Below are 215,522 nucleotides of genomic sequence, written 5' to 3' on the forward strand. Positions count from 1 at the left end.
CAAAGACAGAATGCATTGCTTTCGTAGTAAATACTCTGAAGTGAGAAAGAGAAAAAGGAAAAGAAAGAGGGAAACCCGAGGTCAGAATTCCACACCACACTGTCAAGCGTTGCATTCCATGCATTCCACATTCCAAAGTTCACTGCAGGAGGCCGGTTTACAGTACTGACTACACCCTCAAGAAGTAACTGCTTGATATGCAACTGCACAAGTCATATTGCCTCCAGAAGATTGTGCAACGTTTTCAGCATTCCTGTCATGCATTAGATGACTTTGACCATGCTAATTGTCTTATTTCATGAGTTTAGATGCCTTTATTTAATTCAATGTTAAAGGCTCCCAAAGCCTTGATAATCGTCTTGTCATTTGGCTCTTTGCCCCAGGTGTGTCGGATCTGCCTATTTTTCAGTGATAATATTAGCAGGACTGCAGTGAATGATTGCATTAAGAATGACTTGTTTCACTTGTTGACTTGTTCTGAAGTGGCTTAATACATGCAAAGTGACCAAACACACCCTCATACTGCAAGCAAATCATAAATCCAGCATGAACCACACATTTGATCCTAAGGTTTTTAAAGTTCAGTGTAAAATCTCCAAAAATAATTTACTTACCTTCATGTCACCCAAAGCTGTATGGACCAATTCTCTCTATCAACTAGCTATTAGCTATGACTTTTGCCTCAATAAACTCATAATTAATGTAGATTAATAGTAAGGTAATTATTAAGTTTAGGTATTGGGTAGGATTAGGGTTGTAGAATATGGTCATGCAGAATTTTAAGTAGGCCTGATAAAAACAGCTAATATGCCAGCAATATGCATGCTAAAAAGCAACTAGCTAATCATGAGAACTGGTCCCTAAACTATAGTGTTGCTTTATTTCTTAATTTATTTTCTTATTTAATGTTTTGAAAAATGTCTCAGTTGTTTTTCTTTCTTTCTTTTTGTACCATCGTTTATCAGAAATCCATAGACATGAACAAAGGAAGTGTCACCACAAAACAGATGTACAGCCATTTAAATGCATGAAGTATCATGTTAAGACATTTTCAGGTATTTCCGTTTGTACATTCTTATAATTCTTCTTACATGCCATTGATGTGGTTGACAAACTCAGTTTCTAGACACATGCCGTTACATGTCTTACTGGCGCATAATTGTTAACTGTTATCCATATATGGGTGTCATTCATAACAGAATCTTCCTGGTATTTCATTGTCTATGTTAATAATTGACTTGACTCAGGATGATGGACATACTTTATCTCTCCGTCTTTTCAAATCATGCTGTAAAGCTGACATGAGCTTCAGAAGAACTGCCATCTAAGGTAGTTTGTTTTAGACCATACTTATTGGAGATAATTTAAAGCATACTTGATTATTGCAGAGATTATGAAAGTGCCCTTTGTGGACAGATGGAATCCAGTGTAGAAGATTGTTTGTTATTGAGCAGGAAGAAGGTACTAATGTGATTCAGTGTCAGCAGGGGAGTCCTCATTAACTGAAGCCCACCTTATCTGCAATGAGAAGGTTTATAGATCGTTTATGTGACCTTCCATGTGCAGCTACTGATGGTTAGTAAGTCTACTAGTAATACTGGAATTATGCATAACAAATTAATGTTTGCTTTGATTACCATAATGACACCTCAAATTTCTGAAGCTATAACATGACTCAAAGGATGTTTTTTTTGTGTGGCACTTTTAAAGCACAGCCTCATTTAGCCACTTGTTAGCAACTGACTTTTTAATCCATGGTAAAAGATTTTAAAAAGTCACAAAGGGCTATAACTGAGGTATTTTTTTATTTTATTAAGTGTGAAATTGTCTTGAATTTGTGTTGTTTTCAGAGATTTCAGGCATTTTTTTAAAAATCCATTGACGATGTACCAAGAAAGTGCTAAAATGCTAACTTGCTTCTGGTTGTTGGCCTACAAAATACATCATCCCTGCAGCACTCTATTGTACACTCAGATTATTTTATTTTTATTTATTTTTATTTTTTGTTGGTTTTGTTTTGTTAGCCAATAGTGTTATGATGGCTGACAGGTCATCATGTGATCAAATATGTTGGGCCCCTTTAGAGTGACCCACTTTATTTAAAAAAAGAAAGAAAAAAAAGCCTTTTAAAGCATTATGGTACATAATTGTACTAAAAGTAATGTTTTTTTTAGTAATTCATTTTACATGTGAAAATTACTGTCATAACACTATTACTGTCATTATGTACAAAATACATGCAGATTATATTAACACATCTGACAGCACTGATGCATTGTTTAAAGGGCTAGTTTACTTCAAAATAAAAATGATCTCATCTACTGACTCTCATCTCGTTCTAAACGGCTTTTTTGTTTCTACAAAACATGAAATAAGATATTCTGAAAAATGTAAAACGATCAAAAAAAAAAAAAAAAATATGCCCTCACTGTATTGACAAAAACCACTGAAATACTGATTTAAATATATTCTTCTGTGTAGCGAATGCATCTTGAGAATGCAGAATTAGCATTACAGAAGTAGCGTCTTTTGTAAGGTCAAGGTAAGGTAAAACAATTTTTCCCCAAAGGATTACTATGAAGATGAGAAAATGAGTGTGTAAGGGAGGATGTGCCTGCATGCCAACTAGAGGAAGGCCTATTGTGAAAAAAGATGATTAAAAACATGCTGAACTTGAGGAAAACAGCAAGCAAATCTAAATTCCAGAGCTTTTGTTTCCAGCATCTACCCATGCCCATCCTTTACTAATGACTTTAGTAATGCATGACTAGTTAAGGCTGCAGAGGATAGTAGTTTATCCTGAGGAGCCAGGGCAGGACGGCGATGGGTGCCAGAAGTGCATTTTTGTCACGAGACTTAATGGATTTTACAGGGAGTGCCAGAACGCACAATGTCAAATATTCATAACACGTCTTCTATAGGAAACTGTAGGTGGAGATGGAATGTGGCATGACAGAAAGCAACAGTATTCCTCTTTCAGTCTCCCCCTCATCCTGTCTCATCTGCCCCCTCCAAAATCAGGTTTGTGCAGGACACAGGACAGGCTCGGGGAATGTCTGCTTTGATCACCTGATAGTGTGATAGTAGTGTATTGTGTGTAGGCTGACGTAAAGCCATTCAAAATACCACCACCGATAAAATCATGCAGAATGCTGACCGAATGATTTAGTCATGCTGTACAACCGTTCACTTATCCGCACAGCACGAGGAAACACTAACACACACTGTACGCTCTGCTAGTTGCAATGAAAGTATGAATCATCAGCACACTCTATACTGTCCATACACATGGCAACTGTTCGAGGGGTGTTGCCAGGCAACATTACTGAACGTTTGCAGTGAGACACAGGACGTCTGTGCACTGCTGAGGCTGCTAGTGCTGTTGCCCAATGCACAATCCCTTTTTCCGATTTTCCGAATTTTCCGATATTAAAAGTAGGGCGAATATCAATAAGCTTAAAATTATTTTAATATTAATGGATGATAGACAAATAGATGACATGAGAAACATGCATGAATTATTTTGTCAGCAAAATAAATAAATAAATTGTAATTCATCCTATAAATTAATTTAGACATTACACGATTATAATGTATAATATGAAAAATTGACATAAGTGTTTTTACATTATATGTGTCTTAAATAAATGTAAAGATCTTTAAATGAGTGTTAGATGATAGCAACAATAAAATATCCAATATCAACCAATAAAGCCAATATAAAGTATATTAAATAAAAAATGTAACTAATTTAAAAAATAACTTTTGGTAGCACTTTAGTTAAAGCCTTTATGTATAATGCATTACAAAAATAGTTTAAATGCATTGATTACGCCTTGTAACTCACATTATAATGCATTGTACAATCTCATGAATAACTGTAACCACAGTTTATGACACTTTGTTACACTAGCCGTTTTAAATTTGGTTAGAATTACAACAAGATATTGTGTAATCGTCCCCTTGGAATTATAAGGTTCTATCTGACATTTTTGTCAAAATTGAGTTTTTCACATATTCTTATTCTGTGACAATTTATTTACATTATGTGATGTTTTATTTTAAGTTGTGTACATTTTGGGATTATTTATTGAAAAAACAAAAAGGTTCTATCTACACAAGTCTATGGAACACAAAAGCTTTAAAGCTCAACATCTCAAAACTACTCAGAACACAGATAGAACCTTATAATTCCAAGGGGACGTAATATGCACATTATGAATAATTATAATGCATTATAAACTTTAATAATAATAATGAATTATACATAAAGGCTTTAAGTGTTACCAAACTTGATATCTTTCAAAAAATGTCAACATGAAATATATTAAAACAATATAGAAAACAATTATTTTATATTGTTATGTTTCACATGAATAGATAAATGGTGAGTATAAGAGACGTATTATACGGATACAGTATCAATATATAATACATCTTTAGCATTGTACCTTAATATGAATATGCAACTAGACTATACGTAATCAAATATTTCTAAGGATTTTTATTCATTTTTTTGTTGACACTGAATCAAGACACACTATTTTCCAAAACGTGTTCTACAAATTCTTAAATGTCAAAAACGTTACACAACCCTCTGCTTGACTGCAACTTTGTTTTGCTCTGTTTTGGACACTAAGACAAATTTTCCAGCATCTGCAGCGCAGTAATAGTAAACAAGGCAAGCATGCATACACTTGCACATGCTCACGGATCAGTCTTAAGCTCTTAAGACGTTAAGTATTGCTTTGCAACTGCGTGTTAATGATACAGACTCTATCCTAGCAAACCAACACCTTTGCAGTGTGCAAAACAACAACAGTTGATGGCGGTCACTGTCATTTTTCAGCCACAAAAACACTGTCTGTTCTTCATAATCCCGCTTGTATTTTTCAGGCCCCACCCTGCTGTTTTCTCTTTAGAAAGATCAGCTATTTTTGCATGAATGTTTAGTCACCTGCAGCTGATTACAACAGTAAATGCGTGCCAAATCAAAACAAAGGACCATGTTTCCATAGTTGACCTCAAGCACACTTTTTTCTTTCTCTCTGTGTCCTTTGGTTGTCAATGTCTGCACACACGCACACTCCAATTATGTAACATCCCCAGTTTCATGTACCACCCTGAGCTCTGTTGTCCTCCCCTGAAAAGAGCAGCTGAGTTGGGAGGTGTTTTGGCCCTGCCCAGCACTTTCCTTTAATGTGTATTTGACACATGCTCGGACTCCACTCCCTCCATCCTCACATGTCAGGGCAGAATACTACGAGAACACCGTCACACTCACTCACATGCTGCTCCAGTTTGTTTACATCTACTGGCTGCTGGTTGGCTGAGTCACTTTGGCTTTTTTTAAACACTCAGACTGCTCCAATTTCACTTTTGCACTGTTTATTTTCTTTCGTGTCTTTCATAAAAAAGATATATGTGCATTGGTGCAAATATGACCTACCAAATCTTGTGCTCAAAAACGGAGATCTGCAGACTTGTTGTACAGATGGCTGTCATCAGGAATATTTGTGCAAGCCAGTATTATGTAAGATCTATTCCAAAAGGTGCATAGCATGAATAAGATGAATAAGCATTGCAAAACATGTGCACTTAAAACTGAAGTGTGCAGGTTTTTTGTTGCTGTTGTTGTTTTTTGTTTAGATTAAAGATAAACCAATTATCGGTTTTTCACAGATACTTCAATATCATTTCACAACAATGTATCAACAAAAAGCATCATCATACATTATATATTCAAGCTATATTATCACAGAAATAGTTGACGTAATGTTTGAGCTAAATGATTATTATAATTAGTGCTGTTAAACAATTAAATGAATACAAAATAAAAGTTTGTTTACATGTGTGGGTGCTAGATATATTTTTTATGTATATATAAATACACATGCATGTATATATTTCAGAAAAATAGGTTGTTTATATATTAAATGTATTTATTTATAATATACATTTTAGTAACATAAATGCTAAATATTGTAATGTAAATATTTTCAATATATAAACTGTATGTGTATATGTATGTATACAGAGAACACATATTTTATGCAATCAACTTTTGCATAACATTACAACTTTTTTGAATGTGATTAATCGCGATTAATCGTTTGACAGCACTAATTTTTTATATTATTAAAATATTTGTAAATAATGTTCATATTGCTGTAGTCTAATAATTAAACCATACAGAAAAACAAATCCGTATTTTAACTACATATATATATATATATGTATGTATGTATGTATGTATGTATGTATGTATGTGTGTGTGTGTGTGTGTGTGTGTGTGTATACACATTTAATATTTTTATTATCACAGTCAAGCACATAGCTATAATAAACAGATTGGCATCATTGCAGAGTAACATTTTGTCTTTATTTTATTTCATCTACTTTTTCCGATATCATCATTTTTAAACAGCAATATCCACAAAATATTAACAGTGTGCAAGAAAACATGATTTATGGCACATCCGAGAAGAACAATTACAAAAAATAGATATATTTCTTCATAATCAAGGCAGAAAGATACATATGCATACACAGGAAAAAACACAAAGTAATGGCACAGGCTGAGATTGAAATCTACTGGCTAAGGACTCAGCTACAGATATTACCCACACAAAGCCTAAATCTCACCTCTCATGGTCATGAAAGAGCTCAATGGTGTCTGAAGTCGAACAACGTTTGGGAACGAGGAATTGAGGTTAAGGTATCACGGCCTCCTCAGTGTTCTCGCTGCGCGAATTAGAAACGGACACACTCCCTCGTCCTGACAACAGGTCTCACTCACCATGAAATGACTGCGGAGTCTAATTAAACCCAAGAGCGGGGCAGATTTTAGCATACTTCGGGTAAACGCTATACTTTGGAGCACAGTGTATCCCAACACCGTGAGTCAAGAAGGTGGAGAACTCAAGCTTAAACTTAGCTTAGCTGACTTTCACAGTGTTTGCCCCAGTGTAATACCATCAAACCTGGTACAGCAAGTTTGTTTGTTAGCTGGTCAAAAAACGTTTGTAGTGCTAGCTTTATTTTAGCACTAGCTTGGCGCATTTGAGCACTTCGCACGTATCCAGAAAGGCTTCATCCTAATGTGGACTACTAAGTGACTCTTCCTTTGCGATGGAAAAAGTGAGAGTTTCTAACTTAACAGTTGCATGGATTCAAACATAATCCTTTCTTTTTTTTATAGAATACGGTTCTTTATCTCTTGAATTGTCCATCTTTCTTCAGTTATTTTGAAATGAATAAGCCACTACACTGCTCAGGCTTAACAGGAAGTGATGTCGCTGGAGCAGCTTTGTCCACTGATGGGCAGCAGCGTGATTTTGTCGATCGCTGGATGAGTCAGGGCACTCGTGACCCCCACAGGTCTTAGTCATTCTTAATACAGGAGCTGATGACAGCATCCCATTGGCCGCGAGGAGCACAGGCCCCCTCTGTCCCACTACGAGTCCATATTTTCCAGCATTGGAAGTAGGACAATGGGGGAATTCTGTTTTTAGCACTCAGCTGAATACTGTGAGTGACTGTTTGGAGACAAAACCATCACTCCAAAAGATTGTGCATCATGTGCTGGGTGCACATGGGACATTCAGAGTTGTGGCTTGACCTTGCCCCTCATCTTTTGCATGTGACTGCTCAGGCTGAGGGCCTGTTGCACAACACAGCACATCCTGCCCTTTAGATAGACTTAACAACACAGACCACCTCGTGAAACGTGCCTCGAACAACGCCTTAAGCACCTTGCGTGGGCATTGTGTCAACAATCCATTCCACATTCCCTCGCAGGGAGCAGGTCACCCAGTCACATGTACAAGCGCTGGAGCCATCCATCAATTCCTTCGCTCGCATCTTTTGCCTCGCCTTAAAGAGGACAAACTGAATGGTTAAATATGAATGATGGAAGAAACGGAAATATTACACAAAGATTACAAAAAGATAAAACATCCACACAAAAAAAAAAGAAAAAAGAAAGAATGCGCTTTAGTTATCAAACACTGTACAGTTTCATACTCAATGACCAGATTCCATGTTTCCATAGAAAGAAGAAATTGGAACAAACAAATCCAAACAGCTATTCTCAAAGTTAACACCTCTGAACATATCCAAAAGAAAGTTTATACATTTTTTTTTCCTTCTGTATGGATTTTACAATCAAGTTTGGTTTCAGAGAAAAAAATAAAATAATAAAATTGGCCTTTGCAAGGGCTCTGACTTTAAAATGACTCAATTTTATGGGGCGTGTCCGAGCCTCTGCTATATTAAGATGATAAATATTCATAATGATTTCATATATTTGATACCTCAAATGTTGTTGTTTTTTTGTTTTTGTTTTATTAATACCTCAAATAATACGCCTCATTTTTTTTCATACCGAACTGCACTTTATGAGGGGACTGAGAAAGATATTTTTAGGTAAATATATTTACATTTACATTTACATTTATTCATTTAGCTGACGCTTTTATCCAAAGCGACTTACAATTGCTGTATATGTCAGAGGTCGCACGCCTCTGGAGCAATGAGGGGTTAAGTGTCTTGCTCAGGGACACATTGGTGTCTCACAGTGGATTCGAACCCGGGTCTCCCACACCACAGACGTGTGTCTTATCCACTGCGCTAACACCACCCCCATATTTTCAGTGTTGTATAAAATTATTCCTTTATAACTCAATGTTTGAGGATTCTGAAATATAGTATAAAGACTAGAAAAACAAAACAAAGCATTAAGCCTAATGAGTCTTTTTTTTAATCGATGAAAAGAAAAACTACAGCTCACAAACCACTGAGAAGAGAGAGAGAGAAAAAGTAAAAATAGTGGCAACTCTGGTTAATGTCTTGAATCCCTTTGTAAAACATGAAATGTGCTGTTTTAATAAAGGTAAGCATACCTGGATTTAATTTTGGCCATACAAATCTAAGATGAACCTTTAGCTTGCAGATTCGACATAACAATGCAGGGTTGATACCGAACAAGCGTTTACCACAGTGTGACTGGGCTAGCCAGCTAGTCAGTCGGCATAATCATGACTGTCTTCCTCTACTCTCCACCATCACCTATGGTAACAAGGTCAGCTGCTGCACTGAAAAACATGCTGGAGTATCTCTCGGTGTAATCTTTTGAAATAGTTTGCTGAAATTCGAAATCTGCCACCTCCAGTTAAGTACGTCTATATGCATGAATTTAGACAGGCGTGCTGTGCAGATTCATTCATATAGATTCACTCAACGCCGGGCTACATGACGCTAAGTATTCAGATATCGCCCCTTTTTAATTTTACCGAGAGAGTTGTGGCATTTTATTTTCTGGAAAATACTGTGGGTCCCAGGTAAAAAGAAGAGTTGGACTGAATTGCCCATTGACTGGGGATGGGCAGCGGTTAGACTGGGACTGGGAGAGCTGGCCTAGACAGAGTGGCTATAGAATAATGCAAGGCTTCTTGTCTTTGAAAGGATTCTCGGAGGTGGGAACCCCCACCAGCAGAGGGTCACTGCGGGCATGCTGCTCACAGTAACTCATCAGGTCTGCAGCAGCCTTAGACACCTGGGAAAACAACACAGAGAGAAATGGTGATACAGAGAGAGAAAATCGGTTCATTGGTTACCATATGCAATAAAAAACTGTAAATAATTCAATTTCATTATATGCAATTTTAATTTGTACATCAGGGCATTTTGTGTTACATTTTCTCTTATTTAGTTAATGTTTACTGCATTATTTTCAGGATGTGTGTTAAAATAATGAACCGTGTATGACCCTGTGTATAGTTTATATATGAATATTAGTCATGATTTATTATGGACAGGGCACTTAAGATGAACTCCGATTCATCATATGGCTTTCTGTTGTGCAACCTTTATATTATGGTGTTTTATTTTAAAGGTATAGTTCACCCAAAACTGAAAATTCTGTCATCATTAAATGCTCACCTTCATGTCGTTCCAAACCTGCAAAACTTTTGTTGATCTTCAGAACACCAGTTAAGATGTTTTTGATGAAATACGAAATTTTAACTATGTCCTTGCTACCTTGGGTTAGAAAGTGCTAAGATTGATCAAAAATATCTTAACAAAGGTCTTACGGCTTGGGAATGATCTGAGGGGGAGTAATTAATGACAGAATTTTCATTTTTGGGTGAACCCATCCCTTTAAGGTAAAATCTAGGTTTAAGTTTATAGTCATGGCGACATTATATCACTTAATGTGGAAACTCTTTATTTTAAGGTGTTATTGTTACACGCTACATGTACTTACTATTATAATAACAACAAATTATGCATAATTACATGCAAGTTACCCTAAGCCAAACCCTAAACCTAACCCCAGCCATATACTAAGTACATGTAGTTAATAATTAATATAACTCAGTACTCAAATAAATAATTACACTGTAACAAGGACACCTTAAAACAAAGTGTAACCCTATATGGACGTGAGGTGTAAAACAAACAGGCACCTTGTAATACCGTCATAGTGTTCGGACAAACACAGCTGCTTTTTTTTTTACATAAAATTGAACAGGATTATTCAAACCGTTTCCCTTATACAACCGCCATGCTTCCATCTTGATTAAAAAGAAAATAAACATTGCTTTATAGAGAGCATGTTACACAGAATAATGAAATCTTGTGTACCTTAATACGCTCGAAGCCTGCCTCGATCCTCAGCTGCTCCACCAGCTTCCTTGCCTGGGCTATGTTATTAGTCGTCGACATTCTCTGCCATCGGTTATCGTGCCACGTAAAAGGAGAAAATTCTACAACAAAACAAAAATGCAGCAAGATTAAAACGGAAGCAGAATTTAATGCATATACAGTATCACATATAGACAATTTATGTGATAAAGGAGATAAAATACTTCTTGATGTGCTGTAAAACTCACTACATACCCTTAGAAGACATTAACCCCTGTCACACATACAGTCTTTACTGGTAAATTACTGGTGTGCTGTAGAAGTCTTAATATTTAGAATCTCACTTGTTTTCAATCCATGGACAAAAACAGTTGATAAAAACAGGTTTAGAATGACATAAGGGCGAGTACGCTGAATTTGTATTTTTGAGCGAAAGAATCCTTTATAATCATGCTTGATAAAAGTCAGGTCTCCACAATAGTTTTAGGTATATAAATAATATACATGTAAATCTAAATATCTGTCTGACAGCTCTGACCACACAACTACCCAGCAACATCAGTTCAGACCACCCACTTCAGGAGGCCCACCATCAATCAGACTGACGGTACAACTAAAAACAGGTGCGTCTGTCCTCTGAGGCTAAACACAGCAGCTTATCTTCTCCCTCCTTGTTTTAGGACCAAGTGTTCTTGCAAACAAAATGTGTGGGGACAGACGGGCACACACCCATAAAATAAAAAAGGGTAAACAAAACCGAGAACATTTCTATCGTGATTTTGAAGAATGCTTTTCAACACTGCGGTCCAAAACCCTGGAACACAAGTAAATTTCATTGTAAGGATATCTTTTTTAAATATGATCTTTTGTGTTGAACAGAACACAAAGTCTGGTTTGGAACAACATGAAGGTGATTACTTAACTTTAATAGCTTCATCGCATAAACCGCTTTGAACGTGACATGTCAGGAGATACAGATTTCATACAGCTACAACCTCCAAAAGGTCATTTTAAGAACCACTTAGCATCACCAAGTAAATTGTAATATCAGCACGCCCACAGAGTGGTGACTATCAAAGCAACCGCAGAAACACTGGAAACACTGGAGGCAGTGAAAGGTTTGGTTCTTTCTAGAGACAAACACGCTCCTTGTACGCCCCTCTCCCTTTTCTCCGCACGCGCACTTTCTCAAACCAGCGCTGCACCCCTGGCATTCCAGGACGTTCCTAGAAGGGGCCATAGTTCTAAACATATGTTGCTTAGTGCCTGGGCTTTGTCTTCCCACAGCAAACACACAGTCTCTTTCACAGATCCGTGTGCTGCGTTCCAGGAAATGGGTACAGCAGCCCTGCATACATAAGTGCAGAACTCTAGAATACATTGGCATATTCATTCAAACACACAGTCTCATAAAGGACGATGTCTCTCTGCACAGTTTTTTTCCAACCACATCTTCCTTTCTGCAAAAGAAAACCCTCACAGGAAAACTGCAAGATTTGGATAGACAGAGCCATAGTGTGTAGTATAGGCTCCATGTAGGCTGCTGGGATTTAATCTAATCTACTGAAAAGCAGTAAGTTTTACATGCACAAAAGTGAGACACGTAGCTGGTGTATCTGGGTCTGGACAAGAATTTTCCAACTGATATTTGCAGTTTGCAACTAGAAGTGTGCTTGATAATTGTGAATCAGCAGAGATGCATCATACTTCTACCATTACAACAAACAACAAATTTGAATACTGCACAAGTGCAGAATAAAACAAGGTGGTGCATTACAGAAAGTGTTTATATGTGCAGTTATTATCAATCTACAGCAGGTTTTGTGCATCATCCATGCACAGTCTTCATCTCATCTGTGTAATCAAATATTTGAAGGAAGAAATGCATGATCAACATACAATCGCATTATCAAGATTTGTTACTTTCCTTATGCAAAAGAAGTGTTCTTAATTGAATTCTATAGTGCACTTCTATTGCACTTCAAATCTAATATATTAAAATCTAGTATAGTACATTGTTATGCTTTAACTGTTATGCTTTAAAACTGTACACTTATTTGGATGTGTAGATTAACTTTTAATTTTAATTGCAGTGTGTTTTTTATATTGCAGTCAAATTTAAATACATTGGAGCTTATATTAAAAATACTTAATTGCAGTTTCATCATTACAAATCTGTAATATTAAAATTTACACAAGGTATAAGCTTCAACAGAAATGTGACATACTAAAGCCTACTACAAATGTTGTCATTACATTCGGCAGTACAATTTAATCATATTTCAAAGGCAATTTTAAAAAAGACACAAAACGTCTGACGTTAGGGGGTCAAAAACACTCAAAGGTTCACTGCATTTAAAATAAATAGAACTTTAATATATTTTAATTCAATTGCAATTGAAATGCAATTAGGAGTTTGAAAACAGTAGTATATTCTTTTAAAGCATATTTATAGAATACATACAGTACTCTCTTTTTTTTTGTTTAAGTTTGTTAAAGTATACTTTTTCACAAGGGGTTGTGTGCTCACAGATGTGCCTTTATGAAGATTTTACAACATGCTTACTCTACAAAAAGTGGATTCAAAAATCTGAGAGGTTTAGAGCAAGTCACAAAGCACCACAGAGTGTGCTGAACTCCCTCTGGATCTTTATTTTCTCTTCAGAGTCAGTGAGGATTATTAACCCTTATCCAAAACTTACACACATACACACTCCTCATTTTCTCTCTCTGAGCTGGACCCAGGTTTACATGCAATCACATCTTGCTCCTTCACATAACTGTGTGGTCTGCAGCGCCGAGGAGAGTCTCCAAAACAGGCGTCTCTTTCTCCACTCTGTGGCATTCTGATCCAGTGAGGAAGAGGAGGAGGAAGGGGGCACTGGAAAACTGCACCCCACCCTGCAGTCTCTGTTCCCTATTTTAAGCCACACTGAGCTTTTTCATATTCACCAGCAATTAAAAACTATATAAAAATACAGAGCGAATAGATGAGTTTTTTGTCAGCATAAAACTTTAAAAAATGCTACAAAAACATGTTCAGTGATCATGATACCTAATGTGTTAAGAAACTCAATCTGCTACCAGTAAATGCAACTAACAGACCACACAACGATCAAACATTCTTCCCATACTTTTTTTTTAATTCTGACTGCTTTGGTATGTCTCTGAAGCATCTAAAGGGCATTGATAAATTCAGGATGCAGCATGTAAACAGTGGTCAAGTGAGAATGTGAAGTATGCAACATTCTGTTTGGTCACAAGTCTGCTCTGATACGTGCAGCTTTGTAGGCAGACCTTTTTTTTCTTAAGTTCAAAGTGAAGCAGCAGTTCCCGTCAGCTTTCCAATCAAGCGCCAGCATTAAATCAAAAAGCCCCTGCCTCTAACGGACACCTGGTGGCAACGTGCCGGCTCGCACAGTGATCTCACAAGCCTCCAGATGCTTCCTACATTCCCGCTGTCTGAGCTCTCAGTGGGAATACCGTATATGACTGTTCTAAACAAGGAGTGTGAGGAAGGAAAAGAGGGGAGAGAGAGAGAGAGAGAGAGAGAGAGAGAGGAAAACAGAGAGTTCTGGCCGTCAACGGCCCATCAAGCCTGTCCAGGAAAGATCATCTCATAAGCAACTTCCAATGAAATCGGAGTCTGGTGATTCTTTAGGCCACTGGAATTTGTGCTTGCTCATTATAGAAGCTTGTGAAAATAATAGCTGCTTCATTATTTCTAATACTAGTTAATGATGTATTTAGACAGTTTAAGTTCTTAAATTCTTAAAATAGCTTGGTACAAAAAAGCTATCAAATTCATGAGCAGCAAACACTGGTCATTTCTGAATTAAAGCTGATGGCTGTTCTAATTTTTATGTTAAAATATGTAATATACACAACTGTTTAAAAATGTGGGGTTGGTATAATGTTTTTGAAAAATGTTCCAAGGCTGCATTTACTTGATCAAAAATTTGTGAAAAAATGTAATTTATTGTTGTGATGGCAGAATTTAGATTTTTTTTTTTTTTTTGCAGTCTTCAGTTTGCTTGTTTGTTTATTTCTTTCTTAATGCCAATCCAGCATCTTTGGTGTGAACCAGTTAATCCATAGACAAGTTGATCCATACACAAGTCTCGTCTTTACACACAAGTCAGGGGACGATTTCGAATGTTCAGTTAACCTAACCTGCATGTCTTCGGGCTGTGGGAGGAAACCGGAGCACCCGGCAGAAACCCACACAGACACAGGAAGAACATGCAAACTCCACACAGAAAGCCCTTCTTGCTGAGAGACAACAGTGCTAACCACCGAGCCACTGTGCTGCCCTCCAGTCTTCAGTGTCACATGATCTTTCAGAAGTCATTCTAATATAAAGATTTGGTGTAACATTTCTTATTATTAGCATGTTGAAAGCTGTTGTCCACCTTAATGTTTTTGTGGAAACCGAAATACAATTTCTCCTGATTAACTGATGAATAAAAAGTAAAAGCCCTGAACCATAATTTGCTACCAGCTGGTTGGTTGCATGGGGATGCAGCATTTGACTGGACAAAAATCTGTGTCCAGAGTGAACCATCAATATTTTTGGGCAGTTTTAGTAAGAGAAAAAGAAGATTAAGAAGATTTTAGAAGCGAAAAGTATGCTAAAAGTAAATTATGACAACAATCAGGAGTGAATACACATGTCGTAAAAGCCAGCTAACCACAAACTATTCAAAGTTGAAAGTAAGTGGCACATCTCTACTAAGAAAAAGCAGCAACATCAAAACATGTTTTGGCTTAGCACTGTGTCCATTTTAACGCAGCAACATTTGGCCAACAAGTAGCATGAGGTTAAGGCATGACTGTATTGTTTTTTAAACCAGCTGCAGACAGAGAGTGTGCAAAACATTCATTATTTTTCTAATTCCTGAGTTCATTATAAGTTCACAGAGTTGCAATGCTGCACCACCCTGACTCCAGATGATCAACATGACTACATTCCCCACCTTTCCTTGTTCCTGACAGGCTCAGTCAGCTGCTGCAGAGCCTCTTACAAGAATCAGAAACTGAAAACACCTACAAACTTGATCAGCAGCACGCTGAAATGCCAGAAGTGTTTTCTTCGGCTTACAGGATTTTCCAGCAAAACAGCACACTCGAAGTGGGAGGGGAATGAGGGGCATGGAAGGAAAACGAAAGGAAATGAATGGGATTTTTCATCTCCCAGCTGAGATCAAGTGACAAAGTGTTTGTTCACGTCAGCATACATGAGCACAGAGGGGTCACAGAACGTTCCTGTGCCTCTGTCTGTGTGTGAGGGTGTGACCGGTGGAGAGACACTGAGACAGACAGACTCATGACCAGGCAGACAGATAAAAAGACATAGGCACAAATGACTGAAGTGGGTGGAAACTCTTTGGTCAAGCTTATACAACGTGTTCCCTGCAGAACCATTACTAATAGAGTTCTGGCAAACACACGCGGCATGCAAAAACACAAAGACCTGGTAAAAATAGCATTATGGGACTGTCTTCTTTACAAAATGTCCCTAGCACTAATATGGTGAGCTTACGGTGTAATTATGATGATGGTGACGATGATATTGAACTCTTGAGGTTAGGGACCGGTTCAAAGTCGCCAACACCCCACTGAAACATTTGATCAGACAGGTGGAGCTGGCATTGCCGGTGTGTGCATCACTCCGTGGTACCTACACAACCCTGTCAAAACTTGTTTAACAAAAACGCAGACAAAAAAGGGATTTGAAAAGATCTGAACAGCTCAAGTCGAGCCACTTTATGATAATACGATTAAATGATCTTCGAGTGAAAAAGGACTAAGGAATGTGTTTAACAGTTGGAGGAATTGTAGGAATGCTGTCCTATGCAATTTATGTTAAATGTTACATGAAGCTATTGTGACCACAAATCCTGTTTTCACAACACATGTAAGCCATAAATACTCTTAATGGGATCCTAATGCAACATGCAACACGCTATAAAACAGGAACCTTCTACCTTCTTCTCCTTGGTGTACAGAGAGCAAAAAAAAAATGACTGTTGCATTTTAAGGCTGATCTATAATGACTTGCATATGTGGCCATTTTAATGTGTTTTGCATATGGAGTTTGCTTACATTGCAAAGATATTTAAAAAAGTAAAAAGCCATATAAATTACATTTTAACATTACATTAAACATTTTGGGATTTGTCTCTTATGCTCATTAAGCAAGCATTTATTGGAAATATTATTACAACTTAAATTAATTCATTTTAAAAAGTAATTTATTTTTGTGATGGCAAAGCTGAATAACCAGCAGCCATAACTCCAGTCTTCAGTGTCACATGATCCGTTGGAAATTCTACTATGCTGCTTTGGTGCTCTTAATAATCTTCTCATTATGAGGATGTTTGCAAATTTAGATTTTTTTCAGGATTCTTTGATGAATATAAATTTAGGGAAAATGTTTGAAGTCAAACTCTTTTATAATATAATACCTCTTATAATATTATAATACTCAATTTATTCTTAATTTATTTTCTTAGATCAGCAGAAATTCAATGGAAATAAACAAAACTAAAAGAACAAGTCCATATATATTAAAAATAGGGGTGCTCCGATCACGATCGGCCGATCGTTATGCGCATCTCGTCAGTAAAGCCGGTTCTCTAATCAGCGGTTGATTCCATCAGGTGCGTGATTTCACATAGAGCAGCTGTTACTTCACAGAGCCGTTGTTAACTGAGAAGATGCGCTAAAAAACGCTGAAAATGAAGTGGGTTTGCGCATCTTCTCTATTAACAATGGCTCTGTGTAGTAACAGTTGCTCTATGTGAAATCACGCACCTGATGGAATTAACCGCTGATTAGAAAACCGGCTTTACTGGAGCACCCCTAATGAAAAACCAACCAACATGCATTGTTGCATTGTTGCTTTGTTGCTTTTCAACATGCTTTTTTCAAATAGTATTTACAATCTGCAAACAGAACTTGTATGCAAAAGACATGCAAACTGACAACCACTGACACTTTACAGTAAAAGGTTTACTCTGTCAGCAACAGATACTGAAAATAGGGGAAAGGTTAAAAGTACACAACACCCCGTCAACAGACAATGCCAGAAAAGCAAAGAAACTTGTTTCCCTCCTGCCTTAAGAGGAGCCACCAATTTTGCACAGTCTGCAGAGGCTGGGGTGAGGTTAAAAAGGCGGGCAGGAGGAAAATTGAACAAGAACCTTGCACCTAAAAAGCCTGGTATGAAGGTGACAGGACAGGAAATGCATCTAGTCAAAACACAAAAGAGCATGTGTGGGAGAGCCTTACCCTCTCCGGATCTACTTCATAGGTGACTTTTCTTCAGTCATGGATGGAAAGAACACGGAAGCATAAACTGTGTTTCTGCAATGACAAAACATTTATGTTGCCAGAAAACCGGATCTAGAAAACCTCTGAGAACCTCTGCGTGTCTCAGGAAGGTGCATGAGCTGATAAACATCAGCAAAACAAACTGCAGCGTATTGCCCTCTTCCTATTCTGAGAACTGAGTATTTACGAGACGGACCAAATCAACAGCCTTTTTATGATTCACTGAGCTCCAGGAGAATATAAGTCAGTCAGATCCTTTGTGATTGAGAGAGTCTAGAAGCGGGAGATTTGGTTCACTCACCGGGTCACTCACGCAAACATGTGGTTCCAGAATAATGTGCGTGCATATTGGACACAAACAAGGCCTTTGAGGCTAGAATCAGAGCCAGGTGCCTGGCAATTAACCATTGTGATCAGACAGTAAACAAGCATACAGGGCAGAGCAGAGAAAAGTGACTAACAGGCCTCTTTCACAACAACCGACTTCCTCCCCCGGGTCACTTCCATATAAGGTCAAAGGAAGCTGAACAGACGGAAATGGGGAACTCCTAAGGGGTGCAATGCAGCTTCCAGTAAGTATGAGTGGCATTTATCTTGGGGATTCTGAGCCGATGTGTCTATTGCCTAATATAGCATTCTGTCTGTTTTTCTGCTCCTTGGAGTGAGTAGCCGTTTTCACTGGAAAGTTTGCAGCATGTTGTTCAAACGTTCCACATGTATCATTTTGAGCTGTGGAGAATGGAGATGTGTGGTGGAAACATTAGCCATGTTTTCCACAATCTCCTTCAGCAATGTGCCAGCAACGGAGACACTGTTTGGACTGCAAGAGTCTGAGATGAGACACTGTGGTTGGTTCTGTTCTTGTGGGAATGTACATGCGTGGAGGTTGGGAGATATTTGAGATGACGCGAGACATGTCTTTTCAAGGCAGCCGGTGACGCAAGAGCAGAGTGCATGTCTTGCCTCGTTTGCCCTCTGATAAAACTACAGCACTGTCCATTTCTAGCTTAAAGTCACCATGAAATCAAAATGAAAGACTGCAGTGTTTTATATATAAATAATTTATTTGTGCACATAAATATTATATATATATATATATATATATATATATATATATATATATATATATATATTTATAAAAATTCCTTTGCAACGACATGGGAAACCAATTCTGTATTAGTCTTCATAACTGATCATGATAATTTGATAGTCGTTTAAAAAAAACTGAATGAGATTTTAGAAATACATAAAGAATTTGAATTATTTTTATTTAAATATATTGGAATAAATTAGCAATGCACAGTATTAAAATTTTCCAATGCTGACAAGTGGATAAATATTTTCATCTTATGGTCAATAACTGATAAATGGCAGATATTAATTCTAAACTATTTGTCTAAATAAATTACCACCCAAACCTTAAAAAATAAACTAATGTTATAATGCTTAAATTCACTTGTAACATTTTAAACAATCTATAACGTAAAGTATGAAAATGGATATTAATTTTGTTATTAAAATATGGTTTTTTCAAAGATTCAATTTAAGTTAGGGTAACGTTAATGTTTACTATTGTTAACTAAAAAATACATATATTTCAGTAATTGAAATAAAGCTGAAATAAATTAAAACAGAAGAAAAAATGAGAAAAATGTACTAAAATTACCATTAGCTATACAGAAATATAAAAAGAATAAAAATAAAATTATAAGAAAAATATTAGTATATATTTAATAATAAAATAACACTGGTCCTAATAAGTATGCACAGTTAAATATATGTCTATATGTGTAATTTCTACTGATAAAATAAATCAATAATTAGGACCAATAACCGATATGGCACAAATACATTGTGCACAATTAAGATAAAGTGTGGCAGAAAACCTGCAAAAGGATTAGTAGACTTTAGAATGACTATCCAAACTGTTCAAGGCTGCAAGCAAGGCCAGTGATCTTTGATCCAGAGTCTTGTATTCTTACTGGGAAACCCATCCTCTTTCTAAATCTAATAGATTAGCTGCAGGAAGTGACAGTGTGCTGTTGTGCACTGCTACAGAGCTCGTCTATCTCTCCAAACAGTGCACCAGATGACCTCTGTGCAACCTCTGTGACATCTGACAAGTGGCATAATTCTGCTGACACCCTCCTTCCCTGACCGCTTTGCTGCTTTACTCGAATCTGCACCCCATGACGCACATTATACGCATCTCTTTCCAAGCTCTATATACACAAACAAGAAACATAAGCATGGTTCAACAGGCAGTTCACCTCATGTTCTGCATTCCTCCTTCAAATATAAATACAGACCTCTTCCAATGACTACGGCATGGTCATGAGAGAACAAACAAAACAAAAAACTTTATTGCATTTTGAGTCACTTATAGCAATGAAAAGCTGCAATGAAGCCACTGATGGAAAGTGTTCTACTAATGTAAACAAACATGCACTGGGCATTTAAGCACCTGCGATTTTTATGTAAGCTAATTGAAGATGAAATATTTTAGAAACAGTTGAGGCCAATCCAATGCCAGTAGAGCCCACAAATTAAAATGGTGACTTGACAACTAACTGTAATAAATACACTTAAGCACTAAACCTACCAGACTAAAACAAAAATGTAAATTAAGTTCAATAGAAATATACTAAACTAATAAAATGGACATAGCAACATAGCTACAAAACTAATAAAAAATATGAATAAATAATATAATAGCATATACTGTATTTTCCAAAAAAAAATTAAAAAGATGCACTGTGAATAAAAAAATAATAAAAAAAACATATTCCGTTTATTAAAGAAAATATGATATACAATACTAAACTAACACTGATCTGCAGATTGCACCTAACATTAAAATTCCTCCACTTAGATTATTTTATTGGGTTAGCCGAGTTCATTGTTTTTGTAAAATATCCATCTCATGCATATGTATACAGACCAACAAAAGCCACAGTTCCCATTCAAGGGTAACTGATTAATTTATCTGTCGAGTACAATTCACAAAATGATTAAAATGCCTCCCCTTGGGTAGAGCAAGTCATTATTGTACGAGAGAGACGTTTCCAACTGAAGCAAATGGAATCAATTGCACATGACTTGTAATGGAAACAAATCTTGATAATTAATATGAGAGGAGTGAAGGCAGCTTCATCAAAGTGAAAATTCACTAATGTCACACAGTTTTATAAATGGTGACCAAGGGGGAGAGAGAACGAGACGGTATGTTCAGAGTCGGTCTGCGGTCGCTCTCGGCGTCTGCCGTCACCTAAAACAGCAGGGCATTAGAGAGATATACGGCAGGGCGTTTCACACCTCTGCCGTGAAACTGTGGAAAGCAGGCGGTTCACATGCATGGCAGAGGATTTCTGACCTGGTCGTTGCTGGACTCCTGCTGAGAAGGGCTGCTGCAGATATCAGCTGCACAGGTGTCAAACCTCACTGCTTTCCCAAACAAGCCACCCTCACTGAAAAGAGTCTACTTCTCGACCACAATAGAGTTAATAGGTCTGTTTACATGCGAAGGCTGCTAATGGAAAGGCTGCTAAGATGATCCAATCAGATACGCTATCGGGACAGGTGACTTAGTGCAAAGTGTTTTTTATTGTTGTTGTTGCGGTGAAATGGAGGCAGTCAGGATAACTTCCTGTAAATGGTAAAAAAAATACAAATAAAAAAATCAATTCCCTTCTTGCATGCAACATATTTCCTTGACTTGAATGAGTAAACAAATGAGAGACTGTCTTTGAGCTTCCTCTATTGCAGGACTACCTGTAAAAGCCTGATCAGGTGCCAAGAGTGCTGTTGTTTTTTAAAAGCTTCATACCGACCAATTCTGTCATAAATAACACATCCTTTTTCCAACGTGATTATGTTTTGCATTGATCAGACTAAATTAACTACAAAATGATCATGATAATTTGATAGGCTTGATTAAAAAAAATTTAATAATTTTGAAATAACATTTCAGCTTGTTTTGAATGTGTATAGCAATCATAAAGAATTTGCATTAATTTAAACAGGAATATTTGAATAATAAAATATTTTTAAATTATATATAAAAAAATAAGTTTAATTTAAATAATGCATGCACGCCGTAATTTTTACAAATAAATTGAAATGCAATATCTATAATCAAGAACACAATATATTTTCTCATAATAGGTGAGAAAAAAAAATAATTATCATGCAACCTTAGATCAAACCGAAACCTATGAAAACTGGTTTTCCTTGGCTTGAGCAGTTATGTATGAACACTAAACCTTTGGCCTTGGTTTGCAGAACAGGACTCAGTGTTGGGAAGCCACACCTCTTCTCTTAAATCTTCCCCATGCTGAGGACGTTTACGGAGTGTGGAAAGCACTAAAATTAGGTCAGTGCTCCGGGAGCTTAACCTACTTGCTAAAGTACAAGTGGAAAACTGTATTTATCACCAAACACCAGCAGACAGCCTAGTCCACGCCAAGACTATTATCTGAATATCTGCCAAGCCTTTAAGGTTATTGAAAAGAAAAGCAGAATAATTAGTCATTTCATAAAAGAAAGGCAGGCATTAGAGACTGTTGTTTCAAGTGTTTGGCTGTAGGACTGAAAAGTGTTTTGTGTGTTGGTGGCAAAACAGCCAGGTGTCAGCTGCAGCACCCTGTTCCCGTGATTGCGCTCTGGGAGGGGAAAAAGCAGCCAGGATCCCCCGTCTAGTCATGGGAAGGGTCAACTTGGGTCAGACTTGACTCAAAGACTCAAAGTTGAGTCTTGGGTGCCAGTTTAGCCAACACAATATCTTCCACTGCATGACTAGCCTCAGCACATCTGCGTCGTTTTTAAACACCACATGAGAAATAATGCTTGAATGTTAACTGTTCATAAAAGCATCTAGGATGACCTTTAACCTCCTTTACAAATTCTTACTGCTGAGGAAATTTCCTAAAAGACACCGTAAGATTATATTTAGCTGTCCAGTCATAGATTCATCTGTGCTGGATGAATTATTATAGTGCTAACAGTACATACAGTATACTGCTTTTTTTTTTTAGATCAGTGAAACAAAGACTTGTTTTTATTTTAATATTTTACATAAAAAATTTCCACAGTAAATTTTTAACATCCATTATTATTTTGTTGCATGTTATTATTATATTTATTATATATGAAATATGTTACAGTAATTTAATATAAATTAATGTTATATTTATACTCTCATTTTATATGCACACAAACGTATTAATTTACAACAAAAGCAAAATGACTTTAGTTATTTTATAAAAAAATTAAAATTACACTTTTTATACAAATGTCTCCAAATGTCATCTCTACACAGCCTGATACAAAGAAAATAAAAAACAAATAAATAAATAACAGTGGATATCAATTTCAGTTAATTTGCCATGCTAGCAATAGAAGGTTAAGTCAAGAGCATTGCACTGAGGGATACAGTAATCCACACTGTTTCCTCGGGTTACTGCACATTTTGTCATCCAGGCATGCTATGCATACAGAAACTTTGCATACCATGCACAGTAAACATACTTCAGAACGAGCTGTATAGTAGTATGCAATTCCACACATACTCTATGCTCGTAACATGCAGCCACAATGCAAAACAGCACAGAATTCCCAAGAACACTGAAACACTAACAAACAGCCTGTGTTTGGATATCAGCTGACTTTCACGTTATACAGCTGGTTTAGTCGGAAAGGTGAGAGAATGCTCATGAACTTTGAGTTCATTGATGCTGCAGTAGATCCAGGTACTAAAGGTTTAGAAAGCAGGACAGACAGTAGCCTACTGCTAGTACACCAGACAAGAAGCTCAGAACACTGATTATGTTATCAGATCAGCCAGAACATGGCATGAATAAAAGATTTAAATGTTTGCTATGTTCCAGATCTAATCAACTTTTAACATTCAGTGTGCAACTCATATCAAACAAAAACTGGATAAGCTTTAGTTTTCCAAGGAAGAATCATTAAAATTCCAATAAGAGGAATGTTACAAATAAAGCCGCATTCCTGCGACGCTTCGGTAGTTCACTGGAACTTACAGCCATTCAAACCATTCAAAACATGTGTCTACCCTCTAACCATCAGTCTATGACCACAGATATGGATGAAACTTTCATGCAAATATATAATGGCAATGCAAACAGAGACCAGGGCAAGTGGGAAATATTTTATTATGTTCCAAACGTATTTATAGCAACATTTTATTGGAATACAAGCATGCTGCTTATTATACATTGTGTTGTTGTTTTTACATTTTCCAGCAATACATTTTTTATAAAAAATATAAATTTAAATACAAATGATATGTCTAATAATAATTATATGTTTGTCATTGATTGTTATTATCATTATATAATTATATATTTTATTTATTAATATTATTATTATTATTATTTTACACAATGTATTTGATTATGAATACTGTTGGCTCTGTAACAAATTGCTTATGTTCCTCTACTGTTGTTTTCGGTAAATGCACAGAATGTAATATAGATGCAAATTTAATAATATAATTCAAATTGACAGTATATAAATCTTAATATTAATAATGCAACTTCAAGATCTCTGCAAACATGCATAGCCTACTAAAACTGCATTAAATAAGATCCTATATAAGAGGAGGAGGAGTGATGGAGGCGGCAGTGCGCGAGTAGTCAATGTGCAATGTCCTGCACCCCCAGCTGCGAAGCATGAGCTGGAGTGGGCTGCACACACACACACACACACACACACACACACACCCTCCGCACATGTAGGTGAGAGTGGGAGACTGATCTATATGCTGGGGAGTATGTGAGCACAGCACAGGGAGAGGCAGAAGGAGGGAGTGCATCAGCAACCGTTACTCACTTTCTCCCACGTGACATTCCTCTTTCAACGACAAAAACGAAAGCGAGCAAAGAGCAGCAGGAATGCGGCCAACAGTCGAGCTGAATAGGGATTTCTGAATGCTGAGGAGCTTGTGAAGAGGCAGTGGCGAAAATAACGTTTTTTAATGCCACAGAGTCCACATCACACACATGAATCATTATTTTTGGATAAACTGCTGTTTGTGCTTGCATCTCCAGCGCTTGTCTTAGATGCAAGCATAATATATAGCATGCTATACAAGCGGCTACATTATCCTGCCATGTGGATCTTCAGGGAAATGATTTAAACTGTTACAAGACAAGTGCAATCCCAGGAGATCTACTGTCTCTGTGAGGAAGGGCAGATGAGGAATATGAAATGATGTGAATGTCGGTTAGTCGAAATGTTTCATCCATTCTGCTGCGAACTGGAAAAGAAGCTGCTGACTCATATTTTGAAAAGCTCACTACACAAATAGCACAGTCATCATGACCCAAGCACTTTTGAAGCTTCTATCTTGCCAAGCCTTTCATAACACCTTCAGCTCTTTCACAACAGAGAGTAAAAGACTTAAGTGTGGGGTACTGAACTACAGACCACACATCCATCTGTGGAATAACAACCTTCTTTAGCTTGCAAAGGATCACAAAATCTACCACATTCTGTAGCTATTTTCAGCACTGCCTTTTTCATATTTTTATCATTTGAAAGGCTAAAGTGTTAGACTATTTCAGCAGAAGATGTCACATATGTAATATGTTACACTTGGAATTATCCAACAGCTTAGTGTTTAGTCTGAAAGTCAGTGCAAGACATTCATTATTATCTATCACTCACTGACAGGCTTCTAGTCAGCGTATGGCAAAAACAGAATGACCACAGTCCCTACAGTATATTTGCTGTCTTTCTCAAAAAACATCTCTAGACAAAACCAGACTGAAAAATTCAGACTGAAATATCGGATGGTGTTTTCCCTAAAGCATGTTTTTCCAAACAGGACCCCATACTTTCCCCTTACCCACAGTCTGTGAGTCAGTCAGCTGACGCAAGGCAGTAGGAATCTGGACTGGGGTTTCATCCGTCTAGACTGAATGCAGAATGTAACTGGAGACAGAAAGGCAGTGGAAAACAAAAGCAGAGCCTCTGCAGTGAAGTCCTATACTGCCACTCTGTGGTGTAGCATACATATGGCACTTACATATGACTACTATACACTTTAGATGTATTTATACTGTATAATAGTAACATATTACAAATATCAAATGGTGGTTAACTTTGACTTTACAACTGCAAATGTACAGCAAATATTTCCAAGATATTAAGTCAAATGTATTATATAGGCCTAAATTATATATTTTTTAAGCATAACATTATAAGGAAATAAAACCTTTCAGTCAATTTTCAGTGTTTGGTGTGTCCCTTTTTCTTCCATTTCAAATTATTTCCAGCTTTAAATCAGGTCTCAGATTCACGGACTCCACTATATCAATACAGAAAACTGTGTATCTTAGTTATTCATTTCCATGCTCTAGTGTGACATCTTCTGCATTCTTAAAATTCCAAAAATATTCATTTTAAAATATTCCATGTAGTAAGAACATACCTATTAGGTCTTTTATCTATAGACAATATAGGACTGCTGTAACTAGAAGTTAATCCAAAGCAAAAAGACCATTGAAAACTCCTATAAAACGGTTAATGTGTGTGTGTGTGTGTTTGTGTGTGTGTGTGTGTGTGTGTACACACCTGCTTTAGTGTTTCACTTTATGGCTTCATCTAGAGCAAATAAACCAATATAGCTATAGCTATAAAGGACTCCTAGAAATACTACATACGCATGTATAAACTAACAAAAAGACTAGTATCATTAACATTACAAAAAAAATGATGATAGATAGATTCTCCTTTCGTTGTTTGACTTCTAGACAAATCAAACAGTATCTGAATCCCTATATTTTATCAAATGTGCAAAAAGCATGTATATTACAAAGAATATGCGATTTACAAGCAAGTACACATCACATAAACTGTCTATCAGCAATGAACCACAAGGAGGACTCATCTGTCTCGATTAACAAAACTGAACTGTGGACCTGGGTGGTTGCTATGGATACAGCTCAATGCAGGCTGCAGAGAGTATGTGCATGAATCAGAGGAATATTGTTACTTTGACACCCTCGTGTGGTCAAAAGTGGTCATGCTGCATCAGATTCCCTGCCAGCTGGAGTACAAACCTCTGCATTCATATTCAGATCAGTATAACTTGTATTTGGACTTTGTCTTACCTGGATGCTGGAGAGGCTGGAGACTTAAGCTGGCTCAGGGACCTGCAGGCAACTTCACTTGTCTAGAAAACACAAACACAAGGCACAAATCATTTATCAGGACAAGTAAACATCCAAGCAATGTGTTATTTACCTATTTGAGTGGTTCCAGCATAGTAAATTACTTTTTATTAATGAATAAAAGTAGCATGTTTTAATTTAAAAGTGACATAACAATAAACCAAAATAATTCACAATTAAAACACTGTTTAATGATATATATATATATGAATTGTTAACTATATATATATAATATGTCATAAAGTCCACAAAGGATCAGGCAGTGATATATTAGGGAAAAACAATAAATTTGTTCACCAGGGGGCAGTGAGCTGATGCAAGGCCACTAACATAATTCATATAATACAGATTAGGTCAGAATTAGCATTATTGCAATCTTAATCTACTTTCAGTAGCTATGCAGAATTAATCTGCCCCACCACCATCTGTGAGGTTTTGTTTTTATCCCCTATAATCGTGACTTGGAAATATGCTCAGACAGGCTTTAACCAAGCAAGTGTACACATACTGTAAATTCCAGCCTGTTTTCACTTGGGTCACTGAAAACCTTTACTCTTGCCCTTTGCAACTATTAATGCCATTTAATGTTTGAAAATCATTGACCTTTATTACACCACTACTGCATTATGATTAAAAAGACATTAAAAATATACAAGCTTAATAGACTTTTGTATTAATAGTTAAACATTTCACAATAAATCAATCCTATAAATATGCAACACCGCATTAAAAATAAAATAACCCAACATATTTATAGTCTAATCATAACTGGCAGCAGTTTTTGTCATACAAAGTTGTACACGAGACGGTGCAATAATGTGCATTACAGCTATAACCATTATTCATGTTGTCAAAACAAACATTTCCAACCAGACCAACCAGAGTAAAATGAGAGAGAGAAATCAAAATCTTTGAATAATTAATCTCATCTTATTCAGTGGAACTCGGAGTATGATGATCCTATCCAAGCAAAACAAAGTGGCCACCTTCCACATTGCCCCAACCATCTGTTACTGTATTCAGAAAATGTAAGTACTTTTTTATTATTTTTAATTAGGGTTCCTATGGAATTAGTGAGTGGAGTGAGCTGGTTCTGTAATTAGTGCACAGGAGCAGGTCCAGATGTAATTACATTCATGTCCCTGGATGCATTCACACTGGAAAAATACAGCTCTCTTCAACCCATCTGATTAGCTTGAGAAAATTGATTTTAAATACTTTATGACTGGTGATTCAACAAATATATATATATATATATATATATATATATATATATATATATATATATATATATATATACACATATACACACACACACTACAACATTTCTAAATAACATAGGCTACGTATATCTATATCCACTATCTACACACACACTACTAAAATACATAGCCTAAATAGTCTTTCACAAAGCATGAGGGTTGAATAAAAACAAAGCCAAAATGGAAACATGCTTTTATATTGTTATGTTTGTATATTAGAGGGAGGGGGAGGAGACACTTGCACCTGCACTAGACAATATGACATATAACAGATGTGTAGTAGCATATGTCAGGTGAGTATACAGTACACAGCAATACGCGCATCTACAGGACATGACATGGCAGGCTGGACTTCTGTAGCAAATCTAACCAAACCCAGAGCACTGTGTACAAGCACACTGTGAATATTGTGGCTCACTATGGTAATGTTGCCAAAACCATGATAATGGCTTGTCATCAGGTCAATTTCTATAATAGGTAAACAGGAGCGATCCATCAGCTCACCAAATGTAGTACTTTCCATCGACCAGAGCAACTCAAATACTTAATTTGCTGAATTTACTTGCGCTTTCTGTTCAGAAGGAACCTGGTTCTTTAAAACCACTCAAGAGGTTTCCCAATAAAGGAGAACTATGACAACAAAAATGAAACTTCTTGGCATGCATAACGAAATGCACATTATAATACCACAGACCATTAGAGAAGTGCTGAGTGTAAAAATATGATTTTCTTTAGGTAACAAGGGACAAACTCAAAGTCTTTCAAGAGTTCGATGTTGTATTGTTCTAAAAAAAAAACTACAAAACTATAAATTCTAAACAAAAACTTTATATTTAATACTATAAAATAAATTAGTATTAAATATACTAACAAAATAAGTGTTAAGAATATGAACATAAATAAATAAAATACTACTAAAATACTACTAAAATACCATAATATATCATTAGTTCAATATATATATCTTGACACTATCTAAATGTAACTAAACATTAATAGTACCACCCATACTAAGTAACTAGATGATTTTTGCCATATCCACATTTATTGTAATAGTCTTGCAAAAGGAGGATGGATATGCCCCCCAATCAAGTCTGGTTCTTCTCAAGGATTCCCCCTGTTCTTCTAAACATTATAGGGTTTTCTGTTCCTTTGCCCCAGTGGGTTGTTCACTAGATATTTTGTAGAGCCACTATGAACCGAGATCTATGGTAAAATTATATATATTCCTTTTCTATAAAAAGTAAATGGCCTGTTAACTATGCACAAGCCTGTAGCTAAACTCCAACATGATTGTAAGGAAAAGCAGGCCCCTGTGGAAGATGGTATTTGTGCTGTTTGGGAGTTTTTGAGCTTTTTCAACACCAGAGCTGTATTACTGCATTCAGACAACATTTTATCATGAAATCGTCACATTAAATCATGCAGAAGTGCAGTCAGTTGCATATCTGCTGTAACGCAGAGCATTTGGCTCCAGAGCTCTGGTGCTGCTGGTAGGCCTTGCTCACACTGATGGAAAGACAATGCGGGCATTTTGACAAACGGTACGCTATGTACGCCTCCCTGCCTACAGCTCTGAAGACTACATCAAACGATGTATACAGTGTCCAAGCCCACAGTGACCCGGCGCTTTAACTATCAGCCACAGTATAAGATCAAATATAAGACTTAAAGGTGTTGACAGGAGGCGCAGGAAAGCTGCTGCTGCTTCTCGCCTGTTAAGCTTTAGTTTGAGCCCGAGAGCGAAGCTTGATTCACGCAAACACACAAATGCCCATCGCACATCGCATTTTTTCCCCTAAGCAGGCATATAAAATATACAATCTAACGTTACTACATTACTGATAAGAAGCCCACTCCCCATCCCACCCCACCGGACAAGGCTCGGAAAATTCAAGCGGTTTCGGATTCGTGACACCGGTGGAGTGGAGCGCCTAACGCAAACGAACCGAAAAACACAGGCGTTTCTGCAAAGCAAACGGATGCTCGGTTACAAACCAGAAGGAAGGAAGAAAATAAGAGCTTGTTGTATACTCACCTCGTCTACAGTGATAGTGGAGGTAATTTAAAGGGCCAGGTTCGCGCAGATTGTTACCCCCCCTACCAAACAAACACCACCCCCTCCGTGCACCAGTGTCCACCCAGTCAGTCCCCCACCGCTGGTGACAGCGTTCTCGCAAACAAACTTGCTTTTCTCTCCTGGGAAAAAACCGAGTCGGTTCTGAGTCAAATAAGGCGGCTCTTCGTTAAAATCGAAAACCAATCAGTTTCGCCAGCTCTGCCCTCTCCACCCTCAACGGGTGCCAACGGGTTTGGTTGCGTCTGTCGGTGAGCTGTTTCTCTGCTCGATGGGATTTTTGAGGTTTTTAGCTGTCGAGCGGTCGAAAAAGCAGGTTTTACGCAGAGGTTCATCGACCAAGTCTTCATAAGCAACACATTTTGGCGAACCGAACCCGAGCCCGTCTTGCACCGCAGTGTGCAGTAACTCCTGCTGACCCAAGAGGGCGCTGGTGCACAATGTCTGCTCACACCGACAACATCTGCAAACACGGTGCTATGGAAGAAGGGATTCGTTGTTGTTGTTTTTTTTTTGTGCACTTTAAAGCAGAAAACAATTTTGTATGTTTTGCTTTCTGGCAGCAGTATTTAGATACTTTTTCCAGTTTAAACGTTGTTTAATAATCTTTCATTTGATAGGTCTATTTGGTTTAATTTGACTAGTTATATATCTCTTTTTTTATTTTTATTTACGTTCCAAGTGCTATTGTTCACATTTATTCATTTGAACTAACTGATATCTGTTGTTACTAGTATTAATTATTATCAGATACTAGTAAATAATACAATACTTTTTCAGTTTCACTAGTAGGCCTATGCCTGACAATTGATTAGATAGCTACTACTAGTACCTAGTAGTAGCATAGGAATACTAGGAGACAAAGTTTTATTCCAGCACTATAGCATCTATGCATTTAGTCCCTTTTTAAGATTTTTAATAGCTGTTGGCTAAACCAGTATTTATTAATTAGACACTAGTGCTAGGCTACTAGTTCCTAGTGACTAGTCATTATGAAGAAAAGTTATTTCCTGCTCCATAGATAATATTTATTTCTAGTTATCTTAAGCTTATCTATTCCAGTACTTTTTATTGGAGACTTGTATCTATCCCAGTTGTTGTTGGAATAAGTAGGCCTACTAGCAATTAGTAAACTATCATTGTAGTTACTGGTAAAGATTACTGAAGATTATACTATTGGATTACTTACTAGAAATTATTAATTAAGTTCTAGTAACAATATAAAAATAGATAATTATGAATAATAATGTAATATAAAAACACAGATTTAAAATATACTACTTGGTGGCATTGTAAATGGAAATTGTATAAAAATAAAAATCTGCAGAATAAAAAAGGTACTTTTGAAGAATGTTGGTAACCACACAGTTCTGTTAACCACTGACTTCCGTTCCAAGATTTCTCAAAAAAACATTTCTCAAAATATCATTGTTTGTTTGTTTCACAGAAGAAAGTCATATATGTTCATAACAACATTAAACTGAATAAATAATGACAAAATGTTCATTTTGAGTGGACTCTCTTTTTAAATTTCTTCTCTCAATGTAGTTCAACTGTGCTATTCTATTGGAATTATTTTTGCATACACACCTGCAAATACAGGCTTTAGCGGGATGTGTTCTGCTTCTCTGAGTAAACCCTAGGTATGAGTTAGATGCAGTAGGTGGATCTGTACCTCCAGGCAAATTTGGCACTTGGCACCAGATCAGAGTGATCCAGCCTTAATCATAAAGCCCTCGGTTCTCATCTGAAATGGGTCTTTCAAATCTTTAAAAATGCAGGACAGTTTAAGAGTAATTTTTGCCCTGTGGCAGTTATAAAGACATAGTTATTATTTAGTGAGGCAGCTAACAGTCTAGTGGACTGTTAATCTAACATAATACCTTCATAAGCACAGTGGGGGTTTGTTTTCTATACACTGTAAGTCTAAAAAGACAAACAGTTTTCTAAGCCACATGAAATTTTAAACTAAAAATAATTATGAAATGCATAAAAACTTTTTAACTATATTTGTTTGCTTTGAGACACTCTACTCTTTTATTCAAGGACTATGTGGACGATTTGCCTTTTCTTTCTGCCTCACGTCACAGCCTCCCTTAGGAGCCCCAGGATTCTCATTGTGCCTTTGGATTCGCAATGGTCCCAAATTATCTGTGCTAACATTTGACTTGGCACAGCACAGTTGCCATATTTTTACAGTGTGATGTATTTATAGTAAATGGGGATGGAAAATAATTTTACTGCATTAGCGTTATGTCCTCTGGAACATGAAATGTTGCTGATGGCATAGTATTTTCTGTATAATTTTTTCTCATGCTTTGAAGTCACAGATCTCTCTGCTCCCCTCTCTCTCAGATAGCAGCGGTCCATCTAACAGTCTGCATGCAGACTGCAATACTGCTGAGAAAGAAATGGGGTGGTGCAGTTGTTGGGAGGCGGGGGGCAAAGAGAGAAAGAGAGAGAAGAGAATGAAGCAGTGGATCACAGTCACGGGAGAATTGATTCATGCAGGTTTCCCAGCAGCCATGTTTTGCTCTTTGCTGCTAGTTTGATTCTCAAAACATTATAGTGAAGCTTCTGTTCCAACCTGCCATGGGTCAGCCGAAAGTGTAGCGTTCCTAGTCATGTTTCATCTGGAAACCAGGTTTAGCACATGGGACTACAATCAGATGTTTTGAGAGGGGAAACAGACAGACTTTTCTCTTTCATTTTTTTTATTATGAAAATCAATTAGCAGATTTATTAGAGAATATTTGCAGGTATATCTATACATATATATTAGTAGTTATTTTCCTTCATTTTGGATGCGTAAGCACAGCATACCATGTCTTAGGAAAACTATTGCTAAAGGACATATCATACACAGTAGTAGCTAATATCTATAATAATTAAAAAGAAAAACGTTAGTAAAATATTGAACAAAAAAGAAAATAATAAAATGCTGTGTTGAAAAGTCACTTCACAGTTTTGTTGCTTGCCTTCATGCTGGCTAAACATCAAGTGGGACCATGCGTAGTTTGAATTAAGAAATAGAGGTCATCATTTACATACGTTTCACAGTACATTCCATTACCCTTAGGCATTTAAAGTGCTCACTGTGTAAACCAGATTTAAGATACCAACTGTAAAATGCATGAAGATAATATAGATGTACACAAAAGACCCCTGCGATTCCAACCAAACACATGAAGAGCTTTGGATGGAATTGTGTCCATGTCTGTAGGTTCATCCGACAAGAGTCAGTGAGGATTTCTTTACAGTCATATTCTTTACATACAATTTACAAATATTTACAATAAAATGTGCATGATATGTGTTGAAAAAAAGATTTTATACACAGAACTGATGGGCAGTGGCATTGCGGACGCAAGTCAACCGAAAGGCCACTCTACAGAGAGCGCAGATTTCCCATGCATGGAAAATGCGAGACGCTCTGCAGTTTTCCTTTCGTGCAGCTTGCAGAGTCTGATGATATCAGCAGTGTGACTCATACGCCAGCTGAGTGGGCTTTATAGAGATTGGACACGTAGATCCAGGTATAACGGGTTCGAATACGGTCACGATAGATGGATGAGGCGTTGTTCTGAATTTAGCAAATTACAAAGCCATAAATCAGCAGAACTCTGCAAAGTGATAAAAGAGGGGATTTTTATCCTGATATGACTGCATAAACCATGCAGAGCAGAACTGCTGTCACCAGTAGGGAGGTGGTAAATTATAGCACCATTTAAGGGGATGAATGTGTTGGTGGGGCATCCAGGGAACTAATATTAAAATATTAATCATATAAATCAATCAGAGTTAACAGGCTGAGTCATAATATTAACTGACAGCAAACCAGAAACTATAAATGACTGATGATATTGGTTTCTGTTCTATTGCAATGCTTGTCACAGTATATCATTAGTATATATTATAGCTGCTGTATAAAGGGGGTGGGATATAATACTCTTCTACTTATTTATTATGTTAGTTTTCTACCTGCGCTAAAATAATTGGGTGAAATGTTAAAATTCATATCTGAGTGTTTAATACCCTTCTTTTGAATAAGTTGCTTTTTACCACAGGATTATAATATGTCATCAAAAGTGCTTAATTTACAAGTCTAACAAAATAAACCATATGAATTTCGGTCTTATTTGTATTAGTTTTCTGAAATGTTGTTATGTAATGCTTTTTTTTTTTCTCTTTTCTGGCGTACCCTGTTCAAAAACTAGCAAACCAGCATAACATGGAAAAACAATGTTGTCCTGAAAACATATTAAAGGGGCTCTTTCTCACATCAGTGTACAAAGGCAATCAGCTGGTTGGATAAAAATATAATGCTATACAATCACGGCCCTTTGAAGCAAGAGATTTCTTTTGTCAAAGGCTGATTTGCAGTGTGATTGCATTCTCTTACCGAAACTGAAACAGGTTGGTGGTGTTCCTATAAGGGTCACTGAGAACACGAAAACTGAATTGTTCCAGCCCAAAAACTACCGTAATGGCTGGTGATGTAAATGTTCGGTTTCTTTATCCTAAAACAATTATAACTTCGGGTGACCATATTATATATACTCTTTGATGTTCACATTAGTCTCTACAACTAGGGTAGAAGACTTGCTTCCTCAATTTAGTTTTGCTGCCAAAATGCACCTCCTGCAATGCATTCATTTACTGATTGACTACATTTGTTATTGTCTCAGATGAACAGTTATAAAATATGAGCAGTTCATCCTGAGAAACGTAAAAAAGAAGAGAGAGATTCTGGCTCACTCTAAATTATTAGGGAGGCCAGAAGTGTCTAAATTTTGAGCAGCTGAACACCAGAGATGATGATGGTGCTGATGATTACATAAGCATGTGTGCATCTGCGTGAAATATGAAGAGTCTTTATGCTTTCAGATTTTTGATCTGATTTGATGTCACTGCAGGTAATCATTTTACAAAGCATTCTATGGTATTTTGCTAATGTTTAACAAAATCATTGTCTTAATTATTGGTTGGTATTTTTTTAAGATATAAGGACATGCAAAAGTAATCCTCAAAAAGTTATGAGGACAACAAATAAAAGTGGATTCTACACAACCTGTAATAAAGTATTAAAAGGTGGTTTGACTATTTTGTTATATAGTCTCAAACTGATGCTACTTACTCAACATTTGATGAATACATGAAACAAAAGTTTAGTTGTCATTGTGCAAAGTCTTATGTCTGGATACCATCTCAAGGCCGATATGAAGCCTGACTGCTTTATTCAATAAAAATGTTTGCATCATGAATTTGAAAAGGACTGTTTAGCAAGAGATTGCTGTCTGAATTATTCTAAGACATAAGAGATTTCTGTAATAAAAACAGAGAAGGCAATATGAATGGGCCAGTGCTTATTTAGGCCAAAGACTGTGGTGAAGGATGAAATTTAAGCTGTCAGTGTAAAATCCTTGTTATCGGAAATAGGCATGAAATGTCAAATAACACCATTTCCATTCATTCCCCACCCCCTCAGTTCCTTTCCTTTGTTATTTTATCACTCTATCTCTCTGTGTTATCTCACCATGTCTCTAACACGCGCTCTACATGACGCTGCATTTCCCTTTCAGCTTGTCAGCCCTGCTTTGCTTCCCAGAACGCTTGCCATCGATGTTCAAACTCATGTTCCTCTTCTTTTCCAAGTTGAGAAGCTCCTGGAAAAGCTCAGTGACATTGTGGTTAGTCTTCGCCGAGGTCTCCATGAAAGCACACTTCCAGATCTTGGCCTGGGCCTCTCCATCCTCGGTCTTCACTTCCCGTTGAGTCTCATCGCTCTTGTTTCCAACAAGCATGATGGGGATGTTCTCTACGTTGCCTTTGATAGCAAGAATCTGCTGGTATATGGGCTTTAATTCTTCCAGGGATTGCTTACTAGTGATGGAGTAGACCAGGATGAATGCGTGCCCTTTGGAGATGGACAGACGCTGCATGGCAGGAAACTGGTGGCTGCCGGTGGTGTCTGTGATCTGCAGGGTGCAGACGCTCTTGTCACAGCTGATCACCTGCCGGTATGTGTCCTCCACCGTCGGGATGTAGGTGTCCCGGAAAGTGCCTTTCACAAAACGGAGCACCAGGGAGCTCTTCCCCACGCCCCCTGCTCCAAACACCACCACACGGTAGTCGTTGCTCTGCTCGGGCATCTTGGGCCTTCAGCTGTGCCACTTGCTTTCTAGACCTAATAGAGGAGAAAAGAAACATTTAGATGACTGTGAATTGTACAGGGGCTTTTGAACATTTTCATTCCAAGTATCACCAAATTTACCCCTCAAATAATTTTGGGTAGAATCAGAAATCAGAGTTAAATTAATAGCAAGTAACAAGTTAACTGAATAGAACTTGAAATACTGAAGTAGAAAAACTGAAAAGTAAAATACGCTCCAAGCATCACTCCCGAATGTTTTGTGTATAAGGACCGTCTTCCTAAAATCTATATATTTTAATGTACCCATTTATTTTAAGATTAATTAAATTGATTCATATTAAAACAAACATCTTCTAAAATGAGTATTTTTCTCAGGATCCTATGTTTATGTTCAGTTATTTAACTTTAATGGCAATTAAATTTTCTTTTCACTGCCATTAAAGTGAAATAACTGAACATAAACAAGGGAGCTTGAGAAAAATGCTCATTTTAATTTGGTAAAAGATTTCAGACGGCACCTAGAGGCTTTTGTATCTGAACTCTTCATATATAACATGTGACCCTGGATTAATAAAATTTTTCTTTTATGCCAAAAATCATCTGGATATTAAGTAAATATCATGTTCCATTAAGATATTTAGTAAATTTCCTACCATAAATATATCAAAACTTAATTTTTGATTAGTAAAATGCATTGCTAAGAATTAATTTGGACAAATTTAAAGGCAATTTTCTCAGTATTTAGATTTGTTTTACACCCTCAGATTCCAGATTTACAAATAGTTGAATTTTGGATAAATATTGTCCGATCCTAATAAACCATACATCAATAGAGAGCTTGTTTATTCAGATTTCAGAGGATATATAAATCTCAATTGCGAAAAATTGACCCTTAAGACTGGTTTTGTGGTCCAGGGTAACATATAAATGTAAAATATTTGACAAAACAATTGTACTGTATTATATTGTCATATAAATAGTGTTTTTAACATTTTTATTTAAAATATGCTTTATTTACGTATTAACTTAAACCTTATTAAGGATTTAAAAATCCTCAGTAAAACTCTTTTACTTTGCACTTGCTTTTTTGGTTACTTCTTTCCCCCCAAAACCTTTAGCTTATTTATTTAAAATAAATAAAATATTAAATATAAATTATTTATTTAACATATTCATAACAGTTTTCCCCTTTAGCTAGTGAAGGAGACAAAGTTTTTCTTTTTTCCACAAAACTACACAAATATTTGTTTTATTATTTTTTTATTTTTAAATCACCAAGGCTCTCAACACAATAAAATACTGTAACTGTAAATAATCTCAGGATTTATGACCAAGGTAAATGTGTTAAAAAATTTATAATCACATTTATTAATATTTTAAAAGTGAATATGTTAATTTTAAGAAGCCTTAAAAAAAGAAAATCATGAATGTTTTTTCCAAAAATACTTTCCGCAAATCCTCTAGCATCCACATTGTAAAATGCTAAAGTACATTGTTAAGCATGACACACAGGACAGGAATGATTGAAAGCAAAATAAAAATTAATCAATCACCAAACATGCTGATGAATGCATGGTTCTATTTCTCACAATGAGTAGCCATCTCCACTATGAAACCTCACGCCTCAAAAAATAAAAATAATTAAATAAATAAATAAATATAAATACTTAAACATCACATTTATTCTGATTGGCTGTGAATGTGTCATGTCACACAGTGTGTTCAATACATACACACTGTGTGACCGGAAACATTTAATCACATATCCTATTTAAATCCATTATGCTTTAAACATTTATCATGATCATAATTTATTTACTGGATATTTATCTAATTCAAAATTATAGGTATGATCCACAAACACGTTTAGAGATATTTTGCTTCTAGACAGGACTCAAGTGGCTTTTCTAAAGAAAGAGACATGAGTCTTGTCATCCATCATGCTATTATGAAATCACAATGCAACTCATCATAATGTATCTGTGCTTTGCCCTCAGACAGACTCTTGCTTTCGCTGCAGTTTATAGCAGTGCATTATTTATTGCCTCAGAGCCAAAACAATCATTCTAAACAGTTTTCTGCTCCTGAGCACTAGCATTCAGATTGAAGCACTATGTATCAATCTGAAAGTAAAAGAGGTTTTCGATTTTTTAAATACACTTTTATATGTGCAATTTAATGTTTGCATGAATAATTTTGTCCAGACACAGACCATATCCATCAGTGTCAGCGAACCATAAACATAAAACACACATCGAATTGTGTATAGATTATGCAGAAGCAAGCAAGAACACAACTTCCAGGCTTTAGACTGATTTCAACTTCAGTGGTCAATACCTCAATTTCACACCAACAGATGAGGGACACTGAAAGACACCTCCAATGAAACTACCACAGTTCTATCCAAGTTTCTGCTGAACTTGCATATTCCTACGATGGCAGACATGACAGACATTATTTGTTTCAGATACCTTTAGCTTATTATAATACAACTTGATTCAAAGCTATATTGTGATTATTGTGTTTATTTCATTAGTACTGGTAATTTTATGCATTTGCTCAATGATACAGTGTCTGTGCTAGTCTTTTTAAAGTGATGTATGTGCACACTTATAAAAATAAATGCTATATAATTGACATCTAAGTTTTCACCCAACAAATAGAAAATTTTGAGAAATTTAGCATTACATCACTTGCTCACCTATGGATCCTCTGATAAACATCTGATAAAAACAATAATCCCCAAATAATCAACATCTCCATTCCATTAATTTATATCTGGATAAGCTGAATGCTGACTGTTTATAATAAACAAATCCATAATTAAGACATTTTAACTTTAAATAGTTGCTTCTGGTCAAAATACAAGTTCTTAATCGACAATAATGCTTCCCCCAGTGAAAAAGTCCATCCCCTGTTGTCCTCTCACATCAAAATGCCCCAACATATTTATTTAAAACTATTCTAGATTGCTTTCACTAAACGGTGATTGATGTGTGCATATTTCTCTCCTGATTCAGACAAAACAACTTTGTCATTGCAGAAAGTAATATTATGGATAGAGGACTCATATTTTACTACAAAAGCACAACTTTTTACTTAACAAGATGTTTATTGGAATTGTGCGTTACTTTGGATTATTGCAATGATTTTATCAGCTGTTTGTACTTATTCTGACGGCACCCATTCACTTATAGAGGATCCAGTGGTGACCAAGTGATGTATTTCTAAATTCCTCAAAATCTGTTACAATAAATAAACAAACTCATTTACATCTTGGATGCCCTAAAGTGTACATAAATTTTCAGCAAATTTTCTTTTTTGGGCGAACTATTCCTTTAACATCTATGGAATCTTTCCACTGTATAAACCCTTTTGGAACCTCCATTGTCTGATGAAAAATGCCTTGCATAATTTTTACTACAGTTTTAATGATTGTACAAACAACTACACAGTGAATCTGTATCTTGCCTATGAGTGATCTAAATGAATGTTCGTATGTCAATTCATGATTTATTTGAACATTCTGCAAGTGCAAGGTTCCATAAAGATATTAAATATTATGAATTATATGATGCGTTTTTATCATTATTTGGTGTTTTGGTGTAACAGAATATATGGATATTCTTTAATGTTCAGAAATCACATTATTTTTCAAATACTGTACATCATTATAAGTGTACTCTATGCCCCGCCTCTCTCAAATGCATCGTTTTCTACAAAGTCCCACCTTCTGACAAGTGCAGCCTTCTCTGATTGGCCAACTGACACAGTGCATTGTGATTGGCCAAACACCGCAAGCACTCATTGGAAATGTAACACCCCTTTCCATAATCACGAGCTTCATCTTTCAAAATAAATGTAGAGACATACACACAGCATCTCCCTGACACGGCTTCTTCAACACTAACTGCGGTTACTGAAACCACACCTTCTTTCTTTGCGTGTACATCTGCATGGCATTACGCAAATATTTCCACAACGTGAGGTAGAGATGTGGGGCCGTGTTTGAATGAGCTGTTATTGTGGGGGGCGTGGCAGAGTCTTAACTTTAATATAGAATATCTCTTTGGATTTGAGACTTTAGTCTTTGCAACTTTACAGATCTCCTTCATGCACCAAGAGCTTGTAACACTCCAAAGAGAAAGAAAAAACTTAAATCGCATCATATGACCCTTTTAATGCAAAATCCAGAGTTTTGAAAGTTGGACATCCTATTACAAGTGATTACTTTTTTTTTTTTTTGTCAAAAAAGTTTTGTGTCAGAAAAATCACATCAAGGTTCTGAAAATTATTATAATAATTAAAAAAACTATGTGAAACCAACGATGTCTCTCAAAGCTGGCTTGCTTCATATTTTCATCCAGCTTTGTGACACCAGGCTACTTGCACTCAGGGCTTAAAGTGCAGCGACATGCTTGGCAGGGTGCAGCAATCCCAAGAAGCCCTGGTGTTTCTCCCCCCCTCTCTCACACTCTGCGCGCTGTCAAATCAATGAGCAGAGGACACTGAGCCTTTGATCAATGCTAGTGTCTGCGGATTTCAGGCCTCTGACAGGCTTGTGCCCCCCTCTCGCCCCTCTTAAGGTGTCACACTTGTTTCTGTGCTGTGATTGATGTCAGTCTCCCTTAGAGTGCTGTGTTATCTATTCTATAAGTCCTTTGCGGAAGGGCCGGAGAGCCACTGAGCTTATTAATGCTGTTACAGCGTCTCGTTACTCTAGCCAAACTCTATTATAGATTAAGTTTGGCACGAGGAGAGATTATAATGCATGTCCCTCATTCAAGGTTCTCCCAAGCTCTCTCACTGCAATGTGCTGATGCTGCCAGATTTGGGAATGACCTTGCTTTTACTGAAGTGAATGTGGAATATATCACTCAGACATTAGGATTCGAAAGGTAATGTTTGCTGAATAGCACACAGGCGCCGTGCCTCATATTTTTAAACATTCACAGTAAATGGAAGTGCAGGCTCAGTATGCTGGCGATTTTGTTTGCAAACCATACACTCCAGGACCATGCACACAAAAGTCGAAAACAACAGTATATGGACAAATGACCCTATTTGCTTTCTGAGCTTATTGTGAGCAAATCATTGGTGCATGTTATTCCAAACAAATTAAAAGTTCTTCGTAGCCTTGAATCAATATGTAATAATTTGCTGTTGTTTTGAACAACTTTCCTTTTCTGCTGATATCACACTGGCCTCGCTGGATAATGTTTACTAATAGCTAAAGGATTATTTAGGAGCTATTTCAATAAACTGACATTCAGTCTGGGCAAGCGATCAAGTTTACTCTCTTGTTGTTAGATGCTGTGACTACACTTTCTAGATACAAAAAGCATCTTTCTTGAGCATCTTTCATTTGTATGAATTATTATTATTATTATTATTATTATTATTATTATCAAATTTTAAATCACATACATTCACTTCTAAATGTCACATTATAAAATAACAAATTGTGAACAAGGGTTCAAATTGGTGAATTTGAATTCAATTAGTAATGGAAGTAGCAAGCAGGATTCAGAATCGCAGTTTGTAAAGAAGAAAAATGTAACAAAGGAGAATTCAAACAAAATAATTAATATTTTTATAGGAATTATAATCTTTACAAACAACCACTGACTTTTATCTGAATTATGTGTCTAAAAATATTATAACTAGTTTTTGAAGCGATAATTAAATATTTTGGGTGAGTTACTACATTTATTAGACATGCAGTAGAATTGTGACGTAACAAGTGATAATTGCACTTTCAGTTTAGAGAACGTAAGAGTGTTTCAGAAAGCGGGGCAAACTGAGAGAGAAAACTGTAAAAGAAATTCACACTGTGGATTGATAGATTTCAGTTTTTCTACTTGAAATTTTTCTCATTTAATTCCTTGTTTCACTTGCCAATTCTTCATAGTTATGATGTTTACTAGCAATTTCTGAGTAAAACTTTTGTTTGCACAACATTTTTTTCAGTGTAGATAGATAGACAGACAGACAGCAATAGAATGACTGATAGCTGCATCTAGCTGTTTTTGAAGCATGTGAACAGCCCTTTGAAGTGAATCACTGCATTGGATTCCATAGGACACCCATCAAGCCGAGTCCACTAGCCTGAGTCTGCTCTAATCTGAGTCAGAAGCTATGCAGCATAATACTCTCTAAAGAGTGACTTTTTCTTTATCAGTCAAACCAGGCTTTCACTCTGCCATAACTGGCAGTTCCATTGTCATATCCCCATGGATACATACTGTTTATTCTACTGACGAAACAAGGAATTTCTGTTCAGAAATTACTCTTATCCTGTGGAAACCAGATATGCCTCACTTTACTGCATGCTAAAGACACTGACAGGTCAGTGTTCCGGGAAATCAAACTTGAGTAAGTGTTGGTTACTGCATGTGCAGACTGAAAGAGAATGAGAGAGTGGGACAAATAGGAAGAGGGAGGGGTACGGAAATGGAAAAATAGCCTTGGTGCCAGTAAGTGCATCACTTAATATTATGTCATTATCTATTTCTTCCGGTGCAAATAAAAGCTAAGCAAACTGGGTTTTGTAACTGTGATCAAAATTGATATTTCTAAACAATAACCAAGTTAAACAACAACAGGGCAAACAGATCGATGAGTGTATATACGTGTTTTGTTTGGTGGCAGTTCTGATATAATATCCAGATGCACTGCAATAATGAAGAAATTTAATTTAGAAGTGTTTTTTTTTTTGTTTTTTTTACTGAATACAAAGAATTCAAAGGGATAGTTCACCAAGAAATGAAAATTCTGCCATCATTTATTCATCCTCTTGTCCTTGACTTTTCTTCTATGAATTCTGAATTTACATATTACAGTTCTGTTTGTTAGTTTGTTTGTTGGATTTAAAAAAAAAATAAAAGGTAATTGTGATCATGCAATTCTGAAAAGATAAGTCTGAACTGTAAGATAAAACATTAAGGGGAAAAAGATTCTGAACTGTGTAATAAAACGTTGCAATTACTTTTTATGCTTTTTATTCTGTGGTGGGGAAACAACAGTATTGCAAGATCTAGATACTGATAATAAAAAAGCCAGATATAAAGTCACAATTACCTTTTTTTATTCTGTGAAAACAGACTTCCATACAAATTTGTATGACTACTCTTTCTTTCAAAATATCTTTTTTTGTGTGTGTGTTTCACAGAAAAAAAGAAAGTCATACATGTTTGGGATGACACAGGTGTGTATAAATAATGGCAAAATTGTAATTTTTAGGTGATTTACTTTAATTTAAATGCAAAATGCCCATCACTCTATAAAGTTATTATTGTCAAGAAATCACTGCTGGGTCTTTATTCCACAGATGTGTGTTTGTGTATCACAGTGTTTACAGTATAGCAGCTAAAAATTTGGACTCATAAGGGGAGCAGGGCTACAACCTATAAATACCCCATATACCATCTGCCATCTCTCTGAGCCAAATATTGCTGGATTAGCCCAGACTCACTCATTCAGATGTGCAGGGGCATAAGAAAATGCTGCCTAGATCTACAACAAAGTTGTAAATACTGGCCTAACTAAATATAATACATAGTTGATTCTATTGATTAATCATTGGATTATTTTATACAATATACATACTGACGGGGCAAAATTAACCTTATAGAGCATATTTAATAAACACTTGACATGCTAGATTTCAAAGGAATAGTGCACCTAAAAAATGCAATTATGTCATCTGTCAACTGTTTTTGTTTATGCAATAGAATAGTCAGTAAAGTTAAACTCACATCTTTAAAATATATTTTCTTCCACTTTTTTGTGTATTACACAGAAGAAAGAAAATCATACAAGAAAGACATTATTGGCCAGTAAATAATCACAGAATTTTCTGTTTTGGGGTGAATTATAATAATAATAAAGGATTTTAATATGCATAAAACAGTTCTGCAGAAAGACAGAAAGACGGTAATCATTAAAATCATTTAAAAGTAATAACAAGCAACTATCAAAAAAGTCATATGTTAACATAATACCTCACACCATATTGGCACTCTCCAACCTCATGATCTCAGAACACATGACTATACATGACAGCTTCAGCAGACTAGCTAATTGCTCTGTTGCATTTACCTTACCATAAGTGTTCTGTAGTTTTACTGTCTCTGCATGCCAGCATTGGAAGAAACCTCTCTCTTGCTCTTGTTGATCACTCTGTCAAACAGATTGCTCCTCTGTGGACTAGGCTTAGAGGCTAATCATTGCGCTTTACCTCATCTGCCTGCTGAATGTGCTTCCAGTGACCCAATTCAAAGGATTTAAAACTCCCAGCATGCATCCATGCCACAAAGCAAAGCTCCGCAGCTGAGGGACAGAGTGCATGAAGGTCTGATATATTAGCTCAGAGATCATGTCAGATCTTTGAACTAGATAAAGACCCCTGTAAACTGCAGTTTATCCTAAGATGATAGAAAGGGTTTTTTTTTTTTTTGTGCTTGATCCCTTATACTGGCCTACGCACAGACAGACAACCTGCATCTTAAAACCTTAATACTTAGATTTACATTTAAACATTATGCTCAAATATTACAATGCCTTGGGGTGTAAGGAGCTAAATCAAATGCATTAATTGTCCTCCACAAATTAACTTGATTGATTTACTATCATTTGCAAATGACTGGAGGTTTGCTGCCTGATAACTTTAACATGTGTGTGGTTGAAGGCTGGTCCGGTTGCTTAGTACCTTTTTTCCGTTAGCTGCTACACCTCAAATTAATTGTTAATAACATTGCAGCTCTCTAGGCAGAAATTTTCCCGGCTTTAACTGGTGAGGTTAAGTGGGTGGTAAATGTGTATGTGTTTATATACTTAATCGGTTAATCTCAAATGAGCATGCTTATTAAATTCATCATAAGCATTTCATAAATTTCAAGGATAATTGCAGTCTTTATGAGAATGAAACTTGATCTCCCTTTGAGCTACATCGGTCTTCCAGGTAAACCTTTAATATATTTAAAGAACAAATTAGTTAACACAGATTTAGACAGATTTCTTAACATGGGGTGTAAATCAGATAATATGATCTGAGATTGATACTTTTAGCAAGTTATATTTGCTGATACCTCAAAACATGCTGTGTTACATTTGCTTTTTGATTAGATTCAGGGGTCTGGAATTGATATAATTAATATTATTTGACTTTTTACATAACCAGTTACATAACTGACAAATGTACCTAAAATATAACATGAATATTTAATTGAACTCCCGTAAAATAGCAAATCCAGTATCCCAACTGGGAAATTTACACAAAATATATACTTAAACTTTTTAATTAATATAAAACATAATGATATAATTAATCACCTGATGGCAGCTCATTATTGGCTTGTGCAATGAGAAAAGCAACGACATCAGTCAAATAGCTTTTTCAGTCTGAAAAATTTGAAAATCTAGTATCGACTCCAGCTGCTGAAAAAAAATGCATTTATATATAAAATGTTTTATATATATATATATATATATATATATATATATATATATATATATATATATATATATATATATATATATATATATATATATATATATATGAAGCGTTTCATTGTTACATCATTTTGTTTGGCGTTTGATTGATCCATTAATCCATACTGATGTATTGTTTCTCCCCTAATGTCTCCCCTAATGCCCTAAACAACCATTAATTTCCTTGTTTACATCACACAGGAGGTTGTGGCAACTAAGTGACATTAGTTTTCTTGGTTATACATTCTGCATCTGTCAGTGAGTGCACATAGAAGCAAAGCCTCATAGTAGTGGACTAAAAGAAGAAAACATCTTGTCAAACTGCAATCCAGGCCCAGGCTGTGCTCCTAATTGGCCTGCTCACCATAAGCTCTTGCAGGGTTCTCTCGGCCTGAGCTCAGAGTTTTTAGTAGCAGCAGAGACCAATCTGTCACTATAGATTTCTAAGAGAAAAGAACAGGCCCGATATAAAGTAGACTCACCAGGATAACACCTCACCCCTCAATACAATAATACACTCTTAAAGGTGTTCTCAGTACCCTATACCCTTATAGTGCTAGGGGGGCCATAAAGTGCACTCATTTAATCCCACAATGCAATTTAAAGGTGAAACGAACACACACTCAACAGCTAGCCACTAAAGTTGGGGTTCTCAGCTCTGGCCATTGAGGTCAATTTTTCTTGCTCCAACTCAAATCAAACACACTTTAACAAGCTAATGAAGGTCTTCAGGATTATTAGAAAGTTACAGGCATTATGTTTGATCAAGGTTGGAGCTTAACTCTGGAAGTGGACATAGAGGGCAAGAGTTGATAACCCCTGTGCTAAAGAATACCCAACCACTGTGAAAGCGCTGCCGAATGTAATCTTGCACCTTGAGAAGATGGTCTCCATAGCAGCTCTGGTGATGTGCTGTTTCTATGTGCATTTATGCTTTGATTTGAAAGAAAACAGCGCATCCTTGTGGGGCGACTGATACAGAAGAGCATTCGCAGCATAAGGTGATGTTGAGAGACACATGAGGAGACTGTTGACAAAGGAATTATTGAATAAAGTGTAATTTTAGTTTTATTCGCATACAAAAGTATTCTCGTTGCATCATAACGTTACGGTTGAACCACTGATGGCAGATGCTTTTCATACTTTTTTTGGACCTTGACAGTGTTATCTTCTTGGCAGTCTATGGGACAGTCTCAAGCCTTCCAGTTTTCATCCAAAATATCTAAAAATTGTGTTCCGAAGATGAACGAAGCTTTTATAAGTTTGGAACAACATGGGGGTTGGTGATTAATGAATAAATTTTAATTTTGGGGTGGAGTATCCCTTTAAGCATTTTTTTCTATGCCTACTACTTAAGTTGTCATCTCACCTTATTGCACATAACATTTACAGCTCTTTTTATTTTTCCAAATGTACAGCTTATTTATCTGCAAAACTTTTTAATTAGCAAATAATGACTGAGTGCACATTTAAATCATAGAGGCCAGATGAGGTGAGGATGTCTAAAAAGGCTTTAACATTACTAATATTACTACTTCTGTTACTAATAAAAGCAGGCTACTGGAGAAGTGCTTCCCCGTTTTCTCATTCAGCTCTTTCCAGCATTCTATTATTGCCTCTGGTCCAATACTAAAAACTGATGCATGTCTATGAATTAGTCTCCATATAAATTGCTGGATTAGAGTCCATTATGAGCGCAGCCTGCTGCATCATCTTCCGCAACAAGACTACCATGTGGGTCATGCATTGGCTCTGTACAATGAAATATTATTATACTAATGCACCCAAGAGGACGTCAGCAGCGCGCGGATCCTCTTTCTCAATGTTCACATTGCACAACCAAATCAGACCCTTTAGCACACTATTGCTATACGTCCAGACGTTTAATGATGCAAAGTGACATGAATATAGCCTACATACATTTCCATTTAAATGGATGGCAGATCTGCTGGTTTACTGTTTGTCGCACACACTCGTGCGTTTATGAAACATTGAAAATTAAAATGTATATACTATGTAAAGGCCATTGCGCGTGTAAATGGAAATCCACAAGACTGCAGGCAGTTTGCACTAGTGTATCTTATACATTTTATATCATCATGAGGCCAAATGTTGGACACACACAGGAGTAAACTATGAGTTCAGCGTCACCATATCATACGCAGTCGCAGCCCGTTTCATTCATAAAGAAGCGACTCTCCATACACCGGTGGTGCGACGATTCACATGCCTTGATAGGCTAAGTAAAGCCAGGTTTTATGTAGATTCGTGCTCAATATTTTTTCATTTGTTGTTACAGCACATGCCATCATGACAGTCATGGTCAGTGCATCTAACGATTTCCACACAAACCGAAAATGCTGCAAGTATTCAGCATTCAAAGTCTAAACGAAAACTGTTTAACGCTTGTCCGGGTTGCTTAGGCTGTTCTTTGTAAAAAAAAAAAAAAAAAAAAATACACAATATGCCAAAGACACTACATGAATGAATTGCTTTCAAACGTCGGCGCGCGATTCGACTCACCTACCTGAACTTAACGTTTCCCGCGTGACTGATCTCTTTGAATGACAGGACAGATGAATGGCAGCCTGCGCTAATAAGAAACTAAAGCATTTTAGACTAATAATGAAAACGTGATAGAGTCCAATCTCAACGGCAGTGCTCTCTCCCCCTCTCTCTGTATCGCACTCACACATACACACACACACACACACTCCCCTCCTCAGAATCTCCACTTGCTTCAGAAGAAGGTGGGAAATGTTTAACATATTGCCTTTGGTGGACAAATAGAAGCACCTAGAGCAGTCTCTCATTTTACTGAAATATAATACAAACTACTCCTAAAATTCTGTACAAACCTAAAATTATTTAACATTTAAAGCACTGAAACTCAAAATGTTAGATGTTTCCTAATATAAAAAAGCCCAAATATAAAAATGTAAACATAAAATGTATAAAAATGCAAATAATTTTAAATGATTGCATTAAAAAATGTTTTTATAAATGTTAAAACATTTAAATAAAAATAATTAAAAATAAATTAAATTTTTTTTTTAATAAACACTAAATCTAAATAGACTTTTTCTAAACAAACGTACATTCAAAATAAACATTGCAAATAAATTAATTTTAAAATACATAGAAAATAACTTTAAAAATGCATTCAAACAAACATTAAAAAAATAAAAACAACAATTAAAAATGTAAATTAACACTGAAAATTTAAATAAACACATTTAAATAAACATTTAAACTAAGGTAATTCATTTAATTTTTCTTTTTTAAATACAGCATCAAAATCTAAAAATTATCAAACCATTGAGGTTCCTCAGACTGCCACTATGGCAGAACCACTTTAAACGTGCCTCAAATATTGTGTACTCAAGATATTTCATTATACATGTTAAGTGTCTTAAATAGAGGTTTTCCATAGGGTCCAGGCAGTGTGAAAAAAATTTAAGGGATCCCCTAATGGTGTCTCAAGTACATTTTAATTTTTACAGTGTTTTGTGCGCCTTCTCTCTGAACCTGGAGATGCTTTGGCTGTTGCTAACAAGGCAGATAGAAGAATGTTAGTCCCTGTCACAGACTGAATCTTTGTGTTGAATCTTAGTGGAAGATGGTGATAATGGAGCTCCTTGCGGCAATTCCATTTTCTTCGTCTGGCAGACAGCTAGACTTGGGAAGGGTGGCCCATAATAATCTCAGTTTAATACAATAATCTTTCAGAAAGCACATTCCCGTAGCTGCCTGAATATTGTGTATAATACTTAACAGTTATTGGTATCAAACAGCACAATTACACAGTATCAAACAAAGACCTCACCAAGTAAAGAACTCAGACCAGTAAGCATTACATCTGTATAAACTAACACTGGGGGTTCATTAACCATGCATACTCTTTTCATGTCGAGAGATGGAGGCGGTAGACAACCAAATATAATCACAACAGACAGGCTGGGGTGTACAGTTTGATAATAGCTTGCAGGAAGCAGGAGGCCAGGCTGCAAACAGCATGTGGATATTAGTCACCTCATAATAATGTCTGTCTTTTATATTCAATACTCTCCCATGCTTTCATGTCTTTCCCTTGCAAATTGAAATAAATTAAATTGTGAAAAGCCATGTGAAATACTAAGCAACAACAACACAAACAAAAATTTGGTTAGGCTTTAGAGCGGATGATTTAAGTAGCCTAAGCAATTTGTTTATTTCTAGGGGGTATTCAGACATTTAATTTTAGGATATTCTACAGTGGGCAAAGATATTTTTATGCATTTAAGCTCCTCTCTACTGTACAATGTGATTAACTAATTAAAGATTCTGATTTATTCTTGGTCTTGACAGATAACATCAGCTGTCACATTAAATCAGCGGTACAGTTTGTCTCCCTCTTCCTGTAAGAATCAGTACTACATTGCCAAAAATGGATATACATTAATACTTTCAGTTCAGGATATTGTTCATTTCTTGTTGGAACTTTCTCCCTTTTGATTATCTCTTGCCTGGCCCATTATCTCAAAAAGTTTAAAGACAACCTATACTGAACCTGCTCTTAAAAAAATCTAAGTGTTGAGTATGAATAAAATGCTTCAACATTATAACCATGGCTCATATCTCAGTGAACAGTTTACTTGCTACTGTAACAGGTGCACTGAGAATAATATCTCCACTTCCATTCACATAGTCCTCGTACAATAAAAGGTAACCTGAGAACGCTGTTCCACTAGAGCTCCGCTTTTAAAATGATTAAACAATCATGCACACCCTTGTTTACTTCTTGCTCTGAGTCCCAGTGGTACACTTTAACTCCCACTTGCACTACAACTGTTGCCTCACTTGAACAAATATTGCATATACTGAGTGTCATTGCCTAATTAAACACTATGGCAGATACTTGACCTCTGTATTTGCACATATGGTCTTGCATATTAATATCCAAATGCATACACTCTAAAAAGGTACAGTGTTGAATTTTTTATTTTATTTTTTAACCAAATTTTCAAATAGTTCTATCTCAGCCAAATATTGTCATATCTTAAGAAACCATGCATCAATGGAAAGCTTTTAAGATAACAATCCTTATGATTGGTTTTGTGGTCCAGGGTCATACACACACACACACACAGACATATATATATATATAATGTAATACACACAACGTTCTGCTGTTTTCATTAATGCTGTAAAGAAACAATCTTCATATCTTGATATAGTACTGTAAGAGACTAAAAAGGATACTGAAACAAATATTTGAAAACAGACACGTAGTACAGCAGGATGTAATATCCCAGGTTTGTCAGGTTCAAATGTTCATGCTATCCACAGCATATGTATTCTGAGCTTCTTTCTAATGTACAGTATGAAAAAATATTATTTCAAGCACTGCAAATATTTACTGCATGTTTAATTTAAAGGTAAATGGTGCACGGACTCTTTTTTTTTTTCTCTCCATCAATAAGAACATCAAATGACCAAAATAACCACTAACATTACACACTTTTACAATATACACATCAACACCAAAGTTTGTTAGTGGTTTATTTTAATGAAACTCTTAATAAGTTACATAAATTATTTCAAGACTAGACAATCCAGGCTTCACAAACGTCACATAGTGAATTCCTATCTTATCGAAGTTAATCATTCACAAATATGACAATTCAGTTTTTTGCTGAATGTTAGACTTGTGACAGGTGTAATAAAAAGAGCAAAAGTACACATATTATCTATTGTTTCCAAGATTTCCAGTTATAAAGAATGACTGATGAAGCAATGACCTGTTTTCTTTTACAGAACATTGCAGCTTGAGGAAGTAGAAGTCGTCTTCTCAGGTTCAGCATACTGAAAGGGTGTAAAATGGTTTCATATTTCTCTGTCTATATGGAAAAAAACTGATTAACATAACAGCTTTGTTGCAAAACAGTTTAACAGCCAAAAGGAAATATTACATGGCTTCTAATACCCATGTAGTGCTTTGATACCCTAACTCGGTTTAAGATTACACTGCTAATAGTTATTCATAGCAAGGCTAAAACTGGAATATAAAAATCAAGGACCATGTAGAGTTATAAAAACAAAGTGCACGTGAAGCTAAAATTGTGCCTGGAGTTTTAGTCAGACAACTTGTTGCACTCAAATTCTTACTGTTACTCTGCAGAAAAAGAAACTACACTGTCCATTGCATGTGTATATATATATATATATATATATATATATATATATGTGTGTGTGTGTGTGTGTGTGTGTATGCATATATATATATATATATATATACACACACACACATACACACACATACACACACACATATATACACACACACACATATACACACACACAGACTGTATTTCCAAGCTGCCCTTTTTTTTCGGGTCTCATTTTCTTTCCTAAATCCATAATACAACAATGACCCAAAACAGCGGTCTACAAAATCAGCCCCTATATTTACCAGTCTTAATCTCTCATCATGACATCTTTGATTCATAACCCTCAATTTGCACTGCATACCTTTTCTACTCAAATTCCAGTAGAAATTTTTAATGCCCCCAACAACCCTGACTTAAGAAACCAAAATGGCTGCTCAGTGCATCAACAGTAAGTCAAACTGGTTATTTGCTCTTCTGTATGTCCGTCTCTAATTAACAATATGTACTTTTAATAAAATAATTTTAATATTGTTAGCAGTACCAATCATTAAAACATATAAAATTATTTTATATGTTTTAATGATTGGTACTGCTAACAATAGACACTTTCATTTTAGTTTTATGACTTGTACTGGAGCAATGGCAACTTGGGTACTCAGACCTAAGCAGTTCATACACTAAATTACTTGCTGTAGATCACTGGAGCCATAATTGGGCCACCTGAGACACCAACACAAAACTGATCCTTCAAAAGTCTGAAGTTCAAGACCATAAATATCAGCATAAATGATCTGTTCAAGCCTAAAAGCACATTATACAAAGGAAGATATGACATGGAAAAGCACACTAATGCACAGTTATCATCCAGAGTCAGCAAATTCAAAATCGTATACCAAAACATATGTCGGTCAAGGATAAAACAGATATACTAAAAAGACAAAATTAAATAACTTTTCCTAAAACACAAAACTAAGTTCCAAGTATTGTAAGAAAAACAAACTATTAATACAAATTTAGACAATGTTTATACATTTAATATATATTTATTTAATGTTTTTATATTTAGGCATAGATCCTTCCAGTTTAATTTATTAAAAGACAGTGACTTCAACAGTTCTTTCATTGGTCAAAGTGCTAAAATATAGGACGAACAAAGAATAGTATCCCAAAAACATTTGTGGACATTTAAGAAATTCAAGAACATTTAAGGGCCGTTTTCGGGTGATTGTGCTGCCTGGCTCAGATGCAGTTAGTGGGTTAGTGACAAACAATATGGCAGCCAAAAATATTAAGGCAAATGTAAACAAGGCTCCTGGTAAAATGATTCTTCACATCACGACCTTCAAATCATTTCCCTTTATCACTGTTCAACAAAGTGAAGCCTGTTGGAAAAAGGCAGAGGAAAACAGAACTTGAGTTGGATCATGAAGACTGATGTAAAACTAAATAAATCAAGTATTACAGAAGACAGAGCCACTAATTTAATAAGAGACAGAGTGAACTGATGATGGATTTCTGATGACAGGACGTTATGGTTTACCTTCCTTTGCCACACTCTTGGCCTTTCCACTCAAGTCGCTGACAACATTGTCGAATGCTGCTTCATGTTTGAGGAAGAAAGGTCTCACCATACGTGTGTATATGATCTGAGCACCATTCCAGGAGACCGGAACCATGCACCACAGCAGAAACAGGCACTGAAATACATACATGTCAGCTACACATTTGCTGCCAGTGTTCAAAAATATGATTTCTATTTCAAATAAATGCTGTTCTTTTCGCTATTCAAACGTTCAATTCAATAAACAAACTAAACATGTATCACAGTTTAAAATAAATAAAAAAAAATATATTATATATATATATATATATATATATATATATATATATATATATATATATATATATATATATATATATATATAAATAATTTCAGCAAAACTGATTTCAACATTTATAATAAGAAATAGTATTAAAATACCAGATCAGGAGTGATGCCTTTTTAAAATAGAACATTTTAAAAAGTAATATTTCACCATTTCACATTATTATTTAATAGCTACTGTATTTTAATGTATTTTAAGTGGAATTAAAAAATATTTTAATAATAAAACACCTTACCTTCCCAGCATAGTAAAAGGGAAACCAAAAGAGGAAGATATCAGAGAAAAATTCAGCCACACTGAAGAGTCCATAAACCACCCAGTAGATTAGCCATTTGGTGTCATCTTCTTTATTGTTGGTCTCAATGGCTTTGATGCTGCATGAGAAACAGAATAACATGTGAAAACAGGCCAGTCATTGTGGGCTGCTCTCATTATTGTGCTGTGCAAACACATCTGTGCGGTTCTCCAGGTCTAACATCTGTCCCCAATATGCATACTAGACATTTGTGAAATTTGACATGTCATGCATACTTACGAGGCATACGCTGGGTATGCAAAACCAATCAAGTTGCAGAGAAGGGATGCACCATATCCAAATAACAGATAGAGTGAGACAATAGATACTGCACCTGCAGAACATACAGAGACACGTGATCACTGCCATTGATAAAATGAAGAAGGGCATTTAGGGTGTTTGGTGTCCTAACAGGATGCAAAAAGCACAAATAAAGGCTGATTTGTGTGTTTATGTGATCATAGGGAAACATGTCTTATGTAGTCCAGCCACTGCAATTCTGCACAGACACTTGAGAACATAGGCTACTACATGGTTAAAAATAACCCTTCAAGCTCTTGGGAGCGGCTAGAAAAAAATCAGATATGATAATGGCACTTAATAGATCATTTGCTGGATGCTCCTCAATAAAGCAGGGTTTGTGTGTGTGTGTGCGTGTGTGTGTGTGTGTTAAAACAAAGAGCTGCAAATGCAACAGGGAAACGTCAGATAGCCCTCGGGGTAAAAACTGATCGTGCGGCATCGGTTCTTGTCACACAAACACGCGAAGCAGAGAACTAATGTTTGATTTTTGGAAGCAATTTGATGAATCGAGTGAACCGATTCTCAAAACCGGATTACTCAACGAAAAAAAACTGAATCAGCTTCAACTATTCATCGACTCAATCTATGAAGTGTCGGTTAATAAAATCTTAATGTAAAACTTTAAGAAACAACAAAACGTGTCTACAGTTGAACTTAGAGAACAAAATATAGCCTACCAGGTCATGTCGGGCAACTAGTAATGATATAATTATTAATCTCAGCAGAAAGCAAAAGATCCACTGAATCGTTGTTTTGTTCAGAGTCCCCACTTTAAAAAAAAAAACAATCCGTTGACTCGGACTTTCCTTGTCTTATCATTAGCCTATGACTCCCAGAGCCCTTTGCACCCAGATACAACATTTAACAAGTCTTTAAGGGTAACACAAACTTAAGTCACGTATTTAAAGAATAAGCTCATACTTTTATTAAGAAAATCAATAGATTCAATTGTAATGTTTACAAAGAAAACATTTTAACTCACACAAGCCCAACAAAGCCTGGCAGCTGATAGCCAATACAACTTAAATACATAGGTTTATGTATTCCTGACTAAATAATTAAAGATGCTGCTTCCAAACCAAAAGTCTAAAACCAGGCACGTACCTGTTGCAATGTACCGTTTCTGAACTCCAGTTTTTTCCTCTAAAACCGCTAGAAAATCCGTTACCACATTCTTCTGCTTATAAAACGCTTCGTGGCGTTCTGTAACACTATTGAACATTTTGTCCTTCCTCGTTTATAGTACAGCAAAATGTAGTGACCACTGCCAGAGCTGTAAACTAGTTTTTCAAGCCAAGCAAACCCAATTTCCAAGCAAACTAACACTAGCTGAAAGTTTGTTTCCTTTACAGCAGCACAGGACTGGCTCATTACAGGCGGGTCTACGGGGACCAATAGAAACTAATAGCACTGGATGATTCCGCCTCCCTCACAGGTGATTACGATTCTGTTGAAATGCTACGTAAATGTTGCTTTTTGACTGAGAACACAATAGCTTTGAAGGAAGGAGGCGTTTAGCAGATCTTTAAATTAAAGTATGGATTTCTTTAAAAAAAAAAAAACCTTGTTATACTGCCTCTCCGTTTACCCTATGGTTTAGCCCACTGCAGTCCTGTTTGAAGTCCTATTAGCTGAGTGTCAAAATATACAATTTCTAAATTATAATTTAATTAATTAAATTTGAATGTTTAAGTCAATCCTAAAGGCTGTTTCGCCACGGGTTCCCTCAGCTTAATTGTCATTGTCACTCTCATCAGAAGCTTTTTTTTAATTCTCGTTTGACTTTTGTTTGTATGTAGATTTTAAAAAAAAATCAAAGGGAACCCTTGGCTCCAACTGATAAATTACATAGCCTATTAACTGCTTCAGTGGGCTGTATAAGATGAAACCATCTTGTTTTACAGAACAATGGAGTCAGTCAGGGATAATTTGTTTAAGAGATTAATATCTGGATTTCATTTTACTATATCCTTGTTCAACACAAAAGCTTTCAGTGGTGCTAAAACCCATGATGATAATCTAACCAAATGTATTAGTATAATTTTCTTAGTGAATACAATCTTATTGGCAGGTGAACTCTGTTTATTATTATTATTTATTTATTTTTGGGGATATCTTTCCACCTATACTCTTCACAGCAATTTATGGAGAGAGTGATAAGCCAAATGAGTGTCATATATAAGATGTCTCACATTAAGAGATAATCACTGTGTTTACTGGTACCACCTCACCTTTCCTCAGACCCCTGTCTGAGCAGCAGTTTGTAAAAAAAATCATAAAATGTTCCATTCCATAATTTGTCAAACTGGTGTTTTATAATACCAATTCATTCAGCTCTCAGCCAAAGCAGGGTCTTGAGTTATGACAGAAGCAACTATACAACTTATTGATATGAGTGAGATTATCTAAAAAAAATGTTTGTTTGTTTTTTATTAAAAAAAAAGAACATTTCCTCACAAATAATAAAAGTCATTTTATTATTAATTTAACTAATAATAATAATAATAATAATAATAATAATAATAATAATAATAATAGAATTCTAAAATATAGATTTTTATTTTTAGTAGGCCTATCCAATATTTATAATAATAAATGTTTTTTAAAGGAATGCTTTTTTAAATTAATGCTTTTTTAACTCATATTCTTAAAGGGGTGGTTGACTGTTCTTCTTTCTAGGCTTGATTGTGTTTATGGGGTGCAGTCTAACATGTTTTCATGCTTCATTTTTTTTTAAATGCATTATTTTTTACATAATTTACCACACCAGTCCCTTCTCTGACAAACACCTTGATTATTTCCTTTTATTTAAATCCCCTCCCTCAGAAATATGCAATGGGCTGAGATTGGTCAGCTGGCTCAGTGTGTTGTGAATCGCTTAACTGCCTTGAGCGCGTCTGAACATCCCATCCCTCAGAGAGAGATGCTTTAGAACTTTGTTTTTTTTTTTTTACTTTGGGATCCATTAGAAGACTTTTTTTAGAACAGACTAGTTTTCTCTTCCTCTTCTCTACAGCAGCACACCATGGCCTCGCCCCCTTTGTTGTGTGTTCCCGTGGGCGGGGTTTATCTTGGGTTCATGACGTAACGGTCCTGGGAAGAAGCTCTTTGTAGTCCCTTACCAACCGTTTTTGTAGGCATTAAACTGCCAGAATTTTAAAATACGATATCTCCGTTTGCACTGAACTTTCAACAATGCAACTTATGCTCAAACAGAAACATTACACACTAACTAACGTTAAAAAAGTGAAATCGCAATCAACAACCCCTTTCATAATGACGTACCAAAGAAGTTTGCTTAGATTTTGACTATGATGATTTGATCATATGGTCATTTATCCAAATGACACATATTATATACTACAATAAACTATATATTATACTATTTATCAATCAACTTTTATTCAAGACATAGGTCCATAGAGACAACAAAATACACACACATATATATATATATATATATATATATATATATATATATATATATATATATATATATATATATATATATATATATATATATATATATATATATGTATATATATAAATACATATAAAACAATAAAAAAAACATTTAAGGATGATGCAGACAAGGCATCATTAAAAAACAATGTTTCCAAAAGCAAGATGTATACCTTGTGTCACTCTTAGAAACATCAGCTATGGACACAATGATCATATTCTTAGATGCTGTTAGCCTGCACATGAATCTATACATAAGATTTCTTAAAACAGTGTTAAAAGTGGGTACATTATTATACACAAACAATTCATTGACACTACACCACCTAGGAACTTTAAGCACAATTCTCAGTGCATCATTATAAGCCACTTGAAGTTTTTTCATTTTCGACTCACTAAAATTACATCACAAGTGGGCAGTATACAGTGGAGTGCAGTAGGTTTTGAAGAGTGAGATTTTAACATCAAGTGTGCACACGTGGAATTTAAGTGCCAGCATGTTTGCCTGCCCATACAGTTTTCCACACTGACGCTGCACATCATCATTATCATCATCATCATCATCACAGAGGTCATCTCTTATCACATGTCCCAAATATTTCGTTTTCTTTACAGTGGTTCACCTGCCAATGAGAAAGAAGGATAGACACTATATAGGTCTAACTATATAGCCTACTAAAACATTTAATGTGTGTCATATTACCTTAAATTACCGTGAAGTTCAATTAAAACAGCACCTAAAATAAAAAAAAAAACATTTCATTAAACCAACGTTGTTAAAATGAGGGACATCATGAACGAAGAGGAACGCCCTCCCCTGGCAAAATGACAGATGTTTTAAACATGAGCAGCTAAAATATGCAAGAAATATGTGCGTAAGACGTTTTTATGAAACCCAGTTAGGAGGTGTTTAAAAACTGAAGATTAGTGGCATATTGCCAGATTTTTGATATTGACACTAATCCTACCTAACGTCGATATCAAATATCTGTCAATATGTAGGAACAATTTAACAGATTTAATGTAGAAAATTTAGTCAAACACATATTCAGGTGTGATTTTCTGGTTTACCGTCATCTAATCATTCTTATTTAAATTTTCCATGAAATACTGATTCTTCACAGGTAATTTATTTTATTTTTTTATCAGGCTTTTGTTGTGGTCATGTTAATCCATTTAATCCTCCGACCAGTATTAACACACCTCTGGAACACACACACACCCCTCCCTGAATTTATTTGATTTAAACTAGCTGGGTGTCTGAATTGATTGAGACTATCATGTGTCTACACATCCCCTGACTGCTCACAATGCCAGAAATGTCAGGCATGTGTTCCCTAACTCTTAAAGTCATCAGACCAAATAACAATGGATAACAACACTATGTTGTGCCTGCAGAGGATGTGCTAATTGTCCAGAGGACCTAATCCGCTTTTCACAGAATTACTTTTTTAACTGATCATTAGCACTGCCATTTGGCCAAACTGTGTGACAGTACTCTGTGCTACAGTACAGTATCTCTTACTGTATAGATTTAGAGCATGTGTACATTTTGTGGTCTTAAAAGCATATAGAGTTTTCTGATTGACTATCTACTACTGCCATAACGTGCGTTTACGCTCTGAGTTGAGGCTGCCTGTCAAGTCACACTAATGACTAATGACTTTTCAGTGTCTCCATTTCTGTGCTTTATGCAGGGTAAAATGCTGTGACGTCAAAGCAGTTGCAGGTTTATGATTCAGTCAGTGTATATTTCTGCTATATCTGATCGCACTTGAGACACCGCTGTATTTGCCTGTGATGGTCTTCATCATTTCATGAAATCAAGTCTTCATTTGGAGAAATTCCAGCCTCTCAAGTTAAGTCTACGCTAAATCCATGTTGTGTGTGTCAACTTCCTATTGAGAAGTCAACGATTTTTGTACGTACACCATAAAATAGTCCATACACTGTAAGATGAATACTGAAATTTATTTGAATACAAAGATACCCATATGCGTCATGCCCATTCATTCAAACTCAGATTTATGAGCCAATTTGTGGATTTTAAATGCAGCTTCCAAAAGACAAGGGGGGGGGGGGGTTAAAAAGCAATTTATTCACTTAAAACTTTCAGGGACACAAATAATCCACCACAGCTTTGTATACTGATTTTGTATTGTTTTTTTTTTTTTATGATGGAGCAAGCAGGGGTTTGGATTTTGAGTGAAAACAGAACTACTGCATGAACTTCTTTAATTACTGACTTAAATAGATGTACATACAGCCAGGCGATATGTATATATGGCAAAATGTATGTATATGTGGCAAAACTCATTCTAACATGCAAATGAGGAGTTTTGGTCATTCATGTCCTCATTCCCTGCACTCTCTTATCACATATAAGGTCTTCCACTGCTGTCTGGTAATTAAATCAATACCAGACCTCTGTACACACTGATGTCGGAAATGCCTGTAGAGTGCAGTGACAGAAATCCTATTAAGGCATGACGTTCAAACTAATAAGGGGCATGTCCTTTATCTCTGAATAGCCTCCACCCCATGTGTTCTGAGTAGAAGTAGTAAAAGCTGGCAAAACTAGGAACGTCCTTCTCCCATGTGAGCTAGAAAGACAAACTGACAGTATTTTATTGCTTTTGACTCACTCTGCTGAACTGCTCCTATTCCTTATATGGTCTAATTGTATGTATGTATGTATATATAATTTATTTATTTTATTTTATTTTTAATCTAAAGGAGTATCTAATATATAACATATTCCTTCTAAGTCTGAGCTTTAATGTGTTCAGTTTTGAACTATAACAACTTTGGAGGAAATTATTTAATCATGGCTGTATGATTAAATATGATATGAACTGTCATCTAATGCGGTAATACATTTTTTCAAGATTCTCTAATTTTGCTAGATGGGCCTGGGTATAACATACTAGTAACTCTTTAAACTTTTTAAAACCTATTATATTCATCTGGTTTGATTACATAAAACGATGTTTTGGTTTATGTTTAATGTCATTATTAACTATTTAAAACAAATTGGAGCTGTGGTCTAGTGGTTAGTGCAGGTTTCAGATTTTCTGCTGCTCATGTCGATTTGAGCCTGTGTCATATCCCTTACTCATTCCTCCCCATATAGCCATGTCATACTTCTTGCAATGTAACCTTTTTTAAAATAAACCATAACTTTTTTAACTCATATTGTTTTGAAACTGAACCCACACTGACCTTGTATTTTAGGATTAGTGCTTCACCCCTTTATCTTTCCACAGTCAATGGCCTCCAGACTCTGACTAGGTTATTTTAATACCCTTATTCCTTGTAATCGTCTCTGACTGTGCTGTTGTGAAGGCATGGGTTTGGATCTGTACTTGATTACTTAATCTGTTGTTAGAAAAGGTTTACGCAGAATCGCTCTCGCAACACTTGCTGCCCACACAGGTCATAGCATGGATGAGAACCAGAGCAGCTCAAGCTCATCTTCCCAATGCCATTCCACTCCGGTGAGCCCCTTGAGAAACATGGTGGAATATTTCAAGAACCTTATCAAGAACTCAATACCTCCAAAGTTTCGTGAATGGGTAAAGGATTACTGCAAAAGGAACGGCTTGCTCACCTTGTCAGTGTTAGCAGTGATGTCGGGTTGTGCGGTGGGATTCACGTTAAGAAGCTTGAACTTGTCAACACAGGTAATGTGGACCATAAAGCTTCAAATTTGGTATTGTTATATCTGTTTTGAGTCCCAACATCAGCAGTGGAATGACTATTTTGAATAGAAATTTAAATTTTTGTGGGGGGGGGGGGTTATTATAAGAACAGAGAGGTTAAAAGGTTGCTCATCTAAAATTCTAATTGTTTGTGGCTTATAAAATGAATGCACTAGTAGCTGAATGTTAAGTACAGTCATTATAGTAACTGAATAAAGGAATCTTCTGGATTCAAGCCAAGTCAAACTCTATTGGAATGTTGATTTGCAAAGACAACCATTTAGACACATCATTAAATAATATAAATGTTTACAGGAGATTACTTAATGCACTTATGAAAATCTATGGCATAAAGCAGTGCACCAGGACAAGTACACACAGTAGTCACAAAACAAATATTCATGTCTAGCATGATTTTAAAAAGCACTTATTAACATTGTGTGTGCAAATTTATATCTATTTTCCACAATATAGTCAGAATTACCATAAAATACATATACAAATGCATTAAATGTTAGGTACATCAGAAATTAATGTCAATAAATGTCAAGAACAGTAGTGCAGTTGCTAAAATGACAATATAGAAGACAAATAAAACAATGTAACAAGATTTTGTGAAGAAGAAATAATATATATATATATTTATTTATTCACAAATATTAGTGCTGCTACTTGAGGATGTGACATCTGGCTTTTGTTACCCATAAATAAACTCCAAAGAGCTTACAAGGTCAGCTAAGGAGAATCAAGCATAACTTAGTAAATCAACTGACATAATTCTCCAGGGATATCACAGAAATAGTAGCCTAAATATATTGAAAGTAATTCTAGGGGAGTTTAAATGTTTGAAGTGAATTCAAATCTTACTTAAAGACGTGTTTTTCCTTTTCCCTCAGGCAAAAATCTACTTTTCTTTTCCTGGAGAACTTCTAATGAGAATGCTGAAAATGTTGATTCTTCCTCTCATCACATCCAGGTAACTACACACCATGTCGCTGCTTTTCAGTTCTTCACTGTAATTCAAGATGTCAGTATTCATGAGAACAAATTTGGGCTTTATTTGATATTTTTTGGGAAAAAACAACAAAATGAAAAAAAAAAACAAGAAAAAAATATCATTTTTGATAAATAGTGGAATAGTGTATTGTTATAAGGTATATAGAGTCTAAAAAATAGTTATTTAAAATTTTTTACTAATTATTTAAATTAACTGCAGTCAACCTATATTAAAATAAAGCAATAAGGCCCAAGAAGCCATGGTAAACTTTGCAGTGAATTTCTAACAACTAAGGGGAGTTGTTAGACAAAAGCGTTCTATAACGTGCTTTAGCGACGTTAAAACGGTTATTCCAAATATGTAGCAAGGTTTCACAAAATAAAACAAAGCAAAAAAAAAATTACAATATTCACAAAAACAGTATTATTCCGCCAAACAATGTAGTTCCTCAGAAACGGTTGAGGTTGCAGCCAGCAAACCCAGACGTAAACAAAGTAATTTACAACAGCTTCAAGCTCAGCCAATCAGAATCAAGGAACGGAACTATCCGTTTTATAATTAAAAAGAAATGTGTCTGCATTTAGGTGAGGCAGCTATATGTGAGATATTTGATGTGATATTTATATTCATTTTATGACTGAAACACAAACACTTTCCTCACAGTTTAATGTCTGGCTTGTCTGCTATGGACACCAAGGCCAGTGGACGTCTGGGCCTTCTTACCATCACATATTACCTGTGGACTACCTTCATTGCTGTAATTGTGGGGATTATTCTGGTACTGATCATTCATCCTGGAACCGGTACTGAAAAAGAGGGACATAAAGCCTCCGGAGGGCCAGTGATGACCTCTGCTGATGCCCTGCTTGATTTGATCAGGTAACTTAACAGTAAAAACCGAAGCTGCCTCATGGTTTTTGACCGAAACAGTATAAGTGGGAGGAGACAGACAACTTTAAAAAATATAAACAGGAAAGGACTGCTGTAGAAAAGGAAGTCCCGCCTTTCAGTTAAAACAGACAATAGCTTATTGGTATAGGTGGCACTTTGTTTATTTGCTCTGCAAATGGGAATACACATTTGCTGAAACCTGAAAGTTACAGTTTCAGCATTTTCTGTCAGATATTGATTATTTCAAACATGTTACCAGTGTTTATGTTAGTTTCTCTGTTCAAGCAGAAAGAACTTTTCATTCATTTCAGTTTTACTGATCAGTCTAAGAAAAGTCTTGAACTTACATAACCACTTTCAAGCTGCAGTCAAGCTTTCGAGGCTTAAGCTTCCCTTTCGCTCTATCCTGTCACTGGACAGAAGGATTGGCATTAGGTATATTTAGAGAGTCACCCACGAGGTTGTGAATGACACGGCTTTTCCTGATTGTGAAACATGCTCCTGAGCTCTGGACCAGATTTAATTGGATTGTTGTCAGGGACGCGCCAGTAGAATGTGTACTTTATAAATAAAGCATTAGCTGATAGCCTCTGTCCTCCCATTCTTCAGGCTGAGATAAATCACACTAGCTTTGTGACATAACCTTTCACCATAGTCAAATCAAATGATTCTAAAACAAACAAAGTGTCATTTTTGGCATGTATTGGCGTCAGAAAACAGTCTAGTAATACTCAGGACAACTAACCATTTTGCTAAAAGGTCCAGGATTGTTTTAAATCTGTGGACTTATGTATGACAGATTTTGTGTGTTTTTCCAACAGGAACATGATTCCATCCAATCTGATTGAAGCCACATTTCAGCAGGTGAGAGAAACACATGAAGACCAGAGAAATTAATATTCTACAGTGTTTTGTATCTAATCCTAGTCCATCTGTGCTGTTCTGTTTCAGTATAAAACAGAACTTGTGCCCAATTTTAAAAACAGTGAAAAATCATCGCAAGCCAACTTTGTGTACATCATGCCAGACTATGACAACCCCATGATGGGTCACCCAGTGTTTCTGGAACTCACTCCTCCTCCTGAAATACACTACAAAATTGTACCAGGGAAAAGCAATGGGATGAACGTGCTAGGAATCGTCATTTTCTCTGCCACTATGGGTGTGTATAGCAGACAATAGTCTTATATTGCACTATGACCCTGCAGAAAAGATAATCTTAGACTAGATTATGCTAGTTACTACTGATTTGGGTTTGTGGTCAATGGTGACAATGGTGACTAGATTTATTTAAATTTAAACAATTTAGATCAACATGTAACTCATCTAATGAAACATATTAACAAGAACACGTGGAGTGGGATGTAATCCATTGCATCAGGAATAAGAGGGATTTGTGATTTCTATATATAAAAAAAAAGACTCTAAATACCGTTCAAAAGTTTGGGATATGTAAAAAAAAAAAAAAAATGGTAGAAGGTCCCTGATATAGATCATGGATTACCATTTGTTTATGTTGCAGCGAGCTGAAAGGCTGTTCATGGGGTAAATACATACGCGTTGATCAACAAGGGTATATCTATTTGATAAAAAATGTATCCAGGCTTTGGTGTCACATGATCCTTCAGAAATCATTCTAATATGCTGACTTGCTTCTTAAAAACATACTTTTGTTGTTTAAAACATTGTACATGTAACATTTTTATATTAACCATGCATTTTTTTTTCTCAATATTCTTTGATAAATAGAAAATGTAAAAAGCATTTATTTGGAATAGAAACTTTAGTAATAAATTGTTACTGATACTTTTGATTACTGTTTAGTCCTTGCTAAATAAAAGTAGTAACTAAAAAAATTATATATTATATATATATATATATATATATATATATATATATATATATATATATATATATATATATATATATATATATATATATATTATATATACTTACTTGGCTTTTTCTGACTCCCCAGGTCTTCTGCTTGGTAGAATGGGATCCAGAGGTTCACCCCTAGTAAATGTGTGTCTTTGCATTAATGAATGTGTTATGAAGATCATCAATGCTGCTATGTGGTGAGTAGATGTGGATTGGTTCACCCAAAATAAACTAGCTGTCACTAGAGAGTTGTAATTTCAACTATGACAGAAATGTTCACTATAAGACATACTACATAACTACAAAGAAAGACATGCAGACCTGTAGAAGCAGCATTTGTCTGCCAATAAAGCAGAATCTCAGATCAAAACAAATGAAGAGCCAGTTGTCTCTTTAATACACACTAAATGTGGTTGGCAGTAGAAAGCTGTTCTGGGCTAAAAGAGTCAGCTGAATGCTGAATGCTGTTTTAGTCAGTCAGTAATGCATTTAAAACTCAGTCAAATGATGGCACCTACAATAAGCAAATTATAAATATATATAGTTTTAACACTCCTGTCTCTTTGTACAGGTACTTCCCATTTGGAATCGTATTTCTGGTTGCTGGAAAGATCCTGGACATGCATGATCCTGTGGTCCTTGCGGAGAAGCTTGGGATGTACTTCATGACGGTTCTGGCGGGACTGTTCGTCCATGGTGTGATTTTGCTGCCGATGTTCTTCTTCCTGTTCACTAGGAAAAACCCCTTTAACTATATCCGTGGCCTCCTCCAGGCTCTAGTTATCGCTTTGGCAACTTCATCCAGGTAAGGAAGCCGGTTTAAACAGCCTTTCAGCTTGCTGAAACATAAACATAATGTTAATCCATGATCTATTTCAGGGAATAGTTCCACTAAATCACATAAAATGTAATAACCAAGGTGTTTTTCTTGTGGTATACCAAGGGATTTTGAATTCTAACATTTCTATTTGTACAATTTGAAATATGCATCTAATGGTTTTGTTCCTTTTAAAGTAATTTGTCAATTTAAATAATAATTCTTTATTTCCAGTTCAGCTACTTTGCCAATTACAATGAAGTGCTTACTGGAAAACTGCCACGTGGATCGCAAAATCGCTCGATTTGTACTTCCTGTGGGTGCTACTATCAATATGGATGGCACAGCGCTATATGAAGCAGTGGCAGCCATCTTCATAGCCCAGGTCAATGAGTACGAGCTTGACTTCGGACAACTTGTTACTATTAGGTAAAGTATTTCAGTTACATTCAGAATAATATACATTACTGGTCAAAAGTTTAGAATTGTTAGTATTTAGAATTTAGAATAGTTATTTTTTTTATTTATTTTTTGCTCAATTTATTTGATAAAAAAAGTAAGATGGTAATATTGTGAAATATTACAATTTAAAATAACTGTTTTCTATTGTAATGTATATTAAATGGTCAAGTTTTCCTATGATGCCAAAGCTAAATTTTCAGCAGTCATTTCTCCAGTCTTCATTGTCACATGAACCCTCAGAAATCATTCTGATGTAAAAATTTAAGGGTATAGTTAACCCAAAAATTTAAATTCAGTCATAAATTACTCACCTTAATGCTGTTCCAAACCCATAGGAAATTTCATCATCTGAACACAAAGCAACACCACTAGCACTTTCAAGGCCCAGAAAGGTTGTAAGGACATTGTTAAAAAGTCCATCAGTGGTTTCACCATAATGTTATGAAGTTATGAACTGTGAGGTGTCTGTCTTCGACACGTTCATGAGGGTACCGGGATGCATGTGTGTGGTCCTGCTGATGCATGAGGTGCCATTCTGACAATACAAAGTCCATCTTTCATAGTTCATCATCTGCATAAAAATGGCAAGAAATTGCAAGTTTACAAAGACTGTTTTGTCTGCTTGTAAACAAGGCACAGCGCATCTGGGTTCTATATGTCACAATGCATGTGTCATGGTACTCTCGGGAACGCATGGTGAAGACTGACATGGAAGGTAAGATTTTTGTTTTGTTTTGTTTTGTTTTCTTGCAAAAAAAAAAAAAACATATACATTCATATATTTAAATTTGAACCACTGATGTCACATGGACTATTTTAATTATGTACTACCTTTCTGGACCTTAAATGTAGTATTTCCGTTGCTGTCAATACAGTGTCAGAAAGCTCTCAGATTTCATTAAAAATATCTTAATTTGTGCTCCGAAGAGGAACAAAGGTCTTATGAGTTTGGTACAGCATGACTGGGTTAGTAATTAATGACATAATTAAAAAAAAAAAATTGTGAAATAACCCTTTGATACTTTTCCACACACATTAGACACATTAAATTGATTCTATTTGTAAAAATGCTCTTTCAAACTGTATGTTGATCAAAGAATCAATTTAATTCAACACAAAAAAAAAATATATGTATATATATATATATATATATATATATATATTGATAATAAGAAGCATTATAATGATTAAGCATGAAATAAACATATCAGAATGATTTCTAAAGGATCATGCGACACTAAAGACTGGAGTAATGGCTGGTGAAAATTCAGCTTTTCCATCACAGGAATAAATTACATTTTAAAATATACAAAAGAGAAAACATAAACTGTTATTTTAAACTTGTTACTTTGACCAATAGTGTACAGTAACAAAGCTGCATGTACCAATCTATGACCATCTATTCTCAGTATCACAGCGACAGCGGCGAGCATCGGAGCAGCTGGAATCCCTCAGGCTGGCCTTGTTACCATGGTTATCGTTCTTACCTCAGTGGGTTTGCCTCCAGATGACATCTCACTTATTGTAGCTATCGACTGGATCCTGTAAGTACAATCCACTTAAATACTACAGCATATACACCACAACAAAAGTAGCTCAATGAGCGTCAATCTCATGCATCTTTTTCATCAGGGACCGATTTCGAACAATGATCAATGTGCTTGGAGATGCATTAGCAGCAGGAATCATGGCTCATGTGTGCAGGAAGGACTTCCAGAAAGACATCCAATCCTCAAGCAACTCCGAGAGAGTAAGATATAACCACCATGTACTCATTTATATGTCTATATACCTAATTAGGAAATAAGCTAGTGTTGTACAGGTCTGTTGCTTTCCAGGAACAATAATAGTATCATATTTTTACAGCTGCAATAATATCTATGTTGTGTTTTGCAGCGAGATACCATGATATCATTCGGAAACCAAAGCGTGCAGAGCTTTCCCACATCTGAGGTTCCACTTCTGGCAAACAGGGACTACATCTTAGAGGTTGTCGGTGATCAGGTGATCGAGAGGCCGACTCCCTGTTATAACCTTTGCCAAGTTTAACTTTGACAGACGATCCCAAGCAGGAGCAGAAGTTGCCTTTACTTCACAAAAACCTTCCCCCTTTTCCTCCACTTTGTGCCATTCTGTCTTTTTACATCACAGATGTAACGGTTACCAAAAGTGTCGCCTTTGGTGACCTTGAAAGATTAGAACATTTGGGTGCTTTTGACACATTAACTTGGGGGTTTTGTAAATTATAAAAAAATTTTCTTCTAGACTTGCCTTAAAATGCAGTAGTAAATGACAGACCACAATAATACCACCACATCCAAAAGAGAAGCATTACACAAGTAGCAGGTCGACTGGGGCTCCAGATATGGATCATCAGTTGCCTTGTCATACAGTGTACAGTGACTACAAAATATGATTTGTGATGACTGTAAGAACAGAGATTGTGTTGTGCTTCATTGTGTTCTTTGTGCACAATTCCTCTGTTCAATATATCTGGGATGGCAATTTGATTATCATGTTTGGATAAGTCGCTGTACATTACAAATTGTTGGTTTTCTCAATAAAAGAAATAAATTAACATTGTGTTATTCATACCGTAAAAGAACTGGAACTACTGGTTACTGGTTTATAATTGAAACCTAAAATGTGTAGAAAATGGTTTGATATGGAATCTTAATATGGATCTTTCTGAAAGTTTTACCCCCTAGTTCACTAATACCAAGACACAAATTTCCAGATTTGCAGTGATGGCCGATATTTTATTTCACATCTACATGTTAGACAGTAGCTCATAACAGATGTTCACTGTAGAATCAAAAAGTATTTCATTAAAAAATTAAGACACACTCATCAATATCAACACATAAAACCGTACACAGTAAGCTAAATAAATAAATTCCACCATTCAGTAATCTTCCAGTATTTCCTACATAAATTAAGGCTTAAAACAAGCAACCATCCAGTAAATTCTACTTGATATTTCATACAACTGGCATCTCTGTTGACGTGCAGGGTGATCTGTGAAACATCAGGATATCAAAAAAGATGGACAGGGAGAAGGTTGCTATAATTACTACTAATTATTATGAAATCACTTTTAAATATTGCACATATGCCAAAACGTGCTAAAAAAAAAGAGAATGCCAAGGTTAAGTGTTTCATATCAAGGACATGTAACCAACAGTGGCTATAAAGCTGCTAATAGGTTCACATGAACCATAAAGTAACATGACACTGGTTGATCAGAGTATAGTAAACTGCTGCTTATTACAAACTTGACGAGATCGAATATAGTGTGTCACTGTACAAAAACAGACAATTAGGATTAAATGTAAGTCACTAATAATATAAATATATGCACACACACACAATACCAACCTTAAGTCTTGTAGCAGAGGGAGCATAAGAACTGTCTGTGCTGAAAATGATCAAAAATCTTACACGAGGTGTGTTGGAAAATATGGATTTGGATTTGTCTAACTACAGGAGAACCTATGTGGGCCTTTACAAGCTGCTATCTGGAAGACCTCAGGGGAGTCAAAGCTGGGGGGCATGACTGTACAACTGTAAGACTATGAGTGAGCCTGCTGTCCCGGTTCTAGATTCACCATTGCTCAGCGGGGAGATCTTCAGCTGAAAACCTCTGAAACACATCGAATATGAACCACCAAGGAAGGCTAAATAAACCGCAAACCAGTGGCCAAATCAAAGTAAACCGTTGTCAGATAGCCAAGTTGAACATTTACCATTTGGTCCAATGCCTGAAATATAAATACTAAAAAGGCCTCAAAATGTGGTTATCTAGTATTTCCCATGAGGTCTTTGTGGACTAAAAACTCAGCTAACCCCATCTGTAAATATGGACGTGATCTTATGTTGACTTATACTGCACTGCACCTATAAATGGATAAATTAAAGAACTGATTAAAAGATAAAATAAAGAAACAAAACAAAAAGTTGAGCAAAACAAAATAAAATTTAATGATTGTAAATGCCATGTGAAACAAAATGTAAGATTTCAAAAAGGAACACAAAAGCAAAAAAAGAAAAGAACAAAACACAAAAATATCACAAGGCAGTCTTAAAAAGCATATGCATTAGTACTGGATGTCTATTTTCAAATGAGCAAACTAAACTTAAAGTATGTTTTAGCCTAGAGAAACAAAATGAGAAAGAAAAAAAAAAAAAACGCAAATCATAAACATAGGATGCTGATGCTCAATTGTGATTACATTTTTACATAAATACTCAGTACCTAGTATTCAGATGTCCAAATCTTTTTGGAAAATGCTTAGGGATGTGCGACCTGCACCTCTGCTGGGGGAAACTAAACCTTCCATTCATGTCTTTGGTCCTTCTTAGTTATCAATCTATTCAGAGGGTCCCTTACAAAATATTAACAAGTCACTTAAAGATTTCCCCCTCACTGAACACTCTGCTTTCTTTACAATTACATCTTTTTCTCAGTGAATCACTCAGCGTGCTGCGTTTAAAACTCAGATTTCAATAAACAAACTGTTGTGAGATGGATCGTGAGATTCCTGCCAAACCAAAAAGTGCTACATTGAGGGCAAACAGGAAAAAATGACATCAAATTAAGGCATCGTAAATACTGAAGAGCTATGTAGGATGTAGATACTGACAAAAGAGAGAGAAAAGAATCTGAGTTTTAAATCCAGCTTCTGGTAAATGAGGTGTCTGACCACATATGGCACAAAGCGACAATATCAGGCTAACATCAGAGACACAAATTTGTATCAAATGCTAAATTGGTCAAATATTGGGATAAACCGGAACGCCTAAAACACTTGAAGCATCCAACAAGCTTGAATCTTAAAATAAATGAAAAGAAACTGTCAAACAGATGTCTAAACGAGACTTCGAAACGTGAACATTTGCAAAGACTTGATTACACTAAAAATAATAGTTTTTCTTTTTCAAAACGGAGCCAATTTCTCTGGCTTCTCAGACAACATCTCTCCTTCATTTTCCTGGCAACCCTGCTTTTCTACTTGTGCGACTTGCTCGTTTTGAACGACACTTGTAAAATCTTGTCCCCGAGGCGGTAGCCGTTGAGGCTGGCGATAGCCATGGCTGCCTCTTCATAGTTTGGCATGGTAACAAACCCAAATCCTTTGCACTTGTTGGTGTTGAAGTCGCGGATCACTTTAACATTTGTGACAGCACCGAACGGCCCAAACATCTGCCACAGAATGCCCTCATCTGCATCCTGGCCCAGGTTGTAGACGAAAATGCACCAGCCTGACGAGGAGTTCCCAGGCATGTTAACACCAGACATGCCACTCATGTGGTCCACACTCATTGGAGAGAACCTGGAGACAGGAAATCACATCTTTTAGATCAGACACGCAACACAAAGTTTTATTGACTGAAAGTGTTTTCATATTTGGGTGAGAGATCAGTTTATGAATGATGTAGTAACCAAGCGCAACAGCTGACTTCATTCACCTGAATCTCTGGGCTTGGTGGTGGACGGGACCCCCGAAGCGGCGAGGCTGTGTGTGGTAAATCGGTGGAATAATTTGGGAATTTTTCACTTGGTTGGGACTGGCAGCAAACTTTACAGTGATCGGCTCTGCAGCGCCTGGCGGCTTCTGCCCATTCAAGTCCTTAATTGCGTCCTCTGCCTCTGCTCTTTTGTCAAATCGAATAAAAGCCACGCCACGAGAGAGTCCTGTAATAAGGACAAAATGTAAGCATTTAAATGCACACTACAACAAGTAGTGTGAAAGACAAAAGTAACACCCATTTATTACGGAACTGTCCAGTAATTAGAGCTCAAAATTTGTTCTTTGTATGAGCCGTATGCTTGGATCTGAGTTACAGTCGGACCCTAGGTCTCTCAGTTGAACACCATGAACGTCTATTTGACATTCTAGCCATTGCTGCCAGAAAAAAAACATTTTGTTAACTTGGAGAGACAAACCCCAATCCTTAAAAGGATGGCACAAGATTATGAGTGAAATGATTCCCTTAGAATTTATAACTTGTTTTACTCATGTGTCTACTGAAGCTTTTTCTCAAGTTTGGAATCCATACCTGGATTTTAACGATGTTTCTTTAAGTAATATTTTTAGTTTTGGTTATGTCATAATGCACTTTATTATCATTATTATTATTTATTAAAAAAAAAATGCAAAAAAAAAAAGAAGTGGTGTGGAAGGCACATCTACCGACCTGACGATTGATCAACGAGGACACGGGAGTTGATTATTCTGCCATAACGTGCAAACATTTCTTCGACGTCCTTCTGCGTCATTGTTTTAGGCAGCCCACTGATGTAAAGGTTGGCATCCTTTATGGTGTCAGAGCTTGGCCGGGCATATGACACCTGTCAGGAAGAGCAAAGATAAAAGATCAGATCTTGAAGAATCACCTCCCCTAAAGGGGAATCATTTAAAATAAATCTAACAAAAAAAAAATTAACTTTGGCTACTTTTTTTTTCCTCTCCAAATTTTGTGCTTTTTTTTTTTTAATACACAAAAACCCCAAATTGTTGAAAGACTTTTTACTTCATTTTTTTTTTTCTTAAAATGTTAAATAAAATTGTTTTATATAAATAGAACATTTTGATTTTGTTTTTTTATACAATTCAAACAGCATTAAAGCAACCGGTAAAAACCATAGATAAAATTTATCCATCTAAATATTGAAAAGCCAGATAATATTGATAATATGCCATCAGGTCTGAGCAATTCAACAATTGAATTTGTTTTCGCTGCCTTGGTCTCAAAACTGGCGGTCTGAAGCAATGACACATGTAACTTTACACAGGAGCACCTTTTGTCACATTACCTTGATTGTTTTAGACTGTAGTCTCAGTCCATTGAGAGTACTGATTGCTCTTTCTGCATCACTAGGGTTAAGATAGTTAACAAATCCGTACCCTAAACTGTGGCCTAGAGAAAAAAAAAAAAAGGAAAACAATAAAACAAACAAAACAAAAAAAAAGTTGAAACGTTCCAAATACAAAGAAAAAAAACATCCTAGTATCAAGCGTTTAACTTCTGGGAAAAAAATTAATGGCACCAAACAAATAAATCCGCATTGACTTACATATGTCGGAAGGGCCTCAGAAAGGAAACTAAAAAGAAGTTTTTTTGTCAACACTGAAATTAAGGCTACAGAATTGTAAAGAACAATTAAATGCGTCTGAAGTCACAAATCTTGAAAAAACTTAAGTAACATCACGCTACAGGCAAACCCCGCAAATAAATACACTGCGTCCCTAAACCAACGAAGACAAAACATTTTCTCAGATCCTCTTCTCAACATTAACTTTTTGTTGTTGTTGTTGTCTGATTTGAAAGCAGTGAGCCAAGTGCTAATAAATACTTGCCTGCTACTTTGTCCCGAATAAGTTTAGCAGACTCCACCTCCCCAATGCTGCTGAAGAGACTGCGCATCTCATCTTGACTCATATTCTGAGGCAAGTAGTTGATGATCAGATTTGTTTTGCAATCTTTAGGCTCATCGGCCATGTGATCTTCGTAACCGTTCGACATGTCATAGACCTCCTGGAAACAGTAAAAACAGGTATCTGTGAAAGTTATACGCAACAAAACAGGAATCAACATTTAATTGGGCTATTTAATGCAAACTCATTTGTGTTGCTTTTATTCTGCTTCTATATGCTGTTGATACCTGACAGTTTTCTGCATACAACTGTGTAAAGAGTCTCAAAATTACGCCTAAATTTTGTTTTTCAATTGATAAGGCTGGCAAGCTAGAAATAGAATGACGATCTTACAATTAAAGAATATACATTTAATTTTTTTTTTATCTAGGGATGAACTAGTCAAACTAATAGCATCTGCAAGAGTTTAATCTTACAACTGCATTAGACACACAGAAAATAGATTTTTTTTTTTTTTATTATTCATTTACATACTTAATTCCACATACCCACTTTAAATGAAACAAACAAAATCATCATGCCTCATGGAAAAAATTTACAACCCAGCCATAATAAAATATCTTAAACCAGAAACATGGACAATACTGCATTTCAGAGAATTTTCTGCCTTTATCTTAATGTACCCTACAAAATCTGACTTTAATCAGTTCATTCATTAACTATAAGTGCTAAGAATACATACCAGGTTAAGACAGTAAAAACTAAAACAAATGTGTGTGAAAAAGACCCAATACAATTGTCGACAGGACTCACTGTACTGCAGTTATTTTACATGCCATGATCAACACTGCTTCCAACAGAGTCTAGCTGAAACTGCACGTGATCATTTTATTTGCCACAAAAAAATACAATAAGGTACAGTATATTAAAAAGATGGGGGTTGTCAGATGTCTAACAGCACCTCATCAAGGCATTTTTGGTGAAGATGAAGAAAACGATCACTCTGGTGACCCGTGATTATTCTGATATCAGACAGTGAGTCCCATTCATGTTAGAAGAGAGGTCTTATTGTGTATTCCACATGGGTAGCCATTCAACCTTCAAGGCTGAAACAAACAAGCATTATTACTGACCCTTCTACAACCCAACATTGGAGGTTTTGATAAATCGCTCATAGACTATTCAGGTCGCTTTACTTCCATCGTGAGCTGGTCCCTACAAGCAAAGTTAAACTCTGCAGCATTTGCCAGGTCAAATACCTTCGACAGACTTTATGCAACACCTAAGAAGATGTCTAGTGCATCGGGTTAAAAGCATACCTCAGATGAGAGCATTAAACCTGCTTTTCACAGGCTACAGCACTACATGGACGAAAACAGCCTACAAGCACTAAACACTACTGTCTCCAGCTTACAGACTCCGTATAACCATAAATAAATGGTTTACAGTCCACATTCAGTCTCTGTTGGACGCAAATTCTACTCACTTTTGAGTATCTAACGTGTCCCCTTCTGACTGCCATGAAGAGCCGTCACAGATCCCGACTCTGAAGATCCCAAAAACAAAATAAGGTAATAAAAATACACGCTGACAAGAAGGGGTGGAAGGGAAGGCAAAGGAGGTTTGGGGGTTCAGAGTAAAATAAATAAAATAAAATAAAAGAAGGCCAAAAAGATGAGCCACCTTCTGATATAACCTGTGGGGGGAAAAAAAAGAATAGCAACCATCGGCTGTTAAAAGTGGTGTGGTTTCAGCGTGTATTTTTAGTACCTCACTTTGAGTCTGTCCTGCCTTCACACAATCTCCATGTTCATATTACATACAAGGTGTACTTGGTTACATTACATATTTTATTTTTGAATGTGTGCTTCCATAAATGGGGAAAAAAAATGAAATACTACAATGTAAATACTACATGTGTAGTTATGAGTTTAAAAGCTATTTTTTCTGTACTCCACTATTCATAAAAGGACCATTCATCCAAACATGAAAAAAACCACTTAATTCTTTCCAAACAAAAATCAACATGTCATAAAATCTACCAAAGAGAGTGGTTTCGTATAATTTCTCACATTTCTTTTATTAATTAACGGCCAAAAAAGTGCATTTATACAATATATGGGGCGGTTAATCTTAAATACTACACTGTTCATGCTTTGGTGGTCTGTTGGAAAACTGAATAAAATACATTTGTAATTCTGCCTAGTCGAGGGGGCGTGAAATTTACAACTGGCCCGCAGCAGGACGTCGCTCTTCCGGTCATGCTTGTCTGGATTACCTCGCCATTGTTACGGTTTCGTATCTTAGCTACAGAGCAACAACCTCGCTGCTTTTCACAGCAGCATGCTTGTAAAGAATCGTCTATCCAAAAATAGGCCCCAGAATAAAACAGCACACAAGACGAGGCCTCGTTCCCCACACACCGTCCCCATATTTTCGCGATGACTCGCTCTGTAAATCCCATGCAACTCTCGAGTTCAAACTCGAGCAGGCTGCGCTAAGGGGCCTAACGTTAACCCAAATAAAGACAGGCCTCGAACACCGAGTGGATTTAAAACATTGCTAAATCCTAATAAACAAAGTCCAATATAACAAAATCAATAGTTTAAATGCGTATCTAGCGCCTTACCAACTTCAACGTCTCTCCGATTCTGCAGTAGAGCGAACGCACGAGGAGCTTCAGCAAAACGTGGCTTTTTTGGAGCTGCGCTCTCGTGACACAAAAACACGCCACTAGGGAACTCAGCCGAGGAAGCGGAAGTCTCAACCCCTCCCACTATCATAATCTGTTGAGATTCAGATCCAGATCAACAGTCACTAATAATAAAATCAGACATTTTATTTGATTGTATCAGATTTATTGTGCAAAGTAAAACGCCCTTGCTGTGCTTGCATATAAAACATTCATTGGAGAACAGGTTTTGTTTAGATAAACTAGTTTGTAGAAATGTAAAAACTTAACGGAATAATATATCAGCATTAATAACAGTGAAATATGTATATATTTATTAAAAAAAAATGTGAAAGCATTCAGAAAAAAAGTAACAAGATTTCAATTCCAAAAGTGCCTTTTTATTCTTGGTCCAAGATTCGATACTCTTGTGGGGGTTGATGCCTCATTAGCTGTGCCACTAGAATCCAAGACATTATCTGAAAACAGAAATGTCAAAGATGACATTATAAATCTGGTAAAAGATCAGGGCATAAATGTATTATAATTCAAGTCTCAGAGCTCACCAGTAAAAAGAGAACCGCTAAAGATGTTATAATCATGATGTGCACTGAAAGTAGTAATTTCATCTCAAGTTTACCTTGACAACCCTAAAATAGAGAAAAAAGTTGAATCTTGCTCAAAACACTGGGATACAAACCTAATTTAAATGAATTAGCAAATTAATTTATTTAGCAGTGTTAAATCATTTTTAAAGAAATATTCCAGTTTTCCATTTTTAAGTTCTACTAGACATCTGTAAATTTTGTATTAATATTATAGTAATTGTACAATTGTAAATACATTTGTTTGTTTTTACACTGAGATACAAGATTCAATAATTTTTCTGACGTTATTTCATTTAATTGCATTTAACTCATAATACTCCTTTTGTCACAATAAAATGGAAGCAGTCACAGATCTTTTGATCCATATTGTGACATACATCCAAGTGTAACAAATTATTAAATTTTTACTACATTTGTCAACAGCTAAAAAAATGAATTATACATTAATTAGTCATTCACAGTGAGATACATAAAATGAATTTAGAAAATATACAGGGTGACTTTTAATTTAATGAATGGTATAGCCTTCTGTAAAATCAAGCAATGAAATATGAATTTTATATCTAATAAATGTTGTAGCTCAAATGTAATTAGTATCTGTACCTCATTATACAGCAACTGGGTTGAGTTTAGAGTTCCATTGCAGGAGTTAAATGTTTTGTTGCAGCAGCTCAGAGGAACTTCGTATTTCCCACTATGATTAAACCATGGTGTTTCCAACCAGTCTGTGTAGTTCTTAACACCACAACACTGCAACTGTAACAAAAAAAGCGTAACCATCTGATTTTGCCAAACATATAGAAATCCTAGAGTTTTCTGTGCAGATACCTCACGCTGGAGGGCATTCACTGCTTTGGTTTCAGGATCTTGGCTGTCACCACTGTAGTTCTGAAACACATCTTTAAGGGGAGCCAAGTCTTCATCAAGCTAACAAAAAAAGATGTTTAATGTCAAACCATTTCAATGTAACACTTTACCTGCATATAACCAAATAAAATACATTTCAGTTACCTTCCCATTATGAGTATATGCCAGTACAGCAGTAGTACACACAATGCACCACGCAATAATAAGAACATACACAAACTGAAAGACAAGGAATATACAAATATGAAAACCACAGTGGATTAAATTATTTATTTTTATTTATTTAAAAAGAAAGACAATTAATTTCTCCATCTTACTAATCCGTGTCCACATGAAGGCTTCTTGTTGGACACTGAACAGCCAATGCATCCACTGATTAAGAGAATGACTCCTCCAGCAACAGCCAGCATTGCAGGGAGAAGTATATAAACGCTGCTAAAAAACACACTGTAAACTTTGTATTTATGCAGAAAGAATGAACCGCCCAGGCCAGCAATTCCAGTCAGCTGTAAAAACAAAGTGGAGAATGAAGGAGTTAAAAACTAGAGGAAATGAAACAATCAGTGGCTTGTCATGTGCCATGTGTGTCAGAAGTCATGACTTTGTTTACTGAGAAACTAAAGCTAGTTGTCTTTACTTTGTTGAAATTTCTCAGTCATTTATGAAAAACAGCTTGTCCTGAGAATACAGGTCAACACTTCATTTAAAATCTACTTCAATCATAGCTGACTCTTGTCTGAATGTATGTATGCTAGAGTGATTTAAGTGTTTTTACTTGTTTATCTGACAACAGCAATTAGCCTACAAAAATATGATGATAATGTCACGTAAACCAACATACAAAGAAAGCCCCCTTTAGAGAAATGAAAACATGCAGTAATATAAGTCTGTGTAACAAATGCATTCGGGTTAAGATAAACGAAAGAAGCGTATGATAATGACAAGACTCACCAACAAAATCAGAGATGCAATCTTAAGCAAAATTCTGAAACCTCTTAGAGCATACATGGCTCTTCCTTAATCGACTCTTCTGAGCGTGATATAATTTATAAACACATCTGAATCGCAATTCTATCAAAATCTCTTGGTCCAATTCAACTTCAGCAGTGGCAAACACCGATTTGGTAGCTGACGGGATTTGAAATCGAAACCATACAAAACCGCGGAAGTGACCGAATTAACGAGTAAGCAAGCAGCGGGAACTGTACCAAACAAATGAACCATTAAAACGATGAACGGAGGGCAGTGCAATTGAGGTTTTGGTTTGATAGAATTATTTATTTGTTTATTTATGACACACTAATTAATAGCAATATATTTAATAGAAGCTTAATAATAAGCTCCAAAAAAGAAAACTTACTGTTGAAAATAAAAGCAATTGCTATAATTCGCCCTGCATATTATGATAAATGCCCCCCCCCCCAAAAAAATGAAATAAAATAATATAAAAAATAAATATATAAAAAAAAAATTTAAAAAAAAAAATACAATTAAAATAAAAAAGAAAGAAAGAAAAAGCAAAGCTGTTTATGTTAGACGTCATTATTTTGCGACAAGGTGCATTTCGTCATTGAGAAGCAAGATGGCGTCAGCATCAGAACATCAGGGTGCTCCAGACAGCGAACTGGCCGAATTATTAGACAGTAAGGTTTGAAGATAGCTTAAATGTGAAATTATCCACAGTTATAGCGTGCAAATGTTTTATATCTTTAATAATGTTACAGTTTAGTGAACTAACATTTCGGAAGCGTTTGTCACTCTAGTCCGGTGTTTACGCTAGTCTCAGTGATTGAAGTTTTAGTAACGTAAAAGCTTTAGATGTGCATCAGTTAATTAAATTAGATATCGTCACTATGACTTTTCTATAGTCACATAAAAACTCACAAGTGATGTCCAACCAGGTTTTGTATCTAAACAGAACTTATAATCGATGCTGCTGTGTGTACTGGACCTCTAGCTGGTTTTGCTATCCAAACCGTGTGAGATTAGATTAAATCAGTCACAAGATAATATACCATCAACACAGATATAAATATACCCTTGGTACTCCATTGATGGTGTTTCCTCAACTGCAGGTGCTCTTGATGATTTTGACAAGACCAGTGTGCCTCCTGTGGCCCCCACTGCCCCTGGTCCAGGAACGACGAGTGATCAGAAGGTAATAAACACATTTTCATTTTTAAATTCTCATTCTCTGCAGTGAGTTGGTTCCATCATTGCTGTTGGTTAATGTATTTGTTTTCTGTTCTTCTCACACTCAGCCTCCTCTGCTGGATGACAGTAAGATCTTCGAGACTCTCTTTGATGGTGAGATGGCCAATCAAGCACGTGAGGAGTGGGAGAAAGCCATGGCCGAGTTAGCGCAAGAAGAACCTCAGCTTCTACAGCATTTTCATAAGCTGTCTGAGGCAGCAGGTAAAGTAGGTGAGTGATCTGCGATGGAGCACTTTATTCACGTTGACTGAAGATATGCAAGTTTAGTTATTAGCCCACTTTCCAATTGTTTTAATTTAGGCACAGATGTAGCTTCACAACAAGAGTTCACCTCCTGTCTTAAGGAGACCCTTGGTGGTTTGGCGAAAAACGCAGACAACCTCCAGGTAAACCCATTCTGAATTTATGTTATTGAAATATAATTCAAGGAAATGGTGGTTTTCCATTCAAAATGGGCTTGATAAGATTTTGATGCTTTGATCTTACATTTTATTAATTTAAAGCATCCTCTTCCATCTTTATTATTACATTTTATTAATTTAATGAATCCTTGTTGAATAGAAGGATCAAAAAAAAAATCCTACTGACCCTAAACATTTAAAAGGTAATGTGTGACAGAAGACTAGTAATTTACCACTAAATGCAGAATGCAGGACTGGCTGGAGATGATCTGGTAAAGACCTTGGAGAACCTGGGATTGAATGAAAATGGGGAGGGAGGAGATGATGGAAATATTCTCCCAATTATGCAGTCCATTATGCAGAACCTTTTATCCAAAGAAGTTCTATACCCTTCTCTTGAAGAGATAACGGAGAAGGTGAGTTGTTTACTGCATCTGCATGTCTGTCTTAATGACTGTCCTACTGTTTTTGGTACCAGTGAAGCTGGTAAATGCCTGGTGTTAATTTAACATTTGCTTTCAGAAAATCTTGCTACATTCCATTTAATTTCGGTAGGACAAATATACTAATATAATGCAATTTGCATTTAGTACCCTGAATGGTTGGAGAGCAACAAGCAATCTCTTCCCACAGACCAGTTCATGCGGTATGAGCAACAGTACAAACTAATGGGAGAAATATGCAGCCAATTTGAGAAAGATGGAGACAAAGACAGCACATTTGAAAACATTCTTGAACTCATGCAGAAGGTAGAATGCATGTTTTTAATGCATGTAGTGTACTTATTTAAAAAAATAATACTGCTTACTGATAATGTGCTGATTTTATTTTTGTAAAGAATTAAAAATGTGCAACCTTTATATTTAAAACACATATTCATATTTCTTAATATAAACTTTCAGTAACATACATTTTTCAGCACTATGAATATTTTTGTTCATGGAAATAATGTCTTATCTCTCAGCTGCAAGACTTGGGTCAACCGCCAAAAGAGCTTGCTGGAGAGGCAGTGAGTACTAATTACCTTTCTTTCTTTCTTACTTTGTTTCTTTTAAATAAAAGCTATGTTATATTTACATCATTAATTAATCTCTTTTTTTCTTTTCTTAGCCTCCTGGCTTGAATTTTGACCCAGAATCTCTGCAATTTCCTGGAGTGCAAGGAGTCCCAGGACCAGAGCAGTGCTCAATCATGTGATCTCAATGAGGTCAAATCAATGTACATTTGAAAACGATACAATTTGGAGCTAATTATCTGAACCTGAGTTGGACACAGTTGATCATGCTCCCCTTTTAATGGAGTTTGCTTTTGTGTCTGCACTGAAACTGTGAACGTTCACTACATTAATTTTACTTCGTAGTTCTTGTCCACTGAGGTCCTTTCCATATTTATCCTTATTCCGTTCACTGTCCTCACTGTGCGTTTTGAGTGAAGCTTGATATCTCAGTGTGCTGACAGCTTGGTTTTCAGAATTTTTTTACAGTTTTACTTCAAGCACATTTGACAGGTGTCACAGTGAATTGTGTTTTGTGTAAGTAGAGACAAATGGACAGGAAAGGTATTTACAGATTGATTGGTTTAATTTTATTTGTAAATCTCAGAAGAATGGTCTGGGTCAACAAATAGCTTCCATCAGATTGATGAAATTATTTTAATATACAGCGTAATGTCCATTTATTCTCACACTATATCATGTATGCTATTTCTGTGATCTGACAACTAATCTGTGACCAAAACGCATCTCTCAGATCCATCATTTTCAAAAAACTAACTGCAGACAGTTCAGATAAAGGCTGATAATATATTGATATTATCATTCTTTGACCCATAGTCTGCATTTTTAACTGAGTAGAATAATTATCTCTCCCTTTGTCTTTTAATGGTTACTATATATATCTGCATATAGAGCAGTTGAAGTGTTGGCATGTCAATTTAAATAATTCCCATCATTCCTATAGTGGTGCCTCTGTGTGATGTGTTAAATCCCAGGATACCTCAAAAGTAGGTTAAAGTTTGCAGCCGTTACATTTGAGGGGATGTTTACATGGTTCTTTTATGCAAACATGTTTGAGTGGATGGAAATGGGATTCTTTCACAGGATCAAATGTGGAGTTGGTTATCAGTTTGCTTTCTTTACATGTGGCATGAGCTCTATCGTAGTATGATATTATGTGGCCAAAATAAAGATTATGATAAGGATAGGATGGCCATGCAGATGAGCCGGACAAAAATATCTAATGGTTACAACACTCAGGGGTTGCTCAAACACAAAGCACTTAAATCAGCTCATCAATATTCTTTGTACTGTAAAATGTTCCATTAAATGTGCAGTTCATTGGTCTTGTCATACCACACTGTATGGAATTGCAATTCTCTAAAATCGAAATAAACGTTATGAACTTACAATGTTTTATATTCTTCTCCAATTTAATCCTGTTACATATCAAATTAAATTAACAACACAACACACAAATGTCTGATTTTTTTTTGTTAAAATGTATTTTTTAATTAACCAATTTTTACCCATTTTACAATATTTTTATGGCTTTAACACTTTCTTTTAAAATCACTTAAAGTAAAGAGATTTGTGACCCCGTTATATATTATTTTTGTAGGTTAATTCTCACTTCTGCTTGGAATATTTAATTATAATACGTTTTTATTCACCAAGCAATGTATCATAAAATAATTTGACATTTATAGCGTTTTTATGTATTTTAATTTATTTTTGTTTTAATTCAATTAATCATTGTTGTATTATTGTGGTAGTTCTCAATGAAAAGTGTTACTGGGAACATACAGAATTGTAAAATTGTATAAAGATTTTATTTTCTCTAGATTTAAAATCAGAAAATCAATCACAAAACAAATAATAAAGGTTATGTTATAATATGTATTGGCACTAATAATATAATGACTAAAATAACAAGGAACAATGCCATAAACTATTATTTACTTCAGAATTTCTGAGTATTATTTCCCATTTATTTAAAATGGTCTTATAGACGACTGCCAAGGGGAAATGCGTTTAAATCTTTTTCTTCTCTTTTATTTTTTACTGCGTTTTCATCTTTAGGCTCTAACGAAGGCTCTATGACGTGGACTTTGCGATGTTGGCATTTGAATCGTCAAACTTTATTTGTGGCGCACGGAAACACGGACGGGGCTGAGTGGATTCAGTAGACGTGTCCTCTGCGGAAGTGCAGTTGCAGAATCAAAAAGCAAAATCCCTTCCTCACGGGGGATGGTTTTAGGATTTACACTAACGTAAACGGAGCTATATCTTCTTACAGTACGCATTCCTATTCGGTCATTATTGTCAGTGAAAATGTTGACCAAGTTTGAGACTAAGTCGGCCCGAGTGAAAGGTAAGAGATCTTCTCTGGCTAGCTTCACTTGACTGCAGTATAACTTAATTATTATGGCGCTTATGTAAACCAGTGGTTTGATTTTATTCTATTCTTAATGTCTGTAGAACATAATGTACTGTCTTTTTATGAAGGATTCAGTTCATATCGTTTTGAATATTGTGTGTCATTCGTTGTTAGCACAAAGCTAGTTAGTTAGCACAAAGTTAGCCATCCAGACGTTAAAATAAATTTTCTCTAACGTACGCTTAAGTTTCATATTTATGTTTCATTGAGAACATGTCAATGACATTAACCTGACCAGATTGTTATTATCGATAACGCTGTAATGATGACAGTAATCTGTTTAAATCGGTGTCACAAATGTTAATAAATGCCTGAACCGATTGTATTGTGTTTTTCCGCAGGGCTGAGTTTCCACCCGAAACGGCCCTGGATTCTGACTAGTTTGCACAACGGCGTCATCCAGCTGTGGGACTATCGCATGTGCACCCTCATCGACAAGTTTGACGAGCATGATGGTATGAAACAGCTGATCAACGATTTCAGTCTCTTGTGGTTCTCTTCTGAGACCTCATAATGTTGTCAATTAATTTAGGTCCAGTCAGAGGCATTGACTTTCATAAGCAGCAGCCACTGTTTGTGTCTGGAGGAGATGACTACAAGATCAAGGTTTGCTTGCTTAATTTTAAATAACTGACGTTTAATAAATTTGTCACCTGGTTACTTCTACTATATAGTTTCATGTGAATTTATGGTAACACTTTACAAAAAGTTAACAAGATCTACTATAAATGCTTCTAAATTATTTATTAGTATTAATGATAATTGTAATTATTACTAATACATTAATTTTTTTAAATTAACGTTACCTAATGAACCTGAGCGACATTTACAATAAACCGTTGTATATAAGGTTAATGAATACAGTAACAAATGTATTTGAATACATCTGCTAAAGGGAAGTTATTGTAAAGTGTTTTCTTTTTAAGCTGATATTTATTTGATTTGATTTTTAGGTGTGGAACTACAAGCTGCGTCGGTGTCTCTTTACTCTTCTTGGACATCTTGACTACATTCGTACCACATTCTTTCATCACGTGAGCCCCGTCAACTTTGTGATGGCTTCATAATTATTTTGATAATGTTTATTTAATCAGTGAGAGTAACATATAGATATAATTTTCAGGAGTATCCCTGGATCCTGAGTGCCTCAGATGATCAAACCATTCGCATTTGGAATTGGCAGTCCAGAACTTGTGTCTGGTGAGACTTTATATAGGTTATGAACTAGTGGATGTGCAGAAGTAATACATTTTTTTTTTAATTATTATTCATTCATAATTTTTTATTTGGTTGTTGAAGCTATTTTTGAAACCAATATTATTGATTTTAACATTTGCAGATAAAACAAAAATAAATTTTGTGCACTTTGTACTCATTTCACATGTATATGTTTTTTCACTTGCTAATTTTAATTTTCTCTGACCATTAGCTCAGTGAAACTGAGTTGTATATGTTCTCTGTTCTGTTTCTTCTCTGTAGTGTGCTGACGGGGCATAATCACTATGTGATGTGTGCTCAGTTCCACCCATCTGAGGACCTGGTGGTGTCGGCTAGCTTGGATCAGACTGTGCGCGTGTGGGATATTTCCGGTGAGGAGGCTCGGGACAGGATTGAGTAGTTTTGGGACGGTTGGGGAGGTGGGAATGGAGAGAGAGGATGGAGGAAATTAGAGGCTACCTAGTGGCATTCTCTTCCTCATTCCTCTCTCAGTAATGTGTGCAGAACAAAACTCTGTGGGCTCAAAGCAAAAATGCCTTGCACACTGATGCTGTAAGCATCAAGCATTCATCTAGTGATTTGGAACTCCATTTTTATTATTTTTGGGATTTTAAAATCTCTTAAAGGTGATGTTTAAATGGAACAGCAATTCATGAAGCACTTAAATAAAGATTTACCATATGGTCACCTGCTCAAAAAGTCCTGTTTAAGAAATGGTGAATGTTATAGGCATTTTTGAGATTTTGCATGTTTTAATGAAATTGTCCATGTCTGTCCTTTGCTTTCAATACTGAACTCTTTTCTTTCTCATTAACCTTTTAACCTGCTGCTGTCTGCACTGACTAACAACAAATAACTCCTTCATTAAAGCTTACACTGAACAGATAGTTTCTCTCTACCTTCACAAAAAAATGTGGAATGAATATATTGCTGCATGGATACTATGCAATTCGTATGTAATTGTATGTGATAATGCTACCTAAAAATAATTTTTGCATCTAAATTTAATTATAAACACATTTCTTTTTAACATCTTTTGGATGAATTTCATCAAAACTATTAAGCATTTGCATGAACAGGAACAATTGGGATCCCAAATCCCTGATTCATTTGTGAAATTCACAGAAGTATGCAAACATTTAAACTAGATTTCCTCATACCCTGCATTGATGTCATTTCTCATCCATAGATGATATTTATGATTAGATTCCTCCTCAAGTTGATCAGTCTATCTGAATGCAACTTTTCGATCAGTAACATGAACATAGATTGTCATTTAATTATTAAATGACTCCTAACACCACTTAAATGCATGATGGAATCCATCTATTAATGCATTACAATATGCAATAACAAATGCAAGACTTAACTGGAGTCTTTCTCACTCCATTAACATCCAGTGCCCCTCCAGAGAACATTTTGACACGCTCCACCCCATCAATCCACCATTCAGTTCCATCCCTGCTCACTTCCTGTACAGCTCCTTTGCCCCTCTGGAAACATCCACATCTGTACATTGGTTTCTAGTGCAGCTTTTGTTGGACTTTTATTCATTTAGCGGATATCTGGAGTGCTGAGATCTCAGACACACTCTCTGTTCTCCTCTCTTTTTCTCTGCGTCCTGACCTGAGTTAAGCTGATTTGCTCTCTGTCATTGATTTACATGCATCCTATCCAATCTCAAATGATTTTGACCTCTCTGTGATCATAATTGAACTTCTGTTGTGTTTTGATTGATTGTTGTCTCTGTTCTTAATCTGGTGGTTAAGTTTACTTCCTTAACTCAGGTTAAGACCTCGTGGAGGATGTTTGTTGTGTTTGTGTTCTCTAGCACCAGCGAATGTTTAGAAGCCCAACAAAATGTTTGTGTTTACTGTCAGATATCACAAATGTGTTTTTGAGCAGCAGTTTTAATGTGGTTCCTCTCTCTTCCCTCCCCGGTATGTGGGTGTTCCTGTGTAATTTGTAAACGGTCCCCTGTGTGTGTCGGACTGTAAATGTTGCTTCCAGGTCTGAGGAAGAAGAACTTGTCTCCGGGTGCTGTGGACACGGAGGTGCGTGGCATCTCTGGTGTGGACCTGTTTGGGGGCTCTGATGCAGTAGTGAAGCACGTTCTGGAGGTAAGAATGTGGTTGTAATGGCATAAGAAAAATTGCACCTAATCTTTGTATTTAAAAGTGCTTGTGTTGGGGTTGATTGAATGAAGTTTGTTGTTGGTTTGAATGAAAGTTTGTGTTCTCTTGCTCTGGTCTAAGGGTCACGATCGAGGCGTAAACTGGGCAGCCTTCCATCCCAGCATGCCTCTCATTGTGTCAGGAGCAGATGACCGCCAGGTCAAGATCTGGAGGATGAACGGTATGTGTCATTGGAAATGTAAAAATGTTGTCCCATTTCAAACCCTAGTAAACTTCCTCGCTATCTGCTACCTATACAGGCAGTTAAAAACGTATCTTTTGAGTTTGTTTATAACTAAAAGTCACATATTTTATCCATTAGTTCTTTTTTTCCCCCTCTCTTTTTTTGGAAATGATCTCTTCCTCTAGAATCAAAAGCATGGGAGTTGGACACCTGTCGAGGGCACTACAACAATGTTTCCTGTGCGGTGTTCCATCCTCGTCAGGAGCTCATCCTGTCCAACTCTGAGGACAAGAGCATCCGTGTGTGGGATATGTCCAAGAGGACAGGCGTCCAGACCTTTCGCAGAGATCACGACCGTTTCTGGGTGCTGGGGGCTCACCCCAACCTCAACCTGTTTGCTGCTGGTAGGTTAATAATAATAATTAAGCAAGTGGTTTTGGTGATGAAATGAGATGAGTTAAAGTATAAATTTGTACCTTTCCAGGCCATGACAGTGGGATGCTGGTGTTTAAACTGGAAAGAGAACGTCCAGCTTATGCAGTGTATGGTAACATGCTGTACTATGTAAAAGATCGCTTCCTGCGTCAGCTTGACTTCAACAGCAGCAAGGATACACCCGTCATGCAGCTGCGCAGGTGTGGGGATTTTAGTGTCTTTTCTACTGCAGGTCTAAAAAACAAATGCCCATCTACAAAAGGTTTAGTGCAGTTGAACTTTTCAGTTGAATGGCTTCTTTTATATTGACAGTGGATCCAAATTCCCAGTGTTCAGCATGTCCTACAACCCTGCAGAAAATGCTGTGCTGTTGTGCACTGTGAGTATTGTTGACACTATCAGGCTGCTTAGTCAAATCAAGGTTCATTTGCACATTTCATTTCTTCCTCTTTCCATTTCAGAGAGCTACCAACCTGGAAAACAGCACATATGATCTGTATTCCATTCCCAGAGAGAGTGACTCACAGAATCCTGATGGTAACATTTTATCCTTTCTCTTTACAATTTCCTAATCTATTATGCAGAATGGAATTGTTATGGTTCTCTACACAATTTCAGCTCCAGAGGGAAAGCGTTCCTCTGGACTAACCGCGGTTTGGGTGGCTAGGAACCGCTTTGCTGTACTCGACCGCATGCACTCAGTAAGTGAATCAAGCCACACTTATTTGAAGAACACAGTGCTGCAGTGATTACATTTATGTAGGCCTACCCTGGAAGTTAGCATCACACTGGTTCCCTCTGCAAAACCTCAATTAGATTTATTTTTTTATTTTTTTCTGTTGGCTTATCACAAAAAATAAGTTCTGCAACCAACAAAAGTTTGAGTCTTACATTTAGTTCATCATGATAAACTTTACTAACGAAGACAACTTAAAGCTTAAATACAGTCTCCAGAAGATAAAAACAAAACAACCGCTCTAATTCCATTAAAGGGATAGTTCACCCAAAAATGAAAATTCTGTCATTAATTACTTAAAAATAGGTCATCCTTGCCACACTCTGTAGTATGTAGGAAAGAAGTATTACATTGTACACATGTAATCAAACTAACCCAAGCGCTTATTCTCTATGGTTATCCCGCTGCAGCTCCTGATCAAGAACCTGAAGAATGAGATTGTGAAGAAGGTGCAGGTACCGAGCTGTGAGGAGATCTTCTACGCTGGAACTGGATCTCTTCTGCTGCGTGATGCTGACGGAGTCACGCTGTTTGACGTGCAGCAAAAGCGCTCCCTCGCTACAGTCAAAATCGCTAAAGTCAAATATGTTGTGTGGAGCTCCGATGCCAACCATGTGGCCCTGCTGGCCAAACACGGTAGTGAATGCACACTAATCGGTTATATAGGCTTCAACATATTGATTTTGCAATCACAAATAGCCACCTTTAAGGGTTGTGTAAGCGTGTATGCCTTGTGTCAAATAGAATAAACCCACATGCTTGTGTTTTCTTTGATTTACCAGGTTGTTACACATCTGACTCTCTGCTTTTGCTTTTCAGCCATCATGATCTGCAACAAGAAGTTAGAGAGCCTGTGTAACATCCATGAGAACATCAGAGTGAAGAGTGGCGCCTGGGCTGAGAATGAAGTCTTCATCTACACCACCTCCAACCACATCAAATATGCTCTCACCTCCGGGTACTGCACCAACAGCCTCACATGCAACCATTTAATCAAGAAAACCCTACTGTTTTGTTAATCATGAAAGATTAACCTTTAAATAAAATGTTTTCATAGGGATCATGGTATAATCCGTACATTGGATTTACCCATCTATGTGACAAGAGTCAGAGGCAACAGTGTGTACTGTCTGGATCGTGAGTGCAGACCACGAGTGCTCAATATTGACCCGACTGAGTACCGTTTTAAATTGGCTCTGGTCAACCGCAAATATGAAGAGGTTAGTGCATATTTTCATATTTTCAATAATTAAATTTGTCCATTTCTTTTTTCTTTTTTATCTGAATAAAAATGTATATAAATTGTGTAATCTTTTTTTTGCTCATTCTGATTTGCTTTTAATAGCCATTATTTTTGTATTTCTGTCTTGCTTTATTTTTATGCAATACATTTGGCTTTTAAAATTGCTTTCATTCACTGAAATAATAGATTCCGTTTTAGTTAACAATAGCAACACTGTTAATGGCCCTTTTTTTCCTTGCCCAACACCCTCAGGTTCTTCATATGGTGCGTAACGCTAAACTGGTAGGCCAGTCCATCATTGCCTACCTGCAGAAGAAGGGCTACCCAGAGGTTGCTCTGCACTTCGTCAAAGATGAGAAGACTCGTTTCAGCCTGGCTCTGGAGTGTGGAAACATTGAGGTATACAGAACTAACATTTATGGAGGATCAAGTCTTCAACACTTTTGCCTGAACAGATGTTCATTCTTGATTTGTTTGTTCCTGCAGGTGGCGTTAGAGGCTGCAAAAGCCCTGGATGAGCGTAGCTGCTGGGAGCGTCTCGGCGAGGCTGCGCTCCTGCAGGGCCATCACCAGGTGGTGGAGATGTGCTACCAGAGAACCAAGAACTTTGACAAACTCACCTTCCTGTACCTTATCACTGGCAACCTGGCCAAACTCAGGAAGATGATGAAGATAGGTGAGTGGCAAGGAAAAATCATGAGTACAATACCTTTCACAAGTTTGTGTTTGGTAGGAATTATTTATGTTTTTCATAGAATTCTAATTTATTTGCCAAGGCTGCATTGTTTTGATAAAAAATACAACAAAAACAGCAATATTATGAAATGGTATTCCATTTTAAATGAATTGTTTTCTATTATTAACATTGTTGCTGCTTCATAGTCTTGTGGTTAATTTCTATGGATTATTTGAATGATGTTTTGTGTTACAGCTGAGATAAGAAAGGACATGAGTGGACATTATCAGGGCGCTCTCTATCTGGGTGACGTCAGTGAACGTGTGAGAATCCTGAAGAACTGTGGCCAGAGTGAGTGCTGTCACTTTTATCTTTGTTCGCATGATCGTTTTAAAAGAAAATGACTTCTATATCACATGCATTCTCAGAGTCTCTGGCTTACCTGACTGCTGCCACTCATGGGATGGATGAGGAGGCTGAAGCCCTGAAGGAGACCTTTGACCTGGAAAAAGAGATGGTATGTTTTATTCTCTTGACAAACAGAGATGCACTGATTTGTAGATGAATGATTGAGCGATGGGTTCCCTCCATGTGCAGGTGCCAGAAGTGGACCCCAATGCTCAGCTGTTGCAGCCACCACCTCCCATCAACCCCTTGGATACCAACTGGCCTCTGCTCACCGTCTCCAAGGGCTTCTTTGAGGGAGCCATTGCTGCCAAAGGTGAGGTTTTGTGATACTCATACTGGCTCAGAGTGGGTAACCAGGATTTATGAGGTTGGAGGCATTTCATGTTGAAGAATAACATGTTTTTTAATGGTTGCTTGAGTAGGACGTGCTGGTCAGATGGTTGCTGACCTGGACATGGATGCGTCAGGAGGAGAAGGCTGGGGAGAAGATGCAGAACTTCATTTGGATGAAGGTATTTACTATTATGAAATGATTTTTGAAGGAGGAAACTAGACCAAATGATCAAATCACTTAAGCTCTCTCATATTCCAGATGGATTTATGGATGCTCAAGAGGGTTTGGGAGATGAGGGAGCTATTGGGAAAGAGGAAGGAGGAGGCTGGGATGTTGAGGAAGATCTGGACCTCCCGCCAGAACTGGTTAAGTGTGGTGTAGAACTGAAATCAAAATCACAACTGTTTGTGACTGGTTTGAAACTGAATCCTAAGTAACCTTGTATCTTGTCTTTCCTTTAACCAATAGGATGTGCCTTCTGTTGGTGGAGGTGGCGCAGATGGCGAAGGTTTCTTTGTGCCGCCCACCAAGGGCACAAGCCCCACACAGATGTGGTGCAACAACTCTCAGCTGGTGGTGGATCACTTATTGGCTGGATCTTTTGAGACCGCTATGAGGGTAAAGAGATCTCTCAAAACTATAGATACATTTTCTGATGTCCTTTTTTTTTTTTTTGAAGTTAAGGCAGGACAGAAAAACAGTAATGAGTCTAAACTACTAAATAATAATGTAGCAGATGTATCTTTGCTGTCTCTCTAATGTTTTCTGTTCCCTTTTGTACAGTTGCTGCATGACCAGGTTGGTGTGGTTCAGTTTGGACCATATAAGCAACTGTTCATGCAAACCCTGTCCCGTGGGCGCACCTGTTACCTGGGCCTGCCGTCTCTGCCCTGCTTACACAGTTACCCCCAGAGGAACTGGAAGGATAGCGGGGCTAAAGGAGGTCTGCCAGCGGTGGGCCTGCGTCTCTCTGATCTCATTTCACGCCTGCAGCACTGCTATCAGCTGACCACAGCAGGGCGCTTTGAAGAAGCTGTTGATCGTTTCAGAGCCGTTCTCCTCTCCGTACCACTGCTTGTGGTCGACAACAAACAGGAGATAGCAGAGGTGTGTTTTCATTCAGGATGAGAAGTATATTGTTTTATATAGGGGTTACTAAACATTCTCTTTACTTTTACTCAGGCTCAACAGCTTATCACTATCTGTAAAGAGTATATTATTGGCCTCACTATGGAGACAGAGAGGAAGAAACTTCCCAAAGACACTCTCGATCAACAAAAGAGACTTTGTGAGGTACATGTATTTTTAAAATTCTATAATTGTATTTAAATATTAAAAAAATGTATATTATAAAATTAAAATGTCAAAATTTAATTAATGTTTTTCTGTGTGTGTTTCAGATGGCAGCATATTTCACACATTGCAGTCTGCAGCCTGTCCACATGGTGTTGGTGTTGAGAACAGCACTCAATCTTTTCTTCAAACTGCGCAACTTCAAAACAGCAGCAGGTTTTGCCCGCCGTCTGCTTGAGTTGGGTCCCAAACCAGAAGTGGCGCAACAGGTAAATGGTTAATTGTTGTAATGTTTTTACACAAGTATCCCCTAACCCATAGCTATTCAGTCAGATGGGTTTTCTCACATTAAAAGCTGAGATGAGTTCACTTTTTTGATAGTATAAAAAACAAAAAAAACAAAAAACACTTATTTGTGTCAGCATACTGGGCATGTAAACAAAATTAATTAAAATAAAAAATGCATACATTGATAAGTACATTATGTACAAAATCATTTTAATATATTTAATGATGACAAATCTTAAGCCATTCGGAGGCCCCCTAATAGGTCCTGGCCCAGTTTTTTTTTTTGTGCGTGTGTGTGTCTTCATCTTCATTTAATAACCTGTTTCCATCTTAACTTTTTCAGACACGAAAGATTCTTGCAGCATGCGAGAAGAGCCTGACAGATGCTCACCAACTGAACTATGACCCCCACAATCCCTTTGACATCTGCCCAGCCTCTTTCACTCCCCTGTACCGTGGGCGGCCGGTGGAGAAATGCCCCCTCTCTGGAGCCTGCTACTGCCCCAAATACAAAGGAGAGGTCTGCAGGGTCACACAGGTTAGTTGTAAACCCTTGTAAACTCCATGTTTAATTAGTGTTGGTTTATTGACTATAGAAAGTCTAACTTTGTTAATATGTGACAAAGTAACTCTTCCCCTTGTTCCATCTGATCATGCGGTGCTATAAAGTGAAAGATCGATTTCATTGGCTGGTTCTCTCCTGTTTCCTAGGCCACCGAGATTGGTAAAGATGTGATCGGATTGCGTGTCAGCCCACTGCAGTTCCGTTGAGCACGCATTATATAAACATGGATGGAAACAGATGTGCTTCTCTCTCACATATACTTTCCTTTATAAGATGAAGTAATTAAAATAGAAAATACCTTGTTGCGTGACTAATCTCCCTATTACTGTGCTTTCTATTATTATATCTGAGGTCTCTACAGTATGTATGCTTGTTTCATTAATGTGGCAAAATGTGCAAAACAAAGATTCCTGTGAAACACTTTAAATGTTGAAATAAAATTCTGGTAAACAAATGTTTCACCATGTTTTTTCTTCTTCGTGCAAGGTTTTCGTTTAATACGAAGACTATTTGAAATAAACTGAAGTAGCAGTCTCATTTAAAACCTAAACCTTATTTTATTCCAGTTAGTTGCCAAAGAAACGTTTCTCGTTTTCATTTAGTTTGTTGAAGTGCTAAAACAAAAACAAAAAAAAATGTATATTGATATATTAACAGAAGGAGTATCAGTGATACTACTAACATGGCAGTTATTGTCCAAACCTTATTAAGGAATAAATGTGAATAGAAAGTACTTGCACATTATTTCATGTTTATGTTTTTTATTTCTTTATGAACACAAGGAGGTGCTAAATGTACAACAGTCGGTCACTGAGAATCAAGCCAACCAAGTTCACATGGTTTTGGTTAGTGCTCTTAATTTATTTTGATCAATTGGAAACCTGTGCTTCCAATTCTGTACAAGAACTCCCAAAGAAGATGGATTACATTTCTGGTTAACATACTTGGAAAAATAATGTAATAAGTCCAAGACTCCATGGCCGTTTAATTAAATAAGAATGTTTATAAACCGAGCAGTATTTTTTTTAAGGAATAGTATACTATTTCTGTAGTCCACACTGTGTTCAACACAAAACAGGATTTTCCAGTCATTCAAAGGTCTTTGTCACATCCCTGCTGTCTGCTTAGTATCATCCGACTCACATCGATGTTGTTGTTGGTAAAAACCTCTTTTCCGTGGTCGATGGTGGCAGCAGGCAGGGATCGGGTGCGGCCCAGAATCCAAGCGAAGTCCACGTGGAACAGTCTCAAGACATCAGTGCATGAATACACCAGCGCTGAGTTCTCATAGTCAGTGGACAAAATCCAGTATGGAGTGTAGGGCAAAACTGGCAATTCAAGAAGAGATGCAATAAACAAAATATAATTCTGAATTAGAAAATTTCATTACTTATGGCAACAGCAAAGCTTCTGAAAAAAGAAAATCATATTTGTACCATAAGAGAAACTGATTCCAAGCTTCGCTGGATTTCTTTTATCTTCCACCACAGCTGTCCCAGAAATTGTTTTTAACTCTCCTTTTCTAAGGAAAAGAAAGTTTACGGTTGAACTATTAACTTTTATATAAAACTCTAAGGAATTATAGAAAAGTGTGATTTAGATGTTGGTACCCACAGAATTTCCGAGCTCGCTACATGAGCCGTTCCATCCAGCTTGAGAGTGAAGTTAGTCTCAATGCATCTCCCTCGCTCAAACTGTGCTGGAAGTTTAGCGATCTCAAACCACCTACCCATAAACTACATTAGGATTAAGACAAGCAAACAATGAGAACATTAAGAGCAGAATAGAAGAGCGGTTAATAGCATATACTGTGGCAGAGTATGTTACCTTCTTTAGGTTGAAGGCAGGTTGAGTAGCAGGCTCTGGGCACGGCCCCCAGTGTGGCACCTGGGCATTTATGATGGGCAGAAAGAGGGCCAGAGCAACCAGCAAGGACTTCATTTTACTTGTTTAGCCCTTTGTGGAAAAAAAAGAAAGAAAAAGGAAAAAAAAATTTTTTATTTTGATCCCAAATACAGTAATATTTTGAAACATTATGTTAAAATAATTGTTTTCCATTTCAGTATATTTTAAAATGTAGGCTAATTTATTTCTGAGATGGCAAAACTGAATTTTCAGCACCCATTATTCCTGTCTTTGTCACGTAATCCTTTAAAATCCATTTAATATGCTGATTTGGTGCTCACGAAAGATTTCTTTTGATTATTATCAATGTTAAAAGCAAACTGATTTTTTTTCAGGATTATTTGATATATATAAATTTTAAAAGAACAGCATTTATTTGAAATAGAAACCTTTTGGTACATTATGTATATCCGTACTGTAATTTTCTATCAATTTAATGCACTCTTTGTTGAATAAAATTATTCTTTTAATAAGAATAATAGTAATAAGAACTTCTTTCCAAAAAAATAATAAACAGTAGTTTACAGTATACGTATTTAGTTTCTTATAAAACAACCATTTTATAGAGGACAGTTTGACCAAAGTAATTAAACAAACCTTACCTCTTAAAAGTCTTGCTGAATACGAGAGGGACTGTGGAGCTCAGACTATTTATTTGAATTATTCTCCTCTGGGATCATGTGACTGAAGAGACATGTCATGAAGGAGTCTTTGTGAGACCAGAGTTTATTCCCAACATGAAGTAAGTTATTAAAGGGGTCATATGATGCGATTTCAATTTTTTTTTTTTTTCTCTTTGGAGTGTTACAAGCTGTTTGTGAATAGATAAGATCCCTAAAGTTGCAAAGACAAAAGCCTCAAACCTTTATGAGGCGTTCTTTATAAAAGTTAAAGGGGTCCCATGACATTGCTACAAAGAACAACATTTGGTGTATTTTGGTGTAATGCAATGCGGTTTATGGTTAAAAAACACATTATTTTCCACATACTGTACATTATTGTTGCTCCTCTATGCCCTGGCTTCTGAAACGCGTCGATTTTTACAAAGCTCATCATTCTGAAGAGCAAGGTGTGCTCTGATTGGCCAGCTATCCAGAGCATTGTGATTGGCCGAATACCTCAAGCGTGTGATGGAAATGTTACGCCCTTAACACACTGTGATGCCGTGTCCCAGTGCAACAAGGCATAACCAATAAAAAACATTACAAGGGAGGCATTTTTTGCATGTAGTGGGGACATAATTACTGATTATAATGACTTATATTGCCACTGATGATTCAAACGTGAGTTTTGTGCAGTGTAGAGTAGCGCTTGTTGTTTGACGTTTCTCCGATCACAAATGCAGACATGGTTTTATGTTTAAGCTGTGTGATGCCACACAAGGTGTGAAAAGGCAATATAAGTCATTATAATCAGTAATTATGTCCCCACTGGATGCAACAAATGCCTCCTTTGTAATGGCTTTTATTGGTTTTTCCTTGTTGCACTGGGCTACGGCATCACAGTATGTTAAGGGCATAACATTTCTATCACACACTTGAGGTATTCAGCCAATCACAACACTCTGGATATCTGGCCAATCAGCATAACCTACACTTTTCAGAACAAAGAGCTTTGTAAAAATCTATGTGTTTCAGAAGGCGGGGCATAGAGGAGCAACAATACAGTATGTGGGAAATAATGTGTTTTTTGAACCTTAACCGCATTTCAATATTTGGAAATCTGGAATCTGAGGGTGTCACCTTTGAAGATGTTCAAATGAATTCTTAGCTATGCATATTACTAAATCAAAATTAAGTTTTGATATATTTATGCTAGGAAATTTACAAAATATCTTAACGGAACATGATCCTTACTTAATATCCTAATAATTTTTGGCATAAAATAAAAATCTGTAATTTTGACCCATTCAATTTTTTTTTTGTCTATTGCTAAATATACCCCAGCGACTTAAGGTTTTGTGGTCCAGGGTCACATATCCTCACGTGTAGGTGTGTGTTTTGCATGTTGCAGGTGTTTGCGATAAGTTAAACAACACTGTTGTGATAAGAACATGAAGTAATCACGTGTGACTCGACCTCCAGCTGAGGAAATAACTTTGCAAGCCCCTCTTGTTACAAAAGGATGAATGGAAAAAATTGTATAACAGTGTTTTAATTGTCTTTAGCTAAAAAATAATTCTTCATACTGTTGCTAAGGTGACAGAAGGTAAGCTTAGAATGTCACATTCACTTATTAAAGCTTTTGTGCAGAGGTCCTCAACCCTGCTCCTGCGGGGACCCACTATCAAGGATGTGGAAAGCTGTGGTGACCCGTTCATCACTCAACAACTCACGGTGTGTTTACTTAACCTTCAACATCTTGTTGAGCAGATGCCCAGGTTCCCCAAACATGTTTAAGTTGAGGAGGGTGGAGTTAGTGATATAACGATCAGATGTAAAGCTCTATAAATACTGAACTCTCTCGCTGTTCTGTACCTTGAACACAAGTTCCACGCTTGAGACCAAACAGGTAAGATGCTCTGTGTTTGAATTTCAACTATCCAACTCTTAAAGCCAAATTTCGTCTTGTTCTCATTAAATATGACTCTTTTTTTCAGGTTTAAACTGAGAGAATGCAGGCTCTTCAGGTTCTGTCTCTGACTCTGCTGTCTGTGCTGGCGGTCAGTGCTCAGTCCATCGGCTCTGGAAAATGCCCACAGCCTCCTGTTCAGCAAAACTTTGATCTTACTAGGGTAAACTTATACTTGCTATTTTAATCCTTATTTAATATATATTTTCAATTATTATTATTATCAAGAAAATACAAACAACTTGAGCAACTTTAGCATATTAAAGTCAAGAAGAAGACGAGAATTTTGTTTTTATAACAAAGCAAAAATTGTATAAAAAATTGTTTTCTTTATACAAACTTATTTTTCAGCTAGAATGTTATTTTCATTTTCAGTCCTGTTGTATAATTTCTCATCTTTTTTTCCTTTCGTAGTACATGGGCAGATGGTATGAGATCACAAAGATTCCAGCCCGGTTCCAGTTGGGAGACTGTTGCCAGGCCATTTACACTCTCAGTGATGGTATTGTCTTGGTTCGAAATGAACAGCTTCTGTAAGTACTGATGAACCATTACTACAAAGTAAAAACACAGGTGTTCTTATTTGTAATATTCAAAATATTTTTGCAGTCTATAGAAGTAAATAAAATATTCAAAAAGTAAATACTTGTTAACATTCCAAATATTCAAAATAGTTTTGCACTTTCTTCTGAAATGACTTAAATCACCAAATATTGCTTCTTTGAATATTTCTACACAGTAATGGCACTTACAGCTTCACTAATGGAACTGCCAAGATTGCAGATGCATCAGAGCCTGCCAAACTTGAAGTCCGCTTCTTAGGTCTAAACAAATCATTCTTCTTAGTGTATTTTATTATTATTGTTGTTGTTGTTATCATTTTAAGAATCTGTGATTTTGAGTTATTCATGATGTGTCCTCTTTCAGGTGCTCCTCCGGCCCCCTACTGGGTGCTGGCCACTGATTATGACAACTACACCCTGGTTTACTCTTGCTCTGATTCTGCCGGTCCCTTTTACTCTGAGTATTCCTGGATCATAAGCAGAACCCGCACACTTCCTAAAGAGACCGTCTCTGAGCTGTTGGACATCCTCAAATCCCATGGCATCAGTACTGAGAGTTTTACTGAGACTGACCAGAGACCGGAGCTGTGCAGCGTTATGCCTTAATAGAGCTGCCTTATTTAATGAACTACTGTGAGATGTGTTGTGGTCTAATTATGTTTTAAAGAAACAACACAAATGTCTTTACATCCCCAAAATATTTCTTAATCAGTGGTCTGTTGCTTGATAATGTTAATGCATCTAATTAAAGTCAATACTGAATTGTATCATTATGTAAACTAAAGCTTTTAGTTTAATCATATTAATGTATTTCTGATGTCACTGTTCGTCCTTCAAACAGTTGAATGATGTCTACAAAATACCTCAGTTGTTCCCTATGCAGACTTTGAATAAATATTAAAATGGTAAAAAAAATGTATTTTGTCATATTTTCTTATATGTACACAAAAAGGGTTTTGATAGGCATTGTTTTGGGCTATTCTTGCAGGAACCTTTCCTTTCTACATATTTTGCTAATAGTTAGCAAAGCAATTTAACATGCACAAGATGACATTAATGCATCATTTGAAAATAGAAGTGTTATGGAAATACACGGAGATGCTCTTCTTTTCCAGTATTCACATCCACGTCAATAAGCCTCCTCAGATATAGATGTTTTTTTTTTTTTATAGTTTTTCACAATCTGCTGATTCAAATGTATGTCATTTACAACACATTTCAGATTATACATTATGTTGAATACTATTTTATGCTGACATGAGCTTCATATGAATAGCAGGCAAGGATTTTAGATAAACTGAAACAAGGGAACCTGCTGAGGATTGTCCAGTTTCGTCATTTAACTTTCACAAACATGATTGTAAATCAAACCATGAGATGTCTGTAGAGCAAATCCTTTCATTTTTACACACAGAAAGTTTCCAGCAGGACTAGAATGGAATGGAACTTCTCTTGCAGTGATGATGATGTCACGTGTTCTTGTGTTCACTGGACATGGAGCTTACACACACATTTTAAAACCTTTTCACTTTTTTGCTTTTAGCTGCAGTTAACTGACCTCAAAGAAAACCTCATGGTAGAAGAAATCCTAATTAATGACAGTTCTTTGCCCTTTAAACCACCTTTTTTCCCTTTCTAAACATATCTAGTGTTTTTCAAGTTTAATGTATTTTTGACATACAGTATTAGGGAAGTGAGTTAACCTAAAACCTAAAGTCAGCAGTATGTTTAATGTGTGTAATGGTGATGCTGACCGACATTGAGGAGGATGCTCATCTGTCTGATCACAAATGCTCCGCTGGCCAAAAGAATCTTAAATTAATGACTTATTTTTGTTTCTGAATCAGTTCTTGCATTATGCTTTTTAAACTAATATTTAGTTTCTTCTGTTATGTAATGTTGAGCTTGAGCACTGATAAAAACTTTTTAAGGGAATTTTCCATGACTTCTCTGTGGCAATATCTCATTATAATCTGCTCATTAGCCCAGAGGAAAGAGTGACCCACACCCCACACCTCATGCCATGTGTGTTTTCCCAAAAATGTTGTAGTTGATCTGTCTCTTTACATAAGGATACCCTCATGTGTATTGTTTTGCATGTTGCAGGTGTTTGTGCAAGTAAAACAACACCGCTGTGATAAGAACATGAAGGATTCATATGTGACATGACCTTGTGTTGAGGACATACTTTGCACACCCCTAGAAAAAAGAGAACATCGAACATATATTCTATATCACTGTTAACAAACTAAAGCATTATTTTCAAACCATTGTTTTGAAACGTTCCTGACGCCCTTGAAATGTCCAAATGTATGAATATTTAAAGTTTATCTTCAGAAAGACAAAAAAATCCACCATAATTGCGACAAAACCTAAAAAACTTTTAGAAGCAAATGTATCCTGTCTTGAAAAGTTCACAGACTTGAAAGCACTCAAAACACTTTGTCACAAATCAACACCCGTCCAACAAACCAACATAATCTGAACTTTGATAGATTCAAGAGCATCATGAATCAAATTTCAAGGGTTGCAGGCAGAGATCGTGTGCAGACCAGAATCCAAGCAAAGTCTATGTGGAACAGTATCAAGACATAAGTGCATTAATACACCAGCGCTGAATTCTCTTAGTCAGTGGACAAAATCCAGTATGGAGTGTAGGCAAAACTGGCAATTCAAGTAGAGATATAAAACACAAAATATGATCAAAATATACAACAAAATAGCTAATCAAAATCTATTCTCAGATTTGAAAGCAAAGCACTTGGTCACTAACTAATATATCCAACAAATCAACATAATCTGTACTGAAATTTATATTAAAAAGTATAGTATAAAAACAGGCAGATTCTTAAGAAAACCCCAATTCAGTTAGCAAGAGATGTGCACGCTGATTCTGAAAAAAATTTCCACTTGATATCGGGGATTTGGTTGTCTTTAAAATGCATACTCAGACTAAAATGTTGTTAAGGTGACAGACATGAAACTGACTGTCACATACAATTATATTAAAGCTTTTGTGTGTCCTGTCACATCAGTCAGAATTTGTGACTGTGTTGTTTGTTTTGATTTAGCATTGTACATTCATAGTCAAATAACTGGTTATTAACATGTGCATATATCCCCCTTCCTCAAATCTTGCCCTGGAGGTCCAATGCACTGCAGAGTTTGACTCCAACCCTGATCAAAGTCACCTGCCTGTGATTTTCTAATGATCCCAAAGACATTGATTAGCATGCTCAGGTGTGTTTGATTAAGGTTAGAGCCAAACTCGGCAGGAAAGTGGATCTCGAGGTCCAGATTTGAGGATCCCTGGCATATATCCTCTGTGAAAGCTTTTGAATGTCTTTAACAGTTTTAGTGTCAAGGATGTGGAAAGCTGTGGTGACCTGTTCATCACTCAACAACTCACGGTGTGTTTACTTAACCTTCAACATCTTGTTGAGCAGATGCCCAGGTTCCCCAAACATGTTTTGGTTGATGAGGGTGGAGTTAGTGATATAACGATCAGATGTAAAGCTCTATAAATACTGAACTCTCTCGCTGTTCTGTACCTTGAACACAAGTTCCACGCTTGAGACCAAACAGGTAAGATGCTCTGTGTTTGAATTTCAACTATCCAACTTTTAAAGCCAAATTTCTTCTTGTTCTCATTAAATATGACTCTCTCTTTTTTTTTTTCAGGTTTAAACTGAGAGAATGCATGCTCTTCAGGTTCTGTCTCTGACTCTGCTGTCTGTGCTGGTGGTCAGCGCTCAGTCCATCGGCTCTGGAAAATGCCCACAGCCTCCTGTTCAGCAAAACTTTGATCCTACAAGGGTACACTTTTATATAAATGCTTTTTTATCTTTTTTTTATTTTTTTTTATTACCAGGAACATAATATATTTAAATAATAAATATTTAAATTCTAAATTGTGTGTGTGTATGTGTGTGTGTATATATATATATATATATATATATATATATTATAAACAATTGAATTAATGAGAAATAATTATTTGCATTTTTCACCCCCAAAATATTATGTTTCATTATTTCTCATTTTGTCCTTTCGTAGTACATGGGGAGGTGGCATGAGATCTTGAAGATTCCTGCCCCGTTCCAGTTGGGAGAGTGTAGCCAAGCCACTTATACTCTGAGTGATGGCATTGTCCTGGTTCGAAATGATGAGCTTCTGTTAGTACTGATGAACCATTACTACAATATAGGAGTAAATCATAAAATAAATAAAAAATCACGATACACAATTAATTCATGTTCAAAATACTTTTCACAATATGAGTAAATAAAAATGTAAAAAACAACTGATTTGTTAATATTCAGAATATTTAAAATGCACTTATAAAATAACTTCACCTAATATAATTTCACTGAACATCTTCACAGTGCTGATGGCACTATAAACTTCATTGAGGGAACTGCCAAGATTGCAGATGCATCAGAGCCTGCCAAACTTGAAGTCAGCTTCTTTGAAGGTAAGTCTAAACAAATCATTCTTTTTAGTTTTATTTTTTACAAATCTGAGATTGAGTTATTCATGATGTGTCCTCTTTCAGGTGCTCCTCCGGCCCCCTACTGGGTGCTGGCCACTGATTATGACAACTACACCCTGGTTTACTCTTGCTCTGATTTTGCTGGTCTCTTTCGTGCCGAGTTTTCCTGGATCATGAGCAGAACCCGCACACTTCCTAAAGAGACCGTCTCTGAGCTGTTGGACATCCTCAAATCCCATGGCATCAGTACTGAGAGTTTTACTGAGACTGACCAGAGACCGGAACTGTGCAGCGTTATGCCTTAATAGAGCTGCCTTATTTAATGAACTACTGTGAGAAAGAAAAAAAAAAAAACCTATATAAATGTAAGCTCTTTACATACAATATTTTCCTCGATCAGTGGACTGTTGCTTGAGAATGTGAATGCATATCTGCAAATTAAATTTCTTTCTTCAAACCGTTTGAATGGTCTACAAAATACCTATGTGTGATAAATTACTTTTTCTTTTTGTTTGACAAATATATATATATAACATTATGCAATGCTTCTGAATTTACAAAATGGGTTTACACAATGAGCGTGACCTCACGTGTCGCTGCAAGTTTAGCATGTTACAGTTTTTTTTTTATGTAAATAATCAAGGAACACTAATCAAAGAGTGGCCACGTGCTCACAGGTGACCGTGATGGACACATATTATCGACAAAAATTTGGGTTGCGTTGCGTTCAGTTCCGACAAAAACGGTGCAAAACGGATACGGTGGCGCGTTAAACCAAAGACCTTAAAGAGACTTGGGTTGAACACCGTTCTGATGACGCAATAGCCTGACTGAAGTGACATCTAGCGGTGTTACGTTGAACTGAAGAAACCGTACTGCTTCGGTTACACTTTAGTCTACTGTATGCTCTGTTTGAGGTCTAAAAGCCTCAGAGGTACATTAGGTAAATTTTAAAAAAAAATAAGTATATAATTTTGCTCAAAATGGTTTTAATTCTATCATCCTAGCTTCCTAATAAACAGCTAGGAGTTGTTGAGTGTTTGGCCGTTGCCGATAAACTAAATAATTGTTGCTATTTAATTGAACAATATCTCTTTTTCTTTGTATATTGTCTAGTTATCAAGTACAAACGCTTTTGTATCAGTCTTGCTTTTACTGGTTTGGTTGAGGGCCAACAATTTGACTTATTCAAAACTATTCCGTGTGAAAGAACACAGTCAGAGGTAGAATAAAAAAAAAATCTGCTTAAACATATCTAAATACATAACTAACATCAGACATTCTTTACTCTTTGCAATCAAAGAATTTGTATACATCGGTTAATGAATTGTTCTTATTTTAATTGAATTATGGATGCATTAGAACCCTTAATACAGCTTGTATTTGTCTACAGTATACTCTTACAAATTCATTTTTGTAATATTTAGTTGGATTCAAAGTTCGAGATGAGGGCATGAAATGTTCTAGAAAACTTTCTGGATGAATGCCAAAAAAAGTTTTATAACATGCAAAATGAGCTTACCTGATGTAAATCAGTTTTTTTTAAGATATCAGTGAGTTTTATTAGAACTATATGCATTTATCCATTTTCCAGTGTCAGTTATACTAAGACTATAAAGGGTTCAATATTTTTGATGTGTTTTGTAAAACCTTTTTAGGGAAGAAAGTAGTGTTTTTAACATGCTGGTCACATTTTCCTACTGATAAAAATCATAGCCAGTTCTTTTTTTAGAACTACAACTGCATGTCATTTCCCTTATGAGTGTATTGAAAGAATGATTAGCCTGCAGGTGTATTTGAATGACCTTTGTGTGTCATAAGCCCCCTGTTTGAACAGATGTGAAGAGCCTCAGCCTTCCCCGACAAAGACAGCATGTAATGGAGGTGAGGTTTACTGTCCAAATTAATAAAAAAATGACATCATGGCTTATATTCATCTCTAGCACTAACATCTCACCTCAAGCACAGTTTAGAACAGGTAAGATCAGGTCTGAATGCCCTTTTCTGTAGATTTTTTTTTCACAGGAAAGGACAGTTCAGTTATTTATGTGATAATAATACAAATGATTTAGACTAAATTGCTGCTCAGGTGAAACACAGAGAATGCAGGCTCTACTGGTTCTGCCTCTGCTGTCCATGCTGGAGCTCAGTGACGGCTGGAGGATGTCATTAGATTTGATAGTCAAAATAGCTCCCTGCATGCTGGTCACCACACATTTGATTTTGGTGGAAAGAAGATTTTCAAATATTAACAACTGAAAAATGGAATGAATATTATTTAATCTGATTTTACATTTCATTTTAAACAAATATTTTTTATTTATTTAAATGTATTTCCCAACATTTGAACAGAACATGATTGAAATAGTAACATTTTATATTTATAAAGCAAACCGAGACTTGTTATAGCACTTGTATATAACTTACCTTTTTTTTTGATTGCTTCCATTTTCCTAATTTGTAAGTTGCTTTGGGTAAAATCATCTGCTAAATGACTAAAATGTAAATTAAAAAAAAGTCAACAAAAACATTTTTTTCAGAAATTGAAAACATGTCCATCATAGAGACACTTGATAAATCCAGACACTCAAATCCAGACAAAATTGGTATACCTTAGTTTCAATAAAAACATAAAATAAAACATTTAACCTGAATAATGTTCTGCAAAACATGCTTTTAGGATGTATTGATTTTCAGTGGTAGTGTTTTAGTGCATAAAGAATTATGAAAATAATATTTTCTATATTGAAGCTGGCCCAGGATATCCAAACTAAAAGGCATGTGTTAGTAACTTCATTCTGCATGTCTAGTGTGGAGTACTAATAACAGCACGCCCCATAGGGGTCAGAGGTCATAGGTCTATTTTGCATGTATTTGTGGTCACTGTGGTAACACTGACTGTATTATACATGTCTGTTTTTTTTTATCTGTTGAATTTCATTGAATAGTTCCTTTATCCTCTAAGATAATTCAGACTACCAAGTGGTTCTGGGGTTAAACTCCACATTATCCCTTTGCCTCACTGTGACTCTATAATACAGTGCACAAACAGGCTGGGCAGAAATCCTTCTTAAAAAGCTTACTCCGCACAGATTCTTAAATTAGTGGTTTACATGTCTTAATACTTTGCTCTGCCGATGTCTAAGCACTTTATTCTTGATTTTCTCTTTTTGGCTGATATGAGTCTACACCTGTGCAACATTTATGAGTAGATTAGTCTACTGTGATTAGTAGAATAATCACATTAAAATGCAGTTAAAGACTTATTAACACATTAACAATGTATATGACAAATACAAATTTTGAATATGGAATTTTGTGCAGTAAAATACAGTAAAACAGTACTATTGTAAAATATTATTACACTTTAAACCGACTTTTCTCTTTTGATATATTATCAATTTTTCCATTTGTTAGCAAAGCTGAATTTACAGCAGCCATTACTCCAGTCTTCAGTGTCACATGATCCTTCAGAAATCATTCTAATATTTGCATAGAATAATAGCATTTATTTATAATCAAAGTAACATTATAAATGTATTTACTGTTGTTTTTGATCAATTTACCCTGAAAACTGCATATGCTGGTTAGGTATGTCTTGAAGCATGGTTGCTGGTTTGAACTGGTTTAAGATGGTCCTTAGTTGGTCATGAGCTGGTTTAAGCTGGTCCTGACTCCTGAGCAACTAGCTCCTGTTTGGGACCAATTTAAACCAACTCAACTACCATGCTTCAAAACATACCTAATCAGCATGTATGTGTGTGTGTGTGTGTGTGTGTGTGTTGGGGGGGGGGTTAATGCATTTCTACTGAATAAATGTATTGATAAAAAAAGAAACTTTGAATACTGCATATTGCCATTTTTAAGGCTTCAAGTTTAAATGCTAATTGCAATGTCATCAATCAGTAATTGAGATTCCTTTGGCTTCACAAGCTTTTGTTTGATAATTTTTTACAAACCTTGCATAGCACAGGAGGTGGTGTTTGGGGCCATTTCTAATAATCAGCAAAACAGCTTTATTAACCCTCTGTCAGCTTATCCCAGCAGGAAGTGAACACTTGCCGCCAATCTCCGCGTGTTTGCGGCTCCCCAAGAATCTGTTTTGCTGCAAAACGCTCATATGCCACCCAATTGTGTGCACACCTATCCCTATACTAATACTCCCTGATCCTCTCAGTGTTAAAAAATATAAGTCTGGCAACTGCAGACGATGCTGTAAGCGGGTGGTGAGCACAAACTGTCAGATTAACAAGTCTGAGCGCATGATCCTCCACAACATAGTCAGGAGTGCAGGCACCCGATGAGACCTCATACAGCCTCTCATCAACACCCGGAGAATCATTTCTGTGTTGCATGCACAAAAAAAACACTTGAAAGGCCCATGCACATCTTCCTTGATTTCAATTGACACTGCCTTTTCCATGGAAAAGGAAGCTGGGAATTTAGGTGTCTTACCCTCAGTCTTAAAGTGCTAACAGAGGATTACTGAGGTAAATGTTGAAAGAGGTTTAGCCACTGTGCTTAGGCAGTGCTCTTAATTACATTTCAGCAGAGTGTCCCGCGTACAGTTGGACGAGAGATCATAGTGATGTCAGGTAAGGGGGGGCTTAAGCAGGCAGATAAAGCCAAGCTAATAGAGATAACATGAATCTGTAATTAAAGGTCTTTTTTAGTTAAGACCAGGAGCTGGCACTTGCTGGCCGAGGCATTTGCGGCAGGACTGAAGACCTCAGAGTGCTGAGAGTTGTGGACTTTCTTGCTGCAGTTCCAGGTCTCATGCTCTTTTTGGAATCATTTTGCTTGTTTGGAATGAATGTATTAATATCTTCATCCTGACTAAGAGTTTGGACAGATTCCCATTTCTTTGGCAGACATTCAGAGGTGAGTCTAATGTCTCTTCAGTCTCAATGCCTTCAATTTACCTTCCACTATTTGGGGTTGTGCTTATTTCTGCTATGTATTTTTACCTGTAACGTAAGGATCTAGACTGCATTTTACATGTTAATTTCATGCATTCATTGTAATGGTGTGCAACAGTGTTCTATGCATTGCAACTGGCACTCAGAATTATAATAGCATATGCACTTCATTTCAACCAAATCTTTATTCATTTACTTGTTAAAAATCACTTTTCATATCCTTGACACTTCCATCCTACACTTGGATGTCTACCACTGGAATTATCTTGTGCCCTTACTGTAGAAAGGAAGTACATTAGACCAGATGATTATTATCTTCTCTACCATGACCTACCCAAATGCAAGGCTTGATTTAAGTCGTCAGCAGTTTTCCCTTAATTTATTCCTTTAATGAGATTAGCCACAAGCAAATCCTTCCAGTTCACGTCTGTGACTTGGATATGGCATCACTTGTCACACATATGCCAAAAACTGCACTTGTTCTGGAAATATGACTAATATTAGGGTTTGCCTTACTTATTTACATGTTTAAGCCGCAGATGGTATTGTTCTGTAAACATCTTGAATGCTCCAGATCATTAAATGCTTTTGCATGTCTACTATTAATAATGTGAGACAAACAATACCGTTAATAAAGGACTCAATTAATGACTCACCCTCATTTCGTTCCAAACCCGTAAGACCTCCGTTCATCTTCAGAACACAGTTTAAGATATTTTAGATTTGGTCCGAGAGCTCTCAGTCCCTCCATTGAAGCTGTGTGTACGGTATACTCTCCATGTCCAGAAAGGTAAGAAAAACATCATCAAAGTAGTCCATGTGACATCAGAGGGTCCGTTAGAATATTTTGAAGCATCAAAAATACATTTTGGTCCATAAAAAGCAAAAACTACGACTTTATTCAGCATTGTCTTCCCTTCTGTGTATGTTGTGAGAGCATTCAAAACACAACAGTTTAGTGATATCCGGTTCGCAAACAAATCACTCGATGTAACGGGATCTTCTTGAACCAGTCCACCAAATCTAACTGAAACGTTTTAAACTGTTCACGTCTCCAATACGCATTAATCCACAAATGACTTAAGCTGTTAACTTTTTTAATGTGGCTGACGCTCCCTCTGAGTTAAAACAAACCAATATCCCGGAGTAATTCATTTACTCAAACAGTACACTGACTGAACTGCTGTGAAGAGAGGACTGAAGATGAACACTGAGATGGTGATTGATTCTGAACTGATTCTGTGCTAGTGTTATGAGCGCGGTAAACCGAAGGCTTGAATCAAGTGCAATCATCGCCAATGACGCCATTACATTGAGTGCAAAAGAACCGGTGAACCGTTTTTTTCAACCGGTTTATTGAATCGAACTGTTCAGAAGAACTGTTTCGCGAAAAAGAACAAAACTTCCCATCACTACTGGTGATCCGAAAACCGATGTAACCGATTCTTGACTCGAAAACGAGACAATCTTTTGTTCGTTATCAGGCTCGGCTCGGGGTTCATCTTCAGTTCTCTCTTCACAGCAGTACAGTCAGTGTACTGTTTGAGTACATGAATTACTCCCGGATATTGGTTTATTTTAACTGCGAGGGAGTGTCAGCCACATTAAACAGCTTAAGTCATTTGTGGATTAATGTGTATTGGAGAAGCGAACTGTTTCAAACGATTCAGTTCGATTTGGTGAACTGGTTCAAGAAGATCCGGTTGCATCGAGTGATTTGTTCACGAACCAGATATTACTACACTGCAGTGAATGCGCTCACAACACGGAAGAGAAGACAGGTTTTTGCTATTTTTGGACCAAAATGTATTTTCGATGCTTCAAAAAATTCTAACTGACCCTCTGATGTCACATGGACTACTTTGAAGATGTTTTTCTTGCCTTTCTGGACATGGACAGTATACCGTTCACACAGCGGTATAATGGAGGGACTAAAAGCTCTGGGACTAAATCTAAAATATCTTAAACTGTGTTCCAAAGATGAATGGAGGTCTTACAGGTTTGGAACGACATGAGAGTCATTAATGACATAATTTTAATTTTTGGGTGAACTATCCCTTTAAGATCCTTACTTATAATATCTGCTATCTTACAGTCTATAATGAAAATAATGAAAACACACACACACACACACACACACACACATATATATATATATATATATATATATATATATATGTGTGTGTGTTTATTTTCAAACTCTATAAATGATTACTGATTGATAAAATGGCACATGCATTGGTACATTTTGCGTTTTTATATGAATTTTTAATAATTAAAAAAATATATATACATAAATTCAGTGAACAGATCTTAAAATGACCATGTTTGTTTTTTCTTGGCATGAAGAGCATTTTAAAAACCTGCAGAAAATGTATTGGTAAAACATTTAAACATTATTTAAAGAATAGTTCTACAAAAAGGACCATAAATAATAAATAGGCTATCATTTACAGACTCTTCAGTGTATCAGGCAGAGTTTTAACATGGTTGACTGTGTGTCTGCCTGCACCACATTTACCACATAAACCGATTGTATCCCAGATTTATATCCCAAGGTGTTTTTAGGACATCTCTGGGGCTAATGGAGGCTAATGAGCTTAGCACTTAGGGTGTATTGTCCGGTATGCTTACAGGCAAGGTTTGCTGAGGGTAAAACTCTAAACTCTGGGATTACCTCCAACACATCCCTTTAAAATGCTGTATAGTCAGGATTTAGCTAATAGGATCCGAGGGGGGAATAGGGGCCCTGAAGGTAGTTTGGGGGTTGGCTGACAGCAGGACCGCACACATGCAGGTCAGCAGATGTAGCAGGCAGACTGCTGGACTAACAGGAGGATTACAGGACTCAGATTAGAACGGCTCCTCATAACGGGTAATACGCACAGAGGCTGTCCCGTACAGAATACTGGAGAATTTATCCAGGAATAAAGATCTGCAGATTTAATTATTTAGGCTTGTTATATTATTCCAGCAAAAGTTAAAGTTGTCCAAATGAAGCCCTTAGCAATGCATATTACTAATCAAAAATTAAGTTATCATATTTATGGTAGGAAATCTGCTAAATATCTTCATGGAACATGATCTTCACTTAACATCCGGATGAGTTTTGGCGTAAAAGAAAAATCTATAATTTTGACCCAAATGTATAATTGCTACAAATATACCCATGCTACCTATGACGGGTTTTGTGGTCCAGGGTCACATATAAACATTTCCCTCGTGGTTATAGGCCTGTTTGTGTTTGGCTCTAAGTGTTTACTTAGAAAATCCCAAGTACTGGTTCCACTTCTAGATTTCAAGATAATTATTTTCACTAGAAATATCTACTACCAAGGAACAGAGATGCTGACAAACTGGTTACAACCTATCATTTTCTCTCTCTATACATGATTTCTCAATTTCAGACTGAAAAGGAGTGACATTACGGAAATATCTTACACCTGAGTGAGTGAAGATAAAGCACAGAAGGAGTAAACAGGTACTTCATTATATGATAAATCCTTTTTAACATTGATGTTTGAGTTCTCTTAATGTTTTTTTTTTTTTTTATCTTGGTTTCATCTTAAATATGTGTTGTTCACTAACCTGTCAAGTATTAGTATTAGATAGTAAATGGTAGTACTGGTTTATGAGCCAATGGATCTGTTGTGTGTCTTGTGTCAGTAGTAGTATATGTTATTAGTCTTGCTGCTATTACAGTATTGCAGTAAAATAGTATGCAAAGTACATCATAAGTTTCCAGGCGTTTTTACCATAGACTGGTTTTTACACTTGCACTGACGTTATCTGCAGTTACATAATTACGCCAGCAGGTGGTGACAATTGACCGGCTTCAGCAATTCACTAAACCGACTTGTTCAAAATGCTGATAAATTTACAAACGAAATAAGTTGTTGAATTAAGAAACGAATACTGCTCTTACGATTTTTACCATATCTTTCTATGGGCTCCCTTTCTAAAATAGTAAGAGTAGCATGTTAGTATGCTGTTCTAAGATCGCCTAGTTTTTTTTTAATGAATAAACAATTGAGTCTTCGATCATTCAACGATTCAACTTCATTTCGACAGGAACCCAAAAATTAAAATGATGTCATAAATTACTCACCCTCATGTCGATCCAAACCTGTATGCATTTTCTTCATCTGCTGAACATAAAATAAAGTAATATACCAGTTGGCCTTTTATATTTCTATTTCTATTATTTATTTAATTTAAATTTAGAGAATGTATATGTTTGTTACATTCAGGAAAGAGGCAGTGTCATGACCCCACGTGAACAGCTAAGGAAGATCTCGGCTCTGGGAGAGCAAGGCGCTCTGGATGAGAAACACTGGTACAGACTGGTCAATGGGATGTCTGCTGGAGGTGAGAGTTCATCACAAGTGTACATAGAACACCTAAACCAGAGCTGATCGCAACCTTGAAGAAATATAACTGAGAAAGAGCTAGTAGGCTACTGACCCCTTCATCTGTTCCCCTGGGTGTGAAGCAGAATTACGGCAAAGACAGGAGCTCATGATGAGGAACCAGATGGCCATGGTTCCACAGATCTTGGCTCAGGGGCAGCAGAGACTGCAGGGTGTTCCTGCACAGTTTGATCCCCGCTTCATGGAGAGGTCTGTTAGAATTAACACCAATACAACCAAGACAGTAAAAGAGAATGAGTTTTTTAATTGTTCATTGATATTTTAGGTTTAGTTTACATGAGCTTTATTGACATGACAGTAGCTATAATATTTACATAGAAAAAATGTTACAGCAGTAGTGCAAATTAAACCGAGTGGAAAAAATAAAATGACTAAGATTGCAGTGAGGTAACTATGCAGTTTAAACTAAGAGTAGAATTTTACCTAGTTAAATCTAAATACATTTTTTATTCGTCACACACAATCATACAAAGTACAGCGTGCAGGGAATTAATTTTATGACAGTCTCCATATAAAGAGTGAACTAGCACAGAAATAAAATTAACATAGAATGAAAGGATTTAAATGAATAAAAGGAACATTCAAATTAAAATAAATAAAACAAAAAGCATAAATATGACATTGGGAATGAGGAAAGAATATGGGAATAGGGATAAAAAAAAGAACATTCGAAGAGAATAACACCACAATGTAGAAAATAGAAATATAATCATATATCAGTGATGTAAGCTGTGTTAGTTGAATTTTTAATGATGATTGAATCCTCTTTATCCGTAGGGAACTGGTGCCGCCCTCTGAAATGATATCAGCTGATGCTAGACAAATCCACATGGGTGCCCACCTCGGCCCCCCTCTGCCCCCAAACTCCAATGTTATTCCAAGCAGAGGATTCTCTGGCACAGGTTAGAATTAAATGATGATTAAACATAGAGAAGTACAGGGGCAGCTCAGTGAGGAAGAACAACCTAATTTTACAAATGTTTTCCATTTTGCAGGTTACGGATTCCTTCCCACTGAATCCATGGAGACGGTTGCTAGACGACAAGAGTTAATTCACAAACAGAACATAGCCAGGTAAATTTCAGTGCATTTGCTATACCTATATTCAGTGGGAGTGAAATCAGAAGATGAATGCAATACAAAGCCACAGAGTACAACAATAGGGTTCCAGAAGGAAAAATAATTCCTTTCATTTTGTCCATTGTGGAGACAGATTAATTAATTGTTCATTTATCTATCTAGCTAGCTTTTAATTTTCCTTTTGTCTAGTTTTAATTCCTTTTTTGCTTTGAATCATAGTTTGTAATGTTTTTATTCACTTTGTAGCTGGTTGTCTTGGTTTATGTTTTATAATGCTTAAATAAAACTTTCCCTGTAGAAAATTGGAAGTAAAAATAACTTGTAATAATATACTTCCAGGAACAGCTCTGCTGAAAAACTGGGCATGCGCTAATTGTATTTTTTTTTTCTTTTTCTATAATGAGGATGGAGATGAATGCTATCCTGCACCAAAAAGAACTGGAGAACGCCCACCAAAAGGGTCTTATTGGGATGGAGAATCCCATGATGTACCAGGGCATCCAATCCAATCCAATGGCCTTCAGGGGACGCCAGCGACTCCCAGATGGTCATGATGTATTCGTCCATCGCAATGCCCTTGAAGACCTGCACGCTAACAGTCTCCTCATGTCAAGTCCTTACCCACCGATCAGCACACTGCAAAGGGAGCGAGGACGCAGGACCGGCAGAAGAACCGCCAATCCTAAGAGCTCAGACAGCAGCATCACTCTCCCCAAAGGCCAATCAGAAGAGAAAAACATCGAGCAGAGCCCAGGAGCTGCCTCAGGGGAGGAGAAGGAAGCTGAAGGGAAAGGTGAAATCAGCAATGAGGCCACCACCAGCAAACCACACCAAACCAAAGTAGAAACAGAGCTGTCTTCTGCATGCAGTAGGAAAGGTTTTAAGGAAGGAGAGCCAGGGATTCGCAAAGCATGTATTAGTGGACAGGAGGGATGTGCAGAAGTCACCAACTGCAGTGCTAGCACCAGTGACAAAGACATATCCAACCCTTGCTCAGCTTTCCAAGAAAAGTTTCTGTACCCGTCTGCCGCTGGGCCACTCACAGGGATGCCCTACATGCTCCCTGTGCCAGGAAATGGACTTGTACCACTCGGTGAGTTTGTTACATTCCCGTTTTTAAATGCAGTTCTTGAGTTTAACTGTGTTGTTTTAGTATTATTTATACACTATTATAACATTAATTAATATTTTGAGTGAGACTTTATTATATTTTCTGTTTTCGTTTTAATTTTAGTGGAAGTTTTATTAATGTTATGTGCTTTTATCATAGTTTTTATTTTATTTTATTTTTTATATTTCTATGTAGCTTTAATTTATTCTTATTTCTAGTTTAGTCATTTTAGTATTTAAGACTGAAAATATTTAAACTATTTATTGCAGTTAGCTGCCAATGCCATTTCTGATTTGTGTAAAAGTTTTTTAAGTCTAAGTTTTTCATCTAATATTTATATTTTATTTATTTTCAGATTTAAATTAAATATTTTTTTATCATTTTAATTTTAGTCAACAATAACAACACTGCTCTTTTACTTTTCTAATGCATGTTTTTGTTACTATACATTTCTTTTATGAAATATTAAAATTATGGCATTATAGTCATTGCTACCTATTTTTTTTTTCAACTAGGACATCCTAATATGTTTCTTAATGGAGAAGAGATGACTTCATTAGAAGATATTCGCAAGTGGTCAGTTGATGACGTCTACAACTTCATCAGTGAAATACCAAGTTGTGCTGAATATGCACAGGTAATGCAAATGGTCAAATGACAAAATCCAATTAGAATTAGATAGCTTTGAGTCTCATTCTTTTGTGTGCCACCTGTTGCAGACATTCAAAGACCACATGATTGATGGGGAGACGTTACCTCTTCTTACAGAGGACCACCTCCTGGATACACTTGGTCTAAAGCTCGGGCCAGCACTTAAGATACGATCACAGGTATTCGCCATCTCAATAAGCAAGTTAATCATTCAAATCTAATTAATATTAAGTAAAATTACGTACATTGCTTATAAATAAAATTAAATATACAGATTATTTTAAGTCTCTTCTCTATCCTCCAAGTGGCCCAAGCATGGTCTTGAGATAAAGACAAAAGCAAAAATAAACTCATCTTACTCATTTGGTTGTTCTGTACTCTTTTCAGTTGTCCCGACGCCTGGGTAGCATGTTCTACAACATGATGAACTTGCCTCTGCCCGTCTCTGGTCTGCAGCCTCCACCGGAGAAAAGCGTTGACAGATCATCAGACATCAGCTCTCCTCTCAACTGCAACAGCGTGGAGCTGCTCAGCAGCCCCAGAGACACAGAGGCTCTTAAATCTACAGAGCCTGTAAGTGAAGCTGATCATCCTTCACCAAGCCAGATGAGTGAGACCAGCTGAAAGATCAGGCAGAACTGATGGACCTCTTTTTTACCTCAGAATCTTTTACTGTTTTGACACCTAATGCATATGGTAGACAGCCACTGACACTTCTATAGTGAATATACTGTCATATATTTTTTTAATATTCTTCACAAATATATTATGATCCGTGTTATGCAATAGGTTCAGAATGTGCTCTCCAGAAGAGTTAGATTCTCAAATGCAGAATATTTCTATATATGTATATTTTGTAATATGTTAGCGAATCAATTACAAATCATGTTTTGTCCTTATTATTGCAGCCTTTTCTATTGTAAAATTGTATTTTGGTTTTTACTTTAAACTTTAATTAATACTTATTCTAAAGTCATGTGTTGTTTGCTATGGAGAAAATAAAAACAATTACTCCTTTGGTCTTTAGTTGATTCGTTTGACATAAACCGCATTTTCCACACAGAATATACAGTTTCACTTTCTTTTTTCCACAAATGAAACTACTTGATTTATGATATGACTGAATCTAGTTTAAATCTCTGATTTGAGTGATTTTCTTTGTAACTTTCTAGCCTAAAAAATATATAATAATAATAATTTATTAATAAAAATTTAAATAACAAAAATTTTAACAAATATATATATATATATATATATATATATATATATATATAGCTTCATAAAAATAAAAAAGCATGTTTTTATAGGATTTATTTTATAAATTTGTATTTTTTATATAGCCTTAACTTATACTTATAAACTTATAATATACTTCTTAGGTGTCAGGCTTTCAAGGAACATGTTCATCTTATTTATTTTATTTATTTTGATAACTAATACTTTGTTTATTAAATTATTGTTAATTCTCACAACAAAACTGTGTATCCTGACCCAGTTTGCGTGCCTTACCTGCACTTCAGACGGCAGTAGTCATTCATTCTGATTTTAATTTGCCAAGCGAAGAAGTGACTGATCACGGGCTTTTCGAAATATCGCGAGACTTCCCTCCCAACTCTGTTCGTGACCACGTCAAGGGAACCCACACAACCCAGAAGTTAGAAATCATGGCGGAGCGCAGGAGACACAAGAAGCGAATCCAGGTACAGAATTCACGTCACTCTTGTTATTAGAGGCCCAATCTTAGAGCGCTGTTTGGCATTGAGTCGGTTCTCGAGTTAGTGTTATGTTAGACCCAAAATACAGTAGTACTTCGATCCGTTATTTTTGCAACGCTCTCATATGGGAGGTGGATTATTTGTCAGTGCTGGCGCATTTTTTTGCGCTTCCCTTGGGTCATGCATTGTATCTCTGTAGCAAGCATCTAATCATTTATACAATTTATCGATGAATTTGATGTGAGCATGACCTGATTTAGCTGTGAAGAGTGTGTCTGGATCAGCTGATGGAGTTGGCCATCTTAGCTCAGCTCAGCTCAGGCTGCTCTCTCTTTAACCAGCTGCTGTCTCATATGCTTCACGAATGTGACCAAATAACGTCCATAATGCAGCACTTCTCGTCGCCAAATGTGCACACATTTGCAGATCAAATAAAGGGGCCTCTCACCCAAAAATATAAATTAATTTGATGTGACTTTTGCATTAAACATGCAAGTCTTGATAGGCTGAATGCATTTGTCACCATCTATTTTAACTGTATGAAAAAGGATGCAATAAAAGTGGACTGTGAGTCCATAACATCTTCTAATTTTCCATTAGAAAACAGCATTCAAACAAGTGAGTAAATGCTGAAAGGTTTTCCATTTAAACCCATAAGCATCCTAAATTTGTCAATCAAATGCAAGTGCTACGTTATGTGCATCTGTCGCCTAGTGCACTACTCAGACAGCATTTTTGGACATTGTAGTCAGAATGCATTTATCATCCACAAAAAAATGTCTGGCTTGGCTGCTTATTTGGCTCTAGGTCACAGTTACTGTGTGTTCTCATACTGTTATGTAAAAACAGTGGAGTTTTGTGTAATGACATGTTGTCACTCAAGCGCAGGGGTGCCTAAAACTCAGTCCTGGAGGGCCGGTGTCCTGCTGAGTTTAGCTCCAGCTTGCCTCAACACACCTGCCGGGAAGTTTCTAGTATGCCTAGTAAGACACTGATTAGCTGCTTCAGGCATAGGAGTATTTAATTATGTTTGGAGCTAAACTTTGCTGGATACCGGCCCTCCAGGACCGAGTTTGGGAACCCCTGATCTAGCGTGTTTGTTAGTTTTTGCTCTTATGCAACCGTTTGAAACAATTTGTAATAGATGAGTAATCATGCATTATTTGTGCTTAACAATCATTAGGAAACCTAAAACAAACCTTTAGACTCAAGTTTTCTGAAGTAAATCAAATAAAGTAGACCTCATTTTTATTCTCTGTAAAGGTTTTGCCATTTAGACCAAGTGTTAATCAAATTGTTAAAGTCTGTTATAATTGACTCTTGCTCGTGTCAGAAGAAGATATTTTGATTTAGATTATTTTATTTTATCTTTCCAAACAAAGAAATTCATTTGGAACCATAACATTCTTCAAAACATAATCTTTTGTTTGTTCTAGAAGAAAAAAAGTCTTAGAGGTTTGGGACAACATGAGGGTGAGTAAATGATTACCTTCATGGAGTTTATCTGAAGCCTGTCTAATGTAGTACATCTGTCACTGTAAGACCACCAAACCGTACCTGAGAACGAGGCCTAGTGTGGTACAAGAGGAGTTATTGTTTACCAGGGCCAAGCGGAGATAATGTAATCGATAAACATCTGGCTGGTGTCTTTCACAGAATCCAGAGGAATATCAGGCAACCTGCCAGTAACTCCTGCGCACCCAGACAAATCCCATGTTTATATGTTTCTCTGAGTCATGCAGGAGACATTCAGACTGAAAAGAGAATGACTGATGGTTTGTGGAACTCAAAAACACTCATTCTAAAACCTCAGGCTTAAGATTGGACTTATGTCTGGTAGTCATTTATTGCTCAATAAATGCTGTCTTTATAGCCTGGATTATTGTCAGGATTTATTAGTTTTTTTTTTGTGTGCATAGTGTGGTTACAGAGTACTATAATTAATGAACTTGAGCTTAATAAATGGGGTCAGTGAGGACTCGGTGTGTCTGAATGGAGACTGTAATCTCAGTGCATAGACTGCACAGGACAGCACATCAGTGTGTGGTGAGCTGAGGCTTTTAATTAGTTCACATTCATTGAGTAGATGACCGACGAGGGTCCTGCTGCCAGTGCTGGAGATTCATTTCAAAGCTTTTCACCGGGTTTCACTGGATTCCTGCACTGCTGTTATCCGATGTCATTTTCCATTTGAATTAAGGGCTTTTTGTAAAAGGGACAAACCAGCTCTTTGTCAGACTCTTGGTTTCTGTTGTATCTATTAATCTTGGTTTATATACTATTAATATCTAGGTCCTCTCCTGTGAAGACTCACTGGTCCAGAATCATGCTCTACATAATAGTGATGCATATATTAAACTCTGATTATTAAAATATGGTTGGTATTTTCATGTTTTGGAAGATTCTAAAACAGTTTTGCTTAAAGTAAAGGAAAAAATGCTTAAAATAAATTGTACAGTATGAAAAATGGGTATTCATTTAGCTAAAGGTGACATTTAACAGTGTAAAGTAAAATGTAATATAAAATTGTGTCTTTGAAGTCAGTAAGATTTTGTAAATGTTTTTTAAAGGAGTCTTATGTTTACCAAGGCCGCATTTATTTGATCAAAAATGCAATACAAATGGTAATACTGTGAAATAATGTAGTGTACTGAATCTATATATACTACTGCTTAGCAGTATAATAAATCTGATCTAAAACCAAATAAATCTGGATCAGAAGATAAGTTTTTCTTATCACATGACTTCATGATCTTTGATCTCTGTTCTTCAGGAGGTCAGTGAACCTACCAAGGAGGAGAAGGCGGTGGCCAAGTACCTGCGCTTTAACTGCCCCACCAAATCCACCAACATGATGGGACATCGAGTGGATTACTTTGTCGGTCAGTGCACTCATTCCTCCCCTGCGTTCCTCTGTTTCCTCTGCATAGGGTTTACATCAAGGTTTCTCTTTGCTGTCATTGAGCCAATTTTTTGTTTTCTGCTCATCAGCCTCCAAAGCAGTCGACTGTCTGCTGGATTCAAAGTGGGCCAAAGCAAAGAAGGGCGAGGAAGCTTTGTTCACAACCAGAGAGTCGGCAGTGGACTACTGCAACAGGTAAACTCTCATTTCATCAAACTTTTTGAAATTTTTATGGTGTTTGATACTACAAAGCTTTTGAAGAAAGTCACTTATTGTCACCAAGGCAGCAAAAGTGCTTATATTGTGAAATATTTTTACAATTTCAAATTGCTGGATTCTATTTTACTATATTTTATAGTGTAATTTTCAGGAGCCATTACTTCAGTCATCAGTGTCACATGGTCCTTTTTTGATGAATGGAAAGTTCAAAAGAACAGCATTTATTTGAAATGATTTGTAACATTATATCAGTGCATCCATGCTGAATAAACATGAATTGCACATTTGTGAATGCTAGTGTTTGTCAGCCACTAATTTGAAATGTTTTGCTGTTCACAGGCTTCTAAAGAAGCAGTTTTTCCACCGAGCCCTGAAGGTGATGAAGAAGAAGCCAGAGAAAGATGTAAAGAAAGAGAAGGAAAAAGAGAAAGAAAAAGATAAGGCTAAAAGTGACAGCGGCAAAGAAGAGGAGAAAAAAAGCAAAAAGGATAAAGACAAAAAGAAGGACTCTGAGGCAACAGACACAAAGAAGGAAAAAAGTGTATGATCATCTGATAGGATGTGAAAACACAAATACATTCTGTTCCACTCAAGGTATTTTTTCTTATGTGCATATCATCTCTTCTGTGTTTAACTCTTGTTTCTGTATGTTTAGGATGACAGTCCAGGATCTCCAAAGAAGAAGAAGGATGTGAAAAAGAAATTCAAGCTGGAGCCTCATGATGACCAACTGTTCTTGGATGGCAATGAGGTCAGGATGACTTTAGAAAACCACATTTCATGGTCTCACTCTTTTATTTGATGATTAATTGTCATAAAAGTAACCGCAATGAAGGGTTTGGTTGTAGAGCCTACCCGGTATGTTTTTTTGGGAGCCCCGATACCGATATTATGGAGTAAAAAATATCGATATATCGGCCAATATTCATTGTGTATATTATAGTACGATACTATGAAAAAGTTTAGACACTTTCACATTGGTGTGTCCAAACATTTGACTGGTACTATATTTAGAATATACTACAAACATAAACACATTTTTCGCAGTGATCACTCAGATGTTGTGATCAAACACTTATAATGACGTGACAGAGTAATGGAGGCAGGGCATTTAACAATTTAACAATAAACTTTATTATCCAAAATGGGTCTGACATCAGTGCACTGAACAGTAAAGTTGAAGTTTATTGAGCTTCATTAATTTTATTCAATTCAATTCCATTCAACTTTATTCCATTGAAGTTTACTTTGCTTCGAAACATTTATTCACAGATTTGCACAACTGTCTCCACACACACGAAACTTACTAGAGAAGTGTAACATAATGACGGATGAATAAGACAACGCTTGAATGCTGCTGCCTGAACAAGAGACCTCCTTACTGAAGTGAAACTGAACTGGTGTCACTATCTCGCGAACATGCCAGGGGATCTCCACCAAAGTTGGGGGATCCCTTTGCCATGCCACCCTCCGCGCATCAATAGCCCCCTGGGATCGCTAGATTGGTTGGCGCCGGACCATAAATTTAACTACCTGTAACTCCCGAACCCCGGGGGCTATCGACGCGGGGGTGGTCTCATTTGAAAGAGGGCCTCAAGACGTACACTCTATTGCATTCGAGAGGTTTACTCGAGCTGAAGGGATCCATCGAATTTTGTGCAGATTCACCGCACCATTATGGAGATATGGCCATTCAAATTTTCTGTTGTTTTCCATTGACTTGAAGTTAAGTGCTTCATCCAGGTCGCCAGTAGCAAACAATGGAGCTGGACAAACTAATTACACAATTTCAAGCAATTTATCTGCATTACGTATATGTTCTGTAAAAAAAAAAAAATATATATATATATATATATATATATATATATATATATATATATATATATATAATAATATCGGTGGCATATTCGCCGATATATCGGCAACAGGCTCATATTGGCCAATAAACAAAATAATATCGTCAAAATTATATATTGGTCAGGCTCTTTGATTGTCTGCTTTATATTTCATAGTGTAACACACATGCACTTTATGTAAAAGGATTTTTTCCACATTGAAAATGGAATCAAAGAATAAAATGTATGATTAACATTAAGATTTTGTAAACAATACTGCATGGAGTAGCATAGTGTTAGTGCATAGTGATATTATGTACTGTTATGAAATTTAGTAATATTTTGAATTAGCTTATTTTTTATATTTTAGTTTTCATTAAAGTTTAGTTCCGAATCTTTTGTAATTTTGTACATTCTTCTGTAAAAGTTTTTACTTATTTTTTTAGTCTTTAAAGTTAAACATTATTTTTTTTTAGTTGACAAATGAACATTTCTAATCTTTGTGTAGATTTTCTATTTAGATTTATGTTTTTTATCTAATATTTGGATATAATTTCAACTTAATTTCGATGACTTAAAATTATTGTTAATCTTTTTAGCCTTATTTAACAATTTCAACACTGGTACCCCAATAACAATTTGAATTACGTTTATTTTTTATATTCATAAGATTAATAATTTTGTCATTTATATAAGTATCATTATTTTTTAACACTGATGTTTTTTTTTTACCCAGCCAACCCCAATAATATAATTTAAGATTATTTTTTATATAATTATATAGAGTATTGTAACTGTTGTTGTTATTATTAAAATATTAAATTAAAAAATGAAATGGTTCTTCACTTTCACAAATACCTTTTGTTGTAATTAAAAAGTTCTAATATTTTTTCTTTCCTACAGGTTTATTTTTGGATTTACGATCCAGTCCACTTTAAAACCTTTGCCATGGGCTTGATCCTAGGTGGGATTTTTTTCTCTCTCTCTCTCTCTCTCCAGTTTAGCCTGACTGTAGTTTCTCTGGCTCCAGTACTGATTCAGAGATGTGTGTGTGTGTGTTTGCAGTCATTGCTGTGATCGCAGCCACTCTGTTCCCGCTGTGGCCAGCTGAGATGAGAGTTGGTGTGTATTACCTGAGCGTGGCAGCAGGGTGCTTCGTCGCCAGCATACTTCTCCTGGCCGTCGGTATGAGCTCTAGACTTTTATATCTTGTATTATACAATATTTCACATTACAGTCCAATGACACCACATCTTCTGTCTATTCTCATCTTATTTCTGGTTTCCCTCTTTGTTCAGCTCGTTGCATCCTGTTCCTGATCATCTGGCTTGTGACTGGCGGCCGTCATCATTTCTGGTTACTACCCAACTTGACAGCCGACGTGGGCTTCATCGACTCCTTCCGCCCCCTCTACACTCACGAATACAAGGGTCCGCGCTCCAGCTCCAAGAAATCCAGCAGCGAGAAATCCGACAACAAGGATTCAAGCAAAGCGCAGAAATCAGATAGCGAGGACAAATCGGACAGCGAGAAAAAAGACGGCGATGAGGAAGAGGATGAAGACGACAATAAAGAAATGGATGCGGGCGAAGAACGTCAGTCGGACACGGACAGTGACAGACGGGAGGATGAGGGGTCGCAGCACAGCAACGGCAACGACTTTGAAATGATCACCAGAGAAGAGCTGGAGCAGCACACAGAGGAAGAGGAAGAAGACGAGGAAGAGCAAAGTGAGACAAAGCCCTTGACTGTTCAGACATAAACGGTTTCCTCACGCCGCACACAAACTCCCATGCTCAATGTGGACCTGCTCACGTACTTCTGTCATGTTCGGAAGATGTTTCCCATTTCTGTTCAGGCTGAGATCTTCCTCTGACAGACTTAAAGGTTCAATGAGAGCAGGAAACGGCTATGATGACAATGGAAAATATCGCAAAGGCTTTTTGGTTTTCTCTGAAAATGCTTCCCCCCCCACTGTGGATGCAAGAACCGCAAGTCTCCCTGAGCCCTGTGTTTTTCTTTCATCTTTGCTTTATCTAAAGTCAAGTATTCTGCTGTATAAACATGTCTGTAGTGGATTGGTGAACCTTCACTATGGTTTTTAACCCACATATGAAGGTTGATTGTCCAATCGAGAGAAATTCAAATCTGGACGTTTTTTTTTTGTTTGTTTCTTTTCTTTGTGTACCGTTAGCTTAGATACCTAATAAGTGTTACCTATCATGAATCTCAATGGCTCTTGACCTGTGATATTTCTGTGGAAATCTGGGAGATCTTGCTCGGTTTGACATGAGAGCTCTATTTTCGTGGACTTGTGCAAACACGTTTTGTTACCCTGAAGAGAAATAATCCATGTTAACGTATAACAGAGAAGTTAATAAATCTGAACAGTATCCTTGATTGTAGTTGGCAGTTATTTAAAACCAAACTCCATTTGAGTCTCATGAGGTCGACTGCGTTCAGAAGGGGAAACTACATCCACATTTGTGCCAAATGTTGAGGGATATTGATGTTTTTTTTCCGTATACGTTCAAATTCTGACCAATTCCAGAGAAATAGAGTTCAAACCTTTCATGCCGTAGCTCACATCCTTGCATCGGAGCCTTTGTTTTTCCCATCTGGTCTTTAAACGCTGAGGTTGATAAATTGTACTTCCCCGAGGGGCTCTGGTCCAAAATAGCCTGTTAGTTAGTTCGCGTTTTAATCGGGCTGAGGTCCAATACTATCCTTCTGTAGGGTTGCATACTATTGGCTAGAGTGTTATTTTACATTAGCTGTTTGTTTGTTTTTTGTTTTTTTTTACTCATACTGAGGATGATATTTAAGAAATGAAATACAAATGTATCATTTATATATGGATTCTATAAATCTGCCAGAGAAGTTCATGCCATGTTCATGTTCAGCATGAACTGTACTCTATTTTTTAATGTCAGACACACAGGTTTTCATTTTACTGCATTTTCTACAAATACTAAAACCGATGATGGTAAGATTGCTTTTGGACAATGTATTCGAGTTAGAATGCAGAAAACATCTGTTCATCTGCAATGCTTTGACTCTAGTGGTTATCAGATGCGCACAAGAGGCTGCAAAGGTGGTTTCTCTATATTAAAAAACTGAGAACCCTTATTAAAGCATCCCTCAAAATTCAAGGTCATCCCAAGTTCACAAGGAGCAGGGAAACAAACCCCTCGTGCCCAAGTGAACGTCTTTTTTTTCTTTAAATGCTAAGAATCTTTAACCATGTCTGTAAGTAGATGATCTTGTTGGTCACACTTAGTGTTCCTGTAGAAATACTATTGTCCTCAATATTCTGTCATTGACTGAAGATCTAGATGGACTGGGTATGACACCATGTTTGTAACTAAAGACACACTTGTGTTTTCTTTCTATGGAACTTTCCTCACTTTTGTTTTCTGTCCCAATGTCTTTGAGAGAAAGCTGTTGAAATGCCAGATGTTTTTTTTTAATTGGTAGGACATTTAATTTGCCATTGGCTGTCTGTCATAAAAAATGTAGTGTTACATCATTTATAACTGAAATCCCATTATTATTTTTTTGTTGTCAGCATCTTCACATAACTGTCTGTACTTGGATTAATGTTGAGGACTGTTTTTTTGCAATATATGGAGAATAATTTAAGTGTCTGTCAGAAACTATATCTGTATCCTTTAATTGCAATAAAAATATAGAACACAAGAAATTTGCATTGTTTTGTTGAAAATTTTTACAAAATTTATGCTTTGTTTTTATAAAATATCTCACAAGCTACTTGACAATACAATGTATTTTCCATTGTTCTGCAAACACTGTTGCGTTAGTAAATACAGCAGGTTATAAAGACCTATAATACATTTCAAATGATAAAAAACAACAACATCCAAGGTAAAAATAAACTTTTATTGAAATATTATAAATGAGACCAACACTAACATCATACAATCTCTTATTTACTTCAAACCGTAAACTGCTAACATACATTCAGCTATGCTAAGTTCTTATGCAGTGACATGATATGACCTTGCAGTGCCATAAATATTTTATGAGAAACACAAAACATACAATGCATCTGTAAATAAAAAGATTACAGCCTTGAGTCTTTTAAATATTAAACTAAACCAATAATGGCTTTAGAATTATGGATTTAAGAATGCAACATCCTCTGCCGCCACAGGGAGGCTACTTGGGTTTGACAGCCATCCAACCTGACAAAACAGTTATGTGATTCATATTCAGAAAGACTTTGAACAAAAATCAAACAACAGCTTTGAGCTACAGGAAAAAGACTGATAAACCACATTCAGTCTTAGTAGTTTAACGTACAATGGCTAGAAGACCACACAAAATTGACTGCCAACATGATAAACTGACAAAGCATGGCTTCCCCATACATGTGACCAACCACACAGAAAACCAAGCTCTGTCTGTTTGTAGGTGAGGATAGTCTGTGGTCAATTTAGCGAACAGCTACAGACACACACACACACACAAAATCTAAATTAACATTTTATGCTCAGTAAATGACTTACAATACATTTCCTTCTATAATGTGCAAATATAAGGTGGATGTTTTCTATTTTCTGTAACCTAAACTATTTAGAAGTGGCTGACTCTATATAACATACAGTACAAATTGAAATGTTCTTAATAAATGAATGATTTTTAAATTATTCTTAATAAATGGTATTGTAATAAAATCAGAATCAGATCCGTTATTTAGCACGTTCTGGTAACGATCGATGTTTAGCAGTCACACTATATTTTATGTTAACCAAACATTTTGTTGCCATTTAATTGCAAGTAATCCAGGCTAGCCTCTAAACAATAAACGTGTTATTTCTCAGGTAGCACAGGATCACTTTTATTTATAGATTTATAATGAAATCTGTTTATTTATGAACATAGAAATGTGCAATGTAAAAATAAGAATTTTGAACTCTAACCCCTTTTCAGTGAGTCAGGATGGAATGTAAAGTCAACAGAGAGTGAAGAGTATAAGTGTCTTTTCTAATGATGTTTCAGTTCTCCGTATCCGAAGAGTCGCTGGCATCCGTTAGACTCGTTTGCTTCTTGCGGACGTTCCAGTGGAGACACTGAGCCAGACTGTCAAACCAGTCATACACCAGATCATGACAACAGATAGAGGGGACCGGAAAACAAGAGGTTGTGATCTTAATGCTATAATGAAAAAAAAAAAGAACTAATGATTAACAGATATAGCAAGTGCGGTTGAGAGTGCAGCTTGAGGAAATAAAGGGCAAACTGAATTTGAACTAAAAGGTTGAGGTGCCTACTGAAACTGCTGATGCTCATTTCCATAACTGTAATACAGCTATTGTTGTATCACTGGTTTATGGGAGAGGTCAAAGCTGTTTGCTTATGGGATTGTGTAAAAAGAGTGTCACCTGTCCCCATGCTGGATTTCCTGCCTCTTTCTGCCATCAAACGAGACCCAGGCTGTGTTACGAGCATCAGGCGACAGCGTTATCTGCAGAGTAAATACAGTAAGTGCATTTAAAGCTCTCATTTGAAGGTAATAAATGAATAAAACCTAAATATAACTAATTATTTCCTCAATTGGCAGATGCAGTTTCATCACAGAAATGGAAAAACCTGAGTTCTCACCATGAGCTCCACTCCTGCGGGCACCACGATGGGTCTAAAAGAGAGGGAGTGAGGGCAGATGGGGGTGACCATGATGGCAGGAACATTAGGGTGGATCATGGAAGCTCCCGCCGCAGCAGCATAGGCTGTGCTGCCCGTCGGGGTGGAAACTATTACACCTGCATAGAAACACACCACATATTTGCATTTATTTTCATGGCAGCTGGACTCTCGTCAAAGCAAATGAAAAGACCATAATGTATTGAGACATCTGCTAGAGCTGTAAAAACAAAACAATCAAAAAAAAAAATAGATCAAGCACTCAGATAACGAAGCTAATCTAAATGTTTCTTGTGTATCATGCAAAAAAAAAAAAAAAAAAAAATCAAAGCCACGCTCTAGTCTCTTAGGCTCAACAAGGCTGTATTTATTTGATATACAGTAAATAGAGATTATACTGAGAAATAATATTACTTGTAATGGATTTACATTTTATATCTATATAGACTTTACATGTAATTTATTCCCGTCATAGCAAACAGATTTTTTATTCTTTTATTCTTGTCACGTTTCTTCAGAAATCATTCCAATATGCAGATTTGATGCTGAAGAAACATTTCTTATTATCATCAATTTTGAAAAAAATTGTGCTGCTTAAAGGGATATTCCAAAAAGAAAAAAACATTCTGTCATTCATTACTTAACCCTCATGTAGTTTCAAACCAGTAAGATCTTCGTTCATATTATATTTAAGATAATATTATATATTTACATATATAATGTATATTTTATATTCGTACAAAACAATATTTTTAATGAAATCCGTAAGCTTTCTAAACCTACATGGAGAGAAATTAAAATTAAATTAAGCAGACATTTTAAAATAAATTTTATCCAAAGCGACTTGGTGCATTCAGACTAACATTTTTTACCTAACGTGTTCCCTGGGAATCAAACCCACAACCTCTTGTGCTGCTAACACAATGCTCTACCACTGAGCCACAGAAACTTAACTCAAGAAATAGTATTAAAATAGTCCATGTCTCATTAAAATACGTCATGTGAAATTAGTGGTTCAACCGTAATTTTACGAAGCAGCAAGAATATTTTTTGTGCACAATGAAAACAAAAATAACTTTATTCGACAGTTCTTGTCCAAATCACATTTTCCACCATTATTGAGAGTACCTCAGTACAATGCATGCTTGTGATGCTGTTGATGCAGAACAGGAGCCTGTTCTTCGTATGTCGCTAACTCAGTTAGCTGGATTTGAATGTTGACGATTTGGCGTGATCTTGGATCATTTGGTTCTTCGAAGCTCATCCCGGAGCTGCTGTCATAGCAACAGGTCCGTAAGCTTATTTCATGTAAACAGGATTAGATCGCTTCTTTTCAACCAGAACTGATACTCAAAATATGTCTGCTAGCACCGCTAAATTATTACAAGAGTATCGTACTGATCCAGGGACAATAATTTAAAATAATAAATCATTAAAAAAATTATTTAAAAATAATATAAAAATGTTGTGTAGTCCATAACAGCCTACTATAGACACAGCCAGTTTTACTCACTGAAATATTTGTCATAAATTTATTACTTCATAATTGTATTCGAGTCTTACACACATGCTATACAGATAATAGAGTCGCTGCTATTATAAGAGTGGCTTGATGTAGCGTAGGAGATGCAGGTAACATGATATTGAAACTTTCATTAATGCTGTCACGTAACAAATCTGTCCAAATATAAAGTGAAATGAATAGATAATTTCTACATTGAAATAAAAATGTAAAGACTGCACAACTATTATAAATTGCGAATCTAAATAATTGGGAATAATGAAAAAAATACTAAAAAAATAAAGACATGTATCTATTATCTGTCTCATGTATCTATTATCACATTTATGTAGTTTTGTTTGCTTGGCTGTTTCCTTATAGAAGTCCAGAAATTTGTCAAGTTTTTCGTCAGGTGTCGCTTTAAGTTATATGACGTCATTACATTGCCGTCTTGCCACCAGCCAATCGCTGCACTGCTGATCATGGTTTCGAGTATCGATACATATCCCCTTTTAAGACAACACATAAACACGCAATTATCTCAGATAACTCAATCCAGCGATACTAATCATACACAACAGGTGTGTTCGAAGAACCCAATTAGCCGGATCATGATTAGGACGATGATATCATCTTGGATGTGTCATTTGATCTTGGATGTAATAAGCGACATACGAAGAACAGGCCCCAGGAATGCACTGAGCCTTGTTTACGTGAAGAGGATAGTAATGTGCTTGCGTTGTGATGCGCTTTATAATAAATTAGTTAAAGGGGGGGTGAAATGCTTGTTTTCACTCAATATCATGTTAATCTTGAGTACCTATAGAGTAGTACTGCATCCTTCATTACTCCAAAAAGTATTTAGTTTTATTATATTCATAAGAGAAAGATAGTCTGTACCGATTTTTCCCGGAAAAACACGAGCGCCTGGAGGCGTGACGTGTGGGCGGAGCTAAAGAATCACGAGCGCCAGTTGCGTTGACAGCGTTTGGAAGCTGTGACAGCTGTGAAGGCTGAAACTGAACGAGAGCAGCAGCAGCAAGTACTCGCTCCGAGCGGGGCTCGAACCCGGGTCTCCGATGGGAGGCGGATGCACTAACAAGGAGGCAGAGATATTTTAAGCAGTTTTACTCACCGCCTGTGGTTCCAACACACAATCGTAACCCTTTTTCGTTGGGATTGCATCATCCTTAAGAAATAAACGATACGCAAATCCGTCGTCAAACTGGGCTTTGTTTGTAAAACAAGCATTTTAGAAATGCAGGGAACAAACACAAACACTTGCACAACTCCGTTGATGCTCTGTAAAAATAAACTCCATCCACTGATCCCTTAATGCTGTTTTTTTTTTTGGTAATCTGTGCAGGGTTGTCTTGCCCTGGCAACCAAAAACACGCTCCTTTTGTGACATTTCGCGACGCTCTCGCTCTAATCAGTGAAGTCTGTTGTGCTCTCAGTGCTCTGATATACGGGAGCGCGCGCTCTTCCGGCAGAAGTGCCCTCAGGACCCATATAAGGAAATTCCGCTCCATCTAACGTCACACAGAGCCATACTCGAAAAAAACTTTCCGAAACTTGTGACAAACCGGAAGCAGTATTTTTGGAACAGAAATACTCCTTCAAACGTACAACTTAATTTTTGAAACTTTGTCCATGTTTAGCATGGGAATCCAACTCTTTAACAGTGTAAAAAACTCAGTATGCATGAAATAGCATTTCACCCCCCCTTTAAATTATGGTAGAACCACTGATGTCACATGGACTATTTTATCGATGTCCTTACTACGTTCTGAGCCTGGGAACATTTCAGTTGCATAGCTGCCTGTGCAGGGTCAGGGCACTCCGATTTAATCAAAAGTATCTTAATTTGTGTAGGTAAGATGAACAAAGGTCGTACGGGTTCGGAACGACATGAGGGTGAGTAATTAATTACAGAATTTTCATTTTTGGGTGAACGATCCCTTTAATTCTTCTGTGGTGTAAGCACTCATACTTATTGTCAAGACTCTGTGAGGAATAGAAAGTTAAAAAGAACAGCATTTTATCTTTTGTAAAATTATAAATGTTTTTAATGTCACTTTTCAGCAAAATAAAGCATCCTTGCTGATTTAAAGTACTAATTACATTCTGAAAACCCCTTAACCAGACCCCTTTTGAGTGGCCTGCACAATGGGGACAAGATAAAAGGGATCTATGAGAGCTGTTTGAAGCTGAAGCGTATGATTGCGCTCACCGTCTCCCTGTACAGATGTGATGAGGCGGCCGTCCAAATAAAGGTCCACATTAGACAGGTAGGATGAAGGCCCTCTGTCCACCACAACCTCATTTAACACCTTTATACACACACATAATATCCATATCACAGAATTACACACAAACGCATCTAACAATCAGAGGCGTTTCTTTATTTATCATATGCCACTCTGGTCTAAAATATCTCGTACATAGAAACACAGACTGTCAATGACATTGTTATTGCTATGATAATTGGACAATTATATATGTATGTGTATATATATATATGTATGTATATATATATATATATATATATATATATATATATATATATATATATATATATAAATACATTTAAGCTAATTAATGATATATTCATTGTAAACAATATGTAAATTCATGTACGTCTGTATGTACATGTGCTCAACTGTTCAAAGTTTTGGGGTCAGTAAGATTTTGAAAGAAGTTTCTTATGTTCAACCAAATTCCTTCATAAATCATTGTAATTCTTTTAAATTTTAAGGATTTCATTTTCTTTTTCTTTCAGGATTCTTGGATGAATACAAAGCTCAAAGAACAGCATTTGTTTGATATAGAAATCTTTTGTAATATTGTAAATTATACATTTACTGTCACTTTTGATCAAAGGAGCCCATGAGCTTATTTTACGGTCTCTCTCTTAGAATGTCATGTGATTGGTTGAACACCACACCATCAGATTTGTCCAATGGCCATATTGGTGGATTGCAAGTTTAAATTTTTTCAGTGTTTGTGTTTTCCTAGAACTTGTTAGGCCTGTGTGCCAAAATTTGTTGGTAAATAAAGACAGAATTTTATTTTTTTATTTCTCCACTTCACTGGTTTTGTTCAGCAAAATACTTTGTAAGTGCTGCGTTACCTGTAACTGTAGTGTGATTTTGCCTGCCTCGTTGTTTATGTGGTTATGAGGCAATATTCCATTCTCCTGAGCGCTGAGGAGCTGCTCGTGCCTCTGGAACATGCCTTTCAACACCTTAACCTTTAGACGACTGCGCAGGATGATGGCAGCATTACCTACAGGAGCCAGACACAAATATATAAAACAACATAAACATCTAAAGCACAACTACTACAGTTCTTCTGGTTACAGAGATGAAAAATTAAAAAACATTTCTCAAATCACTCTACCTTCAAACACTTTATCCACATCTGTTCTAAAAGACTCAAACTTGAATGGTGTGAGAAATCCTAAGGAGCCCAGATGGAAGGCCATGACCGGGGGAACACTGCCCTTAAACAAATGAAACAAAACCACATTTCATTCTTAAATAAATCCCTAAACAACTCACTTTTGTATATCCAAATTCTAATAATTTATATAAAGCACACAGAGATCACCCAATGGAAAGCAGATGAGACTGACCTAGGGGGAGACTTGTGCACAAACAAATGAGATGAGATGAGAGAATACCTGGAAAAGGGATGATGCATACAGAAGAGTCCCATCTCCACCCAAACAAATAATCATATCGATGCGGTCTGAGATGTCATCAAACCCTGTGTGAACACAACGATAAATCACTCATTTTCCTAATGCCCCCAATCCTTCATTGGTTAATGGTGCGTCTGGGTTATGTAAATCAAGTTACAGGTGAACCTGCCGATAACACAGTGAGGTTTCAGTACCTTCCCTGAATGTGCACAGCTGATTGCAAATGGCTGAAAATGAGTCATCCCTCATGAGAGAGCCATCGTCCACAACTTTTTTCTCCACATAAACCATCAGATGTTTCTCCTGATGGTGGAAAAATTGTGTAAGTATTTGTGTAACCAAATAAAAAAAAAAACTAATGACCCTGTGAAAAAAAATGAAAGGGAACACCCAATGGAAAGCAGATGCTAACAGTAGCGTCTGTAACTTCCTAGCTTGTAAATCAACTACTAATGTTGCATTTGTGAAACCTACTTCCACGAGGAACCTGCAAAGCTCTTTGAACGGCTCCAGAAGGGTCTCATCTCGGATCTTTCTGATGACCAGGACGTTGAGTGGTGGTTTGCTCCAGGTAAGCCGCTGGCTGGCTGGATCCTGAATGTGCCTGCGGGGAAAGTCGACAGAGTAGGCAAACATGGTATGTGTCGGCACTGCACTCCGAGCGAAGCAAAACGGCATGTACTTTGTCCTGTTTCTACACTCGTTACGCAACATAAGTCATGGTCAAATGTTGGAAAGCACTGAAATGTGGACTTCTGCATTTGGTTTCTCATAGTTTTAGGATCAGACCATTTTCAGCATAAATAAATAAAAATAAATAAAACGGCTGTCGTTTGACACATTCACAGTTTGCTTTTTTAACTTAAAAAGTTGACAGTTTATTTACACATTTATTGTACCAAGGAATAAAGTCCAACAGCTAGGTTTCTATAACTCCACTAAGTTTCAAAACTTTCGATCGTTGCATGACATCCAGAAGAAGTATTTTTTATAGATTGACTCTAATCATCTTTCTTGATCTGGTATTATACAGAAACGTATAACTAACATATCTCATACCAACTAAACAACATGTTAAGCACAACATCAGATATCAAACCATAAACCCAACATTACCCTCTGCATGTGGTTTGTCCTGGGGGGTGTAAAACAGGCATAGTGCTGGGGTGTTTTAAGTTCCAGTAGGACCACTCTTGTGACAGCAACAGCGGTGCCTGACTGCGCTGCCCTCCAACTTCATCCAACAAGCAATCAGAACTCCGCACACACAGCCTTATTGCCACATATTTCCAATACTTTGCTTGAAAAAGTTTAAACAGTAACAAGAGACGGATGTGTCCTAACCCTTTACCAACTGGGAGCCTGACTTTGCTTACTTACATGACTGAGGTTGGGTTGGGAAGAACACAAGCTTTGGGTCCAAAGTGAGTAGCAGGATATGGTCCATGTAGAAAGTGCCCTCGTCTGCAACAGACAGGCACTTAAATCACTGCACATTTTTGTTTTTAGGGTTCAACCGGTCTAAACCAAATGATTTGTTTTGTACCTGAATCTATCCCATCTTTTTAGGCAACTCTCAGCAGTGTCCTCAACTGATTCAGAGGCTTCTGATCCAGAATGCTCAGGCAACCAATGTGCACTTCCCCCCGGCAGGTGTCCTGGACAGTCTGGCCTCCGAAGAGACCTCTTCACTTCTTTGCGTCTCCTTGGAAGTTTCCCCTGCCGCTCCTGGTGCCTCTGTGACCGCTTCGATGAACTACCCTCCTCCGCCTGTCTGGAGGGCAGCTCATCTTCCATGCCTTTGATTCCTATGGGGGACAAAAAAATAAAAATAGATAACCAAATAATGTAAATGAGTTGAGAAGACTTAATTGGGGCTCCTCATTATGAGGACACGGAAAATGTTTCAAGGTTAATAGCTCATTGGTACCTATATTTCCAGGCATAATTGTTGTTGTTGAGGTTTTTCAATACATTAGCTAGTGTCCTGTCCAATTACATTTTTGTATGATCCATTTTTACCATGATTTACAGAAAACAACCACTGAAATGTCAGTCTTAACAATCTTGTCAGATATTTACCACAAAAATCAGATTTATTTAAAGACTAATTAGTTTTATCACCCAATACTACTTTATTCTAACTTTATATTTTTAAACTTTGCTACTATCCCATTTTGTTCATTTGTCAGCATTTTTTTTTTACTCATTTAAAATGCAATAAAATTGAGTATGCTCACTTATTCTTGTATATGGTTTAATCTGCACAGGTACGAATTAGTAAGTATGTTGTTTAAATTTTTACATAAATATAAGTGTTACATTTAAGGACATTTCAACCACATTTTGACTTTTTTTTAAATAAATTATATAAGATTTATTTTATTGCCATATTAACATAATTGTAAGATTCTTAAAGCTGCATTGCATATTTAAAAATAATTTGCCATATTGCAAAACAATTCAACACAAAACAGGTGATTTAAAATTATTAAAAAAGGGTAAAAATAAAAATAAATATGGCCACTACCTTAAATTAATGCTGTAAACTAAAACCTTGATGGTAATAAAAACAATTCCATGGACATGTTATTTGTCAAAAGCCTAAATATTTTTGGTTACCGTTTTTCGAACTGATCTACTGATAAACTGGAAGAACCAGTAAACCACAGGAGGACGTGCTGCACAGTAAGCAAAGGCAGCTAGTCTGGAACTTATTTATACTTCTTATTCTGCCCTCACTTTGGTGTCTCTCTTCCCGTTAAACAGATAAATACTCTTTCTAACAGGCAGACTTGTGGGAGAAAGCAGCTTTAAATCCACACCACATTGACTTTGTATGTTAAAACAGAGTGAAACTACAGAAAGGAGAAGTATACTAAAGCTATCTATAGTTATCTCTAACAAAAACAAAAATATATGATTTGAGTGTAATTTATCTTATATAGTCCTTTCATACCTTATAAACAATACATTTAGCAAATTTAAGATAAATTAACCATACAAATGTTCAAGATAACTGGATGCTGTAAGTTTGTTGTATAAAGCACTAACGTTACTTAAAAAAGGCAACTGACTGACTTAGAATGTAACTATATTTTAAAGACATGACTAACGTTAGGTATCAGAAATGTAAACACTAATGTTGCAAATATTAAACCTAAATAGAGGATCCAGAAAACTACTACAAACGCAAACTATCACGCTACTAACAAGGATTTTGGGAGTGACAACCAGCAGCAATTTTGACCACATTAAGCGACATGAGACACAGCAACAGGAACATCGACCAAAACTTCCGTTAAATTAGCCACACGGAGCTAACTTGGCTAATCACAATTCACCAGCGCTTACCAAATGACAGAAAAAATGCCCAACTTCCCTTTTGGACTTAACAGGCTTTCACAACGGTTACAAGAAGAGGTACATTTAATACACTTAAACGCGTTACCTTGACAGCAACACGATTACCAGACTTCCGGCTTATCCTCAAACGTATTATGGGATGTCCACAATGACATCACGAGGGCCTTCGTGACACTAGTGCTGCTGCGCAGAATATCTGACACAAATAAATATGTTTGTTTGGTTTTTGTATGCCTTTGTAATATTTTCCTTACTTCTTTTTATCCTTTTTCCTTTTTAGTGGTTTTAATACATTTATGCAGGTCTATATTTATATATAAAATTAACAACATGATCTCTTCGAAGTCATAAAGGTCTCTCTCTTCCACATGCTGAACTGAAATAATAATAATAATAATAATAACAACACAAAAAAAATTTAAGAAATCAAATCAAGAATAGATATTGAAATCAGTTAATAATATTTTATGTACGCAACTGATAACTATGGAGTAACAGGCATTACAAAAATTAAATAGTCATTCATTTTTCTTATCTACATTTTCTGTCACAATGAATTTACGCGGGTGTGTAACTGGAACGATTACATAAAAGAAATAGATAATTTTCCAATATGAATAAGCAATGAATAAACAGGGTTGGCCCTTGTTATGATTTATTCTTTCATCAGGGTTCAATATCAATAGCAGCTGCACTTCTGTCATTTCACTTTTGTGTGACATATGTCTTCCAGCAACACTCCACTTTTGCAAACAATGCATAAAGACAATGCATAAACAGCTGCTATGTTTTTATACATCATTTTTTACTCACGTCTACCTACACATCTTACATTAAAAAACATTGTCCTTCAGGAATAAAGCACTCTGCTTTATATAAATTGCTGTTTATAAAAAGTAAACAATATATTTTTTGTTTACAAATAAGTCACAGCTACTTTTGCATGACAGTCGTGGCAAAGGATGAGTTTAGTGTGCTTGTGGTTTAGTTAGAGTATACCAGCAAGGACTAATTGGGCTGTGCTAACCAGCATAATCCTGGATCAACATCTTTTGTTTTTGGAACAACAATATTCATGTCCAAAAACATAGTCATTATAGGGTGACCAAACGTGCCATTTTCCCAGGACACCTTCTGGCCAGGATTTCTATATTGCCTAAAATATCCAAGTTTTGGCTTTGTTTGTGCTGTGCAGACCAGTTGTTGTATGACAAAATACTGTGTACTTTGATGTCATACACCGATCGGTCTGCTCAGTGCTGCCAAAGACTATCCACCTTTTACTTTAACTTCATTAGCCGCTATGGGCAAATAAGGAGGAGAATAACAACGTGCAATGAAAGGTCAAACGGTTTGCACTACAAACCAGAGTGCTCTTAATTAAGATAAAACATTAAAATAATGTTGTGTTAAACACCAACTTTCAATATCAAGCAGCAAAACGAACTGTTTAGTTCAGCCAAAAATAGCAAGACGGGGTGGACGCAGATGAGAATGGAAGCCAAACCCATAGAATATACAAATGGTTGCGCCCTTTTTTACGACAAGAAAAAGGTGGAAAGAATACACTTAAAAGGTCTTTGTGCTGCTTTAAGTCGAACACTAATATGTACAAATATTTGCATCGCTTTGACTGTTCTCTGCAGATCCCACCTTCTCACGCATGATTGGTCGATTATGTACAATGTCTGCATGTTATTCGTCAAAGGATTATCACCTTCATTAAGTATGAAAACAAGAAACCAAACACAAAACCTGGATATTTTAGGCAATATAGAAATCCTGGTCAGGACGTGTCCTTGTAAAATGTCATGTTTGGTCATCCTAACATAGTCTGACCCCTAAACTTAACGCTAACCGTAACTTTACCCATAAAGAGGAAAAGAATCACTGGTTGTAAGCCAAAACTTAAAATGTACTGTAAACTTGGTAAAATCACATCGACCGTCATGTGTTGAAATGTTTTTGCTGCTTAAATTCAAGAAATTGAACTTACTTGCACAAGCATTCAATTTTTAGAAGAGGTTTTGTGTTTTGATTTATTACCACCTCCATCATGTAAAAAAGTGAAAACAATTAAAATAAATAAAAAAACTTGTCAAATCTCTGACCTTCTTGTACCTGTCTAAAATTCAATGGACAACCTCCATGATGGAAGATTAAAAGGTGAACCTGCACATCAAGTTTATTGGCCAGGGATGGAGACAGAGCCTTTAAAAGGGTCATGTGATGCAATTTCAAGTTTTACTTTCTCTTTGGAGTGTTACAAGCTCTTTGTGCATAAAGAAGATCTTTACAGTTGCAAAACTGAAAGCCTCAAATCCAAAGAGATATTCTTTTGAAAAGTTAAGAGTCAACCACTTCCTCCTACAACAGTTCGTTCTAACGAGCCCCACGTCTACATCACGATGTTGGAAGATTTGCATAACACCACTCAAATGTTGACGCAATGAAAGGAGTAACTTTTTTTCTCGCTGTTGTCACCGCCGCCATGTTGTGGAGAAGCTGTGTTTTTCATTGTAATAGCGAAACTACTTTGTTCTTCCAAAAGAGGACACAGCTAGAAATCAGTGGATAAGTTGTATTTACAACACTGTTCCGGAACAGTTCAACCCAAATATGTGTGCAACGCAATTACAGAGGATGAGGACTGTTTCCTGTTAGAGTAGCCTACAATGTGATGTGTTATTAACAAATTTCAGGAGGAGCATGTGCAAATAATCAAAGCGGCCAATTCACTATCAATAACCGCACAATCCATCCAACCAACTCGACAGAGAACCACACATAGATAATCAACGCAGCCAACTCACCATCAGTAAACACATCATCTAACCAACCACCACGAGAGAGAACTACTATAATCATAGCCGCCTTACCTTCATTCTTTCTAATCTTTCAGCATCCCTCCACCACCCCGACTCCTCACCATCGACCCATTCCGGGGGGAGCGCTCAGCTTTTGGGCCAATGCTAAACTCGAAGCTCTTTCCCTGGGTAGAACGCCAAATACGCATACTATTTTTCTCGCTTTATTATCTGCAAGGTTAACTCATGAAACCAGTGACTGTTTCTATAAAGAGGGGCAGTTCCATATTTGCAAGGACAGTCTGGCGCTTCTGACACACAGTCTGCAAGTACATTTTCATATGTAAAGGACTTGCCACTGACAATTCAAACACAAGTTTTGAGCAGTGGAGAATAGAGCTTGTTTGTTGTTTCTCCGATCACAAATGCAGACATGGTTTTATGTTTATGCAGCGTCATACACAATGCACAATAAAACAAGTTCTAATAAAAAGTATGTCCACACACTGGATGCAATAAATGTCCAGTTTGTAATGGGTTTTATTGTTTTTGTCTCATCGTTCGGGGACACACGTCATCACAGTATGTTGAGGGCGTAATATTTCCATCACAGGCTTGAGGCATTCGTCCAATCACAATGCACTGGATAGCTGGCCAATCAGAGCACACCTCGCTTTTTTCAGACCGATGAGCTTTGTAAAAAATTATGCGTTTCAGAAAGGCGGGGGATAGAAGAGAAACAATAATGTACAGTTTGTGGAATAATTTTTTTTTTTTAACCTTAAACCACATAAACACATTTCATTACACCAAATACACAAAATAATGTTCTTTTTAGCAACATCATATAACCCCTTTAATAAGGGAGCATATCCAGACTTGTCCACCCTGTAATTATTTCCATTGTTTTGTAGTCTACTGCTTTTTAATACGTCCACATCTTTCTCAAAGGGTTGAGCCAACTTAATGTGCCTGCTTATACAGACATGTCCCTATCTCTACTGAACATAGAAAACACTGTTTTAGCAACACCCAGTATAATTTCCATTACCGCCATTGAATCCATAGCTTTAGTTGTAAACACAGCCTTTTATGGTCAAGTTAATTTCTGCACAAACCTGTTCTCTTTTAATGTTATAGCTGGATGTTACAAAGAGACATAAAAATAGTTAAATATTGAAGTTCTGGGTTTGAACTTTGAGAAAATTGTTTGTCAGTACACTTAACATGCATGTTTTTATTGGCAGGAACTACTGAATGACAAGGCAAGTACTGGCAAGTACTGCACTGCTGGTATGCAGGTTACTCTAGACCCTTAACTGTCACTCACATTTTTGAACATAGACTTCATAGTGCACAATTCATAAATGAATACATTTTGTAACATTATATTGATGTACCATTTACATGGTGATGCAATGTCTGATTATAAAATGGGTTTTAAAGGATGAATTTTGAGATTTTAAGTTTTCAGTTGATATCATTTCTGATGATTTCTAAAATGTGATAGAGAAAAAGGCAATGAAGAAGTCTTTTTTTTAAACAAAGATCAAAACTCCTGTTATAATTTGAGGGTGAACTCTCGTCATAAATGAAACTTTTTTTTCTACATAATTTTTAACAAATAACCTTGGACTTACTTTTTCCAATGATATATAGTTTGTCAAGATTATATTAGACTTAATTGCTGTGCTGATGCTTCTGGACACATCTTCAGTGATGTTCCTGGACTCATTGAGTGTTTCGGTTCTTTCAACATCATACACCCTCATCCAGGCGACCCAGCTGTGGTTGGTCAGACCACAGCTTCTGTCCAGTTGGAAAATCTAGCTACCCTTCCTCCTTGGATATCCTCTCTTTAGCCATAGCCATCTTGAAGCACACCATAAAATAATTCTAGCAATTTACACAGGGCTAGTAGTATATACAACTGTATATACAGATACACAGCCAGGTATCAGATCAGTACTCAGTATCGGGAAGAGAAAAAGGGTATCGTATGTAAGTTGCTGAATGAGTAGTATTGCTGAATCAACATTAAAAACTAAAAAAAAAAAAAAAAACTTTTATACCAATTATATAATGCCCATTCATGCTTAACAATAATGAACTCCAACTGAAAGTGGGCTATTCATTTAAAGTGCAGGGCTGGCCTTCACCTAAGTAGGGTGTGTCTACTGACAGCGGTTGTAAACTCTTTCAATGAGGAACTGCTGGCTAGTTACAAGAAAGACTGGTCTGTTGATTGTTCTGATTTCAGCCTTGGATTAAGCCATACCATGGAAACATCAATCCCTTCGCTCCTGCTGGTTTTGTGGCTCAAGAGTTTGCTGAACTGGCTGGTGGTCGTGGTGCAGCGGCACTACATGACCAGGAGCTTCTCAGGATTCTTCTGCATTTCCTTGGCACTGATAGACAGTCTCTTGAGTTTTGCCCTTGGGGCTATTTTCTATCTGGAAAACTTCAACATTTCAGGCTGGCACTTCACTAGGTATCACATATGCCTGCTGGCTCAGATTGCTTGTTTTATCTACGATGCGCTCCACTGGCCAGTGTTCCTCCTTGTAGGACTAGACAACTTTTGGACACTATCATCAAGCTCAACCCACACATCCTGGAAACAAAAGCTAACTTACCTGGCTGGAGCGTGCCTCCTTTGGATTGTAGCAGCTTTGTACGTTTTCTGGGAGCCTGATTTTGTTCTGTTGATAGGAGATGCTGAGGAGCACCAGTGCCAGCTGTTTAGTAGATCTCAGAGCTCTCCGGTTCTCGTGCTGCTGACGGTCACCTGCGTCATTCTTTACTCGTATGCTCCGTTTGAGAGATGGAGGGTGCATGTGTTTCAGCATTCCACTCAACAAAGCTGCTTGGTTTGTTTAAGGCGCGCCATGCACACGTTCCTGAGCACGTGGTCCTCGTTCCTCGCACTGATGATCATCTCGCCGCTGCTGCAGATAGAGATGCACGCGCACCTGCAGCTGAACGTCATCTGGCTGTGTTTCCTCAACAGCTTTTTCGTCGCTTTGGCTCTGTGCGGTCGCTCTATTTCATCGAATTCCAAGAAAAGCGACACCATAACCGACGGTTTTTGTTCCTGGTACTTTTGTTTTACATATGGAGCTGACGAGTGTAATTATGGACAACAACCCAATGACCGCACACAAGTCAAAACACTAAATGTCTGACCATGTTTACTTCGTTTTTCTTTGCTTTCTTGTTTGCATATAAAAAGCTAATATTTTTTGCACATCTGATTCGTCTCTTTACTAGAAAAATGTGTAACAAATTATGTGATTTCTGCTTACAGGGTAGAGCTCAAAATTACAAGTGTTTTCCGTCTGTATGCAAATAAACTGAACTCATGAAAATGACAAGGAAGATGTACAAATGTAAGGAAGTATATTTACATTTGAACTAGTCTAGCAGTCTAACCGGTTTAATCGCTCCTCGATACTATTGAAGTTTAGGAATATTTACATAAGATCATAAAAAATTTAAATTCTGTCAGTATTTAACCCATGTCGTTTCAATGTTGTAAATGACTTTCTTCTGTGGAACACTATATAATAGCTTATTGAAACTTTAGAATAACCCATATAATCTAGTGAGAAGCTCACAGTTTCATTCAGAGGCCTAAACTGAGCAAAAATTTGTAATCTAGTGCAGATTGTTACTTACATGACCAAAAAGTTAAATGAAATTTAGACGGTTTGTAAAGTAAATAATTTGTACAGATTACGCAAAAAAAAATAATATCTGCAAGTGCAATAATAGGCCTATGTCTCAGTAAGATATTTTGATATTTGAAATGTACAAATAAATTTGTATCATATTTGAACATATTAAAATGACTTATATATAATAAAGTATCGATATATATATATATAAAGTATCGATTATTACATTTTGCTTCCATCCAGTAAGTGTTCATCTTGAAATATTAATAACAATGTCAAGGTTATGCTTGTGTTTACAAAAAAAAATATCACTGGATATTTAACAGCAAAGATAAATAAATTACTTGAATTGCCTTTTTTTTTTAAATTCTGAACTATCAATCAGGTGACAGAGAGCATGTAGTAATTGTGTACAACAGGTTTCTCAGCAAAGCTTTAATTATGTTGATAATTTAGAGGCCTTACTAATTTATGTAATTTGTGTTCATTCATTCATTCATTTAGCTGAAGCTTTTATCCATATCTACAATTGCTATATATATCAGAAGTCACACGCCTCTGGAGCAACTAGGGGTTAAGTGTCTTGCTCAGGGACACATTGGTGACTCACAGTGGATTCAAACCCGGGTCTCTCACACCAAAGACATGTGTCTTATCCACTGCGCCGTAAATTCATAAATATCTCATAAGAATGTTTCAAATGTATTTGTGAAGAAGCATTACACCACAACGAAAAGAAAAACATTTGACAAAAGAAAGTTGTAAGGGAACATGAGCATGAGTAAAGAGATGCCAAAACGTTGTTTTTTTGTGTGAACTGTACTTTTAAGTAAACCTGCCAAAGCAAACATGCATAAAATGAAAAAAGTACAATGACACAGTCAGTTTGACACTACAGAACTTTACTTGAATTTAATCCAAGCTCATTGTCTATACAAGATATTTACAATGTCTGAAATAGGGGAAATAAACAATAAACACTAGCTACAACTGAGGTATTAGCTAAAAGCATGTACATGAATTTAACTTGTAAATGTCAATCATGATAAACAGTTTTAGATGTGTCAGCTGCTTTAGAAAACATCTTATCACAACATGAGGTAGGAGAACAACGTCTCGTTTTCATGCAAGAGCAAAAAACCTCTCATCACACTGTTGGCAACATATGCAATGATACGCACAAACACTGCATTTCAGATGTCAGAACTGCAACTTAAAACATCTTTGCGGTTTGCAAAAGTCATCTGATTTTTTTTCTTCCTTTTTTTAATAGTGATGTCTTTGTTGCACATGAGAAAAGATATGATTAAGATCATAGGGATACATGCTGTGCTGGCAGGTAGTTATTTGTATGCTGTATTTTTTCCATTATCAAAAAAAAAAAAATAATAATAATAATTTTATAATTGCAAGTTCCTTTAGTCTTTTGCCATTGATCAGCTCTAGGGAGCCACAGTAATCATTATCCCCTCTTAAATGGGAAATTTCCTCTATAATGCAAAATACATGGTAGATTTGCTGAAAAACTCTAGCATTAGATTGCTTTAAAGTACAGTTTTGCTAATTATATCATACCAGCCCTAAACATATCAGATATTCAACATATTTCACACATCTCGAATATATGTACAACGTTATCTGTATTTATTTTCGAAACACTGCAAAAGCCAAAAACAGGTTTGTTGTTTCAAGAGTCTAAAGAGTACTGTATTCCTAAGCCCAGAATTCAAATTTAACATAGCATTCTACATAGAAGAGATACAGCGCCCCCCTGTGTACAAAAGTTTCATAGAATCGTTACAAATGATAAGGTATACTCTAGAAAGCTTCAGAAATACATTTCAATACCCAAAACTATCAAAAACAGCATTGAAACTGGCTGCTACAGAGGTAACTGTGGTGAAAACAAAAGAAACCTAATACTGCTTGTACAGAAATTGTAGTCGACACTGCAGTAATGCATTACAGTGCCAAAACAAATTCTACAATCTCTCAAAAGATCTACACATGAAATCAGAGCTGTATATATATATATATATATATATATATATATATATATATATATATATATATATATATATATATATATATATATATATATATATATAAAACACATTGCTTTTTTTCAGTACACACACACAGTCTCTCATATATTTCTCTCTTGAGAAGGCTCTTCAGCACATTATGTGGCCATATACATAAAGACTATTCTTTTCAAACAATATGGAGTAACGTTTTTGGAAAGGTTCTAGGTGTGAGAGAGAATAGAAAAAAAATAACTTCTGCATTTTAACAATAATGAATCCGTGTTTTAGCATAACAATATAGTAGAGAACAATACATGCATTATTTCACTCCCTTCTTTCTAAGAATTCTGAATTATTCATTTTTAAATATATTTATATATATGTGTGTGTGTGTGTGTGTGTGTGTGTGTATATAATGGGGAAGAGGAAAAACTGAACACGACCAAAATAACAACAGGTTGTCAGTCAATCTCAGTGGGTTCCAATGAAATGGATGAAATGACCCACTGAAGGGAAACACTGAGGCACTGGACAGCATACGTCACTGTTCCCGTTCCCCGCTGGAAGTTTAGGGGTTTAGGGGTTCTGAGCATCAAACATCCCTACACCATCTTACACACTTTATCAACAACTACTCTTCAGGCAAATTATTTTAATAAAAAAAAAACAAAAAAACAAAAGAGCTTGGGCTACGCCCAGCTTTCGCAAATGTGATCAGAAACCTTGAAAGATTGTTTATAAGAATTTAGTTAATATATTAATGACTACCGTATGTACAAAGTGTATATAAATCTTTATTAGTTAATACATTAAATAATTTCTGAATATCTCAAGAAAAAAAAAGTTCAAAAATGTCAAAGCACTCATTTACAATATAGTTTTTTTTTTTTGATTCTTCATAGCTGGATGTATTCACATAAGTCAGGGTGTTTCCTTACGTTTTCTAAGAGGTTTTGCACTATACACATCATCGGGTTTAGAAAACTGCTGCGGCTTGGCTGACTGTAAATCCGATGAGTTATGCACAGTGGAATGTTCTATGTGAGATATGTACATCACGAAAGAAGCCTAGATTTACATCCAATATTGTTTTACACAACCAATCTGAACAGAAGAAAGAAAAAAGAAAGAAAGAACAAACTGCTTTAGTGGTAAAATCGCTTCACTTCCTGTGTCCATCTTTCTTTATCCATCTAACTGATGTGTGAGTGGACATCAGCGGCAGCTGCCTCATTCTGCGGAGACAAAGCGTGCCTCTTCAACTCTCAGTGACTGGGAGCTAACGTGACAGCATTCATTCCTTTACATTCCTCCCTTGGCCCCCTGTCTGTTTTTCTTCTCCCTCTCAGACCTGTTTGTTCATTCATCCAGAATAATGACACAGGGGAATAAATAAGAGGGGTATATAAAAAATAAAAATCAGGCTAAACACCCAATACATGACAGCCAAATCATTTAACCTGGAATCCAGCATTCAATAACTAGGTGCTTTATTAGCAGTTCTCAGATGAATAAAGAAATCAGCTTTAGGTTTTTGGGAGATTGTGATGTACTTCAGCTCTTTACATTATCAACTGCACTGCCAATGAATCCTTTGCTAAGAAAAGGACAAATATAAGGTCTACTGTGTGCTTTGTTTAAATTTCTGAGCAACCACAACCAGTATGTTCTTATCGAAGCTACAGGAATCCTTTTATGCTTTGAACATAAACTTCAGACTGAGGTGGACTGCACTATCCTGAAGCTTTTTTTTTTTTTGCATAACTGCCTGTAGTTAAATGGGGCTGAGTTTCATAGTGTTCTCCAGCAGGGGGCGAATGTGAGTCTTTGCTTACTGCATCATGCAGCAGGAATGAACTGAGCTGTTTGTCATATACCAGCCTGCAAAGGGTCAGCAGTGCAGACAGGAAACATATAATCAACACCAGACTCAAAAGACAAACGGCAGGCAGGGAAAGAAAATGGAGGGGAGATGGAGAGGAAGAGGGGAAGGATTACGATCTTAAACCGGGGGGCCTCAGTTAGGGACCCCCTCTATGTTTCCGAATCGCTTTTATTAAGTATAATGACTTAAATATGCTATGGATTAATATTTTACTGATATTTTTTTGTGACGTTAACAAAAACCTTCTCCCATTTTCTCTGTAGAGAACAATGATACACAAAATTCAAATGAAAAGTAAACATCCGCGTGGTTTCTTGTTGCTGCTGCAGGGCATTGGCGTCTTGCCGTTTGGCATCCTTGGGCTTCGGGTCACAGGTAGTATTTTACTGAGTGTCACTCGAGCGCTTTCCCAACGTCACAGGAAGCAAGAAGTCCAACAAAGAAATACCTCCACTGTCCCATCAGCCTCTCAGCACGACTATAAATTAAACAGGCTTGTACATCCAAAAAATGCTTAATGACTGGTTGAGGGCAGGGTGACACAACGTTTTTTTAAATTAAACACAAACATCAAGTCTTTTTTTGTGGTGGTGCAACACAAACGGAAGCAGTTATGGGAGAGCTGCTCTTTTCTGCAGAGTTTGTCTTGTGTTTGTCAGTTACTCTGCAGGGAGTGGGCGAGCGGGATCCTGGGCTACAGGCGTGGAAGTGTGCGAGAGAGGGGGGCGAGTTTATCTGGAGGTTACCTCAGGGGCCGGTGAAGAGAGGGAATGCTGGGATTGGGGGCTTGCGGAAGGGGTCGGGGGCTGGGCAGGGCTAGTGCTGCGGCTCCCTTTGGTGCCAGACTGGACCATCTGCTGCCGAAGCTGCGAGATCATGAGCTCCAGCTTCTCTCGGGCCTCCCGCTCTCTGCAGAGCTCCTCTTGCAGTTCCTGCCGCTCCGCCTCGGCACGCTCCAGACGGCAGCGAAGCTCGCACAGCTGCGGACAGAAGGAGAGTTCTGTTACAAACAGGAACGCACAAAATATTCCATTCGATTACCAGCCATTCCTCCTGTAAAGCAAATCTGTAGCGCCATTTTAGTTTAATACAGTTGTAAATCTAACTCAACTTGATGGTTAATCACTGAATCATTTGGTGCATCTATAGATATAGATACAATAGATATTTAGTTTCTATAGAACATGATTGTAATTTAGGGATAATTATTTTTACTCTAAAAGTGATTAATCTTAGATGATAACCACTATTTTGTAAGGGTGTGCGTGTGTGTGGTTCAGGTAAACCCAAAGATGGCCGTATCTGAAATCATTGTTCTTTTTTTGGGTCTAATGAGAAAAAAAATGAATTTTTGTAAGGGTATGTTTAGGAATTCAGGGTTAGTGTAGGGGGAGACGGTATAAAATCCATTACTCCACCATAATGATAGGAAAACCTGTGTGTGCATGCCTACTTAAATGTAACCATATTTTGGGGACAAATTGGTACTCAGAAGAAAGCAAAAGTTGACAAAATAACCGAAAACCTTCCATTGAGGACGTCCTCATTTGTTAAACCGTGTGTTTTGCTATTTGTGAACATACAGCAGGACACTAGGGAGAGGGAACATTGCTGATTTTCGCTTAATTATTTAATTAATTTTTATTATCGAAAAAAAAATATATATATTTACCCCTGCATTTAGCAGCAGTAAAGGCACACACACAAAATCAAATGAATAATAGTAAAGAATATTACATAGAAATGTTACTTAAATTGCCTTTTTATTTATTTTTATTTTTACATTTGAATAGATTTATGAACTAATGTTCACTAATACATTTAGACAGTCTGATTTGATTAGACTGGATATGTGGAAATCAGCAATCAGTCCCAGTGTGCAAATCAGCCAGGCACTGGCTCTCCATCTCGGTGTGCGTGTGTATCTGTCTTCCTGTTACTGAATCCCTCCCACACACAGATGATCTGCGCTGATACATGCAGCATATTGCATTGGGTACAGGAATAATTCACACTGGGTAGAGTTTATCATTGCATCACACAGTCATTAGGGCACGCTCAGATTGGCTCTGCTGCGGTCCACACATGTACCTGTGCGTTGTACTGCGCCTCCTGCTCTTTGGGTTGGCAGGCGCAGCTCTGCTGTCTGAGCTGCTCCAGTCGGTGTTCCAGCTGTCTCTGCTCCTGCCGCACCTCCCCCAGTCTCTGAGCATGCTCAGTGTGCACCGCCTCCAGCTCGTTCTGCAGCTCCAGCTGCTCCACAGACAACTCCCTCAGCCTGGCTGCCTCGCCCCCGCGCACTGACTCCAGCTCCTGCACACACACGCACGTCAAGAGATGCGTCAAACTATGTACGGCAAAGGTCGAGGGTTTGTAGTGGATGAGTCGGGGTGATAAAGCTCAACCGGAACATACTCCTTACTGCTCTGGCCTTCACCTTATCTCGCACTATAACAAGGTCTCTCTCTTTACTCAGAAGCAAAAAAGAGCTTCTCTGATACACAACTAGTCCATCTCCCTGGCTCTATTCCAATCTCTAGTGTGCTGCCTATTTAGAGGAGCATTTTTAAACATCACAGGCGTGCAACCCAACATGAAGGATGCTCCAAGCAGAAGGCAGCAAAATCATGCTGTGTTTTAAGATACGCGTTAGGGCCAAAATCTAGGGCAGAATCGCATGTATCATTTCACAGATGAGACAATCCCAGATGTAATATAAAAAAATGACAATTTTCTTCCAAAATGGCAGCAGGAAATGCATAAATGTGTGCCTATGCAAAGTATATATAATGGACAGATAAAACGGATTTAAAAATGGACTTTTTCATTGACTACATGTTTGCTATTTATTCTTTGTACTCCGCTTTTCAACTTCAGGTTAGATGCCATTTTTAACTTCACATAACAAATTAAAGGCAAAGGGGTTCCAAACTTTGGAATTTTCACACAAACTTGAATTTTTCATGAGAAATAAAAAATGGCATTTAATCTCTATATATAATATACATCTGCTTAATGACATTAACAAATGTATTATTATATACATTTGCTTAATTGAATTAACGAATGTATTTATTTGATATCAGAAAAGGCCCTCGAGTTGGGATTCAAACTCGGGACGCCCATAGTGCCGACTCAACTAATCAATTTAACAGGAAGAAATATTTTTTGTTCCATCTTATATTATCCTATTAGAGAGCAGAAAAAGATACAGTTGATATGGTAAAATAAAAAGAAAAAAAATATTGTAATTTAAATTTAATTTTCTAAAAAAAAAAAATACATATATTTATTTATAAATGGGTCTTTGCACAAAAGTAAAACTGCTGACTTTAAATTGTAAGCATAAGGATAGAGGTCTGTCGTAAGGGGATCAATTGTGAGCATGGTGTACAAATAGGGTGGCCATTCGTGCCATTTTCGCAGGACACGTCCTGGCCAGGATTTCTATATTGCTTAAAATATCCAGGTTTTGGCTTTGGTTTCCTGTTTACATACTTAACGACGGTAATGATCATTTGACCAATAACCTTCAGATTTTGTACGTAAATCGACCAATCGTGGTGCGTGAGAAGGTGGGATCTACAGAAAGCGGTCAAAGCGTACATGTACGTGTACATTTTAGTGTCGGACTGGAAAGCAGCATTGAGCTGACTGATCGGTGGATATTTAGGCAAATATAGAAATCCTGGCCAGGACGTGTCCTTCGAAAAAGGCACAAATGGCCACCCTATACAAAGCCAACAGGTTTCTTATGAGTTATGATGCTTCCTTAGAACCCCATGTAGACAGCAGAGAGCTCATTAAGGTTTGGAACAGAGCCTCTGTGACTCAGGAAGGGATGAGTGGTCTAATCTGACTCTGTCTCACCATCTTCAGCTGCAGCTGTTTCTGAAGGGTGGAATTCAGCTTTTCTTGCTGCCGCCGGTACATCTGGACGATCTCCAGCATGATCCTGTCCTTGTCGTCCTCCGTTCCGCTGTCCTTGCCCTCCGTGGGAACGGGGGCGTGCTGCTTGCTGCGAGGGCTGGTCTCCATGGCGACTGACGGAGGAGGATGGCGGCACTCGTTTGCTTCGTCCGCGTGGTGGGTTTTGGCCTCCTCTGCAATGGAGGAAGGAGATGTGGGAAGATCTGAGGGAAAGAGAAGAAAGAGTTAACCACACTCATGCGATCACACACACACACACCTTATCTGTCATGTGCTGAAAGTCTGTGTGACTAATTCTCTGTGGGTGTCTCTCTTTGAAGGTCAGCGTAGAGGGGAAGCGCTGGAAGTATCACACAGAAATGTGAGGCATGCAGAGGATTTCTCGATCTAAAATTTTTTACGCTGCTAAGGTGCTACGCATGCTCTACATACAAATCACCTGCAGCAGTCTAGCATGTGTGCTTAGATGAGGAACACGGGGGTCCAAAGGGACTGAGTGAGAGGGAGTAAGAGAGTTCATTTAGATGTAGGACAGGCAGGCTGCAGGTCTGGTACTGCAGAGCCGAATAACAGCCTCGCTCTGCTGCTAGCCTCCACTGTGACTAAGACCTGTCTGTCACACTCAGAAGAATGAGTCAGAGAAGGAGAACGAGAGACGGAAGGGACACGAGGGAGCCAGGATGGAGGACGGGCACATGGAAGAAAGAGAGAGAGAGCGAGACGAGAGACAGTGTAAATAAAAAATAGAGACAAATTGAGTATTAAAAGAGGGGTGGCAAACATTGAGAACTAGTATACTGAGAATGAGAGACAGATTTAAGAAGGAAGAGAGACATAGGGCACCTGGATACAAAAGAGATACATGACCAAAAGTGGTACAGATTGAGAAAAAAAGACTAAAAGTGGAGTCAGGATGGAAAATGGGTAAACTGAAGAAAGAAAGATAAGACACATGGGAGACAGAATGGAGATTGGGCGTATTTAAAGATAAGAAAGAGAAAAAATGAGAATAAAACGAGGGGGAGCCAAGATGGAGAATGGGTAAACTGAAGAAAGAAAGATGAGAGATGGAGAAGTCAGAGTGAAGAACGGGTGCATGGAAGAAAAAGGAATGGACTAAAGAAGAAAGACGGGAAGAAAGAGAAAAGGGGAGCCAGGATGGAGAACAGGTATACTGAAGGGAGATGACAGAAAAAGATAAGAAAAAGAGAGAAGGAATGCGAGGTGAGCAGTGGGCCAGAGGGAGTTGAAATAGGATCAAAAAGTGAAAAGAGGATGCGTGAGGCACAGAGAAAAAAGGAAAAAGCGAGAGACAGGCAGAAGAAGGATGGAAGGAAATGTGGCGTGCCGCGGTGGAGACTGGAGACCCCTCCCCCAGCACTCTAGAGCCATCTGACACTCAGCGGCCTATTTTCATTCGCTCTCTTCACTGGCAACTATAAAATGTGCGTTGTATTAATCATTAGCAAGACGCTCTCAGCAGCTCCTCACCCTTTAAGTGAGTCAACCACATACATGCTCATAAACTTCTGACCTTTAACAGCACACCATTCTCGTGTGTGCATATGCATTCATTTAGTAGGATAACTAAATAGTGCGGGGGTACTGACCTGTGGTGGGCTGGCTGTCGTGGGTCAGTGTTCTCCTGCTGTAGTGTTGCTTGAGCAGGGCACCCAGAACCTCATGGCTCACCTCCCCCTCCTTCCGCAGAGACACGTTAGGAGCCACCATCTTATCGTACGTGTACATGTAGTAACTGCAAACATAGCAAACACCCTCAGGCTGGTGCACATACAACGCTGAAACTCCAGCAATATCAGGAGAACTGTGGCTCTCAGGGAGCTTTTCACATGTACAGCTGAGCAGCTAATGATGCACTACAGAGCAGATCTCAATAATCAGATCAAACTGGGACAAATTAACATTTTAACATTGTCTAAAAAGATGAGTGGCATTAGAATGCTAGGGCATTGTGATTGGTTGACAGAGCACTGCTATGTGGTTATTTAGGGTCAAACACTTGCAGGTCCAAACCGAAGAGACCCGGGTTTCCGCAGAAACCCTTGATATGGTCTATATTTTGATATGGTCATGTAATTTTATTACATGCACTTGCGTGATCCTGGAACGAAGGAATGATGGGAAAAAAGGGCCATACCTTGGGTGGATGATGGGCCCATGTCCTGGTTCCTCTTTGATGTCAGGAAACAGTCGACTGAACACCAGCGAAGACTGCAAGTTGCCCTGTACACACAAACAAGTGTGTATCAATATTAATGAAGTCCTTTAAGACCGTTTGCATATGAAATGGACTGTTTGAGCTGCATTAAAATACATGTCTACACATATTTGTACATGAATAATACAGAAGTTCTTTAAGGTCTCATTACACAGATTATCAAGCGCGTTCGCACAGGAGCAGTCGAACAGCAATAATTACACACAAATGTACAAACACACAGAGGGAAACTTGGTGAGGGGAGTGAGGATGCCTGAAGCGGAGTAAACAAAGAGAGCAGTACAAACATCCTGCTGTAATATCATGTATGCATGAGAATAACTCATCCATCAGTGGCCACAGAGCACACGCTGACAGGTAGAGCATTAATGAAGAGGATGAGACAAAGACAGCATTAAGTCAAACAGCCTGGCTGGGTTTCTGGCTGTTTGATTGTTGATATACAGGCTGCGTGAGGTATACTGAGGGAGAGTGTGGCTCTGTTTTAAAGATGTTTCTCAGATGTGTCTCGTGAAGGGATCATGAGAGGACGGCCTCTGTATGCATGACTAGTGAAATAATATTTACACTACAAGCACAATGCAGTCAAAAGTCAAATAATTTGGACTTCACGTACACGTACACCTACATTTAACGTCATCCCATTTCAAACAAGTCACCTGAAAAATACACTACCCTTAAAAAGGATCATTAAAATAACATTTTATTAAAAATAATTTTAAAATGTTTCCACACAAATATTAAGCAGAATAACTGTTTCCAACATTGATAATAAGAAACAAAATGTTTTTGAGCACCATATCAGCATATTAGAATGATTTCTGATGGATCAAGTGAGAGGTAATGGATGCTGAAAATTAAGCTTTGCCATCAGAGAAATAAAACATGTTAAATTGTAATATTTTCACAGTACTACTGTTTTTACTGTATTTAATCAAATAAGTGCAGCCTTGGTGAGCATTAGAGACTTTTGTCACGCTAGCTTTACCTCTAATTACCGAACTCAAACTTTTGAACTGTAGTGTGTTAATAATAAACATTGCCCTCCACTGAAAGTGCTTAGCACAAAACAGTTTGGACCCTGTTTCACCTGACCCTGCCCAACTGTGATTAGGTCAACCCAAAATCGCCACCAGAAATGAAAACAGGAAGGACACAGGGCGACACCCAGATGGCTGTTGGGGCTTTGGCCTGTGTGAAATTAGATATTTCTGAATGAATGAGAGATTGAAAGAGAAAATGAGAGGAAGGGGTGTGAATGTGGGAGGTTTTTTCTAGGGGTGAGGTCGGGTTTGAGGCCTGCGATGAGTATGGGTGAGTAAGATAGAGAGAAGCGGTTTCCTGCTTCTGACTCTATGAGGAAGAGTGTTTGTGTGTGGATAAATGGGGAGTGGTGTGTATAAAGAGACAAGCAGAGGACGGGCCACTTGAAGAGCATTTCATTCGGAGAAATTGCTCAAAATGGTGGCTGTAGGAAAGAAAGTCCCACTGTACACTGCCTTAATTAGCCTAATTTCAGCTAAAGCTTAATTTAAGAAATAACATTTCTTATTAGTGATTAAACTGTTTTTACACACTAAGCAGTTTTGGAGATTTTATGCTGTCCCCAGTCAAGAACACATGATAATGTACTTGGAGGTCTATTGCTTAGATAAACAATAGCTGCCCGGGAGCGATGCCAAGATCCCCGTCGACTTGTATTAAAAGGACTTTGTAGTAAAATGATGGAGTACCTTAGAAGGGGACTTTTTCTCCAGGACGCTATCAGACAGCTTGCTGTTAGATGGGCAGGGTGCAGGACTGGACTTCCTCCCGCGACTGTCATCATCCACCACCTTCTGCGAGAAAACACACGACCACATGCTTCATGAGCACAAGAGTGTTAACACTTAGCTGCAAGCGTTCAGACGTGTAATACATCTGATATCACAGAGCTTGTGCACAAATCAACACATTCAATATGTCCATCACCTCCTCTGCTCAACGTGTTCGACAAACATGCTGCAAGGCTTGTACATATGTGTGTGTGCGCACGAGTCACACACCATGAATCCAGGGCAAGCTCAGTGCTGACGGTTATCAGACTCAGACTGAGCTTAATATAGCTGACACAGAAGGATAGAGCCCTTACATTCATCCGACATAACAACCGTCAACTTCTTAAGACTGTGTGTGATTCATATGTGCATTTCTAATGTTTACAATCAGTAACATCCTCTATTTGGCAGAGCAAACCAGGAAGCGTGACGCATATCCTCGTCCCTCCATCACATAGACACTAACAGTAGTGACTGGGTGAGTGCCAGAGGAGGAAGAACCATGTTTTATCTGGAGTAAATTACAACTTCCTGCAGACTACGGGATCTCCTGTTTCCTGTAGCCTTAAGGATGAATGGCGATGTCGTTGCACAACATAAAGCAGCTGTACAGTGGTGGAGTGACATGGCAACCCCACACATTTGCATTAAATGGAAGAAAATGTGCGTGTAGGAGATAGTGCTGTTTTTCTTGAGGGAAGAGGAGGACTGCAGCACGAGGGAGGGGTTGGCGGCTGCCGAGGGGGGCAGGAACAATGAGCACACTGCAGTGGTGAGCCCGTCTAACCTTGACAAGCACACACACTATGTCTGTCGGCCCATCTCTCCACACTTCACGGCCCAGCCAACACTCCCTCCTCAGCCGTGACACATGCAATCACAGAGTCTCCAATCTATCTCCTTTATGTTTACAGTCTGCCATGCGAGTTCTCGTCCGTCGAGAGCCAAGTATGCACTCTAATGTTTAAAACTGGCTCAATATGCTATGTTTGGAACACACCGCGCAGTGTACACTGTATAAAAAAAGTATACACACAGTTTTTGAGTGATTTTATTATTGCGACGTAACAGAAATTATATACAGTATACGAAATTGAACACACAATACGTTTTTAAACATTAGCATGCCACAAGGACACAAGGATTAATCGTGTTTAATTCAACACCTGGAGTCCATAACCATATTTATCTCAGGAAACAAATATGGATATTTTTGCATTTCTAATCCATTATCCAAATTAAGTCATGCAAAAGATGTTAAGATAATACTTCTAATTCATTATTCATACTAGAAATAGGTCAAATTGAGTGTGTTGCATTGTGGGATACCATTAGACACAGCACATTTCATATTAGGCCATGTGGGGCTTCTGTGCATATTGAAAACTAGCATATTATGCTGAGTATACATATATACTTTCTATCTTGCAGAAACGGCACCTAGCCATAAAGACACCACATGCACCGTTTCCTATTAGAGCTTACAATATGCTGTTCCACAGTAGAAGTAGTGCAACCTTGACGCAGGACCTTAGAGCGAAACAAACACAAATGCAAGGATTTATCTAGCTGGCCTGCAGAACATGGTGTGAGTAGTGATTGTGATAGTTGTGCGAAAGCTGTGGGTGCTGTTTACTGAGAGAGTTATTGCACTGTTCTTCTCAAGGGCATGAGTGAATTACACTTGAACAGGTGTCTCACGCGCTCCAACACACAAACACAAGATACACACTATAAATCCACCATATAAGCAACTGTGACATGATCTATAAACAAAGTGGAAAGAAAGCGCCTGCTGAGAAAGCAGTTGTAAACTACACGCTTTATAAACAACCGTTTTCTTGAATGGTTATTTCTCAAATCCTATGGATCCGGTTGTTATGAGTTTCTCTCTGTGCTCTCTTCCAGTGACGCCAGCCGTCTCTAATCTCTTTTTAATTAGTGTGTTAAAGCCCCACACACACACACATATCGTACTCTATAACACTATGTACTTGTGCACAGTTGACAAATGTAACTACGACAAATCCCTCACGACGCGACATGCGTTCAGAACAATAACACACAAATACCCAAAAAGACGCAATAAAATATGTGTGACATTCAAAACTCTGCGAAAGTGTGTGTGAGAGAGGAAGGCGGCCCACAGTTAGCATTCCTGCAGCTCACTCATTTGAAACGTTCCCCCACTGTTCTGAACTCATCTGCGCGTGCATGTTCACACGCACACATCCATCGCTCTTCAAAACCAGAGTCCTCTTCGCCCTGGATCTCTCGCTAACCTGAGAACCAAAACAATACTAGATCGAACCGAGAAAGCTTTAAACCCCCGTCAAATTCACGTGCGCTCCCTCGAAACAGGCACAACGAGGTCACTGACACACAAACACAAATTTCACTTTGGCTCTGACAATGAATGCTGAATAACATGTGCGCGCCTTACCACATCCCTCTATTACTAACTACGGAGATCCCCTGGTGAAAACAGCTACGAAAAACAACAGTACACACAGAGATTGACAGGAAAGAGTCGTAAACACACGCAAGATCTTTGCAGTTCCCGCACGAGCACGTTTTATGAGCTACGTGGTTACTGGGGAATTACGAGCCATACGGGCTGATGATGAATCTTATCTAGGCCAGCCTCACACCGTCATACAACGCAATGACCTTTGAGAGAGCGCGCGCGTGTACCGCAGGAATGCCATTTATAACGCATTATCTGTCTATTTTGATGTGTGTATAAAAGCATTTTGTTTGTGAAACTGTGTGTGTGTGGACTCGTGAGTAGATTTTTCATTGTAAGTGCCTCACACACACACAGTTTAGCACAATTCGTGTGAAAGGCGGCACACGAGGTTGATTGTGTGTCCATCTGTTGCAGCTCTGACAGAGGGTATGCATAAAGCGAAATGCAGTGCAAACGTGCAGTTTTCAGTCACAAACACACAGAGGGCTGCTGGGGCCCCTCACTGTGCCCCCTACACAGGACTCCTATTCACAGATCATTAGCACTGCAGGAAAAAAACGAAAGGGGACATTTGTAAGCTGGGTATTTGGCGGGAAAAATGTAGGTTGATTTAGAAAAAGTATTTATAATCATTTATAACCTTAAAAAACAGATAATAGACTAGCATGTTGTTTATTACATGCTATATAAGGGTTTTGAACAGTATTATGCTGTGTTGTTGTCCCATGACTTTTGGGAGATAGATCAGAAAGAAGGGTTTTGAACAACATGAAGGTGAATAAACAATGGAATAATTTTTTGTTTGGCATTTGTCATTCAAGTGTGTGTAAGAATGTCACATCAAATAATGAGTCACGAGAATCACTGAGGTTATTACTTCCGTTTCATTCATTAGACTAGAAAAGTGTTGTGCACTGCATTGTGGGACTCGGCTCAGTGCGCTCTGTGGTATACTGATGAGGCATCTTTTCCATGTGGGCTGGACTGTGGACAAAAGTAGGCCAACTTAATGTGAGCTAAAAAGATAAAACGGAGGAAGAGAGGGAACCAAAGAGATCAAAAATGGTGACAATTTCTGTTTTTCTTTACCAATGAATGTAAAATATTACATTTCATCTTTGCTAGGGTCAAGCTATTTGCAGGTCCTCAGTGAAAAAAAAAAAAAAAAAAACCCAGATGTAACAAATTCACAAAAAGAATATGTTTAATATCCAGATATACACTACAATTCAAATGTTTTTGGGTCAGCAAGTTTTTTTAATAAAAAATGAATAAATACTAATAAATTAATAAATATATTTGAAAAGGATGCATTAAATTTATTATAACAGACAGTTAAGTAAATGTTCTGAAATAATTCTATCTGATTCGATTTCTATTTTAAGCATTTTAAACTTTCTATTCAAAGAATCATGAAAAAAGTATCAAGTATCAGCTAGTTTAATATGAATAATATAAATAAACCACACAAAATTAACATATTGGATGCATCCTGTGACACTTAAGACTGTAGTAATGGCTGCTGAAAATTCAGCTTTGCCATCACAGAAATAAATAGCTTTTTTTAAAATGTATTCAAACACAAAACAATCTTTTAAACTGTTCACAATTCTACAATTTCTGACAGGCTACACTAAATTTTCGTTCCAGGGATATTTTTCATAAAAAACAAGCAGATGAATTTAAATCTAAATTCATTCATATGTAAATTGTCCTACTGAAAATAAATGTAATAACTTATGCAAGAATGCAAGAATAAAATTTACACAAATTATTGTCCCACTTGTTTTCTTGAATAAGATCCAGTGCGTGTACAGAACAGACAGAGTCAGTCCCAAACATTTTGGCTTCTTTCAGCAGTGAACAAGTTGTCACCAAAATCATTCAGGAGTGAATTCAGTAGTGAAAGCTGATCTGGAAGTGCTCGTGGCTAAACTGGTTTTGCATACACGCAAGTAAACATGCATTCCTCACATTACCTATGATGCCTATACACACACTGGAGTGCTAAAGTCCACGTCCAACAAAAACACACTAAAACAACCCAAACATTGATAATCAAACTAAAACACCTGCACAAAAAACCCGAGCAAACAACACGCCTCTAAATATCAATACGCACACACGCACAGGGATCAAACAAACAGGCTCAGACGTGCTCATTCCTAAGAGGATTTGGCTGGCAGCCTGGGGCAAATTTTTTAAGGGAAGAGGGAGGGAGACGAACATTCCGTCTAGACGCGGTCATCAATAGTGCACAGTCTGCCTGTCTGTCCCGACAGCCGTCTACACACATCCACTGATTAATCTACATCATATGACCTGATAAGAGCCGCAACCACACACACACACACACACACACATACAGACAGACCGGCCAAGTTATCCGCTCGCATACTCGCGCAGACAAAACTAACATACTGTGCCGGTGATCGTGGATTAGCTTGGAAGTCATAGCCATAAACACACAGAGGAAAGGTCTCTCCCCTCTCCCGCTCTCAGATTCCACACAGTCGAACAGAGCTCTGCCTGTTCCCTTCCCTAAACATGGGCAGCTTTAAATAGGCCTATGAATGGGAGATCTGTATGCACGCATGTTAAAACGGAGTACTCTCAAGTGTGCGCTAGTGAAAAGCAGTAACCTCATAAGCCTCCCATGGCGCGGCTGTGCTAGTCTAACACACACACACACACACGTACTCACACATGCACAAAGACACTGAGATGGAGAGGAGTCTCTGCGGTGTGTGTTCTCTGTGCTGTGGCACCCCACGGCTCATTTCAGAGGCTCAACCAGACTGTGACGTTGGAAATGCCCTACGATGCTCTCTGTAGGACGCGTGGGGGGCAGAATGTGACGACCTTTTCTTGGCAGAACACACACACAGTCTGTGAAAGCTGTGGTCAAACACACAAGAGGACAAAACACAAACATCTGGATGTTCATGTGGCAGCTGTGAATCTCTGTGTTCTTTTACAAAGGGGGTCAAAGTCAACCTTGGTTTCATTTTGACTAGCTAAGGGAGTTTTTGACTTGATCTGCAGTTTTTGTACTGACTCCAATGAAAAATGTAGCTACTTAAGTGCATGACTGATACTAGGGATGGGTCAAGGTGGTTGAATAGTCAGTCATTACGGTGTGTTTTTTTTAAAGAGCTTTGAAGATCATTTAGAAACCTTTCTCAAAAGGGTTTTAGAAGACTGTTGTAAAATGTTGAACCACTAGCATGTTAAAAACCTTTCAGAGAAGTTCTGTGTCTAAACTGTTGGGTCTAAATGAATTCATAATATACACTATTATGGTATTTATTTCTTTATTTTCTAAGAATTTAACACACTTATTCAGCAAGGACACATTAAATCAATCAAAATTTGCATTAAACATAATAAACATTTGTAAGGTTACAAAAGATTTCCAATCCAAATAAATGATGTTCATTTGAAAAATATAATGAATGTGAAATTAAATGAAATGTTTTTCCACGTACTAAATCAGAATATTAGAATAACTTCTGGAGGATCATGTGACACTAAAGACTGGAGAGTAATGGATGCTGAAATATCAGTCTTGCCATCCCAGAAACAAATTACATTTATTACTGTATTTTTGATAAAATGCAGACTTTGTGCGCATAAGGGTTTTCTCATGGACCCAAAACATTTAAAAGGTAGTTTAGCTTTTGTGCCTTTTGCTCCCATATGTTAGCCTTAACATCCTTAACATTGATACAATTCACTACAAAGAATCCTTAGAAGCATACTTTCTCTTCTGGGGAAACAAACCAAATATATTAAGAGCTCTACTATATCAAATGTTTGACCTGCTTCTCACTATCGATCACAAGCAGCAAAACTTGGCTAATGGCTATAAGGTAAAAATACAGCTTACTGCCAATAAAAAAGATGCTTCAATAGTCAGCACATGCCAAGTAATTGCACGAATAGTTATAGTTATTAATCCAAATTACTTGATATCTGTTTGTTAAACAGAATAGTCAACCAGCTGGTTATGGAAAAATCTAATACATTCCTGATATCTGATATATATTCAAAGCATGCAGTCCTCTCAAGCATTACATTAGATGTGTGAGAAGGAGCCGGTATAGGTGCATGTCTATAAACCGTGCGTATGGCACAGGAGAATCTACAACATGGCAGTTTGACACACAAAACTGGCAGAGCATTTCACTTCTGCCATCTCCAGCAGCCCCAGAGAGAAAGACAGACAGACACCAGAGACAGAGCCCAGAAGAGAGAGAGCAACTGCCCACCCACAGAGAGTCGAGTCACATACACCGATTTTGAGCTGCAGACACCACACACACACACACACACACACACACACACACACACACACACAATTTCACTCTACACACTCTACACAAGCGCCTCATGCATTTTGCATGGCAGAGCCTGTTAGTGGGCCACAGTGACTGGCTTTGCATAGAAAAAAGGAGTTGGAAAATAGAGAGAGAGAAAGAAAGAAAGAGAGAGAGAGAGCGGTGTCCTACCCATCCCTACAAGAGGAAGCTCAGCACACATCCACCCCGTTACCAGTGTACATAAACACTCACATACTATCAATCAATCAATCAATCCCAAATACAGCAGAAGATAAAGGACAGGAAAACAGGAAAACCTCACACACAGGGTGTCAGGCGCACATTTCAGTCAAAATAAACAAACATACGCCCTTGCACACAAAATAGCACACCTGAAAACCCTAAACACTCTTTGCAATGCAAAATATTTCCATCATACACTACCTTATCAACCTCAGGGTTAAAAGACGTGGACTAAAAGCCACAAAACTACACTACACCTGTCTTTCATGCTTACCAATGCTCTTTTTAAATAAAAAAATACAGCAAAAAAAGTAGTAACAAAAGTACATGTATTCTCATCAGTGTTGAAAAGAGTCATGATTTAAAAGTACAGCATTTATTTAAAATAAAAAAAAATCACTTTTGGTCAGTTTAATGCATCCTTGCTGAAAAGCGTTAGTTTCTATATTTAAAAAAATATTTCTGACCCACAACTTTGAAACAGTGATGCATACTTTAAGGTTATAGTAATACTCTCTATTCAAACACCCAAATACTGATGCAAATGCTTAGTCAAACCGTTGTGAACATGCGGTTCCATTGTAAAACTTGATGTGCAATCTTCCATTACAATCCTCAGTTCTCAAGGGGATGATAGAGTTGCCTTTAAATGTCTGCGCCAATAATGGAATATTAAGGGTTCAATACGAGCTCAATTTAAGTTCAGCTGATAGAACTTGACACAAAATGGATACCATCACAAAAAAAAAAAAATCAATTTGTATCTCCTTTTCTTTAAAAAATTTGCTAACTTTGCTTTCAGTGATGCCCTTAGATTCAAAACAGATCGGTAAAACTGTAAACTATAAAATACTAAGTATAGTCACAAGATGTAAATAATATAAATGCAAACAGGATTTTAATGTGATAAATCGCTTACAGCCATGATAATGCAACACCTAAAACCTTAGAAACAACTGTAAAATAATTGAAACCCCTTTACAGCTTGAGTTTTACAGAAGTTTTAACAGAGCAATGAATGCAAATGCTCATATTAAATTATATACAGACTCAAAACAATGGTCCCATTCATTTCCATTTTAAGAAATGAAAAATTCTTCAAACTGATGCTTCATGACAGCAGCCTGTAAAAGAAAACTTGCAGCAATTACCATTTTGAATCCAAAAATCATGACTATTAGATTCCCAAGTCCGCCATCATATTAAAGAGTTGAAACGTGTTGGGACGAGACATAAATAGGGACTGATGTACAGTATGTCAGACATGCGGGACTCTCTCTCAGAGAAATCAATAGAAAGGATGTCTTGCATTAGAGATCAATGATTACAGGACAGATGGACAGTTATTCAAATCAATGACATGTCATACAAATGTCTTTTGTTTTGCCTGAGCCAGAAAGTTAATTAAATGTGTTGAGACTCTAATTGTGTGCTGCTCTCAAGAGAGACATGAATGTGCAGGCTGGTGCTGTTGTTCAGGTTGAGGAGTCCCCCAGCTTGATGCAAGCTTGGAACAGACTGTCCTCATAGAGCCAGGAGAGCAGAGCAAGTCTACGTTTAGAGCCTCCACAGGGAGAGAAGTGAAGAGACGAGAGGGGAAGGGAGGGGAATGTACGACAGCCAGCCCCACACTCACGTTTTCTGATGCTTTGGGATATATAGGCTCAAGTGGCAGGAGAAAGAACGACAGCTGTACAGAAAAAGGTAATGTATGCTGTATGTAGCATAGCTCCGCATTCATCACAAGCCGGTGGCATTGTGCATGCATCTTCGAGCCATCTGCAGAATGACACCTCTTCCTTTGGGATAAGCTTGGTGTTAGGAAACAACAGCACTGCAGTAATAGGATGAAAATATGCAGTCTTATGAGATTGTGGTGAACCGTGGGTCGCAAACAGCAGTATAACATGAAAAGTGTAGCTGCAGGAAGCATCTTCATGACCCATTTTTGGCAACGTCCCTGATGAGGCCAGACAACCATGGCTTCTGCATTGCATTCCATCAAAAGGGTGTTTGACCACAGTGTGAGCCCATAATCGCAGCACTCTTAATGTTTTACAATGGGACATTAAGATGAATCACTAGCCAGCACAGTCAGACGGTCTTATCTGGAGCAGAGCGACACTGATTCCGCTCGTGTCCCTGTTAGGACTTGAGAACAAACTCCTACTTTGTCCCCATTAGAGGACGACGAACACTGCTGATTTTGCAAAAAGCTGGGGGGGGGGGGGGGTATATCACCAGATAAAGTTATAGTAGATCTATAGCAGTCAGTGAGGAAGCGGAAAAAGAGAGGGGGAAAATATTAGATTACACCTTAAATCTATATGTCTTTGGCGGTCAGCAGGAATGAAATGGGAAGAATAATTTAAAACGAATGGACAGATGTCAAGAGATGTTAAAAGTCTGCCTTATGTATACTACAGGACTATGGATCTAATATTAATGAATGATAAAAGGGAATGCTCTACAGAAGCTGGGACTACATGCAGCACATAAATACTAAATAGCACACAGATTGTCACACAAAGTGAACGAGGGTCAATGAAGGTGACTGAGGAATACAATACTTATAATAACACTTATATTAATGGTGCAATATATAGAAATATATATTTTATATATTATGTTTTATTTATACTTTGCTGTAATGAATGCATTCTTGTAGCTCATAAAATGGAGCATGGTGCTAGCAATGCCATGGTCATAGGATCTATTTCCAGGGAATGCAAACTAAAATGTAAAATGCAATAACTAAGACAAGACTAATGTCTACTGTTAATATGATCGTTTTGGCAGCACTGCATGCACAAATTAATGGTGAAATTGTAATTTTAATCTATTTTCTCTATACTTTTTAGTAACAAATGCATTCCTATAGATCATGGTGCTTACATTGCTAAGGTCATGGGATCGATTCCTATAGGAATGCATTACAAAATGTATACCGTCAATGTAATGGGAGTCATTTTTGGATAAAAGCATCTGCCAAGTGAATAAATGCAAATAAATTAGTGTAATCAACATTTTTATTGCTTCATCCAGTATCTTGCATATTTTTTGTGAGCTTGTCTCAATGCTGTAGAAAGAGTGCTGTAGTAAAAAAATAAAGTGCTAATATGACACAAAATACCATGGCATCAACAGCAGGCATTGCTCTTGTCTTTTAAACACTTGAGATTTATCTAACTAAAACGTGACGCCAATGCTCTCCATGGCAGTTGAACATCCTGGCTGAGTAGTTGAGCATGTCTTGACGAATCTGGGTTATCCACAGTCAGCGCCATCCTGGGGCTGTTCTGGCTGCTGGTTCATCTCCAGGGACTTGGCGAAAGACCGGTACAACAATATTCCCAGGCCGAGCACAAAGAGCAGGGCCCCCAATCTGCCCACAGCGTTCGAATGTTGAGCCAACAGGGAGGAGTATGTCGTCTTAACGGCCAACAGGAACTCTGGGCTTTATATAAATAGGACAGATTGCCAAATCACAGAGTGTGTGCTTTTTTGGGGGGGCTTTGGGGTTAGTCAGTGATTTGTTTGTGCATGAGGACAAACAGTTGGAAATAAGTGAAAAGAGCTCAGAGTGTGAGACCGCCTGAGCACATGGACTGCCACGAATCTCGATGAAGGTGAATGCGTCACATGAATAGAGCAGAAGGAAAGCGTAAAAGTGGCTGAAGCCGGCTACCCACCAGCATGTCCTGAGTTGAGCAATACATCCTTTTTTCATATACCTCACTATGATTAGTAGCCTTTATCTAACCATCTCTCATCATGTCTCCGACCAATGGATGTGCACACACCTGTCTATTTTTTTGTTTATCCAGTCGGACAATGAATCCTGACCAGACTTGACATAATAAAATAACATTTTGAAAAATAATTTCTGATTTGCAGTGATTTTTATCATTTATCATTTTGATGTAAAGGCAAATAAAAACTTGCCCTGGTTAGAAGTGGGACATTGTGTAAATCAATCTCACTCTTCTTCAGCCTGTCTCTTTCTCTTCTACATACACAGTTACTGTCTGACTGAATTCATCCACTCCAGCCAGATCAATAGTTCTCCTCAATCGCTCTCTCTCCCCCATTAACACACACTCACTGCCCTCCGTTCCCTTTACGTAAACAGAGACTGATTAGGTCATTCGGTTGCTTATTTTGAGGGGCTGAGTTGAATCCACTGGACTCTTTGATATTTACACTGGAGCAAACCCTGAGCTCAACACCCTCGATTAAACAGACAAAACCCTGAGCCTCCACCACTTCTGACCTTTCAATACCCTTCTATCTCTCACCATACACAGGCGGCATGAAGATAAAGTTCCCAAGATACAATATCGTGCTCTGCAGAAGGACGAAAATGCCATGTTTGGAGAGATCGGACAGAAAATATAAAGCAGAACAACCCTTCACAATATCGATCTAAAGGTGCGGTCACACTTACCACTGAAATTTTAATAGGAATCCCTGCAATCGGGAGTTTCGCATGTGGGTGGAAAAGTTTCCCACTTCCATTTCACTTGTGTTGAAGTTGGTCAAAAGAAATTCACCACACTGACCAGAACAGAAAGCGGCATGGTTTAGGCAGCGCTTCATGCATCGCTACACTATTGATGACAGGACCTTTTTTGCCTGCAAATTTTGCTAATGTGACCCCACCTTAGTGCTGTGGAACGAAGACTAAGGTGGAGAGAATGAGAACATATTAGCAGCAAATGGTGAAGGAATAACACGAGTAAACCTATAAACAAGTGGAGTACATTACATTATAGACACAATACAGCCGTTTTGTTAATGTTTCTTCCGAAATAAGCCAAATTGGTTGCAGAAGAAGCAACCAAGCAAAGGACAAGTTTAAAGCTTGAGTGAATCACACAGTGAAGCATTCTAACACTGTGTCCTAACTACACACAACGCTGTGACATGCGATAAAAGGTATAATTTCCATGTTAATCAGAGTTTTTGTCTTAACTAGCCATGATGGCATCGCGACATGCAAAATTCATTTTCTAGAAATGGTTTCTATTTCCACAACTTGGATCTTGAATATAAATTATAACAAAGATATACATTAAAACTGTGAATTCAATGCGAACCAACAAGTTTATTACATAAAGATGGTTATCAGTCACTTAATAATGTTAAAAAGGTTTAATATTTATGAATTATATCATGAACTTATCCATTTCATTGCAACTTGAGGGCAGTGAGCTTCCAGAGAGAGCCCGCCCACACACTCTTTTGATTGGCTATGATATTTGATTGATTCTGTTGCGTCGTAGTTTCATGACACATTTGGTGTGGACAGCAGCCAAATTGCTTGTTGTTGGAATCTTGTCATGTGGCGTGTAGTTAAGACACGGTGAAAGGATTTATTAAAAAAAATTAAATAAAGGGGCTTTCCTGAAAACACCACATATCCAATCAAATTAGGAGACTGGAAATAACTGTAGTATGATAAATGATAGACACGTGACTAAATGGAAACAGCAAAGCAAAAAAGAAGGTCTGTGGCTGATAGAGGAAGCAAAACCAGAGGAGAGAGAGAAAGAGAGAGAGAAGGTAAGAGACAAGTCTGACAAGGTACGTCACAGATGAGGTTTGTGGTCGTGGTACAGGACGAGAAAACAAAACACACAGTCACAAAGGAAAATGACAGTTTTTCTCTCATAGACTGAAAAAGGAAGGAAAGAAATACAGAAAGTGGAAATAAAAGAGTGAGATAGGGGAGAATCGGTCTCCATGCCTGTGGTGCATGAAGTCACTAATTTCACAATTACAAAAGGGAAGATAGAGAAACACAAACGGAGAGAAAGAGAGAGAGGGAAAGAGAAAGGCGGCTGTCTGGTGTCTGCACCACAGCCACCGTCTCAGCCGCTGTGTGAGATTGACAGGACTCTGTCTGCCAGACACGTCTGCACACCAATCCTCAAAACCATCACATCTTTACGTCTTTCACTGTCATACAATCATATAAACAAGACCCAAGTGGCACGATTACAATAGCTTAATGAAACGGGAAATGATGAGGAGAAACAGATCGGGTAATGTCACAAGCCTAAATGACTCAAACTTGCGTCAACAAAATAAGCTGCACGGCTCACTGTACGGTTGATGTATGCTTGCTAACCATTAGGCCACAACATTTTAATTATAGAAGGAAAATCTAACATCAGATGAATCTAAACTTGGGTGTGGAGTCTAAAAATATTTGTGTTCTGACAGTGTCTGTCAGGTGGTCCCCATCTAGCCGTGAGCTTTAACAAGTTTCTCTATAGACACACAGACAGGATACAGTGCCTAGGCAACAGACATAAATACAGACATACACAAATTCGAAAGCCATCCAAGAAAGTTCTTTGGAGATCTCTCTAGAACACCCAAAATGGCAGCTGTGTGTAAAAAAAAAAAAAAAAAAGTAAACTGTTCATTTGTAAATTTGATTATTTTTTATTATTATTTTTTTTATTATGTTATTTTTTTCAGTTTACGATTTTTTTTTTTTGTATAATAATTATTTATTTTGGCACACAAAAGTGTACAGTTTCATTAAGACTTTTGTTAATGCTTTGGAAAACATTAAAGGTGTCATTGGAGTCTACATGCACTTATACATTGTGTTTGAACTGAAATGTGTGTTTGTGTGTAGAATGATAAATATCCACCCAGTGGTATTTTTTAATCTACCAAAAAAAATTTCATGAATCTTTGCAAACCGCCTTTCCTAATAATGTGCTAATTAGCGAGTTTCAGGATGAATGCAGCTAAACTGTCCCTCAGAGAGCGGCTGGAAGAGAAGGGCGGGGTCAGCAGAGCTCATTAACATTTAAATGAAAATGCTAAAAAATGGCTTGATCTGACAGGGTAAAAATGTTGTTTTTTAAGACCCTAAAGAATCATAGCAACTTGTAGAAAATGGGCATCCGATGACCCCTTTAAGAAAAAAATATCTTTATAGTATAAATCACGGGCATGTTTCAGCAGTGGCTAGAATACTCTGACTAGCTCACTAGGATTTGAAACACAGCCAGTGTCCTTGATGAAGGGGAAGAGGGCTGGTTCTGAAAAAGCTGAAGTGCCGTGTGCAGAAGTCTGGCGGTGAGGGTCTGATCGTCACCAACATCCACATGGCCACCTGTGGAAACTCTGAGTCACTTGTTCTGGCGCTCCAGCATCACAGATGTTCAGAGTGAACATTTCACCCAGTAAACTGATGAGCCTGTCTGCCCTGCTTCCCGTACAGACACACATCCACGTAACGTAGTGATTTCTTGATATGGAAGCCAGCAGATTAGTGCGCATGTGTTACTGTTCTTTATCAGCATGACCCGTGTAAGCTCAGTGTCTGAGTAATGACCTTTCACGCAGGCACATATGTCTGGAACGGTTTACAGTTCCTTCAAAAGCCGTTTAACACAAAAATGTAAGCACCTGTTTCTTTAACACCGCTTCACTCCTAATCAGCGCTGTTACTGTTAACTGAAACTACATCTAAATTTGTTAAAAATAATTTATTGTAAATCAAATAAATCTAAAATAAAATACAAATATTCGTTGGAAGTTAAAATTATGAAATTAAATTATGAAATTATTGAAATTAATTTATTTCAGTTTTAGCTTTAATCATTTTAATTTCATAATTTTAAGAAGTGTACTTAATATTATTTTTGATTTCAGTTTTAGTTAGGTTAAAAACTAAAATTGAAACATTAGAACTATAAAAAAAAAACTAAAGCAACTACTAAAATGTAAACTAAAATTTAAATGTGAAAACTAATGAATATAAAACTAAACACGGATTCAAAATGTTAATAAATATTATATTTAATGATTAAAATAATTGAAAAATAAAAGGCCAGCCAAGAAAAATCACAAAAGAAAGAGTAGGATCCAGCAAAGCGTCAGGGCAGGTGCAAGACATTGCCAGACAGGGATGTGTCAGGAGCTCGACAGTTAACGTGTAAAGACTCACTCATATTTCTGGGAGTTTGATATCTCACCCTCAGCCGAGCGCAGCAGAGACGTTCCCTGGGGGCGTTTAGCATGTGCGTGTGAATCAATTTCATTAGTGTGTGTTAAGCATAAGTGAGCTGAGTGTTACAGTGTTACTGGCTGTTTGTGTCAGGGTTAGGTCAGTCTGTGCAGCAGATGTGACTATATCTGTATGACTGACAGACTCAAGGTCTGATTTAGTACATGAAGTGTGTGTGTGTTGGGAGGAGGGAGGGCGGAAGGAGGAATGTGGTTTTGGTGCTAGACGAGACACCAGACGGTATTTCCGGCACACTTGCATAAGCACACAGGAGAGACCGGAGACCGGGGCTTTTCTTCCTCACTTAGTCAGAACACATGCATTCGCTCGCATCAGCTCTAAACTAAAAATAATTGTGTCTACTGGAACCTTACCACACTGTTAAACCATTAACTGCTAGCACTTGCATTTGAAAAAAAAACATAAGCATTAACAACAAAAAAAGCTCTGGCTTGGTCAAGGGGGTCATGAGACATAGCTGATCAATGGGATTGAAACAATCCAGACCTTTTGTCCCCCACTAGGATGACCTTTCTATAGTTTCTAGTGCACTAGTACAGTTTGTGGAGTTTTGTTTCAAATGTCACGTCATGAAAGTGGAAGAATCTCCAGTGTTCTGACTTTATGCAATCATGCAATGTGGGCTTTTCCCAATACAATGATTGTAATACAAGTTTCCCTATTAAAAAAGGCAACTTCTACGGATGACACAAATAAAACCTTGGAATTAAGCTATTTTTCTGTGAATTTGCAATGCTTTTGATTTATTAGCTGCTATATTTAAATAACTAGAATAACAAATTGCAGTGAACGGTACAATTATTTTGCTAAACCAGTGTGTGTATAATTATGATTATAAGTTAAAATAATATGATATCAAATACAAGTTTACAGTATCAAGCATTACATCAAACTGGTTTCGTATTGCTAAAAAAATAATTTCAGCTCACACTGAAAGCCTTGGAACATTCAAGAACATAACATTCATAAAAAAATTACTAAAATAAACAAAAAACATGAGATTATTAATCATGACAATGCCACTATACAGCAAAAATACTAGTCTTTGCTGTTAAATTTCAAGATATTTAAATTATACTAGTAAACACATTAATTTAACCTAAATAAAATAATAAAACAATTTTTATTAACTCTAAAATGCAAAAATCTGAAGATCTAACAATGATCAAATGCAAAACAAACTTAACAGGATAAAAAAAAATGAAAGAAAGAAATAAGAAAAATTTACATTAATTGTTAATGTTAAATGTTAATTTGTGGATTTTAGATTTTAAATTTTATGTTTGATATATTTTATTTTACATTTTTGTTACATTTTGCATTATTATCACCTTCATCAGTTTATTTTAATTTTATAATACTGCATTAAAGGTAAAAATCTACACTCTTATGTAAATTATATCAAATTTAAGGATGTGCTATGCAGATGCACCCCCCAAAGATGGCCCTCTTCTGACCTTTGAGGATAATGTACTTCCCCTTCAGCCAGACCAACTGGAATTCCCTCCCTCCTGCCATACGTCCCCACCTGCCTCGTGCCACCTCATAAAATTGGGTCAGCACTAGTTTATCAAAACAACTGCAGCCTGGCCCAGACAATAGCAAACAGTCTCCTCTGTAGACTATCACACATTACCATCTGGTCACACACGTGCAAATCCACTTGCAAAACTTGACCTTAGCGAATGAGCAAACATGGAAGAAAAAGACACTTACTTTGTCCAGAGGCCTCTTAAGCTGGTAGTGAAACTTCTCCTTCATCTCGTCCAGCAGCTGTTTGAGTTGTGGCTCCTCCGGCGTGCCTTCATGCTTGCGGCCTAGCTGTAAGTAGCAGGGCCACTTGGCTGAATCGAAACCCCAGTGGCAGGTCCTCTTGTCAGGGGACTTGTGTGAGTGCATTACAAAGTTCTGTGGGGAAAACAGCAGCCGGCATTCCATGCACTGAATACAAGGGACGTCCGGCTGGATGTAGAATTGGGGCACAAACAGGCCTTGGCACTTGCCCAGACATTGGTGTTCGACCTGGAAACTGGCTTCGCTCTCCTTCAGCAGGCCTTGGCCAGCCAGTTTGCTGTTGGGGTCGGCCGAGAGGATGGCGCCCGGGCGGAGCAGGGCATTGCAGAGGCGTTGGGCATCAGTTAGGGTGATCAGGCCACAGGAAGGTGCGTTGAAAGGCAGGATGCCCAGCACCTTGAGGATGTGCAGCTGCTCGGCATCGCATCGGGAACAGTAAACATAAAGTTCGTCACAGACAGCATTGATTTGCTGCAGAGAGAAATCTCGCAGCACTGAATTGAGTACCTGTGGCAGACAAAGACGCTTCTCGCCACCTACAACAAAGCAGGAGATGGACTCTCCTTCAAGCAGAGAATGGGTGAGCTCTGTGGAGCTGTCGCAGGGAACCAAGAGCGGGCCGCCTCCAAGGACTGGGGGAGACGGTAGGGGAGCCATGCCAGCAGGAGAGGCGCAGTCCTGCGCAGATTTTGCTGAGAAGGCAGCAGGACCTCCCAGTGAGCTCTGGCTGCTCAGCGTGAACTGTGCTAGAGTGTGCTTTAGGCCCGCGCTGAGATCTAAAGCCTTGGAAGCCCCCACAATGTGAAATTCTCTTTCCTCAATGTCCATTTCTGAGCTGCCGTGTTCCTCGCGCTCCTTCTTGACCTTCGGGGGCTTGGGGACGCTCTCCAGACTGTGTCGTTTCAGGTGCATCTCCGCCATTACCCGCTTTTTGATTGGTGCATCCTCCAGTCGCTCCCTGTACAGCCGCTTCATGTTGCCTTTGAATGACGTCAGGTCTTTGAAAGCGGTTTTCAGACTCGTCTGAGGGCTGGCCATGTCTGTACACAGATGATTGGTCTTTCTTGGGTGGAAAATATTTAGCTGTTCTTCAAACAGGACACTTCTGAGTTGGCCTTTCTTTCCTCACCGTGTTAAAGGTTGCAAATCCTTTTACGTCCAGCTTCATGCATGATGGTGACAGAATTAATGATCTGATGAGCTTCCTGTGAAGGAAAGTTTAAAGTTTTCATAAAGTTTAAATTGTTAAACACAGATAGCAGTAAATGGCTTAGACAATTTTTTTTGAAAAACAACGAATCAGAATGTGAAGCCACACAAATGGGCATGAAAAGATTGTCAAGGCAATAAAAAGCATAGAACAGTTTTTGTGTTGGGGCCAGAGCTACAAAATTTTTCACCTCAATCAGGATAATCTAATTCGAGAGCAATCGATCTAAAGACAGTTTCCCGGTGGTTTAGTTTTTCTCCCATTGACAGCATGCCGAATCTGTCAACGTGTCAATGCACTAACAACGTCGGTTTAACACAAAGATAACCAACAGCAACCGTAACTAACAGCGAACAGCCATTTAGTCCTGTCCAACCACAGCAGGCTTGAGATAAGATGTAATAACTGTACATAACCACCACATCTATGAAAAGATCAATCACACGAGCCATCTGTAATAGAGGAAAAGCTGACTGAATAATTTGATCGCAAAAGCCCGACATTGACGGAAACGGAATTTCCGATTATGATTATGAATGCAAAATGAGAGATCACAGCACCAAAATCAGCGCATGCCAGTGAGGTCTCGGCTAAAACCAATATGAATCGCGTTTAATTCGTAATTCACAACATGCGCCTCTGTTCCACGAACGCTAAACGACGCACACATCCACACTGGCCAATTTTAACACGGTCCCCAAATGCAAGTTCCTCGAAATAAAACGAGATTTTCGCCCTGGTTACGCTTTACCAAATTTGTATGACCGTTCGGATAGACTGGCCCTGACTGCAAACGTCGTTTCCTCGTAAACTAACCATTTTCTGACAAATGCTGTCTATTTTTAACCCTGAGCGACAGTGTAGATCTTTTTACCCCGCAAGGGCACCGCGGCTCAGTCCCCGTCTCTATCCGTCTCTCCCCTCTCGTTCTCTGGGCAAAGATGCGCTGAGCGCCCGCGGTGTGACAATCCCCATCACCGCGAAGGGAGACCCTCAACATAACTACAGAAAAATCACCCACATATATTAAATCCAAAATATGCCAAAACGACAGCGAAAGCTTGGATTTTAATCCCATTTCTGTGACTTTATACGGCAGTGAATCATTTGCCAAATTATTTAACGTTAGACTGACTGAATGAAACCGGACCCACCAAAAATGTTAAATAGCTATCGTCACAAATGCGTTTCTGTCTTTTTATTTTTCATATTAAAAGTAATACACATAATGTTGATCAGGCTGAGAATTAAAAATCAAGAACCAGATCATAAGAGCACGACGATACATCTCTTAAATATTAACGTTAAGCAATACGTTCCTTTTAAATGGCACATCACAACACATATCCCACAGATTCACACGCTACATTTAACCAACTTGGCTTAATAAGAGCACCTAAACCGGTTTTACATCTAAATCTGGCTCGCTCGTACAGACAGCTTTAGCAGTGTGGCTAGAACATTTAAACCCTTTAGCACGCGCTAACCGAGCTAACGCTTCAAATCCCGTTCCGAGCTCTTAGGACATCACATAACCATTGAAAATAATCACAAAAGATTTAAAAACACACAGGGCATCTCTTGAACCGTTTAGTAAATGCACAGAGTGTATAAGATAGCTTGTTAAAGCTTTTTTTTAAGGAACTTACCTCAGGACGATCGCTCCTGGTCCGCTGTCTCTCTCTGTCTGACCGTCAACAACACGCGCACAGACTGAAAGCCTTCAGACAGCGCGAGCGTAACGTCACGGCGGATGTCGCGCGGGCGTGTCTGTCTGTCTGTCTGTCTGTCTGTCTGTCTGTCTGTCTGTCTGTATGCCCTCCTCCCCCAATGTCTTGTGAAGTTCAGACTTGTAAGACTTCAAGTATATAAAGCTATCATTAAATGCATGTAGAGGCATCTGTTTTCACACGGGATCAATTAATGGAAGTTTTGTTTAAACAAGTTTCGATACATTTACATTCATGTTACATTTAGCCATTTAGCAGACGCTTTTATCGTAAACGGCTTACAAATAAGGACAACAGAAACCATCAAAACCAACAAAAGAGCAATAATATGCAAGTTCTATGACAAGTCTTGGTTAGCCTAACTATATTAGGCTATTATGAGCAATAAAAGCCTAATGTAACAAATGATATAGGCTACTCAAAGAGAAATCACATATGCAGACTTTTTTCATAATTTGTCTAAAGATTCAATAAACTGTTCCATTTGAAAAATTAATATTTTTATGACTATTACTTAATATTTCAAGCTTGGCCTAAATGTCTTGATTATAGCTGTCCTGTCTCTTCTCTTGCTCAACTTCCAGTTTCTTTTGAAGCAGCAGATATCCTGTTCTCTGGAAACGTAATTTTTTCCTTTAAATATTGTGTTTGCATGTATAAGGGAGGTTTTGTCTACATCGGATTCATGGTCATTCTTTTGGCCTATCAAGGGGGAATCATATGCTAAATTTGAATCACTTTGTGGTGACAGAAAGGAGTGAATAGAAATTAAAATGTCATTGCAGCCATTTCCCAGTTATGCTATGATTTAGCATGATTTATGATGAATAGCGAAAGGCTGCATGAGCAGATGTCTGTAAATGTTTCACAAATAATTAATCATCTGAATGAAATTCCATTCATCTTAAACATCACACTATTTTGTATATGCTTGAGCAATGACTTAAAAACATGAAAACATAAAAACGTGTCTGTTATTTTTGTTTGCCTTTGTTTTATATTTTCAGTTTTTATTTAATTTTTTTGTAATTTTGTCATGTTTTTTGTAATTTTTATTTGCAGACAGTCAGTATTTTTTATGTCTATTTAATGTTTAATTTTTATCCATGGTAATTTTGTTTCAACTTACATAATTTATTTCCTTAGGCAACATTTATAATTCTTTTTAGTTTAAGTTTTTCATCTAATATTTATTTCATTTGAATTCAGCTTCATTTAAATTAACAAATTTTAGACTAAAAAACAGATTCAACAGATTTTTCATCTTGTGCTGTAGAAGTAGAAGCTTAAAAAGAACATTATCAGATATGATGTCTGAACTGACCTAATTATAAATCGCCCAGACATGTTTATGGACATTAGTTTGACTTACTGTTATGCTAGTACAAATGTTGTGGAGGCTTTTGCCAAGGACATTAAGTAATAGAACATTCTCTGCAGCTGAGTAATGGCCTGGAGCCAATCCAGGAGTTTGTTAGGTCCATGGGGCTTCCACCATCCAATGGGCTTCTTTTTTTCAATAAAGCCATGATGGGGTGCTGGGAACACCTTTGGTTCAGTGTGAGCCATTTGTTAGGTGACATTTAAATGTTAAATGGGTGAGGCAGAGCTATGAGGGCCTGAATTCAACAGCCCATTCACAAACACCAACTTCATTAACACTTTTAAAGGCTTCTCCACCACACTGACCCAGGTCATGTTCAGGCAAGACAGGTCTGTGAAGATTTGAATAGTTTTGATGTGCTTCAAGGTGTTGTGTTTTTGTTTAGACTGAATACTCACACAAAAGAGCAAGAAGTTACATTGACACCTGCCTTGGAAAATCTAACATTTAAAACATTAAAATCTGCATTTGCATTTGCCAGAATAACACCAAAAGTCTGATCTGAACCATGCAGGCTTGAGGATTACATTACATTACATTTAATCATTTAGCAGACGCTTTTATCCAAAGCGACTTACAAATGAGAACAATAGAAACAGTCAGGTCAACAAGAGAACAACAACAGTATACAGATACCATGACAAGTCTCAGTTAGTCTAGTACAGAACGCATAGCCATGTTTATTTATTTATTAATTTTTTTAAATAAATAAATTAAAAGACGTTTATACGTATATACACAAACCCGATTCCAAAAAAGTTGGGACACTTTTCAGATTATGAGTAAAAAAGAAATGGAATAATTTACAAATCTCATAAACTTATATTTTATTCACAATATAATATAGATAACATACCAAATGTTGAAAGTGAGACATTTTGAAATGACTTGTCAAATATTAGCTCATTTTGGATTTCATGAGAGCTACACTTTCCAAAAAAGTTGGGACAAGTAGCAACAAGAGCCCGGAAAAGTTAAATGTACATATAAGGAACAGCTGAAGGACCAATTTGCAACTTATTAGTTCAACTGGCAACATGATTGGCCTATAAAAAGAGCCTCTCAGAGTGACAGTGTCTCTCAGAAGTCAAGATGGGTAGAGGATCACCAATTCCCCCAATGCTGCGGCGAAAAATAGTGGAGCAATATCAGAAAGGAGTTTCTCAGAAAAACTGCAAAGAGTTTGAAGTTATCATCATCTTCAGTGCATAATATCATCCAAAGATTCAGAGAACCTGTAACAATCTCTGTGCTTAAGGGTTAAGGCCGGAAAACCATACTTGATGCCCATGATCTGCGGACCCTTAGATGGCACTGCATCACATACAGGAATGCTACTGTAATTGAAATCACAACATGGGCTCAGGAATACTTCCAGAAAATATTGTCGGTGAACACAATCCACTGTGCCATTCGCAGTTGCCGGCTAAAACTCTATAGGCCAAAAAAGAAACAATTAACATGATCCAGAAGCGCAGGAGTTTTCTCGGGGCCAAGGCTCATTTAAAATGGACTGTGGCAAAGTGGAAAACTGTTCTGTGGTTAGGCGAATCAAAGTTCTTTTTGGAAAACTGGGACGCTATATCATCCAGACTAAAGAGGACAAGGACAACCCAAGTTGTTATCAGTGCTCAGTTCAGAAGTCTGCATCTCTGATGGTATGGGGTTGCATAAGTGCGTGTGGCATGGGCAGTTACACATCTGGAAAGACCCCGTCAATGCTGAAAGGTATATCCAAGTTCTAGAACAACATATGCTCCCACCCAGACGTCGTCTCTTTCAGGGAATACCTTGCATTTTCCAACATGACAATGCCAGACCACATACTGCATCAGTTACAACATCATGGCTGCGTAGAAGAAGGATCTGGGTAGTGAAATGGCCAGCCTGCAGTCCAGATCTTTCACCCATAGAAAACATTTAGCGCATCATAAAGAGGAAGATGCGACAGAGAAGATCTAAGACAGTTGAGCAACTAGAAGCCTGTATTAGAAAGAATGGGACAACGTTCCTATTCCTAAACTTGAGCAACTTGTCTCCTCAGTCCCCAGACGTTTGCAGACTGTTATAAAAAGAAGAGGGGATGCCACACAGTGGTAAACATGACCTTGTTCCAACTTTTTTGAGATGTGTTGATGCCATGAAAGGGGGAAAACAACTTATTTTCCCCCTAAAATTATACATTTTCTCAGTTTAAACATTTGACATGTCATCTATGTTGTATTCTGAATAAAATATTGAAATGTGAAACTTCCACATTCTGTTTTTATTCACAATTTGTACAGTGTCCCAACTTATTTGGAATCGGGTTTATATATATATATATATATATATACACATATTCTTATGTATATATACTACTTAATAACATACTATTTTATTATATAAATATATTTTATTCATTAATTTATTGGTCTTAAATCTTTGAAAAAAACAAAACAAAAAACTTGTCTGTAACCCACTTTTATCCCTAGCTGTGATATGAACATGACTGACATCATTTGATAGTTGAGTAAAAACTTTTTTTTTTATGAGATCAATGTCACCAGTCTGTGTGAGGTTTTATGCACCAATGATCAAGGCTCATTTCAGTGGCGTTTTCACCATTCGCTGCAGATAGCAAGGTCAGCAGATGTATTATGAAAGCAGGTGCGCCCACACACACAGTGGGCTGAGCCTGAACTCCACACAGAGCATTGATTTTTTTTCCAGAGGGTAATAACATCATCCCGGTATTGTGAGGAGTAATTTAAACTTAATATAGGTAATTACTCCCCAATAGTTGATAGTTCATTTAAAGCTTGACATAATGCTGTTTGCGTGCAGGAGAATGAAGGGTAAAGAATGCCAGGAAAATGGATTAAGCGCTGATGGGCCACACAGTTAGTCAGGCGGCTGTCTTCATTACAGACTATGGGACTAAGCCCTAAGCACCCCCCTGAGGATGTAGTTTCAGAGAAAATCTATATAGAAATGCATCATCCGACAGCAAGACAAACAAACGCTTATCGCCAACACTACTGTTACAAGGCAGACTTGTACTAGCTGCTCTAAAAAGGTGTTTCGGCTGTTGTTTAAACAGACGATCTAAAGGAAACACACCTGGCTCTCCTTCTCTAATTAAGGATTCAGAATGGTAGATGTATTTTGTGTAAATACAATGTAAAAAAATTACTTTGCAAGTCTTTTAGTTAAAATTCACATTCACTGTTACTTACTCAGGTACTTAGTTATTTTCATTTAGTGTTTGTTCTAAACTACTAAAACTAAAACTGAAATAAAAAGTAATAAAATCTATAGACATTAATGCTGAAAACACAAAATGACAAACACTATTTTTAAAGGAAACTGATTAAAAAAAAAACAACAACAACACTGTTTACTTGCCATTTAAAAAAATGTTTTTTGGTGTGTGTGTGTAATTTACAAGCAATTTTTAGAATGGCCACTTCTTTTTAGCGTACAAAGAATTTTAAGACGTTGGTGCTTCTAACAAAAATGGAATCACACATACAATATGCAATACAAAAGCTTAAAAAAAAAAAAAAAAAAACAGTACCTCTATCTGTTCTCCACCACTAACCAAACAAGGTCAGAGTTAGAGGGCAACCCTGCTCTGTTGTCCTCAGGGAATCGTGTGCCCTGCTCTCATGAGAAAGAGGACACAGAGACAATGTCACAGAGCACAGTCTGGTGGAGAAAAATATTCACATTCATCCTTCCTCAACGATTTATAGTAATGGCCAAAGTCATACAAGGTTTCACCAGCAGTGTCAAAGCCAGACGCGTGAGGCAAGGGCCTCAACCACCTGGCCAACAAGGTGCAGCTCCACACACAGGCATGTTAAACATATGTTTATTTAAATCACAGGAAGTGGATTTACGTTTTTTTTTTTTTTACATCTGAAGTCAGATTATGGATGCATGGAGGCCACCAGTTCACATCACTGTGTTACATTTTTAACATATAAGATAAAAAAAGATTACTATTTGATGTAGAGGTTGAAGCACAAAGAAATTTACAGCAATGGTGTTATGTAGGAACATCATTTGTTTAGTCTACAAATGCGTATGATGTCACTTGTAAGATTGGTACTGAGATTAAATATGAAACTAGATATATTGTATACATCACTGTATACATAACGAACTAGCTCAAGATGACAAATGTTCACTTTCTTAATCATTATGATACTACGGTTACAATTTTTTTTTTATTGTTTTATTAAACAGACAATTCATTAGATAAAACACACTGTTGTTTTTAGGGAGTTATTAATTTCATGCAATACTATTTGCACAGGAAATTCATTACAAATACAAGATATGAATTGTATCCAATCACAAAAAAAACAAACTGCTGACACTTGAGAGGTTTTGACTTTTCCTTAAATATTTTAATTTGGGGTTAACAAAAAGTCGTACAGTTTATTCCAGTCAGTTGATAGTGTTTTTCAGAACATCCAAAGAAAAGAAAAAAAAAAAAAGGTCCACTTCATCCCCCTGATGCTTCTTTAAAGCATATTAGCACAGTATACTTTTTTTCTGGGAATGCATTGAGGACTTTAAGCGATTCAATCATTTTAACCCTGGGTTGCTAACGAGCTCCTCGCAGCTCGAAACCAGTGTGAACATCTGTGAAAATATAAGCGAGTTGATACGTGCATGGTGAGGAATGAGAGCGGGTGCTGCTGTGTTTAATGTCATCATTTGGTCACTATTTTCAAAGGGTCCTTTCAGTGTAACACACACAAACAAACAATAATGCGTCCAGACATGATCTGTTTTCAAAACGCTCCACCTGAAGAGCTGGGAGCCACTGATGGGGCCGTGAACGGTAAACACAATCCAGGGCCTCTTACTACATCAAGGATCTGATCTGACTAGAAATCTCCCTAAGGGTCCAAATTAACACACACACAGACAAAAGCTTTTCCGTGACTGTAATGAGAAACAACAAACTCACGTGCATTGATGCTCAGTGTAAAAAGTATATAAACGGAATATCATAACCAGAAAAACAAGGCATCACATTTAACACAAAAAGCAAGAAATAAAGAAAAAAGTGAGAAGTACTTTACACATGCAGCAATTGAAGAGTAAAAACACACTTTTACCTCGTCTCTATGGAGAGCACTGACAGGAACATACTCACTTTAGTGTCTTATTTTGGTCCTGTGTTGAAGAAAGCTGTTGTATTTCACGTCTATTTTCCCCCTCCTTCCCCTCTCGATACAGAAAACTTCTCCATTCACAGTTTGTCAGGATTTACAACAGTATTCATTAGTGTTCCCTGCTCCATTCTTACAAGTTTGATACCCACTTTGATCTCATGCGAGGCCACATGCCCAATCATCGTAAAACAACTTCTTGATTCAATACACTGTGCACATTCTATATAGACGACAGTATTCTTAAATAAAAAATAACAATAAAACAAAGTATAAAGTTTTTCTTCCTTACGCTACACTTTTTTTTTTTCCGAGGAGAGGCAGAACAGATAATCAGAAGTCTTCAAGAATATCCCATGTGGTATAGAGTTTAAAAATGGCTTACTATATATGTTCAATGGATTCTCTTTAATATATACAAATAAAATGTGGATCAGACATCATAAGCATTATGAGGTCCTGTGTACCGTCACAGTCAGTCTTAGTTTGCAGAGTGTTCAGTTAACCAAAACTGGCATTCCAATTACGCTGGTCGACGCACAAAGACACCGATAAATTTCATCAGTGCTGATTTACATGATACAAAAATAAACAAGAAAAAAATGGACTTAAGGACTAGTGGAAAGTGAAAGAGGTTTGGCAAAGTTAATGATTCATCTGGTCCCAACAAAATGAAGTCAGGTTGTTGTTTCCTTTCTGATTGTATGCGACCATGCAAATAAAGGCAGCGATGATATGCACGTAACAGAAAGAGGCAGGCCGTTCACACACACTCCTCCGCCGACATCAGCAGAGGGTTGATGTACTCAAAGCCCTCAAACTCAGACTGGTCGATCTTTTTTACAGCATCACTGGGAGGGAGACAAAGACACAATCAATCAGCATTAACTCACTACGGCTTTCAAACAGAGCTCAGGCTGTAAAACATATTCCTGGAAAACAGGGATATATGGAAACGAGGGAATCCTGTATAGCGTGTCAGCAGGGGTTGTAAATTTGATATTACTTCCTGATGATGCCTGCATTGCTGTGGTAAAGATCTGAAGCAGATTAATGGTGCCTGAGGTCTGAGGCGTGACACAGACAGATACACATGAACAGACACTCACTCATCGTCAGGCGTGAGCTGAATGGGCTCATTGGTGAACTGGGCATCAAAGTTATCCAACCCAAACTCCCCGGAGATGTTGGGCTTGAAGGGTGGAACCACTTGCTTCTGCTCCATCTGAAATACAGTTAACATGAGTCAATTAATGACTACGACTGTGTCATAAAGTAGTCTCACTCTTCAGCACGCAGGGCTCATATTAAATACAGAGTACTAACCAGAAATCACATATGGCATTAGTTTTAAAAGAATGGAAAGGGTACTATTAAAAAAAATTATAAAAAAAGCTCATCAAGGCTGCATTTATTTGATAGAAAATACAGTTAAAACAGTATTATTGTGAAATATTACTGCAATTTAACAGCTTTCTGTTTTAAAATAATTTACACAATTTATTCCTGTGATGGCAAAGCTGAATTTTCCTCAGAACTAAGTAGTCTTTAGTGTCACGAAAGAAAAATTCTAATATGTTCTATTATGTCAATATTGAAAACAGTTTGAATAATATTTTTTGGGACCCTAGAAACTTTTTTTTTCAGGATTCTTTGAGGAATAAAAAGCTAAAAAGAACAGCAGTTATATAAAAACAGCAATCTTTTGTAACAATATGACTGTTAAAACGTTTGGGGTCGGTATGTTTTTTTCTTCTTCTTGTTTTCTCCAAAAACCACTGAAGAGTAATCTCAGCAAAGACTCATTATTATATTTAGGCAAACCGATGCTTTCCAGGGTTTGTTCAGTGCTGCTATTAGTTTGGCCTTCTCAGGGCTGCAAGGTCAGGATCTTCTCCCCCTGCAGGCCAACTCGGGCACTGCATCCTGTCAGAGTGGAAAATGTAACCTGAGCCCTTCAAACTGTCTAACCGCCTGTGTGTGTTCACCCAGACCAAACAGGGACAAGAGGTCACTGTGTTCGTCTGAGTCTCGTCTGCTGGTTTGACATCATTTAAACCTGCCTCACACATGATACAGTTCACTCTCACAACCTCACACGGGAAAAATCAATGATTTGACACCTTACCGCCTTCATTAAATCACTGGCCTTCCACATGATAGTCCATGTCATGATGCAACCATAAACTACCAAAAGGGTCACTTCTCGTCTGCTAGATTATGTAGAGTACTTGATAAGAATTCATAAAATGAATGTGTAAAAATATGTAGATTGCTATCCAGTGATTTTTTTTAAAATGCAAAGAAATGGTTTACACTTAAATTTAAATTTTATAATCATTTAGGTCATATTCATGCAATTTTAAACCTTTATGCTGTATATTACTGTCTTATTGATGATGAACATAACAATAAACTAGTAATATTGTAGAACCACATCCTAAATACATTTGAAACATTGCATATATATATATATATATATATATATATATATATATATATATATATATATATATATAAACAGCAGGTGTGGAAAAAATACAGGTGTAAATATTGACTACTGTTAAAGCTGACGTTTCTTAAGTGATATCTGAAGTGGTAATAGTGCTAACGTCAAATTACATGAATGAGTAATGAAATGGATGGTTACTCAAGGTCATAAACAGCACTAAATAGTTCTTCAGGCTCCAGTCCTCTGTTTAGTTTCACTAGCATCAGGCTACAGCGAATGACTCATGCTTCCGCTGCGGGCTCAAGTCAAAACATCCAATAAGTCAGATAAAGGAAACGGAGATAGCAGTGACTCACAAGATCCCAGTCTACATTTCGGAAAAAAGGATGGGCCATGATGTCTGCAAAGCCTGTCTGAGGGTGACATCCGAGGCGTTCCTTTGGCTCCTACAAAAGTAGAGAGTGTTTAGAGTGCACAAAAGAGGTTTAGAACAATAATTATGACAGCTCTATAACAGCTCCATGTGACAAAAGGATATTAATATTGATCTGTCTGGCCTGCTTTACCTTGTTGAGGAAACCCTTTAGCACGCTAGCGGCTTTAACCGATAACGATCTGGGAATTCTTATCTGCTTCTCCAAAATTACTGCAAAGGAGGGAGAGAAAAAAATGAATGGAATATACTGAGACATTGAATTGTTTTTTGAAAGTATGCTTGTTGTCACGTACCTTGGAAAAGATAATCTTCTGTGTTTTGGTCTGGGTTATCAGAGCTGCCTACTATGTCAAAAGGTGACCTCCCAGCCATCATCTCAAACATCAGGACGCCCAGTGCCCACCAGTCCACACTAAAACCTGTAAAGAAAACATGCAAACACAAAGGTGAACATGTATCATCGTGAGCCTCTAAAATGGGAAGCTTAGCACTGACATAAACTCAAAAAAGTAGATACTAATAGCAATTAATGGATTAAGCACAGTGCACTAGCGCACATAGTTGTCAACTGAACATCTTTGTGAAGAGGTTTGTCTGTGTGTGAACTGTGCTTACCGTAGTCTTCTCCTCTCAGAATCTCAGGTGCGATGTAATTTGGGGTTCCACAGAAAGTGCTGGTTGTGTCTCCTGGTCTCAGTCCCTCCTGCAAAAGTGATGAATATTGAAACCAAAGAAACACTCAGGTACACAATACGACAATTGCCTGAAATTTTTTTTTTTTTGAGCGAGCCAGTGGCTATATTTTAGAGTCTACAAACATGGGATTTCTATCAGATATCTCACAATATTAATGGTAGTAAATAAAATATGCATAATTTCTGCAAGTTATTTATTTTACATAATATTTACTAAAATAATCATAAAATAAAAATTTGAAAAGTAATATTTAAAACAAAGAGACTGGTGAACTAAACCATAAGGAGCCTTTAATATATAGCCTCTTTGCACTCAAGTGCACAAATAACTTGCCGGCAAAAATATTGACCATGTGTTGGGAAACATATCAAGCTTTTAGTAGATATATTTCTCATCTCAAGTAGCCTATTTTTGCCCCAGTCCAGCATGCAAAGACCGAAATGCCAGAAAGAGTGTCCTGTTTGTTCTGTTTATTTTACAAAAGCACAACATCTTTTTTATATTGTGTGCTTATATAAATAAAAATAGCTTCCACACTCTACACAAACTCTTGCATGTATAATAAAGTGCACCTAATAAAGCACATTTATCTAGGTTAACATTAGAGCAAACGGCCGTGTAAAGTTCCTACTACTCAAATGTTTCAATGATAAACCATATCTGAGGTTGATGAATGACAGGCAAACGTTTATATGATATTCGACTATATTCTTGTCAGCAGATATGGCTTAATCAAAATGGCACTTAATCAACTGAGACAAGGAACATATTCAGACGTACCTTACACATGCCATAATCGGTGAGTTTGATGTGTCCCTCTGATTCCAGCAGAACATTGTCCAGCTTCAGGTCCCTGTAAATAATGCCACGCTCATGGAGGTAGTTCAAGGCAAGACTGATCTCTGCTGAGTAAAACCTGCCAGTAGAAAGAACAAGAGAAACAGTTAGTGACCTCATTTGTGTTTCTGTTCCTGTGGTGTTTCATTCAGACTGAAGTCAACTCCAACCCTGCTCAGGCTGTTCATTAACACTGAACCATGACTGATAGACAGCTCACATCCTCATACCTGGCATGCTCCTCTGGAAGTTTTCTCTGTCGCTGCATGTGGAACATTAGATCCCCTCCATTCACATATTCAATTACAAAGAATAGCCTGTGAAGGACAAGCATTAAATAATCATTAGTTTACACTAAACTGAAAGGCTCAACAAAAAGAATGGGCTGAGGATCAATTAAATTTTTTTAATACCATTTATTCCTTGTCACTGCGTCTTATACTTGTATGTATGAATAAAAAGAGTAAGTATGGACAGACCTGCTCTCTGTCTGGAAGCAGGAATGAAGTCCCACCAGGAAGGGATGGTTGGAAGCCTGCTCAAACACATGCTTTTCTGTTTGAACCCAGTCAATATCCTGAAAAACAAGAAAGAGAAGAACTAACACACACATACACACAAAAATCAATCTCCCATTGAAAAGCAGAGCATTCTTTCTGTCAGTAGAGGAAACATTTGGAAGGACATTCAGGACTGTATCGAGTAGAAGCGCCTCACAAGGCTGAAAACTGATAGGTTTAAAAGATGGGGGCACTAGGTCTTTCCAAGGAGCTGATCCTGGATGTGAGGAGACTCACAATGGACAGATACAGAGTGAAAAACTAGGACCTTTCATTGACAGCCTGGTAAAAATATCTCTGACCGTGAGACTCACTTAAAGAAGCACTGCAGGGTCAGTAGAGCGCAGCTGCCATTATTGACCATTGGCTGCTGCTGTCAATTCATCACACAAGGCTTAAGTGCATCTAATCAACGTTAAATGCCCACTTCATCAACATCTAGTCATCTGTATGTGTACTTCAACACATCCTGGAAAGATTAGAGCCAAAGGCCACTCTTTGTTGGTTTTATTCTGCAGTCAAGACTCAAATAACTCAAGTTATTGAGTTGTTCAGTCATTTAGTTTGACAAGAAATATTTCAAGTTGTGAAGTGTCAAGAATGCTTTCAACCTGGAGCACAGAGTTAGGTGTGACAAGGTAGTCTGGGATGTGGTTCAACTTGGTATGGATGCAATCTGATTTATAGAATGAATTTATCTAATAATATATCAGGGGCATCTTTGCACATTCCCAATGTATGAAATGTGAAATGTCACCTCGTCATCGTTCACCAGCTCCTTCTTCACCACCTTCATGGCGTAGATGCGCTCTGTCTTTTTGAGACGCACCAGCAGCACCTTGGCGTAGCTGCCTCTGCCAATCACTCGGAGCAGGTCAAAGTCCTTTAGCCCCAAACTGGACACAGCCTTCCCGGAGTACCGACTGCCCACAGCCTGAGGGATGGACAAACAAAAATATTAAACCACCAACATACTTTATTTATTTATATTTATATAGACATTGTGTGGTGTAGACGATTTAAATGCTGTTATATGCCCCTACAATTCCAGATACGTGGACAAACAATGCCCCTGTAGGGGTTTTGTCTTACAGTCCCTCCAGAAAAACGTGATTATGTGATCAGCCAAAGGCAAATTTATTGCAATTGCAGATTTCAGTAAGCAAAATATGTGGGGCTAGCATGATTTCATAACACCTGTATTTTCATTGCAAAAAAGTCACATATATCTTAGCAGAAAGTTGAAAAAATGGCCATGGGAACCTAATGAAATTACGTGATTACGTGACGTGAACATCATCTGCAAACCCCGTGGCGAAACCAGGGTGAACCATGATGAAGCACTTTTTTGTTACAGAACAGTACCAAAAACTTACAGTTGTAAGTATATTAGTAGAATGTAAAATAATTTACGTTGCAGTAAGAGATTGCACTTTGTGCATTGGAAGCACTTCATTTAACAGATGTCTGTTTTGTATAGCTACCTCTTTAAAACAGGAAGCACACATTACATTTTTTTATATTTTATTTTTTTGTTTTTACAGAAGTTGTTGAATATTCCTTTTGTAAAGCTACAGAACTTGTTTGACTCAATGTTTTGTAAGTTTGAGCCATGTGTTAATTAAGGTCTGAAATAAAACAGAATGGGAACTTAAATATTCTGTGATTTAGTATGCTTGCTTATCATAGGAATTAATAAGAAATCACTCTTTACATTAAGGTAGTAGCTTAGTGAGAACATGGTGTTGGGGGAATCATCTTTTTTCTCTTTTTCATCAAACTGCAGTTTTTGCAAGTTCCCGCAATTTCATCACATAAAATAGTAAAAATATCCTGCATATTCCATCGCATTTTTTAAGAAAACAAATTTTTGCCCGCAACCTTCACAAATTTTTTTTTTATTTTTCTGGAGGGGTCTTATATTTATATCATGTGACATTTTAGCAAGATCATATGTGACCCTGAATTACAAAACCAGTCATAAGTTGCACAGGTATATTTGTAGCAATAGCTAACAATACATTGTATGGGTCAAAATGATCAATTTTTCTTTTATGCCAAAATCATTAGTATATTAAAGTAAAGATTATGTTCCTTGAAGATAATTTGTACATTTCAAACAGTCAATTTATCAAAACTTAATTTTTGATTAGTAATATGCACTGCTAAGGACTTCATTTGGACAACTTTAAAAGCGATTTCCTAAATATTTAGATTTTTATGCAACCTCAGATTCCAGATTTTCAAATAGTTTTATCACAGACAAATATTGTCCTACCCTAAAAAAAAACATTAATCAATGGAAAGCCTATTTATTCAGCCTTCAGACGATGTATAAATATCAATTAAAAAAAAAAAATTGTCCCTTTATGATTGGTTTCGGGGGACAGGGTCACATATAAGCACATAGAAATAAAAAGGTTTTCTCCCCGAATATCTACACAATTGCAAATGGAATGCTGGTTTTATACAACAGTTAAATAAACAAAGAAGTAATTTTTGTGTTACATTTTAGACTCAATTTCACACAATTGTTTTTTCTCCAAATAAAGCCACAGCAGAACTGTTGTAGATCTCCAAACAAACACGATGGTGTTTTGTTACCGATTTGTTACTGTTTTTTTTTAAGAATGAAGTAAACTAATGATTCAGCGACCCGTTTATAAAGACAGTCACTAGATTCATTCTTGAATCAGTGGTTTGAGGGAAATCGTTTGAAGGAATCACTGAATGACTTCCTCATTAACAAAGTGACTTACCGCGACCTACTGGCAGTTTTAGTTTCATATTTACAGTATTATTTTTTTATAACTTCAATGTTATTGGTATATTATAGCATTGAAAGTTTGTGTGTTATCAATTCTATGTTGAATAAAAATATTTATTTTTAAAGCTACTTTTTTGCAATGTCTATGTAATGGTTTTCTCACTTATCACAATAAAACTTGTAATTGATCTTTTGTCAGAAATTTCAGCCCAAATTGATGAGTTAATCTGCGATTAAAAATGTTAATCGCTTGACAGTCCTAATATTTATATAAATAATCAATCTCCTCTTTCTGGTTTATATATCTTCCCTGTCCTTTCCATCTGTAAGATTTCCCATGACTGCGACAGAGCTACAGGAGCATGTGCCCTTAATCAGATTCTAATGACCCTGATAGAAGGTTACTTTATTAGCTCCACTAAAGGAAATCAATACAACCCAAATGAACCTTGTCCACACCCCATCCCTTTCCCTTAGTGACATCTTCAGCCTGATCATCTATCTGGTAATGGACTGCTGAAAGCTCATGTAATCAAACCAAACATTCATAATGGTGCCATTTACACCTGCTACTAACATTTATTTTGATGTGGAGGTTTGATTGTTCATACCGCATTGAAAAAACACATCTGTGTTCATTGCAATTGTAGTGTAAATGCTTATCGGCCATGGAGCATCTGAGAGATCATCAAACATGCAAGTGACGAGCTAAAGATAAAAAAGAACACCCTATTCAGCCATTCAGTACAACTATAAAATAATAACATCAACAACAACTGGTATTATTCAAAGTAATACTTTACTACTAATAAATTATAAACAATTTACAATTTAGTGTTGTCACAGTACCAAAATTTCAGTATTAGGTACAAATACCAGTGAAAACGCACTATTCTCTGTACCAATTTGGTTACTAAAGCAAAAACAAAAACATGCTCATTAAAAAAACTGGACTATACTTTAATTTAATCCAAACTGTGTACATATTTAATTTTAAAAGGCTTTTGAAATTTAAAGCCAAGAATAACTACTATGTTAGCTAAAAAAATTTTTTTTTAAAAGCCCAGAACTGCTTTTCTGACTGATATGACAAAACAATGTTAACCATTTGTACATTCTCTAACATGCATATTAGCATTAGCCACGCATATGCTAACAATGAACTACTCTTATAAAAGTGTTCATTTCAATCCGACATTCAAATTCAAATATTTTATAAAATTAATAAAAACTCTGTGTTTCCCACAGACTCGCACTATTTGTGGTGCCATAACTAATTATCTGCCAGTAGGAGGCGCTTGTAGAGCGGGAGAGTGAGAGGTTTCTCCGGTAACGGTAGTAAAAATAAAAAAAAAAGCTCTGAGCCTGTGCTTACAAACGCTGCTCAAACATTACAGGCAAGATGAAATGAAAATAACATCCCATCATTTTCTGAAGACAGTCGGTTTCCACTGTCCAATTTTCCAATACAGCGATATAAAAACACCTGCACCTGGGTCCCGTTCTTCGTACGTCGCTTATTACATCCGAGATCAAATGACACATCCAAGATGATATCATCGTCCTAATCATGATCCGGCTAATTGGGTTCTTCGAACACACCTGTATGTGTATGATTAGTATCGCTGGATTGAGTTATCTGAGATAATTGCGTGTTTATGTGTTGGCTTAAAAGGGGATATGTATCGATACTCGAAACCATGATCAGCAGTGCAGCGATTGGCTGGTGGCAAGACGGCAATGTAATGACGTCATATAATTTAAAATGACACCCGACGAAAAACTTGACAAATTTCTGGACTTCTATAAGGAAACAGCCAAGCAAACAAAACTACATAAATGTTATAATAGATACATGAAACAGATAATAGATACATGTTTTTATTTTATTAGATTTTTTTTTTACGATTCCCAATTATTTAGATTCGCAATTTATAATAGTTGTGCAGTCTTTACATTTTTATTTCAATGTAGAAATTATCTATTCATTTCACTTTATATTTGGACAGATTTGTTACGTGACAGCATTAATGAAAGTTTCTAAAGGGTCAATATCATGTTATCTGCATCTCCTACGCTCCATCAAGCCACTCTTATAATAGCAGTCATCACTCAAAATAATGCACGACTCTATTATCTGTATAGCATGTGTGTAAGACTCGAATACAATTATGAAGTAATAATTTTAATGACAAATAAATATTTCAGTGAGTAAAACTGGCTGTCTCTATATGTCGGTTATGGACTACACAGCATTTTTATATTATTTAAAAATAAATTTTTAAATGATTAGTATTTTAAATTATTGTCCCTGGATCAGTACGATACTCTTGTAATAATGTAGCGGTGCTAGCAGACATATTTTGAGTATCAGTTCTGGTTGAAAAGAAGCGATCTAATCCTGTTTACATGAAATAAGCTTAAGGACCTGTTGCTATGACAGCAGCTCCGGGATGAGCTTCGAAGAACCAAATGATCCAAGATCACATCAAATCGTCAACATTCAAATCCAGCTAACTGAGTTAGCGACATACGAAGAACAGGCTCCTGGTTTCAGCTTTGACACGTGCAGTGCTCATGTTTATTCGCCCTTTGGAAAAGCTATTTGTGGCAGTCAGTTTTGATATTGTGGTGGCCTCCACACATAAACTCATGTATGGGAAACACAGTTAAACCTGCTTAAACTCTTTCATTTGATATGGGTGTCTGTCTTTAAAGTGTTTTGTTAGTTTGATGTTTCCTCATTTTGATGTCGCCATGTCTTGGTGCTTTTATGAAGAGAGCGCATCTGAGCACCTTTCAGAGAAAGAACCGAGTACTTGGTGCCCCCCGGTAATTAAAAAAACCTGGTACCATAACATTTTCTTTTTTTTTGTACCGACTTGATAACAAAGTTAAGTTCTTTTGATAACAATAGTACAATTGTATGAAATGAAACGATAAAAATTATATTAATAATAATAATCATCATTATTATTATTATTATTTTATTTTACAGAAGAGTAAAATTACAATACTAATATTTATGGTTGTCTGTCCGACTTTGATTTCAAACTTTAAACTATAGAGATTTTATTCTGGTATAAAACTGCAGCGAGACTGTAAAGCTTCCCTTTTGTTGACAACAGATTTAAAAACAAAAGGGGAAGATGAGTGGCTTGTCACATTTTCAATGCACTTTAAAAGCGACTTTAAGCTCACAGTACTTGCAGAGATGGAGTCTGTGTGAATGGATCAACTGAGATGGATGTTAAAGCCAGGAGTAAACAAGGCCTTAAATGTCTTACCTCATGCTCCTCTCCCTCATGATTGATACTTTCTGTTGAGTTCTTTTTGTCTAGAATTAGAAAACAACAACGAGAAACAGGGAAAAGTCATCACTCAGCGGCCTCTGAGCATTATTCATTAATATACACTCACAAAAAAACTAATTCACAAACCTCTAAGCAAACCAGGCACTTTGATAAATAAAGCACTTTGAAAAAACAGGGGGATTGAAATTTATCTGACCAGCACTGTAACTAAAGCCATGAGCTGTTCACGTCCTTAATTCCAACAAACAAGCTTAATCTTGTGAGAAGACTCATGCCTGTTGGCTGCTCACTGCATCAATCTGTTTCAGTGCAAGCACATGCCTAATTACTAAAGGGAAACATCGGCTTAGCCCATCCAGTCATTTAAAACCCCTCAAGATGAAAATCAGTGGCATCAATGAGCCACTATAGATCTTAGTGAATCAGTTTAGTCACTTAATGAATGCAATAACTCAGATGAACACCGTTTAACACCTCTGCATTACAAGTTACTTTTTAGTTAGTGGCTTTGCTAACAAAACACAAAGCGAGTTTATCTGCTTGACTTTGGATTTTTGCAAATGGATCTCTGGGTAGAATGTTTATGTAGTTTACCAGGTTATCATGGGCATCAGAAATTCTGAAATTGATTTTTAAAAAGGTCCAGAAGGTTGATTATTATGTGACCTCAGGCAGAATTTTTTTTTTTTTTTACTCAGATGGAAAAGCCTTAAAAGGAAATTATTTTTGAAATCTGATTGCAAGTATAATTGAAAATCTCAAAAGCACATTCTTTCTTGAAAATTGATTTTATCAGTATTAGTCTGCTATTCAAGCCCAAAGAAGCAAGGAAAATGTAATAAACACGCTTGATAGATATATAATGACAAGTGCATGTGAAGTGCTTGACAAAAATAGATGAGAGAGAAATAGATTATAGTACCTTGGTCAGCGTGCTCTGATGGAGTGGACCCTGGATCGATTCTTCCAATCATCGGGTCCTAGAAAAATTGTAGGAAGGTCAAAAATAAATACAGATTGTAATTCAGTGTTATTAGCCGAAAACTGCATGTCCAACATGTAGTTCTATATGAAAACTGAACATTTAAAAGTTTTCCATTCCTTGCATGTCTATTTATTAAATATCTGGCATATCTGATTACACATTTACTTACCATTAAGAATGTCTAATTGATTTGATATTTAAATTTATTTACATTTACATTTATTCATTTAGCAGACGCTTTTATACAAAGCGATTTACAATGTCTCACCTGTATTACCTGTCTACCACACTCCATTGTGACCAGTTTATGACATTTCTTATGGACCAGCAGTTTACAGTTTATGCACTTGTATCCCTGCCTGCCCAGGCCCCAGATACGATCTGTGCAGATGGCACAATGAGCACGCTGTACACAACAGAAAGCACAGGAACAGGAACAATTAACTATACTGAAGGCATGTGCATATAATTCAGACAAATTAATTAACAGAAATAAAAGAGAGCATGTTTGTACCCTGTTAAAACGTTTGGCCTGAAATGCATGTCCATTGGCATAGTAGAGTTTCCTCCAGCGTCTAGCTCCGCGACGGTATATGGACTCTGATTATGACAGTAAGGCATACATTAAACTTACTAATTCCCATCATTACAACCTAATGCATGCTTTCCAGCAATTTAAACTGTAAAAAAAAAACACATTACGATCTAAATGACCACAAATGACAAAATGCACATACTGTCTTCTCCAGGACAGGGCATGCCAGGCTTCTCAGGAATACAAGGAAACACTGTGGAGAGAGAGAGACTGTGAAAAAAAAAACCCCACTGACAAACATTTCCAGCATGACCTCTCTGTGACCTCTCCTCATTTGACAGCCATAAGGACTTTGGGGTCAAGAAACAAAGTCTGTCCAGGCCCGCGAGGTCAGCTGGTGTGGAGAGTGGCTATTGACAAACAGTCGGTTGGGGTCTTTTTCTGAAAGCCCTTGTGACCAGACATCTCCTCCTCAGCATGACTAATTAACTCACACAGCAGGCAGAACAATGTATCTCTGTCAATCACACCCTGAATCCTATCTCTCCTGTGCACTAATGATCTATGGACCTGTATAATGCTGTAGGGTTTGTTATAAAAAATAAATACATGTACCCAAGCCAGAACATCAAAATGTGGAGCTTGGTCTAAGCTCATTAGCAGGGGCCTGCTACACTGCGTGTCACATGTCATGCTTCAAAGGACATGGCTGTTATGACTCTAAGGCAGTGTCTGATGTGACAAGTTTCCAGCGACAAGCTGAATGCAAAACTACTGTGCAATGTGACACAAAATTAGAAGATATTTGATGTTTAAATGTACAAAATTTGGACTAGCATAATACTGCTGAAATGGAATCCAGGTGGCCAGCAATGCAGATTAGTGTCTGTGACCATTTAACAGCAAAAACCTGCTATTTAAATAAGAAGTTTGTTTGTCGCCTTTTCAGCGTCTGTGGTCTCTATATAAGGACTCTCCATGTGAACATCTCCAGTGCTGCTCTTACAGTTCAATTCATAACCCTTTCACCATAAAAACTATTTTCAGATAAACAGAAATGTAAAGGTCTTCATTACAACCCTCCACATTAAAGTTTAATTTACTCTGAAGAAATCAAGGAGAGAAATATATTACTTATGTACAGTAGAATGTGCTTTTCATATTAAAATATTATTTCAAAATGTTTAATATTTTAATAAAAACATCAAACCTGTCTGCAGCAAATTGCCTACTTAGAAATGAGGTATTAGTCTGATTGAATTTCATTACAATAAAAAAAATAAACTTACAAAAAAAATATATACATTAATTTAAGAATGTTTTGATACTAAATTTGTATTAAATCAAAAATCAATGCAGAAATTTCAAAAAAACAACAGTGAACTTCTGAAATAAAACATTCACAAGCCACTACTGTCATAAACATTTCATTCAATTATTAAATTGTCAAAAGTTTAATTAATTAAATTGATTAGACATCCCTTTTGCTTATTAACAGAATTTGGAAAAAACTAAAAAGTATTTCATAGGACCCTGTTAGTCGCTTTTTCAAATCACATCTGCTTAAGACATGGTGTAAGGCTTCATCCGTCATAATTCTTTCAAGAATCTATAGAACGACACAGAGCACAAAATCATACGTAGCCCACCGACATCAAAAGCCAAATCCCAGCATACCGTGAATAATGAGCTCCGAGTCTTTGTTGAGTTCATAGAGACGTAAGGCCTCCTCCAGCTCCAGTTGAGAAGAAACGGTGCACGGATCCCCTACAATGACAAGCACAGTGAAAACTTTACCAAGATATCAGTATAAACGACATAACTGACACTGCAAAGAGAAACAGAGAGAGTGAGAGAAATAAAGCACGACTGAGCAAGAGGCAAGAAACAAGCCCCTGCTTGTGATTCTACTGATATTGGGAAAACATAAAGCAAAAACCAGTTTTTGACCACGAATTGGTAACAGGTTCTGTGGTGTTGTCCGAAGCTGACGTCAATCCTGTTGTCATCTTAAGAGCAGCCTGTGGCACCATGTAGACATCACAGCGGAGGCAATGAGTGACAGCGGGCATCGATGCCAAGGCTTGTGCAGACAGATGGGATCAGCTATGCTAATGAGCAGCGTGACTCTGGGCTCAGTGTGCAAGGGTGAAGATTTTGGTATTTAAATGAACGTTCTCCCATCACCACTTCCCATCTCGCATGACTAATGCAGCAGTTAATCATCGCACACAGTCAATCTATCCAGAGTAAAACCTGCTCCCTGCTGTGCGCTGCGTTCATATCCACTTCATTCCTCATGTAAAATCCATCCTTTTTATTCCTGCCAGAGTCCAGGGTAATTTTGACACTCTAATGCAATCTACCAAAAGTGGGTTCATTTGTCATATATAAAACGCTGGTGCAAATGAAGCAGACGTTTCAATAGAATGGCAGGGGGAAGCTTGTTGCTATGGTGACAGCTAGAAAAACAGAATGAGAGGCCACATTTAATCCTGGTATTAGCATCTGTCTCAGGGGATCTGATCACAGGTGGACAACACCAAATATAGTTTCAAATAGAGTCCACAATATTTTTTGTCATTACTCAAACCACAAATGGAGGTATTTAGAAATGAAAATGACCATACTGCTTTAATAATGTAAATGCTGATGCGCCTCGGACAGTGTTTCTCATTGCCACGCTCCCAAAGATCTGATTTGTGGCTCGCATGGCAGTAAATAATACGATGATCATGCAATCAATACAGATATTTCATAAAAACAAACAAGCAGGGCTATAATATAACCCATTAAAAACTTACACCGTCCCTACACCAGACACAAGTGGTGTGATGCGACAAAAGACAGTAGAAACCATTATAAGTTATAACAACTCAAGAAAAAAAGAAAGGTAGGAAATAAAGATTATAAGCAAAAATAGGCACTCATTGGTTTAAGCCCTGTGTGTAGTCAAGAAATCAAATCAGTCTCGCTTTAACAAAATCTGATCACAAGGGGCGACAGCAAATATTCTCAGATCACCAGGGACAGATGTTAATACCAGCTGTAAATAATGCCAGAGAGAGTTAAGAAACACAAATGACACACAAAAGACGAACCTTCTTCATCAATCCATTTCATGGTGAAGAGCTGGTCATTGTCCATGGCGCACATGTCCCGCACCTCACTGCACAGCCCCTCATAGGAGATGGAGGGATCGAAATGTGTGATCATGATGTCCCTAAAACAGAAAAAAAAGGTGATATTAATTTAGAGTTTATTTCAATAATATTCTGTATTTTATTTAAGCTTATCATACATTTCTGGAGATATTCTGTAACCTTTTGTTTGGTAACTCTACATTTATTCAAAACACTATCCGCCGTTGTTAAAAGACCAAAAGATGAATACAGTACAGCAGGGAGTATAATTTGGTGAGTTTCTGGGAAGCAGTGTTGTATTACTAGCATATTCCCATAGTAGGATGCACACTAGCAGCTTCTTTCCCTCTGTTGGCTATTGTGTTCACACTGTTTTGATTAATTATTGACAGCAGGGGAGTCCTTCCTGTCTGCAAGCCAATGCGCTGACCAGCACATGCCTTCAGGTGGCCGCTGAGACTAGTGGAAGTGCACACACCACTTTATGACACAAAAAACGCAATTGTTCGCGATAACGACATAATCAGTGAACTACGGCTCCGTGTAGTAAATGCTGCTCCATCTGAGAGCACGTAAAAATACCACATTTAATAAAATGTTTTTAATCCAAACTCACTTCATAACGTCATTCGAGTGTTTGAAATAAATTCTTCTGTGAGATGAGGTGGCTTCTTAAACAGATTAATGCATTTTCAATTTCATTGTATTCTAAACAGTGACAATGGCTATGTCGATTAGCATTTCATTACAGATATACTATATTATGATGAAAATTATAATAAGAGGAAGAGCTCAGATAAAACATTTATTGCCGTAGTCATGTGTTTATTAGTCAGGTTGAATCAATGAAAGCAGTTAAATCTTCCGTTTATTCAGCTGCAGCGATTTCCTGGATTCTTCTTCAGGGCATATTTGGATTTTCAGCACGAGAGCTCCCTCTGGCCTTTCAAAGGAGATTTACTACTGATCACAGAACTGTGCTTCACTGAAAGATACGCATGACAATAACTAGCTTCTGCCTAGTCATGATATTTTGCCTTTGCGATTTATTTTTGATTAATTGTGCAGCCCTAAAACATTCTATAAGCTCTGCATCAGTAAACTGTGCTTTAGTTAATTTTTACAGAGTGATAAACATCCTAATATTATTGCTTTCTACAAACGATATAAAATTATTCTGGCACATAATACACTGTATCCACTCTCTTGTCATGAACAGACGCAGCCTGCGAGAGCTTTGCGTCACTGCAAGGAGGTGGTGAAGCCACATTCCTCCGTAGGGCATACATGGATTGGCTCACACTCCCTTTAATAAAAGCACAATGAACAAACATTCATTCCCACTGTCAAATAGGACTTACAAGAATATCACACACAATTTCCTGAACATGGAGGTGTAAACAAGCTCATGGACACTAAAGTCAATGTGAAAAATACACAAGGAATTTAAAGCAAACAATGGGTGAATTAAAGGAATAGTTCACGCAAAAATGAAAATTCCTTCATCGACTACTCATGTCATTCCAAACCTATATGACTTTCTTTTTTTCTCTGGAACATAAAAGAAGATATTCCAAGAAATTTCTCAGGGTTTTATCAGAATTCCACTGATCTGAAAACAGACAAACATGAATGTTGGAGTTTAACGGTCTCAATTACAATAATTTTGAGTTTTTGAAATTAATAGTAGGCATTTCTATGTATTAGCTTTGAGAAAAAAACTTCTTAAACTTTTAACAGCCTTTACAATGTAGAGAAAAATAAAGTAAATCAGGAAACTATATGAGGTAAAACAAACACAGTGTATGAGTGGACATTCTCTTGATTTATGACATTCTAAAAAAGTGAAAACTGAGAACAACTGTGTGATTAATAATCAAGATTTACATTTTTGTGAAAAATATTTAGTGGTCGACCAATATATCACCAAGGCAGATATATTAGCTGATATTTACCATTTTTCAAATATCGGCATCGGCCAATAAGTTTTTCTGCTTGATGGATGCTAGCACGCGCCAGACTTTTATTTTACATAGTAAATAGTGCTCACACTCTCTCTCTTGTTTACTGTCGTCGTTAACAGTTCTGTATAATACAGATAGAAGTCTGTCTAATAATCAGATAGAACGGTTAAAGGAATTAATGTATACAGAAGGTATTATAACGACTGTTTTTTTATTAGACCTATTAGTAATAGAAAGGCAAACATTATAATACTTGCTCATTTGCTGTCAAAATTACGCAAATATGTATTTAAGTAATTTAAACAAATCTTTGAATGACTAATGAAAATTTAATTTCACAAACCTTGCAAACTCAGTCAAATCCAGCAGTGAGATCTTGTGTAGTGAGCATTTTTATCCAGCATGATCGCGTGTGACGGTCGCTCCGTGTGAACTGAATGCTTAAAATTTACATTTTTAATTTCAAATTATGCTGTTCTTTATGCATTTTCCCACTGTCATATTCCTGTCATTTTATCTGTGTGCTCCATGGGTTACCCTTGCTTTATTTGAAATATATAATTCCCATTGCACACAAACTTCCCAGAATATTGAGTGTCTTTTTGGTTTCACTGTTTACTTCCTTTTTAGTTATATTTTTATTAATATTTATATTTATTATTTATTTATTTATGAAAAATACTTTGTCATCTAATGTATAAGTATGTTTATTTTACAAATTTATTTTTTAATCCACTGTCAAAGTTTTTGAATTTCTTATATATTAATAATAATTTATTTTTATAAACTATATCGGTATTCGGCCCCACTGCTCCAAGATATCAGCATCGGCAGTCAAAAAACACATATGGGTAGACCACTAATAATAATAACAGTTACTGATATTGCACAGCCCTGTCCCAGAAGAAAGAAAGTCATAAAGGTTTGGAATGACCTGAGGATAGGTAAATAATTTTCAGCTTTGGTGACCTATCTTTTTAAGTCAGATGACCATGACATCAGGAAGACACATAAAGACATAAAGTAACATCTCTTCTGTATTTGACATAAAAAAAAATCAGATATGAGTTGAAATATAGGTCAAATCACCTTAAAGACATGCAACACATGAGAAAGACCAAAATAAAACACAGCTGAGTGACAGAAAGAGAAGCAGAGAAAAAAAAAAAGAGAAGGATAAAAGCTGTGAATTTCATCTTTGCCAGGCTTCAGGGGCTTTCATACAGAAGATAAAAGCTGCATTGAGTAAGACGTCCTTCACTCTATTCAAGACTTCACTGCATTCAGGCAGAAACCTGCCATTAAGGCCTCCATACACCAAAGGAACAACCTCTGATCGCTCCATCGTGGCCATAATAGAGGTTGATACAGAATAAGGGCACTGAAATTGGTTCAAAGACTGGCTAAAATGACCTACTGAAAAACAACAGAAACCAAAGGGAACAAACACACAGGAACAAATGGAGGGTTTCAAATCTGTCCACACCCAGGAATTCAATGCTGCTATTTTTATAAGGCATGAGCAATCAATTCACGCTCTCCACAGAGCTTTTCTTCAAACCCAAAACAAAGTCAAATGTGGGATGATAGGTTTCCTTGAAGATGTTCAACATCACTGAGGCCAGTTCAGATACACTTATGGCAATGGACCGGTCGATTCCCTATAATAATAATATTATTTTATTTACATATTTTTTATATTTATTACTACTACTGTTATCTTTAGCAACTGGCTGAAACTGATTGAATCACCAAGACAGCTGCACACATACAATAGCGCTCATGCCGAGTGTAAATAGATCAGTCTCCAACAGGTCTGGCAAAAGATACTTGTCATACAAGTTTTTCAAGTGCATGACAAGCACACGCGTCATCCTGAAAAGAAATCTGACTGAAATCAGTTAAGCATAAATGTGCTCCTTTATGCACCTTAAAGTTATATATTTTCATAACAAGAATTGTTTCCCGCACAGTAAGAGGAATAAGAAGCAAATTCACAGCTAACAATTCACTGATAAAGTAGTTTATAAATAGATCTGTCATAATATTACATAATATGATGATCAACATATAGTGTTCGTAACACATGAACAAACTGTCTACATATATCATATGATGAATTTCATCACAGCTATACGTGATTGTAGTTTTCCCTTAATTATACAGTTATACAGAAGCACCTAAATGTGAAAGAGAACAGGTAGACATATCGAGTTCTGAAAACATCACACCATAAGCTATAATTATCTTAACTCTAAAATAATACAAACTTATAATCAGTATGTTTGCGTATCCTATTATGAGACGGGAAGAAAGACCAACTATAGAGGAAGAAATTAATGAACGGCTGTTTAACTGAGATGGTTTCACCTGACAACTTCATCAGAGTTTTGTTTGGGGCTTAGCTGACTCTGCCTGCTAGCTGGCTAATCATTTATTTGTGTAACTTATATCCCGAAACCACAAAATTAAGAGGTCAAGATAAGAGTGTAAGTGTATCAAAACATCTAAAGGGACAGCACCGAGTCTCGCTGGTTACTCACCCTCTGTAGTAAGCTTTTACCCGGACCTGGTGCGGGTTTTCTCCGGGGTGGGACATGGTGCTGTCCCGCAGCGTGGGCATTATGAACTCCCCGTACTCCGGCTAGCGAGCTAACTTAGCTAATGAAGCTAGCCCGCTGTCGTCTGACGAGAAGGAAAATAAACAACCGGAATTAGAAAACTGGACCTATTCCTTGATCCAAAATAGTGTTGACTCCGGCGGTAGAATCAGTCTGTCTGAAATATTATTACTCAAGTTCTGACAGAAATTATTAGGACTAGTAAAACTTCAGTGTCTGACGGGAAACACTCCCTTCTCTCGCTCAGGCCTCGAGACGGAATGATCCAAACAGCGGAATGTGGAGGGGAGGGGTGAGGGGATTTCCGACAAAAACATATTATTACACATTATTACTTACTGTAAGCATCACAAAAATAATTTGCCTACACAGTTTAGAGAAGGTGAAATATTAAACGTCCGCAATACGATTAATGTTGGATGTATTTTATATTTATGTTCAAATGAGTTGGGTTGGATGGAAGCGTCGGTGGCATTCCGATTATACCACACAGATCTGAAGAGGGGGAGAAGAGCAACTCGCATCCTTTTACCCAGCTTTTACAAGTCTAGAAACCAGAGATTCAGAGAGATTAGAAATTCATGAGGAATTTAAACGAATCTAACTGGTACCGATTCCTCTTTAAGATTTTTCTACTAATTTCGAAGAAGAAATATTTGGGGGAAATGCAATTCAAAGATTTCATTAGAACAGATATAGCCTAGAAAACCAGGAAAAAGTAATACAATAAAAATATGTTTAATGACTTTTGAAATGCTGAATAAGTGTAGTCCTTCAAACTAGCACTCTCTATTCTACTTCTATTCTTCTAACACTTGTTTTCTTTAAAAAGAAAAATAGCCCCTCTAAACAGCTATTTACTTAAAAAAATTAAGGTAACAATATTAAACATAATATTTTTGAGTAGTTTTTCAGGCTTGATTTTATAATGGAATCTACCTGAATAAATCAGGTGGAATCTCCTAAATTAATACATCTATGACCCAACGAATTAAATATAATTAGGGAAATGTTCTCATTTATTTTAAGTTTATTCTCAAAAGTCTGTGATTTTAAATGAGGTCTGTTTTTATTCTGTTATTTTATACATTTACAAGACTGTATACAGCCAATCAGCTTAAGTAGGAAACTACTTGAGAAATGCTGGAAGGTACTTCACTAGCAAAGCTACTGCTCAATGGGAACTAACAATAACCTCTAAAATAAAACTGCAAAATTCAGCTAATTCTCTTAAAATAAATAGGCAGCCTTCTTTCCTTAATTATTTTGATTAATTTAATCAGTTCCCCAATTCAAGCACCAAACTGAAAAAGTCTCCTTAAAAAATGAGAAAAACTTGTTTTATTAGTAAAAAGTCCTCATTATTTTCTATGCAACATTGAATCACAATTTCCTGAATGAAATCCACACATTATTTTTTACAGTGTAGCATTCTCCTTTTCTTTTCTACTTGTTTTCTTTGTATTTTTTATTAAAATGGCCCCCTAGTATTCTCTATTCTTTTTCTATTCTTGTGACTTGTTTTATTTTTATTTTAAAAATCCTCTAACACTAGCGTTGCCTATTCTTTTCTGTTTTCTTTTTATTTATTATAGGCATATATTATTAAAAAAAACGTGCTACATGTACGGCTAACCTTTCTAATCATTTACATATTATTCATTTTTTGTTGGGTTTGATTGCTTGTATTGTCCTTATGTCGCTGCTAAATGACTAAAATGTAATGTAAAATGTACACAGTACATGCACAGTAAACTAGCGAGCCATGAAGTAAAAACGTGCTCATTATTAAGTCAAATTAGGCTAATTCAGTAACTGTTCCGACTGATTCAATAAAAATAACCTGATAATTTTTTAATTTCCTCTGTATGTCTATGAGTCACTAAAATAACAATCTTAAAGTCATTCGTTCAGTAATCGATTCTTGCGAGTTACAAGAAACATTTTATGATACAATTTTATAATTCATGGTGTAATACGCCTTCTAGTGGCAAAACTACTGTACTACCGCAGATTCTTGATAAAAGAGTCGGTGTGTTGTTACTAGCCTAGTCTACTCAATCATTCTGACAATATTATCAAACCGTATAACCTTAGAGGTTTAAAAAAAACATAATAGGCCTATTGTAATACGTTTAGGACTTTGCATAATTGTTTAATATGATGCAGACTGAAGTTTATGTGCAAATGAAACAGAATCACTCATAATGAAACTTCACCTATGCAATTTCATTATAAAGTTTAAAACAATTAAAACCCCCACTAAACATATAGGACGGTAGATGCACGGTACAATCTATTAGTCCGACTTATTTGGGATTTAATATTACAGACGGTTGCTTGTGATAAATTTCTTATAAAAAAAATGCGCACCCCGAATCTATCCTTATTAGGCCACATAGATATTTAATATCTAATTTGCCAAAGGTTAATGGCTCATTTATAGATCTTTAATAGGCCTACTGTAATGGTGAAATTTAAGTAGTCAAAATGACTGTACACGAAGTTAATTTGTCGAACACAACGTAGCCTACAGAAATTTACGTTTAGGCCTACTATTGCAAACTATCAGAAACGACAAGTAGCCTATATTAGCAGTTTTTAACGGAATACACACAAATAAAAAAAATGCATTAGTGTCTTTAAAAAGGGTCCAGTGGTGAATTGACGTGGAGAGCAGCGCTGCAAGAAGTCCTCCTACACAGCAAGTGGTGCTGCTGGCTCAGAATTTTCTCAGCTTCAGTAGCGTTTTGTTTTTATCTCCATTTTAGAGCGCGCTGTCGCATTCCAACATGACTGGGGCCGTGACGGAGCACAGCAGCGCGCGCTCACGTCTCAGATTCACATCAGCCAGGTAACCCATCAACTACTGCGTCTTCACTGCATGGGACAACAGCGTCATGATCGCATGATAATCCAATGACGCAGACGGGATGTCTTAATAAAAACATATTTAGAAAATGATTCCCGTCAAACCGTTTCTTAAAAGAAATATCAGTGTCCCACATGAAGAATATGATGGGCTCGACTGGAGAGGTGGGCGTTTCTCCATATCACTGGGTTGTTAGGAGCGGTTCGGACTGTAGACAGATGACTGAGGCGCACATTCGGCCTGCCAAGATATTCTACCACGCACTTCGTAAGCGACAGTCTGGTTAAGTATTTCTGATTATTGTATATGATAATTTATTGTGTATGCTAGCTACTGTAACAATGTTTAGTTGGTTCAATAACCCATAACAAGCTAGTTCAAAATGAGTCTCATTATGGAAGTCACACAAGTAACTTAGTTAATTAGCCTAGTTGTTTTTTCTACAAAAACCTTATTAAATAATCTCGACGTGCGTGGGTTTTATAATTAATTAGACAATATTTTTGTATATTTTATGGTATATAACATTTTCTAAATATTTCTTCATAGACTACCTTTAAACGAATTATACAATCATTTTACAATTGACTGTAATAAGTTCACGAGAGAGGTCTGGCTTATAAGTTTGGTAAATGATAATAGGCTTTTTATAGTTTATTTAAAATATATATGTATTTTAATTCTACGTTGATCTACTTCGTCTTTACTTCGTTAAGGTTTAAACTAATTATTGAATGACCTTTAGGGAATTATAATTCCTGAATGACTTTCTCTGTGAATAGGCAATATGTAGGCTATGTATGATCTTTTTAACCGACTAGGTCATATATTTTGGATAGTGTGTCTGGATACAAAAAGTCGTATAGCATAAACTAATATTGACATTTTTTTAAAACAAAAAATCACTCAGTTGTAAAGATCGAATGAAGTTCAAGGCAAAAGAAAGCGCGTGGTAGCATAATATGCATATATCATTAACCGAGCGGGGTCAAGTTGGTTTTGTTTTCGATATTCGTGACACATTCAGCGGTAAACGCCAATAACTCCAAAACGAATTGCCTTAAAAAAATCTAAGCAGTGTGACCGCCAAAAGGACAAAGCTGATCATGTTTCACATCCTTCTTTTTCTATATTTTCCCTCGATATAATAAGCACGGCCCCGTGCAAGCCGTGGCAATGTGCAAAAAGCCGGGAGAGAACGCTCTCAGCAGAGCCTTCAGTTAGGGACCGTGGGGAAATTGCAAACTTTCTTCGTTTTTTGCTATAGCTCAGTAGGTGTTTTTGTAATAGCTTTTTAGATAAAGGGCATATAGACATGAAACCAGTGTCAATCAATAGTGGGGGACAGTGGACATTTTTAACAACCTTTCTTTTTAACACTACTGGTAGAAAAGGGAATTGCATGTCCAAAATTAACCTTCTTTTTGTAATAACTTTCTACAGAAGGAAGATAGAGAGATGAAACCAGTGTCAATCAATAGAGGGAGAGAGTGGACATTTTTCACATCCTTTCATTTTACCCCAAGTGGCTGATAAGGGAATTGCATGTCCAAATTTAACCACCTTTTTGTAATAACTTTCTACAGCAGGGACACAGAGACATGAAACCAGTGTCAATGAATAGAGGGCGACAGTTGTCATTTTTCACAACCTTTCATTTTACCCCTACTGGTAAAAACGGTAATTGCATGTCCAAAATTAACCTTCGTTTTGTAATAACTTTCTACAGCAAAGAGACAGATACATGAAACCAGTTTCAATCAATAGTGGGAGACAGTGGACATTTTTCACAACCTTTCTTTTTACCCCTACTGGTAAAAGAAGGGAATTGCATGTCCAAAATGAACCTTCTTTTTGTAATAACTTTCTACAGCAGGGAGACAGAGACATGAAACCACTGTCAATCAATAGAGGGGGACAGTGGACATTTTTCACAACCTTTTTTTTACCCCCTACTGGTAAAAAAGGGAATTGCATGTCCAAAATTAACCTTCTTTTTGTAATAACTTTCTACAGCAGGGAGACAGAGACATGAAACCAGTGTCAATCAATAGAGGGAGAGAGTGGACATTTTTCACAACCTTTCATTTTACCCCAAGTGGCTGATTAGGGAACTACATGTCCAAAATTATCCTTCTTTTTGTAATAACTTTCTACAGCAGGGAGACAGAGACATAAAACCACTGTCAATCAATAGAGGGGGAGAGTTGACATTTTTCACAACCTTTCTTTTTACCCCTACTGGTAAAAAAGGGAATTGCATGTCCAAAATAAATCTTCTTTTTGTAATAACTTTCTACAGCAGTGAGACAGACACATGAAACCAGTGTCAATCAGTAGAGGGAGAGAGTGGACATTTTTCACAACCTTTCGTTTTACCCCAAGTGGCTTATTAGGGAATTGCATGTCCAAAATTAACCTTCTTTTTGTAATAACTTTCTACAGCAGGGAGACAGAGACATGAAACCACTGTCAATCAATAGAAGGGGACAGTGGGCATTTTTCACAACCTTTCTTTTTACGCCTACTGGTAGAAAAGGGAATTGCATGTCCAAAATTGACATTCTTTTTGTAATAACTTTCTACAGCAGGGAGACATAGACATGAAACCAGTGTCAATCAATAGAGGGAGAGAGTGGACATTTTTCACAACCTTTAATTTTACCCCAAGTGGCTGATTAGGGAACTGCATGTCCAAAATTATCATTCCTTTTGTAATAACTTTCTACAGCAGGGAGACAGAGACATAAAACTACTGTCAATCAATAGAGGGGGAGAGTGGACATTTTTCACAACCTTTCGTTTTACCCCTACTGGTAAAAAAGGGAATTGCATGTCCAAAATTATCATTCTTTTTGTAATAACTTTCTACAGCAGGGAGACAGAGACATAAAACTACTGTCAATCAATAGAGGGGGAGAGTGGACATTTTTCACAACCTTTCTTTTTACCCCTATTGGTAGAAAAGGGAATTGCATGTCCAAAATTAACATTCTTTTTGTAATAACTTTCTACAGCAGGGAGACAGAGACATGAAACCAGTGTCAATCAATAGAGGGGGAGAGTGGACATTTTTCACAACCTTTCTTTTTACCCCTACTGGTAAAAAAGGGAATTGCATGTCCAAAATAAACCTCCTTTTTGTAATAACTTTCTACAGCAGGAAGATAGAGACATGAAACCAGTGTCAATCAATAGAGGGAGAGAGTGGACATTTTTCACAACCTTTCATTTTATCCCAAGTGGCTGATTAGGGAACTACATGTCCAAAATTATCCTTCTTTTTGTAATAACTTTCTACAGCAGGGAGACAGAGACATGAAACCACTGTCAATCAAGAGAGGAGGAGAGTGGACATTTTTCACAACCTTTCGTTTTACCCCTACTGGTAAAAAAGGGAATTGCATGTCCAAAATAAACCTTCTTTTTGTAATAACTTTCTACAGCAGTGAGACAGACACATGAAACCAGTGTCAATCAGTAGAGGGAGAGAGTGGACATTTTTCACAACCCTGAATTTTACCCCTACTGGTAGAAAAGGGAATTGCATGTCCAAAATGAACCTTCTTTTTGTAATAACTTTCTACAGCAGGGAGACAGAGACATGAAACCAGTGTCAATCAATAGAGGGAGAGAGTGGACATTTTTCACAACCTTTCATTTTACCCCAAGTGGCTGATTAGGGAACTGCATGTCCAAAATTATCATTCTTTTTGTAATAACTTTCTACAGCAGGGAGACAGAGACATAAAACCACTGTCAATCAATAGAGGGGGAGAGTTGACATTTTTCACAACCTTTTTTTTTTACCCCTACTGGTAAAAAATGGAATTGCATGTCCAAAATAAACCTTCTTTTTGTAATAACTTTCTACAGCAGTGAGACAGACACATGAAACCAGTGTCAATCAATGGAATGGGACAGTGGACATTTTTCACAACCTTTCTTTTTACCCCTACTGGTAGAAAAGGGAATTGCATGTCCAAAATTGACATTCTTTTTGTAATAACTTTCTACAGCAGGGAGACATAGACACGAAACCAGTGTAAATCAATAGAGGGGGAGAGTGGACATTTTTCACAACCTTTCGTTTTACCCCAAGTGGCTTATTAGGGAATTGCATGTCCAAAATTATCCTTATTTTTGTAATAACTTTCTACAGCAGGGAGACAGAGACATGAAATGAGTATCAATCAATAGTGGCGGACAGTGGACATTTTTCACATCCTTTAATTTTACCCCAAGTGGCTGATAAAGGAATTGCATGTCCAAATTTAACCACCTTTTTGTAATAACTTTCTACAGCAGGGACACAGAGACATGAAACCACTGTTAATCAATAGAGGGGGAGAGTGGACATTTTTCACAACCTTTCTTTTTACCCCTACTGGTCGAAAAGGGAATTGCATGTCCAAAATTGACATTCTTTTTGTAATAACTTTCTACAGCAGGGAGACATAGACACGAAACCAGTGTCAATCAATAGAGGGGGAGGGTGGACATTTTTCACAACCTTTCGTTTTACCCCAAGTGGCTTATTAGGGAATTGCATGTCCAAAATTATCATTCTTTTTGTAATAACTTTCTACAGCAGGGAGACAGAGACATAAAACCACTGTCAATCAATAGAGGGGCAGAGTTGACATTTCTCACAACCTTTCGTTTTACCCCTAATGGTATAAAAGAGAATTGCATGTCCAAAATTTACATTCTTTTTGTAATAACTTTCTACAGCAGGGAGACAGAGACATGAAACCACCGTCAATCAATAGAGGGGGAGAGTGGACATTTTTCACAACCTTTTTTTTTACCCCTACTGGTAAAAGAAGGGAATTGCATGTCCAAAATGAACCTTCTTTTTGTAATAACTTTCTACAGCAGGGAGACAGAGACATGAAACCACTGTCAATCAATAGAGGGGGACAGTGGACATTTTTCACAACCTTTTTTTTTTACCCCCTACTGGTAAAAAAGGGAATTGCATGTCCAAAATTAACCTTCTTTTTGTAATAACTTTCTACAGCAGGGAGACAGAGACATGAAACCAGTGTCAATCAATAGAGGGAGAGAGTGGACATTTTTCACAACCTTTCATTTTACCCCAAGTGGCTGATTAGGGAACTACATGTCCAAAATTATCCTTCTTTTTGTAATAACTTTCTACAGCAGGGAGACAGAGACATAAAACCACTGTCAATCAATAGAGGGGGAGAGTTGACATTTTTCACAACCTTTCTTTTTACCCCTACTGGTAAAAAAGGGAATTGCATGTCCAAAATAAATCTTCTTTTTGTAATAACTTTCTACAGCAGTGAGACAGACACATGAAACCAGTGTCAATCAGTAGAGGGAGAGAGTGGACATTTTTCACAACCTTTCGTTTTACCCCAAGTGGCTTATTAGGGAATTGCATGTCCAAAATTAACCTTCTTTTTGTAATAACTTTCTACAGCAGGGAGACAGAGACATGAAACCACTGTCAATCAATAGAAGGGGACAGTGGGCATTTTTCACAACCTTTCTTTTTACGCCTACTGGTAGAAAAGGGAATTGCATGTCCAAAATTGACATTCTTTTTGTAATAACTTTCTACAGCAGGGAGACATAGACATGAAACCAGTGTCAATCAATAGAGGGAGAGAGTGGACATTTTTCACAACCTTTAATTTTACCCCAAGTGGCTGATTAGGGAACTGCATGTCCAAAATTATCATTCCTTTTGTAATAACTTTCTACAGCAGGGAGACAGAGACATAAAACTACTGTCAATCAATAGAGGGGGAGAGTGGACATTTTTCACAACCTTTCGTTTTACCCCTACTGGTAAAAAAGGGAATTGCATGTCCAAAATTATCATTCTTTTTGTAATAACTTTCTACAGCAGGGAGACAGAGACATAAAACTACTGTCAATCAATAGAGGGGGAGAGTGGACATTTTTCACAACCTTTCTTTTTACCCCTATTGGTAGAAAAGGGAATTGCATGTCCAAAATTAACATTCTTTTTGTAATAACTTTCTACAGCAGGGAGACAGAGACATGAAACCAGTGTCAATCAATAGAGGGGGAGAGTGGACATTTTTCACAACCTTTCTTTTTACCCCTACTGGTAAAAAAGGGAATTGCATGTCCAAAATAAACCTCCTTTTTGTAATAACTTTCTACAGCAGGAAGATAGAGACATGAAACCAGTGTCAATCAATAGAGGGAGAGAGTGGACATTTTTCACAACCTTTCATTTTATCCCAAGTGGCTGATTAGGGAACTACATGTCCAAAATTATCCTTCTTTTTGTAATAACTTTCTACAGCAGGGAGACAGAGACATGAAACCACTGTCAATCAAGAGAGGAGGAGAGTGGACATTTTTCACAACCTTTCGTTTTACCCCTACTGGTAAAAAAGGGAATTGCATGTCCAAAATAAACCTTCTTTTTGTAATAACTTTCTACAGCAGTGAGACAGACACATGAAACCAGTGTCAATCAGTAGAGGGAGAGAGTGGACATTTTTCACAACCCTGAATTTTACCCCTACTGGTAGAAAAGGGAATTGCATGTCCAAAATGAACCTTCTTTTTGTAATAACTTTCTACAGCAGGGAGACAGAGACATGAAACCAGTGTCAATCAATAGAGGGAGAGAGTGGACATTTTTCACAACCTTTCATTTTACCCCAAGTGGCTGATTAGGGAACTGCATGTCCAAAATTATCATTCTTTTTGTAATAACTTTCTACAGCAGGGAGACAGAGACATAAAACCACTGTCAATCAATAGAGGGGGAGAGTTGACATTTTTCACAACCTTTTTTTTTTACCCCTACTGGTAAAAAATGGAATTGCATGTCCAAAATAAACCTTCTTTTTGTAATAACTTTCTACAGCAGTGAGACAGACACATGAAACCAGTGTCAATCAATGGAATGGGACAGTGGACATTTTTTCACAACCTTTCTTTTTACCCCTACTGGTAGAAAAGGGAATTGCATGTCCAAAATTGACATTCTTTTTGTAATAACTTTCTACAGCAGGGAGACATAGACACGAAACCAGTGTAAATCAATAGAGGGGGAGAGTGGACATTTTTCACAACCTTTCGTTTTACCCCAAGTGGCTTATTAGGGAATTGCATGTCCAAAATTATCCTTATTTTTGTAATAACTTTCTACAGCAGGGAGACAGAGACATGAAATGAGTATCAATCAATAGTGGCGGACAGTGGACATTTTTCACATCCTTTAATTTTACCCCAAGTGGCTGATAAAGGAATTGCATGTCCAAATTTAACCACCTTTTTGTAATAACTTTCTACAGCAGGGACACAGAGACATGAAACCACTGTTAATCAATAGAGGGGGAGAGTGGACATTTTTCACAACCTTTCTTTTTACCCCCTACTGGTCGAAAAGGGAATTGCATGTCCAAAATTGACATTCTTTTTGTAATAACTTTCTACAGCAGGGAGACATAGACACGAAACCAGTGTCAATCAATAGAGGGGGAGGGTGGACATTTTTCACAACCTTTCGTTTTACCCCAAGTGGCTTATTAGGGAATTGCATGTCCAAAATTATCATTCTTTTTGTAATAACTTTCTACAGCAGGGAGACAGAGACATAAAACCACTGTCAATCAATAGAGGGGCAGAGTTGACATTTCTCACAACCTTTCGTTTTACCCCTAATGGTATAAAACAGAATTGCATGTCCAAAATTTACATTCTTTTTGTAATAACTTTCTACAGCAGGGAGACAGAGACATGAAACCACCGTCAATCAATAGAGGGGGAGAGTGGACATTTTTCACAACCTTTATTTTACCCCTACTGGTAAAAGAAGGGAATTGCATGTCCAAAATGAACCTTCTTTTTGTAATAACTTTCTACAGCAGGGAGACAGAGACATGAAACCACTGTCAATCAATAGAGGGGGACAGTGGACATTTTTCACAACCTTTTTTTTTACCCCTACTGGTAAAAAAGGGAATTGCATGTCCAAAATTAACCTTCTTTTGTAATAACTTTCTACAGCAGGGAGACAGAGACATGAAACCAGTGTCAATCAATAGAGGGAGAGAGTGGACATTTTTCACAACCTTTCATTTTACCCCAAGTGGCTGATTAGGGAACTACCATGTCCAAAATTATCCTTCTTTTTGTAATAACTTTCTACAGCAGGGAGACAGAGACATAAACCACTGTCAATCAATAGAGGGGGAGAGTTGACATTTTTCACAACCTTTCTTTTTACCCCTACTGGTAAAAAAGGGAATTGCATGTCCAAAATAAATCTTCTTTTGTAATAACTTTCTACAGCAGTGAGACAGACACATGAAACCAGTGTCAATCAGTAGAGGGAGAGAGTGGACATTTTTCACAACCTTTCGTTTTACCCCAAGTGGCTTATTAGGGAATTGCATGTCCAAAATTAACCTTCTTTTTGTTAATAACTTTCTAACAGCAGGGAGACAGAGACATGAAACCACTGTCAATCAATAGAAGGGGGACAGTGGGCATTTTTCACAACCTTTCTTTTTACGCCTACTGGTAGAAAAGGGAATTGCATGTCCAAAATTGACATTCTTTTTGTAATAACTTTCTACAGCAGGGAGACATAGACATGAAACCAGTGTCAATCAATAGAGGGAGAGAGTGGACATTTTTCACAACCTTTAATTTTACCCCAAGTGGCTGATTAGGGAACTGCATGTCCAAAATTATCATTCCTTTTGTAATAACTTTCTACAGCAGGGAGACAGAGACATAAAACTACTGTCAATCAATAGAGGGGAGAGTGGACATTTTCACAACCTTTCGTTTTACCCCTACTTGGTAAAAAGGGAATTGCATGTCCAAAATTATCATTCTTTTTGTAATAACTTTCTACAGCAGGGAGACAGAGACATAAAACTACTGTCAATCAATAGAGGGGGAGAGTGGACATTTTCACAACCTTTCTTTTTACCCCTATTGGTTAGAAAAGGGAATTGCATGTCCAAAATTAACATTCTTTTTGTAATAACTTTCTACAGCAGGGAGACAGAGACATGAAACCAGTGTCAATCAATAGAGGGGGAGAGTGGACATTTTTCACAACCTTTCTTTTTACCCCTACTGGTAAAAAGGGGAATTGCATGTCCAAAATAAACCTCCTTTTTGTAATAAACTTCTACAGCAGGAAGATAGAGACATGAAACCAGTGTCAATCAATAGAGGGAGAGAGTGGACATTTTTCACAACCTTTCATTTTATCCCAAGTGGCTGATTAGGGAACTACATGTCCAAAATTTATCCTTCTTTTTGTAATAACTTTCTACAGCAGGGAGACAGAGACATGAAACCACTGTCAATCAAGAGAGGAGGAGAGTGGACATTTTTCACAACCTTTCTTTTACCCCTACTGGTAAAAAAGGGAATTGCATGTCCAAAATAAACCTTCTTTTTGTAATAACTTTCTACAGCAGTGAGACAGACACATGAAACCAGTGTCAATCAGTAGAGGGAGAGAGTGGACATTTTTCACAACCCTGAAGTTTACCCCTACTGGTAGAAAAGGGAATTGCATGTCCAAAATGAACCTTCTTTTTGTAATAACTTTCTACAGCAGGGAGACAGAGACATGAAACCAGTGTCAATCAATAGAGGGAGAGAGTGGACATTTTTCACAACCTTTCATTTTACCCCAAGTGGCTGATTAGGGAACTGCATGTCCAAAATTATCATTCTTTTTGTAATAACTTCTACAGCAGGGAGACAGAGACATAAACCACTGTCAATCAATAGGAGGGGGAGAGTTGACATTTTTCACAACCTTTTTTTTTACCCCTACTGGGTAAAAATGGAATTGCATGTCCAAAATAAAACCTTCTTTTTTGTAATAACTTTCTACAGCAGTGAGACAGAATCACATGAAACCAGTGTCAATCAATGGAATGGGACAGTGGACATTTTTCACAACCTTTCTTTTTTACCCCTACTGGTAGAAAAGGGAATTGCATGTCCAAAATTGACATTCTTTTGTAATAACTTTCTACAGCAGGGAGACATAGACACGAAACCAGTGTAAATCAATAGAGGGGGAGAGTGGACATTTTTCACAACCTTTCGTTTTACCGCAAGTGGCTTATTAGGGAATTGCATGTCCAAAATTATCCTATTTTTGTAATAACTTTCTACAGCAGGGAGACAGAGACATGAAATGAGTTATCAATCAATAGTGGCGGACAGTGGACATTTTTCACATCCTTTAATTTACCCCAAGTGGCTGATAAAGGAATTGCATGTCCAAATTTAACCACCTTTTTGTAATAACTTTCTACAGCAGGGACACAAGAGACATGAAACCATGTTAATCAATAGAGGGGGAGAGTGGACATTTTTTCACAACCTTCTTTTTACCCCTACTGGTCGAAAAGGGAATTGCATGTCCAAAATTGACATTCTTTTTGTAATAACTTTCTTACAGCAGGAGACATAGACACGAAACCAGTGTCAATCAATAGGGGGAGAGTGGACATTTTTCACAACCTTTCGTTTTACCCCAAGTGGCTTATTAGGGAATTGCATGTCCAAATATCATTCTTTTTTTGTAATAACTTTCTACAGCAGGGAGACAGAGACATAAAACCACTGTCAATCAATAGAGGGCAGAGTGGACATTTTTCACAACCTTTCGTTTTACCCCTAATGGTTAAAAGGGAATTGCATGTCCAAAATTTACATTCTTTTTGTAATAACTTTCTACAGCAGGGAGACAGAGACATGAAACCACTGTCAATCAATAGAGGGGGAGAGTGGACATTTTTCACTTTTTTT

At 37.1% G+C, this 215,522-nt stretch overlaps 17 protein-coding genes across 28 annotated transcripts; 8 read left to right on the top strand and 9 right to left on the bottom strand.

Annotated features, from left to right (window-relative positions):
* Window positions 1–6,360: 6,360 nt before the first annotated feature.
* gng7 (guanine nucleotide binding protein (G protein), gamma 7) lies at window positions 6,361–30,934 on the bottom strand. 2 transcript variants are annotated; one of them, XM_026205871.1, is made up of 4 exons: window positions 30,480–30,934; window positions 27,120–27,181; window positions 10,648–10,769; window positions 6,361–9,556 (listed from the first exon to the last, which is right to left on the bottom strand). In XM_026205871.1, the coding sequence occupies exons 3-4, from the start codon at window positions 10,726–10,728 to the stop codon at window positions 9,431–9,433; spliced, it is 207 nt and encodes a 68-aa protein (XP_026061656.1). In that variant the 5' UTR covers window positions 10,729–10,769; window positions 27,120–27,181; window positions 30,480–30,934; the 3' UTR covers window positions 6,361–9,430. The 2 variants fall into 2 exon arrangements, with proteins under 2 accessions (XP_026061656.1, XP_026061657.1); XM_026205872.1 differs by lacking the exons at window positions 27,120–27,181; window positions 30,480–30,934 and adding an exon at window positions 17,941–18,029.
* A 2,289-nt stretch (window positions 30,935–33,223) lies between these two features.
* Window positions 33,224–48,863, bottom strand: diras1b (DIRAS family, GTP-binding RAS-like 1b). Its single transcript, XM_026205873.1, has 2 exons — window positions 48,692–48,863; window positions 33,224–36,705 (listed from the first exon to the last, which is right to left on the bottom strand). The coding sequence occupies exon 2, from the start codon at window positions 36,668–36,670 to the stop codon at window positions 36,074–36,076; it is 597 nt and encodes a 198-aa protein (XP_026061658.1). The 5' UTR covers window positions 36,671–36,705; window positions 48,692–48,863; the 3' UTR covers window positions 33,224–36,073.
* Window positions 48,864–53,344: 4,481 nt separating this feature from the next.
* Window positions 53,345–56,186, bottom strand: LOC113045478 (receptor expression-enhancing protein 6-like). Its single transcript, XM_026205874.1, has 5 exons — window positions 55,902–56,186; window positions 54,735–54,828; window positions 54,435–54,573; window positions 53,854–54,010; window positions 53,345–53,695 (listed from the first exon to the last, which is right to left on the bottom strand). The coding sequence occupies exons 1-5, from the start codon at window positions 56,017–56,019 to the stop codon at window positions 53,661–53,663; spliced, it is 543 nt and encodes a 180-aa protein (XP_026061659.1). The 5' UTR covers window positions 56,020–56,186; the 3' UTR covers window positions 53,345–53,660.
* A 5,482-nt stretch (window positions 56,187–61,668) lies between these two features.
* On the top strand, window positions 61,669–69,637 carry LOC113045480 (excitatory amino acid transporter 5-like). Its single transcript, XM_026205875.1, has 11 exons — window positions 61,669–61,942; window positions 62,857–62,936; window positions 63,621–63,836; window positions 64,670–64,712; window positions 64,800–65,010; window positions 65,827–65,926; window positions 66,301–66,534; window positions 66,781–66,975; window positions 68,418–68,552; window positions 68,641–68,758; window positions 68,905–69,637. The coding sequence occupies exons 1-11, from the start codon at window positions 61,703–61,705 to the stop codon at window positions 69,055–69,057; spliced, it is 1,725 nt and encodes a 574-aa protein (XP_026061660.1). The 5' UTR covers window positions 61,669–61,702; the 3' UTR covers window positions 69,058–69,637.
* Window positions 69,638–69,738: 101 nt separating this feature from the next.
* On the bottom strand, window positions 69,739–77,150 carry elavl1a (ELAV like RNA binding protein 1a). 4 transcript variants are annotated; one of them, XM_026205877.1, is made up of 7 exons: window positions 77,017–77,107; window positions 75,874–75,933; window positions 74,370–74,547; window positions 73,826–73,929; window positions 73,207–73,360; window positions 72,478–72,703; window positions 69,739–72,341 (listed from the first exon to the last, which is right to left on the bottom strand). In XM_026205877.1, exons 2-7 carry the CDS (start codon window positions 75,907–75,909, stop codon window positions 72,017–72,019), a joined length of 1,023 nt encoding a protein of 340 aa, XP_026061662.1. In that variant the 5' UTR covers window positions 75,910–75,933; window positions 77,017–77,107; the 3' UTR covers window positions 69,739–72,016. The 4 variants fall into 4 exon arrangements, with proteins under 4 accessions (XP_026061662.1, XP_026061661.1, XP_026061663.1 ...); XM_026205876.1 differs by having other exon boundaries at window positions 75,874–76,083; window positions 77,017–77,104; XM_026205878.1 differs by lacking the exon at window positions 75,874–75,933 and having other exon boundaries at window positions 77,017–77,150.
* A 58-nt stretch (window positions 77,151–77,208) lies between these two features.
* On the bottom strand, window positions 77,209–79,744 carry tspan37 (tetraspanin 37). Its single transcript, XM_026205880.1, has 7 exons — window positions 79,485–79,744; window positions 78,851–79,039; window positions 78,678–78,752; window positions 78,495–78,593; window positions 78,270–78,422; window positions 77,625–77,708; window positions 77,209–77,537 (listed from the first exon to the last, which is right to left on the bottom strand). The coding sequence occupies exons 1-7, from the start codon at window positions 79,539–79,541 to the stop codon at window positions 77,460–77,462; spliced, it is 735 nt and encodes a 244-aa protein (XP_026061665.1). The 5' UTR covers window positions 79,542–79,744; the 3' UTR covers window positions 77,209–77,459.
* A 352-nt stretch (window positions 79,745–80,096) lies between these two features.
* LOC113045484 (peroxisomal biogenesis factor 19-like) lies at window positions 80,097–83,551 on the top strand. Of its 2 annotated transcripts, XM_026205881.1 has the most exons (8): window positions 80,097–80,176; window positions 80,609–80,691; window positions 80,795–80,957; window positions 81,048–81,133; window positions 81,394–81,564; window positions 81,739–81,897; window positions 82,113–82,157; window positions 82,259–83,551. In XM_026205881.1, exons 1-8 carry the CDS (start codon window positions 80,116–80,118, stop codon window positions 82,343–82,345), a joined length of 855 nt encoding a protein of 284 aa, XP_026061666.1. In that variant the 5' UTR covers window positions 80,097–80,115; the 3' UTR covers window positions 82,346–83,551. The 2 variants fall into 2 exon arrangements, with proteins under 2 accessions (XP_026061666.1, XP_026061667.1); XM_026205882.1 differs by lacking the exon at window positions 81,739–81,897.
* A 734-nt stretch (window positions 83,552–84,285) lies between these two features.
* Window positions 84,286–94,590, top strand: copa (COPI coat complex subunit alpha). The gene is made up of 29 exons (XM_026205883.1): window positions 84,286–84,516; window positions 84,924–85,037; window positions 85,115–85,188; window positions 85,536–85,616; window positions 85,706–85,782; window positions 86,062–86,171; window positions 87,811–87,920; window positions 88,056–88,155; window positions 88,344–88,562; window positions 88,643–88,793; window positions 88,906–88,972; window positions 89,055–89,130; window positions 89,212–89,294; window positions 89,740–89,965; window positions 90,149–90,287; window positions 90,387–90,549; window positions 90,825–90,971; window positions 91,059–91,248; window positions 91,504–91,599; window positions 91,677–91,765; window positions 91,846–91,969; window positions 92,079–92,168; window positions 92,249–92,355; window positions 92,459–92,608; window positions 92,774–93,097; window positions 93,173–93,283; window positions 93,391–93,552; window positions 93,915–94,109; window positions 94,283–94,590. The coding sequence occupies exons 1-29, from the start codon at window positions 84,477–84,479 to the stop codon at window positions 94,340–94,342; spliced, it is 3,675 nt and encodes a 1,224-aa protein (XP_026061668.1). The 5' UTR covers window positions 84,286–84,476; the 3' UTR covers window positions 94,343–94,590.
* A 101-nt stretch (window positions 94,591–94,691) lies between these two features.
* apoda.1 (apolipoprotein Da, duplicate 1) lies at window positions 94,692–96,714 on the bottom strand. Its single transcript, XM_026205884.1, has 5 exons — window positions 96,644–96,714; window positions 95,964–96,092; window positions 95,751–95,872; window positions 95,573–95,658; window positions 94,692–95,464 (listed from the first exon to the last, which is right to left on the bottom strand). The coding sequence occupies exons 2-5, from the start codon at window positions 96,075–96,077 to the stop codon at window positions 95,229–95,231; spliced, it is 558 nt and encodes a 185-aa protein (XP_026061669.1). The 5' UTR covers window positions 96,078–96,092; window positions 96,644–96,714; the 3' UTR covers window positions 94,692–95,228.
* Window positions 96,715–98,167: 1,453 nt separating this feature from the next.
* On the top strand, window positions 98,168–99,814 carry LOC113046395 (apolipoprotein D-like). Of its 2 annotated transcripts, XM_026207253.1 has the most exons (6): window positions 98,345–98,377; window positions 98,531–98,552; window positions 98,641–98,775; window positions 99,027–99,145; window positions 99,352–99,434; window positions 99,540–99,814. In XM_026207253.1, exons 3-6 carry the CDS (start codon window positions 98,656–98,658, stop codon window positions 99,779–99,781), a joined length of 564 nt encoding a protein of 187 aa, XP_026063038.1. In that variant the 5' UTR covers window positions 98,345–98,377; window positions 98,531–98,552; window positions 98,641–98,655; the 3' UTR covers window positions 99,782–99,814. The 2 variants fall into 2 exon arrangements, with proteins under 2 accessions (XP_026063037.1, XP_026063038.1); XM_026207252.1 differs by having other exon boundaries at window positions 98,168–98,552.
* A 2,653-nt stretch (window positions 99,815–102,467) lies between these two features.
* On the top strand, window positions 102,468–104,124 carry LOC113046397 (apolipoprotein D-like). The gene is made up of 5 exons (XM_026207254.1): window positions 102,468–102,760; window positions 102,857–102,991; window positions 103,232–103,350; window positions 103,561–103,649; window positions 103,731–104,124. The coding sequence occupies exons 2-5, from the start codon at window positions 102,872–102,874 to the stop codon at window positions 103,970–103,972; spliced, it is 570 nt and encodes a 189-aa protein (XP_026063039.1). The 5' UTR covers window positions 102,468–102,760; window positions 102,857–102,871; the 3' UTR covers window positions 103,973–104,124.
* A 3,868-nt stretch (window positions 104,125–107,992) lies between these two features.
* Window positions 107,993–116,832, top strand: samd7 (sterile alpha motif domain containing 7). The gene is made up of 11 exons (XM_026205885.1): window positions 107,993–108,262; window positions 108,341–108,548; window positions 111,994–112,067; window positions 112,837–112,954; window positions 113,079–113,205; window positions 113,794–113,918; window positions 114,012–114,090; window positions 114,501–115,189; window positions 115,723–115,844; window positions 115,927–116,037; window positions 116,246–116,832. Exons 4-11 carry the CDS (start codon window positions 112,852–112,854, stop codon window positions 116,480–116,482), a joined length of 1,593 nt encoding a protein of 530 aa, XP_026061670.1. The 5' UTR covers window positions 107,993–108,262; window positions 108,341–108,548; window positions 111,994–112,067; window positions 112,837–112,851; the 3' UTR covers window positions 116,483–116,832.
* Window positions 116,833–117,453: 621 nt separating this feature from the next.
* Window positions 117,454–126,232, top strand: sec62 (SEC62 homolog, preprotein translocation factor). Of its 2 annotated transcripts, none has more exons than XM_026205886.1 (8): window positions 117,454–117,558; window positions 120,347–120,455; window positions 120,565–120,670; window positions 121,034–121,235; window positions 121,350–121,445; window positions 123,433–123,493; window positions 123,595–123,714; window positions 123,828–126,232. In XM_026205886.1, exons 1-8 carry the CDS (start codon window positions 117,523–117,525, stop codon window positions 124,289–124,291), a joined length of 1,194 nt encoding a protein of 397 aa, XP_026061671.1. In that variant the 5' UTR covers window positions 117,454–117,522; the 3' UTR covers window positions 124,292–126,232. The 2 variants fall into 2 exon arrangements, with proteins under 2 accessions (XP_026061671.1, XP_026061672.1); XM_026205887.1 differs by lacking the exon at window positions 117,454–117,558 and adding an exon at window positions 119,024–119,046.
* Window positions 126,233–126,408: 176 nt separating this feature from the next.
* On the bottom strand, window positions 126,409–142,347 carry nadkb (NAD kinase b). Of its 4 annotated transcripts, none has more exons than XM_026205893.1 (12): window positions 142,210–142,347; window positions 134,947–135,208; window positions 134,781–134,864; window positions 133,875–134,004; window positions 133,595–133,703; window positions 133,380–133,465; window positions 133,097–133,199; window positions 132,828–132,982; window positions 131,928–132,027; window positions 128,155–128,312; window positions 127,935–128,017; window positions 126,409–127,707 (listed from the first exon to the last, which is right to left on the bottom strand). In XM_026205893.1, exons 2-12 carry the CDS (start codon window positions 135,195–135,197, stop codon window positions 127,548–127,550), a joined length of 1,419 nt encoding a protein of 472 aa, XP_026061678.1. In that variant the 5' UTR covers window positions 135,198–135,208; window positions 142,210–142,347; the 3' UTR covers window positions 126,409–127,547. The 4 variants fall into 4 exon arrangements, with proteins under 4 accessions (XP_026061678.1, XP_026061676.1, XP_026061677.1 ...); XM_026205891.1 differs by lacking the exon at window positions 142,210–142,347 and adding an exon at window positions 136,852–136,929; XM_026205892.1 differs by lacking the exon at window positions 142,210–142,347 and adding an exon at window positions 136,755–136,904.
* Window positions 141,498–143,323, top strand: gpr160 (G protein-coupled receptor 160). Its single transcript, XM_026205895.1, has one exon. The coding sequence runs from the start codon at window positions 141,853–141,855 to the stop codon at window positions 142,756–142,758; it is 906 nt and encodes a 301-aa protein (XP_026061680.1). The 5' UTR covers window positions 141,498–141,852; the 3' UTR covers window positions 142,759–143,323.
* Window positions 143,324–146,051: 2,728 nt separating this feature from the next.
* On the bottom strand, window positions 146,052–175,000 carry LOC113045490 (ski-like protein). Of its 2 annotated transcripts, XM_026205888.1 has the most exons (8): window positions 174,893–175,000; window positions 171,956–173,238; window positions 155,065–155,169; window positions 153,251–153,336; window positions 152,703–152,848; window positions 151,033–151,295; window positions 149,254–149,475; window positions 146,052–148,142 (listed from the first exon to the last, which is right to left on the bottom strand). In XM_026205888.1, the coding sequence occupies exons 2-8, from the start codon at window positions 173,069–173,071 to the stop codon at window positions 147,894–147,896; spliced, it is 2,187 nt and encodes a 728-aa protein (XP_026061673.1). In that variant the 5' UTR covers window positions 173,072–173,238; window positions 174,893–175,000; the 3' UTR covers window positions 146,052–147,893. The 2 variants fall into 2 exon arrangements, with proteins under 2 accessions (XP_026061673.1, XP_026061674.1); XM_026205889.1 differs by lacking the exon at window positions 155,065–155,169.
* Window positions 175,001–180,732: 5,732 nt separating this feature from the next.
* Window positions 180,733–202,114, bottom strand: LOC113045493 (protein kinase C iota type-like). The gene is made up of 18 exons (XM_026205896.1): window positions 201,761–202,114; window positions 197,212–197,333; window positions 195,788–195,877; window positions 194,313–194,363; window positions 194,090–194,175; window positions 193,844–193,981; window positions 193,513–193,570; window positions 192,564–192,613; window positions 187,267–187,443; window positions 186,429–186,526; window positions 186,180–186,266; window positions 185,893–186,028; window positions 185,032–185,119; window positions 184,710–184,835; window positions 184,547–184,626; window positions 184,337–184,426; window positions 182,638–182,753; window positions 180,733–182,379 (listed from the first exon to the last, which is right to left on the bottom strand). The coding sequence occupies exons 1-18, from the start codon at window positions 201,838–201,840 to the stop codon at window positions 182,292–182,294; spliced, it is 1,761 nt and encodes a 586-aa protein (XP_026061681.1). The 5' UTR covers window positions 201,841–202,114; the 3' UTR covers window positions 180,733–182,291.
* Window positions 202,115–215,522: the final 13,408 nt, after the last annotated feature.

This window comes from Carassius auratus, chromosome 27, assembly GCF_003368295.1.
Source record: "Carassius auratus strain Wakin chromosome 27, ASM336829v1, whole genome shotgun sequence".
NCBI classification, from domain to species: domain Eukaryota; kingdom Metazoa; phylum Chordata; class Actinopteri; order Cypriniformes; family Cyprinidae; genus Carassius; species Carassius auratus.

Excerpts from the sequence above, each read along its gene's own strand:
- diras1b (XM_026205873.1), bottom strand. The coding sequence starts at position 36,670 with ATGCCCGAGCAGAGCAACGACTACCGTGTGGTGGTGTTTGGAGCAGGG.
- LOC113046397 (XM_026207254.1), top strand. The coding sequence starts at position 102,872 with ATGCATGCTCTTCAGGTTCTGTCTCTGACTCTGCTGTCTGTGCTGGTG. Across the intron at positions 102,992-103,231 it reads AAAACTTTGATCCTACAAGG|TACATGGGGAGGTGGCATGA; the intron begins GTACACTTTTAT and ends GTCCTTTCGTAG. Across the intron at positions 103,351-103,560 it reads GTTCGAAATGATGAGCTTCT|TGCTGATGGCACTATAAACT; the intron begins GTTAGTACTGAT and ends ACATCTTCACAG.
- samd7 (XM_026205885.1), top strand. The coding sequence starts at position 112,852 with ATGACCCCACGTGAACAGCTAAGGAAGATCTCGGCTCTGGGAGAGCAA. Across the intron at positions 112,955-113,078 it reads CAATGGGATGTCTGCTGGAG|CAGAATTACGGCAAAGACAG; the intron begins GTGAGAGTTCAT and ends CTGGGTGTGAAG. Across the intron at positions 113,206-113,793 it reads GATCCCCGCTTCATGGAGAG|GGAACTGGTGCCGCCCTCTG; the intron begins GTCTGTTAGAAT and ends CTTTATCCGTAG.
- LOC113045490 (XM_026205888.1), bottom strand. The coding sequence starts at position 173,071 with ATGGCCAGCCCTCAGACGAGTCTGAAAACCGCTTTCAAAGACCTGACG. Across the intron at positions 152,849-153,250 it reads GGGCCCATCATCCACCCAAG|TTACTACATGTACACGTACG; the intron begins GTATGGCCCTTT and ends CTATGTTTGCAG. Across the intron at positions 151,296-152,702 it reads CGACAGCCAGCCCACCACAG|ATCTTCCCACATCTCCTTCC; the intron begins GTCAGTACCCCC and ends TCTTTCCCTCAG.
- LOC113045484 (XM_026205881.1), top strand. The coding sequence starts at position 80,116 with ATGGCGTCAGCATCAGAACATCAGGGTGCTCCAGACAGCGAACTGGCC. Across the intron at positions 80,958-81,047 it reads TGAGGCAGCAGGTAAAGTAG|GCACAGATGTAGCTTCACAA; the intron begins GTGAGTGATCTG and ends GTTTTAATTTAG. Across the intron at positions 81,565-81,738 it reads TTGAAGAGATAACGGAGAAG|TACCCTGAATGGTTGGAGAG; the intron begins GTGAGTTGTTTA and ends ATTTGCATTTAG.
- nadkb (XM_026205893.1), bottom strand. The coding sequence starts at position 135,197 with ATGGAAGATGAGCTGCCCTCCAGACAGGCGGAGGAGGGTAGTTCATCG. Across the intron at positions 134,865-134,946 it reads AAAAGATGGGATAGATTCAG|ACGAGGGCACTTTCTACATG; the intron begins GTACAAAACAAA and ends TGTCTGTTGCAG. Across the intron at positions 133,704-133,874 it reads TTTGCAGGTTCCTCGTGGAA|GAGAAACATCTGATGGTTTA; the intron begins GTAGGTTTCACA and ends TTCCACCATCAG.
- gpr160 (XM_026205895.1), top strand. The coding sequence starts at position 141,853 with ATGGAAACATCAATCCCTTCGCTCCTGCTGGTTTTGTGGCTCAAGAGT.
- LOC113045478 (XM_026205874.1), bottom strand. The coding sequence starts at position 56,019 with ATGTTCAATAGTGTTACAGAACGCCACGAAGCGTTTTATAAGCAGAAG. Across the intron at positions 54,574-54,734 it reads GCATACCCAGCGTATGCCTC|CATCAAAGCCATTGAGACCA; the intron begins GTAAGTATGCAT and ends TTTCTCATGCAG. Across the intron at positions 54,011-54,434 it reads CCTTTTACTATGCTGGGAAG|TGCCTGTTTCTGCTGTGGTG; the intron begins GTAAGGTGTTTT and ends TATGTATTTCAG.
- LOC113045493 (XM_026205896.1), bottom strand. The coding sequence starts at position 201,840 with ATGCCCACGCTGCGGGACAGCACCATGTCCCACCCCGGAGAAAACCCG. Across the intron at positions 197,334-201,760 it reads GTAAAAGCTTACTACAGAGG|GGACATCATGATCACACATT; the intron begins GTGAGTAACCAG and ends TTTCTGTTTTAG. Across the intron at positions 194,176-194,312 it reads GCCCTGTCCTGGAGAAGACA|AGTCCATATACCGTCGCGGA; the intron begins GTATGTGCATTT and ends TGTCATAATCAG.
- gng7 (XM_026205871.1), bottom strand. The coding sequence starts at position 10,728 with ATGTCGACGACTAATAACATAGCCCAGGCAAGGAAGCTGGTGGAGCAG. Across the intron at positions 9,557-10,647 it reads CAGGCTTCGAGCGTATTAAG|GTGTCTAAGGCTGCTGCAGA; the intron begins GTACACAAGATT and ends TTGTTTTCCCAG.
- elavl1a (XM_026205877.1), bottom strand. The coding sequence starts at position 75,909 with ATGGCAGTCAGAAGGGGACACGTTAGATACTCAAAA. Across the intron at positions 74,548-75,873 it reads GACACGTTAGATACTCAAAA|GAGGTCTATGACATGTCGAA; the intron begins GTGAGTAGAATT and ends TACTGTTTCCAG. Across the intron at positions 72,342-72,477 it reads CACCAAGCCCAGAGATTCAG|GTTCTCTCCAATGAGTGTGG; the intron begins GTGAATGAAGTC and ends TCCTGTCTCCAG.
- sec62 (XM_026205886.1), top strand. The coding sequence starts at position 117,523 with ATGGCGGAGCGCAGGAGACACAAGAAGCGAATCCAG. Across the intron at positions 120,671-121,033 it reads GCAGTGGACTACTGCAACAG|GCTTCTAAAGAAGCAGTTTT; the intron begins GTAAACTCTCAT and ends TGCTGTTCACAG. Across the intron at positions 121,446-123,432 it reads TGTTCTTGGATGGCAATGAG|GTTTATTTTTGGATTTACGA; the intron begins GTCAGGATGACT and ends TCTTTCCTACAG.
- copa (XM_026205883.1), top strand. The coding sequence starts at position 84,477 with ATGTTGACCAAGTTTGAGACTAAGTCGGCCCGAGTGAAAG. Across the intron at positions 84,517-84,923 it reads TAAGTCGGCCCGAGTGAAAG|GGCTGAGTTTCCACCCGAAA; the intron begins GTAAGAGATCTT and ends GTTTTTCCGCAG. Across the intron at positions 87,921-88,055 it reads TAGTGAAGCACGTTCTGGAG|GGTCACGATCGAGGCGTAAA; the intron begins GTAAGAATGTGG and ends CTCTGGTCTAAG.
- LOC113045480 (XM_026205875.1), top strand. The coding sequence starts at position 61,703 with ATGGATGAGAACCAGAGCAGCTCAAGCTCATCTTCCCAATGCCATTCC. Across the intron at positions 65,927-66,300 it reads ATCATCAATGCTGCTATGTG|GTACTTCCCATTTGGAATCG; the intron begins GTGAGTAGATGT and ends CTCTTTGTACAG. Across the intron at positions 68,759-68,904 it reads CCTCAAGCAACTCCGAGAGA|CGAGATACCATGATATCATT; the intron begins GTAAGATATAAC and ends TGTGTTTTGCAG.
- tspan37 (XM_026205880.1), bottom strand. The coding sequence starts at position 79,541 with ATGTATGCTCTAAGAGGTTTCAGAATTTTGCTTAAGATTGCATCTCTG. Across the intron at positions 78,753-78,850 it reads CTTCATGTGGACACGGATTA|TTTGTGTATGTTCTTATTAT; the intron begins GTAAGATGGAGA and ends CTTGTCTTTCAG. Across the intron at positions 77,709-78,269 it reads CCCAGTTGCTGTATAATGAG|GGTTGTCAAGGTAAACTTGA; the intron begins GTACAGATACTA and ends TCTCTATTTTAG.
- apoda.1 (XM_026205884.1), bottom strand. The coding sequence starts at position 96,077 with ATGAAGTCCTTGCTGGTTGCTCTGGCCCTCTTTCTGCCCATCATAAAT. Across the intron at positions 95,659-95,750 it reads GTAGCGAGCTCGGAAATTCT|AAAAGGAGAGTTAAAAACAA; the intron begins GTGGGTACCAAC and ends TCTTTTCCTTAG. Across the intron at positions 95,465-95,572 it reads TGGAATCAGTTTCTCTTATG|TTTTGCCCTACACTCCATAC; the intron begins GTACAAATATGA and ends TTGAATTGCCAG.
- LOC113046395 (XM_026207252.1), top strand. The coding sequence starts at position 98,656 with ATGCAGGCTCTTCAGGTTCTGTCTCTGACTCTGCTGTCTGTGCTGGCG. Across the intron at positions 98,776-99,026 it reads AAAACTTTGATCTTACTAGG|TACATGGGCAGATGGTATGA; the intron begins GTAAACTTATAC and ends TTCCTTTCGTAG. Across the intron at positions 99,435-99,539 it reads ACTTGAAGTCCGCTTCTTAG|GTGCTCCTCCGGCCCCCTAC; the intron begins GTCTAAACAAAT and ends GTCCTCTTTCAG.